This window comes from Lepidochelys olivacea (assembly GCF_965140295.1).
Source record: "Lepidochelys olivacea isolate rLepOli2 genome assembly, chromosome: 13".
In the NCBI taxonomy this organism is placed as follows: Eukaryota; Metazoa; Chordata; order Testudines; family Cheloniidae; genus Lepidochelys; species Lepidochelys olivacea.
The window spans coordinates 31308088-31557476 of record NC_140423.1 but is presented as its reverse complement, the minus strand read 5'-3'; the positions used below and the strand labels follow the sequence as shown (position 1 = coordinate 31557476).

General features: G+C 44.6%; 5 protein-coding genes and 2 long non-coding RNA genes across 15 annotated transcripts; 2 read left to right on the top strand and 5 right to left on the bottom strand.

The window, feature by feature from the left end:
* Positions 1 to 18032: 18032 nt before the first annotated feature.
* On the bottom strand, positions 18033 to 23520 carry LOC311529522. 2 transcript variants are annotated; one of them, XR_014713834.1, is made up of 4 exons: positions 21945 to 23520; positions 21333 to 21422; positions 19477 to 19659; positions 18033 to 18959 (listed from the first exon to the last, which is right to left on the bottom strand). It is a non-coding gene; the product is annotated as an uncharacterized lncRNA (long non-coding RNA). The 2 variants fall into 2 exon arrangements; XR_014713833.1 differs by having other exon boundaries at positions 18033 to 19659.
* A 5978-nt stretch (positions 23521 to 29498) lies between these two features.
* CPNE1 (copine 1) lies at positions 29499 to 109118 on the bottom strand. Of its 5 annotated transcripts, XM_084646329.1 has the most exons (17): positions 108992 to 109077; positions 105323 to 105373; positions 60275 to 60403; positions 58843 to 59022; positions 46886 to 46960; positions 46547 to 46618; positions 45074 to 45157; positions 43774 to 43863; positions 39493 to 39591; positions 38740 to 38826; positions 38602 to 38661; positions 37976 to 38109; positions 35555 to 35609; positions 35421 to 35472; positions 33921 to 34054; positions 32949 to 33185; positions 29499 to 30796 (listed from the first exon to the last, which is right to left on the bottom strand). In XM_084646329.1, the coding sequence occupies exons 3-17, from the start codon at positions 60401 to 60403 to the stop codon at positions 30680 to 30682; spliced, it is 1605 nt and encodes a 534-aa protein (XP_084502455.1). In that variant the 5' UTR covers positions 105323 to 105373; positions 108992 to 109077; the 3' UTR covers positions 29499 to 30679. The 5 variants fall into 5 exon arrangements, with proteins under 5 accessions (XP_084502455.1, XP_084502457.1, XP_084502453.1 ...); XM_084646331.1 differs by lacking the exons at positions 39493 to 39591; positions 105323 to 105373 and adding an exon at positions 39658 to 39753 and having other exon boundaries at positions 108992 to 109118; XM_084646327.1 differs by lacking the exon at positions 105323 to 105373 and having other exon boundaries at positions 108992 to 109118.
* RBM12 (RNA binding motif protein 12) lies at positions 94349 to 98586 on the bottom strand (the record flags this gene model as incomplete). The annotated part of the gene is made up of 1 exon (XM_084646326.1): positions 94349 to 98586. One exon carries the CDS (start codon positions 98584 to 98586, stop codon positions 95947 to 95949), a length of 2640 nt encoding a protein of 879 aa, XP_084502452.1. The 3' UTR covers positions 94349 to 95946.
* Positions 109119 to 117031: 7913 nt separating the features above from the next.
* On the bottom strand, positions 117032 to 146376 carry NFS1 (NFS1 cysteine desulfurase). Its single transcript, XM_084645633.1, has 13 exons — positions 146223 to 146376; positions 145457 to 145524; positions 143789 to 143905; positions 142926 to 143009; positions 141113 to 141265; positions 136713 to 136806; positions 134596 to 134730; positions 130169 to 130326; positions 125982 to 126087; positions 124521 to 124602; positions 119828 to 119911; positions 119600 to 119689; positions 117032 to 118931 (listed from the first exon to the last, which is right to left on the bottom strand). Exons 1-13 carry the CDS (start codon positions 146320 to 146322, stop codon positions 118868 to 118870), a joined length of 1335 nt encoding a protein of 444 aa, XP_084501759.1. The 5' UTR covers positions 146323 to 146376; the 3' UTR covers positions 117032 to 118867.
* Positions 146359 to 151629, top strand: ROMO1 (reactive oxygen species modulator 1). 2 transcript variants are annotated; one of them, XM_084645634.1, is made up of 3 exons: positions 146359 to 146443; positions 149877 to 150007; positions 151429 to 151629. In XM_084645634.1, the coding sequence occupies exons 2-3, from the start codon at positions 149877 to 149879 to the stop codon at positions 151535 to 151537; spliced, it is 240 nt and encodes a 79-aa protein (XP_084501760.1). In that variant the 5' UTR covers positions 146359 to 146443; the 3' UTR covers positions 151538 to 151629. The 2 variants fall into 2 exon arrangements, with proteins under 2 accessions (XP_084501760.1, XP_084501761.1); XM_084645635.1 differs by lacking the exon at positions 146359 to 146443 and adding an exon at positions 146713 to 146850.
* Positions 151630 to 160803: 9174 nt separating this feature from the next.
* Positions 160804 to 208885, bottom strand: RBM39 (RNA binding motif protein 39). 3 transcript variants are annotated; one of them, XM_084645773.1, is made up of 17 exons: positions 208715 to 208885; positions 199343 to 199406; positions 197496 to 197545; positions 188925 to 189119; positions 187679 to 187744; positions 187519 to 187569; positions 185714 to 185831; positions 184867 to 185019; positions 183968 to 184105; positions 180369 to 180434; positions 179038 to 179242; positions 178789 to 178866; positions 175816 to 175848; positions 173788 to 173863; positions 173556 to 173661; positions 161880 to 161958; positions 160804 to 161801 (listed from the first exon to the last, which is right to left on the bottom strand). In XM_084645773.1, exons 2-17 carry the CDS (start codon positions 199391 to 199393, stop codon positions 161701 to 161703), a joined length of 1566 nt encoding a protein of 521 aa, XP_084501899.1. In that variant the 5' UTR covers positions 199394 to 199406; positions 208715 to 208885; the 3' UTR covers positions 160804 to 161700. The 3 variants fall into 3 exon arrangements, with proteins under 3 accessions (XP_084501899.1, XP_084501898.1, XP_084501900.1); XM_084645772.1 differs by having other exon boundaries at positions 187519 to 187572; positions 208715 to 208884; XM_084645774.1 differs by lacking the exons at positions 199343 to 199406; positions 208715 to 208885 and adding an exon at positions 197805 to 197857 and having other exon boundaries at positions 160805 to 161801; positions 187519 to 187572.
* A 150-nt stretch (positions 208886 to 209035) lies between these two features.
* On the top strand, positions 209036 to 214975 carry LOC311529645. The gene is made up of 3 exons (XR_014713852.1): positions 209036 to 209153; positions 211252 to 211756; positions 213533 to 214975. It is a non-coding gene; the product is annotated as an uncharacterized lncRNA (long non-coding RNA).
* The last annotated feature ends 34414 nt before the right edge of the window (positions 214976 to 249389 follow it).

The following is a 249389-nucleotide window of genomic DNA, read 5'->3' as shown; positions in this document are numbered from 1 at the left end:
CTTGAGCCCGGTAGAGTGGGCATGCTGGGGCTCCCCTATCACTACCCCCATGACTGAGTGGATGTTAATTGCTAGGCCACCCAGCCCACTGAGGACCCTACTCCAGGCCTACATTATTCGCTCCTAGATGTATATGTTTATATTTAACTCTATTAGGACACAGATTGTTTGCTTGTGCCCAGTTTACCAAGCAATCTGCATCAGTGACTGGCTTCTTTGTTATTTACCATTCTCCCAATTTTTATGTCATCTGCAAATTTATCAGTGATGATTTTGTGTTTTCTTCCAGGTCACTGAGTAAAATGTTAAATAGTGCAGGGCCAAGACCCAATTGCTGCAGGACCCAACTGGAAACACACCCACTCAATGATGATTCCACATTTGCAAAACCCAAACCCTCCACTGCTGACATAGCTACTTCCAGCCTCTTCTGCCTCCCTTCCCCCATGGGACAGGATTAGGAAGGATCTCAGAGACAATCACTTTGATGCTTTTCTTCTTCAGCATGCTTCTGAGTTCCCTGACATCATCCACCATCTGCGAGATATGCCGCAGTGCAGTGTGATTACTGCTGTATGAACCATCACCAAAGGATCCTGGCCCCTTGGCGTCAGAAGCCCATCCAATCTTAGAGTGACATCAGAGTGGCCAGAGTTGAAAGCAACTGGGGCTCCTTAGCCTTCCTGAACCCCCGGCTGGAGCAGCCCTCTTGGGGCATTTTGTGCCGGCTGGAGAGAGTGCTGGAGAGAAGCAGAGTTTGGCTGCACAAACTAGTGAGGACACAATGGCTGTGAATAAAATTATACCATGGGCGGCCCATGTTGCTATTTCTGGGTGCTCACAATAGGGACAGTGCCCCTTTAAGACAAAAGGCATGCTCCACCCCTGTCATAAATATAAAGGGAAGGGTAAACCCCTTTGAAATCCCTCCTGGCCAGGGGAAAGTTCCTCTCACCTGTAAAGGGTTAAGAAGCTAAAGGTAACCTTGCTGGCACCTGACCAAAATGACCAATGAGGAGACAAGATACTTTCAAAAGCTGGGAGGAGGGAGAGAAACAAAGGGTCTGTGGGTCTGTCTATATGCTGTTTCTGCCAGGGATAGACCAGGAATGGAGTCTTAGAACTTTTAGTAAGTAATCTAGCTAGGTACGTGTTAGATTATGATTTCTTTAAATGGCTGAGAAAAGAATTGTGCTGAATAGAATAACTATTTCTGTCTGTGTATCTTTTTTGTAACTTAAGGTTTTGCCTAAAGGGGTTCTCTATGTTTTGAATCTAATTACCCTGTAAGGTATCTACCATCCTGATTTTACAGAGGTGATTTCTATTTATTTCTATTAAAAGTCTTCTTATAAGAAAATGGAATGCTTTTTATTGTTCTCAGATCCAAGGGTTTGGGTCTGTGGTCACCTATGCAAATTGGTGAGGATTTTTACCAAACCTTTCCCAGGAAAGGGGGGGCTGCAAGTGTTGGGAGGATTGTTCAGAAGATCCAAGGGTCTGGGTCTGTAGTCACCTAGGCAAATTGGTGAAGCTTTTTACCAAACCTTGTCCAGGAAGTGGGGTGCAAGGTTTTGGGAAGTATTTTGGGGGGAAAGACGTGTCCAAACAGCTCTTCCCCAGTAACCAGTATTAGTTTGGTGGTGGTAGCGGCCAATCCAAGGACAAAGGGTGGAATATTTTGTACCTTGGGGAAGTTTTGACCTAAGCTGGTAAAGATAAGCTTAGGAGGTTTTTCATGCAGGTCCCCACATCTGTACCCTAGAGTTCAGAGTGGGGGAGGAACCTTGACAACCCCCCAAGCCTCTGGCATCCCTTTGTGTATCTGTTTCAATAGTGCTGCACCATTATGGCCTGTTCTCTGCAAAATCCTGCACAGAAATGCCAGTTGTGGTTGTGTTCCAAATGTGTTCAACATCATAGCACCTGCTACTGCCTACGGGCTTCTGAGGAAGGTTTGACTGAGTCTCCAGGCTTTTGGCCACGCTGCTGGAAACAGCCTGTTAGTCTGGTGATGATTAGTTGGTGCTTGACCATCTCCCAGGCATGGGCTGTGCTCACCCCTCGAACATGAATGCTCAGAACACGTGTTCAGCTTCTCCAGCCCTGGCGGAGGGCGCGGCTCACCTGGCCATCGACATTGTTCTCAAAAAGAGCACGTTGAGGCCTGAAGCGTAGCCAGCATTTCTGAGCATGTTTCTCATCCAGAGTTAGCTGGGACCCTGTGACAGTTCTGATGCTGCCCTGCCACTGGGGCCTTTCGGGGGGTCTGTTACATGTGGCTCCGCTCCGGCCCATTACCCGTAGGCACATCATTTATAATCGGCACCAAGCAGCTGTTTCACAGGTGCACCTCTGATACCACATTAAGATCTACGGCGCCAGGGCCCTCTGTACACAGGCACTTACAGTATTGCCAACCCTAAGTGTTCAAAAATCAGAAGACTGGCTTTAAAATGGTTGATTTTTTTAAATGAATCCAGTGGGGTTCTTGTTATAGGCTGGCTGGGTCTTGAGGTTTTTAGGGTCACATTTTCAAGTGTTTCTCCAGATTCAAAAGGGCTAAAAAAATGTTAATGAAAGCTTAAGAGTCTCACCTAATCCCCTGACTCCAGAAGCTGGGGCTTGAAGAAAAACACCAGCTATCACGAGCAATGTTCCCTCTAATTTTTGACAGGCCGTGTGCATAAAAAAGTTCTTCTGTGCAAATTTTTGTGCATCTGTGCAAATTTTAGTGCGTGCGGTGTTTCGCCGTGTGCGCGGGGTTTAGGATCTGTGTGCGCACGCACACACGCACAGCTTAGAGGGAACAGCGATCACGGGACTTGTGCTACAAGTGAATTGGCAACGCTGCTATTCGGGAGAACTACAGTTAGCTGCTAACAGAGGAAGCCACCTTCTACCTTTGCCTGTTGTCAGAGCCCCCGCCCTTTTCTGGAGTGAGAGTGAGTGGCAGAACCGTGTAAATCATTACAGATGTCTAAACCTCGGGGGGCACGTCAGGGCTAAAAAAAATGGTGTCTTTACCAAAGGGCAGCTAATGCAGGTGAGCTGTTCTGAGTAAAGGCACCATGAAGACCAGGCCCTTTCGTTTTAGCCTGAGGTAAACTCATCGTGGTCAGCCTCAGACTGTTTACCTTGCGCTAAATGGAAGGTGCCTGGTCTTCACTGTGCTGACCTCAGGTTAGCTCACACGTATTAGTTACCCTGAGGTAAAAACCACCTATGTTAGCCGTGAAGCCAAGGCCTTAATGGGAAGAGCTATTACCATTATTGCTGAGAAGAGTGGCTAACTGTCTAATCACACAAACCCAAACACCCTTGCCCCGCCCCTTCCTTGAGGCCCGCCCCTTCCTTGAGGCCCCGCCCCAGTCGCTCCATCCCCCCTTCCTCTGTTGCTCGCTTTCCCCCACCCTCACTCACTTTCACGGGGCCAGGACAGGGGTGTGGAAGGGGGTTTGGGCTCTGGGCTGGAGCCAAGAGGTTTGGAGTGTGGGAGTGAGCTCCAGGCTGAGCCTGGGGCAGGGGGTTGGGGTGCAGGAAGGGATGCAGGGTTCAGGCTCTGGGAGGGAGTTTGCAGAAGGGGGTTCGGGATAGGGTGCAGGGGGGTTGTGGGGTTTGGGCTCTGGGAGGGAGTTTGGGTGTGGGAGGGGGCTCAGGGCTGGGGAAGGGGGTTGGGGTGTGGGAGGGGGTGAGGGGTTGGGCTCTGGGAGGGAGCCTGGGTGCAGGAGGTGGCTCAGGGCTGGGGCAGGGGGTTAGGGTGTGGGGGGTGCAGGCTCCAGCTGGGAGGCGCTTACCTGAGGTGGCTCCCGGGTGGTGGTGCAGAAGGGCTAAGGCAGGCTCCCTGTGTGCCCTGGCCCCGTGCCACTCCCAGAAGCAGCTGGCATGTCCCTGGGGGAGGGGGCTCTGTGCACTGTCCGTGCCCGCAAGCACCTCCCCCACAACTCCCATTGTCTGCAGTTCCTAGCCAAAGGGAGCTGTGGAGTTGGTGCTGGAGGCAGGGGCAGTACACGGAGCCACCTGCCTCCCCGCCCCACCCAGGGACCGCAGGGATGTGCCAGCTGCTTTCAGGAGCAGCGTGGAGCCAGGGCAGGCAGGGAGCCTGCCTTAACCCTGCTGCACCACTGGACTTTTAGCGGCCTAAAATCTCCCAGTTTGGCTTCAGTGGCCTCCAGGAGATAGAGCCAGATTCCAGGAGACTCCTGGTGAAACCAGGAGTGTTGGCAACCCTATAATGCTGAGAAAGCCCAGGCCTCCAGCAGCTCCCTGCTGTAAAGGATCTGACACCAGTATGGGGGCAGGGAGAAACTGCACTGGGGGGGGGCAGTCCCAGAGACCATGAATCAGTCTCCCCTGCTGTCAGGAGCTGGCTGGCTCATTCTGAGCTAGCCTCAGTGCTGGATGGCCACTCTGACTGTGGCCACATGGAGGGGCAGCTCCATAAAGTCAGAGGCAACCCGAGTCCTGGGGCTTAGCCCACTTCTCACAGCAGCTCCCTCCGGAGACCAAAATATTCCAGCTTTGGCCAAACACCCACAAGGGACAAACAGAGCATCTGGAAGACACAAAATGACTGCAACCTAGTTACATGCCCAAAGCCGGCCTCCCTGGGGGACATGGCCTGCAGGATGTCCCAGTCTTTGCCACTGGCTAGGAATGTCATTTCTAAATGCACTGGGCTACACCCAATTCCTCAGCGGGCTGTGAGTAACCCATTTTTCTGGTTGCTGCCAGTTACAAGAAGTTTATTTTTGAATGGGGTTAGTTCAACGTGAAAAGCCTTCCATGTGAGGCACCCTTTCCCCATTTTTTTAATTGAAAGAAGTTTTAAAACAAAAAGTCACTTCAGAGCAAAAGAGTTTGAAGTTTTCTAATTGTTTTATGGGTTTTTTGACTGAAACACTGTGGGGAATTTGAGCGGAGTTCGCACGTTGTTCCGATTGCCCCAAATCTGCATTGTACACAGAGGCCAGGCCTGACTGCCCTTCTCTCTGGTTTCCGCCTCCTGTGCTGAGAAATGCAGGGATGGTCATTGTCACCAGGCCACTGGAGATGCACCACCCTGAGTGCCGGTCGTGCCCTCCCCCTCCTCTCGCCTGCTCTCTCACCCACAGCCTGGCCTTGAGGCTAGTGGCTAAGGAATGCCACCAGCAGCCCACAGCCCAGTCTGTCATAGGTAAACACACAGTGCTGCCCATTCCTCAGGAGTGAATCATCCTGCAGGTAGCCCGTGGTTATTTCCTTTTATTCTTTTATTGCACAAACACTTCCTGGAACACCACAAAAGCAATGCCAGGGGCTGTGGCTGTCACCTGCGGGAGGGGAATAATGGCACTGGCAGGAGAGCCGCTGGTGGCACCCCCCTCCAAACCAGGCAGAGGAGCCAGACAGAAGGTCTGGTCTATACCCAAACTGGCACCAGTTTCCTGAACCGGATTGAGCCATCCTGGTGCCAGGCTGTGTGCGAATACACCTAGGGTTGTTCTGCACACAAGGTGGCACCAGATGGATGAAATCAGTTTTAATTGACACCAGCTGCTGGGCTGATGCCAGTCTCTGCGTGAGCCAGGTGTAAATGCAGCACCACCTGGAAAGCAACTCAAGCTCCGCTCCTTTCCTGCTGGACTCTCCGTTGTGTCCTGGCACAGAGGCAAGTTGGTCCAATCCCTGACAATTCTCACTGCCCCCAACGCTGAGCAGGTAGAGGGGCAGGATCCTGCCTGGCCTGGGCCCCCAGAGAGCAGCAGACCTTTCTGAGAGGGCTGACAGAGCACTGTGGCCATGCCTGTGATGCTGGCTCCATGCTGGAATCACTGGCCTCCGCGGTTTGTGCTGCTTTTCCAGCCTGGGCTATGGCTAGAGTGGCCCTATTGAGTGCACGGATCCCGGCACAGCGTTGGCTGTAAGGGTACGGAAGGCAGCGATACACCTGTCCCACTAGACCTGCTCCCACCTAGGGAAATAACATCACAGCTTTCTGGCTTCACGCCTTCCCCACCCACCAAACTCTCCCCCCAAGCTGAGCTCTCCAAGTCCCTACACACAACCAGGCTCTAGTGCCCCCTAGTGGGAAGCTATTTATTGTAACGTTCCTTTTGTCACCGTCCTCTGAGCTGGTAAAATTAAATATGAATCCCATAGAATGGAACGTATGTAGCAGGTTATCAGACCCTGCTGTTCATAGCACCTCTACGGCTGGACAGCAACTCTAGTCACTCACTCGTAATGTGCTTGGCAACTAAGGTCTTTTCCTCTGGGAGGGTTGTTCTGTCACAGCTTAGTATTGTACCAAGTCTTGCATATCCCTTCAGGCAGTTTGATGTTGGAGGGGGTGAGTCAACAGATGACCTATTTGCTCCTGGATCTCTGGTGGGGTGGTGTTTTGAGATTCTGTTCCAATATTGATCTGGGTTTCTTCCATGTCCTGCTGATCCAGTCTCAGTGGAGGGTGTATTTCACCATCCTTCACATCCATGTTTTGGTCTTGCCTTCATAGGTGCAGTTTCAGTGAAACGTGCTCCTCCACTGCTAGGCTATATGAACAAGGGTTCATCTCTTCAACGTGTCTAACTTGTTTGCAAGTGCATGATTTGTCCTGAGGAAATCATTTGGTCTTGACAGGGTCTCCGGTTGTAGTTCTGGGAAGTCTTTAGCTTGTTTGTTGTACTAGCCTTTGGCCTTTGTGTCACTCTTCCTTTTTGCTCCTTCCACTCCTGCCGGTCGCAATGATGCTGAGGCTATCGGCACCAAGGGATGCACGCATCTTGGCATCAAGTGCTGTACTGAAAGCCTGTTTCTCCCTTCAGGAATGGCTTGCTACACATTTTCCTTATTTTGTGCAGATCTCTTTAATAGAACATAAGAGCAGCCATACTGAGTCAGACCAAAGGTCCATCTAGCCCAGTATCCTGTCTTCCGAGAGTGGCCAATGCCAGATGTCCCAGAGGGAATGAACAGAACAGGTCATCACCAAGTGATCCATCCCGTCGCCCATTCCCAGCTTCTGGCAACCATAGCTTAGGGACACCAAATAGAGTTTTAGCAATTTTAACTGCCGGTTCGGCTTTTTCATTTCCCTGTTGCTGGTATGGTGATGATATGATATGACTGTGTTCCCACTGCCAGATAAGATGTACAAACTCACTCCCGGCAAGTGAAATGGAAACTCACTCCCGGACAGTTCATGTAGTTCCCAGAAGTCTGACTTCTGTGGTTTGTGTTGAAAGGTCCATTCCTCCTTTGCTCCAAGGTCTGTTAGGAACACTATGTATTTTCATTGTCTGGTTTTGCTGCTTAGCCTGCATTTCCCCACATGAATCACAGCTGCACACCAGCTCTCAGACACCCTCATGATCACTCTCATGATTGGCCAGTATATAGCATCTTTGGTTTTCCAGATACAGGCTTCTAGTCCAGGACAGTTCAGATGTGTTCTTCAGGGTGTTTTCTCCCAGTGATCTGGATATGATGATTCTAGGCCCAGATCCACAAAGGTATTTGGGTGCCTAACCCCCAGATTTAGGCATCTAAGTCCCATTTTTAGGTGCACTGCAATTCACAAAAGTCCCTCTCAGCTGCAAGCTCCTGTGTTTCTGCCTCTGAGCATGAGCACTGCTGCCTCTCTGCAGGCACCCAGACACCTCAGCCCCAGACTGATCCAGGACCCAGGAGAAGCTAGGCAGGCAAATCCTGTCCACCCTGCAGGCCCCAGCCAGTGGGCACACTCAGGGGCTGCCTAACTGCACTGGCACAAGTTTGGCGGTGGGAGGGGGGCGTGGAATGAAGGATGACAAAGAGAGACCAAAAGGCTTTTCCTTAGCCCAGTAGTTAGGCACGCAGCTGGGACGTGGCAAACCACTGGTTCAGGTCCCATCTGCCTGGAAGGAGAAGGGTTTGAACAGGATCTGCCACCTCTCAGCCGAGAGCACTAACCACTGGGCTGTAAAGGGACTCTGTCTTCCTCTGGCCCAATTGATATGTAATTGTTTAGTGGAGCCATGTCAGCAGGAGAGATTGCTAGAGGCCTTCCTCAGAATCTCTCACTCTTGCCTACCGACGTCGGGCCAGAGACAATGAGACTCTCTCTGGCCCAGCGGCTCATACCCTCACCTGAGAGAGAGGAGACCCCTGTTCAAACCCCTTCTCCTCAGTAGGCAGAGGGGGGACTGGACTGGACTACAGCCCAGGGCAGTATCCTAGCCGCTGGACTAGGGGTTGTAAGTGAGGCTCCCCCAACTATTTTGGCCTCTGAATACCTTCCTGTGTTCCCTGCAGGGTCCAATCCGGTAGAGGTAAACATCATCTTCCCCCAGTCCATAGATCACAGTCAGAGATAGGCGCTTCCCTGCAGCCCTGGCTCCGGAACCTTTCTCCCTCAGAGGAGTGGGGTTTGAATACATCCCTCATCATCGTCCCCCACTGGCTAGCTTAGACGTGCTGACTGTGTGGGTCACATGCTAAGGCGCCTCTCTCTCCCCATGCATTGCACAGGGAGCCTAGTGTTGCTCCAGTGATTTTCTAGGCACTGAAAATTTAGGCTCAGAATCACAATTCCCAAGTTCCTTTGTGGATCAAGGCTCAGCTGCCTTTATGTACAATGCTGTCTTGTACACTCACCTTGTCTTGCTAGTTCTGGGGTTCTTGAGAGGCCAGGGGGCCTTTCCCTTGGTGTCTGCCCATCCTGACAGAAGGGCAGATGTGAGCACTTGTAAATCTTGTATTGGTTTGTCCTCAAATTCTGTCTAGACATGCCTTGAAATTGGCATGTAACACTGGCTTAGTTGCTAAGAACACAAGAATGGCCATACTGGGTCAGACCAATGAACCACCTAGCCCAGTATCCTGCCATGGCTAGTGCCAGATGGTTCAGAGGGAATGAACAGAACAGGCAATCATTGAGTGTTGCTTTCTATCAGGCTGAGGATCTCATATTCATGACCCGTTGCCATATTTTCATGCCACAGGGCAGGTTTGGATAAGCACCCAGCTATGTACATCTCAATCTCTTTCTTGCAATGTGCATCTAAATTGCAGTTTCAGTAACATGTGCTTAAAGGCATATTAGGGCCTCTAGCATTTTAAAAAATGCTCTCAAGCAGCTTATGGTCACTTTCTACTTGGAATGGTTTCCCATCCTGGAACACCTAGGCACAAAGAATGTAGGTGATACATACAAGCTGGGGCACCATATATTAGATAATGAGCTGAACATGCGCTTCCAGTGCAATGCTGTGGCCAAAAGGGCTAATGTGGTCCTTGGATGCATAAATAGGGGAATCTTGAATAGGAGTAAAGAGGTTATTTTACTTCTGTGTTTGGCACCGGTGTGATCACTGTTGGAATCCTGTGTCCACACTTCAAGAAGGATGTTATATTGAAGAGCATTCAGAGGAGAGCCATGAGAAGGGGTAAAGGGTTAGCAAACATGCCTTATAATCGTAGGACTGGAAGGGACCTCGAGAGGTCGTCTAGTCCAGCCCCCTGCATTCATGGCAGGACTAAGTATTATCTAGACCCTCCCTGACAGTTATTTGTCTAACCTGCTCTTAAAAATCTCCAACAATGGAGATTCCACAACCTCCCTGGGCAATTTATTCCACTGCTTAACCACCCTGACAGCTAGGCAGCTTTTCCTAATATCCAACCTAAATAATGAGAGACTCAGGGAGCTCAAAGAAAAGGAGTACTTGTGGCACCTTAGAGACTAACCAATTTATTTGAGCATGAGCTTTCGTGAGCTACAGCTCACTTGCATCCGCTGAAGTGAGCTGTAGCTCACGAAAGCTCATGCTCAAATAAATTGGTTAGTCTCTAAGGTGCCACAAGTACTCCTTTTCTTTTATTAAACAGACTGGTCAAACTTTTCATATGCAAACACTATTGCAAGACATTCCTTTTCAATTTGGACATGTCTTCGGTGATATGACCTTGACATGAAAGCTACCACCTCTCCCTTTTGTAGGAGAGATGCCTCAGCCCCCACCTCATGGTCAACACAGCATCTGGTTCCCTTGTCATTCATAAGGTAGCATTTCAGATGGGATAGTTGGTCATCAACTCTTCAGTAGATGTGGTGGTTGCTGGTGGCATTGTGCTGAGATAACCATGTCCAGACTGCATATTTATCCAGTAGTTACCACAGGGGTTCACAGACATCTGAGATGTTTGAAAGAAGAATTTTGTCAGTTTACAAATCCTAATTGTCTGAACTGATCTAATATCACGAGGAATGTGGACCTATTGAATGGCTTTTACCTTTTTGTGGTCAGATCATAGCCCCTGGGAGGTCACCAGATGTTCCATGTATGGTCCTGCAGTCAATCACAATTTCATCCCGTTTTCATTCAGTAGTAGATTTACTCCTTATCTCTTACTAGCAGACAGACGAGGTTGTGGCTGTGATTTCCTACAGCTTCCACCATGCTGTCTTCTTGTCCATACACCAGAACATCCTTAGCTATGATCCTGAGCCCTGTGAATCTTGTTTGTACGTCTTGTTGGCAGCATTGACAGTCTTCTGCTACAGGTTTGATCCCAATGGCATTCTCAACCATCTATATCTTGCTGCTGGCGTCCAAAATATGGTGAGATCGCTGCTTTCATTACCCAGTAGCACTTGCCAATATGCATCTTTGACATAAAGTACTGATAATATTTTTGTTTTTGCCAAGTCAGGTAATATTTCTTCAGTTGTAGGCGTTTGGGATTGAGTTCTTTTTGATGCTTTGTTTAAGCAGCTGGCCTGGCTTCTCAGTGGCTGTTTATCCCACTTACGGGCTCTGTGACTTGAGCAACGTTGTCTTCTTTTTTCATTTGCTTTGTTGCTTCCATTCTTTTTTTTTTTTCTTCTTCTTAATGCAATGGGTACTCTGCAATGCTTGTGCCATCCTGGCTGAATCATGTAATCTGTTGCTAGGTGTAGTGAGCCTGGAAGACATCCCAGTCTTCAAATACATCTTGGTAACCTTTTAGTAGCTTTGCTGCAGGGATGCTGTGTTCTATTGTCTACTTTTGCTATGTATTCTGTTTTGCTTGTGTCTGTTGTATTAATTACTAGGCTTAGGTTTAATGTCACTAGTAGGGTTGCCAGGCATCTAGTTTTCAGCTGGAACACCTGGTAGAAAAGGTACCGTGGCGGCTCCGGTCGGCACTGCCGACTGGGCTGTTAAAAGTCCAGCTGGCAGCGCAGTGGAGGCATGGGCTAAGGCAGGCTCCCTGCCTGCCCTAGCTCCTCATGGATCCCAGAAGTGGCCGCCAGGTCCTTGTAGCCCCTAGGCACATGGGTGGCCAGGGAGGCTCCACATACTGTCCCCACCCCAAGTGCCAGCTCTGCAGCTCCCATTGGCTGGGAGCTGCAGGAGTGGTGCCTGCGGGTGGGAGGATGGCACAAGGAGCCTCCCTGGCCACCCATGTGCCTAGGGGCTGCAGGGACCTGGCAGCCGTGGTAAGTGCCGCCGGGACCCCGCACCCCAAGCCCCCTCCCACACTCCAACACCCTGCCCCAGTCCTGAGCCCCCTCCTGCATCCCAAACCTCTCATCCCCAGCCCCACCCCAGAGCCTGCACCCCCAGCCAGAGTCCTCACACCCCCCCGCCCACACCCCAACCACCTGCCCCAGCCCTGTGAAAGTGAGCCAGGGTTGGGGAGAGTGAGCAATGGAGGGAGAGGGGATGGAGCAAGCGGAGGTGGGGCCTCAGAAGAGGGACGGGGCAGGGGTAGGTCCTCTGGGAAGGGGCAGGGCGTTTGGTTTTGTGCCATTGGAAAGTTGGCAACCCTAGTCACTAGGTTCGTGAATTCGCTGGTTTTAGCTGAAAGAAGTGGCTTTTGTGTTGTCTGTATTTCCTGAAACATCAGCCTGTATATGTTGCCGTGGTATTCGGCTTGAAATTTACATCGTCCTCAGAATGATGGTTTGCTTTGCTTGGTTACAGTTTTTGGCTTTGCTTGGTTACAATTTTTGTTTCTTCCCTCGCATAATGCTGAGGAATTCTTTGTAGCCTTGCACATTGGCTGATGCCCCACTACTTGACATGCGTTTTCCTGTTGGTTTGTGTGCTTCCGCCTTGCCATTGCGTCGAGTGCTACTCTGAGTTTTGAAAACCATTTATTTTCCCCTTCGTCTGAAGCATCAGAGATTGGCCACAGCTGGTGACAGCAAATCACTTGTGTCCCCAGCCTGCAGTGCAGGAAGTGCCTCTATCACTCAGAGGTGAGAGTGGCAACTGTACGTCTCACATGTTGTCTAAGCTGGAGGAGGAAAAGGACTTGCTAGGCTATTTGTGCTTTGCCTTTTCACCGCTGGCAGACAGCAATGGGTGGTGAAGACGGGGCATTCACAGCATACCTGGCCACATACTGGAGGGAACTCACAGGATCCTTGTTACAAGGGGTGTTGGGGGTGAGATCCTATGCTTGTGATGGCATCAGCCCCCTCCTTAGTAAATTTCCTGGGCCAGACAACTTAACCCTGAGCCTTTGAAGAACCCATTTTTGCCCTTGAAATGCTCATACCTGATAGTTTTTGTTTTGTTTTGTTTTTTTAAGGGCAGGAGGGGTCAGTTTGATCATAGAATATCAGGGTTGGAAGGGACCTCAGGAGGTCATGTAGTTCAACCCCCTGTTCAAAGCAGGACCAATCCCCAACTAAATCAGCCCAGCCAGGGCTTTGTCAAGCCTGACCTTAAAAACTTCTAGGGAAGGAGATTCCACCACCTCCCTAGGTAATGCATTCCAGTGTTTCACCACCCTCCTAGTGAAAAAGTTTTTCCTAATATCCAACCTAAACCTCCCCCACTGCAACTTGAGACCATTACTCCTTGTTCTGTCATCAGCTACCACTGAGAACAGTCTAGAGCCATCCTCTTTGGAACCACCTCTCAGGTAGTTGAAAGCAGCTATCAAATCCCCCCTCATCCTTCTCTTCCGCAGACTAAACAATCCCAGTTCCCTCAGCCTCTCCTCATAAATCATGTGTTCCAGTCCCCTCATAATTTTTGTTGCCTTCCGCTGGACTCTTTCCAATTTTTCCACATCCTTCTTGTAGTGTGGGGCCCAAAACTGGACACTGTACTCCAGACGAGGCCTCACCAATGTTGAATAGAGGGGAACGATCACATCCCTCGACCTGTGGAACACTGGCCAGAGACCCTGCCCCAGGGATTCCTGCAGCCAGTCCAGAATGTCTGGTTGAGCCAGAGCAGAGCTTGTAGCAAGAGCCCACTGATTTGGATTTACCGTGATGGAGAATTTACCCCGTCCCAGATTACCCCGGCAATCTGGTCCAATGGCTGATTATCCTCACTGCACAAGCAGCACCATATTTCCAGTTTCAATTTTGCTGACTTCAACTTCCAGCTGATGGATCTCATTATGCCTTTGTCTCCTAGATGGAAGAAACTTCAAGTATCGGAGAGCGTCTCCCTCCGCTAGGCAGTGGGTATAGCACCACCTCCCCTTCTCCTCCATATCAGAACAAGTGCCTGGACTCCTTTAGGCCTTGTCTTCAGTAGGAAAATGGAATGTTGTTAACCCACCTTAGCACACAGAGTCACTCACACAGGCCATGTCTACACCACAATATTAAGTCGACCTAAGTTATGTTGACATACAGTCCCCACAGTAATTAATTGCTTTTGCATGTCCACACTACGCTCCTTGTATCAGCGTTGTGTGTCCTCACTAGCAGTGTTACCACTGATGTAGAGTGCAGTGCATTATGGGTAGCTATCCCACTGTGCAACTCATCACCTTCTAGTGCAAAGTGTTTTGGGCGGGGTTTGCAATGCCTCCCGGGGGCAAACTAGTCCCATAGGGTGAGTGGGAACATGGTTTAAGTATCCCATGAGGCAATTTTCTCCATCCCATCATTCCATGGGCATCCTATTACATTTCACGCCTCTTTTCAAAAGCCCCTCAAGCCTGGGCACGGCTCTGTTGTACTGTGATGAGCGTTACGAACACAACACACCTGAACCTGCAGTGTTTCCAGAGCCGCAAGACAGAATATGATGATGCCTTGCTGTGCGCCATGGAAAGAAACAACTCAAGGGTGTTGTTGGCATTCACACAGCAGCTGCATACAGTGGATCGCTGTTTCTGGGCCCAAGAAACAAGCAGACTGGTGGGATCGCATCGTTATGCAGGTGTGGGATGCCAGAAGTGGTGGCAGACCTTTCGGACGCACAAAGCCACATTCATGGAACCGTGTGTGAAACTCGCGCCAGCCCTCCAGCGCAGCAACACCAAATGAGAGCTGCACTCATGGTGGAGAAGTGAATGGCGATCGCTGTGCGGAAGTTGGCAACATCGACTGGTATCGATCAGTCAGGAATCGGTTTGGAGTTGGGAAATCCACTGTGCGGGTTGCTGTGATGCAAGTGTGCAGGGCCATTAATAGCCTCCTGCTAGGAAGGACTGTGACTCTGGGCAACGTGCAGGAAATAGAACTATAAAAGGGACTGCAAGGGTCATCTAGTCATAGAATCATAGAAGATTAGGGTTGGAAGAGACCACAGGAGGTCATCTAGTCCAACCCCCTGCTCAAAGCAGGACCAACACCAACTAAATCATCCCAGTCAGGGCTTTGTCAAGCTGGACCACCATCTTCCTAGGTAACGTATTCCAGTGCTTCACCCCTCTCCTAGTGAAATAGTTTTTCCTAATATCCAACCTAGACCTCCCCCACTGCAACTTGAGACCATTGCTCCTTGTTCTGTCATCTGCCATCACTGAGAACAGCCTAGCTCCATCCTCTTTGAAACCCCCCTTCAGGTAGTTGAAGGCTGCTATCAAATCCCCCCCCACACAAACACACACTCTTCTCTTCTGCAGACTAAATAAGCCCAGTTCCCTCAGCCTCTCCTCGTAAGTCATGTGCCCCAGCCCCCTAATCATTTTTGTTGCCCTCCGCTGGACTCTCTCCAATTTGTCCACATCCCTTCTGTAGTGGGGGTCCCAAACCTGGATGCAATACTCCAGATGTGGCCTCACCAGTGCCAAATAGAAGGGAATAATCACTTCTCTTGATCTGCTGACAATGCTCCTACTAATGCAGCCCAATATGCCGTTGGCCTTCTTGGCAACAAGGGCACACTGCTGACTCACATCCAGCTTCTCGTCCACTGTCATTCCCAGGTCCTTTTCCGCAGAACTGCCACATAGCCAGTCAGGCCCCAGCTTGTAGCAGTGCCTGGGATTCTTCCGTCCTAAGTGCAGGACTCTGCATTGTCCTTGTTGAACTTCATCAGATTTCTTTTGGCCCAATCCTCTAATTTGTCTAGGTCACTCTGGACCCTATCCCTACCCTCCAGCATATCTACCTCTCCCCCTAGCTTAGTCTAACCCCCCTGTCAAGATGCAGGATTTGTTGTGTCTAACCCATCCAAGACAGATGCTCTCCAGCCTCCTTTTGAAAACCTCCAATGAAGGAGCTTCCATGACCTCCTGAGGCTTCTGTGCCATTGTCCTACTGTTCTTACAGATACGAAGTTTTTCCTGAGATTTTTTCCTAAATCTGCTCTGCTGTAGTTTGAGCCTATTGCCTCTTGTCCTGTCCTTTGTAGCAAAAGAGAACAACTTTTCTCTATCTTTTTTTATGGCAGCCTTTCAAGTATTTGAAGACCGCTATCGTAGCCCCCCTTAATCTCCTCTTTTCCAAACTAAACATGCCCAGTTCCTTCAGCCTTTACTCATACGGCTGCTGTAATAGAGCCGGACTCACCCGGCGGCGCCTCCTGCTGGTTGTCTTTGGGAATTAGCTCGTCAGCCTCTGGAGCGCCCTCTGCCGTCTGGTGATCCGCCTTACCGCCAGCCCCTGTCCCTCCCAGGACCCAGTGCCTCTTTGTCTGGGGCGCTGCCCATCTGGCAGCAACCCCTCAGTGTCAGGGTCTCCCCACCCAGGAGAACCCCCCACCCACTATCCCCACTTCATCTCAGTCTTGGCTACTGCCAGTCCCCACTTAGCCCCGCTCCCTGGGCAGACTGCAGTGTATCAGCCACCCATCACAGGCGAAGGGGTTTGGACCTGCTACCTCTGTCTACCCGTGGGCTGCCCCCTTGCAACCCCAGTACCTAATAGGCCCTAATCTAGGCCTCGCAGCCTGGGGGTTTCCAGGCCGGAGCTCCCCTGCTTCCCTAGCCTTTCCCCCTCAGCACTACTCCAATCTAGGTATCCCCTCAGGTCCCTGCAGCCAAGTCCTTCCCTCTCTGAATGCAGAGAGAGACTCTTGCTAAGCTTCAGCCAAGCAGCCCCTTTATAGGCCCAGCTGCGGCCTGATTGGGGCTTGGACCAGCTGCGGCCATTTCCCCAATCAGCCTAGCTTCTCTTGCCCTCAGCCCTAGCTCTCTCCCAGGGCTGTCTTTTAAGCCTCACAGGGCAGGAGCGGGTAACCACCCCGCTAAGTTGCATTTCATCCTTTTGATCATCTTTGTCACTTGCCTCTGGATCCTTTCCAGGTTCTCTCCATCCTTTCTATATAGTGGTGACCAAAACTGGACACAGTGCTCCAGCTGAGGCCTAACCAGCGCTGAGTAGAGCAGTATTCTCACCTCCTCTGACTTGCATCCCAAAATTGCATTGGCTTTTTTTGCAACAGCATCGCAGTGTAACCCTTCTGCCTGTCAGAGCTGGCAGCAACAAGGGCCAGGTTCACTATCTAGGGGTTCCATTCCAATAACACAATGTAAAACCGGCTCGAGCCCCCACCCAGTGACAAATATATACCACCCCCGCTGGGCGCCTCCAAGAGGCAATATTTCCCCTCTGCAAGCACATAGTCTGAGTGTAGCAAAAAGCCTTTTAATAACAGAGAGAAACAATGTGGCATTATGTTGGGGAAACACCACCAACAGGATTCATAACACAACCCATGAGCAAAAACCCACCCCAAGCAAATTGGGGCGTGTCCTTTCCCTTTGGTTCTTGAGTCCAGCAACCCAAAATCACGCAAAGTCCCAAAAGTCCAACGACCCAAAAGTCTCTGCCCTTGGTCAGGGCAGCCCCAGAGTTCAAAAGTTTATCTGCAGAGTTTTTACCTCCCAACCTGGGTGGAGATTGGGGGCGGGGGTGTTAAGGGGCACCTTACATGGTCCAACACTGATGGCCCCACCTCTCCATGGGGCTCCGCTCCGCCAGCCGCTCCACTCACCATGCTGCAAACGGCTCTACCATATAGCTTCAGGCTCCCCCACTACTTAACACAACACTCAGTGATTTCAGCTCTTTTGTGATTTCAGCTTATAATAGGGGAGACACAGTGCTGGTGCACCATTAGCCCAAAGTGAATTCAGCTCAGCAGCCTGTAACTAGACTCCTAATAGAATCAAAATTAGCTCTGATATTCCACAGTAGAGAAAGGAAGAAGTGAAATTGGCATGTAAGGCCCTCCCCAGGAGGCCCATGCCACCAGGTATTTCTACCTGTTCCCAGCCTCTCTCCATTCACAGAGTTTTGGAACCCATGTCCCTTGCCTAGCGAGTGCTACTTAGTTGACGGCGAGTCCCTCCATCATAACAAAAGGCCAAGTACTGTTCCACTGTCCTTGATTCCCATAATTAGGGTAATAACAATTTATTCTTCCTGCCCCAATAACAAAGACACTGGGGATCCCACAGCAGCCAAAGTGACCATTTGGGCAGCTATGGCCTCATTCTAGGCAGGGTGGGTGTGCCTATGCAAATGAGATCGGCCCCTGAAGTTCTTTTCCACAACTTGCCACACCTCACCACCAGATGTCAGGGTGGAGCTCATTCTGACTCTGCTTACAGCATTGTTGAGGTTGTGATCCACTAGAACTCCTAGATCCCTCTCAGCAGTGCTGCTGCCAAGCCAGTTATCTCCCATTCTCATGGGTGGCACGTATAAGAGGCTAGGCCTCCCCAAAAGAGGCTGGCCATGCAGGGGACAAGAAATGCCAAACGTGGCCCGGCCCTGACCCGCTGCCTTTGGAGCGCCACCACCAGAAGGTCCCCAGAAGTGGGGGGCCACTGGTGCCTGGACAGTGGCCTCGCCCACATCTGCCCTAAGGCCCTGCTCCCACTTGGCCTCCTCCCTAAGGCCCCGCCCCCATTCTGCCTCTTCCACCAACCCTCCCCTGCCCGCCACTCCCTCCTCTCCACTCCCTCCCCATGCACAACAGGAAGAGGAGTCCCACAACTGGGCCAGCCACTGGGAGGCTGTGTGTACTGATGCCAGAGCAACTCAGTTAAGGGGTGCTGGAACAGGGGGAGCCAAGGGGCCATGGCCCCATCACTTTATTTTCCAACTTAAGGCATGCAACGGGGGGGAGGGGGCAGAGAGGAGCGAGCAGCAATCAGGCAGGACCTCAGGGGAAGCGGCAGAGTGGGGGCAGAGCCTCACAGGGAAGAGCCTCGGCGCAGAGCAGAGGATGAGGCCATGGTCTGGGCACTGGTGCCCCCACACTGCTAGCGAGCTTCTGGTGCTCCCGTAAGCCTCCCTAAATGAGAGAGTTACATGCCGCCTATGCCCATTCTGTATTTGTGCATTCGGTTATTCCTCCCTAAGTGTATCACCTTAACATTTGTCTTTGCTGAATTTAATTTTGTTGTCAATAGCCCAGTGCTCCAATTTATCAAGATCCCTCTGAATTTTATTTCTATCCTCCAATGTGTTGGCAACCCCCCGAGCTTTATGTTATCTGCAAATTTGGTCAGTATGCTCCCTATTCCTACATCCAGGTCATTTATAGAGGTGTTAAACAAGACCAGACCCAGAACAGATCCTTATGGAACCCCACTTGAGACCTCCCACCCATCTGACATCATCCCATTAATAGTGACTCCTTGTTGTTCAACCAATTATGTATCAGCTTAACAGTAGTTCTGCCGAGCTCACATTTCTCCAGCTGACTTATCAGAATGTCATGTGGGACTGTGTCAGAAGACTTGCTGAAGTCCAGGTAAATGATGTCAACTGCATTCCCCCATCCACCAAATCAGTTGCCCTGTCAAAGAAGGAAATCAAGCTGATTTGGTATGGTTTGTTCTTGGTAAATCCTGCTTCTGCTAGCGAGCAGCCCTTCATCCTCCCAGGATTCGCAAATTGAATGTTTTATACATTGCTCTAGTAGCTTTCCAGGTATCAAAGTCAGGCAGACTGGTCTACAGTTCCCCAGCTCCTCCTTTCCCCCGCTTTTAAAGTTGGGCCACTACTTTAGCCCTTCTCCAGCCTTCTGGGACCTCTCCTGTCATCCATGAGTTTGTAAGTATTATTGCTACTGGGTCAGAGATTTCTTCAGTACCCTGAGGTGAATAGCCTCAGGCCCTGCTGACTTGAATTCATTCAGATTGGTCAGAAGATCTCTGACATGTTCTTTACTTATCCCGATCTGCATCCCTGCCCCTTTATTGTCTATGTTAACTTCGTTAGTTGTCCAGTCACGTTATTTTTTTGTGAGAAGACTGAAGTAAAGTAGGCACTGAGCAGCTCTGTCTTCCTAGCATCTTCTGTTACCAGCTCACCTTCTGTGGATGGTTTTGCAGCAATGATGTTCCCAAGCTGTGGTGGGATGATAGATGGCATGCATAGCCCGATTTTGGCACCAGTCCACCTTGCCATGGAATACATCAACAGAAAGGCTACTTTTCTATGGTATTGGAAGCTCTGGTGGATCACCAGGGTCGTTTCACCGACATCAACGCGGGCTGTTCAGGGAAGGTGCACAACACATGCATCTTTAGGAACACAGGCCTGTACAGAAAGCTGCAAGCAGGGATTCTTTCCAGACCAGAGGATTATCATTGGGGATGTTGAAATCCCAGTAGTGGTCTTGGGAGACCCAGCCTACCTCTTACTCCCATGGCTCATGAAGCCATACACCAGCCACCTTGACAGCAGCAAGCAGCGCTTCAACAACAGGTTCAGCAGATGCTGAATGACAGCTCAATGTGCCTTTGGCAGTTTGAAAGGCTGCTGGTGATGTCTACTCACGAGATTAGACCTCAGTGAAGAAAATATCCCCATGGTCATAGCTACCTGCTGTGTGCTTCATAATATCTTGAGGCAAAGGGGGAGAAGTTTCCGCAGGGGTGGAGGTGAAAAGGCTCTCTGCTGATTTAGAGCAGCCAGATACTAGGGCTATAAAAAGAGCTCAATGGGGAACTATATGGCTCAGTGGGGCTTCAAGGGCGTTTTAACAATGAGCCACAGTGATGTGTGTTGCTGTGGTGTGCTGTGCCTGGCATTGCTTTTTGCCCCTGATATGAACCTTGTAATGAATGCTCTGGGTGTGGTAACACAACAGAAATGCACCTATCGCTATTATCTGTGAACATCAGCCCCAGCCCCCATATGCTGTGGACTAAAAAAGATTAATTAAATTTCCATAAACAGACTTTTATTCCAAACCCAGGCAAACAGACACAACTGAACAAAACTTATAAATACATGGGAAAGTACCTTTGCAAGGGAAAGAATAGTCATTTCCATTTCACAAACACATACACCACCTGTGTCTCTCACAGGTCGGTATGTGTGGCTGTGATTGCGTGTACTCTCCTGCCGGTTGGAGTGGTAGGGGAGTGCTGCTGCCCCGAAAGATATGTGGAATGTGGGAGGGCTGGGGGGAGGGTGGGGGGCGGAATTTAGGGAGGTCCCAGAATGCAGTTCTCTATAGGCTGCAGGAGGAGGCAAACATAGATCTGTTCAGCTTGAGGTTCAATCAGAGACTGCAGCATGTCTGTTTGCTCCCTAAGCAGCGCTTGTCATCTCATACTGCCTGTTTCTCCTGTCCTTGCTATCCCTCTGCACTCTGTCCTTGAGTGTGAGCCTTCAAGCCCTGTGCTCAGAATCTGAAGCACCAGAGGCTTGCAGGACCTTCTGGTACATTTCTTTCTGTACTCAGTGATTTTAGATTGTTGTGTGGTTATGATTAACGAATATGTTACGTCATATATCATCATTGTATGTTATATAGGGTTAAACTGTAGGATTTGCTGCTGCTGGGGAGGGCGGCTGGCGGGGCTGGCAGACTCCCTACCCGGCCCCGCGCAGCTCCCAGGAAACAACGACATGTCCCTCAGCTCCTAAGTGGAGGCACGGCCAGGGGGGCTCCATGCACTGCCCCTGCCCCGAGCACCCGCTCCACAGCTCCCATTGGCTGGGAACTGTTAACAATGGGAGCTGTGGGGGTGGTGCCTGTGAGCAGAGGCAGTGCGCAGAGCTGCCAGGCCAGCTTAGCCATACTAGGCCTTGGAGCTAAGAAATGCTGACATAAGTAAGTGATTGAAGACTAATCCGATGCCTTAAGATTACAGGAAAAGATGTACCAATGGGTGATATTGTGAAAACTTAACAGTAAAAGTAATTTTTTGCTTACATTGCCTTGTGCTTTTCTTTCTCCTCTGTATCTGGTCAAGCCGCTCTACCAGTGTGGCGAGAGAGACCCTCAAGGCCACATTTGCAGCGGCTAAAGAAACAATGGACAGAGATACTATTGTGAGTGCATTCACTCCCCTTGATCCACACTTGTTACAAGCACAACATTCTCACTTCTCCTTGGCATTCACAGAGCACGGCGGCAGTCCCCGCCATGGTGAGCACGGCCCAGGGGAGAGGGAGACATTCTGCTGCAGACTGTGTCTATATGCTGCTAGTCTGTGTGCTGCAATGGTGCCTGCTGACTGGCATGGGAAAGGGTCCTACTGCAGTGGAAGAAATAAGGCAGCCCTCCACAGAGATCTTTGGCAGAGGATTGCAGACTGCTTCCAGCAAAGTTTCCTTGAGATCTCTATGGAGGATTCACGGGACGTCCTGGTGCACATAAACAAACTGTTCCACAGGGCCCCCTATGCCTAGCTGTACAGGGGAATGAGAAGCAGATAGCAACTCTACCTCCACTGTTTATTTCACCACCTCTTCTAGCCTGATTTAAATAAATAGTACCTGAACAGATGTGTCCCTGCAATACTGAAGCAAACTGCATACTTACCAGAGGTCCCTTCCCCTGCATCAGGCTTGCCAGTGCTGGACCGCTGGGAGTGGTTTGACTGCTCAGGAGTCAAAAAGAGGTCCTGGCTTGCTGGACACCCCCGCCCAGTCGTCTGTCTGCCATACTCCTCCTCCTCAGGGTTCGCTTCTGTGGCCTGTGACTCCAGCTCCCCTGAAGTATCCACAAGGACCTTGGGGATGGCGGTGGGTCACTGCTGAGAATGGCATGCAGCTCCTCGTAGAAGTGGCACATCAGAGGCTCTGCACCAGAGTGACTGTTTGGCTCCCTTGCCTTCAGGTACGCCTGTCGCACCTCCTTGATTTCCACACGGCACTGCTACATGTCCCCGTTGTAGCCCTTCTCCCCCATGCCCTGAGCGATCTGGCCATAGGTATCCAAGTTCCGACACAGACTCCTCTCCACACAGACCCAGGAGATCTACCACCTCCTGCGCACTCCAGGCAGGAGCACGTTTACTGCATGGAGCCGGCGTGGTCAGCTGGACAGTTGCTACGTGAGCTCTCCATGCCGACCAAGCAGGAAATGGAATTTCAGTAGTTCATGGGGCTTTAAAAGGGGGGGGGGAAGATATATGTTCTTGTGTACCTGCTCGCCGAGCAGCAGAGTTCAAAACGATGACCAGTGGGGTCACAGTGAGGCATTGTGGGATACCTCCTGGAAGCCACTAAAGTTGACGTCAGTAACACAGTGTCTACACTGCTACTGTGTCAACCTAACTACATTGAACTAAGCGCTATGCCTCTTGCTGAGGTGGAGTATCAGGTGGGTGTAGTGGACGACTTGCATCAGTGGGAGGAACATTGTAGTGCAGACACTTACAGTTAGGTCACCCTAACTCTGTCGTGTGGCCCAGGCCTGAGGCTTAGAGACCTTGCTGCACAGTAGCCAAGAGGCACCAGGGTGGGAAGAGTGCGGCTGCATCGCTTTGCTGAGCAGGAGCATTCAGGTGCCCCCACTGGCCACAGCTTTGCAGGGGTTTCGAACGTGGGGCTCCCGGCTGACGGGACCGGAGAGCAGCAGGTGCTTTCTGAGGCAGAGGCTCAGCTCAGTCTCACTGCAGGCTAGAAACATGCCGTGTGGCTGCATTCCAGCCACTCCCAGGGTCAGCCGCGGGGCAGACAAGAGGGGTCAAAGGCATCATCTCCTCCGAACAAGAGTTCCTAGCACAACTGGCTGCGTTTTAGCTACGTCCTGAGTCAAAGAACGTGAGGCCAGTGTCACAGGGCAGGACTCTCCGGGGAGCAGAATTAATCCTGAAATGAGAGACACTAGAACATGCTGTGAAAGGCCCGGCTGGCAAGAGCAGATAAGCCAGCTTGCCTGAAAACCCTGTCCTGGCTCACACTAACGCCGTCTTGTCCTTTAGGGTGACCAGATGCCCCCTTTTTAACAGGACAGTCCCATGTTTAAGCCTTCTTCCAGGTGTCCCGACTTTCTGTTAAATACGGGCAAATGGTCCCGTATTTTCTGGGATCGCGGCACAGAGCCAGCAGCGGGGGCAGCAAGCGGCCATGCCCCTTCTCTCTCCCCAGAGCCTGCCCCCGCCGGAATCTCCCTCGCTGCCTCCTCCAGCAGAAGCAGCATCGCCAGGGATGGGCAGCGAGACTGTGCCTAGGAGCAGCTCAGGCTCCACCGCCCCTCCTGCCCCGCCATCCCGCGTCTCCTGGGCAGCACTCTCGCCTTGCATGGGTGAGAAGCCAGGGCAGGGTGTGCCCCACCTCCTCCATGCACTTGCTGTGCCCCCTGCCTGGCACCGGGGGCAGCCCCCAGAGAAGGGGGTCCCTGCTCACCCCCTCGTTTCACCTCACTGCCGACACAAACTCCCCCCTGCATGTGGGACCCCTAGCGGGGCGCGGAGTAACATGGGGGGCGGGGGGAGAGTGGCAACGTCAGCCCTGCGCTGGAGGGAGGGCTAGGGAGAGCAGACAAGGGGGCATGCAGCTGTGGGGGCTCAGACCACCAGCTGCGCAGGCAGGCATGCAGCAGGGCTTGGAGGACCAGCCCTGCGCACAGGGGTGAAGTGGGGGCTTGGACCAGCTCCATGCCTGGGGGAAGAGGACCGGGGGGGGGTTGTGGGCAAGTGGCAGGGGGCTCTGACTGGGGAGGGGGGTCACAGGGAGGCGGCAGGGTGGCTCAGGCCAGCCCCAGGCACCAGTGGGGAAGGGGACCTCAGGCTGGCCCTGCAAGGGCAGGAGGCAGGGAGGGCTTAGGTCAGCCACATGTCTGTGTGTGCGGGGAGGGCAGCCTAGGGGTGTCCCATTTTCCTTTTGGGAAAATATGGTCTTACCCTACATGCTGTCCCTTGGGAGTCTGGCTTCAGGGAAAGGCAGCTATCCACACTCAGTCACCTTTCCCCTCACTCACTTGTGTTTGCAGCTTTCACGCTTTGCTCCCCAGCTGGACAAGTAGATTCTCCTCTGGATTCCTTCTCATCTCCCTTCCACAACGTCTGGCATGTCTGGGCCTGTCTCCCTTCCAGAGCAGGGAAGCCTGCTCCAACTATTAAATAGTTACAGCAGTAGTTTAGCTATCAGCGAGAGATGTAGATAGACAACACAACCTTTAGGTCTTAATTCAGTGAAAGGGAGGGAGGGAGTGTGTGTGTCTGTGTTTTGCACTCCCAGGCAGGAGACCCTTTCCATGTATAATTGCCAAGTTATTTAACCAGAGTAGAATACTCCACCTTGGAACTCCCACACATTCTTTGCTAGAGCTTTGAGATCCATATAATTAATTACCTAAACATTCTAAAGCTCATTGGGATCCTCAATCACTGTCCAAGTCCATATCAAAGTGCAAAATAGTACTGCAATATTGCATTCCTTCCTTTGGTTCCTTTGCCAGTAGAAAGCATTATAATTAACCATTTCCTTGCGTAGCTTCCCTAGCCCCTCATGTTCAGGCACTCAAAACTTTCCAAACATTCACCTTTTGGAGTGAAACGTTCTGTGGCTGATCTCTGCCCAAAGATTAATTATTGTGGGGCAGTCTCAAGGAGAAAGAAGGGATCCATCCGCCCTCCTGAGTTATGGGAAAGAGGGCACATTCATCCAACTGTAAAAGCATTCTAACTCCTTTAACCTGTTTACAGCAAAAGTGGCTGAACTTTGCAAGCTGGCATGTAGCCAGCCCTCAGCAAGGAATGTGCGCTTTCTTAAGCTTGAATAAACTACTTTTCATTTAGCTGCTGAGAACATTTTAAAGTGACCAATTGAGGATGCGCAGTAAATTGCTTTGGGAGTTACGCCCTACACATATGCCCATCTGTTTAAGCTGGGTGTGTCACAGGTGTGTTCAGAGAACCCATGGGCTCATGCCTGCTTTCTGAATAGCCTGTTTTAATCAGAAATTAAATGCAAATAGAAGTAACAGGATGAAGGTTTTACACTAAAAGCTGAAACATTTGCATGTCCCAACTTATTGCAATTTTGGCAATAGTATTTGTAGCATTTTCTAGTCCTATTTTCCTTGTTCAGTGTGTAGCTCAACTTATTAAAGACTACACTGTAAACCATGCAGGATGTGTACTGTGGCCAGTTAGCACTGTGCAGCCTTACTGCTGTATCCAGGCAGCCTTGTGTTTAACATAGATAGTGTTTTTTACACACAGCTCTTGGAGAGTTAATTCAGTAAAGTTTCTCTGGAGTCACACACGCTTCCTCAAGGTCCTGAAGTTCTCAGCTCAAGCAAACAATATGTTGAGTCTTGGCATGACTGCATTCTGTAAACTGTTGCCTGGACTTCCTGATTTGGGGGCACCACAGTCCATCCCTGGCTTGTAAGTGTTAGCTCATCTCACTTGTTCTTCAGACTGCAGGTAGGAGCATGAGATGAAGTTTGGCAAAAAATTCCATGTAACTCTGTGTTCCAACCAGTGCTCTTACTAGCCCTTTTGTTTGGGGTGGGCAAGGTGTGCCAAAGTTTTCTAGCTGCCAGTTGCTGTTAAAGTCAATAGCCAAAAGCAGCACTCATGGAGCCCTCATGATATTTATGCACTAAGGAGAAGATTGCCCAGCACATTCGGCAGAGTGAAGGCACCAGGCAATTTAAATTATTTTGTTCATTTAGATCCCAGCTGGCTGTGTAAAGCCCTCTGGGAACATGAGACTTTTTAAATTGCAAAATCCTTTTGGCTGTGTGAGATTCTTGGTATTTGCCTTAAGTACCACGAACCAGAAAATTCTTTCTACTGCTGCTGAGATAAGCGTGTGGAAGTTACATTGAGCAAATTGAGGTTATCAACTTCCAGTGTGATCAACCAACTGATTATTGAGCAGGGTTTGCCAGTTTCCTTCCACGAACTCCTACAGTGCAGGAAAGTTGGGCTGTATAGATAGCTGGTGAAACAAGAACATTCCAAAAAGCTCGTCTGGTTTGCTCCCATGGGAGCAAACTACCCTCTGCTCATGAAACCTGAGCAGATTAACAGGCCCTTTAGAGCAGAGGCTGCCAGGCTTTCCAGTCATGACTAATGCGCTTGCCTGAATCGGCGAAGGCCATTGAGAGAGATTAACTAAGGGTTTGTCTTCACTGCAAAGCGGTAACTTGGTTTCTTATCCAGGTGTTACTCCTACACCTCCTCCATTCACACACACAACCCTCACACCCAAGTTTGGTGGTGCTTTCAACCTGGGCTAGCTGGTGGTATGGGTAAGAGCCTGGGTTCCACTTTCACTTAGGCTAGTAACCCACCCGCTTTTGCAGTGAGGACACAGGCTAACTCACTCCAGTGCTGTAGTCCTCCAATGCCTTCCCACAATTCTCCTTGTGTGCAGAGGACAGACGAGTTCTCCCACAGTTTGCTGGGGAGGAATCAGAGCCCCTCATCCTACTACAGAGCAAAGAACCATGGGATATCCCCCTGAAGTCCTAGTCATGCAAAGCACCAGTGAAGACACAGTACCTCTGAGTTCTGTAGTGTAGCTGCTCATGCCCTGATTCTCATGGGTGACTTTAATTTTCCTGATATCTGCTGGGAGAGCAATACAGCGGTGCATAGACAATCCAGGAAGTTTTTGGAAAGCGTAGGGGACAATTTCCTGGCGCAAGTGCTAGAGGAGCCAACTAGGGGGGGTGCTTTTCTTGACCTGCTGCTCACAAACCGGGTAGAATTAGTGGGGGAAGCAAAAGTGGATGGGAATCTGGGAGGCAGTGACCATGAGTTGGTTGAGTTCAGGATCCTGACGCAGGGAACAAAGGTAAGCAGCAGGATACGGACCCTGGACTTCAGGAAAGCAGACTTCGACTCCCTCAGGGAACGGATGGCCAGGATCCCCTGGGGGACTAACTTGAAGGGGAAAGGAGTCCAGGAGAGCTGGCTGTATTTCAAGGAATCCCTGTTGAGGTTACAGGGACAAACCATCCCGATGAGTCGAAAGAATAGTAAATATGGCAGGCGACCAACTTGGCTTAATGGTGAAATCCTAGCGGATCTTAAACATAAAAAAGAAGCTTACAAGAAGTGGAAGGTTGGACATATGACCAGGGAAGAGTATAAAAATATTGCTCGGGCATGTAGGAATGTTATCAGGAGGGCCAAATCGCACCTGGAGCTGCAGCTAGCCAGAGATGTCAAGAGTAACAAGAAGGGTTTCTTCAGGTATGTTGGCAACAAGAAGAAAGCCAAGGAATGTGTGGGCCCCTTACTGAATGAGGGAGGCAACCTAGTGACAGAGGATGTGGAAAAAGCTAATGTACTCAATGCTTTTTTTGCCTCTGTTTTCACTAACAAGGTCAGCTCCCAGACTGCTGCGCTGGGCATCACAAAATGCGGAAGAGATGGCCAGCCCTCTGTGGAGATAGAGGCGGTTAGGGACTATTTAGAAAAGCTGGACGTGCACAAGTCCATGGGGCCGGACGAGTTGCATCCAAGAGTGCTGAAGGAATTGGCGGCTGTGATTGCAGAGCCACTGGCCATTATCTTTGAAAACTCGTGGCGAACCGGGGAAGTCCCGGATGACTGGAAAAAGGCTAATGTAGTGCCAATCTTTAAAAAAGGGAAGAAGGAAGATCCTGGGAACTACAGGCCAGTCAGCCTCACCTCAGTCCCTGGAAAAATCATGGAGCAGGTCCTCAAAGAATCAATCCTGAAGCACTTGCATGAGAGGAAAGTGATCAGGAACAGCCAGCATGGATTCACCAAGGGAAGGTCATGCCTGACTAATCTAATCGCCTTTTATGATGAGATTACTGGTTCTGTGGATGAAGGGAAAGCAGTGGATGTATTGTTTCTTGACTTTAGCAAAGCTTTTGACACAGTCTCCCATAGTATTCTTGTCAGCAAGTTAAGGAAGTATGGGCTGGATGAATGCACTATAAGGTGGGTAGAAAGCTGGCTAAATTGTCGGGCTCAATGGGTAGTGATCAATGGCTCCATGTCTAGTTGGCAGCCGGTATCAAGTGGAGTGCCCCAAGGGTCGGTCCTGGGGCCGGTTTTATTCAATATCTTCATAAATGATCTGGAGGATGGTGTGGATTGCACTCTCAGCAAATTTGCAGATGATACTAAACTGGGAGGAGTGGTAGATACGCTGGAGGGGAGGGATAGGATACAGAAGGACCTAGACCAATTGGAAGATTGGGCCAAAAGGAATCTGATGAGGTTCAATAAGGATAAGTGCAGGGTCCTGCACTTAGGACGGAAGAACCCAATGCACAGCTACAGACTAGGGACCGAATGGCTAGGCAGCAGTTCTGCAGAAAAGGACCTAGGGGTGACAGTGGACGAGAAGCTGGATATGAGTCAGCAGTGTGCCCTTGTTGCCAAGAAGGCCAATGGCATTTTGGGATGTATAAGTAGGGGCATAGCGAGCAGATCGAGGGACGTGATCGTTCCCCTCTATTCGACATTGGTGAGGCCTCATCTGGAGTACTGTGTCCAGTTTTGGGCCCCACACTTCAAGAAGGATGTGGATAAATTGGAGAGAGTCCAGCGAAGGGCAACAAAAATGATTAGGGGACTGGAACACATGAGTTATGAGGAGAGGCTGAGGGAGCTGGGCTTGTTTAGCCTGCAGAAGAGAAGAATGAGGGGGGATTTGATAGCTGCTTTCAACTACCTGAAAGGGGGTTCCAAAGAGGATGGCTCTAGACTGTTCTCAATGGTAGCAGATGACAGAACGAGGAGTAATGGTCTCAAGTTGCAGTGGGGGAGGTTTAGATTGGATATTAGGAAAAACTTTTTCACTAAGAGGGTGGTGAAACACTGGAATGCGTTACCTAGGGAGGTGGTAGAATCTCCTTCCTTAGAGGTTTTTAAGGTCAGGCTTGACAAAGCCCTGGCTGGGATGATTTAACTGGGAATTGGTCCTGCTTTGAGCAGGGGGTTGGACTAGATGACCTTCTGGGGTCCCTTCCAACCCTGATATTCTATGATTCTATGATTCTATGCCCAGGTAGGCTTACTTGGGTGTAGACCACATGAGCTAACTCTGCAGTGAAGGCCTAACACTTTCCCACTAAAGGTAATAACTGAAAAGGCACTGGCAGGAGAAACAGCATAGAAAGGAACAGGAAATAAGAACCCACACACAGTTATAAACAAAAGCAGATTCTTTATTTGGAAAACTGGAAGTGGTGAGCATTTGCGGAGCACCAACAAGGCAAAGATATTTTATTGCCTTTTTGAAATAAACTCTCATCTCTGTTATCTCCAAACATACCTATGGGATTATCCCCATCTTGTAACGGCAGAGAAAGCAGAAACATTACTCCCTGGAAATTCAGCCTCCTTCCCTTCTGTGACAGGCACACAGGACTGTCAGAGTTACAGTGCCATCTACTAGGAGACAAGTGAACTGGGAAATCCCACCCTCTTGGGCACAACTGTTCTCTACACTCACCTGCTCTCTCTGCTTGTAGTTGTGGAAGCTCTCACTGGAGGGAAAGAGGGACTGACTGAGGCCTATATATAGAATCAAAGAACTGGAAGGGACCTCGAGAGGTCACCTAGTCCAGTCCCCACAACACAAGCTTTGAGTGAAGGCACCATAGAAGCAATTGTTGTAAATAGATAACCTTATAAAATTACTTTTGCAAAATCTGGTAACTTAAGTTTAAAAAATATATTTGCTTTATGAAGAAAATGTAATAGAAAATCGCATGGCACTCTACAAAGGCACAACAAAAATTACCTGGGCCATCTAGGCAGCTGGGGGACTTTGATGCAAATCAATATACGAGGGTTTCTATCAAGTTGATAGAAGAGAAGAGAAACCCTCTGTCCAGCAATACATGATCAAAGACATACATTGGCAAACATGACAGCAATTAACTCATTCCAATAAACTCAGCGTGGAAAAAATGTTACTTGGTTGTCAGTTTTCTGCAGTTTCATGCACCATGTGGGCTTTGAAATCTAGTGATAAATCATGATTGTAGTAAGCTCTGAAGTAACTGATTCATACATATAAATTTTCAGAATTTGGGAGGCCAGGTTTGCTACTGAAAATTACATTATTAACTCCAATTCTTCCACATAAGAACTGCCAGTAGCTACATTTTTTCTGTGTAGCATCTCTGTAAAGAGTGTTTCATTTCTAACATTCAGCAGAAACTAAAGATACATAGTGTGTAAATTAGGGAACCAAGAGTGATACATTTCAGAGGTGCTGCATAGTACATGATGTGTCACAGAATTTGTATACAAAACTGATACATAAGCAGAGATGCTCTTCCTGTTTCTTTGGAGACATGCACAGCAGGTACCCTCTCCTCTACTCTTGCTTTGCTCCAGGTAGCTTCACAGGAGCCCAGCCCTGCATCTTGTAATAGGACACCAGCTGCTTAGGAACTTCAGCCAGGACTGTCTGGGAAAGAGCCTCTCGAGGAGCCTGCAGGAGACACCAGTGTGAGCAAACCAATGCTACCGCACATAATAGAGGGCCAAGTTATCCATCAATTCCCCTCAGACAAGGAAAGACCCAAAACAATGTCTCTACCGCTTCAGCTTGCTACTAATCAACAGAAAAGAAACCATGAAACCTGAAGCAACATCAGGAAGGGCTTCCCTGTGTTCTGATTGGAAGAACACCAGGAACTCTGATTGGTCAGGGCAGGGCATCCTATTTAAATCTAAAGGGAGGTACAGGAAATTGTCCGCACAACTGGGCTTTACCTGGCTGCTACACTGGACGCTGCAGACTTATCTGACTCCTGACCCCTGCTTCCTTGCTGTGTTCCTGATCCTTGCCCCCTGGTCTCCCACTCCAGCTCCAACCCTTGGCTTGACTCCAAACTCCAACTCCTGCTCCAACCATTAGACCCAGCCTCCCACATCCCACCCCTGACATTAAGGCCTCTTCTATACAAGGAAGTTTTTCAGTATAACCCAAGTTGTAAATTAACTGAATACCATTGTACCAGTAGAGTCCCCCCGACCCCAGTGTGGCCACTCTTATTCTGTAGAAGAGTGCCCTTTTCAGTTTAGCATAAACCTTTTCCCAGGCAACGGACGCTAACGTGAAAAGAGCCAGTCTAGGTTTTAAAACTAAATTATATGGAGAACCTCATATTCCCTACTGTGCAGCCAAAGAAAGAATAGCTTATTGCAGTCAACAGCAATTCTATGAATCTGACAAAATTTGGACCCCATTTCTAGATAATTTTAGACAAAAAATATTGAGATGCTATAAGAATGCCAGACCTCCATTCCACCTAACCCCTCCACTTCCTCCCCCTGGTGCCTCCTTCCCTCCTTTGCAATATTCATGTATGTTTATTTTTATTACTGTCAACCCTCACCCCAACGTGTTATGCCTACGTGGTATTGTCTGGTTTTGCACCTTTGACAAGTTGTAAAGCTGCAAAATTCTATTGCAGATCCTATAAAACAGGAGGTATTTGGACCCACACAAGCTGTAAGTTGCTTACCTTTTTGTACTTTTAATTGCCTGTTTCTTTTTGAAAATCAATGAGAAATCAATCACAAAAAGCAGCAACCACTCTTATACCACAACAGGAGAGTCCAAACAGGGTGTCACACCAATAGAACTAAATGGATACAACTGGTAAAATCCCTGTGGGGCAAGGCCCAAGAGAAGCCAGCCTTCCCAGTACCTGACGTGCTAATCCAGAGGTGGAGGGTGCTCAAAGAACAACGGGCCAAGCTACATCAAACGGGGTTCTTCCCAAGAGCGGCTCTGGTTTATTATTATTTGTATTCTCGTAGTGCCAAGGAGCTCCAGTCATGGACCAGGCCCTGCTGTGCTAGACTTGGAACTACTCCTTGGAGGTGGCCATCAGCCCCAGCCCCAGGAGATCTTCACACAGTGCTTTGGGATAGCTCAGCTTGTCATTGTTTCTATGCCGTTTGAAAAACACTTTGCTATCCATGTTAAAATTAAAACGCCATTTAGAATTCCATTCTGGGCCAACTCCATGTAGTACAAGTTTAATTTCAACTCAAAAATTGGGGAAAAGGTGAGGCTGGACGACAGCCTACAGGCAAAGCAATGTGCTCCCATGAAGAGTTCAGAGTGCAATCCACTGGGAAGCAGGCAGGCAGGGATGAGGTGGTAGCATGCTCTGCCCTGCTGGATGCCTCACTCCTGTGCCATCGAAGTTATGGAGGCAAAGAGGTCAGGCCTAGTGAGGTGACAGCAACTTAACTCTCATTCCAGGGGAGATATTGAGCTCAGTCTTCTGATCTCCTGGAGGCTGAGAACACAGCAGAGGCAACATGCTACGCCCCTGGTTGATCGGAAGTACCTCCATTTACTCTTGCTCCTCAACCCAACAAGCTGGGATTGCTCAACTTCTGACGGGCAGGAAACATCTCACAGTTCTCTGAGGAACAGTCTCCAGGGCAATTTTGGGCCACACTTCCCCGCAGACAGCTCACTGGCTTCAAACACTAACTACATGGTTAACAGAGTCTCTACAAAACCACTCCTCTCTCAGATCAAACCCGTGACAATTGTGTACAATGAGATCAGGATTAACAGGCAGTTTCTTTTCCTCATGTTAAAACAAAAGATAACTTACACTGAGGAACTGTCTGAAAGGCACGAACTGTACAATGTCTCGTGCAGCTGGCTCCCCTGTCAAGGACTTTAATACGCCGTTGTCCCCATCCAGGAATTCCATGGCTTTGAAATCAGCATTGCCAACTCCAACGATAATAACAGACATCGGCAGTTTAGAGGCATTAACAATAGCTTGCCTGGTTTGATCCAGATCAGTGATCTCACCGTCTGTGATGATCAGTAGTACATAGTATTGCTGCAAAACATTCAATCAGGCAATCAGCGAGTTTAACATCAAACCCCAGCAAAAGGCAGTGCCTTAGTCATTGCTCCTTCTAGGAAGGGAAACCAGATGGGCTTGTGGATAAGGCACAGGACTGAGTGAAATTCTATTACCCATTTTGTCACACAATATACACGTGACCCCGGGCTAGTCACTTCTCCCTCTGCAACTCAGATTTTCATAATCTGGACCTAGTTTTAAAGGGGAGGGGGGGAGTGAGAGTTATGTTCAATTATGTTTGTAAAGAATTTTAAGATCCTTGGATGGAAAGCACTAGGGAACAACAAAGTACCACTGAAGCAAGCACATTGGCTGCAAAACCTGCTGTTTGATACTGTTTTCCTTGCTGATGGTATTGTTACCCTCACAAGGCCTGGGATAGAGACCAGTGGAGTGGGAGGGTCTGGGCTCCCCTCCCACCCTCTAACAACTAGTTGTCACCTCCGTCAAGCATCAACCATCGCACCCCACCCTATTCAGCAGTAAGCACAGAGCCAGTGTTTCACCAAGATATTACAAGGTGGAGTAAAGGTCACCTGGACTCCACAGGATGAGTAAAATACCACAGAGATCTGAGCAAGTTGGGGGAACCATATTAGAGGAGTCCAAGCAGGGAAGGAGAAATCTCTTTGCGATTCCATTCGATCGCATACAGGGAAAGTGGAAAGGTCAGGAATGCATGTCTGTACCCGATAAACATGGACTTACAGCAGCCGTTCCTTGCTGTACTGACTGAGCTGCAAACCTTGCCACATGGTTTATAATAGGAGAGAAATTTGTTGGCCCATAGAGTCGGACCTGAGGCAGTGCCTGGCGATAAGCATCCACAATTCCTTGGATTCCTATACAACAAGAAGGTCTGAATTACCAGAAAAGCCTTAACATTTTACCTATCTTGCTAATTGTTTTATGAGCATTATCCTTCTTGCATTTTACAACAACTGGTCACATTTAAGGTGCATACAGAAAATCATACTGGACCGATTTCAAAGCAGCAGCCAGTACTATGCATGGCAAAGAGGCTGTGGGTGCCCAAGGTGGTAGTTAGCATGGTCAGTGGGAACCTGCAGAGAAGTGGCAGGGTATACGGCAGACTCCTTCCATCTTGTACTTGCCAGATTTTCCAAGAAATGACACTGGTTCGTGCTACTAACATAATACAGCTGATGTGAGCATTTCCTCTACAAAAGGAGGGTTTGCAGTTGATGGACTGGTGTGCGCTTAGGCTGGTGACTACCAATTTGTGCAAACACATGTATTTCTGCTATCTCCCCCCTACCTCCATTTTCCTGCTTATGCATCTACTGCATATTGTCTAAATCCCAAATTGTGAAGTCTCTGGGGCAAAGACTGTGTGTTCTTTGCTTGTATAGTGCCTAGTTCAGTGGAACCATCTCTCCATTTAGGGTCCTTAGCCATTACTGGACTAGATATACTATTGAAGGCCTTGTCTACGCATGACACTTGCACTGGTTTAACTAAAATCAAGTTGTAAAAATTGATTTAGTGAAACTGTTACAAACTCTTGTGTGGACACTTAAACTGGTTTATTGATTTTGCTTCATTTTGCAATTTATGCTACACTCACACAGCCTGTCACACTGGTTTTAATTGCATAACTGCAGGACCAAGGCTTTCTACAAAGCTGGCTTAAAGGGACAACCTTGAGGTAGCAAGGAAAGAGATCCTAGCAATGCAGTGGGCAACCAGATTCACTCTGGGAACAAATACATGGATTCACACAGGGAAACTCATAGATTTGCAATTTTCTGCTGGCCTCAGACAAGATAGAAAAACTGAAGTTTCTTAGATTTAATGTGCATGTGCTAGGTACTGAATAAAGAGGGAATGAGACAGTCCTAGCTCCAAGGACTTTATAAACCAACTCAAATGAAAGAACAATTAAAAAGAGGATCGTAGACAAGCTACTGTTTAACAACACAGCTTTTGAGAACAAAAGAAATAAACTTCAATACCTTTAAAAGCCACATTTGCAAAAGGATGAATATTTAGTAAACATTTGGGTGAAGCAATGATACATTTCAAATACTCTGGATTCATATGTATCATCCACAAACTAAGACCTCTGCTGCCAGAAAGAGTGGATGGTTGTTCCACTTCCGATTTCTGTGGACATAAAAAACTGAACAATTTAAACCAGCAGTTCTCCTATTCAAGAAACATTAACAAAGACAAAGGTGTGCTTACCCCGACAATAGGGATTGTTGGGGTTAAAGTTCAAGGCAAATTCATGAGAGACCTGGAAGAGAGAACATTTACATCCATTTAGTGAAACATTGACATGCACACAAGAAGTGCTGGCAGAATTCTGAGAAACCTACCTGCCAGTTTGGAGGAACCTGAGCTCCAAACCCAAACGCAGGAAACAGCTTATCTCTGCAGGAGAGATGGAAACAATAAGAAGCCTGAAAAATTGGGATATCCACCCCCCCATTGCCTCCCCTTATCGCTGCTTCAATTGATGGAAGGTGAATGCTGCATAGGACCCAATCCTGCTCCCACTGAAATCAGCAGGGGGTGGTGCAGGTCCTGTGAAAGCATACTGCTGGGGTTCAGCACTGCAAAGCTTGCTTTGGGTCACTGAAAAGAGGAGCTCAAATCTCTGTTCAGGAGAACACCAAACCCCTCATTCAGCAGTTCCTGCTCACATTAGGCCTGCCTACACCTTAACAGCAGCGGCACTGCAGAACAAGACTGGTGTTCTGGGACAGAGCTAAGTGCGGAGAATATCCAGAGATATTCGTTCCTCACCTTCATGAGCACCAAGACGACCCCCAGTTTTGAAAGCCAGAGAGAGAGCTGCATCCCCATATCATTTCTGAAGCGCACAGTATAAAGGAATACAAGTATGCAGCAAAACCAGCCAGTGCAGGCAGATCAGCACAGGTGCATGGGATCATCTAGTCTGACAGCCACATAAGACAAGCCAGATTTATTGAATTGGCCTCGTTAGCACTACAAAAAGTAATTTTCCCTCTGTTGATATTCACTCCTTCTTGTCAACTGCTGGGAATGGGCCACATTCACCCTAACTGAATTGGCTTCTTTAGCACTGACCCCCCCACTTGATAAGGCAACTCCCATCTTTCCATGTGCTATATATTTATACCTGCTTACTGTATTTTCCACTCCGTGCATCTGTTGAAGTGGGTTATATCCCACGAAAACTTATGCCCAAATAAATTTGTTAGTCTCTAAGGTGCCACAAGGACTCCTTGTTGTTTTTGCTGATACAGATTAACACGGCTACACCTCTGAAACAAGCCAGAAAATGTCACTCAGCAATTCCTGCATCAAGCCCAACCACTTCTGGTTGAACTAGAGCACCTCTTTCATGAAGACATCCCAGCTTGGTTTACAGACTTCAAGAGATGGAGAATCCATCACATTCCTTGGTAATGGTTAATTACCCTCACTGCTAAACATTTGCACCTTATTTCTAGTTTCAATTTGTCTAGCTTTAATCTTGCAGAAATTGAAGTTCTCCACATAGATTGATCAGGTCATCTCTTAACCGTCTCCCTGATAAAGGACTCCTTTAGTCTCTCACTGTAAGGTGGGTTTTTCAGTCCTTACATCATTCTTGTGCCTCTTCTCTGAGCCCACCCTAATTTTCCAACATCCCTTTTGAAGGGTGGACAACAGAACTGGACACAATATCCACATCCTTGTGAATGTCTAGCCATCAGCTCAAGTTCAACATGGCTAAAATAGAGCTCTTGATCTTCCCCACCATGCCTTACCTGTGACCTCCTCTCTCAATAACTGTGGATACCACTGTCATCTTTATTGTCACTCAGGCCCATAACTGGGATGCCTTCTTCAACTCAAACCTCTCTCTAGGTCCTCACATCCATGCTGTCCACATCCTGCAACTGTTTTCTGCACAACATCACTGAGATACGGCCTCTCCTAACCATCCATGCAGCTAAAACTCTTCCCCAGGCTCTCCACAGCTTACAGCTCAATTAATGCCACATCCTTCTCTCTGGCCTGGACAAATGCAATCTTGTCCCACTGATATCCATTCAGAATGCTGCTGCAAAGACCATTGTCCTAGCCCGTTGTTCTGACTATGTCACCTCTCTGTTTGCATCCTTTCACTGCTACCCTCTTCTCTACTGTATCAAACACAAGCTAGCTGTCTGCACTTTCAAGGCCTTTCACAGCCTATCCCCACCTTACCTACCATCTCTAATTCAGTAATGAAAGGTCACACTTCTGTGGCAAGGGGTGCATTTCCTAGCCCATACTGTGGTGCAGAATTGTGGCACACATAATTAGATGATCTAGTAGCCCAGTGATATCACATACTCCGGAACCGTGGAAGAATAATTAGAGATCAAACTCAATCCTGGTCATCAGAGAATGGCCTTTGTCTGACCCTACTTAACCAGAGGGATGGTCACCACAAGGAAGGGGCTCTAGGGGTTCCAGAAAGATGGTTGAGAATTCCAGTCTCTCTCCCAGGACACACACTGTCCCACTGAAAAAAACTAATGATATTTCAGGTTAAGAGAGGACTAAAGCCAGACAGAGGCACTGAGCTGGCTAGCACGTTTCCCACTGAATTAAGACTTGAACAAGCACGGCATTCAGGCACGAAATGTGTCACCGGCAACAAAAGATTAACACTTGACAGCAGCATTTTACATTCACCAATAGCCCTTGACTACCAGCACTTAGAATTTCACATTTTTCAGAAGCCTGTGGATGAATCAGTTCAAGAACCTCTTACATACGTGTCGTAATCCTGGACCACATTCCCCACACTCCAGATGGCAGTCAGGTATTCGTTTATCCCATTTGGACTGATGTAGTGAAGAGAATCCGGTGACTTTGGATCTCCATTGGAGCCAGTGAAGTCTATACCCACCTGATTAAGAAGATAAGAACAGCAGGTCATTGAAGGGTCACCAACATTACAGGTAAGTGAGAGAAAGAAAACATTTCTATCCAGAAACTGAAGCTCACGGCTAGCCCAACACACGTGCACATGCAGACCGGCATCAAAATCTCCCCAGCAGCAATGACCAGTACTGCTCTGGGACCCATCCATTCCCTGGAAGTCCCTGTGACATACCCCCCGGGCACATGTAGGTATTGGCACCCTAATTTCTAGGGAATGGATAGACACCAGCTTGTTTACTGCTAGTCTAAAAATAAATGACCTGAGAGCAGTTTAAGAAGCTCCCTGCCCATTAGAGTTACTGTGAGATGCAGAGCAATGCTCATGACAATCAACCAAAGAAATTACTTTCTTTATCCTGATCATCTCACAGAAATACAGAGAGGAAACTGTCTATTATATAAAACCTCTGAATGATTGTTGTCATTCACAAAGACAAGAAGCAGGTGAGCAACTCACTGTGAAGTTAATCTGGCAGCCTCCCATGACATAATCCAGGAAAGAGTATTCAGTTTCAATCTAAAGGAACAAATACTCAGGGTTACACCTCCTCTCCTACAGGAGCAGGAAAGCTGGTAGTTTGGAAAATAAGCTTACCTTGCAGGATTTTATCCTAACAATTCCAGAGTTTTTGTAGCTCTTTTTCTTTTGTTTCTTCCCAGGGTGAATGCATTCAAATTCCACCTACAGGACACAATGCACATAAGAGTCAGATTACTGACATACCCACCTGAAGAAAGCAGAGTTCAGGAGTTTAAACCAGAGCAGTGCAAAGGATGTGATTCAACCCAGCCCGCCTCTCCAAAAAATAGTGAGATTAATGGGATTTTTAAACACACCCACAGTAAACAGACAGATTCTAACCACTCTGCCACATGCTCTGTTTCAACAACAATATTTTAAAAAAAGTCTATTGCTCTAGAAAACTGGCCTCCTGATGGTAGGGATAAGTCAGCTATACAGCGGTGACACTCTTGGTATGTCTCCTGGAGTCTGCTATGCTGGAGTGAACAAGAGGGGGAAGCTACTCTGCTTCTGCCTGATTCTCCAGAGACAAAGGAAAATGGAGATGATGGAAGCATGGCACAGGAACTAGACAAAGGGCACCAAAATACCTTCAGGAGGAGGAGATGCAACGGCACCCAGAGTTACAGACTGGGGTGCTTGGGGTGCAAAATGTATTTACTTTTCTGGGATGTGTGTTTATGACATTACAGCACAAATAAAATTACTTTTCAATATGGAGCAAAACTCTACACTAGCACGATCCAACAATCTGTTGCAAACCCTTTGCAGTGAGTTATGGCCCCCTCAGCTGAAAAAAATGGGGAAGAAAAAGAAAAAGCTCACCAGAGAGCTGCCTCCTGCTTTCTGCAGCTGAGACAGGTTAGTTTCAAAACTGCCTATCAAGTCATGTGACCCATCACTATCATAATCTGTACAATGTACCTGAAAGGAAAGAAATAGCAGGCAATGGACAAAGGTACTGTATCAGGGAGAATTACAGCTGCTCACCACATGATCTCTCGCTTCCAACAGCTTTGCAGTGATGCAAGTGAACTCCCCTATTAAATCAGAACTGGTGCTGTCATCCATATCACTAACTGAAACCTGACAGTAAAAGAGACACTCAAAGTGAATCCTGGTTAGAGACAGAGAAATACTGCTACTCAGCCATTTAGCTAACGGGCAATTAAATGCAACTCACATGCACAGCAGAAGTTTTGCTTCAGTCAGGATCTCTCCCCAGCTAAATTGATCTGCTTTGCTAGACTACTGAATATTGTTTACTTATATGTTGGTACAGAGGTATAAACATGATTTTATTCTGCAGAGGGTACTCAACTGGAATATGGAGAAAGAAGCAATAAGAATGCTGTATCCAACATCATCCAAAGTCTTTCATATTTGCATACATAAAAAATAATAATATGGACTGCACTGGAGATTGGCAGCTCCAGAGAGCAGAAACCTAGCCTGTCTTCTTTTGTATTTTGCACAGTACCAAGCAGACTATCTATATTTGAATAGTTAATCACATTTAGATCAGCCTGGAGACCTGATTCCCCAATGCTAATGCCAATGCAAGTGACAATGGCATACAGAACATGCTAAGACCTAAATCAGTTATAGCACCACATGATGTTAGCCACTAGAAAGCGGTATGTATGAGGTTTTAATATGCACAAAACACACAACACATATTAAAAATCACAGAATGCAAGTACTCCAGTGGAAACAATCAAAAACCAATGCTTACGAACTGGTGCCTTTCCCCACCTTTTCAAAAACAAACTCCATATGCTCCACAGACTTCAAAACTCACTGACTTTTGGGGGTCTGGCTTTATCAAAGAAAAAATTACCACCATCACAGGACACAGCTCAGCACAAGCCATCTCCTCACAGTCAGCTTCTCCCAGTGTTCTACTCTCAGGACTGCTCAGTGACCACGCTTTATAAGGGTGTCAAACTCATTCTTTGGAGAGGCCCAAATTACATGTGTAATTATAGCCCACAGGGTTAAATTCAGATCTCACAAACTCCCCTTGATCCACTGCAGCTCTTCCTGCTGGTCACTGGGAAATTTGCACAAAAATCAAGGGTGAAATGTTCCTTTAGCTAATAAATAATAACCAAAAGTTCAATTAAGTATCTTATAGTCACATTTGACCTCACTCAGTGGAAGAGCATGCTCACTTTTAAGACCACTTATTTCTTCCTTTTACTTCTCTTCCTTCCCCCATCCTTCGTCTCTGTTTCCTCCTTTCCTCTGCATTCCCCACTCTGCAGCCATTTTCAGTTTTCACCATGAGTTTCTCTACCATCCCTTTCATCACCCCATCTGCTAAAACAATTTGAAATGAAATAAATAATGCTCACATTTAAAGCACTGAGGCTGCAGAATTACCAACCTGACGAGGTAACAGGACAGGGAGTTCTCACCTCAGAACCTTACATCCTCTCCATCTAAAGAGCTTCTACATCCTCCCTTATATCTGGGTGGGGAAACGAGCCCTGTGAGTCATCAGAATCCACATACTCTTTTCCCAGTAAACTCACACCTGCTAACAGAGATTGAAGCAATATTTTTTATGCTGATGGGAGAACTCTCCTATCAGCGCAGAGCATCTTTTGTACTGGTACAGCTGCGTCCTAGAGACATGGGTTACCATTGCTAGACTGTTACGATGCTCAGAAGGAAACAAACATCTCTGAAACACGCTCTTTTCAGCAATAATGGGCAGTCACAGGCGGTCAACCCTGACTGCATCAGTGGCCAGCTAGCAATATTGTAGGGAACAGGTCATAACCCAACTGTCAGCAAATACTTATTTCCTACATTTGTCCAATATTTTGTGGGACCCAAGAGGTCCTCAAGGTGAATAAAGGATGCTCTACCTCCTAAAAATGAAACCACCAATATTCACAGAAGGCGGTGGCTTCTGCTCTACTCATGTCCTCAGATTGATGGGTAGTTATCTTGTTCTTTAAAATCTCATTTTAGTTTACATGAAGAACTAATTCCAATGAAAGATTACTTTGGTGGAAAGGAATTGCATCAGTTTAAAAAACAAAAAAGACAATCAAGGACTTCAATTTTTGTCTAAGTTGAAAGAGTTACTTATCTAAAAAAAAAAAAAAAAAAATCAAGAAAACCCTGCCGAGGCCACTCACTGCATATCAGTGCAGCAGGGTAGTAGTGCAGTGTGCAAAAGAATTACTGAAATATTAGTTAGTGTCAGCACTAATTTGAGGAAATCAAACCACACCTGTTTATCTTGAACTTTGGTTAATACTCTTGACCCAAAATATCCTCACACAAAAGACCTGCAAAGCTGGTGTCCAAAAACCAAATCAAACAAATAAGACTTTGGTGTCCATGTTAAATCATTTGAACAGTTATACTAATGTATCAGGAGCGCGGAGCGGAGGCTTGATTCAGTGTTTGCTATGCAGCACGTAGTCATAATAATGGCTATGAGCAATTTCTACATGAAGCTTAGGAAGCCCCCAAAGTAGACTGAGGGTTCTGTGAAGCAAAAGCTGGACATGATGGCAATAAGTCAAAAAAAGGGGGCACACATCTTGCCCAATCACTCTCTCACCAGGATGTAATTAGATTAAAATCAGGGGCTTGAACACTTGAGATCGTTAAAGATCCTATGACATTTCCCCCCAGTGTCCTCACCAAATTCTGACTTGATGTTGTATTCTTCAGTGCTATTAAACCACGGTTGTCTTTCAACCCAAACTCACCTTTCCACCTGTAATCAGAGGATAATACATCCCTTCTTCACAGGCGTGTTGTGGAGTTTAATTAAATGTTTGTGAATGCTTTGAGGTCCTTGATTGAAAGGCACTATGTGGAAGTATATTATTAGCATACATTTGCCCTGAAGTGACGAATATGGATTCCTACTGTAAAGCACAGCTTTCAGAGCCTGGCACACAAAACCTTACATAATGAAATTCCTCACTCTATGCCATGCTTGCAAAGTACCGAGGATTTTAATTAGCATCAATTTGGCAAAGAGGGACAACAAGCATTACCAACATGGGCCTTGTCAGTGTCTCTCTCACTTCTCCAACGTCTTTGGGTCAAGAGGATTCCTCTTTTTTGGTCACAGTCAGGTTTTTCCCCAATTATGAAGTACATAACTTATCACTGAAATCTTTTACCCCATATTTAGCACTCCAAGTCATACTTCAAACCTTTTTTCCTATTTACCAATCTCAGTAATTCTTTGGATTTACCATGCTGCACACGCACACTGACTGACATGCAGGCCTTTTGCTAAACCTTTAAGACCTGATTCCCAACACAAGGCTTCTTCACAGGTACAACGAGACAGGAAAACCTAGAAAGAAATGTTTTTTGGGTTGACTGACCAGAGAAAACACTGGTTTAGAAAGAACAGCATGTGGTTTTGAATTCATTTACTGTGGAAGGGGTAAATTTTTAGACTCCACCTCTAATCAGAGACTTCAGTGAATTAAAAAGATTAGGTAACTACTTGGGGTGTTTTAAGATACAGCAAATTGCCTTATGAATGTGGAGTATTATGCTGAAGACCTACTCATGACCTTGAGTCAGACAGAGTCATTTATTGTATGTAAGAGCTCAAGGAGTTAGAATCTAGACCCAAAACCAGGCCCTTTTCAAGGAAAAGCCTCTGCTCAAGCTGGCAATAGGAAAAGGGTCCCTGCTAGTATGAAGACAAGACCAAAGATGGCACTTAGGTTTACATTGTACCATCGCCTTCCTCAGCACCATCAGTTTGGTTCAGCATTGAATGACCCTCTCAGCTATGTTCCAGACAATAACTGAAAGTCTGATAATTCTATCTATAGATCAGTCATTAGGGAAGAGTGTGGGAAACTTCACTTTTGCAGTTCTTGACCTATTTTAAATTTGACAGGTGCTATTGCATTCACATAGATTTTGCATTTAATAAAAATGATCTCTTATTTGCTAATATTTACATTTTTAAACAACTTCTCTAGATAAGCAAAGATTGAACAGCCTGATAATCACATAGCTAGTTAATGTCAACCCAGAGGTGGTGACTTACAGTTGCAAAGGAATGAGAGAGAGAATCTAATCACTTATGCTTTCCAAAGACCATACCTTGATTGGGTTATTGAAGTCCCCTCCACAGAACGTTTGCAAGGGAACACTAAACTTCCTCCAGCATGGATTTAAATTGTTCTTAATCACCTGCAAGACAACAGATATAATAAATAATCTTGAATGGGGGATGCCACATGCAAATTGTTAGGAGTTTTAACATTGTCAAAATCAAGAGTTCTACACCATGCTGAGTATCTGGAGGCAATTCTTGAACTGGAGGTATGGTGTTTCAGACTACGTCTATTCTACAGAGCCTATACAAGCAGCGCTATGTCCGTACAGTCCCCTACAGTAGACACAGCTTACAATGACATAAGGAGTTTTTGTGCTGGTATAGGAATACCACCTCCCTGAACAACATTAGTTATGTGGACAGAAGCACTCTTCTGTCGACATAGCTGCATCTATCTTGAGGGGTTTGCCAGCATAGCTACATGAGTCAGAGATGTGGGGGGGGTTTCACACCCCTGACTGACACAGCTTTGTTGATATCAATTTTAAGTGTAGATCAAGCCTCAAGCTGCGAACTTCTCAGATTTTGCATGCCAAGGACACGTCTATACAACAAGCACTACAGAGGCACAGCTGCAGCCACACCACTGTAGTGCAGACGCTTACTACAGCAACAAAAGGGGTTTTTCCATCACTGCAGTAAATCTATCTCCTCGAAAGGCAGTAGCTACAGTGGGGGTTAGGTCAATGTAACTACACTGCACGGGTCATGAGATTTTTCGCAGCCCTGAGCAATGTAGCTAGGGCGGCCTAAATTTTAAGTGCAGACTAAATATATTCTAGGTTGGGCCTGATTAATTCCAGGAGGAGAAATCCGGTAAAACACAGGTGCTGCAAAAAGCAAGAGCTCACAGCTCAGGAGGTGCCACTCTTTCCTCTAAGGCAGGACTGAACTAACACTCCAACAGCATTAAGGGACACTGCATCTTTTTTCAGATCAAACATTAAAAAAGGTCCTAACATATGGCCATTAAGGAGTCTCTACTCTTTTCAAAGTGCCATAGGTCCTAACCCTACTATGCTGTGCAAAATCCCAGTGTGGATAACTACATTCTGTCTACACTTATAAGTTTGTTTGGAAAATACTTTGGAATCCTTTGAAATGAAAGAAACTTAACGAAGCGCAAGTTAGCATTTGTGGTGCCAGAGTTCAGTAGACACTAAAACTAGTTTCTGTAAAAACACAGCAATATCCTGTTCCCCACAGCACAATATGTTCGCCCTTTTCAGGCAATGAGAGCCGAACCTAATGCCAGAACAGTGTGTGTCAGTGTGCAAACCCTACCTCTGATCTATAGACCAGCTGCCATTTTCCACCATCACTCTGCTTGTAAAATTCCAAAAACGGATCTGATTTGCCCAAAAAATCCTGTAAAAACAAAAAATAGGAGTAATCAACCCCCCATGCTTTGTCCAAATAAATACCAAACACTTAGTGGTGGAGGTTTGGGGTAGGAGTACATCACGTTTGGGGAGGGGAATGACGGGAAGCTGGCATCCCCAGTGGGACAGAAAGCCCAGAGAAGTTTGTGAGGCAGTGCACATATTACAGTGGCGCAGGTGCATCACTAAGCTATGGCTGCAGCGTGATAGCTGTTTAAAAGGTCGACCTTCCGAAGTCCTTTAAAATCGACATGCTTTGGCAGATTTGTTGAAATTTGGTGTGCCTCATGGGAGTGTGGGGTAGCATTAGTTATACATATATGCGGTCACTTGATCAAGGGGTTTCCAGGTTACAAACACACCCCCCCCCCAAAAAAAAACCAAACAACAAAAAACAGGTTTCCTTCTGATGCCTTGTACTGTTAAACTGAGAAACTAATGACTAGATGAAACAGAGGCCTTTTGTCGGTGAACTCACGCTGCCATTAAATATTTATCATAGCCCTCCCCTACGACAAAAGGAGTTCTGCATGGAGGGGCTGGAGGATGCTGCAATGTGAGAGTTGTTGGTGGCAGCTGTATTCTGGAGGGAATGTAAGCCATGTCTGGGGGGGAATTAGACATGTAAATGCCTGGGGGGATATTACGGGACAGAGGAGTGGGGAAATGAGGGGAGAGGGATTTTGGACTGCAGTGAGGAGGGAGGGGGATAAATAAGGATGGATGATAGATGAGGCAAGAGAGGTTGGGGACTCAGATGTGGGAGGCATGGTCCCGCAAGCTCTGCCAGCACACCCCCACCTCATGTACTCCACAGCTCTGTCAGTGCACCCAATCCTGCACCTGAAACCGCCCCACATCCTGCAGCTCAACCTCGTCAGCCCCAACCCTAGTGCACTCCTAGTGCACCCCAATCCCCATGTATTCCACAGCTCTGCCAGTGCACCTAACCCCCAGTGCAGATAAGGATTCAAAACTCATCTCTGAACCTTTGGAAGTTCTCCAGTTGTTATCCAATACATTTAATGTTTAGCCTAACTCAACTTTCAATTCTACCTCAAGGATGTTTTTTCATGTAAACTGCCCATTATCAAAGACACATCTCAATGAAATCACCTTGAATGAAAGGCAAGACCAATCCCAAAAGTGTGGTTTGGTAATTTTGTATGTGACATCACATTCAAAACGTAAACAGCATGTTTCTTGTTTAAGCATTTACTAAATGTGAGTACTTCCTCTTCCACACTGTTCTCCCGATTAAAAAAAAAAATTAGTGAACACAAACACACATTCAGAGCGAGTAGAACTGAACTCCACCTTACTGCAAGTCCTGATTATAGCTATAAAAACGTGTAACTGTGTAAGAATCAATTACCTTTTTGTCCAAGTTCTGTGCTTCAATCTCTAGACTGACAACTCTTGTGTCTTTTATCTCTTCTGCTGAAATCTGTGTTACAAGAATTTAAAGACAAATTAATTTCCAGTGAAGCTTAGCAGACACTCAGGCACATGAAAGGGCCTTTGCTTCTGGTTGTAAATATGTTTTCTTGCACACACACACACACGTCAAGTAACACAATTTAACACTGCCAAAAAGCAGACAAACTTTGAAATTAATTTACCCAAAGCTAATTTATTTAACCAAAGAAATTTAACTCTACATAAAGTGACAAGCTCATTCATTCTTTTAGGGCTATACATAAAGCACAGTTACCGTAATGGTGCCTTTTCCTGCTGGCTTTCCTTTCTTCAACTCCAAAGGCCGAGTGAGTGTTTTACTGGAAACAATCTAAAGCCAAATGAAGACATACATAATTATGGAGTTAGACCCAGAAAACATGGTAACTCTTCAAGAGTAAATTTCCCAAAATCACCTAAGTGACAAAGTCCTTAAGTTCCACTTTCAAAAGTAACCTATACCCCTAGGAGCCTAAGCATCACTGAAAGTCAACGGGACTTATGCTCCTAAATCACTAAGGCATTTTTGCAAATTTTACTTATCCTAAAGCTATACATTCTGAGGCTACAGTATTCCAGCTCTGACATCCATTGATACCCCCTGAAATCTAATATTTATATTCCTTTCACCTCTAATTATTGCCTCCCAATGACACCTTGAGACACTGATATTTTACTACAAGGATCCAAGAAATTCTAGAAATAGAAAGAGGCCATTCAACAAGCCAGGTACTGTTTTAATATATTTGAACCCCACCTTCCTACCCCTAGGCTGAACATCCAACCCTCTACTCCAGAAATGGTGTAGAGGGGGTCTCCAATACTCATTCAATCTCTGCTGCAATCACCTTCCCTTTTCACACAAAGGCAACTAAACACAGAGAAGTAGCCCTGCTAGAGTTCCCCAATTACCCCATACTCATTTGTTAGATTATATTCCATGATGTTTGATGCTTTCTCCATTTTGAACAATAAGCCATCTCTATTTTCTGAACTTAGAAATTTTAAGAATTTTTGTTCTAGATATTTGTTTTCCAGGACATATTCTTGTGCAATCATCAGAAATGTATGATTTAATCAGGATGGAAAACATTGTTTCTCCCATTGATTTAAAAGGGGCCTACAAAGGATATCTAAAATTTAGGGCTGTTGATTAATTGCAGTTAACTCACGCAATTAACTCAAAAATTAATCACAGTTTTAATCACACAGTTAAACAATAGAATACCAATTGAAATTTATTACATATTTTTGCATGTTTTTCTACATTTTCAAATATATTGATTTCTATTACAACACAGAATACAAAGTGTACAGTACTCACTTTATATTATTTTTATTACAAATATTTGTACTGTAAAAATGATAAACAAAAGAAATAGTATTTTTCAATTTACCTCATACAAGTACTGTAGTGCAATCTTTTTATCGTGAAAGTGTAAATTACAAATGTAGAGGATTTTTTTGTTACATAACTGCACTCAAAAACAAAACCATGCAAAACTTTAGCGCCTACAAGTCCACTCAGTCTTACTTCTTGTTCAACCAATCGCTAAGACAAACAAGTTATGGGAGATACTGCTGCCGGCTTCTTATTTACAATGTCACCTGAAAGTGAGAACAGGCATTCGCGTGGCACTTTTGGAGCCGGCGTTGCAAGGTATTTACGTGCCAGATATGCTAAACATTCGTATGCCTCTTCATGCTTCGGCCACCATTCCAGAGGACATGCTTCCATGCTGATGGGGTTTACGAAAAAAATGTGTTACTTAGAATTTGTGACTGAATGCCTTGGGAGAGAATTGTATGTCCCCCTACTCTGTTTTACCAGCATTCTGCCATATATTTTATGTTATAGCAGTCTCGGATGATGATCCAGCATATGTTCGTTTTAAGAACACTTTCACAGCAGATTTGACAAAACGCAAAGGTACCAATGTGAGATTTCTAAAAATAGCTACAGCACTCGACTCAAAGTTTAAGCATCTGAAGCACTGTCCAAAATCTGAGCGGGACAGGGTGTGGAGCATGCTTTCAGAAGTCTTAAAAGAGCAACACTCCATTGCGGAAACTACAGAACCTAAACCACCAAAAAAGAAAATCAACCCACTGATGTGGTATCTGACTCAGACGTTGAAAATGAACATGCGCCAGTCCGCTCTGCTTTGGATCATTACAAACGTGTCATCAGCATGGACACGTCCCCTGGAATGGTGGCTGAAGCATGAAGTGACATATGAATCTTTAGCGGATCTGGCACGTAAATATCCTGTAATGCCAGCTACAACAGTGCCATGCAAATGCCTGTTCTCATTTTCAGGTGACATTGTAAACAAGAAATGGGCAGCGTTATCTCCTGCAAATTGTAACCAAACTTGTTTGTCTGAGTGATTGGCTGAAGTAGGACTGAGCGGACATGTAGGCTCTAAAGTTTTACATTGTTTTATTTTTTAATGCAGTTATTTTTTGTATATAATTCTACACCTGCAAGTTCAACTTTCATGATAAATAGACTGCACTACAGTACTTGTATTAGGTGAATTGAAAAATACTATTTCTTTTGTTTTTTTACAGTGCAAATACTTGTAATCAAAAATAAGAGCCCTGTACACTGTATTCTGTGTTGTAACTGAAATCAACATATTCGAAAATGTAGAAAACATCCAAAAATATTTAAACAATATTGAATACCATTTATTTAACAGTGCAATTAATCACAATTCATTTTTTTAATCGCTTGACAGCCCTACTAAAAATATTGGACTTGTGACCTTTATTTTTGCTTTATTATAACATATAAAGAAAGCCTGAAAGGAGTTGTTTGTTTGGGGTTTTAAGATTTTTTTCTGCTTGTTCTGTACCTAAGAAAAAATTAGGAGTATCTGCTCCCCTGGTTTTGCTGGAGGACATGTTGGGGGTCACAGCACATGTACACTGTTAGCTCTCACACTTCAATGGAAAGAACAGGGGTGTTTGGATTTTTAAATAAAGACCTCTTCTCTTCAAAGTGTTAATCACTGAAGCTAAATAGGTGTTAAAAAAACTTTTAAAATAGTTTTTCACAGTCTGACTTAAAATCTCATCTCCTCTTCAGATGTAATCATTTCACTAGTTTTCCACTCAGACAGAACAGGAATTTCTAATTTAAAAAAATGCAGAAGACTATGCCAAAATCACTTTAAAACTTTCTTTAGGCAGAAGCCCAGCTTCCAGCATACCCTCTTCCAGGGTTGGTCATCTTTAAACAAGTCATTAAATGTAAAATCTTCTCTGCCAGCAGAGAGAGTGAAGATCATTACCGCAATTAAAATGTGCATTGAAACTCATGTACTGTACATATGAAAATATGTAACTAAGCACCTTGGGCTATGTCTACACTTAAAACACCATAGCTGTGCTGCTGTAGTGCTTCAGTGTAGACACTGCAGTGACGAGAGGGGTTCTTCTGTTGCTGTAGGAAATCTGCCTCCCCAAGAGGTGGTAGCACTGTCTACTCTGGATCTTATTGGGATCCAGGAAGTGGGCGGGCAAAGCCCGCTCACTGCTAAAGGATCCCCCCACAGCCTAAGAGGCGGGTCCACAGGACCTGGAACACCCTGTCTACTCTGGGTGTTAGGTTGGCTTAACTATCTCAGGAGTGTCTATTTTTTATGCCTGGGAGACTCTGCTGTACCAATATAACTTTGCAGTGTAGACCAGCCCTAAGAAAGACTCTTCATTGAGGGCTAGCCTCACAATAAGCTTCATTTTTTGAACTGTGCCCATTCAAGTTATTTAAATATACACTAGGGGGTCACACGTTTTGCAAGTTTTACAGGGTGGGCTCACTGTACTCACCTAGAGGTTCTTATACCCCTCCATTCTCCCCACAAGCTCCTAGTGTGCTACCCTCCCATCCGCCCTCTAATCCAGGGACTCCCTGTAACTGCTCTCCTCCTTGCACACCAGGCTCTGTGCATCCCCCATTCCCCACCATTGGCAGTGGCTCTATGTTTTCCCCATACCAGGGACTATGTGAGAAACCCCCATTCTATGACATTCTCTGCCAGATGCCCTGTGGGCTCCCCTTCCCCCCATTATTTCTTCTCTTCTTTCTGTCTAGGAGATAAGTCACTCAAGATGTCAACATGCTGAACTCTACTGGGAGGATGAACAGAATTGAGACAGAGGTATTGTTATGCTGGAAGGTGCTAACCGTTGAAGGTGTGGCTCTGCTAAACAGATGCCAGAGGCTCCATGTGTTCCCCATTTTTCCCCTTCTATTTTTTTCGCAAAATAATCAGTTTCTGCCCACTGAAACCTAGAACATTCCCTGAAATTTTGAACAGATCACAGTCAGCATTCAAAAATTATCATGTTACAGACAAAGACCAACAGATGCTATCACAAACCCTGCCCAAAAAAATTATTTCTTGTTTGAATGTAAAGAAAAGCTGCACACATTTTGCTCCAACTCTTTAAAAGAAACCAGTTTTGAGCTGGGAAGTTTCTATATCAAAGAACCATCTGAGCAAGTTACAAGCAACTGATACTAATGTTTCAGAACAGCTTTTTCACTTGGCTTTTGGGAGAGTTGGCCAACCAGGATGTCACGTCGTAGAGGGGACGTCAGAAAGGCACCAGAACTGCTGTGGTCTCTATGTTGCAGGCAGGGTAGACTCATTAAAACCTAAGCAATTTAAATCACGGATTCTAATCATGATTTAAATCAGCAAACAGGAAACCCTGATTTAAATAATCAATTTTAATCTTGTTTTGCGTTTGTGCTTTGTAGTTATTTTCCTTAAAAAAAGGCTGATTCTCATTGGTTGGTACCATTAAAACATGCTGATATGCAGCTACTCACAGCCTTTCCTCTAAATTTGATGCTGATTCTTTTTGCTAATCAGGAGGATGCAGTATATCTACGCACACTTGTTCAGATTCTTGATTTTAATATATTTATATCATGTTAGAAATTGGCAAAAGACTCATTTCTGATTTATTAGATGATTAATTTTGGACAGAAATTGGAATTCAATTAAAATGTGAAAAAACAGCATTTTGAAATTATTAGTCAAATAAAACTACCTTAAATGTGCTGGATACATAAGAAAAAAGGAAGTTTATCAAAACACATTTTGCACTTAAAACTAACTGATTTATGAATCAAACGAAGTATTATCTACACTGAGTAAACTGAATAAACAGTTACCTTCTCATAACTGTTGTTCTTCGAGATGTGTCGCTTGTATCTATTCCAACTAGGTGCGTGCGCACCACATGCACAGTCATAGGAAGGTTTTTCCCCTAGCAGCACCAGTCAGGTCGGCTATGGAGCCCCCTGGAGTGGCGCCTTCATGGCGGTGAATATAGGTCCCTGCCGATCCACCGCCTCTTCAGTCCGTTCTTGCTGAATACTCCAACAGAGGAGAAGGCGGGTGGGTTTGGAATGGACGTGAGCAACACATCTCGAAGAACAACAGTTATGAAAGAAAGGTAACCGTTTTTTCCTTCGAGTGATTGCTCATGTCGATTCCAATTAGGTGACGCCCTAGCCAGGAGGTGGGGTTGGAGGTCATGGAATCACTGACTGGAGCACCGCTCTGCCAAATGCTGCATCGTCTCTGGGTAATAGCGCAACGAGAGCTGAAAGCATGAACCAAGGACCACGTTGCCACCCTCCCTATCTCCTGGATCTGGGCCTGGGCCAGGAATGCTGCCGAGGAGGCCTGCACTCTTGGGGAATGTGCCGTTAGTGCAGGGGCCAGTACTTTTGCCAGATCATACCCTGCCTGGATACAAGACGCGATCCAAGATGAAATCCTCTGCAATGAGACCGGAAGGCCCTTCATCCGGTCCGCAACTGCCACGAACAGCTGGTTTGACTTATGGAACGGCTTTGTGCATTCAATGTAAAATGTCAGCACTTGAACGTCCAGGGAGTGTAACCTTTGTTCTTGACTATCCATGCGATGCTTCGGGTAAAAGACAGGTAGGAAAAAGTCCTGATTGGCGTGGAATTGGGACAAAACCTTTGGGAGAAAGGCTGGGTGAGGCCTACGTTGCACCTTGTCCTTATAGAAAATGGTGTAAGGAGGGTCAGAGGCTAGGGCTTTAAGCTCTGACACTCTCCTTGCTGACGTAATGGTGACTAGGAATGTCATCTTCCATGACAGGTAAAGCAGCAAACAAGTCGCCAGGAGTTCAAACGGGGGCCCCATCAGTCTGTAAAGGACCAGGTTGAGATTCCACGCTGGGATAGGGATAGCTCAGAGGTTTGAGCATTGGCCTGCTAAACCCAGGGTTGTGAGTTCAATCCTTGAGGGGGCCATTTAGGGATCTGGGGAAAAAATTGGGGATTGGTCCTGCTTTGAGCAAGGGGTTGGACTAGATGACCTCCTGAGGTCCCTTCCAACCCTGATATTCTATGATAGGTTGCTTAAACTGCGGGTATAGCTTGTCCAGATCTTTCAGGAAAGCGGTCAGGTGCAGAGACTCAAGGTTGGGATGATGAAGATGACCGTGGTCTTAGGTGATCAGGTCTCGCACCAGGGGCAATGCGATTGGGGTGTCCACTGACAGCTAAAGGAGCGTGGTGTACCAGTGCTGGTGAGGCCAAGACAGTGCTACCAGTATGACCACCGCCTTGTCCCTGCAGATCTTGAGCTGAACACGGGGGATGAGTGGAACCGGTGGGAATGCATACAACAGATGGTCCGTCCAAGAGAGGAGAAATGCATCCCCTAGAGAGGGCAGGCTGTGATTCCAGAAGGAACAGAATTAGGGGCCTTTTCTGTTGCTCTTCGTGGTGAACAGGTCGATTTGGAGAACTCCCCACCTTTGGAAAATGTTGTGCACCACATCTGGGCGGATAGACCACTCGTGATTGTGGAAGGATCTGCTGAGGTAGTCCGCCAACTCATTCTGAGAAACTGGGAGGTAAGATGCTTCCAGGTGAATGGAGTGGGCTATGCAGAAGCTTGAGGGCTGCCCAACATAGGGGAGAGGAACGAGCCCCACTCTGCTTGTTTATGTAAAACATCACAATTGCGTCGTCCATCATGACCCCCACGCACTTACCTTGCAATTGGGCCTGGAAGGTTTGACGTGCCAGTCGGACCGCTCTCAACTCCTGGACGTGGATGTGGAGTGAAAGTTCGTCCTGCGACCAGAGACCTTGGGTCTGGAGTTCTCCCAGGTGATTGCCCTATCCCAGCGCTGACACATCTGTCTAGAGGGACAGAAAGGGCTGGGGTTTGTTGAAGGGGACTCCCTTGCACACCTCCTGTGGGTTGAGCCACCAGTGGAAAGATTCGAGAACCGGCACCAGGAGGGTGATCACCTTGTCCAGGCTGTTGTGCCCTGGACAGTAGGGTGACGACAGCCAAGCTTGGAGAGGCCTGAGCCTCACGAGCTGTACCACATACATACATGCTGCCATGTGGCCAAGGCGCCTCAAGCAACCCCTTGCTGAGGTAGTAGGGTACCGCCTGAGGCTTTGTATGATGTCTGTCATTTACCAAAAGCGAGCCTCTGGCTCAGATGCCCTAGCCTGACCCGAGTCCAACACTGCTCCGATAAAATCTATCCTCTGTGTCGGGTATAGGGTTGATTTGTGCTCGTTGAGCAGGAGACCCAACCTGTCAAAGGTGGAACTTACAAAGCTGACTTATCACTCCACTTGGTCCCTGGAACGCCCCCTGAGCAGCCAGTCATCGAGGTACGGGTAAACCTGCACCTGCCTCTGGTGTAGGAAGGCGGCTACGACCGACATGCACTTGGTGAACACTCATGGGGCCGTTCACAGGCCAAAGGGGAGGACCGTAAATTGGTAATGGTTGTGACTGACCATGAACATGAGGACCCATCTGTGGGCAAGAATTATAGAGATGTGGAAATACACGTCCCTGAGGTCGAAGGCGGCGTACCAATCTCTCGGATCCAGAGAGTGGATAATCATGCTTAGAGAGACCAGGCGGACACTCAACTTTCTCATGAAACTATTGAGGCCTCACAGATCAAGGATGGGTCTGAGACACCCCTTGGCTTTGGAGATTAGGAAATAATGGGAATAGAATCCCTTGCCCCTTATCTCCTGAGGAACCTCCTCCACTGCTCCCGCGGCGAGGAGCGTTTGAATCTCCTGTATGAGATTCTCGTGACAAGGGTCCCTGAGGAGGGACGGGGAAGGGGGCTGGGAGAGAGGGGAGGAGCAGAATTGGAGAAAATAACCCATTTCCACCATGCAAAGGGCCCAGCGATCTGAATCTGTGACCAACCACGATAGAACTGGGACAGACGGTTGAGAAAACAGGGAGAAGGATCCAGTGTGCAGATCGGTGCGTCGCCCCCAGACATGCCTTCAAAAGGCTTGCTTAGAGCCTGACGATGGCCTTGTCAAGCCCTGGCCCTGGCTGGGCGGAGGATGGGGAGGCTTGTGCCTGCCATTCCTGCCCTGCTTCCTGGAGAAGTCCTGCCTGTGCCGGGAGGTTAGAAAAGCTGTTGGGGCTGTGGTTTAAAATGTTTCCGCTGGGTGGCAGGGGTATGCATGCCGAACGATTTCAGCATCACCCATGAATCGTTTAGGCTGTGAAGCCTGGAGTCTGTTTGCTCCACAAATTAAAATTCTATCTGATGAGGATTGCTTACTGGTTAGCAGTCCTCAGATGGAGCCCTCTAGTCAAGTAGACCTTCCAGACAAAGAGGTCCATCTGTTTGGAGTCTTTCGACTTGGGAGCTGGGCCCTGTTGCACGTCTCTCTCTCTCTCTCGTTTACTGCCACCACTAGCGAGCAGGGCTGCAGGTGAAAGAATAAGTACTCATACCCTTTAGTGGGTATGAAATATTTCCTCTCCACGCCCTTGGCTGTCAGGGGGATGGAGGCAGGGGTTTGCCACAGAGATTTTGTAGTGGTTTGAATGGTCTTTATGAGGGGGAGTGCTACCCTGGATGGCCCTTCAAGATTTAAAATGTCTACCATCGGGTCCTCCAACTCGACCACCTCTTCAGCCTGGAGCCCCATATTGCGGGCGATCCTGTGTAGCAGGTCCTCGTGCGCCTTGTTAGCGATAGGGGGCAGCCCAGAGGGGGAAGACCCTGCTACTGCTTCATCTGGCGATGACGACGATCAAGCTAGAGGCAGCACCGGGCCCTTGTGGCCCTCCTGCTCCCTGGAGGCATCCTGCTTGGCGCTGTGACTTTCGGTGACGACTGCAGCCTCGGTGCCAGTAGTGGGTGCAGGAGCTGGACCCGGCTCTGCACCGCAAACGGACACTGTATCGGAGCCCCAAGGTGTGGGGTGGTCCCTGGCTGACGGAGGTGCATGTCCTTCTGAGGCCACAGACTGGGAGCCCCTGGAGACTGTGCCCTGGGCCTGGTGGTAGGCCCATGGGGTCCAAAATGGCCATTGTGCAGGTCCCTGCCACTGCACCTGGCACAGCACCATCCTGGCATCCTGCCTGTGCCGGTCCGACCAGTGCCAACTGGGTCTTGAATAGTTGGACTCCGCCTCCAAGTCCGATGACTGAGACCTGGAGCATGAAGACCACGGCGGTGCCAAGGGGGATGGTGACAGAGAGCAGTGCCACATGGTCAGTGCTGGAGAACGGTGCTATGTGGATGGAGCTGGGGAATGGTGCCGCTGGGCCAGTGTCAGGGAACGGTGTGGCGGAGAGCAATGCCTCGGGGAAGGTGGACGCCTCATCGTAGCAAGTTTGCCTTTAGACTGTGCGACGCGCTGCGGTGCAGGAGGCCCATCCCAGCTGGCGGGGGACTGCAGAGCCAACATGGCAATCAAGTCCCTTGCGGCCTTGAAAGTGTCTGGAGTGGAAGGGAGTTCCAGCTCCTTCACCTGGCACTCCTGGTCAGAAGAGTCCACTGGCACCAGACTTGACAGCCCCCGTTGAGGGACCCAAAGTCAACAGCACTGGCTCCTGTGTTGATGGTGCTGGGAGCTCCTGCGCAGGATGCACTCCAGCAGCACTGTCCGACCCGGCAGCTTTCAGTGTGGGTGAGAGCCCCCTGCCTGTTTCCTTATGCTGCTTATGTGGCACCGGGGAGTGTGAGCGGTGTCACGCTGCTTCTACAGGCTTCGGTGCTGGGGAGCACCGGTGCCGAGGGTCTCTATGGCCACAGTCCTTCCTCGGCACTGTAACATGTACGGAGGCTGGAGCACTCCGCAAGGACGTGCTCGGTGCCGGATCCTGCCGGCCCGGGGCCGGTTGGGGACAAAGGTCTGCTTCCATCTGGATCTGCTTTAGCCTGAAGTCCTGCTCTTTCTTCATCTTCGGGCGGAACCTTTTACAAATCTTGCACCGGTCTATTTGGTGCACCTCCCCCAGACACTTGAGGCAAGAGTCATGGGGGTTGCCCATTGGCATAGCCTTGTGGCAGGTTCTGCAGGGTTTAAATCCTTTGGATCGAGGCATGCCCCGAAGCCCAAAGGTGGAAAAGAAGCATTTGTGGTGGAGGAAATCCCCACTCCTACTAACACAAACTAGCTATAACTATAACTACAGAAGTGACTATGAAAACTGAAACTATGAAGACATGGGAAAGCACTTGAGAAAGCAAGCGACTGGAGTTCCAACAACCATCACTGGAGGTAAGAAGGAACTGAAGAGGCAGCAGGTCGGCAGGGACCTATATTCACTGCCATGAAGATGCCACTCTAGGGGGCTCCACAGCCAACCTGACTGGTGCTGCTAGGGGAAAAATCTTCCAAAGACTGTGAACATGGCGCACACATACCTAATTGGAATTGACATGAGCAAGCACACAAAGAAGGAGGATTATTTCTGGTCACCATGCCCTTCAAGGTTTTAGAACTAATAGATCTCACCTCTCATACCTTGTTTTTATTCATAGATTGGAAGAGGGAAACAAGCTTACCTATCAATTCCCAGACAGTTACTCAAGTCTGAATGAAACACTGAACTAGCTGAATAAACTGAAATGAAGAAGAGTTTTAAAGCGTTTGAAAACAGGCTGCTGCTGTCAAAATCTGGTTTTACACTTCAACAAACTCTCATTTCAGGTGCTTAGCCAATGACTTCCCGAAGATCGACAGTTAGAATTTCTTTAAAATTTCAGCAGCATTAATTTTTAAATTTAAATTATTTTAACACATTATAGTAAAGTCAGGCCTTAACACAGGTTGTTATAATTTCATATTTAATTTTAAGTAGGCTTATTTTTAGAAAGAAAAATGTATTTAAATTAAAATGGGCTTTTTAAAATCATCATTTTTTGTTCACTCTGCTTGCCAAAAGATCCTACATCTGTAGAAAGAAGTCAGCTGCAGACAGAGTAAAAGATACAAAAGGTATTTTGGATGCCAAATCCCTTTTTAATCTGGGGTCAGTGTTGACAAAGGTATGTCTACACTATGGAGATTATACTGGTAGAGCTATGTCAGCATAGCAAAGCCAGCATAAACCTGTAGTGTAGACACAGTCTACATGGATGGAAGACGGTTTAGGGGACCAGTGTAGGAATACCACCTTTCCAAACAGCAGCAGCTACGTTGACAAAAGCATTCCTGTCAAAATAGTTGCATCTACACTGGAGGTTAGGTTGGCATAGCTTGTTTACAGCCCTGACCAACTCAGCTATGTCAACCTCACTTTTAAGCACAGACCAAGCCTAAATATAGTGACTGCAGCAGAGCCAGCGCTATGAGTCAGAGATCTACTCAGTACCACTCTAAATGGAATGAAAGAAATTCTGCATTTCTGATAGTACTCTTAAAATACAATAGCTGAGAGAACTTGAAGCCATTTCAGACTTAAGCTAGGGGCACACACTCTTTTTCTAAGGCCCGCCCTACTTTTAATTAAGTGGACATAGCTACGGCTGAAAAATGCACACCCTGGAGGGACTTAGCTATGCTAACCTAAGGCCCGGCATAGCTGCAGCTAGGTGGACAGAAGGTAGTCACCGAGTGACGGCTGCTTGGGGAGGTGGATTACCTACAGCAACAGAAAAACCCCTTTTGTTACCGTCAGAAATGTCTATGCTTCTGTGCTACAGCAGCATCGCTACGGTGCTGTAGCTATGCCACTGTAGCACCCATAACGTAGACGTGGCCTATATAAGATCAGTTGAAAGGATGAAATTCTTTCACCCCGAGTACATTAAAGCTTCTGACATCTAAGTTTCTCACGTTTTCAGATTTAAACCTACATTTATCACTACTTTGCAGAACATTAGAGATGACATTTCTGCAAGTACCTGTCCCAGTGTACACTCAACCCCTCCAAGGTAATCATCATCATTTAAGTCAAAGGACTTGTTATCGATATCATATACGCCAAACTTCAGCTTCTGCACTTTCTCAAAGTAATAATCAATGAGCAGCTTCTTGGAGAATTCAGGCTTCTGGCAGTTCTTTATCTTTTCAGTTCGATCCAACTACGCAAAGAAAGAGATGGAGATGATCACTATAGATAAACATATTAACCACACTTTCCACAAAACTCTTTATGTCCCTCACCCTCAAACACTTCTTCATTGGCCTTTATATGCACCGTATCTGAGGGTCTAGGCTGCTAAATCTAGCCACTGCCACAGGGCCTGCTGACCGCTCTGCAACTTTGTACTCCCTGAATTTTAGTAAAGAAATTATATAATCAATTACCACTAAATCTGGTTTAGAGATAATCTGACATTTGAGGAAAAAAGACACTGACATACTCTGTCAGGGGTTCTCAGGACAAATTATTTGGTGGCCTCAGAGTGCAGCCACCAGCTCTTGCTCATGGCCGCTCTCACACTTTTTCCTAAAATATTTCATTAGCTTTATGAAAAATAAATAAATATGCATATCCAAATCACTGTAATTTATTTATTGCTAGCTGCTAAGTCTGCTGTGAAAAGCGACATTAAACATACAAGTATCACTTTTCACAGCAGACTTACTCAGCCCCACAAGTCTGGGGACAAATTAAGCCCTAGGTGGGGGATCACGGGAGGCAGCAGGGGCTATAGACAATGGCACGGGGGGAAGTGGGGGGGCGGTTTGGCAGTGCAGGGCTGAAGCCTGAAGTCCCGCGGGAAACGGAACCCAAAGCCATGTGGCAGGAGCCCGAAGCCAGAGCCTGCCTCCCTGCCACCCCCCCGGCTGAAAGTAAAAGCCTGAGCCCCACCACCCGTGGAAAGGTGGGGAACTCACCAGGTGTCTCCAGAGTGGGGCAGGGCCCAACCCCTGCTGGAAGCCCCAGCAACTAACACCAAAGCTGGGCAAACTGGAGCACCAGGGAAGGGGAGGGACTACTGCCCCTCCCCATCACAGCTCAGGAGGCTGTGGCAGCAAGAAAAGCCCCTGGTGGCCACATTTGAGAAACGCTGTACAATGTGTTGACTGCCCACCTCACAGGGAAAAAGCAGCAGCACATGGCACATCATAACAGAAAAACAAACATTCCTGTTGTTTCTTCAAGTTGATAAGCAAACGATTCTTACTCCATCACACTCAAGAGACATGAACTTTAAAAGTCACAAAATTTTTGACCAAATATTAATTTGTAAATATTTGCAGGATTTAATTAAGCAAATTACGCAATTACTAGGAAGAATAATAACTGGAAATATTTACAGTTAGGTCATGTTCTGAAAATATTTCTGTATGATAATGCAAAACTGGAGATTATAAGCTACTTTTTACCTCTGCCCATTGATCACCGCCCACATTTTGGAGTAAGACACACAGAGGGTCAGATTTTGAACCAACATCTTTGTCAATGAGATTCTCACAGGATATGGACAATTCCACCTTAGTCACACACTGAGCCATCTGCGGAAGAGAGTTCAGAAAAAAAATAAATGCAAATGTTGATAAAGTACTTTTCAATAAAACCATGTCCCTCACATTGATAACAGTGACACCTAGCAAGCCACACAACACAGCAAACAGAACCTTAGTAGGATAAATACACCTCAGCAAGAGGATGCTTGGGAGCATCTCCCAAGAATTTCTCTTATGAAACTCACAAGTTTATTCTCAATTCCAGTGTTTATATTCTGGATATTTCTAAAGCAAGGATTCCATTTAATTCTTGAAAATTGTACACAAGGCTTGAAATACACAGCCATGTAGAAAGATTAATTTAGGAAGTCCGGGATGCACACTTTAACACACTTGAAACTTCCTTCACCAAATAATAGCACTCCACCAGAGAAGTAGATCGCATCATGGAACAGACCACCCAAATACCCCGAGAGAATCTGCCTGAACTCCCTCCATTGCACATCCCTAGTTCTCATCTACAACCCTACAACGAAACCCATTCAGGGTATCATTAAACAGTTACAATCCATACTCAATGGGGATCACATCTTGATAGAAATCTTTCCTGAACTCCCTCTTCTGGCCTTCAAAAAAAACCCCAACTTCACCAAGCTCATCATCAGAAGCAAGCTCCCCACAGACACACCAACTCAAAGAGGTACCAGACCCTGCCAGAACAGATACAAAACCTCCAGACATATCTCAACTGCTATAATGATCAATACCCCACACAACACACCTTTCAATATTTGTGGGTTCTACACATGCCTATCACAACACTGTCATGGGTGCACAGGTTCAGCGCTCTGAAACCACTGTGAATAGGGTTGCCAACTTTCTAATTGCACAAAACAGAACACCCTTGCCCTGCCCCGCCCCTTCCCTGAGGCCCCGTCCCCACTCACTCTAGCCCCCCTCCTTCCATCGCTCGGTCTCCCGCACCCTCACTCACTTTCACTGAGCTGGGGAAGGAGTGCAGGAGCAGGTGAGGGCTCCAGGTGGCGGTGCGGGCTCTGGGGTAGGGCCAGAAATGAGGGGTTCAGGGTGTGGGAGGGGGCTCCAGGCTGGGACAGGGGGTGCAGGTTCCAGCTGGGAGTGTGGGCTCTGGGGTGGAACTGGGGATGAGGCATTTGAGGTGCAGGATGGGGCTCCGGGCTGGGGCCAAGGGGTTTGGAGTGCAGGAGCGGGCTCAGGGCTGGGGGTTGAGATGCAGGAGGGAGTACAGGCTCCAGCTGAGGCTGTGGGCTCTGGGGTGGGGCCGGTGATAAGGAGTTTGGGATGCAGGAGGGGGCTCCAGGCTGGAACCGAGGGGTGTGGGGTGCGGGCTGGGGTGTGGGCTCCGGGAGGGAATCTGGGTGTGGGAGGAGGCTGGGGTAGGGGTGCAGGAATGGGTGCGGGAGGGGGTTCCGACCTAGGACAGGGAGTTTGCAGTATGGACTGCGGCTGGGCGGCACTTACCTCAGGCTGCTCTGGGTGGGTGGCATAGCAGGGCTAAGGCAGGCTCCCTGACTGCCCTGACTCCGCGCTGCTCCCGGAAGTGGTCGGCATGTCCGACCCTTAAGCACGGGATAATCAGGTGACTCCGCACGGTGCATGCTGCCTGTGCCCGCAGGTGCCGCCCCTGCAACTCCAATTGGCTGTGGTTCCTGGCCAATGGGAGCTGCGGAGCCAGTGCTGGGGGCAGCACACAGAGCTTCCCTTATCACCTTTGCACTTAGAGGCCACACATGCCGACTGCTTCCGGGGAGCAGCACAGAGCCAGGGCAGGCAAGGAGCCTGCCTTAGCCCCGCTGACTGGACTTTTAACGGCCCGGTCATCAGTGCTGACCGGAGCTGCCAGGGTCTCTTTTCGACTGGGTGTTCCGGTCGACCCTGTTGTAGCGAGACAACCCCTCAGGGCACACTCTCACTGGGGCAAGCCTCCTTGGCTTCAGCGCCTCCTGGGTCTGACCTGATGCTGTGAGCTCCCCACAGTGAGCACACCTGAACAGGACACCTGGGGAAGCCTTACATGCCTCCAAAGCGGCCATGCACCCTCAACTTCCGCAGTCAGCAGTGACTCTCAGCCAGTGTTGTAAACCAGGAAGTTTATTAGTTGTCTGGAATATAGCATAGAACAGATCTTGTTCACACAGAAAGCAGAAAGATTCAGCAAAGTCCATCTTGGGAAGACCCAGACCCCTGAGCTCTTCCCCTCTGTCCCCCGAGTCTCAACCTGGAGACTGATCAGCATCTAGCAGCCCCTCAGTCATACCCAGTTGCCCCACCTCCATCCTTTGCCTCTTTCCCAGGCAAACTGGTCATCTGGCCTCCACCTCTCTCTTTGTCTTCCCATGCGTCAGAGCTGGCTGACTTCTTGCAGAGGATTGGCCGCAGCCATCAGTTGTAAGGATACAGACTGTCGGGTCATTGTCTGGGCCTAAGCAGTTAGAGGGCAGTAACACCTGCTCTCTAGGGGTCTCTACAATTATCACACACCATTGTCCTACTATCTAGATACTTGTGCAACACATAAGGGAAACTGAGGCACCACACCAGTCATACAAAACATTAAAATTCCCACTTTGTCAGTGGTGTACCTCATCCAGTAAACTAAATGCCCCAACATCCATCATGTGAGTGAAATGAGACAGTCATTATGCTCTCATATGAACTCACGCAGAAAAATGATGAGACATAAACACCATATCACCCCAGGACGAACATTTTGCACAAAACAATCACTCCATATCTGACCTCTCAGTCTTTATCCTCAAAGAAAACCTGCACACCTTCAAAAGCTGAGCTTATACTCATAACTCAGCTAGATACTAAAAATCATGAACTTAAGACATTGGATTTATGGCTCTGTACAACTATCTGTAACCCACTAACCCTCCTTTGTCCTATGACTCTAGAGGTGTTAATTGCACACTTCACATGAATCATTTCTTGCAAAATGTGTTAACTCCTTTTCTGTTCCACCCTTGTATTTAGATGTGACACAGAGGCCTGGTCTACACTACTCATAAGCTGCCTTACGTCGACCAAACTGTGTAAGCATCTACACTAAAACGTCCCTTCTGCCAATGTAAGTCACCCACTATACTGACTTAATAACTCCACCTCTGTGAGCGGTGTAACGTTTAAGTCGATGTAGTTAGGGTGATGCAGTGTCTGTGTAGATACAGCGTTACTTACATTGCTTGTTACCGCCCGAAGCCCCACTGCTCCAGGGCCGACAGCCAGAGCCCTGTCTCCAGTTGTCAGGCCCGGGACTCCGGCTGTCAGTGCCCCATTTAAATGGGTACAAGCACTCCTGGTGAGGATGCGCACCACTGACAGAAAGAGCGTAGTGTGGACACAAAGAGCCAATTTAATTACTGCAGTAGCTGTATGTCGACCTAACTTAAGTCTACTTAATTCTGTAGTATAGACATGCCCTGAGTACCTCTCCTAGACCCAAAGAGCTCTATGTAAGCTTGAAAGCTTGCCTCTTTCACCAACAGAAGATGGCCCAATAAAAAAAAATTACCTCACCCACCTTGTCTCTCTAATCTATTAATTTGGCAGGAATGAACATTAACAAGGTAGTGTTCGGACCAACAGAGTTCCATTGCAACAGAATATTTTAATATGCAAATTTCAGGACAAGAGTTCCCTTACTTTAAAAATGACAGTAATTATAACTCGTATTAATTGATACCTCAATTTGATTCCAGTAACAGACTCTGCAGACAACCACTGAATTCTCTAAGAAAATAAAAGCAACTTTATCAATCAAACCTAAATCTTCAAGAGAAAAACTTAGTGCACCACAGTAAAACTACAGGTTACTAAATATATTTTCACCACAAGCACTAAAACAGAAATGTCTCAATATTTTATTCAACAAAATATTATTTTGTAAAAAAACAAAACAAAAACATTGAATGCAATGGCTAGCTAGGGTTAACACCGGCAGATTTTTTTTTTTTAATATGACAATTTCATGTCTTCACAGAATCACAGAATCTCAGGGTTAGAAGGGACCTCAGGAGGTCATCTAGTCCAACCCCCTGCTCAAAGCAGGACCCATCCCCTCATCCCTAAACGGCCCCCTCAAGGATTGAACTCACCACCCTGGGTTTAGCAGGCCAATGCTCAAACCACTGAGCTATCCCTTGTAAATACAGTCTAAAGAAAGTGATCTTAAAAATTTACAACCAAAATTCTGCTAGCAATCTTTTAAAAATCTCTTGTACTGTCACTGATGAAGAAAATCTATAGACCATACAATGTTTAAAGTACAGGAATAAATATAATTTAAAAGCAAATATCCCCTTGTCTGAGATTATTTATTGTAAATTCACATACCAGGCTTATTCCCCTTTCTGCTGAGTAAAAGGAGAAAGACGATCCTCTACCTATGGATGCTTCTAGTCTAAGAATCTTTTTCCACCCCAGAGTTTACATTTTTTCTAATGTCGCTCTGTTACTGATGAAGTGAGCTGTAGCTCACGAAAGCTTATGCTCAAATAAATTGGTTAGTCTCTAAGGTGCCACTAGTACTCCTTTTCTTTCTGTTACTAAGAGCTGTCAAATGTGTCTGTGTGGACAAATTTAATTCAGTCAAAGCTAATCTTTTCCCTTTATATATCAAAGTGTGGGGGGGCGCGGGAGGGTTCAAGCTTCTACAAATCAGTGAATGAGATTGTATCCTTGTGCAACAAGACTTCAGGTTCTTATTCTTGCTCGAAACTGTTTGGAATATTGAACTGATAGCCATAATGTAAAAACAGGGTTGCAGGCTAACCTGGCAATACATAACTATGCGTGTACAGTTTTATATTTCATTGTATAGGGTTCCAGAGCTCTCTTTTAGGAGCTAGAGAACCCTTTGTAGAATATAATCTTATCTAATTCCCAGTTTGCTTTCCCTGCAGTATTTTGTTCTGTTTCAGTCCGAGGGTGACCTATGCCAACCGTCCAGCCTGCCAAGTACTCCCTTTCTGACACCGGGAAAAAAAGCTTCAGCTGGGAGAGGCTGAGCCCTCCTGGTGCATGAAAGGTCTGAAATACAATCATCAGAGGGGTAGCCCTGTTAGCCTGGATCGGTAAAAGCAGCAAAGAGGCCTGTGGCACCTTATAGACTAACAGACATATTGGAGCATAAGCTTTGAAGTGGGTGACTACCCACTTTGTCGGATGCATGAAATACAGTTGTGAGTCTCTTTCCTTGCCATATAGACTGATAGGAAATCCTGTGCAGCCTGATGAAGACTAACACAAATTTAACCACCACTACGAATCTAAGCGCAAGAACACCAGCCTCTACTAAGCAACCAGGCGGCTCGATGCGATCCACGTCTGCAAACGAAAGGCGGCGCTCCGGGAGCCCCCAGGGCCTGCCGCGCACACAGCCAGGGGACAAAAGGCGGCCCGGGCTCGCGGGATGCTCAGTACACCCGGCGCCGCGCCCCGGGAGGCGGAGAGGAGAGCCCGGAGCGGAAAGGGAGGCTGCCTGGCTGGCTCTCCCCCCGCCCTGCGCCCCGACACAGAGACACAACCAACTTCAGCTATGGCGGCCAGCCCCGGGAGGGAAGGGCCCTGCAGGCCAGGCCCCCGCCAGACACCGCGCAAGGCTCCCTCGCCATGCAGCTGTGGGCAGGCCCCGCGGGCAGCAGCGCCCTGGCCAGGGAGCGCCGAGCACGGGGCAGCGGGGGAGGCAGACCCCGCCCGCCACCCGTCTGCCCCCAACACCCCGCGGGCTGCGGGGCGCCCCGGCCCGACCCACCTCCGCTCTCCCCGCGCGATCCGCACCCGGCGCAGCAGCGGGCAAGGTGTGGGCTCCGGGCGGGCCAGCGCAGCTCCGGCGCCCGCCCTGCCCTGCCCGCTCCTCCCCGGGGCGGGGACGCCCGACTCGGGGGAGGAGACCGCTCCCCAGCCCGGATCGCCGCCGGGCCCTCTCCGCCCCAGCAGCTGCTCGGCGAGGGCCCACGAACTCCAGAGTCTGTCCTGCCGGCAGCAGGGGACTCCCTGCAGCCCCGCGAGGGGCACAGCCCGCTCCTGGGGCGGCTCCGAACAGCGAAGGAAGGGGCAGGCTATTGGGAAGCGCAGTCGAGGTAGCGGCTGAAGAGGAACAGTGGCGGGGTGGGCAGGATTGTGCGGAGTCGGAGAGCAGAAGCCAGGGAACACGCTGGGGTTGCAGCTTCCATTGGTGACAATGAGCGAGCCGCGCCTGTTTGTTCGCTCCATGCCATGAGCTAACTGACCAGTTTGACTTCGATCAACACTAGTTCGAGGGAGGGAGTACGTTTCTCCTGGCGACAGTAGATCGCTCCGATGACAGCTAATGGGTGTTCTGGGAACCCAGGTATTTAAGGAGGATGGTGTTGAAATTCAGTGTCAGAGGCGTCCTGAGGCCACGGAGTCCTCAAATATAGCCCTGGATGAAAAAAGCATTTACTAGAGCTCTTTAAGTGCTTGTGATGTCAACTATTGCAGAAAAAATTAGTTGAAGTGAAATCTTAAATGAAGTTTTCTTACAAAGCTGGTTTTGGGAGAGGGAGGTTTTCTCATTTCCTTTCTTCAGCCCTCAAGTACAGATAAGAAAATGGGCTCAGACTAGCAGAGTTGTCTCCAAGGGAATAGAAAATCCCTCCTGCTGAACCCCCACTAAATTTGAGGATTGTGCCTGAAAACTAAATATACATGTTCTGAAACTGCTTAGAAACATAGAATATCAGGGTTGGAAGGGACCTCAGGAGGTCATCTAGTCCAACCCCCTGCTCAAAGCAGGACCAATCCCCACTTTTTGCCCCAGATCCCAAATGGCCCCCTCAGGGATTGAGCTCACAACCCTGGGTTTAGCAGGCCAGTGCTCAAACCACTGAGCTATCAGTCCCCACCATGCTTGGCCATACAGAGTTCTCTACAGCACTTAATGCTTGAGTAGACCTCTGAAATATTAACCACAACAAATACTTCATGGTACTTTAATCACATTAAGCAGCTTTCTCCCTTTCCTGACAGTCTTTCAATGTGAAGAAATTAGTTAAAATCTTAATCCTCCGTTGTGGATTAGATTGCTGCGTATGAAATATACAAAAAAGAAAACTATCAGGTAAGAGAAGTTTTTCATTCTAGAGCCCCTTCACATCCAACAAAATTTGTGAAGGGATGTGAAATAAGCCGCTAAGAGAGAGGATAACTACATACTAAAAAGAGCCACTAGGATGCTGAGGGTGGACAGATTTTAAGAGATTACTGAGGCACTGCGGGTTGTGGCACACTCCTTGCAAATACCACCACCACCACCACATGGCTGCCTTGTAGGTTATATCATCAGAAGCATAAGCGCTTTCTTCCAGTGATTATTCCTCTCGCAGATTAGCCAATAAACCCTTAGCAAAGTTAGAACTTCAGCATCCTCCAGTCCAACTCAGAAGATTTTCAAGCTTGCTTGTCCTTCTTTCTTGGGTGACAGGTCTCTAATAGTATTAGATTGCTTCTTTGAGTCAAACAGATCCTGCAGTACCTTTGTGTATATCCAAGGTGTGCCACTCTTGTGGTATTTCTATTTAAATGTATTTATTCTTAGCTTCTTCTATGGTGTTCATCACTACATGATCTGAGCATGAGAAAATACACGAGTCCAGCACACCTGTGAGGTATTATCATTGTTTTACAGATGAGGAACTGAAGTAGAAAAGTTGGTGACTTGCCCAAGTTCACACAGGACATCTGTGGCAGAGCCAGGAATCTTACTTGGATCTACTGCTTCAAACTCCAGGTCTTTAATCTCAAGGCCATCCTTCTCAGGGAACTTGTAAGTAGACAGGAGTTATGTCTACACCAGCACTTAAGTAGTTTTCCTTACTACTTCAGGGAGAAACATTGCCGAAAAGTATCAGCAACGATTCAGTTTCCCACTGTAGACAAAGCTTGAACATTTGTTTTAATATTCAGCAGCTCACACAAGTGTTCCTTGTGAACTGTTCTGAGACCCACATGTCCACGGTGATGTTCTTCAGTCTTCTAAATTATTCCACTTGCTTCTGCAATAGCAATCTCTCTGCTGGTATCAAGGAAGCTTGGTCTAGAAATCTGTCCTGTTGCAAAAGGAAGAACAAAAGTCCCATCTATGAGAAATGGAGGATAGCAAGGATTTCTTAGGCTTCACAGCTACTTTGGGGAATCCCTTGGAAAAAATAGCTGCCAAACAGTTTGTTTTCATAGTTCTTTGATGCTGTTTGGTCTCTCTCTATATATATGCTTCCAAGGCAGAGCAAAAGGTGTCTGACTACCTTATTTCATGCCATTAAATCAATAAGGCTTACAGGGAAATCTCTGAAAGCTATCTTTAACCTCTTGTCATTCCAAGACATGGAATACCTAAACTTGTCTATCCAAGCAATCATGTGGAGGGTGAGGCAGAACCAGTGGCTGAGACACACAGTGAAGAATAAAAGCCTTTGAATTATGTTGAAGGAATGACTTCTGTCTGTAATCCTCTGGGGGATGAATAACCGTTGGCAGGTGATCACTGTATCTCTGTCAGAGATCAGTTTTGGAAGAGCGACATAGCACTTCTTGTGTCTTGGAACGAAAATCTAGTTAACTTCTGTGGTAAAATTACCACCTTTTAAATCTGTAATTGCTGTTCTGTTCATGTTTTGTACCCAGAAGAATTATAAAGAGATACATGCCAGTAACCCAACTGAGTGTTGTAAATCTCACTACGATTTAACAAAAATATTCTTAACAGGTTGCAAAATTTTTGCAAACTGTAGTAAACCAAAAGTACAATATTTGTAAATGAGGTTACTACAATGAGTGCTATAACAATGCACGTATATATAAAGGATAATCTCTCTCCCTCTCAAACATATATAATTTGTTTATTTAGCATTATCAGAATTGGGGAACGTCTGTTTAATCTTTCTGAGGACCAAGTCAATACACATATAAAGCCACCGGTATTTAATCATTAGTTGTCTTATTCAACTCGTAGCAAGTCATTTTCTTTAACAAAAAAATAATATTCCTTTTAAGTGGGTTTTATACTTTAATACAGTTATTTGGCCAAACACTCAAGACTGATCATCATTTAACCCACATGTGACTGATGTTAGTCGTGTTGCTTAATACACTATTGTACAGCACTCAGATCCTACAGTGCTGAGAGGGTATAAAAACTTATGTAGAGTATAATTTAATGAAGCTTTAGGAAAAGAGACCCTAGTTCCATTCCCACATGTGAGTAAGCTATTATCCCATATTGTTACTATTGACCTTCCGTGTCACATTCTTTGGTAGCATTCAACCACAAATGGGCTGTGCACACAGCCTCAACAATCTACCATTACCTCTGACGAACTAATTAGCCTGACTTGAGAGAAACCAACAGCAGAACTCAAGATCCTTTCCAAATCCACCTATATATTATTGCTCCCCAGCCCAGCATAGAACACATTTAATCTCAAGTCTGTGTAGTTCTTTGCAGCCCTAATATATTTGCTCCAATTCCCCAGGATAGACACTGCAGTACAACTTTGTACAATGTCTATCATTAGGAAAGAGAAGGGTAAAAAGGTCAGTTAGCCCAGGCTTCTTAAACTTTACATATTGCCAGCAGTAAAAATTCCAGCAAAAAAGGAAATACCGGAAAGAGTAATTTCCACCTTCAGCCTCATTAGTGCACTCAGAGATACAGGACAAAGTAGACCCTAATGAAGTAGAAGGAGGGGCTGCTCAGCAAACAGAACCATCTCTGTTTAGGCTTCAGTAACAGGCATCTTTTGCAAGAAGACAACCATTACTCCTCTATTTGTGTTTGCACACAGTACAAATCAAATACATAAATGCACATTTCAAATGTGTTAAAAGCGGACAAGCAAATAGGAACTGCCCCATCTCACAAAATGAAGACTTATTTGAATCTTTAAAGAAAATAAGTGAAACTCAGCCCTTCCTCCCAAATGATCTCTCATCTTCCTTCCTACTTTCTCTCATTAAAATCACCAATATCTTAATTTAAACCATGTGAGCTCAGATGCCACAGTGATGAGCACTTAAAAATGTTATCATATTAGGATGTTGCCACACCCAGAAGTCTCCACCTGGCCCAGCTGTTGCTCAGTTTTAGCTATGGTGTGAGGATTTGCCTTGAAAAGTATCTCAGATTGAACCATGTTTATCTGGGAAGATCCAAAGCAGAAGAGATCTTTCTTTTCAGCGAGAAAGTGGCTTTTCCCATGAGATCATCATCTACTGGGCCTGATCAAAGGAGAGTACCAAATGTAATGTTAAGCAAACAACAGGGCCTAGTGGAGAGACAGCAAAACCTCATATCTAGTCCAGCTGCTCCTGAGGAGAGTAGAGAGGAGCCTTCCCTTGAAGACTGTATTCTTTCTGAAACAACTGTCATCTTAGTAGTAAGGGAAAAGATTTTACTGCTGCTGGAGGCAGCATACAAAAGGATTAACTAGAAGAAGGATAACCCCTTCACAAGTTCAGATAAACATCCACACTTTCATCTAAATTGACAAACCTTGAGACTCAACACGTGTTTATTTGTTGCTGACCAGCCGAAATCCCCAGAGCTCTCATGCTAGTTTCCCATCTGCTGCATTCATTTTGGCAGTGACCAAAATCTATCTACATCTCATAGCTATTCAGTGCACTGTATTAGGTTAGATGATATCAGTCTAGTTCCTGAACATGTCTATCAGAAAATCACCATCTTAACTTGCAACCTAATTATCAGTTCCAGCAGAAAGACCAAAGGTTGCATGGTCCATTGAGACTGGAGGGCCATTTGGATCAGATTGGAAGCACACAGCTGGAGTAGTTTGAGGAAGCTTGTACTTCTGCTGCCTATATGTGAATAGAGGGCTCAAGGTCTGACAAAGGTATATTCACTCCAAACAGAAGTGTAAATATAGTTCTGCTAGATACTCCACTTGCTCTTTTGCTGCTTCATTCAGAATTCTAGAGCAGCCCACACTAAGTCCTAGAATTCTTAAGTCTTCACTTGTTTTAATAATAGGGTTCATTTTGGGGGAGCAATGCGGTTTCCTTTAGCATTTGCTTTACCTCCCTAAGCCATAAGTTTTTGGAATCTACTTTCCAATTCTTCTTGGTAAAACAGTAAAGTATAAGTTAGTTACTGTATTACTTGTATCTTGAGCTTTTGCCAGGATAAGCAATGGACTGATAGAATATCTCAATATAGCAATCCCTTCAGTTCTTTTTCCTTTTTTCCATAAAGCTTCCTCTCAATATCCTTAAGAGGTCAGTAAAGGAATCTTGAAGGCCTCCAGTTCCTCAAGGATCAGCTTTTTATTTGTCACTATGCTTTCATCTAATACATCCACCCTTTTTTAAAAGCATGTGGTGGTTTTGCACATCTCTTCCTGTTGTCCCACACAACCCTCTTTCAGTTTTCATTGGTTCTACTGCCCCAAAACTTCCCTTTGACAAAGGAGTCAGACAGCATACTCCCAAGACCACAGTGCTTCACCATCAGCACTAGTCAAACACTAGAATACTGCACAACTACTTAGTTTTACTAAGATGCCTTTTAAAAAAGGGCAGGTACTATGAAATAAAGGCGTTAGTCTCTAGGATTCGTCTGCAAACGGAAGTCTGAACTTCCAGGTCACGGGTGAAGAGGCAGGAATGCGGTGATCCCGGGATGAATATCAAGCCTTATGTACTTAAACTAAAAGGGGCTATCCATTTTTTGTGTAGCCTTCCTCTTTTCTTTTTAAAGTACACGTTTATTTAGTAACTAACCAAGACACTTCAGTCACCTTGCAAACTCAAGCCTACATTTCATTGGCATAATGCACATGGCCATCTCAGAAATAAAGTAATCAATAAGTTACCTTGTGGGTAAGCAGGGTCACATTCCCACTGATGCTCAATCACCTGAACTCTTCAAAGTATTAGTATGCTTCAAAAATTGCACATACATGCAAACTAAATATAGCTCTCAGACTTCTGATAAGTTACAATGCTGCTTTTGGTGCCACAAAGGTTGTACACTACTGGAATTACTGCTGGATCACTCCCCAAAATTAAAAACAGTTACTAACCTGTTCCATAACTGTTGTTCTTAGAGATGCATACCACATTTCCATTCCACTCCTGGTGCTCAGCACACAGCCATCAGAAACCTTTTCCCTCAGTTGTACCCATTGGGGGCTCAACCTCCCCCTGCTGCTGGTGCTACTGCATGCAGGTTAAAAGGGTAGAGCCACCCCTAACCCCCATCTCTGGCCAGAGCTCTGATGTAGAAGGGTAGGAGGGTGGGTCATGGAATGGACACGTGTAACAAATCTACGGAACAGGTTAGTAACTTTTTTTTTCCTTCAAGTGATTGTACATACGCATTCCACTCTTGGTGTCTCACTAGCTGTAGAACAGGAGGTGGGATCAGCGTCTATTTCAAAAAAGATTATAGAACAACTCAACCCACTCTAGCATTGTCTCTGGAGTCCTGAGGCACAGCTTTGTGGGAGGCAAACCTGTGAACTGAGGTCCAGGTTGCCGCTCTACAAATGTATACAATTGGAATTTCTGCCAGAAAGGCCAAAGTCAATTGTGACCTTGTTGAACGAGCTGTGACTCTGTTGGGTGGAGCAACATTATCCAAATTATAACATGCTTATATAGGACGTAATCCAGAAAAAAATTATTTGGGTGGAGACTGATTGACTTCTTACTCTGTCAGCCACTGCTATGAACAACTGGGAAGATTAAAAAAGTGTCTGGTTCTATCTAGGTAAAATGTGAAGGCTCTTCTGATATCCAAGGTATGCAAAACCTCTCTGTTTGTACATGGCTTCAGTTAGAAAACAGACAAATAAATTGCCTGGTTGATGTGAAAGAGGAAACCACCTTAGGGAGGAACTATGGATGAGGGTGCAGGCAAACCTTGTCCTTAAAAAAAGATCATATAAGGAGGTTCTGAAATTAATGCCTGCAGCTCCCTTACTTTCTGGAGGATGGAATGACCACCAGAAATGCCACCTTTATTGACCGAAGCAGCAGCAAGCAGGTCTTGACAATACAAAGTTTAAATCTCATAGGGGAATAGATTCTGGCATGTGAGATTATAATTTGACTAAGCCCTTAAATAACCTTATGGACATGTCATTGGAAAAAATAGAGTGATTGTTCACTTTAGGATGGAACATTGAAATAGCAGCTCGATGTACTTCGAAGGAAATACCCATTAAACCTTGGTGCTTCAGGTATAATAAGTAATCCACAAACAGAACACCTGAACGTACACCGGCTGAATCTGTCCACCAATCTAGGGAGGTGAGGGCACTCTTACCACAGAGTCTAACTGATGCCAGCCACTCCTGCAGAGTTCTGAGTTGTAGTCTGGCGTACTGAACCACAAAGGTGACCCAGAACCCTCAAACAGTTTTGTGCTATTGTGACCGGGCAAGCCTTCAAACCTATGACAACTCAACTGCCTGAAACCTGACACTGGAAGAAAGGCATTGGCTTGAGAGGAGTCCAGTACAACCCTCATAAACTTTATCCTCTGGACTGGGGTGAGGACAGATTTTTCTGTGTTGATTAGCAGTCCCAGACCATGGAACATGGACTGGATCATGGCAACACTGCTCTGCACTTGCTGTTTGGTCTGGCCCTTGACAAGCCAGTTGTCTAGGTAAGGGTAAACCTGCACTCCTGATCTTCAGAAGAATGCAGCTACTACTGCCATGACCTTTGTAAAGACCCTGGAAGCTGGTGACAGGCCAAAAAGTAGTATAATGAGCTGGTAATGATTTTGATTTACCAGAAATCAGAGGTACTTCCTGTGAGCTTGATTGATTGCCACATGGAAGCAGGCATCTTTCAAGTTGAGGTCAGTGTACTGGTCCCCAAGATCCAGGGAAGGGATGACAGAAGCTAGCATGACCATGCAAAACTTTATCCTTTTAAAAAATCTGTTGTGTTGATGCAGGTCTAAAATTGATCTGAGATCCTCTTACCCCTTTGCTTTTGGAATTGGGAAACACTGGGAATAAAACCCCTTCCCTCTGAAATCACATGGAACCTCCTCTATGGCTCCCAAATGAAGGAGTAATTGATTTCCTGGATAAGAAGTTTTTTGTGAGAGTGGTTCCCAAAAAGGGGCAGGGAGAGAGGGGTAGAAGCAAACTGGAGAGTATATCCCACTTACACAGTGCTCAAGACCCAGTGGTCCCAAAGTAATCTGAGATCAAGAACTGTGGAAATGGGACAGATGGTTTGCAAAGGTCAGGGGGTTTGGGTCTGGAGATATGTTGACCTTGAGTGATCCATCAAAATGGCCTCTGGAGTTCCCAGGTGTCTTGAGTGGCCCAGAGGCGAAGTAGCAGGAGGCCTACACCTATAACGCCTGAACCTCTTTTTTGATAGGTCCTACTGAGGAAAAGTAATGGAAAAATCGGGGTGGACGACAGTGCTTCCTGTCTCCTGCAGGCAGGTACCGACCCAAGGACTTTAGAGTGACTCTAGACTCCTTAAGTCCATGAAGTTTTCTGTCTATCTGGTCTGAGAATAGAGAAGGACCCCTGAATGGCAAGTCCTGGAGAGTGCTCAGTATGTCATAGGGGAGACCAGAAGACTGCAGCCAGGATGATCCACACATGGCCACTGCAGAAGCCATGGTTCAAGTTGCTGAGTTTGCTACATCCAGCCCTGCCTTTAGTTGTGTTCTCCCAACTAATCTACCCTCATTGACTATGGAACCGAACTCCTGTCTAGTGTTCTCCGGAAGCAGCTCTCTGAACTTTTCCAGTGAGCCCCATAAATTAAAATCATACTGCCCCAGCAAAGCCTGTTGGTTAGTGATACACGAAATAAATCTTTCTGCCAAATAAATCCAGCCTTTTAGCATCCTTTGATTTAGAGGTGGCAGCCTTGTGCCCTTGATGCTTGCTCTAATTAGCCATTGTCACAACTAAAGAGCCTGATGGTGGGTGAGTATAGAGGTATTCAAAACCTTGGGAGGATTCATAATATTTTCTTTCTGCCTGTTTTAAAGTGGGAGACAGTGAAGATGGAGTCTACCACCGAGCCTTTATAGGCTCTAGTATCACCTCATTAATTGGCAGAGCTACCCTGCAGGGACCCACCATTGATAAAATGTCAACCCGATGATGTGAAGACACTCTGCCCTCTTTGAACTGTAAACCTAATTCTGCAGCCACTCTCTTGAGCAACTCCTGATAAAACTTTAAAATAATCAGGAGGAGGAGAAGTGTGCTAGATGAAATGGCTTCATCTGGTGAGGGCAAAGAGGAAGCCAAGACTGGAGGGGGTATAATCTTCTCTATTGCCTGTTGCTCTGGCACCTCCACCTGATACTGTACCATGCCCAGTACCACACTCTGGGGTTTGAGCCATTCAGTACATAGACTCACCCTTCTAGACAAGGGCACTGATATGCATGGTGTCGGGGAAGATCGGTAAGTGGGGGAAACCCCTCAGAATTACAAAAGGGCCACTGATGTAGAGCAGGGCCTCACTATCCTGGTCACATTCCAATGGGAGTTTCCACTGAAGTGTGTCAGTGGTCAGCAGGAAGAGAGGATCTGAGCAGAGCCTGGGAGGTGCTGCTTTGTGTTTGAGTTACATACAACCCCACCTCCAATCCACCTAGGAGGATTTCCATTCTTCTGACTATGGTGGAGCTGTTCCCATTGGTCCCAGGGCTGAGTGCTGGGAGCCAGGCGATGCACGGAGTAACGCCATTGTGGCAGGCTTCCCCCAGGAAGCAGGCAACAGCAGTGCTGGAGACTGAATCTCCGGCAGTGGTGTGGGGGGACTGGACTCTTGTAAGGATGGAGGCACCATGCACTGAGAGGCAAAGCAGGTTTCTTGCTGCAGCAAATGCACCTGGGGTAGTCACACCAAAATAGTCTCTTGTGGTGCGGAAGAAGTTGACACTGCCACTTCTGGCACCAGGCTCAACAGAGTCCCCTACAGCACCAGGGCCAACTGTGCCAACTTACGCACATATTTAGAGGAGAAGTGCTCAGGTTTCTAGTGCACTCTACTTGACGGCTTCTTGACCCTCTTCCCAAATTTAGAATGGGAGGAAACCTTCTCTGGAAGGTTTGTATTTCTTCCTGGGAACAGGCAAGAGAGAATGGTGCTGGGCTTCTGCTAACTCCAGAGGTGTGCTCCTCACTGAAGCTGCAGCACTCGGCACCAAGTCAGATTGGGAGAGCCCCAAGACAGCACCGACAGTGGCCTGAGCGCTGCCTCCAACAGCCTAGCCTCACTAGCCTTCTTTGTCCTAGGCTTGAATTCCCTGCAAATCGGGCACTGGTCCTTTATGTATGCCTCTACCAAGCACTTCAAGCAGCTATTATGTGGGTTGCTCACTGGCATAGGCCAGGAGCAAAAAGCCTACGGTTTGAAACCCAGTGACTGGGGCACAACTCAGTACCGTATCTAGAAAAAACTCCAAATGGGGAAATGTCCAAAAAAAACTTTTTTTTAAATTAACAGAACTAAAACTTACTATCCTAACAAGACTAAGAACTAGACTAACTATATACACACACACTATGTTCACAAAAAGGCTGAGAGACAAACTGTTCTGGTATAGAAAAGAGTTCCAACAACTGTCCTGGTAAGAAGAAACTGAGGGGGACTAAGGACAGCTCTGTGCTCATACCTGCATACAGTGGCACGTGGAAGCAGAGGGAGCTCGAGCTGCCCAACAGGTACCTCTGAGGGAAAACGTTTCTGACGGATATACGCTGGGTGCACAGACACCAGGAGTGGAATACACATGTGCAACCACTCAAAGAATGCATTAATTTATCTGTGAACATTTCCTCCTGATGCCATCTTCCCTTGGAAGGAAGATATCCAATTCCAAGAGTGGGACTACTGTACACAAGAAGCTTAGTCTCAGTTCATAGATCCAAGCCAACTAAAGCATGCCAAAAGATTACCACACTGAATTGCACGCATACCAGTAACTTGGAAACATTCCAACTGAGGTGACTTGGAAATCAAGTTTTATAAAAAACAAACTCTCAAAATGTTTTTGGAAAAGTACAGAGAAGCAACCCTTGAACATGCATTGCTTACGCACTGCACTGAAGAGTTGTCTAATGCATTTTGAGTTTGATACAGCATTCCAGAAGATTCTGGATTCTTCAGCACTACTTGTTTCTATGCAAAAGAAATTGATCTCCTTGATATAAAGGGACACTTCATTTATACCACTGCAACTCTGATACTGAAACTTAATCAATTTTCTGGGTGAAGTTAATTTGTATACTATATCCAGGGCCCCACACAATTGCATAATTCTGCAACTGCTCCTTGCTACCAAATCTTAGCTTTCATTTTTAAAAAAAATATTCTTCTAGCCTTTATAGTTATGAAAATAAACTTGATGTTTTAAAGTGTAAACCAATGAAGTGGTGCCCGCTTGTGTCTGCAGAGAGCCTGGAGCTCTGTGAGATTTGAGCTGTCCCACTCGTCTCAGTCAGAGCCTTGGGGATTCTGGCATTCTCCTAAGTATCAATCCTAAACTCATGGAGGATAGGTCCATCAACGGCTGTTAGCCAATATGGTCAGTGACACAACCCCATGCTCTGAGTGTTCCTAAACATTTGACTACTAAAAGATGGATTGGATAACAGATCACTTGATAAATTGCCCTGTTCTGTTCACTCCCTCTGAAGCATCTGGCACCAGCCAGTGTCAGAAAACAGGATACTTGGCTATATGGACCATTGATCTGACCCAGTATGGCCATTCTTATGTCTCTGCCATGCTAACATCAGTCTACTGCTGCCTTTCACGCTTCAGCTTTCCCCTCAAAGAGGAGTTAATTCTATTATAATGAATGCTCCTTGACCCTTTTGCTCCCTGGAACAGTGCAAGAACCAGAGCTGGAGTCTAACTCATAGCTAAGGAACTGGACCACATAGGCTGGATATACACTTCCCTTCCCCTCATGCAGATTGGGGGTGGGGAGGAGGCTCTGAGCCTAATCATCTGGACATCAGCATAGTCACCGAACTCCAGGGAGTGAGGCCACCATGAGAACACATCAGAAACACATGATCAAAAAATTATCATTGATAAATGATATATCAAAGAGAATTTTCAAATGTGAGCCACAGCTGTGCATGTTTTAATGGAGCTGGAAATTAAGGTTACTTCATGGAAATAAAGTTAAATGTTACTGCCCAATTTAGGGGTTCTTGTCACAGAGTTTAGGAGCTCACGCTGTAGAACTTAGTCCCATGGAGCATATCAGGCTCCTGGACTATATCACATGGCCGTCTTACCCAATTGTTACACAGAAAATGTTACAAGTATTATATCATTTGTATCTAAATGTACAGAATGACAGAAATGCCATCTCTCTGGCAATATTGGCTTTTTCCCAACAGCACACTCTTCACTGCTTTTTCCTGACCAGTTTCAAACAACTCAGGAAGTAGAGCTTTCATCATTCCTCACAGGAGACTATTCCAGTTCAATTGATCTGTCAGGCTTTTTCCTCTTGTATTCTCCTTTTATTTTCCTTCACTCAGTTTAATCCCATGACTCCTATCTTATAACCTTTTTTTTCTTTTTTTAGATTAAACTTCTTATCCCTAGTTATCATACGTTGTAGAACTTTGCCAGATTGCCAGTCCACTTTTCAAAGTCCATCCTATAACATTCACATGTTCTAGCTTTATGAATATTATATTGGGGGGGAGGGGTGACATCAGCATTTTCTGAATTTAGGAGTCAAGTTGAACTACTGCTGTTCAAAGTATGACCACACTGCTGGCACCTTTTTGAACCCAGTGTAGTACCAATCCCAAGTGTAGCTATGTTTAAGTCACTAAATGAACCAAGAGTTTCCAGAACATGAGTCACTGGCAAGTCTTAAGAAGGAAAAGGTTTACACACTCTTTATATAGAACTAAGCATCAGAGCCTACAAATCCAATTGTGGATGGTGGGTTATATGGTCTCTTCCCAGCACCACTAGCCCCTTCCTACTCCAATTCCATAACACATCATGGGTCCTGCAGCTGAGGATTGTGGAATATGGTGGGAAGAGATGATTTTTCAGCCTTTCCATCCCCAAAAGATTGAGATTCACTACCCTGCTGTTCTTTGGCATCAACAAAACAGTCTCAAAGATAGAGGGTGTTATGATAATTGCGCAAGGAAGTCCTGTAGTCTGATGCTAAATTGATACTTGTGCATTACACTTCACTTCAGAATACATCAGTGCACTTGGTTTAACTGGCCAGTCAGGAGACCAAATTTCTCAATGCCCTTGTAGGTTTCGTAAATGGAGTGCTATTGAAAGTGTCAGATTGAAGACTTCTGCTTGTCTACAGAATAGCAGCAGTAGCAAAAGGTTCCATACACCATTCCCTAGCAACCTGACACAGCCCTGTCCAGGAATAATCACATTTAGGGGCAAGAGGGAATCAAGTTTCTGTAGCCCACACAATAACCTTGGTTTCAATGCTGAGCATGCAAAGAGGTTTTGACAGGCAAAGTCCTGTGCACAAGAAATCAAACAGATTCCATTTTTCAAAGGCCAAAGGACAGACATCAGATAGTAAACATTTTAGTCTATGATAACTTGGAATAAATGTGAACCTAAGGCCAGAGGTGAAAGGCTGTGTATCATTACCACTAGTGCCAGGGAAAACTCAAGAGGGAATAGAGTTTGCAGTAGATCTGAAAAAGCACCTAAAAATTTGAATGCCTTTCTAAACCATATTGGACTGAAAATTTTGGCTGGAAATTTCGTGAGAACAGGCTCTTGAGCTTACTCATACTTCCTGTTTTCAGGAAAGCTAGAAATATGAAGTTTGAGAGAGGTCAGCATTTCTGGCACAAGTTCTGACTGGAAACTATAGCAGACAGGCATGTGAAAATGAATAATGAAAAAATATCCAAGAACCTGTAAAGAGGTTTGGTTCTAGAAACAGGCAAAGATTCCAGATGGAAGATATTTTTCCCATATTAGTTCTCCCCTCAATACCTACCAATTCCAAGTCATCTGTTCCCCATTTAAAGTGCTGTAATCTAAAAGCCTGTAAATGACACAGGAATACAGTTCTCATATCCACTGTATCTGGTTTACATAGACTGAGGTTACGTCTACACTTAAAACGCTACAGCAGATGTGCTGCTTTAGTGCTTCAGCATAGACACTACCTATGCTGACAGGAAGGGTTCTTCCATTATGGGTAATCCACCTCCCCGAGAGGTGAATTCTTCCATCAACCTAGTACAGTCTACACATGGACTTAGGTCGACTTAACTACACCGCTCCAGGGTGTGGATTTTTCACACCCCTGCACAACATAATTAAACCGACCTCATTTTCTAGTGTAGATCAGGTCTAAATGTTGTACCTTTTATCCTAGTTAAGCCATGGCTAGGTGTGTTAGAATGCATTAACATGAACATTTGAAAAGTGTAGTGTAGACAAGGCATGTTGCCTTTAACATACAAGTTAAAAACCTAGGAAGGAGCCTTGGCTCTACCCAGTCATCTTAGAACATGTCAAAGACAGCCTTGTCTATCTACACTACACTTTTTAGATATCTTTGTTAGAGTGTGTTCCCTAATTGATTCCATCACACTGTTAAATCCTAGTTTAGACAAGGCCAAAGTAGTTACAGACTTATTTTTCCTTCTCCAGTTAGAAAAGGGAGCACTGTATCCTAATTCTGTTTTCTCTCCTCTTCTCTGTGTATATCCGGTTCACGTTTCTAATTTTAGTTTACCTCATGGTTTCTCAGATATCCTGATCAGCTTACTCACTCTCTTATTTCAATGTGAAGAACCCCTAAACTCAAATACCATTAGAAAATTCAATTTGCTCTGTTATAAATGGCCAAGTGACAAAATAGATATATTTGTTCAATAATGTATAAATTAACCTTGAGGGATTGTCATAATTGACTCTAAGCTAAAGTGAAGAGGCAGTCCCCATTTAGGATATCCAAACTTAAAGCCATAATGAAGAGTCTGATCATTTCACAAGTGAAACTGAGATTACTTGGTAAAAACATTAGCAAGCCTTCAATTGTTCCTTCTTCCTTTCTTTTAGTCCAGCATTTCCCAAAATCATGAAAGAAGAGTCCCACTTCAGAAAAATGAAACTAATAGCTACCTCTCACCCTCCTCCAATGCCACCATATGTTGTTAAAGGCCTACTCAATTTATATATCTGCAATACCCCCACTAGTCCTTTAGACACCTCCAGTAATTACACCCCAAATGTTTGAGAATGACTGGTGTAGCCTTTCAATATAGGATACTTTTTAAATGAGCAGTAAAATAATTAACATGTTGACATTTAAAGTTTCATCATTTGTACCCGAGTTAACATCCATTGAAATGAATGGAGCAGTTTGCAACTCAGATATTGTTTCAGGTTCTCTTCTGACTCAGGCAGGCTTCACTGGTTCAATTACACTTCTTTCATGTTTTGAAAGTGTTCTTCACAATCATACCAGCTAGAAACTACTTGTTCACAGGCAGCTAAAGTCTTCAAAATTTGGTTATTCTAAAACATGGCTGTCTCAATTTTCAGGATTCGGTTTTATTCTCTCAAATTAAAGATGTTCCTGTTATGACTGTGAAAACACTGTTTGGTTTTGGACAATTTTTGTCAGGGTTTCGCCTTTTTATTTTTTAGTGTGTCTGACTCACTTCATTTTATATGTTTTGTCTTGGCCTTGCTTTTATATAAATTAAAATGTCTCTGCCATCAGTCAAAACAAACTGCATAATTTCAAATTCAAGTAAAGATTCTAATACCTAAATAATACGGATAATGACCAACTGGTTTGAAATCCACATCTGATCACAGATTAGCAGTAGTCTAGTCCTCTAATAGCACAGTCTGCTATTGAGCACTCACTGGGTATCTCTATACTGCAATTAGATACTCATGTCTGGCTCATGGATCTCAAGCTAAGGGGTTAATTGTGGTGTAGAGGCTCAGGCTTGGGCTGCAGCCCAAGCTCTGAGACCCTCACACCCTGCAGGCTCCTAGAACCCAGGCTCTAGCGTGAGCCTGAAAGTCTCCACCACAGTTAAACAGCCCCTTAGCCCAAGCCCACAAGCCAGAGTATTCTGGCACAAGTCAGTTGCGGGTGTCTAATTGCAGTGTAGACAGTCGCAGTGCGTATCTGTAAACTGTTTTGTTCCTGGTCATTACCCAATCCTTCAAGCCAACAGAGAATAGCTTTTTAGGGATGAGCAATATCTGCACTTGGGCCATTCACTGGTATCTATAGCAAGCCCTAGCTTATGATTTGTTGCATATAGCAGACTTGCTTTGACTACACGCATTGTGGAAACCCTTCATTTTATTAGCGCAGCCCGGCACAGCAGTATTTTCACCTACAGTAATAGATCCTGAGGGTCAGGGTGGCCTAATGGTTAAAAGCTTCTATGTACATGCAGTTAAATTTTGATAGTCCAGTAGATTCTGCTTATTAGCAACCTCTTGGTGGACAGAAAAAAGTTGCCATTATCTGACAGTTGCCAATAAGCTAAAGACAGGTTTGCCAGGCTGCAGCCAGGGATGGAAATACTGGGATGTGCCCATACGGGGCCCCAAGGTAGGCTGTGGACAGTGGCAGGGAGCAGGCCACTACCCAGATGTTGTGGCTTTCCAAAGGGGGGGGGAGCTGAGGGAATATAGGGCTGTACTGTACCACTCCCTGTGCTCTCTGGGTTGCATCCTACTCTGACACTAGGGACCCAGGCTCTGCACATCCCAGCATCCCTGTTCCCCATAGAATGCCACAGCCACAGGCAGGTTTGCAGGGCTACAGACAGGAAAGGCAGTGATGGGATGTGCTGAGCCCTGGCTCTCAGCCTGGAGAGTGCAGGGAGAGGTATCATGCACTCCCCAGCGCTTCCTTGTCTGCAGACCCGCAAACCAGTTTGCAGCTGATGCTCAGCCCAGCCCCCCAAATCTACCTGCAGGCCAGGCTTTCCATAAAACAAGTTAGTAGCCAACATGCCTACTGCTAATATCCAGGTCAATTAACATTATAGTCAATTGGACAGTATCTGTTCCATGCAAAATGTTTTTATTAACCGAAAGCTGTTACTATCTGGGTTAAGCAAAATCCCCTGTATTTTGAATACCTGTAGTTTGCACATTGCCATAATGCACCCTTCTTTTTAGTAACTATGAGTGAGTAAAAGCATTGAAACCACATGAATTGTAATTGGTTTAACCTGGGGAATCTGGCATCCATATGATCAAGGGCAGCTTTAAGTAAATAAAATTTAATTTTTCTGCAGCTAAGTGAACACAGACCCAGAGAAGGTAAGCCCTGATTTGTATTATGGTAGCACCACTGTTCTAGGCATGTCGTAAGGGACAGTCCGTTCCCCAAAGAGTTTCAATCTAAATAGACAAAACAGACAAAGGGTGAGAAAAAGGAAATTATCCCTATTTCACAGATGAGAAACTCAGGCTATGTCTATACTAGCACTTCTGTTGGTAAAACTTTTGTTGGTCAGAGGTGTGGGGGGGAAAAAAAAAACAACTGACCGAGAGGAGTTTCACCGACAAAAGCAGCAGCATGGACAGCACTATGTCAGCAGGAGATGCTCTCCCGCCGCTCATTGGGGGCAGTTTAATGACAGCTTGAGCAAACTTGGAATGAGGTCGCTCTTCAAATTTCTCTCTCTAGTCAACTCTGCAGTCTGCCTTTCACCTAATTCATTCTTCTGAAATCATTGTTGCTCAAGTTACTTCTGACCTCCAACTGGTCAAGTATAACTGCTCTTCTCTGTCCTCATTCTTCTGGAATCATTTACTGCCTTTAATAAAGGCGACTGGCTTTTCCTCTATACATCTTGCTCTTCTGAGAAAATGTGTCTTGGCACTCATATTTCCGACTACGCTTGCTTTTCTTTCCCAAGGCTCTATTCTCCTTTCTTATACTCTCAAAACAGGAAAGGAGAATAGTGTGTTCTGTCGTCTTCTCCTTCTATAGTCTAGGTGATTTCATCTACTGCCATGTGTTCAACTATTACCTTGATGCTAACTACAAATACACTGTTGCACCACAGCTGCTCACCTTCTATGCAGTCCTGCACCTATAGGTGCATCTCCAATACCTTCTCCTGGAGAGCATCACTGCCACTTTAAACTCAATGCCGGAATCAGATATTCTTTCCTCTCCCCATTCTCTATTAACATCAACCTTACAGTCACCCAGGTTCACAATCTTGGATTTTTCTCCAATCACATTCACACCCATGACAAATCCCATTGGTGATGGTTCTACATTTCCAGTGTTCTTCCTTTCAGTCTTTTTGGCCATATTAATCCTCCTCTGGCAATTTCCTGCCTTACCCACGACAACTTGCTCTCTTCCCCAACGCAGCTCTTCCTTTGCTTGCTTCCCTATTCCCATTCCCACTTTCTAAAATATCTGGTTTGGCTTCCCCTCTTTCCATATGGAACCGAATCTTCACTTCATTTACAAAGCCCTTCAAGAACTCTACTCCTACTATCCCTCCCCTCACCCTTACCATATTCTCTCTGCCCACAATTTCTGTCACATTCTTCATGCCACCTTTTGTGCCTGAAACAGCCTGAAATAAATGTATGCCAAACACACCCCATCTCTTTAATAAACTCTCTTAAAAAAAAACCATCCTTTTAATGAAGCATTCCAGTTGATCATACATCATTCTGTGTTTGTTCTGCATTGTCCATATTCATGGCTTTATACTGTACATGCTTCAGGGCAGGAACTTATGGGACCATACATCTGTCTCATAGTGGGGTATGCTATAAAAACAGCATGAATACCATTTTAGTGACTTCTTACGCAAGACAGAGTCTTTCATATGAGGTCCATCAGCAGCACCCAGTCTGCAAAAGATTTGTAGTGATGCCAATTAAGACCATCAACTGGAGGATTAACCTTGGCAATAACATCAGTGATAAACTGCTATTAAGCGCTAACTGTGGTGTGACATTCTGGCCACATACTTCTGTCCTGCACTGTAGTAAAAATTATTGAGACAGGTGACTTTAGAGGTCCAGAATTCATTCCTTTAGAATATTTTGAGATATACTGGAGTTCTCTGATGTCTCCCCAGTCATGGAATTAGTGAGGGTGTCTCACTAATAGCCATCTACATACTTCAACCCCTTGTAGGTTGATCATATTTTCAAAGTGAAAAGCTGACACTATGGAGGGGAAAAGGGTCACGGGGAAGAATTTTGGTGGAGGACAAAAGGTTACTGGGAAGTTGTCTTCTTCCTTCTCCCCCATTCAGAATGGAAAAAAAGGGACACTTTATAGTAAAGGGCAAGACGGAAGAACACAGTATTTACCCATCTCCCCCCTTTGCTGTTCTCTTCTAGTTCCAATCTCTCCCTGTCCAGTTTACCTCTCCTCCCCCCAGACACCAGTAAACTACCACCTAATTCACTCTTCACACACACACACTCTGCCAACACAACCCACTCCCCTCCTGTCTCAGAATCAGGCTAGCCCAAAGGCTAGTGCTCCCTGTGCTAACTACTCCTTCCTCTACTTACAGCTCACACGCTGCAAGGATTCCAGGAGGTGCATATGGCTGCCGACAGCCCAGTTCTCTGCAGCATATTGTCAGAGAAAACCTGTATTTTCTAATGAATTTCTTCCCCCTCAACTGCAGGTGTTTTGCAGGGATAGGAGTATCCCCCCAGTAGTGGCATGTACTGCACCCTGCAGTACAGCCACCATAGTACCTAGTTGTGACATTATTGATGGGTCTTAGCTCCATTTGGCCCTAACAAACAGTACATGTCACTGCATCTACTTAGAGTAATACTAGCTAGTCTCACAATAAGGTGAAATATCCCAACATTTCTAAATATCCCTGATTAAGTTGGGGATTGGTCCTGCTTTGAGCAGGAAGTTAGACAAGATGACCTCCTGAGGTCCCTTCCAACCCTGATATTCTATGATGAATATAAAATGTTTAATTCATTTGATTGATAACTCTAAGATGGTGAACATATTTCTTTTCATTTGGTGTTCACTGAGGAAGAAAAATCAAGCTAAGTTTGGGTGAGTAAAGTTTAATATTTATAAAGGTACAAAAGATATAGTTGTTGCACAGTAGAAAATCTTTGGCTTATTACTGGTACTATAGTAGCAACTAACAAGGATCAGAGAGACCCATTGGACTACACATTAATGAAAAGTATAGGTACAGGAAAGGAGATGCCACACCACAGGCCAAAACACTGGGCAGGTACCGTATTTTCACAGCAATTACTGCTTATGCCAATGCCTTTTCTCCACCAGTATGCCCCTCATATCTGTATTCTTCCATTATAAGGAGCATCAAGATTTGGAATGATAACTTTAATGTTTCAAGAAGGTAAAGCGTAAACCAACTATTGTTTTTGCTCTTAATTATAGTTTTTTTAATTGTTTGAAATATCCAGTCCTCATTTTGCTTTCATGAACCAAACAGGAGGGAGACAAAGTCGTACTATCTCGAGTTCCACCCCTTCAAGACACTAAAATGAGATCCCACTCAGCGGTCTGTGCAGGACTTCAAGATACACTCACCCTACTCCTTTCATGCACTCTGACACCAGGGAAAGAATTATTGTTGAAATATCCTTACTTTCAAAATTAATCACCCCACTGAGATGAATAGGGCAGTTCACATCTTTTGGAGCTCTCTCGCATTGCTTGCAAATCAGTATATTGCTGACTTTGTATAAACAAAGGTTAAATAAATTTAAGTCAGTTTCTGCATCAGTTTAATTCAATTGAGTTAAACAGATGCACTTTTCTAGTAATGACAAATTCTATTCTTGGTTCAGTTTGAAGTGGTCTTCGCAGCCATAAGGACTACAGACTTAAAATTATTCTAAAATGAAAACTCTGACCTTAGAGCAAAAAATGACAGCTATCTTAACAAAAAAGTACCCAGTCTCCAAAAACCAGCCTCTTTGTTAGGGGAATGAAGAGTGATGTCACAAATTGTCTCTCTCCCTCCTTAAGAATGAGCATGCCCATCTACCTCAGTTGTGAGTAAAGAGAATTGCTCCTCAGTTTAAATGTTTGTGACATTCAAATCTGCCAGAGATTGTGCCAATGTTCTCCAGCAAAGAGAGGGGAATTAGGACCAAATTTCAGGTATTAAATTTAAAAAAGGTACATTTCTACGAACTCCAAAAGGTACACTTTTAGATATATGCTTTAAAGTCCTTTTATTTAAATATAACACTAGTCAGTGTGGCAAGTTTCCCTACAATATTTTTTTTATACACAAACTGTGTTTGACCTGGGACAAAACAGAACAGGGGGGAAATGATGTTGACGATTCTTTAAAAAAAAAAATCAAAATTGTGTTAATCTTTAAGAACAAGCAACATCCAGGGCAGGATTTTCAAAAGTGCTCAGCAATGGCTTAACTGCTCCCCCTGAAGTCAATATATTTTATCCTTTACTTAATGGAAGCAGATTTAGGCCAATGATGAACTCTCATGAAAAATAGACCATGTGGGATTTTCAGAGCGTACACTTTTACATTTTAGATTACTATGTTAAATAGCACCTATATTAACTAGTGTTTCACTTTTGTTTGTTTTGCTTTCTAGTTCTCGTTTACTTGCTCAATGCTGCAATATTTAGATTGTATAAACTGCAGGGCTATATTTAAAGAAAATTCTATTATGTTTTTACAAAAATATATTAACATCTCTACTAATCTTGGTAAAGCTTACATGAAGAAAGCCTAAATTTGGGACTAAACTTGACCAGACAGTGTCCCTTTAACCAACTTGAAGACAAAAGCATTCAATTCCCTAATCTGCCACTGACTTGAGAAAAAGTGTCAACAGCTCAAGTCACCCTCCTCCACCTGGCTTTATTTTTGAAGCAGACTCTTAATACAGTAACTCCTCACTTAAAGTCATCCTGGTTAAAGTTGTTTCGTTAAGTTGATGTTCTATTAGAGAACATGCTTGTTTAAAGTTGTGCAATGTTCTAACGCCCTCCGCCAGCACAGACCTACGGGCCCCAAAGATCAGCGCCTCCCCTCTCCCTCAATCAGCTGTTTCATGGCATGCAGGGAGGCTGGGACGGAGGGGGGATAAGCGAGGACATGGCATACTTGGGGGCGGAACTAGGCTGGAAGAGGTGGAGTGGGGCGTTGGGGGAAGGGGTGGGGTGAGGGCAGGGCCTGGGGTAGAGCCAGGGGTCAAGCACCTCCCGGCAGTTTGAAAAGTCAGTGCCTGTGGCCCCGAAAGCCTATGGCTGTCTCCAGCTATGTAGGGATCTAGATGCCCAGTGCCTCTGTGTTGTCCCCCGAACATACCATGCAACCTGGCAGATTGGTTCCCTTAGAAGACTGGTCTCCCAGGCACTAACTGGAGCAGGCATTTGTGTAATCTGCTGCTCAGAGGCTAGCAGACACATCCCCATTGGGTGCTAGGGAAGGATGCAGCAGTGTCACTTTCTGTGTGCTAGTGATGAAGTGAGCTGTAGCTCACGAAAGCTTATGCTCAAATAAATTGGTTAGTCTCTAAGGTGCCACTTACTCCTTTTCTTTTTGCGAATACAGACTAACACGGCTGTTACTCTGAAACCTTTGTGTGCTGCCGCTTGCCTGCTCTGCCTGGCTCCCATATGGAGCCCAAACCTGCAGAGCTTGCATGGGGAGGACTCTGCAGGCCTAGGAGTGGGGGTGTTGTTGACCCAAGCCCTCACCAGAACTCTGGGGCAGAGGATTTTCATTTACCTAGTTATCAGCTGAGAGTCAAACCACATATGTCTTTTGTCTGGTGAATATTTTTTCCCTGGAACCTGAACACCCCCCCACACCCCATTTACATTAATGCTTATGGGGAAATTGGATTCGCTTAAGATCGTTTCACTTAAAGTTGTATTTTTCCAGGAACAAAACTACACCGTTAAGTGCGGAGTTACTGTACTTACCCAACCTTAGTAAAACATTAAGCTCCTCAAATGAAAAGCTCTAAGTAAATGTAGTGCTAGAAGAAAGGCTCCACTTATTCCATGGCAAACTGAACCTAAATTCTGCTGGAATGGTAGCCTGGAAATTCTAGGACAGCTTTACTTATATTTGAAAATGGAGATTTTATTAAATTAGTTATGAAAATAAACTAAATAGCTGCTTTTTAGAAACATGATGGGACAGCATTAATGACATTCAGCTTTCATTGTACAGCAGCAGATTTTTTAATTGCCAGTGCATATCACTGTAGTGACTGTCAGAAGGGGGCACAGTTGTGCCTTTTGCCTACCTCAAATGTATAGAATGGAACACATTAGTATCATGAGAGACAATATCTGGATGTTTCTACCAAAATAATCAGTGAACTAATGAAGACAGTTAGGTGGTCATCTTTACATTTCAGAGTTAAACCTTCCACTGAAATGAATAAGGGCACTGCACACCCTTCATATGTATTGTTTCAAAGCAAGGAACATTGCTTTAGTTAAACAATCCACAAGAGTTAGAAACATTTTTTAAATAAACGCTTAGATTCTGGAACAAATTTCAGCAACTATGGAACAGTCCTGATTGAAAGTTAAAAGATCAAGTAGAAGATATTATCAAAATGAGAGCCTTTTAAGTTTCTGAAAGCTAGACAAAAAACTATGAATTTTTGATGGGAAGGGGCCGGGGGGGGGAACAGTTCAAAATTTCTCGCAGTTAGCCAAAGAAGTTTTGTTTGTCTTGTTTTTATTTTAACTAGCATAGACTTTGATTGTACTTTCAGTTTCCACCCAAACCTGCCTTCAATTTTGGTTGAATATTGGGTTTCTACTGATGTGGAGAACAGCTGTATCATGAAGTTTTCAAGTCACCATTTATATATATATATATTCTATAGTGATAGGTCCAAAAGGCAAAGCGTGAAAAGCAAGAGTACTTTGGTAGGAGAAGATTCCTGTATTTACTGCATTATGTGTCAGATCCTACACATCTTCTATTGTAGAGGCTAGAGAAATTGTACTTTTCATCCACTGTCTTCATTGCAGAGTTTTGTGCTGCACAGCCTTGGAGTCAGCCAGGAGAATAATCATTAAACCCTATTCCCAGAGCTGTAGTAACTCCATAGTGAACTAATATACAAATGATGAAGTGAGGAAAGGCCACAGTAGTTTATAGGTAATAAGAAATGAGGAAAATAAGTTTCCAAAGGGGGAAACATAAAACCATCTTTTCACTTTCAAATGGGTATTCAACTGAAGGGTTATAAAAACTGAGTTGGTGCAAGTCAATCTTCTTAAGAGGAAGCATCTTTTACTGGGATCCAAAGCTTATTTTAGTACATTTGGGAAACATCTGGGAACTACATTTGCAAAGGACCATTTCATATACAACATGAGGACATGCCACAATTTGAAAGCAGAGAAAACAAGCAAATTTAAGTTCAGATCTATGATGCTGTAAGGTCCCTAGAAGTAGCTACTTGTTTCATTCCCCTCCCCCCTGCAAAAGAAAAAAACGTACACAACGTTGTTCCACAGGGACTGTGCCCATTAAAAAAAATTGAGGGTCACCATATACAGGAACCTGCAGAGACAACTTTGCCAATGTAGAAAATGAAGGGTGTAGGCTAAACCATCCATTTTGACGCACATGAACCATACGCTGAGATAATCTGGAGCACTGAGAGAGAGAAGTGCATTAAAACAAAGGAGAGGCAAGCTTATAAAACTATAATTACCAGACAATTCAATATTCAGACTCAAAATGACGGAAGACCTGAGACAAGAACATCCAGATGCAGGGGTGGGAAGTATTCCCCAGAACATGGAAATTTCAGGCCCTTTTCTATTGGGGGGAAAAAATAAACCCTTGAGACCTACTGAGTCAGGAAAATCATCTCTATGGAAAGGAGCTACACCACATTCACCAGAGCAGACACCAGGAAGGAACAGTGCAGGAGAAGAGCCACAAAACTCACTTATGGAGAGAATACTAGCAACTGATAAAGAGTTTTCATTTTGAGGGAAAATCCTTAAAGGGAAATAACTTGAAAACTATTTTACAATTTTGTGCCTACCTAAAACGGAAAGGTCTTATAACTAGAAATAATTAGAAAAAAGTTTTCAAGTTTCACTTTGTGCATGACACCATTTAGCGTACAGTCACTTTCCCTGTTCTGCTGATGGCTAGTTGTACTCCCTTTTCATGCACTAGTATGACATCAAGCACTGCTCTGTGCATATGAGGTCCCCATCACTATTCTTCAAGGCCCTGCAAGAGTGTTTTCCAGTAGCAGCTAAACAAACTGAAGAGGCAGCAGGCAGGAGCTTGCAGGGGAGGGGGGAGAGGGGCGGCTTGTTCTCAGACTTACACACTTTCCATTCTGAAAGCTCCGTTTTAATAAACGAGCAGGAGAGCAGAAAACCCGTTTTTAAAATCATGTACGTTATCTAAACCATGATCAAATACTTTAGAAAGAAATCAATTTAAAAAAAATCTCAGTTTGACAGCATCTTTTGAGTTTAAATATAAATGTTTTCCAGATGTTAGTCCAGCTACTGAATCTCACTAAAAATAATTAACTAGAATCAAGCAATCTTACTGCAGAGGACATAAAGCCTGCAGACTTCCACCTACACTAAATTCCAGATTTGTATAAAAAAGTGAAATCCTCTGATTCGGGACTTCAATCGTTAACTTTAAGAAATTAGAGAGGAAACTCCAACACAGAATTTAAAACCAAATGAATCAGAATTGATATGGAATTAATAAAAGTGTTTATTATGGTAACTGAGATGAATTTGTTCTTTGTTAAGAACTCCATACCCTATTCTACAAAAAAAATCCCACAGAAATATACATAACAGCTATTGGATAAGATTTCTTTCACATGTTCTTAAGAACACAGGTGAGTTCTAAACTGCAGTCAAAATAAAGCAAAACTCTTGATCTATTTGTGGAATTCTCTCAAGAGCTCAGTGTAATCTGGCATAAACTCTTGTTGGTTTACCCATATCCCTCCCTGCTCCGGATAAACTCTGAGGATGGACATTTGTGTGTGTAAACCTATTATGAAAAGGATACTCTTGCTCTTATTTTACTGTAAAGGACATAACCTTCAATTTTCAAAACCAACAGAACCCCAATCTCTAACATTTAGATTTTTTAAATGACAGTATTCCTTTATTAATAAAAAGTTTTAGCTTTCCCAAAATAAGATTTGTTGTGCAAGGAAACATTCTTTCCTGGAGTATTAAAAGCAGCAGCTTTATTTTTTAACATGTTTATTAAATAAGACTACTTTAAAAACAGAAAAAAAACTTAGATTTAATATCATGGCACCTGCTAGCAACAATTCTTCCCTGTCAATTATAAGCCTCTTTTTAAATAAGGTGTTAATAAAAATATAATTACACACTGTTGAACTTGTTTACTAATAAGCCCAAGATTCATATTTTTTAATTAACTGCCATATTTTTACACATGATAAATTTTTCTGAGTGATAATTTTACAAGTTGAAGGGACACAGACATTTAGACCCTTCCGACTAATAACTTGTTTTTACGGTTTCAAATTAGCCAATGTAACAGACAAGCAGCACCTACTGTTAATTACTAACGTCTGCTAGGCTGCCACCATCATCTACCAACCTCTTACTCTTGCTAGCTACCTGACACCTGTAAGCTCGGATTTTTTTCTGTATGAAGTTTAAGTTATGGATAAATGGTATCCTAAATTTTCATTACCTTGATTTTAACAGTTTGGGACAGTTTGTCTAACATGAAAAGTTGCTATGGCAACTTGGTGTATGACTGATATTTTCAACTAATTTTAGCCCAATGCATACTTTACACTAGCTTTAAGAAATTAATATATTTAACTACTGTAAAAGTGCACAACGACAGTGTTTATCCAAAATATACCTCAAAACTCTCTAGGAGAATAGGATTTCTTAATATTTATGGAGAAATCCACAGATTTACTTACAAGTATATATTTTACATAGATATATTTACTAACCCATTACACTAAAGGACAATGAGCATATCAGCTGTTTGGCAAGATGCAGAAAAGAAAACTCAAACCCTTCTTCAGAAAGTTCCTCTTCCAAATACAACACATTTACATAATTTTTTGTAAACAGAATTAAAGCTTTTACAAATGCACAACTTATAAAACAGCTTTACAAATCTTTAGACCATACAGAAAATTAAAAATAATCAGAAAATGAAAGATTTCCAACACAAACCTGCAGCTTGTTAGAAAGTCTGAAGGAACATGTGTACAAGCATGTTTCACAGTGAAAGCAATATCTAGAGTATTTTAAAACGTATACCAAAAATCCCACACCCAAATACCAAGAGGAGCAAGATGCACAGCACTGTATTAAATCTTAGATATACAAGGAATCAAATTCCAGATAGCAGTAGTTTAATTACATTTCACAACAAGAAATGCTTTGTTGTGATTCATTCAAGCTTGAAATACAGTTACCACCAGTTTCTGCAAGCCACATACTAATAAATTCTTAATTCAATTAATTCTGTGAACAATGAAGGCAGGGTTTCCTTTTCAATATTTTTATTCTAGTATGAAATATGAAGAAACAGCACCCAAATAACTGCAATATAATATGAAATTTTAATAAAAATGTACTGTTTTAAGAACAGAGCAAAATTGAAAAAAATAAACTGAGACTTATTTTGTCTCCTATTCAAATATCCCATCTTTCTGACATCAGTAACAGAACTTTCAGCCTTTCAAAGAGGAAAAAAATCTGCTGTTGAAACAATATCCCCAAAGACCGTTAAAATGCATAACATGAATGTTCAGAGACAGTTTTATTAACAGGAGGCTTAATTTTAAACAGTATATACAATCACATCACTTTTCCAAAGTCAGAGAGCATCACCTAGTGATCTGTCAAAAAAAAATTATACTCATGAATTACAAAAGCATCTGTGTAATGCAACCACCTCTTTATTGTAGTACACCTTTATACAATCCTTCCAAAAATTCCTGTACTGTGAAATCCTCTCAGGATGTAGTGTTGCACAGGCTTTCAAATCTCTCCTATAGACCATATGAATAAAACTGTTGCCACTTGCACCTCTAAATTATGCCAGGCTACGTACTTCAGTGTTCCATGATATGCAACACTAAAAGGCACCATTTTTCTTCAACCAACAAACAGAATAGGTTATAGACTGCTGTGTTTAAGTACAATGATTTGCAGGGAACAGTGGGATTTTCAGACCAAGAGAAGAGTCTGAATTTTTTATAAGCTAAGTGTAGACAAACTGCGAGTTCTATTTTTCACTCTTCTGTAAAACTGCTTTCTGATTCTCTATTCGCCATTAAAGTCTTTACTGCACAGTAAAGAAAATGGCAATTCTTTACTGAATTGGAATTAAACAACATAACTTTATTGAAAAAAATACACAATAACTCAATGAAAGTAGATTCAAGTTTTTGGGGAAAATAAAATTTAGTCTCTGAAGTGTCCTAACAATATTCAGAGTCACTGGTAATCTCAAAAATTTCTTTCATATGTTTTACACTATTCTTAAAACTTTAACTGGACTCCAATATTCTAGTAATATTAATCCCTTTGGTTCTCTTAAATGCGACATTCCATGTGAGAAGTTCCAGAGATGTGAGAACTACAACACTAAATATCCAAACTAGTGCTGAAAATCCTATCCCAACTGATTTATGTAATCCTAACAAATCAAGCTACTTAAACAATGATGAGTGTTTTCTAGTTGTTGCTTGTATGGCATCAACTTTATAATTCATTTTTAAATAAACAGTCAACTCAATATATTTGAGGTTATACCTACACTTATGTGGCAAAAGTCTTATTCTGCACAGTTTTAAATGCAACAATAAAAATAACTAAAGGTTATTCCACAAAGAACAGCTTGAATTTTACAGAACAGTTCTGCTCATATGCATAGGAATTAGTTTGGTAGACACATCAGCAATGTGCATAATTTGACTGTTCACATACAGCAAGAACCTTTGAAAAACAATAAAGGTACATACACAAAACAGTTAATCTGTGTACACTGAGAATTCATTCAGTTGCAAAGTAAATTCAGGATTTTAAACAAAGCTTTGACCTGTAACAAAGCAAATTCAGCCAGCTTTTAACCAAATCTAGGAATAGCTATCTTGTTTTACAGTGGCTTGCAACAGCACCCACTCACTGACTTCATCTTAATACATAACTACTTCCCTTATCCAAAACTACATAAAACCAATCTAGATTCCTTGATAAGCATTATATGGCCAATTCAGCTTCAGCAAACTTTTTCTATTGGTGAATAAGAATCTGTCTCTCTTCTCCACACAGCCGTACTGGGAAATTCACTGCACACTTATCCTTGCAGTAATTCTTCTGTAAATGGTTAAACCAGTGCTCTGCCTTATCAAAACAAATTTGTTTGCAATTTAAACAATCCACAGGTTCTACCCTGGAAATACTATAAAAACAATCTGGATGAATTAATCACAGCACTATGAATATCTATTCTACAAACATTTTATATGAACAGCTACCCTAAAACAAGTTTGACTTTTCTTGAACCTATAGGTCTGTCATTGAGATCAACAACAGCTGCCATTGCTTCATCACGAGACTCAAATGCAACCATTGCTTCTCCTGTGGGCATACCTTTTTCATTGTACTTTAAACACACAGAACCTGGGATCACTTGGTAACCATAAAAGAAATCCAAAATTTCATCCACTGATACCGTAAAAGGCATGTTTTGCACTTTAATGACAGTTGGCCCTGGCTTTCCAGAACCTGTTCCAAAACCAGGGGGTCCACTAATATGTAAGTTTCCTGGTCCAGGTCCAAACCCTGGAGGTCCACTTAAATGTCCAAGACCACCTGCAATACCAGGAGGGCCACTACCAAAGCTAGGAGGCCCACCTAAATTACCAGGCCCATTCCCGAAGTTTTGAGGTCCCCCTCCAAAACTTGATGGTCCACTCAGATTACTAGGACCACTCCCAAAAACTGGGACATCAATACCGGCACCAGGTAAACCACTACTTCCAACTGAAGGCATTCCTGGTCTAGAATCACCAAAGCCACCCATTCCTGGTGGTGGAAGAGGGGGACCAAATGTGTTAGACCCACTAAAATTACTGGGAAAATTAAACGGAGGGCCATTATTTGCATCTTTTGAGTTACCACCCATAAAGGAATGCTCATCACCACCAGCATTTTGCACTCCTGGCATTGCTGCATTCCCTTGCATTGGCATTTTCAGCAACTTCTTCCCTTGGGATGGTGGATTTCTCTCAATTTCTCTCATTTCTTCTAAGGTGATAATACGTAAAATAACATCTCTTCCATTCAGCTTTTTACGGTGTAGGCGCTCTGACTTACGAGCATCATCTTCTGTTTTGAACTGAACCAGTGCTTGTCCTAAACCTTGCCCATTGTTATCAACAAGAATTTGCACAGAGTTTTCTTCCACTGACAGTCCCTCTAGAAACTGAAGGATTTCCATTTTTGTAATATTGTATGGAATATTTGATATATGTGCACACAACTTTGGTGGGCCTGTTTCTCCCTCAGTATTCATCATGACCTCTCTCTGGTCATAGCTGAAGTTCTGCAATCTTTTCCGAATCATGTCTATCTTTTCTAACATACCCTTTTTGGTTATGGGATGAACTTGAATAAAACGGTTCCCTATGTACTGTTTATGATGACACAAAGCTGCCTTGTAGTCAGCTTCATTCCTGAACTCAACAAAGCCTTCACCAATTGCTTTCCCATTGGGTCCATAAGCTATATAAATACTGTCTTCAACAATATCTAACTTTTTAAAGAAATCTATCACATGTTTGTTCTCTGATTCAAAGGGAAGACCTTTCAAATAAACACAGAAACCCTGCTCATGAGGAGATCTTGACCGTGACCTTTTCTGTCCACTAGGAGATTTGGACCTAGAAAGCGTCTGCGGAGGAGGATGGGTTTGTCCAGTAGGACCCATGGTTTGCTTGAAAGTTATATGACCTCCAGCAGACACCCACTGTCTCTCTGTTGCAGGACTAACTTCAACATAGCGCTGAATCATCAGCATTCTGTTTCGCTTCAGTGCTTCAAAAGTATCTTGAGGAGAGAAAAACTTAACTAGTCCATTTCCATTATTTCGGCCTACGTGATCCTTCAGCATATGTACTGCATCCACACGGAGCCCATGGAAAAAGTCTTTCACATCAGATTCTGTTGCAGAAAAGGGCATTCCATGAACACTGACATACAAGTCATCTGGATTGATAGAATGAGGTTTCATACCACTTTGAGAATTCATCTGAATAGGATTTACAGGATTCATAGGACCCATAAACAATGGATTCAAGCCACTGTTCATACTCATTGCTGTTCCAGACCCATTCATTCCAGTAGGTAAAGGTGCTATAGGTGGAGGATTCATAGGAGGCATTCCTGACATGGGAGGCATAGGTGTCATTGGTGGTACAGGAGGAACAGGGGGTATTGGTGGTACAGGGGGAACAGGGGGCAGCGTAGGTACAGGAGGCGGGACAGGTATGGGGGGAATAGAAGGCATTGGTGGCAAAGATGGCATAGATGGGATAGGAGGAATTGGTGGAGGTGGTACTGTGTTCATAGGGGATGCTGTGCTAGGTATAGTTGAGCTAAACGTTGGGCTACCAAAGGTAGCTCCAAGATTTGGTGGTGCAGTTCCCATACTGGCAGTTGAGAATGTGGGTATGTTTTTGTTGCTTTCATGCACAGAAGTAGCTGCAGTTACTACACTAGGAGAAGGATTGTTAAAATTAGGTACTGTAGTAGGTAAGTTTACCCTACTACTCATTCCAGAATTAGGCGGTGGTCCAGACCTGCTAGCATTAGCTGGCGGCATGTCTAAATTGGCAGTTTCAAAACGCCTACGACTAAGTTCTATCATGTTTTGCATTTCAGTTTTACTGCTCAGCAACAGCGTTACTTTTGACCCTTTAATGGTACCACCTGTGCGCATCATACCAAGCCTTGCATCTTCATCAGTGGCAAAAACGATGAAAGCCTCACCCAGTTCACCCCCTACAATATGCACGCCCCCATCAGGAATGGTCAATCCAGAGAAGAAGTGGCGAATGTCCATGGTCCCCGCCACAATCGGGAGACCTTGCAAGCGGATGACCACAGCCATGCTGCGCTGAAACAACACACACCTGCAGATGAGAAAAGGCAACGGCTATGTCAGACTACTGTTTATGATACCACGTATTTACCTACAGACACCATCTACTACATTGTTTACACACTCCTAAAGACATCTTGAAAATTAAAGCATGTTTAAGTTCTAGACTTTTATTCAAATAAAATATTAAACATTAACAACACAAGATTAACTCAAGGTTTGCACCAAAAATTGCAAAATAAACTGTTAAATCAAGATTTTAAAGGAAAGTCAGCCTGAGACCCAAATAAGTGTCAATACAAAAACCAAGAATGAGGTTAAATCAGAACTATTACTTCAGATGGTTCAATATTTAGTGGAATGTACAAAAAAATTAATGTTTCAGCTAAGCAATTGAACTTCAGCGATCACATGCAGAAAATGTACCGCACACCTTGAATCTTGGAAGACTACTGAAACAAGAAGACACTTTTGTATACTTAAAAGACTCATGCTCTGACTGAACAGAAAAAGTGCAATACTATTGAATAAAGTTTAAGACCTTCTCTTTTGCACAGATCTTAACTACAAAATCTTTACAAAGAGAGGGAAAGGAAGTCAGTAGGAATCAATCATAGTCTTAAATTTAGCTTGGTCAAATTTTTAATCACAGTTTTCAATTTCTTTTTATTTTAAACAGCACATTTACTGGCCCCTACCCCAAAAACAAGAGGGGAAAAGGGAGGTTAAGTTTTTTGGGACAAGGACTATCTTCCTCTGTTAATGCAGTACCTACCACAATAGGATCCCAATCCTAACAGGACCTTTGAGCCTTACCCCATATAAACAATATGCTTCCAGATACACTTTATTAATGGAACTTGCCCCAGAACTACAAACTCCATTATTTAAAACTAGTTTATAAACAGTATTTTCCCAACTTTCACTTGCTACCTAAAGGCAAAGCCTGAGCAAGGCCTAATGATCTGTGGATCAAAACCAGGACATGGGCACAGCTATATGGTATCCCAGGTGACTGTAATTATGTAAACCTTAAGGCCAAGATTCTCAAAAATGAGTGCCTAAAGTAAGACCCACTAACTCAATGGCTTTACATTTTCTAAGTTTTCAACAGTTTCCACTGACTTCAATAGGAAAACTGGGTGCTCGCCACTTTAGAATTAGGCCATTTAATTGGGTGCCTAACTCTGGATTTAGAGGCCTAATTCATTTGTTAATAAACTTGACCTAAATCTTTAGCCATTTCCATCCCTCCTTCTCCCTTTAGGCCTGTCCAGACTAGGGAAATACCAGCATTTTAAAATGGTGCCTAAGCATCTAGTGTAGACAGGAAATAAGACCTTTAAATATGTGTTAGCAGGTTGAGATCAACTCTAAGTTCACCTCCTAACCTACACAAGATAAATGATATTTAAAAGCAGTGTGAATGTTTTTAAAACACTATTTTCCTAATCTATTCTGGACCTGAGAGCTAAAGGTCAATGTCAGTGGCAAAGAGAAATAAATTTCTACCTCTCACTGTGGGCCATAACTCATATACCAGCTGGAGAAGGATGGGGCCACAGTGCACGCTGTGAATCATACTGATAGTGAGGGACAGTCTGAACTGTCATCACTCCTTAGAAGTGGTCACCCTTCCCACCGTACCACTGGGGGTGGTACAGGCTACACAGCGAAATGTAACCTTGTGCTATGGTTTTTAACTTGATTACGAAGAGAGATCAAGGTTAGGTTGGAGTTGGCTAATGCTCATTAGTTAACCCCAACTACTTTGCTACTATAGACAAAAGGCCCTAGGATATAAAGGTGTTATGTTAACATGCATTTTAGCTAGGTTCCCCCCTTGTCTTTACCCAGTTTTGCAAGTGTAAAAGGCAGAGTGTCTCGTCTAAACTAGACTTAGAACGATAGTTAGCATGTCAGCTAGGACATGCTTACATTTTTATCTTAAATCTCCAGACCAAGACCAAAAGTAAAATATGTTAACCTCAATTTAACTAGTTCAGGTCAACCATGGAGGAATTTTAGGTTTGACCTCATCCTGTTAACTCTAGACAAAAGGAGTTAACCTGTGTATACATACACCAGGAGAAGGTTTAGCTAATTCTGACCTAATTTCAAACATCTTAGTTTTCCTCAAATTATTTCCTAATCTAAACAAACACTTAGCAGGAGGATAAGGTTTCAGTGCTTTAGATTTGCCAAGCCTACCCCAATTCCCTGATTCAGAAGCCAGTTTATTGTCCTGGGTAGTTACCAGCATCTTCCTTCACCTGATCCTCTCCTCCCCTAGAATCACATTAGCTCCCTCATTAAGCAATGAAAGCCCGTTCAATACTTGGATGAAAACCTCTGAAAACTCCTATATGCCACAGTAAGTGGTGTTAGATATTCATAAGGGAATTAAAAACCAGATGAGCTTCTGCAGCATTAGGAGGCAATGTGCTACCAAAGATGTCACACCAAAGTTGGATGTAAAACTAAAGTCCTAATCAATTGTGATCATAAGATCCCACAGCACTTTCTGCCACACTAAAAGCAATATTTCTCAGTGTACAAGTAAAATTCAAACTCAGTTACGCTTGCCTCCCTAAGTTCCCCCAGCAGTTTTGATGTAGACTTTATTCTCCAATTCCCGTTCTGAACTGTTGAGTAATACTGCTGTGCACTGTTACAGAAAATTCAAAGAATATCCACATTGACACCTGGTTGAACTAAATATTCAGGCAAAACAGAAGGCTACCACCACTTTGGGGGGAAATGAACAGTCTCGTGCATTATGGCCAACAGATCAAAGGCACCTAACTTTATGCTCTCAAGCAGTCTAACTGGAGAAAGGCCATTTCTATCCCTTGAAGCATTCTGCAGTCTGCCCTTTTCCTCCCCTAATCACCATCAGCAATGGGTTTTAACATTATGTAGGCTTTGGCCCATTCCTAATTGGCATTAGAAGTGTGGCGGCCCCTCTGCTTCCTGTCTCTTTAAAGGCAACAGCAGAGATATTAATTACCTGCAACAAGCAGTGCCCTACCTACTATACTGGTACACTATCTGCTGTGCTGCTGCTCTAGCTTTGGTTACATTTTGGTACCAGAATTTCCTAGATTGAAGGGATTGAAACTGCAAAGGCAACAGAAAATGTGATCTAAATAAAGTGGAATATATGAAAACATATTGGTATTTACCAATAAGAAAACACTTTCTTCCACAGAAATACCAAGCGTAATTGTAAAGGAAGATATATTCACCACCCTTTAAAGTGAGTATTTTTTAAAAGTAAGTCTCTTTCCAGTCTTTTGGTAAAATATATTTTTTAAAACTTTTGGAATGTGTTTAGTTTGGCCATTTGTCTCATTTCAATACTTTCTAGAAGTCTTAGAACATGTTTTTTAAGTTTATAGTAAAAAATCTGAAAATTAAATTTGTTTGCTCAACCATTTTTCAAGGGTAATGGTATAATTTTCTTCTAAACAGCAGAAGTATTTACATCACAGAAGTAAACCATTTGTCAAACCCTGTATTACTCAAAAACTGCTATGATTTCTACAATAGTATGTTAGCATTTAAAACTTTTTTGTTCTCCATTTTAAAAAGGGAAGTGTTATCCACATAATTTTAAGGAAACATAAATTTAACCGATCCTTAAATAAGGCTACAAATCTCCAAAACCAGTGATTTCTAATGAAAATCCTTACAACTTTAAGGAAAGCAGCATTACTGAACTGTTATAAAAAAGGGAATTTGTGCTTCACATCACAGGATAAAATTCATATTAGAAGGACCGGATGCTTGAATACGTGCCAAAATTACAAATATTTAACAGGAAACTATTTTTAAAAAGCTAGGGGCCCAAGAGTGTCCATGTTACAGCACGAATTAGTTTTGAAAATCATGTAATACAACCAACTAAGGTATTCAGGAACTCCAACTTTTAAATGTTAAATATTAAGAGACGTAAGTCCTCAGCATTATCTGCTATGTAAAGAGATTAAACTTAGATATTTGTATTATTTTTACCCATATACCCTCAAAAATCATATGTTTTTCTACTACTTATTTTATCCTTTGTCAAATGGAAAACACTGACTTTTTCATAATGACCTCCTCAAGGATACACCAGGAGTGTCACAATAATGGATAAGAGCATTAACTGTTGACAAATAAAAATGTTTATACAAAAAGGTGATTTGGATGGGTTTTCTACTTGTACAATTTTAAGTGGTTAGTAATTACATATTTTTGGTGCAATTTATATTTTTTTAATTTCTCCAAAGCAGCGGAAGATTTAAGGATGTACTTAGAATCCAAGCTACATTTCTTACTAGATATTTTAAAAAAAGTGTCAAACTCATTCTGTGGAGAGAAAGAGCATTTTTATTACACCAGGGGCCACATCATAACTACCTGTAATTCAAAGAATTACAACTGACATCACACCATTTAAAAAAAAAATCACATTTGCAGGGTCTCTATTTTCTCATGTATGCATGCAGTAACTCTAGCATGTTCACATGCAGTAACTGAATCAGAAAATTAAAGATTTGTTTCAAATGCTGCCCTGCATATCTAGTTTATAATCTTGTCCCTACGTAATCATTGGTAGATTTCAGAGGTAGCATGTCATTGAGATGACTGAGGAGTTTAGACCTCTTCGAACTGTCATTTCAGGTTAAGACAGTGCTGTATTGCATTTGAAAGCTTATCACTGCAACTATAAGCTTGAAGCTTTTTTAAAATTATGGTTTCCATTCTGAAGACCCAATGTTTTATGGATGCCAGACAATTACATTTATTATCCTGAATCTGACCCACAGGCCAGAAGTTGTCTAACTGCTAATAATCTGTTAATTTAACAAATTTTACTTTAGCTTGATATTTTCAAAGTCACCTATTTAGAGGGACTGGGATTCAGATTCCCAGTTCCCATTAATTTTAATGGCATTCAGGTATTCCAACTTGAAAAGTAAGACTTATGTATTACAGAAAATAAACTCTTTCTGTAATTTAATATTAACAATCATAAATGCAGGGGGTTTTTTTAAATCACTCCTGGTAAGATCTCTTATTTGAATTTTACAAAACTGTTATAGGTAAAAAATTAAAATATTGAAAATTAAGGTCCTGATCATGCAAACACTTAACAGGTGATCGAACTTTACTCAAATGGCTAGATGCTTTGACTCAATGAGACTACTCGTGCTTGAAGTAAAGCATGTCCATAAGTGCTTGCAACATCAGGTGTTAAAACTGTACTTTTGATAAGCTTCTTAGTTGCATAACAACATCTGTCATTTCAAAACAAAACAGCTTCAATTTTAATATAAACATTTTAGAATTTCACTGTAACAAAATTATGAACTCCTAAAACCACTCTCAGGCCCAAAATCACAAAAAATAGGAGCCTATACTTAAGCTCTTAAGGGTGGAATTTTCAAAAGCACCTAAGTGATTTAGATGCATAAATCCCACTGATTCAAACTACAAACAGTGATGGAGCAGCACAGCCTGGTTAAAGCATTTCCAGTTCAATAGGTAATGGTTGCAAATATCGTGTGGACTTATCAATTGTGTTCAGAGTTATTTTGTTCTCATTTTAAGGATGACAATGAGCCGAGACCCTCATCTTGACTTTTGCAGTACAGATGGGCATTATAAATATGAAGCATCTATGTAAAATCTGAAATTCTACTAAAGTATAAAATCCACTTTAGCAATTTATGACTAAAAATGGAAAGTGAAGAACTACCCACATGCAAATAAAAATCTAGTTTAAATTAAAATTAAGAAATCATTTAAATTAAAAACTTATGTTTATCTTGATAGACAATTACGTGTATTTCCAGATTCAAAAAATAACTGCTATTATCGTAAGTGTGCAACACATAAGAGGACAATATTTGTAAGTGTTATACTCAGACAATGTGTAAATTTCAGGAAGATTAACAGAAACTGGGTACATAGAGAGGATAAGAAGTAATTTAAGGCCATATGTAAAAAGCGTTGAACAGAGAAGGGACTGGAGTAACCTTTGAATTTACATGTAGTTCACAGGTATAAACACAAGTTTGGAAGGCTCAACCTAGTCCCTACTGAGTGTTAATCTACAGTATCATCAACAACACACGCACGTATCTGGCAATCCTTGGACAGAGTCTAGAAGGCAGAATAGCATTGATGCTGAAGGAAGGATTGAAGGTATGTAACCCGAGATGTGTTAGGGGACTAATCATAGCTAGAACTGGGCAGGTAGCAGACTCCCCCCCCCGCCCCAAAAGGACTAGCATTCATCTGTTAAATTAGAAAAGCCTAAATACCTTATCAGAAATAAATATATCCGAGCTCTCTAAATACTGCAAATCCTAGTTATAAGAACCCAAATAGTATATATTTTACACATTGATATTTATAGCTTTTAGGAACATGCAGAACTACTGTCTGCAGCAAATACCTACGTTTACAAACAGTGGAAAATTGTTGGAGAGAGTATTCAAAACTACCATATGCTGATAAAACAGCACTACTTCAGAATATGGCAGAAAAGTCATTTACAAGGACAACATTGCCATAACAACCATTCCCAATGGGAATCAGAGCTAAAAAGCCAAACTCTGTGTGCGCGCACACGCAATTTTTACTGACCAAAATATTTTATACCAATTCATATATTCCACATAATTGTTAAGAATATTTCTTAACATGTAGTCAACACGCATAAAAAAAAATCTTCATGTCAAAAATCTCTTACCTGCAGAGACTGATGTTTTTTTCTTAATAAGTAGTAGAAGCCAAGCCAATCCTGTGGGCAACCAATTAAAACCAACTTTTAGACTGCAATAAAGAATAAATGGAGGCAAAAATCAATTCAGGCAACACAACAGCAGTAACGGTCCACAATGAACTGTATATTAAGGAAGTTCAGGTTTGAGACCACCACAAAACACTGCATCATATACCGACCACAAGACTAAGTGTACAAAAAATTTAAACACTTGTTAATCTCTTACACTTACATTTTGATAATTGCACTTGCTTAATTATACTTTGTTACCAAATATTAACTCATAAGTATGCCTTGGCAGAAGAATACATATAAATTAAAAGCCAGAAGACACTCATTACACAGAATTTAACATCTCAATTTTTTTTCTCCCTTTTCAGATCCCCATCAATGTATCTTTAGAAGGCAAGGGTCACACCCCGACCCCCAAAACTCACAATGCAGAATCAAATCCTGATACTGAATAATAAAACCTTACCCAAACCATCTGTTACTATCAAGTCAATTGCTTTTTAATTCTGCACCTTCCTAGCCCCACCTAAGCAAAACAGTACCTTATGCTGCAGCTGATAAACACTTCTAGAAACTACACAGACCAACATCCTTCCAAGAAGCAGCAAAAAATTTTCAGCTAAGACACACGTCAAAGTCTCATCTTTGGAAAACACACATTTTCACATACGGTACTATGGGAACCCATGCCTTTTTGTTTGTAGTCTACAACCCTAATCTAACATGCAATGCAAGAGTCAGATGCCAGTCATTTTTTGTACTCAAGATTATTAAATTTCTATTCCAGGGATCACAAGAGTGAGCAAAAAAGCTATATGGTTTTACTGGAAATGTGTGTGTATGTCTGAAAAAAAATCACTTATTAACTATTCCATTACCTAATAGACCACCTCACACAATACTCTTGACTCTCTGGAAAGTACCTACAGAAAAATATATTAAGAAAAAAATGAGAAACATGTAATCAGAAAAAGTATGAATTAGTTGCCCTTTTCTCATGAAGTTGGACCACTGGGGGCATCTGCTGTAAACATTCAGTATTGACATGCATCCACAAACTCGTGTTAAATGTACTGCATATAATCCAGAAGAATTCACTATCAAAAGATTAAAACAAGCAGTCACATTCAAAAACCTTTCAGGAAACAGGACACCAACAGCAAAATTACAAGTGAGAAAAATATGAAAACTGAAGTCCCACAAATTACACTTTCGATTAAAATGACAAATATACTCATCTCCAAAACAAAGCCATGCTTTTTTATTTAAAAAAGGAGGACTCAAGACCAGACAACCCGAAATTAGGAATTTGCTATTTGCTCCAAAGAGTGGCCAGTTTCAAAAAGTAATTTCCAATACAAAAATACATGACATAACCTGAGGGACAGCTTTCACACAAATGTTTATCTATTTAAGTATGGATTTGGAATAGATCTTTCATGCAGAAGCAATGTTTTACCAAGAAATTCCAGATAATTCAGAACATTTCCGCTATACAGATCAAAAAGCATTCCAGTTGTGTACACTTATCTAGAAACCTAAAACTAATAAAAATAGGCTAAAGTAATACCGCACTAAAGATACATTATACTACAAAATACCACATTATAGTATGCAAAACCCAATAGCGTTCTTCAAATAGTCTACCACGTTTGAACTTTTCATTGTACCCATCCAGCATAATTAATTTACCATTAGCCAACATCATGATTTGTTTAGACAAATCTAAGTTATTTTCTAGATCTTGAATCAGAACATTTAAAAGAGCACATTTAAGAGCACTTTAAGTCACGTAGAGACATTATTTCATGTCAATTTGGTGCTCACAAGGGTGTTACCTACATACACAACCAAATGAAGTAAGAAGCGGGAACTGCTTTTCCATACAGACCTGACAATTGTGATCTGAATCACCCTCATAATTCTAGATTTACGCCTTTCTTGAAAAAATTCAATTCTGCCACATTCCCCATTGGTTTTGCACTGTAGACAAATATCTACTGGAGACTAGGATGAGACCCAATTTAGGTCACAAGTGAAAATAAGCCATGAGGTTCTCTAAAGGTGGGAAAAAATACACTGATCTACTTGCCTAACCCCAGCAGTGAGAGTTGGGAAAGGAAGCTTGAAGAGATACACAAGCCTAAAGGACACAAGATAATACAGCAAGAACCAAGATATTTTCTCCCACAGAGAAAGAGGAAAATTCAAAGAATAGATTCATGTTTCGCAGATTCCAACATCTCGTCCAACCTCCTGTGATTAACACAGAATCTAGATGCATTCTTCTTAGGACCCATTTTGAAGCACATTTTCCTATATTCTACAGCACCTAAGAAAAAGCTACAGTAGTTCTGAGTACATCAACAATCTGCAGTTATGATTAAAGTAACACCAGTTTACATAAACATCTTTCATTCAGTTACATTCCTTATGTTAGCGATAAGGGCATTTTACCCTATTTAAACTTCACTTTTGCCAACTCCTCCTCCCTACAGTCTTTCTAGGGAAAAAACTGATAGAAACACATATTATAATTTTTCCAGCACAGCTTTCTTTTTCATCATATTCACTTTGGAAAAGAGCAAAAGGCTTCTTGTAAAGCTAAGAGCAAAGAGGTAATCTCCAGGTCCTCTCACTGAAAGATGCCCACAACTGTTCCTGTCCACTATCAACAGTGGATAACCCAACTGTCTCTCTAAGAGAGGCTGTAATGATTAGTTGTATTTCCTATGATTGAGAAGTGAGCCTATTCAAACCAGAATGAATTAGAGCTAAGGCATGCCAAGATCCTCTGACACACACCAACCGGTGAAACAATGTGAACCACAAAGGAGAATTCGATTGCCACAAATGCTGTAGTCAGCTCACCAAGTAAGAAGTGTTGTGCTTACACCTTGTATCCAGCTGGCCTATGAGGGAACAAACATCACCATCACAACCTAATAGTGCCATTGCTTTTATTTCTGCCCCTTCCCAAAGGCATACAAGCTTCACGTCAATTTGTGGTCACGGCAGAGCACTCCTTGCACGCACTGAGGGAGCCATCACCCACGAGCGCCCCGAGACGCGGGCACGCTAAAGGCGAGTCAGTATCCAGCTCACTCCTGTTTCCCATCCTCCGCTCCGAGGCCCCTGGAGCCAAAGCCCCGCGCCGGGACGGGGCTCACGCTCAACAGCCCAGCGCACAGACGGGCGGAAGCCGCCTGGCTGTCTGCGAGAAGAAAACACGGCTCCGCGGCCAGGGCACTCCACGCCCGCCCGAGCGCGCCGCCTACCCCGCGCAGAGGCCGCGCAACTCGCACGGGCCGCTCCGAGCCGCGCAGCTCAGCCGGGCCGTGAGCGGCGCCCGCACCTACGGCCCCGGGCGAAAACGGAGCGCTGCGAGCGCGGGCGGAGACACGGGCACCCTGAGGCCCGCGCCCCGGTCAGGAGCAGGAGCCGCCCAGGCCCTGGGGCCTCCTCAGCCCAGTCCCTGCCCCTCCCCCCTTTGTGCGGCTGGGAAGATACGTTCCGTGCCGGGCCCGGCCCAGCCCCCCGAGACAGGGCCCTGCCGCGCTGGGAAGGGGCCACTGAGGGGACGGAACGGAGCCGAGCCCGGCCCGGACGTTGCCGGTTCCTTACCGAGGAATCTGTATGGAAAAAGGGTTAGAAAGGAGCTAATCGCCGCCCGGGCCCCGCTCCCCGCGCGAGCCCAGCGCCACCGACCGAGCAGCGCCACAAAATGGCCGCCGCGGCTGAGGCGTCGCTGCGAGGGAGGGGGCGGGGCCTAGCAGGAGGGAGGGGTGGTGCTCTGGTGACGCGCCGTCGCGCGCTCCGCCTCTGCCCTGCTGCGGAGGGGGCGGGGCGGGGCGGGCCGCGCCGCCGGCCCCTCCTCGGCCGCGGGGACTGGCTGCAGTGCGCGGGGCGGGGCGGGGCGGCGGCCGTGCGTAGCGCGCTTTGCTGCTGCCTCTGCCCCGCCCCCGGGCTGCCGCTCGCTCGCGCCTCGTGGCGGGCGCCCTAGCCCAGCCCCGCCCCCAGGGCGCCCCAGCCGCGCCTGGCGGAACTGCGCGCTGCGCGGAGCCTGGCGCCCCGAGCCGCCAGCCGCGCCCCCTTCCAGCCGCGCCGCCGTTTTCGACCGGGACACCCGCTGGAAAAGGGACCCTGGTGGCTCTGGTCAGCACCGCCGAGCGGGCCGTTGATTGTCCAGCTCCGGGCGCCCGCAGGGCTCACAGGAAGCAGCGACATGTTCCCCCTCTGGTTTCTATGTGTAGGGGCGGCCAGAAGACTCCACATGCTGCCCAAGCGCTGCCCCCACAGCTCCCATTGGTTGGGAACCACGGCCAATGGGAGCTGTGGGGGTGGCGCCTGCAGACCAGGCAGTGCGCAGAGCTGCCTGGCCACGCCTCTGCAAAGGAGCTGGAGGGGGGACATGCCGCGCTTCCAGGAGCTGCTTGAGGTAAGCGCTGCCTGGAGCCTGCACCCTTAAGCCTTCTAGTGCCTCTTCCCCAACCGTGATCCCCCTCCTGTCCTCTGAACCCCTCAGTCCTAGCCCGGAGCACCCTCCTACACCCCAAACCTCTCAGCCCCCCCACCCCAGAGCACCCTCCCAGACCCTGACCCCCTTATTTGAGGGGAATGGGCGTGCGGAGGGGTTGGGACAGGGAGGGATGCAGTGTGGGGGATGGGGGTGCAGCCCCATTCCCAGCACTCGGAGACGGGGATACACATACCTCCAACTCCTGGATGCCTGCGATGGGGCGACAGACCACGGTCTGCCACAGGACACGCGCCACAGCTCGAGCCTAGCCACAGGACACGCGCAAGAAGAAGAGGGCCAGCAGCAGCGGAGAGGCAAGCACCACGACCCCTCAACAGCTGCCTGCTAGGCGCGCTAGTTAGTCCCCTGCCCTGCCCCAGCCAATGGGAGCTGCGCCTGCAGGAGCGGGGCGGTGCAGCACGCAGACCCCCTGGCTGCCCCTACGATAGGAACTGTAAGGGGGACATGTCAGCTGCTTCCTGGGAGCTGTGCGACGTGGCGGCTAGCAGGGAGCCTGCCAGCCCCGCTGCATCGTGCCGCCAACCAGACAGTCAGTGGCGGGGTCAGCGGTGCTGACTGGGTGGTCTGGTCGAAAACCGGACACCTAGTTACCCTAGCCAATTGGGCCCCCCTCCTCCTATCCCAGCCCGCAGCCCCGCCCCCTGTCAGGCCAGAGGCAGGAGCTGTGGGTAGGTGAGCACTGAGCGTATTCCCCCTGGTGCTGGAACTAGGGGTGCTGGGGGTACTGCTGCACCCCCTGGCTTGAAGTGGTTTCAATTACACACTGGGTTTAGAGTGCGGTTCAATCTCAGCACCATCACTATAAAAATTGTTCTAGCACCCATCCCCTGTCCTGCCCCCTCCCTCCTGCCCAGAGCTGCCCCCCATCCCCTCTCCTGTCCCCTCCCTCCTGCCCAAAGCTGCCCTTCAGCCCTTCTCCTGCCCCCTCCCTCCCACATAGAGCTGCCCCAAGCCCCTCTCCTTCTCCCTCCCTCCTGCATGGAGCTGCCCCCCCAGCCCCACTCCTGCCCCCTCCCTCCCATGCTGAGCTGCCCCCCATTTTACACATGGGTATAGTGAAACACACAGAGGGGAAGTGAATTGCTTACAGTCAAGAACAGGGGTAGGCAACCTATGGCACGCGTGCCGAAGGCGGCACGCGAGCTGATTTCCAGTGGCACTCACGCTGCCTGGGTTCTGGCCACCGGTCCAGGGGGCTCTGCATTCTAATTTAATTTTAAATGAAGCTTCTTAAACATTTTAAAAACCTTATTTACTTTACATACAACAATAGTTTAGTTATATATTATAGACTTATAGAAAGAGACCTTCTAAAAACGTTAAAATGTACCACTGGCCTGTGAAACCTGAAATTAGAGTGAACAAATGAAGACGCGGCACACCACTTCTGAAAGGTTGCCGACCCCTGGTCAAGCACAAAGTGAATCAAGTATCACTAGTTAGAGAACTGGAGAGTGCTGACTGCCCGTCTCCAACACTTACCAATAGACAATACTGTTTTAATAACAAACCTCATGTCGCAGCTATTACAATATTGGGCACTTAGGCAGAATTCTCTGGCATAATGCTGTAATTATGTGTACAGACAGCTGCAGCTGTCCACACTCACTCGCCTGAAACTCAGACTCAAAACTACAGTCACACGTATCAGCAGGGTTATTCATTCAAAACCAGTTTATCGACAAGATGACAACTTTAAGATAGCCACACGTTTAGTCCATTGAGTCATTTCTTTTCAATCATATTTATTTTCATGCTGCCTATTTTATGTGTTTGTTTCTTTGACATGTAAAGAGTCACGGTTCCTGCCCTGAGCAGCTTACAATCTAGTGTATTTTTCCAATAAATATGTAGCTTATATTTAGTGTTTTTAAACTTTATTTAGCTTTTACAAAGCAACTTGATTAATCCTCACTCCCTGCTGGGAGGTAAGTAAGTAAAAATCATTTTATGATGTGGAAACTCAGACAATGCAAAGTTATGGAAGAAGCAAAGGTCACCTAGCGAGGAAGAGAACTCATTTCTCTGCCTTCGCAGCCTGTGCTCAGATGCTCAGATGCTCGGTCTACTTCAGCTTCTCAAACCACTTAAAAAGGAACATTAACATCTCATATCTCAGTTAAACAGGAACGATTTAAAATACTTTGGTTACGGCAGGTTTGTCTTTATTAAACCAGTTGCAATAAAATAGGCAGTTCTAACTCACTGAAAACAATAAAGGCAGCAAAATAAAGTGCAGCAACTGTACATGGTTCCTGGTTCCTTTGTCGTCTTCAGTAAATAGCTGGTTTTCCCCCAGAGCTGTTTTTTTCTAGCCAGCCCAGTACATTATCTATAAGCAATCTAGGCTCTTCTCTGTTCCCCTCTCACCCTGACTCAGATTCATTCCTTCCCTATTTGAATGGGCCTTTTAGACAGCCAAAATTTCCCCTCTCTTTTAAATATATACACACTGCTCCTTTGCTCCCTGTACTTGTAAACAGACCTTCCTTTCTAGGGGCCCCTGAGCCCTTCTCCCCTCCACGCCACCCACCCCTCGTAGAGCTGCCCCCGCCCTGAGTCCCTTTTTGGCAAAACTGGGCATTTGTCCCATTTGCTCTTGCCAACTGATAATGGACAAATGCCCAGTTTTGCCAAAAAATTCAGGCCATCCGCGGCAGGGCTTAAAAAGGGGTCTCTCCAGGCCTAAACAGGATGTATGGTCACCCCAGACTATAGTAAGAGCTGCCTAGGGAGCCTGGGCAGCTGTGGGGAGCCCGGGCCCCTTCACCTGCCCTAAGCTAGGATCTGGGGTGCCTGAGAGCAGCCCCCGGCCTGTGTCCCTGCCCCCCAGGGCATGCCATCCAGGACAGATGGAGGGTCCAGGGCTCCCCACAGCAGCCCAGGCTCCCTGGGTAGCTCTTACCAGGGCTCAACTTCCAGCCAGGGCAGGAGGGAAGGCCATGGAGGGGAAGGGGAGGAGCAAGGGACGGGGGCCCATGCTGAGGGTGTGTGTGTGCAGGGGTCCAATGTTACTTGTGCCCTGGGCTCCAATAAATCTTAATCCGTCTCTGAGGGCAAGGAAAGTGTGCCTCAGCCCCTGCCACCCAGGGCTGGAGCATGTTCAGTGCAAATGGAAACTTCCATTTAGTTGCCAAATTCTAAAGTGGCTTTATGGAGCCTGTGTAATCCAAGATTTTCAAAGGCTCATAACTTGGCTAACATTGGGCAGATATTCATGGGAATAGACATCCCTAACACCAGGTCAACCCCCTGCCAAAATTCAAGTCCCTGCTCCCAAGTATGGAGGCATTTGAGCTTCTAGAGTAAATGGTTGTAACCTATTGCTATCCTAATCTAAAAAATGATTTGTGCGGAAATAACACTCTCCCCACCCCAGCCTGAGGCTGATACCCAACAAGGAAAATTTCAGCCCAAATAATTAAAGTTGGGCAAAGTTATAAGCAACTAGAAACAGGATATTATAATGGAAAGTGTCAGGAAACCTGAAGTATAGGTGTTACTCCCAGCACTGCATGCAAATACAGAGTAACTAATTCAAATCTGTTTAATCCCTCATTTATTTACCAACAAGGGAGTTAAGTATGGCTGTAGAATGTACAATGTAGAATGTACAATATTGTCATTTTACTTCAGTTATTTCAAATAATGCCTCACATTGGGGCGGTTGTTAGTATATTCCTGTTTTGTGAATTTAGGCAGCTCTACAGGGCCAACGTTGTAGCGGATTTTAAGATATGCAAAGTAATTTTATACATTCATACAGATATTTCAGAAGTTTCATGAATTAAGTCTTTAGTCATCTCTTTACCTGTTTATTCACATACTGTATGTGCTGTGTAGCACATTCCCTAACTGTAATATTCTTTGGTAAAGGTGCACAGCGATGGGGCATTGGTCACACACTGGCCTCTAAGGGGTTAATAGAGCCCTAGGGAGGCTGCGCAGGAGGCAGCCAATTAGAGAAGGGCTGAGTGGAGCAGCCAGTCAGGGCATGGCAGGCCCATAAAAGATCTCTTGGGAGAGCCCAGTCAATTATCTCCTGGAGCTTAAGGAGAGAGGATTGGGTGCCTGGCAGGAAGAAAAAAGTTAGCTCCCTTGACAGACCAGTGCTGCTAGCAGGGACCAGGGGAGCTCGAAAGAGCTCATTCTCAGCTGCTGGGATTTGCAGGCTGAGGCAAGAGTCAAGAGGGTGCTGGGGCTGCAGGGAAGTGGCCAGGCAATTGGCTGTAGTCCTGCCACTTCTCCAGTGGCGACAGTTGGATTGCAGCACTCACCCCAGATGAGGGAAGCAGATTGTGACACGGCTGGATGACCGTGTCCTGAAGAGGAGTGATGTGGGTCCAGGAGCAGAAGTGATGGGGGGCAAGGCACCACCAGGAGAAGGCATAATGACCTGCAGAGCTAATCCCCAAGGCAGTCAGCAGGAGGTGCCAGCATGGTGAGTGGAGCCCTGTTACACACACACACAGAGCAGCAATTCTTAAGCTTTTGTCTCATACAATTGTGTTGGATTCTGTCTCATGGTTTCTTTGTACCAGCCCATGCCTATTTGTTGCTTCAACCTATTGTCTCTCATGTAATACAAAGATTGTAAGCAACCAGTGGCAAGGACTGTGTCTGTGTGTGTATATAGCACAATGGAACTTGCATCCATGGCTGGAGCCCCAAAGTACTACTACGTAGTATGAATAAATAAAAACAGATGACCCCCTTATGAGAGGGTCAATTTCCTGGGTACACACTCTTAATGCTGTTTAATTGCAGCTTAGTTTTCTCTTCAAATATTATTCTTGTATGAAATACAACTGTTAACTCTGAAGCAGTTTTGCAACTAGAATGAAACAAATGTCAACTGAAATTTAAAACTATGATGATTTTTAATAACCTGTAACGAAGTTTGACCAATTTTCTTCAAACACTGCAAAAAAATTCTTCCTTGCCGTTGTAGAGAGTCCAGCAATTTTCAGGACAAATTAATTTTCTAAGACAAAGTGGAGATAGATGGCTAAAAAGCATAAAATAGGGCTTTTACAGTGGAAGCTGGTGGCAAATTACAGTAAAACAAAGATGATAGCTAGTTCTTTGAGAAGGAAGAACTTAACAGAAAACCACTGAGTTGCTCATGGACCAAAAGATTTGGCTGGTGTGGGTGGGGAGATGATTGACACTTGTTACTGAAAGAATCAGCTGCGAACAAAGTTAAAATTACAAGCAGTGTGTTCTTGAAAAGCCATCTTCCTCCTGAAGTTCTGAAGATACTTTTATGCCGATCAAGTCACCTCTCAGTCTTCCCTTTGATAAGCTAAACAGATCATGCTCTTCAAGTCTTTCCCCTTATAAATTTTCTGCATTTCATAGCCATCACTATAAATGTGAAGTTATCTGCTTCCCCCTTTTTCACTTGTATATTGCTTTTATTTCTAATTGCTGCCTTCTCTTCACCACAGAACCAGGCTGGGCTTTTAACCAAACCTGTCCTGTTCCCTGATTGTGGAATAGTAGCTTTTTGGCCATTACCTACACTCTTCTTCAAGGGTTCCCACTTTCATTCACATTTCCAATCATACCAATTATACTCAATTTTCATCAGTGTTGGGAAATTAACCCTTTTGAAGCACCAAGTACATAACTTGCTTGGACTGTATTTTATTTTGGCCATGATCACTGCTCCCGAGGCACCCATCACCTTCCAGTCCAGTGATGAATTCATGTTTATCAGGCATAATGATGTCCAAAATAGTTACCTCACATCAGGAGCAATAATTTTGTTAAATTGCCATCTATAATTTTTAGAAACCCTCATGATTTACTACTAGCTGCAAGGGAGCTTTAAGCATTCATCTCCCAAACTGAAGTCCACACATTATAGACAAGTGCTTATGGAATAACTCACCCTGTTCTCTGGTTTGATTCAGTGATCAGTAACAGACCCCTGCCAGCACCCCCCATCTGGGCTTTGTTAATTAGGACATTGATCCATATGCGTTCAAGAGTCTGTAGTTCTGAGTTATCAGGAACTCTGAAACAGGTAATGGTGTCTAATGTAGAGTGCCATGCTCCCTACCTTTCCTAGACAGGATACAACTAGTGATTTTAGCATTATGCAAATCATCCCTCTAGATTTCAGTAATGCCAATTACATCAGATTTCTAATTCTTCTTACTTGGTACTCAGACCCCTTAGCACTATAAGCAATTGAAATTTTTTTTTTTTTTTTACATTGAACCAATGTGACAATTTGTTCACAATATGCGGAATTTGAGCGTGTACCTTCTTAGCTCTGTGTAAGTTCCAAAGCTTGTCTCTCTCAAACAAAAGTTGGTCCAATAAAAGATAGTGCTTTACCAACCTTGTCTCACTAATATCCTGGGACCAACATGGCTACAACAATACTGCACACTATTATTTAACACTTTGAAATATAAATCCATGAATGGAGGGTCTCTTGTTGCCCAAACCATTTCATGCAGTACTAAAGTCTCAGGCTTCTTACTTCAGATGTTACTCATGTTCAAGTCTTCAGGACTCTTTTCAAATGATCAAATCCATGAAGTATCAAGGATCCAAACCATCTAGTATTAAATCAGAGCAGCTATATTAAGGTTGAGGAGTCTGACTTCTAATCAAACTCTAAGACCTCTAGAAAGGAGACATAACTCACAAAAGCCTTTGGCTAAGATTTGGGAGTTTGATCATTCTAGATCCTCAATGGCAGAGTAGGTGGTGGTTTACTAACCTACTAAGCGTCTTTATAAATTTTCAACCTGCATAATCTGTTGACAATATTATATGTGGCCTATTTTATGTATGTAATTTTATTGGGAATGGTATTGTTTCTGGCTGCAAAATCTAAGGGCAAAGTACAGCAGATATCCATTGTCTATACCATATGCAGAGCTACACCTGTCACCAGAGAGAGTGCCATTCATGGAACAAATGCAGATTATTCAGAGACTTGCACGGAGTTTCCAAGAGGAGAAATCTGAGCACATCCCCTTCAGAACAGGTTTACGCTGTTTTAAGTTGTTCATCCAAAATTCTGGATCCCAAACACAGGCCTATAGAATAATTAACCCCCCAATTTATATCGGTTTTCCTCCAAATGTATAACTGAGAACAACCAAGGTTAAATCTTATTTATTTTTGCAATGCAGGAAGCGGAACAATTTCAGAGAAATGTTTTTATAACATGCTAGGAAGTGTTACTACATGGCTACTCAGACCTACATGCACAAGGTATATATTACAACTCTTCTGAAAGCCCATTATACATCAAGTCTTTACACATTTTTTTGAAATCATTAGCAGTTTTAATGTTGGGATGGGAACTTGTAAAGCCACCAACCACTTCAAACAGAGTGATCCAAGAGTATCTGCACTCATTATGAAAGCACAAATCTATTCTCCTCAGTGAAACTGATACAACACAAGTCTGCCTGATCAGAGTTTGCAGGGCTCTGCAAGGCACACCACCTTGCAAAGTGATATTTAGGTTCCAGGAGACAGCTTTCATGTCTGCGGTTCATCCTCGAGATAGCCCTCTGCTGCCCCCAACAGGAGATATGCACTGTCAGTAGGATGCCTAGGATCCAGTGGCTAGCACAACATTCATCTGTGAACCAGCTACCTTCTGAGGAGTAGTTTGCATACAAAGTTGGGTAAGACAAAGGCACTTTATAATATAAGGTTAAATTCCCTATCTGAACAACTTAAAGCAAGAAACCAAACACTGAAATGTAATTCAACTTAGCCAGGTCCATTCTAATGGACACTTTCCCCAATGTCTGAATGGAATGAATGCTGTTCCGATGACCATCTCTAGTAACAAGAAGGGTGTAAATCTGGAGTGTCAAGAACTCTCCTCAGAGCTCATCTATTCCTACCTCCTACCTACAGAACCAGTTTGGCAAACTAGAATATGGGGAAGGCAACAAGCCCCATAAAGAAATTAGGATGCTATTGCCTATGGTCATATTCTTGATGGGTCGTGGAGAAAGACTCCATCACCAAGAAAAGACCAGAAACAGTATTAAAAGCATTTCCATGCATTAGAGCTGGCGTCTTTTCTGTCTCGCCACTCCTCCTAAACTAAAAGCTTCCATTTCCACTGAAGCCAGTGTATCCTGTTCCATCCTCTCCACCCCACCCCACCCCAAAATACATACAACTTTTATGTCTTTACTTGCAAGTAGACAGACTGCATGGAAAGAAACAACTGATACAGACAGCAAAGTGCATCATCCTATCCTAGATTCTGGAAAGGTGGAAGAATGTTTTGGGTTAACACACATTGGCCTGTATGAAGATCAGGAGGGAAACAAATGTAAGAAGGTAGAACTGCAAAAATCAAACTAAACCAAACTGGAAGAGGCAAAAAGCTTTTGTTCAATAGGGAAAGAGGCACTTAACTACAGATATGAATGAGCTTGGAACATACAATTAACACAAGTATACACCATTCTATAACCATAAACTAAGATTTGTTTCCTCTAGAGGTGCCTTCTGTAAGTAGAACTATCTGAACACAGAAAGCAGATTGCTGTTTGAGACTAATGTCACAATCAAATCAAAATCAACAGAGTAAGTGAAACAAGGCTCTTGGCAATAAAGATTTACCAAACAACTGCTGCAGCACGTGTATGATGCCAAGCAAGGCGAACCTCCCCACAGAGTGTCTCTTCTGCAGCAAGAGAAATCAGGGTTAAAGGGCCCAGTTCACTCTTGCATCAGAAAATGCAATTCCAAGGAAGCTAGGTCACAGGGCAAGTTATCTTGTGCATAAATACGTGTGAGAGATTCGGCTTCATCTCAGTTTTGGTTTCTTAGATTCTGTGTTTAGACTCCTACAACCAGACTATGTAAAAAAGCAAATGCCACATGGACTTTTCTCAGGAATGTACAGAAAATGCACTTTAATCCACATCCATCTAGTCCAAGGTTACAGCTCAACCGCTTTCCTAGTGCTGGGTCCATTTAATATTTTTGAGGTCAATTCCATCCTGCACCATTTCCCACAGTGGACTGTAAATAGAAAAAAAAAAAAGAGAGGTCAGCTGGAATGGCAAGGATAATGGTATCACTGACAGCAATCAAACACAAATAAGCTGCTTCTGTATCTGTCCAAGGAACCTGACGAGCAGGAAAGAGATTTCCCTACCGGGGGAGGAAGGGCAAGTCTCCCTTTTCCCCCCTCCCTTCCCCCACAGCACAGGTTGACTCAGTGACTGGGAGCTGCAGGAGCGGCATCGGGTATCAGTGGTGGCAGGATTATTTCCTGTGCATTCACTCTCCTCCCCTCACAGCTTGCACCCTCCTGCTCTTCCTTGGTCTCGATTTCCCCTGCTCCCTCCTGGGCTCCAGGCCCTCGTGTCCCACCTCAGTAGCCGGAGAGATGATTTTGGCACAGGGGTTCCATTAAAGTAATATTTCTTTTCTATTTTCTCTATTTTCAGGTGATAGCAACCCACTTGGGTGCCAGAGGAGGCCCAGGATTAACCCCGGTATTTACCCAGAGAACTGGGAAGCTAACTTTTTGCATGGATTTTCACCCATTTTTGAATTTCTGTAAAACACTGAAATTCCCACAGTTTTAAATACAAGGAAATCCAGGGCCTTACACATTCCACATAAGCTTAGAGGAAATGTACAGTAATTCATTGCCTTTTAAGTTCAGTTAAGAAGTGGCTCACCTCATCTCCCTCAGTCTTTTGACATGCTGTATGCACTTCTGCACTGTGTAATCTATTTCTTCTTCTGTAGTGAAACGACCAATGCCAAACCTAAAAAACAAAACAAAGATATACAGTGTAGGTGCTAACATGGTGCACACGTGGGAAGGTGGCACAGGAGAACAGAGTCTACTCTGAGTGTAGGAGAGGAAACAATTTGAAAAGGACAGCAAGGGTCATATCACTGACCTTATGGATGAGTGAGCCAAGTCTTCATCAGTCCCAATTGCTCGTAACACGTAGGACGGCTCCAGAGAGGCAGATGTGCAAGCACTAAGGAAGAAGGGCGAGAAAGAATTGTGCCCTCTTCTTTTTAACTTAGAGCTCTTATACTAATGAAATTTAACATTCTGTACTATCAGTAATTTCTACTGAAGAATATATGATTTCTAGACTAAGTATCACCATAGGTCTCCATGGCTCTTAACACATAATTACCTTAGGTCCCTGCGGGGAGAGAGTCAGTGGAAAAAACGGAGATGACACAGGCAAGTAATCAGCAACTGTGGCAAGACTGGGGATTCCAGAAGTAGCAGAAGAGAAGGAAGGGCAGAGGGGAGGCAGTAGCTGGGAACAAGGCTAGTGAGACAGCAGTTTGAGGAAGGAGAGTGCAAATATGCATATGGAGACCTCCAAGTCTGACGAAGAAATCAGCTGGAGAGGACTTCAGTAGCACCACCAGGGCAGGAGGAAATGGCTCCTTCACAGGGAGAAATCTGGCTGTTAGTTACTTCTGGCAGCAGGCAGTGCTCCACTCTGGCTCCCAATCCTGCAGCCATAGAGATGACAAACCAGTATTCTGCGCTGGCAATAAAGGATGAGGAATCCCCCGCAACGGTGAAGGAGGCCAAGGCTGCAAGATCGCAGCTACCACTCCCAAGAGGAATCGAAGGGTGGTGATGTTCGGTGATTGCCCTCTAAGGGGGACAGAGGCATCCATCCTCTGGCCTGACCTGGCATCTCAGGAGGTATGCTGCCTGCCAGGGGCCCGTACCTGAGACGTTATGGAGGGATTGCCAAGGATCATCCAGCCTTTTGACTACTAACCCCAGCTGCTCATCCATGTGGGCACTAACAATAATGCCAGGTATGACCCAGAGCAGATCCAGAGTGATTACAGGGCTTTGGGAGGGAGGGTGAAGGACTTTGGAGTGCAGGTGGGGCTCCCCACTATCCTTCTGGGCAAGGGCAGGGGCCTGGGCAGGGACAGACACATTCTGGAGGTAAATACATGGCTGAGTGGATGGTGTCACCAGGAAGGCTTTCGGCTTCCTCAAGCATGGGATCCTGATCTGAGAAGGGCTGCTGAGCACAGATGGGGTCCACCTATCCAGGAAGGGGAAGAGTATCTTCAGATACAGATTGGCTAACCTGGTAGGTGGGATTTAAACTAGATTTGACAGGGGTAGGAGACAAAAGCCCATGGGTAAATCCAGAACATGGAGCTGTGGGTGAAGAGTTGGAATCTGGGGAAAATACGGACAATCGTAGAGGGGCAAAGGACAGACAAGAAGGGATATTGAGGGGAAATCTAACAAACACCTGAGATGTCTGTATCCAAATGCAAGAAGTAGGGAGAATAACATGGAAGAACTAGAAATACTAGTGAATACTCACAATTACGAAATAACTGGCATTAGAGACTTGGTGGGATAATTCCCCAAGACTGGAATGCTGGTATAGAAAGGTACAGCTTGTTCAGGAAGGACAGGCAGAGAAAAGGTGTTGCCTTGTATATCCAAGATGAAAATGTTCGCACTGAGGTTGAGATAGAAGTGGGAGGCAAGTGTCTGGGTAAGGATAAAAAGCATTAAAAAAAAACAACCACCAAGGGTGATGTCATTGTGTTGGTCTACAACAGACCACCAAACCAGGAAGAAGAGGTGGCTGAGGCTTTTTATAAACAATTAACAAAATCATCCAAACACAGGACTTGGTGGTGATGGTGGACCAGACATCTGTTGGGAAAATAATACAGCAGGGCACAGATTATCCATCAAGTTCATGGAATGCAATGGAGACCACCTTTTATTACAGAAGGTGGAGAAAGGGAAAAGGGGAGAGGCTATTCTTGATTTGATTCTGACAAATGAGGAGGAACTAGATGAGAATTTGAAGGTGAAAGGCAGCTTGGGTGAAAGTCATCAGGAAACGACAGAGTTCATGATTCTAAGGAATGGTAGGTGAGAAAACAGCAGAATAAAAAGACAATTAACTTCAAGAAAGTAGACCAGCAAACTCAGAGAAGTGGTAGGTAAGATCTACTGGGAAGCAAGTCAAAGGGAAAACATTCAGGAGAGTTGGCAATTTTTTAAAGAGACATTAATAAGGGCACAAGAGCAAACTACCTCAATGAGTAGGAAAGAGTCACACAACAAGCAGAAAGTAGGTTAAATTACAAAGGACAAATATTAAAAAAGCAACACAAGCATGTAGGGACAAAATTAGAAAGACCAAGGCAGAAAACTATATTAAACTAGCTTATAGAAAGGGTAACAAAGCATTTTACAAATAACTGAGAAGCAAGAGGAAGATCAAGGACAGGGTAGGCCTGTTACTCAATGAGGGGGTAAGACAACAGCAGAAAATGCAGCAATGGACAAAGTTAAATGCCTTTGTTTGTTTTTCAAAAATATAGCAGTGATTGGATCACTAATATAGTGAACATCAGTGGACAAATGCAAAGTACTCCACTTGGGAAGGAATAATCAATTGGACAAATACAGAATAGGAAATGACTGCCTAGGAAGGAGTACTACAGAAAAGGATCTGGAGTTATAGCGGATCACAAACCAAATGAGTCAGCAATGTAATACTGTTGCAAAGAAAGCAAACATAATTCTGGGATGTATTACTAGGAGTGCTGTAAGCAAGACAGGAGAACTAATTCTTCCACTCTGCTCAGCATTGATTAGGCCTCAACTGGAGTATTGCGTCCAGTTCTGGGGACCAGGAAAGATGTAGACAAACTGGAGAAAGTCCAGAGCAGAGCAACAGAAAATAATTAAAGGTCTAGAACATGTGACATATGAGGAAAGATTGAAAAAATTGGGTTTGTTTAGTCTGGAGAAGGGGGGGGAGGGAAGAGGAGATATAAGTCTTCAAGAACATAGAAGGGTATTATAAACAAGAGGGTGTTAAATTGTTCTCTTTAACCACTGTGGAAAGGACTTAATGAGCTTAAATTGCAGCAAGGGAGATTTTAGGTTAGATATTAGGAAAAACTTCCTGTCAGGGTAGTTAAGCTCTGGAGAAAATTACCTAAGGAGGTTGCTGTATTTCTATCATTGGAGGTTTCCAAGGTCAGCTTAGATAAACCCCTGTCAGGGATGGCCTCGAGAATACTTAGTCCTGCCTCAGTGCAGGGGACTGGACTGGACGACCTCTTGAGGTCCCTTCCACTCCTATGATTCTATAACCCTACTCTCCTTGTGTTAGGTCAGATGTTGCCAGCAGTGAGACACAGCAAGAGGCAAATGTAAAATGAAGATTTAGGAGAACGGGGGGGAGTAGAAAAGAAAGAGCAGAAGAATTCTTCAGAACAGGACAGAGGATGTCAATGCACCAAGGGACACATTTCTATAAACCAAGATCAAACATGGCTTTGAAAACCACCTTTTGACCCCTCAAATACCAAATGAATCTGAGAAGTGACAAATGTAAAGGCCTAGCTACTCAGCACTGCTGCAGCTTACATCACAAAGGACATCAAAAGTGGGTAAGGATCATTACCCATATTTTACAGAGGGGAAACCTGAGGCACAGAAAAGGAAGCTATTTCTAAGTACTAACAAAGCAAAATCTAAGCATTGAAAATGATTCTGATATAGGAAAAATACTCCACGTCTTTTTTTTTTTTTTAAAGAAAAAAAGGGGGGTTGGGTGGGAGGGGGGAGAGAGAACCAAATCCGCATGAAGTTAGTGGTCCTTCAAGGAAGGGAAGGAGTCCTAGAGTTAGCCACAGCTAGACATTGTACAGGCAGCTCAGTGGCTAACCTGCAGCCCCTGGATATAGCCAACACACCCAGAATGGGCAGAGCAGGGGTTCATGTGAACAAGTTCCCACGCTGATCACCTGCTAAGTAGTTTTGCAACATGCACAAATGGAAAGATGTGAACTAAGATGACAGCTCTAACTGCAGGGCCTCTTGACAGGGTTGTAATTAGTTTCAGCTGGATTCGGAAAGTCTTTTCCTTTCAAACTGCTCTGCTTACGAGAACCAACACATTTCTGGCTGATAAATTTGCAGCTCAGACCATTACTTTGAAAAGCTAAGTAAAAATGGCACCTTTGTATTCTGCAGACTTGCTCTGCATGTGTCTCAGTGTCAGATCTGCTGATGTTAGTGATAAAAAGATTTTACTGCTGTCAGCCCTGCAGAGTCAGAGCTCTAAGAAAGTGCACTGGATTCTCTTACTGCTTGTGCATCAAACACAGAAATTGCTAAATTTTGGGTTGCATATGTAGCCCTACAATCTTCAAATGATGCTCACCATTATTCCTGTGAAATTCTACTGAAGGCCATGAGGTTACACAGATGCAACTGAGGACAGCATTTTGCTGGAGAATCATCATGACCAGAGGTGATGCATATGAAAAAAGAGTCCAGCTTGACTCTCAGATTCCAGGTTGAGTCTGCAAGGCTGACAGTTAGAAAAATCCACTTTTACTTGTAAACTGAACAGATCTGATGTGGTGACCCAAGGTGCCATTTTTAGAGAGTCCCACCTCAGAGTACAGCTGCATTTCAGACTGACAGAGCAAATGAAGGGCATAGAGGTGCCTACTCCCACATGTGTGATTCCATCAGCAGACAGCATTCCCTCTCAAGAGTGCTTTAGCATAAGCTTCCTTTTCTGCCCCCAATTTTCCCACACTTACCTTCCTGAAGACAGAGCCACATCTTTCAGAGCCATCAGCAGACTCTCTCCTTCCACATATGCAAAAGATAAATTGATGCAGCCTGCATAGTTTAAAAAAAATAGCGTCAGCTGAACTCCCAGGAAAGTCCTATCCACATCAGAGGGGGGTGCCATTCTGCTGTACCACATTAAGCCAAGTTCCACTGTGCTCCCTGCATGCAGACTCAGGTTCAAAGTGGGGCACGCAGAGGCCAGAGGGCCTGCAGGACCAGCCATCAAAGCTGCGGAGTCCTGCAGGATTTCTCGTCCCTTGCTTCTGCATAGTGACGGTCCTAATTCCTATTTCAGTCACTTGGCCCGAGTCCTGGCTATAGACCAAAGGGAAGCAGGCCAAGGACTCTGCAGCTCACTGGAACTACACCCTGTTATTCCTGAAGTGCACTGACATTCCTGCAGCAGCTGCTGGGTTTATATTAACAAGGAGTTTTTACTGAATTAATAACTAAATAAAGTCTGTGCCCCCGGTTATTCATTCTGGTACTAAATCCAACACAGACTTCAGCTTTGGCATTTAAACTTTTTTTTGCCCCCAAATTTTCAAACTCTCTTAGTCTTTTATACTGACAGGGTGTAATTGCACAAGGGAAGCTGTTACAAGAGAACAGAATGCTTCCATAAAAGCATCAGGGGCAACAAGATGCCTGGCAAAGCCAGAGGGACCACCAGAGCTAGTCTGATCTCCTGTATCTCACAGGCCACCAACACCACCCCCACACTAAACTAACAACAAAAATGAGACCAAAGTATGCCCACCCATAGACTACTAGACTACTGTGTGCCACAGGCAGAGAACAGGAGGGACCGAGGTGCCCCAGGGCCCGAGGCCCCTCCAAAGGCAGGCATTAAGTGATATATACTCAGAAAATCCTGACAAGTGACCCGCACCCACACATTGCAAAGGAAGGTGAAAAAAACCCAAGTCACTGCCAGTCTGACCGGGGACAAATTCCTTCCCGACCCCACATATGGCGATGAGTTAGACCCTGAGCACGTGAGCAAAAACCAGCCAGCCAAGAACTTGAGACACAGAACAGGGTCATGGCTTCACTAACCATTCACAAAGCAACCAGTCACCCCCTTCCATATTACCACCACTGCATCCAGACAACTAACCACATCTCTGTTAAAATGAGCAGCAGTGAAAGTTTCAACCTTTACTTTTAAAGGTACTGTTATTAGGGTTGAGCATCACCACATCATTGAGTTGAGTGGGGCAGTTCATAGCTCTCAGACATACAGCATGAGGCTGCCTGCAATCTCAGGAAGTCAGCACTGTATTGGTTCAAATTAAGGGACCTTCTAGAATATTTTCATCTCAACCGGAAGGGTTAAAAACTTTTATTTACAGAATAAAGGAAAAAGCACAGTTTTCAGGAAGGGTGGATTCTGTAACCAGAGAAATAAGAGATTCTGCTAATACCTGGATAGCGATGCTCTGGGTCTCCATTCAAAACCACATCTGGAATTTCAGTCATTATTTTTGAAACGAGTCGGTCCGCCAATACAGAAATTCGCTTATAGTCATACTAACAAAAGAAATCGAGAGAGAGATCAGTCTAATAAATGGCTGAAGGGTTCAACTCTCCTTCCTTTACTAACCACACAGAATTACCAGCCTGGGCATGGACATCAGTACTTGGAGTTGGTTGGACTATGGCAAGACAGACATTAAAGACTTATTTTTTTAAAAGCCTCATCTCTGGTACCCTTTTTAAAACAACTCTTTGAATTAGTAGTTGGGTATTTGCCAGCTCAGCCTGCTGCCCTAAACAAACCAAATTATCAGTTAAGAAAATGTTACGCATAAGAACTATCAAGTGAACTTTCATATAAACACAAAAGGTTTGAGTTTCAATAATAGAACGCTTTAGATAATGGTTAAAGTGATAGAGTAGTTTGCATTATGACAGAGCGCTCCTGTTTTGCTATTGCCAGAAATGCCCATAATGGAGATGCATAATGGAGACGCCCGCCTCACTACAGCAGCTAGGAGGCTGTCCACACTGAGTTATGTGCACCCAGTTCTCTTTCTGAAGACACGCCTGCCGGCTTCAGTAAGAAAGAGAGTTGCTGATTGTCTAGAAACTACAATATGACTGGAAGGACCAAGGTCCCGCAAGGCATATCCCTTGCAATTTCAGGAAACTGACCATGTGGGATATATGCAAAGATGATTTCCTCTGCCCTTTAACTTCACCATAATTAACTGTGACAGGATGACAATGGCCCTTTAATAGTGAAGAGGCCAGTGCACTTGACTCATTAGCTGCCTCCTAACTGGGTTTATGCACTGGCACCTGGGGCACACCAAGATTCAATTCAGGCAGGTGGGAGCTGCCATAGCTATGAGGCTGTAGGTGGTTCCTGGGAGAAGGCTGAAGTGCCGCAGTGGAGTTTGTCTGCTGATCTTCCCCAAGTCAGAGGGCTGAAGGCAGGGGAAGAGTCGGGGTTTACCTGTGAAGTCTCCATACTGGAGGCAGAGATAGCTGAGGGCCAGCAGGAGTGAGGGATGACCTCCCTACGAGAGGTTCTGGGAGATTGCCCTGGGAAGATCAGGGTTGCACTCCACCTGGAAGGGCTGGGGCGACTATCCTGGTAGAAGGGCAGGAGAGGCCCACAGAAGAGCCTGGGTGTGGTAGAAGATGCTGGAGAATGGTACGTGCTATGTTGACGGATTAGAGGATATGAGATACTTAGAATACAGGCATGGACGTGATAAATGGACTACATTTGGGGGCCCTTTTTTATGGGCTATTTTGTACTATGCTTATATTAAACTCGCTGCAAGCAGTGTATTAGTGAGTCAAGAAAATGTCCCCAGCAGTTCTGGGGACTCTGAAGAAGGGAAACAGACAGGCACATCTATCATGCTGCAGCCTGCTGCAAGACGGCGCTCTAGGCAGGGCTGTGTTATGACATCAAAACCACCCAACAATTCTTACGTGTTCCTCTGACAGAAGAGACTTTCCTCTGAGCAGCATGTAGGTAATCTGACAAGCTGTTGGTCAGGTAAAACAATTTGAAAACTATTTAAGTGTTTAAAAGTATTCCTAGGGGTTTTTTTGGAACTTCTACCTTAAAAATGGCTTGGCACAGAAATGCCAAAATTAGTCTACTTTGTTGTCCTCATTGAGGACTGGGCCTTTTGATTATTTCTGGAAAATGTGACTGATTGATTACAGAGTTAGAGAATTTAGATACCAGTGACAGAAAACCCTATTATAGACAGTTACATACTATGGATTTTCCCTCCAGACCTTGGAGAATTTTATTGACTTTCTCAAGTTCTCTGGCAATGAATCTCATAGGGTTTATAAGCTCTGAAGAAGCAGATACTACCACCAGATGTGGACAGCATGAGCCACCTATTGGTTATGTTGAACCAGAGATGTACACTGGGAGGAGGGGGGAGAACTCTGGTTCTGGCAAAGCCTATCTGCACCACAGGCAGACCTCTCAAGCACTCCACCTTGGGTGGCTCCCTCTGTATTCAGGGCAGATGGCTTCTGCTGTTCTACTTCAATCACAAACTCTGCACTTGTTCGGCCCCTCTTCACCTGCCAACAGCCAATCCCTCCCATAAAGGAGCAGAGGGACCTTGGAGGGAGGGACCAGGTGGTTCAGATGCTAACTGTTTTTGATGGAGCAGAGTGGAGTCTATATATGTCCCCCTAGGAGAGGGAGGAATGGAGCAGACCCTGAGCTGCCATGCTCTTCATAGGCAGAACAGAGGACTGAGGGCTGCTCCATGCCCTCCTCCGCTCTTGCAAAAATACCAGTTCAAGCTGCTCTTGGGTCTCTTCCTGAGGCCTCTCTCTGCTCCCTGAATGGGGTGAGCCAAAATAGCAGCAGCTAGGAGCGTTCTGGATGCCAGAAGGGCACCAGCAGCAGCAACGGAGTCAGCAAAGGTAGAGCCCAGGAGACATTTCATTTCATTTAGTGGAGGAGAGCTTTACTTTGTGCCAGGAGGAGCAGTCTTAGCTTATTGGGGAAAACCCCCACCAGGGACAAGGGCGAGCGTTTCCCCAACAGGCAAGAGCAGGGAGTCGTTCCACACTTTCAGTCATTTGTCCCACATTTGGGTGGCTTGTGCTGTACATTGGCAGGCTTGAATATTGAGAGGTTTCACTGCAGGTCCCGGTAGGTCTCCATGGCCCTAGGAGCACTCCCTGGGCGTGCAGTGATTATACATTCTGCAGAATTAAGAAGAGCAATCAGAGCTGAAACTCTGCACAACGTACAAATTCTGCAGGAGCGTAGCCGCCAACAGAGCTTCCGTAGACTACTCAGTCCAGATGACTAACAGTTGCCTGGCTGGAATGGGCTTGGGCTCCATGGACAGATTTCCATACAAATCCACTTGGCCTATATGCAATCCAGAGGTTTTTTTTAAGTGATTTTTACACCCCAATTATGAGAAGTGCATTGGCACTCACATGACTTGGCATGATTCAGCAATAGCAGGGACTGAACATGGGACCTAAAAACATAAGCCTTTCCTGCCTGAGTTAAAGAACCACAATCCTTACTTGAAAGGCTGTAGTAGATTCAAACCTTTTTATATGGTTTAGGCACTAGAACGGGACAGATGGCTACACTTATCATGGCTTACACAGGCAATATAACTTGGTTCCCATACCGTGTCTTCTTGTGTTCACTTTGATTTGTAATAAGCTCAGATATTACATGCATTGTAAGAACTGAGATAGGCCGAGCAGACACACATACCCACTTGATATTTCACTAACTTGGTTTAAACAGTTTTGAGACTTGTACCCCCTACCACCACCACACTGGCTGACAGACACCCACCACCCCCCACTAGTTGATCTTCAGTGCAACCAGGATTTTTCCAAGGGGTGAGATGAACAGAGTGGGGTGAATATTTGAGAGTGGAGCCGTATTTTAATGCGGACACAATAGGTAACATTTTCAAAAGCACCCCAGTGACTTAGGAGCACAAGTCCCATTGACTTACAGTGAGGCTTAGACTCTTAAGTGCCTATAACACGTAATGGAATTTAGGCACATATGACAGGGTGCAGTTATGTCTACTTTGTATTGCTCTGTAATAAAATACTGAATTGTTTATGCACAAAGAGCCCCTTTCACCATCAGTGAAGGTATAAGGCACATAACTTCATGCATGGGGCACATTCACTCTCCTTTGGGGATGCTGTGCTCACATATATATTGTATAAACATTTAAAAGGAAACATGGTTCTTCCAGGTTCATGGGGTTTTTTCTGTCTGCAGAATTGTTGCAAAAAACCAATAGATTCAAACGAGTCTAAAGTAGAAATAGTCTCAAGATCACCTTCCAATCCCCCAGAAACGTCTGCAGGGAAGACTTCAAAGGGCTCACTCAAATCTACAATCAGGAGAATCACTTTAATCTCCAGTCTCAACAGTGAGAATCAGAATCCAACCTGCCAGTATTGCAGGTGTACATGCTGGAAAAGGACTTCTTTGGAGGGAAATGTGGTCCCACTAAAGGGGCCAATGCAAAGATTCAATGCAGCCCATGCATGATGAGCAAGAAAGAATCTAAGAACATGTCACACACTATTATAATAGAAACATGAGACAGAATTGCTCTCTATATACCTCCATCTCTTGTTGAGACACTTCACATGCTGCCCCAAGGCCAACTGCTAAAGGTGTAGGCACAGTCCCAGATCGCATTCCTCTCTCCTGGCCTCCCCCACTCTGTAAGGGTTCCAACCTCACCCGGGGCCGACGGCGAATATAGATGGCACCAACCCCTTGAAAAACAAACATACAAAGAAGCTCGGCATGTTCAGGACATATATATGTTTGAAAATACCACAAAGGACAGCAGCACTGAAAGAGACCACCTCCTTCTCTTTCGAGAACTGCTCATCTGGATCCCTGTTGGAGGGGCGGGAAGCACCCACAGGTGCATGAACTCAGAATCTCCCCAAAACCAGTGTGCACTGAAGCTGTTCCTCCCCCAGACAACTCCACCCTCCCCACCCCCCACATGGTTCTGAGCGTCAGAGGGAGAGGCTTCAACCTCTCCCCAGTTTGCTTTGGCAACAAAAGGTTCAGTGTGCTCAGAGCACAACGTCCTCAATGCTACCCTAATCATTTCCCCACTTTTGGATGTTACTGCTTGTATGTAGTTAACTAGAAGTTCTTTGTTGCCCATGCTGTTGTGGGCACAGTCTGCTTGTGCTGCTTCCCCAAAAGTGGTCTTACTAGGCAGATTTTTTTGTGTGTGGATATTCTTACTTCCTTAGCTCCGTCATCCAATCCTTTTCATCCCCAGAGGCAGAACTCCCCTTGACTCTGCTGGCCAGGAATCTTACCAGAGGGTCTCTCACCTTCTGTCTCTGGGGGGCAGCTCATTAGCTCCTTGAAGCTCAGCTCATCTAATCTGACCGGTTTGAAAAACGCTTTCGCACCTCGATCTACCCTTTCCTCATTGAATAAACTTTTAGTCTCACACAGGGCCAGGGCAGGGGGTTGGGGTGCGGGGTACAGGAACGGGCTCAGGGCAAGAGAAGGGGTGCGGACTGCAGGAGGGGACGGAGTTGGAGTGCAGGAGGGGTGCGAGGTGCAGGCAGGGGGCTTAGTGCAGGAGGAGTTCGGGCTCCAGCCTGTCGCCGCTTACCTAAAGTGGCTCTGGGGTGGCAACTACATGCACCGGGGCCAAGGCAGGCTCCCTGCACATCTAGAAGCGGCCAGCACCATGTCCCTGCGCAGCCTGGGGTGGGGTGGGGGCGCCACAGGGCACCGTGTACTGCCCTTGCCATGCCTCCAGGTACCTCCCGCAAAGCTCCCATTGGCTACAGTTCCCGTTCCTGGCCAATGGGAGCTGTGGGGGGCGGTGCCTGGAGACAAGGGCAACGCACAGAGCCCTCTGCCCCCCCGGACCTCAGGGACGTGGTGCCAGCCACTTCTAACAGCACCGTGGGGCCTGTGGCACCACGGGGGCAATCCTGCGGGCTGGATCCGGCCCACGGGCCATAGTTTGCCCACCCCTGCATTAGGAGCAAGAGACAGACCAAGGACAGGGTAGGTCCATAACTCAATGAGGGGGGAAATAGCAGATGTGCTAAATGCTTTTTTTGTTTCAGTTTTCTCCAAAAAGGTTAGTAGCAATTGGACATCTAACATAGCAAATGCCAGTGAAAGAGAAGCAGGATCAGGGGCTAAAATAGGGAAAGAACAAGTTAAAAAAAGTCTGACAAGTTAGATGTCTTCAAGTCACTAGGGCTGATGAAATCCATCCTAGAATACTCAAGGAGCTGACTGAGGAGAGATCTGAGCCACTAGCGATTCTCTTCAAAAAGTCATGGAAGACTTAAGAGATTTCACAGGACTAGAAAAGGGCAAATAAAGTGCCCATCTATAAAAAGCGGAATAAGGACAATCCAGGGAATTACAGATCAGTCAGCTTAATTTCTGTACCCAACAAGATTATGAAGCAATCAATTTGCAAACACCTAGAAGATAATAAGGTGATAAGTAACAATCATCATGGATTTGTCAAGAACAAATTGTGTTAAAGCAACCTAATAGCTTTCTTTGACAGGTTAACAAGCTTCGTGGATGGAGGGGAAGCGGTAGATGTGGGATATTTTGACTTTAAGGCTTTTGATATGGTCTCGCATGACCTTCTCATAAACAAACCAGGTAAATACAACGTAAATGGAGCTACTATAAGGTGGGTGCATAACTTGTTGAAAAACTGTTTCCAGAGGTTCCCGGTCTAGCTGGAAGGGCATATCAAATGGGGTCCCGCAGGGCTCAGTTCTGTTCGATAACTTAATCGATGATTTAGATAACAGCATAGAGAGTACACCTATAAAGTTTGCGGACAAGACCAAGCTGGGAGGGGTTGCAAGTGCTTTGAGGGATACGATTAATATTTAAAATGATCTGGACAAACTGGAGAAATGGTCTGAAGTAAATAGGATCAAGTGCAATAAGGACAAATGCAAAGTACTCCATGTAGGAAGGAACAATCAGTTGCACCCATACAAAATGGAAAATGGCTACCAAGGAAGGAGTACTGCAGAAAGGGATTTGGGGTCATAGCGGACCACTAACTAAATATAAGTCAACAGTGAAACACTGTAGCAAAAAAAGCAAACCTCATTCTGGGATGTATTAGCAAGAGTCTTGTAAGCAAGTCACAAGAAGGAATTCTACTCTATTCTGCGCTGATTAGGTCTCAGCTGGAGTATTGTTTCAGTTCTGGGCACCACATTTCAGGAAGGATGTGGACAAATTGGAGGAAGTCCAGAGAAGAGCAACAAAAATGATTAAAGGTCTAGAAAATATGACTTATGGGTTGTTTAGTCTGGAGAAGAGAAGACAGATGGGACACAGTAACAGTTTTCAAGTACATAAAAGATTGTTACGAGTGAGAAAAATTGTCCTTAACCTCTGCTTCTTGTCCTATCCTCAACAGGCTTAAATTGCAGCAAGAGCAGTTTAGATTGGGACATTAAGAAAAACTTCCTAACTGTATTTAGAGCTCTACACGCACTTACACACAGCTTTACTCCTTTAAATTTGCCTTCTAGATTGCTCTCACTTTTCACCAATGCTCCTCAGCTTCACCTTCTGGAAGGTCAACACAGCTTGTTCCACTCCCAAGAGTGGGGATCCATATGGACAATTGCCAAAGGAGAAAAACCTCCAACGGTTCTCAGAGATGATCACCTTCTACACTCCCTTCCTATTTCAGGGATGTGAGTTAAGGATTCTAAATCAGCGGAAGGAATGGCAAACTTGGGTTCTCTTGCATTGCTGACATAGGCTCTGTTACACTGTGGCTTCACAGCAACACTGTCAACATCAGAGATACTTCACACCTATCTGAAGTCTCCTTCTAAGCCACTCAAGTGGGGCCACTGGCTGCAACCTTAAGTTTGTGTGTCTGACCTTCTCCCCCAAATCTTATGCTTTTTCATGTCATGGCGGCTGGGATCCAGTCCCACCAGGGTGGGGAAGAATTAGTAAGGTGTTCAGAAACAGTGCACGTATTAGTGGAGGAAGCGGTGGACAAAATATTTCCTATGAAACAAGAGGAGAGGTAGAACCTGCACCAGACCCCTGCCAGGGCAACAGTGATGGAGCAAAGCATCTTGAGTCTCCAGGGGGCTCCAGTTATCCTAGAGCTCTCAGTCAACACAACACAGCCCTGTCTGGACTTTTACCCCATGTGGTACTGGAAGATGAGCAGCTAACGCTACGTGAGCCTTTCAGCCTGTCCACATAATTGATGGCGGGCATGCACGATCCAGGTACCCACTGCAGGATTGGCAGCATAGCCTGAATGGGCCTTCATGACATTTCTGTCTGTCCAAGGAATTAACTTTCTACAGCCCAAGTAATGCTAAGATGACTAGAACAGGAGGGCTGGAGAAAATTGCTTCTGCTTTGTTTTATTTTGGGCACACTTTATATTTAGTTGGTTCCACTGTTTACCCTGTATACTCAGACAGCCTCCCGTTTCCTCCCATTTGCGCGAGGGGAAGAGAAACATTTTAATAAATAGGAAAATATGATTGTCCAAGCTCAAGGACTGACAGGATGACTATGGGAAAGGTGTAACACCAAACCCCACTTTTAATTCTGCCTAGCTGTTGAGTGAGTCACTACCGTCAGCTATGAGAGCACTCTGAAGAGAAACTGGGCACTAATGGAAACTGTTTGCTTCTCAACAGCAGGAAGAGAGCATGGATTAAGTCTGTGGCAGAAAAGAGACACACACAGGCCTTAGCGCACACATGCTCTGTCAGAGTCTTCATGCTAGTCACAGGGCCCTTTGGAAAATTTTGCCTCTTTTGCATTTAAAAAGACAAAAAATACTAGAATATATAATCCAAATATGCTAGGATTGGTTAAATGATTACTGAAAAACTCTGTTCATTCAAGAAGAGTATGAACAGTTTATAAATTATCAGAACAATTCACAGAACGCATGCTGAAACAAAGCAACCCCAAGACAAGCTTGGGTAAACATCAAACCCTTAAAAAAACCAATCAATAAATACCTTTTGGACCATAGATTTTATGGCCACTGATGCTCATTAGGTCAATTTTCATATCATTGACATCCATGGGGATTTTACCAACTGCCTGGGCAGCATCAGTGTGGAAGAAAACCTTACGAGAGCTGCAGATCTGACCTGGGATAAGACCACCACAACAGCAACAAACAAGACAGTTAGTTACTTATCTCATTAAATGCATTAACGTACCTGAAAAGTGTCACCTTGCAGGGAGCAGGAGCAGTTTTGCAGGGAAAAGGGAGAAGAAATGAGTACTCTTAGGTTGTTTTAATTTTTTAGTCAGTTGTCTATGGACTATTTTGCAGCTATTCCAGCTGATACTTACCCAAGCTTAGTTGTACATGGCTCGAGGCTAGAACTAGCTGAAATTTAGAAGCAACAGAAAGGCTACAAATTGCTTCCTTATCATAGAAGTCAGAGGCAAAAATGTCATCTTGTCAAATGCAGGACTGTTCCCTATGGAACTACAGCGTATCTGCCAGTGCATGGCTGAGTTTACTCTTTTGTCTTAAGCAATGGGGGCTTCTATCACTTCCCTTGGGAAAGTCTATTCACAACCTGGCAGATCTGCCTTTGGAAGTTCTCCTGGTAGTCCACCTAGATTTTCCACTTCTTAATTCCCTTTTATTTTAAGACTATTCCATTTATCAGGCGAATATAATTCCTCTCCTTCCTTAGTGTCCATACTTATCAAGTATCTGTATGCTTATGATTCATTCCCCACTGTGTTGTCACTTAGCCAACTTGTGCAAATTTAGCTTTTAATCGTTCCTCAAAAAACAGAAGCAATACTCTCAGTTCCCACCTCACTGTGGTTGCTCTTCTCTGAGCTTTCTCCAGACGGACAGTAACTTTCTGGTGCCCAGAAGTGAGCAATATTCCAACTGTAGCTGAACCATATCTGCAGAGAGAGAAGCTATTACCACCCGATGACATGATGGGCCCCCGGACAGAGTGATCAACAGTGACCATTTTTTCCTGCCAGATCATAGTGAACTCTCATTTGATCCACAGCTGACTCATTTCTAGGTCTCATTTTGCATGACTGTTCCCTAGGATTCTCCAACACACAATGTGTGTATTTCAGATTATTGCGAACAAGTAGTAATTTTGGCTGCCAATAGCGAAGCTTTGCTTTAAATTGCAAAAGCCAGGTAGGAGCAGAAAACAGCGCACCTCACTCTCATTATAAGGCTATGTGACTGTAACAACTCCCTGTTAAAAATATCAGATGCAGTTTTAGTTTACATTGTTAAACGATTTCAGAACATATTGTTTGAGACAGCAAAACCATCATCAAAACAGTCTCAGGCAAGACAGGCCAATGGATTGCTTCTGGTCCTTCAAAATAATGTAGCTTCCTTAGGGCCCAGTTTCATTACACCTGATATTACACTAATATGCCTTTTTAGAACTATTAGCCAAGGCATATTTCATATATATTGCACAAATTATTGATATGTATTACACATCAGATCAACATTATATAATCTTAACTTTAAGTTGTATTACACTCACTCATGTCAAGAGCTCTCTCCCCCACAACACCCTGCAAAGCTAAATACAGCATGTGGCATTAGTGAATATAAATCCTATCAAAATCAAGATACATGAGTGTTCTACCCTGGTACTAAGCAGAGCGCTCCTTCATGGCCCAACTGGTTTGGAATACTGTGTTCAAAAGCAAGAGATAAGGGATACACTGTCGTACCAGAAAATGAAGCTAAAAACTAATTGATTGGTGAATTTTAGCCTTGGGTGACATGCAGAGTGGTTTTAACTTGTAAACAAGTAACTATAAATACAGCAAGTTTGTGGGGCATATTTTGGGGAGCATACCTTCTATATAAGGTCATTTGGCATGCTGTGAGAAACAGCTTCTCAGAATGTAGTAATGTAGTAACTCTTTTCCCGTACTGTTAGCCAATTTTATTGCTAAAACTGGACAAGTTTGGTTATTTGGTCTTCCGAACATTTTTCATAATGAACCACATGTGTAGTTATATTACATATATATATATAAATAAATAAAGCAGAAGATACCATTTTTCAAGTCAGTCTCATTTATATTAGGTTGCTGGAAGCCAGTGCCTACTTACCAATGTCCCTAATTGGCTGCTTTACTCCGATTTCATTGTTCACAGTCATTATGGACACCAAGCTTGTGTCTGGTTGGAGTGCATCCTCCAGTTCCTGGTGAAAACGTTGAAAAGACACAGATGTAGTGCCTGACGTAACTAAAAGTACAAGCAAAAGCCGCCTACTGTTTAGTGTTAAAACCCAAGGCCTAAAAACCAGAGTACCTAAAACATTTTAACAGGAAAAACACTGATAAGATTTGGCTATCCAAAAGTACAAAGTTTTTGGACTTTGAGTAAAATAAAAACCCTGACAAATATGTGTTTGCAGAAGATAAGAAATGCTGACATTGAACTTTGTGCTTTCTAAAATTCCCCTTTTAACAGATTAAGAGGGAGGATAATATACTATAAGACAAGACAGATACTGATCTAACATTGAAATGGAAGATTGCTAATAATAAAATAAGATTCATTGTTAGCTATATATTTAATAAATTGTAATTATGGATATAGAGGAAGTATAAGATAAGGCAATACACAGGCCAAGGCTTTGCCTGGCATGAGGGTATTTTTTGTAAATTTCTCTTTTATATAATTTGCTGATTTGTGTAAAATGATACTGTTGACAAGATAAATAGTGTGTCATGTTGGAAGAAGTAAGTAAGAGGTACAAACTGATAACCAAAAACTCCCTTTTTCTGGGACCGAGGGCAACACAATCCCAAAACTGCAAATTCAGCAAGAAAATTATAGACATTAGGTGATTAATGCTTGCAGATGAATATGTATGGGTTATGTACAAGTCAATGGATAATGAATGCGTTGAATGCAGACTGGAGGAAAATTATGTAATGGAGCATGTGAAAACGTATTAGAATACATGTAAAAATGGACCCAAGGCTGGAGAAAAGCCATATCAGAAACTGATGAACAAAACTGAAGGACCAGACCAAGAGATCAAGGGAGCTGATGACCACCCTGGAAGAAGGAGGGACTTTTTGGATCCCCAAAATGTGTAACTTGGGCCCATTTAACTATTCCATGTATGTCCAGACACAATAAGTGTATTAAAATAAAGGCAAAACTGATTAAGCCTCAATTGGGTGGATGTGTGACTCCGTTTCCCATCATACAGACCCAACACTTAGCTTCAGTTTTGATAGCAAATTACATTCCGTTAAGTTCCTGTAGTTCTCTGGCACTACAAATAAAAATTATGGAAGTGTTGGAATAAATCCTGATTCAATTCACTGACAGACATTCTAAAAGGAGATAGAGAAGGCTCAGGCAGAACAACATCGATCACCAACACACACATCTATCAGTCAAAAAACAACCCATTTTCACAATTGGCAGTAATACTAGTTATATATAAATAAAAGCAGCAGGATTGTTTAATTTCTATATAATTTAATATTCGCATGAACAACAATGTCTGACCAGGTCACAGCCATGAAATCTTTGCTACGCTTGTCACAGTTACATTCATGCCAGCTTGTTTCTAGTGTATTTTATTAATTTTAAAAAAAACAAACAAAAAAACAACCATACGTAACACGTCTAAACAAATTATAAGTCCTCTGAATTCAAGAAAATTATTCCACAAGGGAGGAAGAGAAGGGGGGAAAAGGTAGATTACGGTCAGCAGAGTTATCTGACAGCAAGATTAACAATTATGCATTACGTGCAAAAGAACATGAAAGGTATCACTCAAAGCTGGGGATCTGGCCCAGAGGTAAGGTTGACAGCCCTGTGTAGCAGAATACCCCCCCAAGTAATAATGGGTATCCAGTGGCCCGAAACCCAAGTATTGCAGCCTGAGGCTGGGAGGGAAGAATTCATAGATTAATACATTTTTAAAGCCAGAAGAAACCATTCATAACATCTAGTCTGATGTTCTGCATTGCACAGGCCACAGAATCTCACCAATAATTCATACATCAAGGCCTACTGCACCCCACTGTATGCCATTTACTTAGGTTTTGCGTAAGATGGGAAACGGCATGATTGGAACGTGTACAACTGAATGGGAGGTGGTGGATCACAAAGCCCAGCATAGATGCTTATCACTCAGGCGGAGAGGGGGAAGCCTAGGGGAACCGAAACAAAAGCTTTAATTGCCTGTACTATAACATGAGGCTGTAGAGGGGAACCATCGTTCTAAAGTAGCAGCAGCCATAAAAGCCAACAGACCATTACAAAAGGAAACAGCCCTACTGGGTCAGACCAATGGTCCATCTAGCCCAGTATCATTTCTTCCAACAGTGGCGGGTGCCAGATGCGTCAGAAGGAATGAACAGAACAGGGCAATTAATAGAGTGATTCATCCCGTCGTCCAGTCCCAGTTTCTGGCACTCAGAGGTTTAGGAACACCCAGAGCATGGGGTTGCATCCATGAACATCCTGGCTAACAGCCACTGACGGACCTATTCTCCATGAACTTGTCTCATTCTTTTTTGAGCCCAGTTGTACTTTTAGTCTTCACAACATCCCCCGGCAATGAGTTCCACAGCCTGACAGGGCACTGTGTGAAGAAGTAATTCCTTTTGTTTGTTTTAAACCTGCTGCCTATTCATTTCATCAGGTGATCCCTGGTTCTGGTGTTATGTGAAGGAGTAAATAACACTTCCTTGTTCACTGTCTCAACACCATTCATGATTGTTTAGATCTCTATCATATCCCCACTTATCTGTCTCTTTTCTAAGCTGAACAGTCCATCTTTTTAATCTCTCCTCATATAAAGCTCCTCATACTCCTAAATAACTCTATTTTTTCCAATTTTTATGGCCTCTAATCTCCTCGAGCATTTTGCAGCCAGTCACCATCCTGGTCAGGAGTATATTCCTACTGCTATACTCTTTTTATAGAGATTCTATGTTACTGTTTGATTCATTTAATATTTTTACTATATTTGAATCTGTGCTTCCTTTCATTTGTAGTACCACTCCTCCACCCGCACAACATACTTGGTCATTCCTGTAATTTTGTACCCGAGTATTTTGTTCAAAAGAAATAAACAAAACAATTGGTGCCTAGACTCCCAGATGCTCTGTCAGCTTCAGGAAGAAGCCAAGGGAGCAAGACTTTACCAAAAAGAAGACTGGGGGCAGGGAGGGGGGGCGGGGGGAGGAGAAGAAGAGATGCATCAACTCCTAGCAGGAGTCAAGTGGAGTTCTAATACCGCATAAGAGATTAGTTTGGACACAGGTTCAAGAAAATCCTTGGTGTCACATAACTTCCAAGATGAGGGAACCATATCTGTCTAAACCCAGTGGAGACTACCTGAGTTTTGCTCAAGTCCTGAGCAAAAGAGGGAATCAAAACCAAAAGGGAAAAGACCAAAGCAAGCATCAAAGAGCTCTCTCTCTCTGAAACTCCCGGCAGCTTCCCTGTTACTTGAGCAATAACATAGCACAGAAGAGAACCTTGAGAGGAAAGAATGATGTATGTGAAAGGCAGAAACTCCTTCATGCTCAGTTAGAAAAAAGGAACCAATACTGCTCTCTCACTCTCTCTCTCTCTCTCTCTCACTCTCACACACACACACACACACACACACACACCCTTTCAATACATGAAGAAAGGTAGGGGGCAACTGAGCCATATTGTGTTAGCACGGGTTACAACTGCACCTTCTGAATTCCTCTAGTACCACAGTAAGCATTCAGTGTTGTACCCTGCTTCATCCTAAACCCTCTGTGATTGCATCAACATAACTTTTATGCTTATGTTATCAGTAACATTGTGTCAATGGAACTCTTATGTCAACACCCAAACAGTACTATTTTAATAACTGAATAACCATTCATATAAAACATGTTGCTATTTTCACAACTACTCAAAGCAAAGAACTACATGCATTTAATTTCAGACTGCTCTACTATGTGTTTAAAAGAAATCCAAAACAAGTGTTGGACACTGGAAATGTTTTGATGAGATGGTCCTTTTTTGAAAGGTATAGCTAACTTCAAACGTTCGTTTTTTTCCCCTGCAAAATGCCCTAAAATTTCAAGCAGTTCATAAACTACAATAAGAATCTCAAATTCATCCTTTAAATCAAAACAAAGATTTATAGAAGGATTCCTTCCCAACTAAAATGAAAATCTATTGTGGGACTACTATTCCACCACAATATCACTAAACCCTCTGTCTTTTAATGACATTCATTCTCTTACTCCAGGAATCCATAATTAAAGAAATAAACTAGAATGGCAGAGACACAGTTTTCTCCAAAGTGGCACACTGCTCTTAAAAACTTGGCGGGTGTGACTTCTATTCTTTTGTCTCTTAATAATTTGGAACAGATCATCAAATTGTTTTTTGTGTAAGAGCAATGCTTCAGCAAAACTGATGCTGAGGCCTCTAAGGTGATAGTGCTATGTGGAGAATTTTTACATGTTTGCTAACAGGCAACTTACCTTTAAATCTATGAGCCCATTTTCTTTAACAGGCAAGTATGTGACACGAAAGCCTTCAGCCTCCAGATAACGGCAAGAGTCCAGCACACACTTGTGTTCTGTCTGAGTTGTAATTATATGCTTCTTTCGGGATTTATAGAATCTTGCAACACCCTGGTGTTCACATTAAATGAAAAATAAAATGGCCATGAAATTGCTTAAAAGTAGCAATTTATATAAATTGAAAGGGGAAGAATGCCAAGCAAAAGGAAGTTTCTCCCAGGATCACTCAGCATGGCACAGTCTGAAAGGCTAATGGGACAAAGTCTCTTATGACTAGAGCCCTACCAAATATGCGGTCCATTTTGGCCAATTTTACAGTCATGGGATTTTAAAAATCAAATTTCATTATTTCAGATATTTAAATCTGAAATTTCACAGTGTTGTAATTGTAGAGGTCCTGACCATAAAAGGAGTTGGGGGGGTCAAAGGTTATTGGAGAGGGTTGTGGTACTGCTACCCTTACTTCTGCACTGCTGCTGGCGGTGGCGATGTCTTCAGAGCTGGGTGGCCAGACAGTGGTGGCGGGTGGCCGGGAGCCCAGCCCTGAAGGCAGAGCTGCTGCCAGCAGCAGCGCAGAAGTAAGGATGACATGGTATGATATTGCCACTCTTACTTCTGTGCTAAGGTCTTCAGAGCTTGGCCCTTGGTCAACAGCCACCACTCCCCGGCCGCCCAGCTCTGAAAGCAGCACAGAAGTAAGGGTGGCAATACTCCCTAAATAACCTTGCAACCCCCTTTTGGGTCAGGAGCCCTAGTTTGAGAAACACTGGTCTCCCCCCAAAAATCTGAATAGTATGGGGTAAAAGCACACAAAACACCAGATTTCATGGTCCATGATGCGTTTTTCATGGCCACAGATTTGGTAGGGCTCTACTTATGAAGAGAATTAGCCACAACACTCCAGTAAACTTTAATTATATGCAAATCAAAATTCAATATTAAGAGGCAGTGAGGAGATAACCCAACATCCCAGTCCCTCCTGAGACAATCACTATCCTTTCACAATTATAATCTACAAATATTACTTGCGTTAAAATAGACCATTTGGTTAGTTACAATTGCTTCCAAAAATATATAGCTTTGGAATTCTGAAAGTATTTATTAGGTGAGGATTTATAATTTTCTCCTTCTTTGGCGGGATATAATATATAATGAAAAATCTTCTAAATATTAACAAGGAAAATAATCACCTGTGAGATCAAAAACTTTGGAAAAAGATTGATAATCAAGATTTCAGCCACTCTTTATGATCAAAATTTTGGTAAAATGAGCACAAAACTTCATCTGGGACAAATGGATTTTTAATCCCCACGTGCAAATATCAAAAACAGTTAAACTGATTTTCCTCACGCTTGAAGGGAAAAAAAAGTCACCTTTGCTCCAACACCAAGAATGGAAAATTTCAGGCCCAAAGGAATTTGCTGGAACAGCTAGGTTAATTGTGGGGGATTTCAATACAGTTCAAACATTTCTTCATTTTAAGGAATAGGCAAAGTACTGCACCTGCTCCAAAACATGGGTCAGAGCCAGCTTGCTCCTGCTCACCACACCAGCGCTAGCCCACCACTCCCTCCAGCTATACTGTGGCATGGCAATCCATTCCTTCATGTTACAAGTTGGTCAAACTAGGAATGTAACAAAACAAAGATACCAAGCCTTCCACTAGAATCTTTGATCACTGGCAGCTCAACAACAGGACTTAAACCCCAAACCGTTACAGATTTCAAAGTAATTTAGTATATATCAGTTGTAGTATAAACCAGACATTTACCTTAATTGCTAAATTATTTGATTCTGTAGCGCCACTGGTAAAAATAATCTCTCTAGGATCTGCTCCTATTAATGATGCAACTTGCTGTTTAAAACAAAATAAAAATATTATTTGCTATTTTAAAACATGAAAATTGAGTTAATCACACACAGAGAATATGTGTAGCATCTCCCAGAACATCTCCTCTACCCCAATACTAGCCCAACCTAAACAGGATTATAGATACTGTGTTTAAAAATGGCATTATACACATGTACTTTCTCTTTTAATGTGGAGGAGGATTTGCACAGGTCATTCGCATTCAACACTACTACTTGTTGTGAACATAAATCCTCCTGAAGGGATGGGAAAATAAAATATGCAACACATATTCAGTGTATTCAGTATGCAATATATCCCATATGCAACCAAAATACACCCAAACTTTAACTTATGTAAAACTCACCAAAGCAAAAATCCATTCACCTAGCTTCTTGTATTAAAATGTGAAGATCGTCTAGTTAGCGCAATGGCAGATACATGCCCGAGGGGGAGTTTTCACAGCTGCCACAGGGACTTAGCATGACAAGTCCCATGGACTTTCAAACCCCTGAGGAGCTTTGGAAAGCCTCCCCGCGACAGATCCCCAAGTCATTTACTTCCACCACTTAAATTGCTTTAATATAAAATATGTGTTTTGTTTTGCATTTGCCAAACTATACATAACATAGTAAACTCTTAAGTTGCTAGAGAACAAGTTGCCAAATCTTGCCTCCTAGGAACTAAACCAGAATTATGGGGGTGGGGATTTTTTATTTTTTAAGCAACTAGTTTAGGAACAGGAAAACGTATTTAAGTTCTGTGATGGGGCTGAAAAGCCTCACCTGTCTGGCTCGTTCCATAGCAGACTCACTCTCCCAGCCATAGGCGTGAGTCCTGGAATGTGGGTTTCCATAGGAGTGCATTAGATAAGGGAGCATGCTGTCCAAAACTCTGGGGTCCTAGAAGACAAGAGACTATTTTTTTTTAAAAGGTAGAGAAAAATCATTTTGTTTTTCCTCCCTCTTTCTTTCCCCTCCAATATATTTGCTCTGCTTTATCCCAGGACAGCAGTCAGCTTATTCCAAACTACTGTAAATGCACAAACATTTTGCATATGCACTATATTAACCTATCCGGTGACTGGCAAACGTTTGCTAATAACATCCAACACAATCTTACAAGTCAAACCTTGAACTATACCAGAAATCTGTCTCAGAAGCAGGGCTTTGGAGTGGAGCCCGGAGCTGGAGGGCAGAGCAGCTCCGGAGCAGTGGAGCTGCCAGTTTTTGCCTGGAGCTGGAGCAGAGCCGGAGCATAGCTCCAAAGCCCTGCTCAGAACAGCAAGGACTTTCTAAGCAGAAGAAACACAAGACCCCCTAAGGGTCACTGGAAAAGTTTTACATTTTCTCCAAGATGACCTTTCATCACTTCAGAATGCATGTAATTCAAATGACATGACAAGACAGTACTTGATAATAGCCACCACCTCAAGGTACATTTATTGTATGTTTCCCCCAGGAATATAAAGAGATTTCTAATTATTAAACCTCACAATATATAAGTGTTGATGAAAGACATTCTGGCCATAATAAAATTATGCTGAGTGAAGAAGACGAGACTTCTGGAGAAAGACCTGCTCCTCAACTGTTACTGAAGTACAAGGTTAGAATTTTAGTTGCAGACCATCGTTAAAGTTACTTTGGTGTAGCACTGAATGGAGATGCTTATCACCACATCAACAAAGATAGTGAGTGCCTTAAATTGTGTAAACACTGGACTTTCTTTTAAGCACAAATAAGGCAGTCTCTTCTCAATCCCTCCGTGTTTTCAACTTTCCTTGGGAAGAGTGCAGTGAGAAGGAGTGGGTGCTGGGGAAAGCCAAGATGTAATTGGGCATGAGATTATGTACACTATGAGAACACGAAGCTTGAGTTTCATGTGGTAAGAAAAGGAAGCTAATAGAAGGATTCAGTGTGGGAAGGAACGACACATCAAGAACAAACAAGGAAGAGCAGATATTGGGCTTCATTACAAAGTGATCATTCTTCTGGCAAGAGTACTGCACTAAAAAGAATACAGCTCTTCCCAGAATTACTCATGAGCACTCTGATTTGCTCATGGAAATCTGCATTCCCCATCATTAAGGTTAAGATTTTATCTTGGTTGTTTTTAGTAAAAGTCACAGATCACTGGCAAAAAACAAAAAAATTAACAGCAGTCCGTGACCTGTCTGTGACTTTTACTAAAAGTAATAGGGGTGAGGAGCTGATGGGGGATGACTGAAGCTTGAGGGGTGGGGGATGAGAGCCCAAGTCTGGCTGAGGTGGGAGGATTCTGCATCCACAACGCCCTCCCAAGAGCTGCGGCTCAGGCAGACAGTGTCATGGAGATCTCTGGAAGTCACAGAATCTATGACATCTTATCCCTACCCATTATGCATGTACCCCATCTGGTTACAACTACAGGATTCATTCTAGGGCACTAGTGTATGTTCACATAATTTCACCAACCAGTGGAGTAGTTGCCTGGACATCCATATACAATGGCCGGAGCAGGGATTCTTCATCAAGACCTTTTTCTAGAGGAAAAAAAAAGACACTATAGTGATAAATGCACAGCAAGCACAAGGGACAAGTAAAGACGCAATGCAAAGGAGAGAAGACAAGCAAAACTTTCCAACAACAGGAGCGGACAGCAGTGCAGGAAAAGAAATCAGGGAACCCACAGAGAGCTTGGAACCTTTCTAATGAGAACATGCACCACGTCTGGCGCTCCAAAGGAGAACCAGTCACGATCTGCGCTGCTAGGAGAGGGGAGAAGGACGCGCCCTGCATTCTGGCAACTGGCTTTCCAGCCCGCCCAGGGGAGCAGGCAGCACGGCGTGCAAAAAAAGAAACATCAGGCGTGATGCATCTCTCGGAGGTGCTTCTCCGGCCGCCGTCGCTGCTGTGTCTGACAAGCCCGTCACGACACTCGGGTGGGCCATGGCCCCCGTTCACAGGGGACAACGGGGGCACAGAGAGCCCGGCCCGAGGGACTCAGGGGGACCGCGGGGGGGGGGGGGGGGCGGGGAACTGAGGCCAGGTTAGCACTAGACCCAGGGGGCTCCCTTCTCACGGGCCATCCCCGCCCCGCGCCCGCGCCCGCCAGGCACCACACGCCGGCGGGGCCAAGCCGAGCAGCCCCCGGTCCCCGCGACTGCTCGGCACCTTTGCCGCCGCCCCTGAGCCCCGCCAGGCCCCCGGGCTCCGCTCCGCGCGGACTCGCCCCGCTCACCCCCATGGCGCCGGGCCGCCCCCGAGAGCCGCCGGGCCGGCGGCCCCCCGAGCCCGCGCAGCCTCGGCAACGCCGCCGCCCTCCGCAGCACCAGCAGCATCCCGGCCCCAGCCAAGCCCGGAAACAGCCCCTGCGCTTTCACCCCGACCCGCGTGTCGTCATCGCAGCGCGCCGGAAGTGACGGAGAGACTGGAGCGTGCTGGGCGGAGGCGAGGAGCGAGGTGAGGGGTCCTCCGGCGCCCCCGGGAGCGGGCCACGGAGAGCCTGGGATCAGCCGGGCCCCGCGGAGCTTCCCCAGCCGGTGGCCGCAGGGTCCCGGCTCGCGCGGTGCAGGCGCCAGGGCTTGCCCCAGCCCTGCCAAGCCGGGGGCCGCACCAGTGTCCCGTGGCCGTGAGTTCCGCAGGCTCCTCTACAGTCTCCGAGCCCCTCTGTGACGGAGCGAGCCGGGGCCTGGCCCCCTCCAGGGCGGGGACGCCTCTGGCTGCCTCTCTCATGCTCTGTTCCGACCGTTTCCTCTCTGAGCTAGACTGCCCAGGCTCCTTCCCGATGGAAGCTTTATTGCTTGCTGCTGTAGCTCATTACATTTCTTCCTAGTCTCCATTACTGACCATGCCCCTCTTGGGACAAGGTAGGGGAACGGAAGCAGCCTCTTCTCTGCTCTGGCCAAAGCCGTTCGCAGCGTAGCTGCTCAGAAATGTCCAGTCACTGACAATTTTCTCAAAAAGAAAAGGAGGACTTGTGGCACCTTAGAGACTAACCAATTTATTAGAGCATAAGCTTTCGTGAGCTACAGCTCACGAAAGCTTATGCTCTAATAAATTGGTTAGTCTCTAAGGTGCCACAAGTCCTCCTTTTCTTTTTGCGAATACAGACTAACACGGCTGCTACTCTGAAACCTGACAATTTTCTGTACATGCTTCTTTATGTGAGTGAAACTTGCTGGAGAAGGACACTCTTTGTGTTCTGGGCATCACGCAAAATGCTTTATGGCCAAGGAGACTATGTTTGTCCTGGTTAGAATAATACCACTGAGTTTAAAAAGCAACAGGCAGTTCAAGGATTTTTTTGCAGCCTTCAGATGAGCAGTTTTGGTTGCTGGATGGAGGCAGTTTTACGTCTCTACCTTGGGTTTTTTTGGGAGGAGGGACATAATAAAACTAGTAATTTCTGTCTGTTGGCCAAATATATCTGCCAACTGTGAATGCAGAATGTAGAGAGTTTATGATACTTGGTAGGAACAGAGAAAGAAGCATAAAACCTAGACTGATGTTTGTAAGAATGAGCTGTCAAAATCTGAGCCAAATTTGTAACAAATTATGAATATATATAGTATTTCTGATTTTCACTGACAAAGTGTGAGCATTTGAGTCCTAGGGACTGGAGGGAGCAGGGAGAGTTTATTAGTGTCCATTTGGACAATGAAAATACTTTTTCAAATCTGGTTAGCGAACATAATTTGAAATCTCCTTTTACATTTAGTGCAGGCTCCCTCCAGGTTATAACATGACCAGCCAAATTAAAGGTGCTAATTGTATCTATACTAAATGTAAAAGGGGGTTAGAAATTATGCTAGCTAACTCAGTTTTAAAACACTATAATTTGTTGTCTGGACAGTCCTTTAATGCCAGACATCTGTTATGCTGTTCATCACCATCCTGTTAAATATGTGAGCTAAGTAAGATTATTATTTATTATCAGTAGTCCAGAATTATGCAATAGGTGTTTGTTTTTGCATCTGTCTTGTTAGTCCAGTGCATTTGCACACGCCGACGCATTGTAAAGTCCGCCTCTTATCTAATTGTTCCTCTCCTTTACCTCCTCCTCCTTTACCTTTGCTCGTTGTTTAAAAATGCCATTTGTCTGCACCGTATTGGGCAGGGGAAGTCCAAGCTATTAGAAATTCTCTCTAATCCAATAATTGAGTGCCTATTAAATGTAGATATTAGGGAGACTGGATGGCTCATTGGCAGATTAGAAAAGGAATACCGAGCCTTTCAATTACAAGGTCATCATTCAGTTTCAGCTCAGGTTGGTAGTACCTGAAAGTTATTACCATCAGATGACTGACCAGTGCCCCATGTAAAATGAGTTATTAGTCTTAGTCCCGTTCATACTGGACATGCACCACCACCGATTGAGCAAGTATGGCAACTGAACTCTACTCGAATTCCTAAAAGTGGTCTCTCCAGCAGGCAGCAGCATATCAATGGGGCAATGTGGAGAATGGTGCACGACAGTTGCCCATACTGTGTGTTCTGGGAATGAAAAGAACCACAATCTCCAGAGCTGTCAGCCAGCACCCTTTGCAAGTACTGAAATTCACATACAGTGTTGAGCACAGGGGAACCTTAATGTGAATCTTTGTTACAGAAAGTGAAGTCCTGTCAGATTTTTTTCCCCCTGCTCTGAATGGGTGACCATTTTTCTTGGGGGGGGGGGAAATCGACATAATAGCCTAGGAGCTAGGAATTTGGGAGGTGGCTGTTTCATGCATCAGACAGTAGGGTGTGTGGGAGTGCTGTGGATGCCGTATGTTCAGGGATGGAAGGATTTCTGCTTTCAACAATCCCTCCAGGCAATGCTTATTAGGGAGCAACTCTCTCAGACTGAACGGAGTCCCCTCAAGTCCTTTGTCAGAAATATAGTGACTGTTAATGGGGGTGTGAAGGTTTGTGTGGGAGCAAAACAAGTCTGTGATCAGGACAGTCCTCCTTTTGCTCCGTCTGTCCCCAGTATTGGGCCAAGATGCAAGGCTGTGAAAACCTTCTCTGTTCCCTGACAGTGTGTCTAGGAATGGGAACTGTAAGGTGGGGAGACAAAGTAAAGCTGAGGCTCTGGAATAAGGTTGCTCAGTGTTTTGCTTGTACATTTCTATAGAAAAGTCTTTTTAGGTGCTAATAAGTGGTAGCTGAATGAGCAGTTACAGAGAACTAGCTAGTCACATTTGCATGCAAATACTCAGTTTGCACATGCACTCTCCTAAATTGTAGGAGACTCAGGCCATGGCTATGTCTACACTGCACAGCTTCCAGTAGCACAGCCATGCCGCTGAAGCTTTGCCGTTGTAAGACGCGCAGCATAGCCCCCCTTTGTTACCAGGGGAGAGCTCTCCTGATGACAAAATAAAACCACACCAAGGGGCAATAGCTTCTCCACTGACAAAGCGCTGTTCACTCCAGCGCTTTTCATCATTAAAACTTTTGTTATTCAGGGGTGTGTGTTTTTCACACCCTCTGAGCGACAAAAGTTTTAACAATGAAAGTGCAGTGTAGACATAGCCTAAGTCTACCCTACCACTTCAGTCGGTATAAATCCTGTCGCTCGGGGATGTGAAAAAAACCACACCTCTGAACGACACAAGTTACACTGACAGACGCGCCGCTGTGGACAGTGCTGTGCCGACGGGAGCGCTCTCTTCCGTTGGCAGAGAGCGGCTACACGAGAGGTCTTACAGCAGCGCAGCTGTATTGGAAGAGCTGTGCCACTGTAAACTCTCCAGTATACATATGGCCTCAAGCACATAGTGTCTTCACAACTGCTGCTGTCCAATCCAGTTGGGCAGCAGGACGCTTGTCTTTCACGGGAGGAGATGGGTCGGTGGTGGGGGGGGAGGGTTTTTTTTTTGTTTGTTTAAGTGTCTTGCTTCTTTTCCAGATGCCTGTGACTGTGGGGCCATATGGACAGTCCCAGCCCAACTGCTTTGACAGAGTGAAAATGGGCTTCATGATGGGCTTTGCTGTTGGCATGGCGGCAGGGGCACTGTTTGGCACATTTTCCTGCCTCAGGTATGTTGGAGTCAGTTAATTGTAAATGTCAGTCCTAGGAGAAACTGGGACAGAGGAAGGAGATCTAAAGACCTTGTTCCATTTTGGTAACATAGATGGAATGCTACCTGTGACTCTAAACGAGGCTGAAGATTTGGAGCATCCAAGTCATAGAATTAGATATTGGACAAGCTGCTTTTGCTTGCCACATACAAAGAGCTGTTCTCTTAGCACTGGAGGTTGTATGTGGCAGCCGGCAGGGCCTTCAGTTGTCTTTACATCCTGTTCCATACTGTTTTCATTGCATTTCAATGACTCATTTGTTGAGAGTAGTTATCCTGAGGTGTTCAGTGTTTCTCTGTACATGGAATATTATAAAGAACTGGTAGATCAATGGGATATTTAGTATCTTACACCAAAAATATATATTCGCTTATTTGAATTCTCTTCAGCTAACATCACTGATATATGACAAAGACTTTACACTGAATGGGAGAAACAAGAACCATGAGTTGTTCTAAAAGTTGTTTAAAAAAACAACAAACACACATCCCCCACGTATCCCTCCCCTTGATCCTCTTCAAATCCTAATGAATGTTGTTCATAGGTACCACAATATTGGTAGGAAATGCAATCATGGATGATCTGAAGGAACAATAAGAGATTGTTTTTTATCTGACTTGATTAAAGGGACATTAGCTGCTTCAATTTGCCCCAAAATTTAACTCAGGTAAAAACATATGTTTATAAAACTCGTGGCAAATAAACCAGCACATTTTAAAAGTCCCAATGCACACAAGTGGTTACAAACAATTAAACTTTCCATGCAGTGTTTCCATGCATATATTGCAGCAGGAAAACCTGAGAGAGAAAATCACTTTGCTTATTTTTATTGTCCAACCTCTTGCAAACAGGAAAAAAAATGCAGCTGTAGCAAAGATTCACTTGGGCTTTAAAAGTTCCCACTTCATTTTCAGTTGATAATGTCCCTTTAAATGAGGTAAATCTCACTGCCTTGAGCACATGCAGCTAGGCAGGGCCCAGCTGCAAGGCTGCAGAGTCTCTCCACCTCTGGCACTTCATACATACAGAGTGGTGAATTCTCATCCTGAGCCTATATAACTGACATGTCACAGCCACAAAGGAGCAAGCTGCCCCTCCCAGTCCTTCCAATGGATCACAGCCACAAGAGATTGCAGCCATTCTCCCCTCCCACTCATCCCATGCACCCTAAAGTCACGTGCTCCAAAACCTAAAAAGCACGTTGTCTGTACAGTCTAGAAGTGAATGAAGCCAACTCTCATGCCAGTCACCTGATACAGAAAGTCCGATGATAAAATCCAATATGCTTTCCAATGTCTGTCAGGGATGGATTGTCACTTCAGCAGTAGAATGGCCTTGGTCAGCCTGTGTTGAATCCTGAACTGTTTTCTCTCTTTCAGGATTGGCATGAGAGGACGAGAACTGATGGGTGGAGTTGGCAAAACCATGATGCAAAGTGGTGGCACGTTTGGGACATTCATGGCCATTGGCATGGGAATCCGCTGCTAACCTGGAGCATGGGATTTTTTTAACCTGAAGACTAATGCCCCCGTTCAATCATTCCACCTATGTAATATAATAAAATCTTTGGGTATCTAAAATGTTGAATGCTCAATCCTAGTGAGATCATAAAACGCAGTACAAGACTCTGCTAGTGCGCTCTCAACAAATTGTAACTGCAGTGTTTTCTACTGAACTCCTCACTGCCTGTGTTTATGAAGAAACAGCCCACAGCAGAGACAAAACACAGTGCCCCTTTCCACAGGTGGAGAAGAGGGAACCTGAAATCTGGAATTATAGAAGTATAAGGCAAACCTGATCAAAGAGAGCCACCCTGTTACCTTCCGACAATCAGCTGGTTCTCAGGCTGGGCTTGGCCACTGTACCTTTCGGTCTCTTGCCTCTGGGTCCCCCACTTGTGAGCAAGCTCACTGTTCCCAGCAGGAGTAGGGCTTGTTTCCAAGATCCTTCCTAAGTCTAATTATCTCCAGTCCTTGGCACTGCTCCTCAGGTTCAGCTCTGAGGTGCTGACAGAGAGCAGATATCCAGAGCCTCTCTCAGGGCTGCAGGGTATCTGCCATAAACAAGGGGGTGGGAAAGGGAAAGCTAGTCACTGCCTTGGGCTGGGTTCCCCTGGCTACTGGGCTTCCTAGCGGTCTCTAGCAGCTTCTCTTCTTAGGCCAGCTTTACCTTTGTTAAGCTCCCCTTCTCCAGGAAGGGCATGCTCTACACATATACCTAATGGCATGGCCAGGGTGTGGGATGCTTCTTAAGCTTGCTGTCAGTGGAATGGGGATGCATCCATCACGCACTTGCCCCAAGACCAGAAAGCTTTCTTATTCAAGCAGCTCCCAGTCTCTGGGTGAAAAGAATCTGTATTTGCATGTTCTTTCCCAGCACAGTGCTGCACCTGGGAGCTGCGGGGCTGGAGTGCCAGATACCAGCACATAACCTGGAGGTGTGAGTCCTTCAGAGAGTGTAGCTACTGTAAGGTACATGGTTTGTGACTAGGGAGAAGGGACTACCCAGCAGGTAATACCCAAAGGCTTCCATAATACATTTGTTGTCTAAGCTGCCGCCTCAGTAATATAATTTCTCCCTAGGAAACCACTTTTTACTCAAATGTAGGATGGGGTGCTCTTTGCCTTCAAAGTCCTGGGAGAGCACCACTGCCCAGGCCAACATTGGCTGCATCTGTATAGAGAATGAAGGCCTGGAGAAGTCTGGATTGGCAAGGACAGGCTCCCAGCTCAGCTGCACCTCCAGGGTGTTAAAGCTTCATTGCAATAGTCATCACAGTGGATCTTTTTGGTGACTTTGCCCTTTAGCAGCAGTTCAGTCAATGCAAACGAGGGGATGAACCAGTGATAGTGTCCCACCAGACCAAGGAAGAAGCATTTCTCTCTTCTGGTCTGTGGTATAGGGCATGAGTTTACCGCATGGACTTTATCAGTGGTTTCATAAGGCTTCCTCCTACCCCATATCCTCAATAAATCACTTTTATCATGGCCTACTTACCCTTGGCAGGGAAGTGACTACTACTCTTAGGTGACTGAGGTGGTCCTCTCATATGTGAACATAAGAACGGCCATACTAGGTCAGACCAAAGATCCATCTAGCCCAGTATCCTGTCTTCTGCCAGTGGCCAATGCCAGCTGCCCCAGAGAATGAACAGAACAGGTAATAACCATGTGATTCATCTCCTGTTCCCTATTCCCAGCTTCTGGCAACCAGAAGTTAGGGACTCCATCTCTGCCCATCCTGGCTAATAGCCATTAATGGACCTATCCTCCACAAACTTATCTAGTTCTTTTGTGAACCCTGTTAGTCTTGACTTTCACAACAGCCTCTGGTAAGGAGTTCCACAGATTGACTGTGTGTTGTGTGAAAAAAATACTTCATTTTGTTTTAAACCTGCTGCTTATTACTTTCATTTGGTGACCCCTAGTTCATGTGTTATGAGTAAATAAAACTTCCTTATTTACTTTCTCCACACCAGTCATGATTTTATAGACCTCTATCATATCCTCTTCAGCTTGGAAAAGAGATGACTAAAAGTCCCAGTCTTATTAATCTCTCCTCATATGGAAGTTGTTCTATACCCCTAACGCTTTGTGTTGCCCTTTTCTGAACCTTTTCTAATTCCAATGTATCTTTTTGAGAGGGGGTGACCACATTGGCACACAGTATTCAAGATGTTGGTATACAATGGATTTATATAGAGAATATATTTTCTTTATTATCTATCCCTTTCTTAATGATTCCCAATAGTCTGTTCTGTGCAGTTACAAATTACAATGTCATCAAGGTAAGCTGCAGTGTATTGCTTTTAGGGTCGAAGGATTCGATTAATCAGGTCCTGGAAAGTTGCTGCAACCCCTTGCAGGCCAAATGTTTTTAAAGTTGGAAATGGCCAAAGGAGGTAGGAGTATGAAGACAGGGATCTGCCAATAGCCTTTTGTAAGATCCATCAAGCCAGGCCCAGCCGCTCTTAACAGCTCATCCACCTGTGGCATTATGTAAGCATCAAGCTGTGGCGAACTGATCTTAAGAAAGCTGAGACAGAATTGGAATGTACCATCCGCTTTGGGGACCAGGACTATAAAGGTCCTCCAGTCACTCTTGGACTCCACGCTGACCCCCATTCTCTGTATTGCCTGCACCTCTACTTAGACCATGTCCCACATCCTTTTGGGCAAGGGCTGAGAATTTTCTCTAATCAGTTGTCCTAGTGCCCTCTTCAGATGATGATGTATGACATACTGTGTTCTCCATGAGCCTGGGGAGAATGTATCAAAGTCTTACATAAGAACAGTCATACTGGGTCACAGCAATGGTCCATCCAGCCCAGTATCCTGGATTCCAACAGTGGCCAATGACAGGTGTGTCAGAAGGAATGAACAGAACAGTAGATCATCAATAGGTCATCAAATGATCCATCCCCTGTCATCCGGTCCCAGCTTCTGTCAGTCTAGGGATACTCAGATCATGGTGTTGCATCCCTGCCCATCCTGGCTAATAGCCATTGATGGACCTATCCTCCAGGAACTTATTTCTTTTTTTGAAGCTGTTATAGATTTGGCCTTCACAACATCCCCTTGCAAAAAGAGTTCCACAGGTTGACTGTGCGTTACGTGAAGTAGTATGTTCTGCCTGTTAATTTCATTGGGTGACCCCTAGATCTTCTGTTACATGAAGGAGTAAACATTTTCTTATTCACTTTCTCCACATCAGTCAAGATTTTAATAGACCTCTAACACATTCTCCCCCCCATCATCTTTTTTCCAAGCTGAATAGTCCCAATCTTTTTAATCTCTCCTCCTACAGAAGCTGTTCCATACCCTCAACCATTTTTGTTGCTCTTCTATGTACCTTTTCCAATATATCTTTTTTGAGATGTGGCGACCAGATCTGCACACCGTGTACAAGATGTGAGTGTACCATGGATTTAGATAGAATAAGGCTCTCAATTAATTGCAGTTCTCACACAATTAACTAAAAAAAATCAATTAAAGAATAATCCAGATTAATCGCCGTTTTAATCACACTATTAAGCAACAGAACACCAAGTGAAATGTATTAAATATTTTTGAATGTTTTTCTACATTTTCAAATATATTGATTTCAATTACAACACAGAATACAGTGTACAGTGCTCACTTCATATTTCTGATTACTAATATTTGCACTCAAAATGATAAGAGTCTTTCAATTCACCTCATACAAGTACATTAGTGCAATCTCTTTATTGTGAAAGTGCAACTTACAAATGTAGATTTTTCTTTTTGGTTACATACCTGCACTCAAAACAATGCATCTGAAGAAGTGGATTTTTTACCCACAAAAGCTTATGCCCAAATAAATCTGTTAGTCTTTAATGTGTCACCGGACTCCCCGTTGTTATTGTAAAGAAGCAGCAAGCAGCATAACCTCCTACAAATGTAAGCAAACTTGTTTGTGTGAGCAATTGGCTGAACAAGGAGGACAGAGTGGACTTGTCAGCTCTGAAGTTTTACATTGTTTTATTTTTGAATGCAGGTTTGTTTTTTTACCTAGTTCTACATTTGTAAATTCAACTTTCATGATAAAGAGATTGCACTACAGTACTTGCAATGGAGGAATTGAAAAATAGTTTTTTTATAATGCAAATATTTGTAATAAAAAAATGAGCACTGTGCACTTCATATTGTTGTAATTGAAATCAATAGTTCAAAATTTAGAAAACATCCAAAAATATGTAACTAACAGTATTCTATTAACAGCACAATTAACCCACCCAACAATATTGTTAACCTATCCAACTATACTCTTAGCCCAGAAGCAGCTGTCCTATCTCGGGGCCTCTCCTTCTGCCCCTCCACCCCCACGAACATGATACAGTTCTGTGGTGACCTAGAATCCCATTTTCGACATCTCCGACTCAAGGAATATTTCCAACACACCTCTGAACAACATACTAATCCACAGAAACCTCCCTACCAACACTAAAAAAAGAAGGATTCTAGGTGGACTCCTCCTGAAGGTCGAAACAGCAGACTGGACTTCTACATAGAATGCTTCCGCCGACGTGCACGAGCTGAAATTGTGGAAAAGCAGCATCACTTGCCCCACAACCTCAGCTGTGCAGAACATAATGCCATCCACAGCCTCAGAAACAACTCTGACATCATAATCAAAAAGGCTGACAAAGGAGGTGCTGTTGTCATCATGAATAAGTTGGAATATGAACAAGAGGCTGCTCGGCAGCTCTCCAACACCACTTTCTACAAGCCATTACCCTCTGATCCCACTGAGAGTTACCAAAAGAAACTACAGCATTTGCTCAAGAAACTCCCTGAAAAAGCACAAGATCAAATCCGCACAGACACACCCCTGGAACCTCGACCTGGGATATTCTATCTACTACCCAAGATCCATAAACCTGGAAATCCTGGGCGCCCCATCATCTCAAGCATTGGCACCCTGACAACAGGATTGTCTGGCTAGGTAGACTCCCTCCTCAGGCCCTACGCTACCAGCACTCCCAGTTACCTTCGAGGCACCACTGACTTCCTCAGGAAACTACAATCTATCGGTGATCTTCCTGATAACACCATCCTGGCCACTACGGATGTAGAAGCCCTCTACACCAACATTCCACACAAAGATGGACTACAAGCCGTCAAGAACACTATCCCCGATAATGTCACGGCTAACCTAGTGGCTGAACTTTGTGACTTTGTCCTCACCCATAACTATTTTACATTTGGGGACAATGTATACCTTCAAATCAGCGGCACTGCTATGAGTACCCGCATGGCCCCACAGTATGCCAACATTTTTATGGCTGACTGAGAACACCACCTCCTCAGCTCTCGTCCCCTAACGCCCCAACTCTACTTGCGCTATATTGATGACATCATCATCTGGACCCATGGAAAAGAAGCCCGTGAGGAATTCCACCATGATTTCAACAATTTCCATCCCACCATCAACCTCAGCCTGGTCCAGTCCACACAAGAGATCCACTTCCTGGACATTACAGTGCTAATAAACGATGGTCACATAAACACCACCCTATACCGGAAACCTACTGACCGCTATTCCTACCTACATGCCTCCAGCTTTCACCCTGACCACACCACACGATCCATTGTCTACAGCCAAGCTATGCGATACAACTGCATTTGCTCCAACCCCTCAGACAGAGAAACACCTACAAGATCTCTATCAAGCATTCTTACAACTACAGTACCCACCTGCTGAAGTGAAGAAACAGACTGACAGAGCCAGAAGAGTTCCCAGAAGTCACCTACTGCAGGACAGGCCTAACAAAGAAAACAACAACGCCACTAGCCGTCACCTTCAGCCCCTCAACTAAAACCCCTCCAACGCATTATCAAGGATCTACAACCTATCCTGAAGGATGACCCAACACTCTCACAGATCTTGGGAGACAGGCCAGTCCTTGCTTACAGACAGCCCCCCAACCTGAAGCGAATACTTACCCGCAACCACATACCACACAACAGAACCACTAACCCAAGAACCTATCCTTGCAACAAAGCCCATTGCCAACTGTGCCCACATATCTATTCAGGGGACACCATCACAGGGCCTAATAACATCAGCCACACTATCAGAGGCTTGTTCACCTGCACATCTACCAATGTGATCTATGCCATCATGTGCCAGCAATGCCCCTCTGCCATGTACATTGGTCAAACTGGACAGTCTCTACGTAAAAGAATAAATGGACACAAATCAGATGTCAAGAATTATAACATTCATAAACCAGTTGGAGAACACTTCAATCTCTCTGGTCACGCCATTACAGACATGAAAGTTACGATATTACAACAGAAAAACTTCAAATCCAGACTCCAGCGAGAGACTGCTGAATTGGAATTCATTTGCAAATTGGATACAATTAACTTAGGCTTGAATAGAGACTGGGAGTGGCTAAGTCATTATGCAAGGTAACCTATTTCCCCTTGTTTTTTCCTATCTCCCCCCCCGGCGCTTCCTCAGACCTTCTTGTTAAACCCTGGATTTGTGCTGGAAATGGCCCACCTTGATTATCATACACATTGTAAGGAGAGTGATCACTTTACATAAGCTATTACCAGCAGGAGAGTGGGGTGGGGGGAGAGAAAACCTTTTGTAGTGATAATCACCCATTTTTTCATGGTTTGTGTGTATAAAAATGTCTTCTGTATTTTCCACAGTATGCATCCAATGAAGTGAGCTGTAGCTCACGAAAGCTTATGCTCAAATAAATTGGTTAGTATCTAAGGTGCCACAAGTACTCCTTTTCTTTTTGCGGATACAGACTAACACAGCTGTTACTCTGAAACCTTTTAATCACTTGACAGCCCTAATATAGAGGCATTATGATATTTTCTGTCTTATTATCTACCCCTTTCCTAATGGTTCCGAACATTGTTACCTTTTTTGACTGCCACTGCACACTGAGTGGATGTTTTCAGAGAATTACCCCGTGACTCCAAGATCTCTTTGAGTGGTAACAGCTAATTTAGACCCCATTATTTCATATGTATAGCTGGGATTATATTTTCCAATGTGCATTACTTTGCATTTATCACTATTGAATTTCATCTGCCATTTTGTTGCCCAGTCACCCAGTTTTGTGAGATCCCTTTGTAACTCTTCGCTGTCAGCTTTGACCTTAACTATCTTGAGTAATTTTTTATTGTCTCAAACTTTGCCCCCTCATTGTTTACCCCTTTTTCCAGATGATTTAACAGCACTGGTTCCAGCCTCCCATCTGTTTGCTCCACTGCCACTAGCCTGCAGTTTCTCCAGCAGGATCTAGAGATTACCTCCATGGGACAGGGCTCCACTGAGGATCAGACCCTAGAGTTAAGTCTGTGAGTACATGTCAAAACCTGACTGGCACAGCTAGAAAAGCTGCCACCACAACCAGTAGGGGCACAACATTCAGGGCTGGGGTAAACATTCATCACTAAGGTCCCCAAACTTCTTTAGTTCACCACCCGGTTTCACTGGATCCCATTGGTTATGGTTCTTCCTGTGCCTGTGGGACTTACAATGTGCTGTGTCCCCTTGTGCTGAGCTGGTGGAAGGAATGTCCAGTTTCTTGGACCTGGAGGAAGCCATGCTTATTGGACTGCTTCCTAATCTCCCAACTGGGTCCTACCATGGGGGTGGGTCTGCCAGCCAGAGTCAGATGTAGCATCAGGAGACACATTCCTCACTGAATCAGGCTGATGTCTGGGGGAGGGGTTCCCTGGCCTGGGTCCAAATGCCATCTCCATGAAATACTTCCAGAGACAAAGTGCTCAGCCTTCTCAGGTACATCTGGGGAAGGACTGGTAAATACCGCACCTAGTTGACAGAGAAGAATCATGGGCAGGAGGCAGAGAGTTTGAAGCCTGGAGTTCTGGCCATAGTCTGGTACCTGAACAGTGGTACAAGTAAACTCCCTGAAGTCTTCTCTAACTCGCTGTTAAAAAACTAGTTACCACTATAACAAGGGGGGGAAAACAACACTACTACACCTACAGTTAAAACCATTTATAACTGTAATCAGAAACAAGGACACTGAAGGTTCTGATCCAGACCATGTGCTGGTGAGAAGAGACTGGAGATGTGGTTCCCCCACCATCGCCTTGATGGAAGCACAAGGCAAGTCAGGGTGCATGTGCAGATCAACTGACACTTGAAAATTCTCTGACCCCAGGTACAGGGTTCGCATGCGTAAACCACAATGGAGTACAATAGGGACCATCACTCAAAGAAAAAACTCGTCTCCTTTTGCTCTTCCTCATCTTTCTCTCCCCATCAGTTTGGTTTCTCTTTGGTTTTATCCAAATGAGTTTGCATCAACTTAAAGCTGTGGTTTCTTTTAAAACTGATTTGGTTAAATCAGTCCTAAACTAGAATGAGTGTCCACACAGGTTACAGTGGTACGGCTTAAACAGATTCCTAATCAACAGAAGCAAGCCTACTGTAAACTAAAAATAGCATCCACACAGCCTTTTGCACCTGTTTTATGTCATTTCAGTTAAACTGACATGACCCCCTTGCACGGATGAGCCCTTAGCTGGAAATGAGGAGCACCTCTGCAACATGACAAGCCAACTCTCCACATGCTCCAGCAGACCAGGGCCAAAATTTACTTTTACTGCCTGTAACAGGTACCTAAGTTACAAAAAAGTACAGTAACACTGCTGCTTTTGGAGAGTTGAAATGCTACTCCATCACCTTATGCAGTACTGCAGCATATTAATAAAATTATTAAAGTAGGGGTCAAAAACAAGAAAAACTACCCTGTTAGACACCCGTGGTGCCTTCAACTCAGCACATAAAAGGGTGTGTTTGGTTACCTAGGTCAACTGTATCCATCCCTACACTTATATCATGCTCTTCACTGTACTTGATAAACAAGCCTCAGCACCCCGGACAACTAGTTACTCCTGGAAAAGAGAAAAAGGTAGCAACTTGCCTAAATCCACACACCGTGTCAGTGACAGAGATGGGATAGGAGTGCAAGAGATCTTGACTCCCAGACCTTGCCCACATCTACGAAACTTTGAAGCCTACTTAACTACACGGTGGTTGCGTAATTAACACACACTAGCTGTTGACATGCCAACTTACACCCAGAGAGAAAATACTTTTAGAGTAATGCTAATTTCCTAGCATTTGAAGGAGAACGCCACCATTCTCACTCCAATTTTTCCATTTATGCTGCCTGTAGTCCTAAATCAGATTCAGCTGAAACATAAAGCTTCTGGAGGCCTTTTTAAGAGAATTTTATTTTTGAGTGGTTCTTACAAAGATTGTTGCAATATGAAAGTCATTTGTTTGATAGAAATATCAAGCTGTCTTGTCAAACACACTGAAGTAACCCAAAAATATATTTCAGAGCTCACAGAGCTTAAAAAGAGCAAAGATTATATGCAACCAGACAAAACATATTTCTGCATTTTCTACTTATTCTTAGGCTTTGCTGAGTATCATTAAACTGTGCACACTACCTGTATTCAATTCAACTTTTCTCTGGAAATGCAGGGAGTGTTTTGTTTGGAACCCTAGACACACCTCACACAGTATTTACAAAGAAACTTTTACAGATACATCAATCAAAAGTTGCCATCAAGAAATAAAACGCTTGAATCCTCCCATTCTTATCAACTGTTCAGCATAAAACAAGCTGTGTAGCTGACCAAAACCAGCTCCTTCGGTAGCCTTTTGAATTCTCCATTTATACAAAACACTAAATATGTCCCTTCATAAATTCTATCGGATATTGACCTTTAACAGAGCACCTATATTTAGTGAAATGTAAAATGTAATTACTGCATTAAAAGAAAGGCTTGTGAAACATTAAAAATGTCATTATGTCCCATCTGCCTTTTACAGAAAATTCGTTTCTATGAGCTACTTCTCAGTTCCTACAGAACACCTTAGTAAATGTACAAGAATTACAAGGCAGAACAATAAGTCAACAGCTTTGTACACAGTGGGAATGCTAGTTAGGGAGAATGAGCACACTGCATTCCTGCTTACTCAGTTTATATTTTTTAAAGGTAACGGGAAGTGTACACAAAATGACATTAAACCCTTTCCTTTAGTTTTATCTAAATAAAAGATAACTCAATTTTCCTCCAAAAAATAGTTATATACAAAAATGATGAAATCCATCTTCATCGTCGAACAGGAACCAGTAGCTGGGTCGCAGTCATGGAATCAGGGAAAAGATTGTGGTATGTTGGAAGAGGTACATACGCTGCTGTAATCATTTTACCTAATCAAAAGATAAAAAGATGTTTTTAATGTCTTAGTCTATAATGAGAACTCAGGTCTTTAAGCAGCCTTTACTCACCTGCAAACCACCTTCCATGCAATGCATTGACAGCTGCAATGGCAGCAGCGATTGAAGGGCATTTGACGTACACATTGCCCTAAAATAAAAAACAGTGTTAGTCTCTGAGGTGCGTGACAACTTCCCCCCCTAATTACATTGGTTTTTCACATTGTATGTTTGAAGGAACCTCCCCCACACACCTATTGGAGAGCTAGCAACATCAGTGTCAGCAGGGATATTCTTAATTCTTGGGAAAAAATGGTTACCCACCTTTTTTGTAACTGCTGTTCTTAGAGATTAATTGCTCATGTCCATTACATTCTAGGTGTGTGCGCGCCCATGTGCACAGTTGTCAGACACTCTTACCTTAGCAGTATCCACAGGGTCGGCTGTGGCGCCCTCTGGTGTGCCACATTCACGCATTGGTATATCAGGCGCCGGCAGTCGTCCCTTCTTGCCAGCAACTCTGACAGAAGGGCAGGAGGCTGGGGAATGGAATGAACATGAGCAACACATCTGAAGAATGACAGTTACAAAAAAGGTGAGTAACTGTTTTTTCTTCAAGTGCTTGCTCATGTCGATTCCATTCTAGGTGACTTAAGCAGTATCTATGGAAGTGGGCTTGCAGTTCACGGTCTTGCAGCTTGCAGCACCATTCTACCAAAGCCAGCATCATCTCAAGCTTGTTGGGTAAGCGTGTAGTGAGATGTGAACGTGTGAATGGATGACCAGGGAGCGGTTCTGCAGATATCTTGAATGGTCACTTGGACCAGGAAGGCCGCTGACAAGGCCTGCGCTCTAGTTGAGTGAGTAGTTACAATCGCCAGCAGAGGCACCTGTGTCTGATCATAGCAGAAACGGATGTACGCGGTGATCCAAGATGAAATTCTCTGGGTGGACACCCGGACAACCTTTCATCCTATCTGCCACCATGACAAACTGAGTCAACTTGCAAAATGGAAACCAGCAAAAGGAAGTATTTCTTCACACAATGCACAGTCAACCTGTGGAACACTCTGCCAGAGGATGTTGTGAAGGCCAAAACTATAACAGGGTTAAAAAAAACTAGATAAATTCATAGAGGATAGGTCCATCAATGGCTATTAGCCAGGATGGGCAAGGATGGTGTCCCTAGCTTCTGTTTGCCAGAAGCTGGGAATGAGCGACAGAGAACAGATCACTTGATGATTACCTGTTCATTCCCTCTGGGGCACCTGGCATTGGCCACTGTCAGAAGACAGGATTCTGGACTAGATGGACCTTTGGTCTGACATAGTATGGCCATTCTTAAGTTCTTATCGTTTGGTCCTTTCGACGTAGAAGCCTAGCATACTCCTGACATCCAGGGACTGCAACCTACACTCCTCCTCAGACTTAAGAGATCTGGCCAGTGGCATCAGGGACAACACTGACAGGTCCATAAGCGTGTTGAACCAGTGCTGCTGACGCAAAGACAGGGAAATCAGAATGGTCTTGGTCTTGTCCTGCTTGACCTTCATGAGGATCTTGTGGAGCAGCAGCACCTGAGGGAAAGCATACATCAGAGCCCTGGACCACAGGAGTAGAAAGGTGCCGGACAGGGACTCCCTGTCCATCTCCAGGAACAAGCAGAACAGATGGCACTTCCTGTTCTGGCAAGCCACAAACAGGTCCGCACCTGGGGAGACTGCCACTTCTGGGAGATCTGGTTGACCACATTGGGATGGAGAGACCACTCGTGGCAAGATGAGAAGATTCTGTTGAGGTGATTCGCCAAAACATTCCTGGTTCTGGGCAGGTGCACTTCCCTACATGCTGCACATGAATCCCAGAGCCAGGGGGCTTCCTGGCAAAGGGCTGATGACCCGGCTCTGCCTTGTTTGTTGATATAAAACATTGTGGCGGTGTTGTCAGTCAGGACTTGGACCACCTTGCCTTGCAACTGGAACCAAAAAGCCTGGTGAACTGCCCAGAGCTCCCTGACATTTATGTGGAGGGAACAGTGGACCCTTGACCAGTGGCCTTGTATACTCAGCCCTCCTAGGTGGCCTCCCCATCCTAGTTCCGAGGCATCGGACACCAGAGTGAACGACGGGGCTGCGAAGGAAACTCCTTGCAAGACGGATACTGGGTCCAGTCTCCATGCCAGAGATGCCCGAACGTGGTCCAGCACCTTGATTACCAAGTCCAGGTTTTGCCTCTTGGGGATGTAGACTGACGCCAACCACGCCTGCAGCGGGCGGAGATGGATCTGGGCATGGCGGACCACGTAAGTATAGGCTGCCATATGACCTAACAACTTGAGGCAGGTGTGGGCAGTGGTGAGCCTATTATCCCCTCACATGGGAGATTACATCCGACCTGGCTCAGAAGCGGGACTCTGGAAGAAATGCCCTTGCCCACGTGGAGTCAAGAACCACCCCGATGAACTCTATCAATTGCACTGGTACAAGGGTTGACTTCTTCCGTTCACTAACAGGCCCAAGTTGCAGCACGTGGCTCACACCAGATCAAGGCTGCTCTGCATGTGATCCCATGATCTGCCCTTGATGAGCCAATCAAGATAAGGATAGACCTGGACCACCTGGCATCTCAGGTAAGTGGCTACTAGGACCATGCATTTTGTAAAGACCCACGGGGCCAAAGACAGGCCAGAAGGGAGCACTGTAAACTGGAAATGGTGCTGGTCCACCATGAAGCGAAGAAACTACCTGTGTCCTGGAAAGACAGAGATATGGAAATAAGTGTCCCTCAAGTCAAGAACAGCATACCAGTCTCCCAAATCTAGGGAAGGAATGATGGAGGCCAGGGATATCATGTGAAATTTTAACTTCTTGAGGTATTAAACGGTTGCAGATCCAGAATGGGACATAGGCTCCCCCCATCCCCTTTGCCCTTATTTCCTGATCCAGAAGGCAGTGGGAGTAGAACCCTTTCCCCCCACTCAGTTCCTAGGTTCCTCCCCCCCAGTTGCAATAGGTTGTTTTCCTCCTGAACAAGGAGTTCTTGTGAGAAGTGTCCCTGAAGAGGGACGTAGAAGGGGGGGGCTGAAAATTGGAGGGCATTAACTGATGACACGATGTCTAACACCCAATGGTCCGAGATGACCCTCGACCCGAATGGAAGGGACAGAGGCAGTTGAAGTAAAGATGGCAGATCCGGGGAGCTGACTGGTGCATTGCTCTTGAGCGCTCCCTCAAAATGACCACTTCTGGCCTCCGTGGTGTCTTGCTGGGCCAGGCTGCACCAGAGAGGGAGGATGAAGGGTGGCAGCAACTAAACCAGTGTCCCTTCTCCTTGCAAGTCCCTGCTGAGGCTGCCACTGCCCTGGTGACGGGAGTAGCTGGAATGGCTGCAGTGCAGACTGAAGAGTATGCACCCCCAGTGAGCGGAGGGTGGCCCCAGCGTCCTTTAGACCGCGCAGTCTTGTGTCCATTTAGTCAAAAAACAGGCCAACTCCAACAAACGGGAGGTCCTGAATAAAGGCCTGCATCTCCTGGGACAGTTCACCATAGCCTCTAACTCTTGGGCGGCCTCCTGGACATAAAGTCCTTAAACTTGAGGAGGGAGTTCCACAAATTAAAATAAGGCCTCAAAAGGGCCTGGTGGTTTGCCACCCGGAACTAGGAGATTAGCCATGGAATAAATTGCGTGTCCAAAAAGGTCCAGTCTTTTGGCCTCCTTATGTTTGGGGGTGGAACTGACCAGCCCCTGGTTGTCCTTTTCGTTGCCTGCGGACACAACTAATGACTGTGGGTGGATGTTTAAGTATTCAAATCCCTTTGCGGGGACAAAATGCTTCATTTCTGCCCTCTTGGAAGTGGGTGGGAATGAGAACGGGGTATGCCAGATGGTCTTAGGAATATTCAGGACCCCTTTGTGCACCAGGAGTGCGACACAAGCAGTAGTGGACGCGGAGAGCACAATGAATAATGTGTCTAATTGCTCTGCCATTTCCTCCGCCTTGAGGCCCAAGTTGGTGGCCACCCGGCAGACCACTGCTTGATGCTCTCTGAAGTCACGTGGTGGGCTAGCCCAGAAAGGCCCGGCCACTGCCTCGTCCAGAAAGGAGGATGACTGGACTACCTGGGGAGGGCCCAAGATGTCTTCCCCTGCCGGGAAAGGCGGTCTCGGGGTGGGCATCTGTTCCTCCATCGCAGTGCCCACTGGTGCCTCCTGCACCAAGCCCAGTGCTGTCGGCGCGGACTGTGGTTCGTCCAATGCGGCGACCGAGGACTGGTAGGACTTGGGCATCGGCATAATGGGTATGCCCGAGGTGTTCCAATAGGGTCACTGTGTTGGTCACTGGCCCTGCTACCAGGTCTGCATCACCACAGCGGATGCACCTTCCAGAGCCTAGTCGCAATGCTGTGTAGGTGAGGGGCTGAATTCCCTCTCCATGCCAGAGAAGTCCTTTTCCTCCAGAGACCATGGCAGGGCTGTCAAGGCTGGGGTCTGGCAGCTAACCGTCGCCGCGTGTGACCAGTGCCTGGAATGGTCCGACCGCTGCTGGGAGTAGGGGGAGCTGCACTGAGTTGAGGAGCATCCCCGAGGTCTTGGTGACGGTGACCATCAATGCTAAGACGACTGGTGTCTCTCTCTAGGTGAGTCCTAGTGTGAGGGTGGAGACCGGCAAAGTGGTGCCAGAGACCTGTAGCAGTGAACTGATGACTTGGGCAGACGTGGAGACCAATGGCGTGGCGACACAGGGCTCTGCCTTGGCTCCAGAGAACAGTGGCGCTTACTTGCCTTCTGGGAGGCCCTCACAGCAAGCCTGCCCTCGTGGGTAACCTTAGCCAGGTCCATCATCGCATGCAGCACCAGCGAGAGCACTTTTTGCTCTCTGGGCACCGGCAGCTGAGAGGGCACTGACTGTGCCATCAGTCTGGGTCCCCTACCACTTCCTGGAGTCAGTGGTGGGTTCCTTACGGGGGTAGTACAAACCAGGGCAGAGCCCCTTTGTGGCTCCAGTGTGGGTGGGCAACCCAAGCAGAGTCCTTTGGCCAATGCCCCTTGATCTGGCTTGCTCAGTGACAGGTCCCTCTTCTTGAGCACCAGCGAAGGGAAGAGTGCCGAGAAGAGCCCAGTGCCAGAGGCGCGCTATGCACCGAAGCCAAAGCACTTGGTGCTGCGTCCAGCTGGCTGTGCAAAGATCGGCCTCCATGAGGCGGGCCCTCAAGTGAATGTTGCGTTCTTTCTGTGTCCTGGGACAAAAGTTCTTACAGATGCCACACGTCTCTTTTATGTGGGATTCCCCTAGGCACTTCAAACAACTGCTGTGCAGGTCAGAGCATGGCTTAAAACAGGAGACCTGGGCATGCCCCACCTGGGGCAAAGTCCCTGCTAGGCTCCTGACTAACTACAACACTTAACTACTTACTAACTAAACTAAACTATTTACAGCTATAGTGCAGAGATCAAGTAGGAGAAAAAACGCTGAGCACTTGCAAAGCAAGGGAAAGGGGTGCTCCATGGGCAGTAAGAAGGAACTAAGAGGGCGTAGGGCGGGCGGTGCCTGATATACCAATGCATGAGTGCGGCACTCCAGAGGGCGCCACAACCGACCCTTCAGATACCGCTAAGGCAAAAACCTCCGACAACTGCATGTGGGCGCACACACCCCTAAAATGGAATCGACACGAGTAAGCACTCAAAGAAGTAGCTAATGCAGAACTAGCACAAAATAAAGGCTAAAATAATTGATGCAGTTCATCGTAGACATGCACTACCAGATTGTAACACCTTTTCAGGATGAAGACACAGTAACTCCCAAAGAAAGACCTTGCAAAATTGATTCAACGCAGTACTCAAAGCAACAGTAAGTAGAAGATAACAATACGCTAGCTGTAGCCTTTGCATAAAGCTTTTTACTTAAAGTTTTAAAAAAGTTTCCTAACCCTTTTCAGTTACTTCTTGAGTACACCGTTTAAGAGCCAGACAACCTCTGCTTCAGGATAATCACTAAGTTCTTCAAATTACTGCCATCATTTCATGGATAATGTTCTAAGTTAACCTATGGGGATGTTGTTCTGGTTTCAAAAAAGAGTAAGTTCATGGAGGATAGGTCCATTAATGGCTATTAGCTAAGGTGGTCAGGGACAAAACCCCACGCTCTGGGTGTTCCTAAACCTCTGACTGCCAGAAGCTGGCTGTGGACAGCAGGGGATGGATCACTCAACAACTGCTCTGTTCTATTCATTCCCTCTGAAAAATGTGGCACCAGCCACTGTCAGAAGACAGAATACTGGGCTAGATGGACCACTGGTCTGCCCCAGTATGGCCATTATGTTCTTATATAAGAAGTACATGGTTGGATTTTCACCCACAGCTCCTAATCACATCAGAGCTTCATGGGAGCTCAGTGCCTCAGAAAGTGAGGCTGCTAATATAAGTACTTCCTCACAGATGTATGTGTCTAATTTAGGCTGGCAAAAAATGGGAGAGAGACTAAGAGGAAGTGCAAGGGTCCTGGGAAGGCTTTGGAGGTGGGGTGAATAAGGTAGACTAGAATCTTATTTTCATTAATGATGGAAGTGCATTCTAGGTGTGAAGTTCTAGGCTGAAGTTTTCTACGTATAAAATTACATACTAGTCCAGATAACATCCAAAAAAAAGTACAATACTTAAAAAACCAAAACAAAACCAAACAAAAAACAAAACAAAAAACCCTAACAACTTCAAAAAACCCAGTGCTGGAGTCTGGAAACAAACAGATAAGGGATCCCAGTCAGTTCTCTGCTGCCACATAATCTATTCTACATAGTGGAGATAGGCAATTTGTGGCCTGTGGGCTGCAGCCAGCTCGCCAGAACATTTATTTGGCCTGTCCATAGGCAGGGTCGCAGCCCCAGAATTATTTTGTTTTACGAGCTGGTTACTGAGGACAGTGTTTTAGTGCTCATGCCTCATACTGCTCTACTTGGCTCCACTTTCCTTACACAGATTCCAACTCCGCCCCACCCCACCTAGCTCCAGTTACTGCATTCCCATCAGCTGATTATTTGAGAGCGGAGAGCCAATCAACTTCTGGCCAAACTTCCACCCCAGCAGTAGCAGGGCACACCTCCGCCAACGGGAGGAAGAAACCAGAGCTGGGTGGCATGGGACGAAACCAAAGCCTGTGTCAATGGGGAACAGAACAGGAGTTCATAAGCTCAGTCGCAATTACACTCACTGGCCCAACCACCTCTGTCATTCACATAGGGAAAGGGCACCACCCTACGTCACCCAGCTCTGGTTACTGCCTTGCCATTGGCTCCCGGCTCCCACAGCCAGATTGTGGACAATCCCCCTCCACTTCCAGCAGTGGGCAAGGCACGCCTCTGCCAGTGGGGAGTTAGTAACCAGAGATGGGTGGCTTAATGGCAGAGTGCTTTCACTGCGGGCATGATGGACGGATGGATAGGCCAAATTTGAGTGGCACTGAGACACAACACGTAGGCTCCACCTCACATGGTGGAGCCCAGGACCACTACAGAGTGCAGGCAAAGTCTCAGAGCAGCAGAGGGGGAAAAAAAAAGTTAACAGGTTTTTATTTCCCATTATTTTCATTTATTAGACCCCAGATGTTTTGCACACTGGAAGAAAGGTTAGTGAAATATTTTTGTTTAAATTTTTTGGATTTAAGAGTGCTACAAGGGGCTGTTATATTTAAGAACTCTTCAGTTTTACACTCAATACACGGTTTATTGTAAATTAACATGCTGTATGGTACCAAATGCAATATTTGTTATGCAATATTGCCCTCTTAAAAAGTTGTATGGCCTGCCAAAGGGTCTTAGTGGATTTAAAGCTGCCCATCCATGCTACATATGTTTATACCACACTCCTCACCATAGTATCTGAGTGACTAATCAAGGCCGTGTTTATTCCTTGACTGCATAACACATATATTAAACACCAGAAGAGATCATCATAATAATCTTACCACCTGCATAACACAAGCCAGAGAATCTCATCTAGTAATTCAAGTCTAACCACTTTTGGTTTCAACAGCATATTTTATAGGGAAATTTCAAATGACAGAGAATCCACCATCTTCCTGGATCGTTTATTCCAATGGTTAATGATCTGCCTGTAGCTGCTTCTTGCTTTCCATCTTTCCCCACAAGAGGGAGTTAATTTGATTACAATGCACTGGAGACAAACCACAGGAATCAGAGACAGAGTCTGGTAAACTAGGCTGCCTGCAGAACAATTCAGCAGTCCAAGGCCAGAAACTAGGAAAGAATATTCTGAGTGGGGCTAGAAAATGACAGGAGTCAAAACCCGGGAAGAAGAGCTGGACCATCTTGAGAACCTACTGAAAACTCATCCTCAGAAATAGAAATGGATTTTACATCAGAGTATTTTCATTTATGTGCCATAGCTGAACGAGGATGGTGATGAAGGGTATTTCACAGTGACAGAATAAATTGGTCCTGTAATGGAATTTGGTCCTGTTGTGCCTCAGAGTACAAAAAAAGGAACATGATGGACACAGAAATGCCATGTAATAATCCAAGAATAGTGACCTGTAATAATTTTATGAACACTATGTGACCTCGTCAGCGAGGTGAAGTTACTGTATGGCAGTAGTGTAGCCTGTCTCTGTATTTGCACTACCTTTCCTAGTACACATAGGAAGGCATTTTAGTCTTGCCAAGGAAGTTGCCAGGCCACGTGAAACTTCATGAAGATTCTGACTTGATTGACAGGTTTGGATTGTAACTAAATCTCCATTTTAGTCCCAAGTATTTTCAGTAAAAGTCACAGACAGGTCACGGAGAGTAAACAAAAGTTCATGGCCCGTGACCTGTCCATGACTTGTATTATATACCCCTTACTGAAACTTTGGGGGGTGGGGTGGGGGCTGGGGGAAGGGATGACAACCAGGGTGCTATGGGGAGCGCTGCGGCTGAGTGCAGCATGTGGCCCAGCACCCCCACTGCTGGGGGTGGGGGAGGAGACGGCCAACAACAGGCAGGGCTTGCAGGCTCCCTACCTGGCTCCCGGAAGCAGCCAGTATGTCCCTGCGGCCAACAGCAGCTGTGGGGGTGGTGCCTGCATGCAGAAGGAACATGCAGAGCTGCCTGGCCACGCCTCCACCTAGTAGGTGAGGGAGGGACATGTTGCTGCTTCCGGGGAGGCCCACTGAGTTAAGCACCGCCAAGAGTCCTCACCCCCTCCTGCACCCCAACCTGCCGCCTCAGTACTGAGCCCCCTTCCGCACCCAGACCCTGCTGCTGCTGGTGGGGGAGTGGCACAGTGGCCCAAGACTGCCCCAGCAGTGGTGGGTGCAGCTGGCCCGGGGGCCACCCAAGCTGCTCAGGCAGCACCCGGGCCAGCCGCAACGGCCACTGCAGAAGTCATGGAGATCCTGGAAAGTCATGAGTTCTGTGACAGACTCGCAGCCTTAATTATAACAGATAGGATCATAAATCATAGAATATCAGGGTTGGAAGGGACCTCAGGAGGTCATCTAATCCAACACCCTGCTCAAAGCAGGACCAATCCCCAATTTTTGCCTCAGATCCCTAAATGGCCCCCTCAAGAATTGAACTCACAACCCTGGGTTTAGCAGGCCAATGCTCAAACCACTGAGATATCCCTCCCAAGCACTTCAGAATGACTCACTCCAACCACGCAGAAAGTCAGCACAAAGAATGCCAAATGTTAACCTGTGGTACCCAGTGGAACCACATGCTTTAGTTCTGTTACTGACAGAGGAAGGGCTATGGGCACATAGGTGGTTATCCCATGTGCTGGGGAACATGAGCTATGTATCAACTTGGGCTTCAGCACCTGGGATAACCACCCATGTGCTGATTTCCCGCAGTGCTGGCCATAATGCTTTCTTCTTGGCATTGGGAAGTTTGCAATCTTGAAACCTGAGGATGTAATGTTGCTATCTCTGGTCTGGGAAACAATGGTGCTATTTTCTTTCTTCCCCTCTCAGTCTAGAGGAAGAGGGCCTCAGAATCAAATCCGGGACTGTATTTGGCTCAAGCTATCAAGGTCTTCTCAGCACTGTATTCCATCTTCCTTACATCTGAAAGTCAGGCTACGAAACTGGGCCAGACTCCTAAATTAGTGACTAAACTAAATGGTAAAAGTCTTTCAAATTAGGAGATGTCAAAAAGCAAAGGAATTTTATTTTTTTATTCCCACTTCCTGTTTCAGCAACTGGAAGTAAGATGCAGGTGTCATATCCCTTTACACAGTCTCACATAGCATGCTGAATAGCTTAAGACAATGGGGGAGGAGGGTCCTCCTAAGGTTGGCCTTTCTCAGCGTGTTCTAGCTTGTGATCTGTGCAGTAATATCCCCAAGAACAGGAATCTGTGATGAATACTCAGTTCGCATTTCCCTAAAAGTTTTTGTTTTAAGCTGTCTGCAAACTCAGGCAGACGCCATTGCATCAGTTCACATTCTGTTCACTTTGGAATAGTCTCTTCACAATGGTAAGGTTTATTTTGAAGGTGATACCATGGAATTGCATTCCAGAATTCAAACTAAGGGTGAGGTCCTATCCCAAATCCCAAGACATTCTGAAATTCATGGTAGCAACACCCAAATGAAATAGATCCTTTGAACAGAAAATAGTACGGTTTGGTCGGAAGTATAAATCTAATGAGGTGACAGTAATTAATGATATATTATAGGGCAGGAGAGTTGGATCCTGCATTTTTTTTTTTTTTTTTGGAGGCTGCAGAATTGTGTTTCCCTGTACCTCCCAAGAGTTTTTCCTCCACTCTGGTGAAACAATCATTGATAACAAAGTTGTTGTGTTTGGGGATAAAGTGCACACTACTGCCTTTTAAACTCTCTCCTCCAAAGTTATTCAGTAACATCTGAGTAGACTTCCCTTCACCCTACCGGACAGCAGCCTCACTGGCATATGATAAAGGTACAAAAACTGTGGAATGTCCTGCACTAATATCAGCTACATTAACCCAGGCTGTTTCACTGACATAATTCAGTTCAGCTTTAAATTATGTTGTTAGAAATCAACCAGAGTTGTCCAGTCACTATCTTCAATAACCTTTCTCCTCCTCCTAAAAGGAGCAGAGACTGGCTGAATAGTCAGCCAACATGCGCATATCAAGGGAAGGGTCTTTCAAGCAACAAATGAACCCCTGAGCACTTATGTAGAAAGAACATAATGCCCGAGGGAGAAGACATTAGCCCACTGTTTCCATATAGAAGACACATCATCCCCAATGGTCTTCACCAGCCAGGGACACACTGGGCCATCCCACAGTCCACAAAGGAGACAGCAGTTTCTGTATTGCTAAAGAATTTTACCCTATAGTGTTAGTGTATTTTTCAGATAGATTACTGACTGAAGTATGCTATTCAATGAACTCACACAATAAATATCACAAGTCTGAAACAAACTAAGGCTACCTGGTAGAGGGGTTCTCATTACAGCCCAAATATGCATTTCTGCAATATTTTAATTTGACTCTTTTGTAGACCCACAAGAACATGCTAAACTCTGAGTGAGAAGTCTTGTAGCTACAGAAAATTGCCTATCCACTTACAAAAGTAGATAATTAAAATAATTGCTGGAGTGACTCTTGCTTAGCTGCATTCAGCAACTCAGAAGATTTTTTTTTTAATTAAGACATTTCTATTCACCCCAACACAATTGTAACGCTTGCGAAAGAGGTCTGACAGTGACAACTTGAAAAGAGCTTCTAAAATTTGTTTAATACCTCTCAAAAGACATACCTGAGCTGAATTTTTGTCTACATAAATGTGGATAACTCCTCCATGTTTGTTACATTCCTCAATAACATCATCCTTAATTTCTGTATCCCAGCCAGCTTCTTCTTCACTGCCAAAGGAAAAATTCAAAAGTGAAAACAAAACCACGCCTCCAAAAAAAACTAATTTTCACACTAATTCCACTAATGTCAGAAACAAATGTGTAACAAATGGAAATAGACAGCAGGTAACTTACGTTTGAGGGTTAAACATATTGGAAAGCTGGAAGCATTGTGTTGCAAGTGGTTGTACAGAAGCAGCTGCAGCCAAGACTATTTAAAGAGAAAGTGACATGTTTTTCTGTCATTGAAGGAAAAAGTCTTTTACATAAAGTTTAATTTATAAGTAAGGCTTTTTCTGTCTGTGCTTCAAAATCACAGAACCACAGGACTGGAAGGGACCTCAAAAAGTCATGAAGTCCAGTCCAGTCCCCTGTGCTGTGGCAGGGCTAACTAAACATCCCTGACAGATGGTTGACCAACCTGTTTTCATCATATTCAGTTACAACATTAATATTTTTAATCAGATGCAGATATCAAAGGCATAGAGAAGTGAAGTTACATTCCTAAGATTAGACAAGCAATCTATGACAGAACTGGAAATAGAATTCAGAACCACAGTTCTTGATAAACTCCCCCCACAAAACCAAAAACAATTTATTCTTAACCTCATGGTAAGAAATTTGTTAAAATAATTCTTGGGAGCCACTCTGATTAATGTACCCAGACAGACTTGGAACCCAGGCATCCCTACTCCCAGCCTCATGCTTTAACTAAAAGACCAACACTTCTGAATATAATTGTAATTACTATACCAACTTACAAGAAATCAAAACAAAGTGTCTAAAAGAGATGAAGTTAACTTGAAACCAATCAATTTCAAAACCTGAGTTAAAAGTAGATGCTTGTACTATACTTTCAAGCCTTCCGAGATAATTTGTTTCACAATCATTTTCCTATATTTAATGAATCTCCCCCTCTGAAGTATTATAGGAAACAGCAAGTAAAAAGCTTAGACAGCAATAAGATTTTTTATTTTTTTAAACCTGATTGTCTCTAAAAACAAATTGGAATTCACTGACATTTGATGTATGTTAGAACACAGAAAATATAGCGTGCCACTGGAATGCATGCAAAAGACAGAATCTCAGAACTGTCCCATTTAAAAATCAGTGCAGTTTAGAACTATTAAATCTATGCCTAAATTCAGTTATCCATGATTATATTAACCAATTTAAACAAAAACATAAGTAACCAAATATCTTTGAAAAGATTTGCCTGTCCCAAGCATTCCAGCAGGGAACTGTACATCCTGCAGCTCAATTTTAAGTAGAAGAGACAGTCTAATGTATAAACCAAATGACAGCTCCATATGGAGACAACAGCACCATTCACACTTATGGTGATAATGGAACCATGGACAGGCAATAGCGAACTCTGAAAATTCATTAATATATTTAACTAGTTATACTATAGCAAAAATACAAAAATTTGCAGTTTTCCTAAACGGCAGGGTTAAATATCAGTTTAGAAAGCTTTTCTGAGTAGTGAAAAGGGAGGATATTAACATTTTACCTGTAAGTTACCGAATGTTACAGTACTGCGCTAGGAATGGTTATGTTAGTTTGACTAAAACCTAGCAATCAGTAGCCTTCCAGTGTGGCTGACTTACAACAGCCAATTGAATAATTGCCCCATTGTAAGTTATTCTTTGAAGTTAATTGAAATTTACATTTTATTCAACATGAAAAAGGAGTCAAGAGTTCAGGTTATCATTTTGAGAGCTCAACTCCCTTTCTAGGTCTGTGGAAGTTTTCAGATGAATAGTGGGGTTTTGTGACTTGCCCAAAGTCATATAATAAATGCATGATTTGTCTGGGAATAGAACCCAGGAATCCTAACTCCCAGTTCCCTTATTTAACCACCCCCTCTAAGATATATAGCTAGAAAACTGTATTTAATTATTAATTTTTAACAAGAGTTGTCTTAATAGTGCAAAATTTATGAGGTGTCAGGAATACTAGGGTTAGGTGTTATATATATCTATATCTAGAAAGCAATATATAAAACCAATAACTTAAAATGTGTGTTTCCTATAGATACCAATAAAACAGCATTTCTTGGGTGCTGGAAGAACTTTCTACACAGATGTAAAGTGCTTCTGGTACAAAGAACCCACTTTTGCAAAACCCATTTGCCAACAGTAAATGTTAATCCAACCGTACCTTCATTCTGCTGGGTGAGTCTGGTTTGCAAATCTAAAGAAAAGAATGTATAGAAAAATAAAAACACTAAACACTAGATCTTAACTGCCCACCTAAATCTAGGTTGGGCAAGATCTTCATGCAGATACACACCACCTCCAGTCTACTTCTATTTCTTCAGATAGGAGAATAAAGATAGCTTTGTTCCTTCTAATTTATCACATGGGAGGTGCTCAGATACTAGTGACTAGGAGGACCTATAACTATCTAGACAAATATTCTCCAAAGAGGTAGCATTCAATTAATGGACAGCAAAACAAACATGAAAATTCTTTGGTCCACACACTTTACCATAATCTGTTCTATTTATCCTCTTGATAAAGAACAATTTGGACACCAAAGTAGTAGAGAGAGCAGTTTTAACAAGCATTATACACCAACTATTTCTGTACTAGTAGTTTTATCTTCATTAGCTGGAATCTTCAATGTAATTTAAAAATAGAGGTTATCAATTTTCATTTAAAAAATACAAATAGATGTTTCAGCTAGCAACCTTTTCTTATAACAGAAGTCAATGCTGAACTATTACTTCAGTGCTTTCCAAGTTCAAAATAGTTTGAAAATATCTAAATAAGCCTCGAAGTATAGTTATCCATTTTACAAATGGGGGAAATGAGGCAGAGATAACATGACTTTAAGCATCACTACGGAACACAATGACATTGCCCGGATTAAATTTGACGTTCAACCTACGCCTCTTTAAATCAGCAGGAATGGTAAACTGTGGGTTGCAAGTGATGTAAATATAACTTCCAGCTTTCTTCCTCCTGCCCAGATCTTCCATTAATTCACACAAACACACAAAAGGGAATTGTAATACTTTAAATGGGTGAGAACGGACATTTCAGAGGAGGGTGCATGAAATCTCAGATCTTGTTTTATTTTGTTGACTAGTCAGACACTTCACTATCTCCTCATAGAACAGTTTTTGTACACCTAATTATTTATGTCCCGTATCTGAAAGTGGTCTTATTGCAATAGGTGACCAGAACTCAACACAGTGGTCTAGGAGAGGGATTTATATGACTAGCATTTTCTGGATTCATTTGCTCTTCCAACCTATAACCAGATATAGTGCACTCATTTCCTCTATAGTCTGCCCTCATCCATACAGATATTCACTTTAGGTCCATGTACTGATTAATATATGGTTTGTACATAAAAATGAGACTAGAGTTAGGTTGTGAGTAGTTTTGAGGATGTGTGTGTACTGTAGTTGGCTTTATGTTGAAAGTGCAAAGAGGTTTTAAGAGGTGAGGCATCCAAGTGTGCAGTTATGACACTTGTATGAACGAAGACTGCTTTCCCTGGAGTTTTAGTGATTTCATTCATTGGAAATGCAATGGAACAACCTTAATTTTGTTTTAAGTAAAAAAAGAAACCAAGGAATTCCCAGGTTTCTAAATAAATATAGATCAGTGAAGATATTCACATGACAGCTATCAGGATTGATCTGTACTATTCTTCCCGTGTCCTATTGTCCACTGTGAAGTCCCACTCCCTTTGTGATCCCTCGCACAGCTTCTCACTGCACTGGCATCCCTTCACAATGTCCCTTGCATCACAAACCAGTTACTTGCCCAAAGCCCCAATGAAGATTAGGTCCTCATTGGTGCTGGAAGCTGTACACAGCCCACTTAGGAGACCACCCAAAGGACACAAACAAAGGATTGAGGGATAGAGTATTATGCAAGTAAGTGAACATGGCAACTGGCAGTTTTGTTATGTTTTTTGCTTTTTTAATATAACTATTTTAATGGTAACAGATTGGATGGGGGAAAAACTGGAATGGAGATAAGAGTAAGGGAACAGAAAAAGTAAGGGGGAAATGGACAGTCACAGTTCCTCATCTGCTTAGCCATGATGAGCAGGCAGCGTTTTCTTGATATCACAGCCAAAGTGAGTCTTGAGGAGGAGAGAGTTGAAGGGTGATATGGTAGTAGCTCTTATCTGAGAGTCTTCCCCATTTGACAAACTCACTGGGTGGTAAAAGGCAGCATGTAGATGAAATGAAGGTAGATGTCACCAATGTAGTAAGTTACTAGATCATTAGGTAGGGCAAAGCTAAGTTGTGAAGAGTCTTAAAGATAAAGAAAAGCATATGTATAATGAAGAGGTGAAAGGGGAAGATAATGGAGGGTCCTGAAGAGGACTGATGTGGCCAGGGCAATGAGTCAGAAAGATAACCTTAGCAACATTTTGTATGGATTTTTCAAGGGTAAGGTTATAGTAGTCAATGCTAGACAAGAGGAGGTTGCAAATATCAAGATATAAAATAGAAGCACATGATTGAGAGATTTACATACATGGATGGAGAGGAAAGGTTGGATCTTTGAAATGTAACACAAGAAACTAGATGTAGTCATGACTTGCATGTGCAAACCTAGAGGTCAGTCGAAGACATCCAGGTTACAGACTTGAGAAGGTGGCACAATAGTATGATTGTACACCGTGATAGAGCTCAATAGCTCAGTTTGGGACTTGTTGATTTTAAACCCTGCAACTGACACCCATGAACAGGAAATGTCAAAGCATGACTATGGTAATTCCACATTAATAGGATACTACTGATCTGTGCCTAACAGCAAAAAAAACAAGTTGTTTCTCCACTCCTCTCACGAGAGAGGCAGTGAGGACTCAGATTGCTAAGAATTATCTAATCTGTACAATGCGCTAGTAAGCGTACTACAGTATATTTGCAAAACAGCACAAACTGAACCACATTAAAATAAATGAAGAATACATTGTGATACGTTATCCTTATTTATGTTTGTAGATTTGCAGAGTTGAATAATTCACCATGACTGGGAGCTCTGCTGTGAACTACTATAGTTCTAATGTTAAATCACAAGATATAAAATATTTTCACCTCCCTTGAAGATATAAGCATGCTAAAAACAACATGCCAAAATAAATGAATCCTCAAATTCTTACCTGCCACAGCACCAAATGCTAAAGATCCACTCATCTGCAGAGCCTGTTGTGCAGCTGGGGGAATCTGCAAACCAGTACCTGCGATAGAAAGTACTAGTCTGAGTTCTTCACTTGGTAAGTAGTCTAGGAATTAAGTCTTGGGAAGTAGCCTAGCTTAAGAATCTTAGCGTTCTCAACATTAAAGGAAGTGAAATACTTCCTACTAAGTTAACCCCAATATTTTCACATAACCTATATTACCACACTTACCCTCTGCAAGTCTTGCCATCAACTGTAGACGACCAGTTGTTCCCAAGTCAATTCCAGTCCTTTCCAGTTCATCACTGTCCAAAAATGAACTAGCACTGGAAGCATCAGTGCGTTCTGTTACATGACCTACTTTCATTGGCCTGCCAGCTAGCTCAAATCCATTTAGTTGTTCCAAGGCTTTTTTGGCACACTCTGAATCTGAGAACTGTAGAATTATACATGGTCAGTGTCTAGCAAAGTTCATAAGGTACTTTCTATCAAACGTATTATCTATAAGAATATATCTGAGACACCTTTAACTTTAAAGAAGCAATTTAGGGATTTTTTTGTTGGCATATCTATTCAATTTTTTAATGATCATCTTCTGTTCTAGGCATCTATTCCACAAATTAAAAATTCCAACATAAATCAAGGCCATGCCTTCAGCTTTCCTTCAGTGAGCGGTCAGGAATGAAGTCACTTTTCTTGGGTCATGCCCTTGTCTTGTGATCTCAATTACTGTAGCATGCTTTACATGTAGTTATGGGCCAATCAAAGCTTCAGGCAGTGCAGCATGCGGCTCCATGTCTACTTAGTCAGGTGTCAGCCACAGACTGCACATATAACAGTTACGTAGTTGTGGTGATTCCCCCCATCTGTTTCCATGTACAATAATCCAAACTTGGCTAACAGCTGAGAGCTCTTCCTTCCACCACATATTGCTGTGTCAGTTTAAACACTAGATCTTAGTTCCCAGTTTTGAACATCTGCGCCTGGCTAGATGTGCTCTCCTTCAAAACCCCTAGCCTCTGCCATTTGATTCCTCTAACAAAACTTAACTTTGCGCAAAGGCCTATTTCCACTCAAGCTTTTCCTTGAAGGGGTGGTGACATAGCTTACTGAGGTAATTGGTAATACTGGTCATGTGTGAGTTTACTTTGTTTTTAAATACCGTACTTAATCGCCAATTTGTTAATTAACCATCTGTGATGCCACCAATCCAGGATTGGAAGGCAGACTAAAGAGACATGCCCCAAGGGTTGGGATTGTCCAAAGTGAATAAAATATTTCTAACATACAGAGTGATCTGTGTTGCTGTAAGAGTGCTTTAAGGAGCTGGACCAAAAAGAGCTAGCTATTCCTTGGAGAAAAGCAATCGAGTTACACAAAGCTCTTTTTTGTTTAAATCACATAGAAACCATCTGAAGAAGTTTTCTAATCTCAGTTTAAACCTCTGACTCTGGGCAGTTTGTTTCTGCCTGAGCTCTGAAATGCCCATGTTCAATCAGTGGGATTTTGGATCACCAACCTAACCCACAACTCTGCTAACTTATTACAAGTCAAAATCTTACCGTAATAAATCCATATCCTTTGGAGCGTCCAGTTTCACTATCCATCATCAGTTGAATGCTTTCAATCTAAAAAATGAAAAAAAATTAGACTATCACACATTACATCCCATAAAGACGAATGAGCAGTTCAATTTAGCCTTCTCCCACACAAGTTTTTTGAATACATCACAAGTTATCGAACAAAAGCATAAAACAGCTGGTATAAACACATGGTCCATAAAGACAGGTTTCAGAGTAACAGCCGTGTTAGTCTGTATTCGCAAAAAGAAAATGAGTACTTGTGGCACCTTAGAGACTAACCAATTTATTTGAGCATGAGCTTTCGTGAGCTACAGCTCACTTCATCGGATGCATACCGTGGAAACTGCAGCAGACTTTATATATACACAGAGAATATGAGCTCCATAAAGGAGCTTAAAAGCTTTTGCTGGAAGTTTTTTTACTCAAAAAAGGTGGAGCTGGTAAAAGCATCTACATTAGCATAAAGGTAACTTGTAATTTACTAAAAGTGAGACATGCAGGGTCCTCTGTTGAGTGCACCAAAACAGCCTCAGGTATGTTCAATTTATTTTTATGGATTATTTTAGGCTCCTCAGCCAGCCAATGGCTTCCACTCAGATGTGACCTCTTAGCACATACTATGATAGCACAGCCATCATCAATTGCTGATTGTTACATCAACTCAGATACAAGCAATTGCAATTTTGTACAATGTATCAAATTATAAAATGAGAATCTAGTAGGAGCTAAACTAAAAAAAAGTATAAACATTGAAAGTCATATCCTTGCCTGCTGCTATTTTGGGCAGTGAACAGAATTTCACAAGTTACTGAATTTTTGAAAAAAAAAACTATTTGCAAATAATCTGTAACCATAAAATATCAGATTGTTATACATCCGTAAAGGGGGGGGAGGAGGAATAATAAAGGAGATGATTTTAAAAACCCATATCTAAATCTACATTCCATTTTCTTAAGTCTTTCTTGAAGACTTCAACCCTATCCCCTCCTGGCCTATACTATTCCTCTTACCAAAGCTTGATCAGGATAAAACAAAATGGAACACAATTAACAATTTCTTACAGTTCTCTGAAGGATATTCTTTTAACAAGGCTGTAACTTAATCATAGAATCACAGACTTTAAGGTCAGAAGGGACCATTATGATAGTCTAGTTTGACCTCCTGCACAATGCAGGCCACAAAATCTCACCCACCCACTTCTGTAACAAGCCCCTAACCTATGTTTGAGCTGTTCAAGTCCTCAAATCGTGGTTTAAAAGACTTCAAGGTGCAGAGAATCCTCCAGCAAGTGACCCGTGCCCCATGCTGCAGAGGAAGGCAAAAAGCCCCAGGGCCTCTGCCAATCTGCCCTGAAGGAAAATTCCTTCCCGACCCCAAATACGGCGATCAGCTAAATCCTGAGCATGTGGGCAAGACTCACCAGCCAGACACCCAGGAAAGAATTCTCTGTTGTAACTCAGATCCCAACCCATTTAACATCTCATCACAGGCCATTGGTCATATCTTCTGCTAATAGTTGAAGATCAATTGATTGCCAAAATTAGGCTATCCCATCATATCATCCCCTCCATAAACTTATCAAGCTTAGTCTTGAAGCCAGATGTGTCTTTTGCCCCCACTGCTTCCCTTGGAAGGCTGTTCTAGAACTTCACTCCTCTGATGTTCAGAAACCTTAATTTAAGGGAATATATGTACTCAGATTTTATTTAATAGGCATTTGACTAGTTAAGGAAGAATTTAAGGAGTAAAGTGTCCCACCAAGTAGTAAATACAAGCAGTACACAAAAATGATTTTTGAGAAGCTAGATAAGCAGAGATGGAAGTGGGTTGCAAATTACATTCATTTAGTCTTTTTAAAAAATACAGCACTCAGACTGTAGACTATTGCAGACATCTCTAAGAATCGTTATACACATGCCCATCTGTAACTTTAATTTGTGTGTGCAAAGGGACACATTTTAACAGTTTCATTATATAATCCATGCAATACACTAGTTATCTTAGTGTTATCCAAAGATTTAGCCCATATTTGTACATTACAAGGAGTTTAACTATAAGGCTATGGTTATGAATTAGTATGCAATGAAAACAAATATGACTTTTTTGCCCAGAGTACCCATAATTTCAAATTATACATTTTACTTGTTAATTTCAATAATTTGTTTTAATTTCCTTTACTCAGCATTAGCAAGAACTTTTCCTAGAAAGGGTTATGTTATATGGGTTGCTATTACAAAAATTACTCTGAAGAGATATGTTCAGTTTGAAATAGTTAAAAATAGAGTGTGAAGTCTCATTTATTGCACCTCCCTTGGAATTTCTGCCATGTTCTGTTTTAGGATCACATAAGAGGAAGATTGGCCGATAGCTGGCAAGACACATGATCAAAGGTGAGTTTATGGTGGGAGAGACTAAAGCATGTTTGTATTACAAGAGGAAGAATCAGAGGAGAAAGGTGAGAGTAGGGATGAAAATGGTGGCAAGGAAGATCAGGAGACAGGATGAGAGCTGGAAGCGGTAACAGGAGGAGATCTCAGTTTCAGTGTTGACAGAAAAGGCAGGAGAAGTAAATGGAAGTGAGAGGAGGTCCCATCAAATTTCTAAAATTTTCTTTTGGAAAAAGTCAGCAAGATCCAGAGCAGAGAGGGAGAAAGGAACAGGAAGCGGTGGAGAAGAGGGAAGTGGCAAAAAGCTATCCAGGGTTGCCCAGACAGATACCTGATCTGGGGGGGAAGGGTCAGGGATCATAGACAGTTGGTCACAAATAAGATTCTCTGGTTGAGATAAAGCTTGGGCTTAGTATGACTTCTGCTGGTATTTGATTTTGTTGGAGATTTACGGAGTGAAAAGTTGTATCTTTTCCTTTTAGGGGAGAATACACAACTCTTGGGGCCAGGATGGAGGAGACAAATGGAGCCCAAGAATACATCATTCAAGCTGTTAGCTACAATGCAGAAAGCATCAGAAGAGATTTATGTATACAGTTTTTAGAAACTGTCGAGTAGGTGGCTGACTGGATATTTGTGAGCTACTGAATGGCTTGTTTGGTATGTACAGGAAGTAGATTGTTGCAACAATTTGAGATTCCACAGCTCAAAAGGATCTTCCTGACTACCTCCTCAACCTCATGATCCAAAAAACGAAAGGGAAACATTTGCCTCAAAAGGGGAGGCAATCATAAGATCTGACAAACCATAGCTAGTTTAAGTACACAGAATTCCTTAAACATTAAAATGCGTCACCTAATCTTAGCTTGACAGGTTAGTCCCTGAATTCTCAGCTCTCCACATCACACCTACCTGTTCAATAAAAATGGTTGAGTATTATTGAAAATATCTTAATTTTAATACAAAATCCCTTATTTGTTTTCAGATGTAATCAGAATACTTAACCCCTACTGGATTTATAAACATGCACATACATATGAGAACAGGAAGAGAAAATTTTTGTAGATGTGGAATTTATATACAATCAGGATGCCCTTTCAGTCCTTTGTATTTATTATATGAAACAGGATCTAAAATAAGAGTAATCGCAACATGCACTTCATAACACCTCTGTCATCAATAAGAACTCACCCGACCAAATGGTTCAAAGATTCCACGAAGCATATCTTCAGTTATGTTGAAGTGTAATGATCCTACATACAGTCTCATGGGCCCAGCACTGCCTTTCTGTAGGTTATTGGCCATTGCTGCTGCTCTGTTTTTCTCTGCCTAGGGACAACAAAATTCCCATTGTCCGTAACAGCCTAAGTAAAAATCTACTAAATTCACTAAAAAGTGGAAGCTCGAAAACTCTCAGTAAAAATGGCTTGTATATAGGCTAACTTTAATAACTTAAATGCTATGAAAAGTCCATGCTCTTGATTAGAATTATGCAACTAGAAATATGCCTGAAATGGAATGAACTGATGTAGATTATTGGTTTCTCTAGTAAACAGAATGCAGTTTGCTTGTTAAATATGCATGACTACTACACATAGGATATGTACTATTGTATAAGTCAGTTAACAGTCCCCTTCTTAGCCTTAATTCCCTCATTTACCCTCTACATATCACTCTGTATTGATTTGTCTAGTTTTATTTCGACTCAGTTTTCTGTGCCTGGCAGTATTTATTAAAACTGAAGCAACCACTTCAGTTAAGGTTACGTTTCAACTGTAACTCAATTTTCAGCTATTCAACCATACAACAGTAGAAACAAGAATGGAGTCCAGCCATCCCATTCTCTGGCCTTTAGTGTGATTTGTGCTATCCCTTAATATAATTAACAGTAACAACATTAGTACAACTTTGGCATAAATATGGAGAAATTAATTTTGAAATGGAATATGTGTATCTCTGCAAATTAAGTAAGTCTCACTGAAATCAACAGTGCTTCAAGGATGTGTATATTACCTCTTGGTCAAGCAGCAGATGCTGCAGTATAAATGTTACATAATTCTATGACTAGTATACAACCAACCACAACTTACTTGCGATGCTTGTACTATGATTGGTACTCCCAGAACACGCTGTCCAGTTAGTCCTATTGCAAGAGGCACTGAACTAACATCAACAAATTCTACATAAGCAATTCCCTTGGAACGTCTTGAATTTCTATCAGAGATCATCCGCACATCACGAACCTACAAGAATGAAAATCTCAGGTTTATCATTAATCTCTATTTGGCACAATTAACTTTTATATAGTTACTAAGGGACTTCATGAATATGTACAGGAAGATAGCTATTGTTTGACTCAATACAGATGCTTAATGATTTCATAACTGTGTAATAACTCTACAGACTTGATACACAGTCACACTACCTTCTAAACCAACACATCCCAAAAAAAGTTAGCTTCATGAAAGTCATCTTTGGACTGACAATTTTGACATAAAACTGAAGGTAGTAAGGAAAAAGGGTTGTAAATTCCAGTTTGTCAAAGTTGTTGCATCACTACAAATTTTCTAACAGCTCACCAGAAGGGGCTACCATATTAAAAAGGGACCGAAGCTTAAAATTCCATCTTATGCTGCAGACCCACATGCAAAGATAAAATCTTACTTCTTATTGCAACAATACATGGAGGACCTAATCAGAATTACTTCCATTGCATTGGTCACTGGACAAATGTAGGACACAGGCAAGTCCCCCATGAGTTAAAGCTCTGATTTTGCAAACCAGTCCGGACACAAAACTCCTAACTAAATATGAATTCCACATGCAGAGGATCTGCAATAGGAGGCCACAATTTTGTAGAGGGCTTCAATATTGGAAATGTCACTGATCCTGCACACAAACAATATTTATATGCTCATTTAACCCACCCTCAATTACCTTTCCTACAGTAGAGAAAAATTCTTCCAAGTCTCTTGGCCTAATTCTTGCAGCCAACTGCATACAGAACACTGTTCGAGCATCTCTCTCTTCAGGGGTCAAATTATCAATTGGCTCTCTGCAAAAAAAAAAAAAAAGAAACTCGGTTCTGATTTAAGGCAACTCAGTTTGGGCAAATGCAGAATTATATGTCATTTAAGCCTGACAAGAAGTCAAAACATCTACCTAACTTTTTTATAAGTTATGAGCCAAGATTTAAAAAGAGAACCTAAATGTAGTCCTTTAAAATGATATTCACAAGTCGTACCACACAAGTATCCCCACTAACTTTAAAGGGAGGTGCTTAGCACTTTGTTAACAAACAAGTGCCTTTTTTTTTAAAGTTTATATTGCAGAACTGGCTAGAAGACTCAACCACATTAGGGCCCCATTGTGACAGGCATTGAATAAACACTGTAAACTCTTTGGGGTAGGGTTTGTCACTTTACTATATAAAAGACAATATGCAAAAGACAGAGAAGGTAAGTGGGGGGAGTGAAGAAACAGGTAACAAAATAGGATATTTTGTCACAGACTGTTCATTTCTTAAGACATGCAGAAGCAATGATCACAATAACTAGGGACCTAATTTTATACAATTATTTTTGAAGACACACAAAGTGACTACAGCCAAGATTTCAGAGAATAAGAGTCCTAGCTGGCTGTGTGGCCATTTCACACAAGTACACTGACTATCACTGTTGTATCAGTAAGTAATGCCAACATGTCCATATACAGAAAGTCCCGATTGTTTAAACTTGGTCATGTGATATTTTAGTTTAAGCATTTGTTACCACCAAAAATGTAAAAAAATCCAAAGATGCAAAGAGTAGAAGTTCTAACAAAACAATCAAGTAAACTGCTAACAGAATAACTGCTATAAAATTGAATAATTACTGTAGTCACTTGTCCTAGCAGCACTGTTTTAGTAGCAGGGAACATGTCAAAGTGCAGCGTGTGTTAGGGCTGCACCACTTTCTTTAATTAAAAATAAAAAAACTTAAGATTCTGAAGAATATGATTACGCCATATAGACTTCATATACATTATACAGGGCAGATCTAGCCCAGATCATCGGTGTTTGACACCCATGTATTAATCTGACTTTACACACTGGAGTTGAACTTTCAGTACCACATTCAGTGAAACTAAGGGTGTGGAATTTAGGATTTGACACCACACGGTGTAAGAAAATAAATATTTAGGCTAAGTATGAGGAAAACCTTCCTGACAGTGAGATGTGTTAGACTGGGAAACAGTCACTCAGTTTCATTGTGTTACATACAGAGTAACATACTGTAGATAAAAATCACACACTTGTAAGTTGATGGACTGGATGACCAAAGTAATATTTTTCCATCTCAGCTTTTATGATTCTATAAATGAGACTCATGAGAAAAAATGAGCCAATTTCAACTGGGTAAACTATAACTTAATTCAAATAGTCTTAAATATGAAAAGCAAGGCAGGATTTATGCAAAACCATTTTGCAACAGTGAACAAGGTGTTTACAGTAATTGAATTTATTAAATTTTATGGATATTCCTTCAGCAGAAAAACAATATATATTTCCCCCCCAAGCCCTCCCTTCCATGCCAAGCACCATGGATACTTATATTGATCAGACAGATCGATTTGGACACTGGCAATCCTAAATCTGGCTTGCACAGAAAGTAATTGTGCAGTTCAAGATGCAGCATCATCTCACATAACATTCAGCATAACAAGACTAATTACAAGCTAAGAAATAGCGTGAAAATAGCTACCTAACAGGGCTCTTGTCTTTTCTGAATGGACTTTTGCTTCTGGAGCGCCGTCTGCTGTAAACATTAAAAAATACTTACTAGATTATCAAAAAAAAGTACAAAGTAGCTTAATTTTTAGTACAGACACTTAAATAGCCACAAAAATAGAAAACTCAGAAACCTTAATTTGATGCTGTGAGGCAGACCAATCTTCCCTCTGATAGCACTGTTGAATTTTGGACCAGAACTAAGGTAAAAACAAAGAAGAGCTTGTTATAAATCCAGTACATGACTAGGAAAAATATAGTATCCTGCCAACCTAATGCTTACTGACGTCCCTGTTTTTTAATTGTTATATGGGCACAAATACAGTTCAAGACAAGTAGTGCTAACTCAAGAATATTAGTTTGACACAAATTATAAGAAAAGGTTATCATTTGTTCATTCCAAGGATCCTCTATTTTCCTATACTTATTTTAATACTATTTCTGCATATACATATATGTAATTAGAGGCTTTAACACACATTAAGCGCAACTGTGAGCCAACCTCTTAAATAAACATCTCTTGTTAACTAAAGATATTCTCATCTACTGTTAGCTACACCGTGCCACCAAGTGGCAATGATGCAGCTCAGGCAGAATGCCATCATCCACAAAGATCACAGACTCAAAAACTGATTAGAAAACAAACTTTGAAAAAAAATATGCTCCATTGCTTGCAGACAGCTTTTTCATGGAACAGGTAGTCCTTAGCTACCAACTAGGTATCTTCCTTCTGGAATAGTTTTGTCCATTTTTTTCTACATACCTCTGTTTACTTCCTGCTTTGTGCACCAGCATCAGCGATGTCAGCAAAGCTCTGGGAATACAGTTTGTTAGTTAACGCCTGATGCAAGTTTGTTAGTTAATGCCTGATGCAAGCCCAGCAGGAAGAGGGTAGTTCATATTTTTTATGGATCCCATAAAAGTTTCTTTTTAGAAGCAACAGCAATCAACTTAAGAACCTGCACCCTACTGGAAACTATCATCCAGTTTTTTAAGTGTTAAACCTTCAACATGACCTGTTTTAACTACTACTAAGTATCTTTTACTAGGACTTTAATAGATAATTTCCTTTCATCCTAATCCAAACTAAAAAGTTATATTCTGATTTTATGCTACTTTTTTTCTATCAATTTTTAGTTCAATTTAATCAAAATATAGGTTATTTGCTTGTAATTTAGGATAAAAACAAAATTACTATAGTAACTGAAATATATTACATTACTTCCATTGTTCTCCTTACTGCCTTGTAAACTGCAACATTACTTTGAACACTTGTTCAAAGTAAAAAGTAAACTGACTAGTTTAGAAAGTACATAGTTCAGTTCAAACTTTTACAATATTGATGTGAAACATGCTCAAATGTACATTAAAATAACCTACTATGGGCTTCTATAGCGGCCTCTGAATCTACGTTCTCTACTTCTAGAGCGGCTACGTCTGCGTTCTTTGCTTTTGCTGCGTTTCCTCTCCCGGCTTTTGCTCTTTTTCCTCTCACGATCACGGCTTCGTTTGCGCTCTTTACTTTTGCTCCTCTTCCTCTCATGACTGCGACTTCTGCTCTTGCTCTTTTTTCTCCTAAGAAAATACAACTTATGTTACAGATGTAAAGAAATCTCAATGTTGGCGTCTATCATTATGCATCAGCTTTCCTCATCTAATTAGTCCGTCTTCTCCCTGACAAACAATGTACTAATTTTATTTTCGCAACCTGTAATGCCACAGACACTAACATAGGAACAGCGACATCAGTTTTTATATGCTTGATCAGCCATTAGCAAAAGAGATAATTTTAGAACGCTTAAAAGTTGAGCATGAATGCTCCCTAGTTTCAAGCTCTCTCATCTTTTGGCTTTGTAAATATTAAAAAATAATATTTCCAATGAGCATCCAAGCTTTCAACATCTGCTAAGATGGAGAGTCAAGTGGGGCTGCCTTTTCATAGTAAAAATAAGGCAAAAAGGACAAATTACCTATTTTTTTTTATCCTGACAGACATCTTGAAATTTTGCAGCATTACTGTAACAGCAACAATATGCAACTGTGTTCACTTCCTATTAACTACAGAATTCCAGAAGAGCTGTTTAAATTTCACAAACCTGAAACTGTTCACTGCTTATAAACTAAAATAGTAGTTACTTTTCTAAAAGATCACCACTGTACACAGAGACCCAAACAAATATAGCTGGACCGAAAGGAGAGGAACAATAAGTCTGTCACACAATTCGATCCTTTCCATGTGTTTGACTGCCCCTTCCCCCCAGAAAAACCCAAAACTTAGGCACCAGGAGCTGAAGACTGTCCTACTGTCTCCACAACAAACAGAACACTTCACAAAGCGATCACTCTATATCTGACCTATCAGTCCCCATCTTCAGAGGAAACCTGCATGACACTTTCAAAAGACGAGTCTGGGAGGTTAAATTCATAACTTTGCTAGACAAAAATCACAGACTGAATACACACCCTGGATCTATGGCTTATTACAACCACCTATAACCCACTAACAACCCCCCCCTCCCCCAATGACTGAAGGGGGATTAATGAGCTGCTTCACATTGAATGGTCCCTTGAAATGTGTTAACTATTGATGCTAAATCAATCTGTCCCACCTTGTGTTTAGCTGTGACACTCTGAGTATGTTTCCCTGGCATGAAAGAGAGCTTGTGTAAACTTCTCTCTCACCAACAGAAGTTGGTCCAATAAAAGATATTACCTCACCTACCCAGTCTCTCTAATAACCTGAGAGCGACACAGCTACAACACTGTAAATAAAAGATGTGGCATTTTAAAGGACAGTCAACTTAAAAAAAACACACTTTTTTTCAAGTTTTAGAAAAAAACAGACCAAAGTAAAAGTAAAACAGACTTCTTTAACAAAGAATATTTTTGAAGAGCTTTCTGTTAGGGCTGTCAATTAATCGCAGTTAACTCAAGCGATTAACTCAAAAAACTTAATTGCAATTAATCACAGTTTTAATTGCACTGTTAAAAAATACAATACCAATGGAAATTTATTAAATATTTTGGATGGTTTTTTACCTTTTCATATATATTGTATTCTGTGTGGTAATTGAAATCAAAGTGTATATTTTTTATTACAAATATTTTCACAGTAAAAATCAAACAAAAGAAATTGCATTTTTCAATTCACCTCATACAAGTATGGTAGTGCAATTTCTGTCATGAAAGTGCAACTTACAAATGTAGATTTTTTTTTTTGGTTACATAACTGCACTCAAAAACAAAACAAAGTCCACTCAGTCCTACTTCTTGTTCAGCCAACACTAAGACAAACAAGTTTGTTTACATTTAAGGAGATAATACTGTCCTCTTCTTTTTTACAATGTCAACAGAAAGTGAGAACAGACATTTGAATGGCACTTTTGTACCCGGCATTGCAAGGTATTTAAGTGCCAGATATGCTAACTATTCATATGCTCCTTCATGCTTCGGTCACCATTCCAGAAGACATGCTTCCATGCAGATGACGTTTGTTAAAAAAAAAAAAAAAAAAATGATGCGTTACTTAAATTTGTGACTGAACTCCTTGTGGGAGAATTGTACGTCCCCTGCTCTGTTTTGTTTGCATTGTGTCATATTTCACATTATAGCAGTCTTGGATGATGAGCCAGCACATGGTCATTTTAAGAACACTTTCACTGCAGATTTCACAAAAACCCAGAGAAGGTACCAATGTGAGATTTCTAAAGATAGCTACAGCACTTGACCCAAGGTTTAAGAATATGACGTGCCCTCCAAAAATCTATGGGGTACAAGGCATGGAGCTTGCTTTCAGAAGTCTTAAAAGAGTAACACTGAGGTGAAAACTACAAAACCCGAACCACCAAAAAAGAAAATTAACCCTCTGCTGGTGGCATCTGACTCAGATAAAGAAAATAAACATGGATCAGTCCACACTGCTTTGGATTGTTTTCGAACAGAACCCATCATCAGCACGGACGCATGTCCCCTGGAAGGGTGGCTGAAGCATGAAGGGACATATGAATCTTTAGTTTATCTGGCAAGTAAATATCTTGTGACGACGGCTACAACAGTGGCATGAGAACACCTGTTCTCACTTTCAGGTAACATTGTAAATAAGAAGCTGGCAGCATTATCTCCTGCAATGTAAACAAACTTGGTTGTCTGAGAGAGAGACTGAACAAGAAATAGGACTGAGAGGACTTATAGGCTCTAAAATTTTAGATTTTATTTTTTAATGAAGTTTTTTTGTACATTTGTAAGTTCAACTTTCATGATGAAGAGACTGCACTTCAATACTTGTATTAGGACAACTAAAAATACTATTTCTTTTTTGTTTGTTTTTTTACAGTAAAAATACTTGTAATCAAAAATAAATATAAAGTGAGCATAGTACACTTTGTATTCTGTGTTGTAACTGAAATCCATATATTTGAAAATTTAGAAAACATCCAAAAATATTTAAATAAATGGTATTCTATTATTAACAGTGTGATTAATCGCGATTAATTTTTTTAATCGCTGACAGCCCTACTTTCTGTGTGAGCATTTCAAAACACTGTAGTCTGTTTCACTCTTTCCTCTTTTGTGGACCTTTCACTCAGCAAAAAAGGAGAGAAAAGCCATTGGGAGACAGGACAATTATAAAATCAAGACGAGAGATTTCACAGGAAGATCCAACGCAAACATTTTTTAGAAATGTTTAGATTTTATTGTATCCTTTTAAAACTACTCTTAAGTTATATCTCAGTCATTATACCCTCCTACAATCCATGCTCTCTAATATCTTCATGAAACCACCGAGAACTGGTAAGAGAACACAGCTGAAGTGACAACAACAATGGCCAGCTCTACATCTCCTTTACATCAGACAAAAAGTAGTCTCCCATCTTTTTCCACACTTTGCCGAAATCAGCAACTGGACGAAGACCAACTGGCGAAAGCTGAACCCAGGCAACACTGAGGTGAGGATGGTAGTCAGAGGGAAGCACTTTGAACAACTCCACTCTTATAACATCCCCCTCTATCACTGGCATCCACCCTCGGATACTTACCTGAACTTGGGTGTCTTACTTCCACTGCTAATGAATGGCTATGTAGCCATCATCCTGACAACAGTCACTTGGATCTATTTACAGCCAGAAAATTGACCACATTCGCACAAAGATTCGATGACTGATCCACAGTCATGACTGCTGCAACTATCACCATCCTGGTCAGGTGGTCGGTAATATATCCCTACTGCTATATTCTTATTATTAGAGCATGGAATTACTATCCATAGACATTCTGTGGTATAGTTTCGTTCATTTAAGATTTTTACTTCATTTGATTCTACGCTTTAGCATATAGTGCCATTTCCCCAACCAGCACAACCTGTTCTGCCCTTCCGAAATATTTTGTACCCTAGTATTACTATGTCCCATTGATTATCCTCATTCCACCAAGTTTCTGTGATGATTATATCTATATTATCTCTAATGCTTCCTGGACTTCTCTCTCACCACTGTCCTCTCCCCTGGCCCGCACCCTCAGTACCCACCACAGCACAGGACTCAGAAGAAGGCCAGATTGTTTTTACAAATGTTGATACCATGAACACCGCTCTTAACTAAAGCTCCCCCTCCCCTCCGTCTGCTTTCCTTTTCCTCCCTTTGCTTCCCCAGCAACAAATCCACCCCAAAACAGAAGGAATCTCTCAATAATGCCAACCAGACAAATCTAATTATCTATAAAATGATTTTGCATAGAAAGAGCCGAAGGTGGAGGCGGAATAGAGTAATACCCAGCTCTCAATTACTGCTTTTCATCAGTAGATCTCAAAACACTTCACCAACCAGGTCAGTGAATTAACTTCTATCTTAACTATGGAGCAACAGAGCAACTAACCCCTCTTTTTAAAAAACAAAAAACAAACAAACAAATAAAAACCCCACACACACCCCATGCACCCCCTCCCCCACAACCAGGAAACAGTGAAACTAGCTATATGCAAAATACTGCCAAATGCACCAAGTAAAATGAAAGACAAGAGCAGCTTTAATCTTTAATTTACAGTAATCTTCGGTGTTATAAATAAAATCAGATAGAGGGAAGTATGAATTTTTTTTAAGTCAATAGTTGTTTGTACTAAAAGGACACTATCTTGGATTTAATCAAGAAACTTGCCTGCTCATTCCATTCTTTCATGTAATTAGGTGAAACTTGCTGTTTCTTTCTGTTTTAACAGAAATGCTACAGGCTCAATAGAAGGGGCATCAACCATAATGGTCTATTTTAAATTAATCATACTGGGTGAAAAATTGTTGTAGAACCGTTACTCAGAAGTGCTTTGGGGACCAAAAAGAAAACCTCGGAGGAGCAAAACCCACAGAAGAGGAATTTTCTCAAATAGCATAGAGCAGCAGGATCAAAAGTGCAGACATGAAGCATGAATAAGAAATGAGAGATGCTGCAAAGTACGGACAGCTCGTCTGCTGCTGGTCAGAAGCAGTCATCAACCACTGCAACAGAACTGCTGACCATTAGCAACACATCCAAATGTATGAAATGACGAAGTGTGTCTCAACTGTTTCATCCTCTCCACCATCTTATTTACCTACATTTTCTGGCTTCTCAACATATTACTCTGACTTAGACAGAATCCCTATGAAACAATAATACATTTTCCTGTTTAATTTTCAAGCTAAAAATAATGCAATTAGGAAGCTTCCTCTCCATCCCCTCAAATGAAAATGCTACTACTCAAGGAATAGTACCGAACACTGAGTGGCCATGGATCCATCACTTCTACCCTCTCTTTCCCTCCCTCTCAAATACACTGCCTCACATTAGGCATTTTTTTTGAGTACATATGATCAAGCAGCATCTTCAACTAACAAAATATGGCCATCATTCCTAGCAGCTACTGCAATGTTTCACTCTCAACAGCAGCTGTTAAAGAGTTCAGAGCTTATTTCCAATGCTCTCAGTAGGGAAACTCCCCACCGTCCTTCACAAGTGTGTAGAACATGGCACAGAGCAAGAACACTGGGGAAGTATATGTTTCTGCACTTCAGAAAAACCCTTCCATTTAGCATTAGTCACTTTACTTCTCTGTACTGATGTTTCCCATCCCATCTTTTGACAATCTTATCTATTTAGAATGACTAAGTTCTTATTAGGCAGCGATGTCTTACTATGAATTTGGTCAAGGCATAATGCAATGAGGCCCCGCTCTAGGTAAGGGCCTCTTGGCACTACCGTAATACAAAGAAGCTGCACATCCCATCACCATCCAGCTACTGCTGAGGCAATAATTAAAGCAATACCTCTGTTAGAAAAGTGAGGAATTGGTTTCATTAATCCAAAAAAACAAAAGACCACAGGCTTGGTCATTCAGAATCTCATCGGGAGCAGAAAAACTTAACACTATTTTCCAATTTTTTTTTTAAACTCATCACTTAAGCTAATACCCAAAATTGTTACAACTAAGAACAGACTAAAAAAACGTTTCCATATACTTTGTGCATTTAACAATATGACAGTATAAACACTGTTCTGGTAGAACCATCCACAGATACAAAATTTGTATCTGCACCAGATCCGTGATTGGCAAACATGGCCCATGGATGCGGATATCCAGAGGATATCCACAGATTTGCCAGGCTTTAATAGTTGGGTTTGTTTTTTGCAGTAGTGCCTATATTCATGTGGCACTTTCCAGACAGAGAAGGCATGATTTCAGTTCTGAGAAAATTAGTCTACCCCCATCAGTGATTTTATTCTATTGTCCAGGAGTCTCTCACGCTGCAACAAGAAACAAACGTCCTAAGACAGAAAAACGTGACAGTAATACTCACAAAATAGACAGAGGATCTCAGGGACAAGTTTTGTACCTGAAGTTGTTTAAAAACTGATTAGATTGAGTTGAGTGTCCCTTTATTTCTCTAGTGTGAAAGAGGGATGGACAAGTTGCTGTTATGCTATCTTACGTACAAAATGAGCTTTAAGAAGTCTTCTTACTCTTTGTCCAGTGAGGCAACGTTGGTCAAGAAAAACTGTGGCCTCAGATCACACTTTCACTCACACCTGTGATTTTAACAGTTAGTGGCAGCAGATGGTGGGTAGATCAGACAAACATGTTCCACCTACTGCTCCATCAGTTGGAAAAGCTCCATGCATGCCAAATCCTTAGCTCCATGGTATATTAATACTGTTAGACTTCCAAAGGAATGTTACACTTGTCGACACCAAACATGTGAACCACTCAGCAATGTGTTATATTTGCAGCTAGTCTTCAGTAAGTATAGCAAGCATTTTGTTCACAGAATGGCACCTAGCTTACAAGGAAGTCATTACTGTAGTGTTGGCCCAAGCTCCAGACTGAGACAGTGAAGGCTTGCTCATCTGGAAGTTGGATATTCAATCACTGTAAAGGACTACTGGCCTAAACTTGCTCTAGCCTGGTCACAAGTCAGAATTAATAAGACTCCTAAGTTATCAGTATCCTTCGGATTGTGCAGTGTGTTGTACTTGGGCAGGCTCTTAAGAGTCCCCTCTTATTTCTCTACCTTATCTCAGTTTTCAGCACCAAGGGACTTGGATTCAAACCAGACACATCTAGTTGAGAAATGCCCATACCAGCTGGGGATTCAGGTCTGGCTTTACAAAGCCCCAAAATACTATTCACTGTCAACACAGGCCATATGGAACCCCATAAAGTGCGGTTTAGTCAGAAGAGCATCTATATAAAAATGGCACTTTGACTCAGCCACAGCAATTATGGGACAGCAAGCTGGAGACTGTTCTAGCTCACACAATTGTTAAATTTCTAATGCAGGGCCACCTTCTGCTGTTACACAGGTAGCCGAATTTAACCCAATGTATACTTTAGCAATAAAGAGATGCAATACAAAAAAAAATTAACTTTCAAATCCCAGACTGAGTTGGAGTTAGAAAATCTATCTTTTTACTTGTGACCGATGCACATTTGACCTTAGAGTCTGACACACAAACCTGAAACCCAATTAAGCCTTTTTTTAAAAGAAATATTTAAATGTGTCCAAATTTCTCTTCAGAACAGAGCCAAACTTCAGTTTTCTCCTACAGCAAATATCAAATATTTTAATCAAAATGTGTTTGTAATTTAAGTAATCTTATTTTACATATTTGAATTTTTAAGTGTTTTCTGTTCAACTCCAAATGCTTGAGAATGTTTTGTAAGGAAAGCTTTCCTTGGGTTTCTCTCATTGCAGAGAGCATGGTCTTTGCCTATACAGTAACTGGTTCAAAAAAAAAAAAAGCACAGTATCAATCAGGATACTGACCAGGTGGACATTATAAAACAAAACACATTGCTAAGTCTATCCTGGAGGAGATAAATACAAATAATTCTCTCTAGATTTGTTATACTTTGTACAAGTTTGGGAGAAGAGAGAAGATTCATTCAAACAACAGCTTTTTACACACAATTCTAATTCAAGGAATAAAGTGTTGAAAGGAGTTAAAACTGTATTAGCCTGATACTGGCCAACACAAGTGACCACATTTCTATGAGCTTTCCCAGTTAGAACTTGAGGTCACTGAATTTCTCTGAACCACAAGTCCTTCAAATTCACATAATTAGTGCACAAATGTAATTACAATTATTTCAAAAATTAACCCAAAATATATGAAACTCACTGATAGCATAAAATGTTATGGGGACAGTGTCATTCTCTTTAAGCCCTCAAAACTGTTCTAGTTTAGTAGGGGCTGTAATCTGGATACATTTTTTTTTTTAAAGCACACTATTAATTGAAAATTTATACCACAGATATCAACTGTGTAAGAAGTATTCATATTTGTTTGGAATGCCATAAACAGCAAAAGACAAACAGAAGGATTTCCATTTTATTTTCTTGGACAGCACTACATACATTAAAAAGTAAAAACAAAGAATACTTGACACAGTTCCCTAAAAGTGTCAATATACAGATAAACACTTACTTCTTGCTGCGCTCTTCATGGCCATTGGCACTGCTCAATTTGTTCTCATCCTAAGCAGGGTTGATAGAAGAACATCGTGAGGACGAAGTGGTAACATTTCAAGTGGTCAAAGGGTAATGGGAATAGGAATAAGAAAATACAAAACAAAAATTTTAATACTAAATTACGTGTTTAAAGTTTAATATGGAAAGCTATAAAAATTTAAGTAGGCATGTTTAACCACTTTGCTGTTTACATTTAAGACATACAATTATAAAATACAAGAATTACAGTTTTTAAAAATATATTAAATTGTAGATACTTCCTTACATGATTTAGATAGTAAATTATCCTGTAGATTTCAGCACTCAAGTGGTTAAATGTTATTTCTATAAAATGTAAGAGGAAGTTTCAGGTTTAAGCATTTTTCATGTGCTATGATCCCTTTGATCAGTACCAAGGCTATATCTCTGCCTAAGCCCCAAGTGGCCATGCTAGCAGCCAGCCACTATCGATTTCTTGTGACCGATGCCATTCCTGAGATCTTCGCTCATTTTCGTTGGAGGGTTGTAAGAGCTTGATGCCACCTCTGTCACACATCTCGCCCTGAAGCAAACAGGGATTCACACTGCTTTAGTAACGTCGACTCCCAAGAAAGTCATCAAAAATCCACCAGTCCAGCCTAAACATTCCCTATTTCCATACCTGTTTACATGGAAAATATCCATGTTAAACTAGGACACAAGAATCTTAACATTACAAATTATGACTCTCTCCAAGATTTTACATAACTGCTAACTATTACATAAAACTAAATATACAGTGTTTAAAGCTTACAAATGCTCATCCGAAACTGATACCACATGGTTGTGCTAAACAGTCCAAAATAAACTAACAGTAGCTGTTATATTTATTCTATAGTTTAATCATTCCAGCTACACCATGAGTACAACTGCTAAATTATTTCAAGTTTATACACATTTCTTGTGAAACCAGTGCTAATGCATGCATAATGTTAACACTTTCACCACCAATTGGTGAAAAAACGAAAAAAAGACAGTATACATTTGCTGCCTGTTAAGGAGACTAAGTACATCACTATTCTAGTCATTGAGACGTTTTAACAGAATTTTGTGTCAAAATTTGTATTTCCTTATTGAACAACTAAAACAGAAGAGTACAACAGCTATTTTTAGAATGACACTGCAGACTGTGATACTGTCTTTTACTTGTTAAGAATGTATCTATTCAGGGATCCAAGAATTTTGGAAAGTTCTTTCACTCAGCAATTCATTTCCATCTGCCCTGTTAAAAGATTAACCATCACCAGTCTTCTATGTTAAAAATAATGGTCAGACGCCTCTTGCACTGAGTAGACTATTTAAAGATTTACTTGCCATGGACTGGTGAAAAGGTTATTCTTGGAACCCTGCTATTTTCCCAAACACTGCATTCACCTTGTTGCTATACCAAACTGGAGCTGGCAATTTTAGGCGAGTAATTGTTTTTTTGTTTGTTTGTTTTTTTTACCTAGGGGACCACGGTACAGCGATACGTCACTCAATTACTACCTTATGATTGACAGTTCACACTGGAATCAAAGGTGAATTCATGGGAGTAGAGGTGAGATATCGTTAGGCAAGTCTACAAAGAGAGATAGATGGGCATTTATTCATCACGCTGAAGTGAAACTACTGCACAATATAATTACATTAACAGTATATATTTATTTGCAAGTTACATGTAATGCATCTCCAATAAGATAAATCATGAGGGCTCCAGGGATGTTAGTTTACAGTTCAGCAGTAGTTTCATGAATAAGGCTAAATTAAGGTAAGTACAACACCTCACTGGCACATTTTTCTCACCTTCTTGTAAGGAGCCTCAAGCATTGCTTCAATATCAATATCGTCAGCCATTTTTTCAAGACACCTGAAAGGAAAAGCAAAATTCATTAGATAGGAAAAGAGCCCATAAACTACATCAATTAATAGCTCCCAAGGCACTTGTACTTTTGGTGACAAGGCCAATGTTGGGATGACCCCAAATTCACAAAATGATTTTTAGTTAAAATGCATGCTATAGGCTTGGCAAGCTGGTCAATTGGCCACCCTCAAATACTGTTAAATATTCCATCAAGAATGCTCTGAGGCCTACCTTTTTGACTGCATCATGATGTTTGTTATCAGTTAGCAAGCCTATATAAATGTCTTTAATCAATCACTTTACTATATGCTAATGCCACATATTGGGAAAAAGGTGAACTAACTGAAAGCTGAGTATCTTGATTGGCTTGAATCTTCTAGAACAAACATTGTGCGCATGTATGAATGAGTATCTTTATTTGTATGCAAGGCCATCACTGCATACGGCAGTTTACAAACACAAGTTAAAAAATACTGTCCCTGCCCTGAAGAGCTAAACTGACTAGACAAATACAGAAATTAATCAAAAGGAAAAAAAGCGGGAGAAGGGTTCACAATAATTAAACTACCTCTCCAAACAAAGAGAAAAGATGTACTGCCATTAAGCTGCCTACCTAACGTAAGTGCATTTAAAATTTTTCTTTTATAATTCCCATACTGGGTGGATAAAAATCAATGTTTTTTTTTAATCAGTTTTTTATTTTAATGGGATTTTTTTGATAAAATGCTTTAAGGAAAAAACCTATCTAATGTTAAAGTGCGTTCTCGGGTAAAAATTCCCTAAAGGAGGACAGAGCTGTGACTAGGGACCCCTGGACTTCTAAGAGCTAAGCAGATCAAAGCAAGCATATGAAAGCAGCTAAGCTTTGATCAAAGCATGCATATCTATCACACTGAGATTTAATCTTCAAGACTCCTTATAAGAAATGGAAAGGGAGGTGGATTTTTTTTTGCTGTTTTTAAAATTAAACAGGCAGCTAGTATTGTTTTTAAAATTATTATGAAGAACAAGTTTAAGCTTTGTTGTAACGTGCGTTGTTTGCCTGGACTGCTCAAGACCCGACTGCTTGTGTAGGAGGAACTCTTTGAGTTGGCTTCTTAAATACCTTCATGCTGTTTCACATCTGATACTCCTTGATGAAACATAGGAGCCTTGTCTTATAACAGGCTTATTCAAAGTGATACAAGCTACGAAAGTGAGATCTCGGAAGAGTGTTGCCATTTTCATAATGTAATAAAAATACTGTAATGATAAATAAAAATTAATAATAGTGTGTAATAAGCATGTCAAAAACAATTTCTATTTCCAAGATCACAGCTTTTATAATTTATCCTCATGTAAAGGAGAAAACCCCTGGAAATACTCATTTTTAGGAAGGGGTTCACGAGACACGACATTTTAGTGAAAGGGGTTCACAGGTTGTTAAGGTTTGGGAACCACTGATTTAGGTTAATCTTTCTATCTACCCAATGGGACTCAGTGCTCAGTCTAGAAGATACCATCAGAGATTAGTTTTGCAGTTCTCAAACTGTGGATTTGTGTCTCCAGAGATAACATGCTTGTTAACAGCAAAAATGTTTTTAAATAAATAAATAGAGGTGAGAAACATCTCAACTCTATTGTCCCGCTGCAAATTTTTGTACACAGAGTCAATCCCCTATCTCTCTCTAAAAGTGCCAAATTTCAAAAAGTTCAATGAATAGAAGATTGTTGGGGGCGGAATAGATCTGGACAAGGAGAAATCGTCTGGAGATCAATGTGAGAAGGGAGGGACAGGTAGTAGAAACAAAATTGAAACTGTGAGCAGCATATTCCAGAAGTCTTGAGGTCTTTCTGAGTGTAGCCATCATTGATTCGAGATCTACCATACCACTCTCTCATTAGAAGGGAAAATCTATAATGGCAGCAGGCCGTAAAAGAGACCCAGTTTGGGAATATTTTAATGAAGTTCCTCTACTTGGGGGTAAGACAGGCATGTGCGCAAAATGCAAACAGTGCAACAAAGAAATACAAGGCCTGGTTGCCCGAATGAAATAACATCATGAGAAGGGTTCCTTTTCAGGAGGAAGCTGTGTTGAAGATGATGAAAGGAACGTGTCTGAACATGCAGGATCTTCAGGTTGGTAAACTTTTTTATTTCATACTTCTTTCTTAAGGACTGTCTGTCTTCCCTCTAGACTATTCTTGAATTCTCATGTTTGAGTAAAAAAATATACACCTCTACCCCGATATAACACGAATTTGGATATAACGCAGTAAAGCAGCGCTCCGGGGAGGCAGGGCGACGCACTCCGGTGGATCAAAGCAAGTTTGATATAACACGGTTTCACCTGTAACACAGTAAGATTTTTTGGCTCCCGAGGACAGCGTTATATCGGGGTAGAGGTGTAGCTGTTACTCTATGGTACTATAATTTTAGATGCAGTTGTGATAAAAAAAATAAATAGTTGAAATAGGCAGATCTTCCTTTTACAATTTCACCTTTAAAGTAGCACTGACTCTCAGTGCATGCAATGAGTAATAATAAATGAGCAGTATGGCAATAATAAATAACTGCATTGACTTATTTTGTTTAGGAGAATCCATCCTCAACATACAGGATTCTGAAGACTATCCACCTTCAAGATCACCATCATTTTGTATAGTTTCAGAGTTATCTGCCAATGATAGTCTTTCAGTCACATCATGTATGTCACATAGCCACAGTATATCACCTATAGCAAAAAGAAAAAAAATCTCCATCATCCAGAAACAACCAGAGATAAATTTGTGATAAGAACCAGCAGATTACAAAAAGGTAATTGATGAAAAAAATTGCCCAGTTTATGCAACGAACTCTCCTTTCCATATGACTGAGAACCCACACTTCATTAACATGGTTCAGTCATTAAGACCAAGATACAGTCCACCTAACAGAGCAGCTGTCGCAGGCAAATTGCTGGATAACATGTATGAAAGAGAAACTAAACTGTGTGCAAAAGGTCTACATGGTGAAATTGTTAACCTGAGTCTTCATGGGTGGAGCAAGGGCCACAATGCTACTGTTGTATGTGCTTGTGTGACAACAGAAGAAGGGAATGTCTTCCTTACAGAAACAATTGATACACCAGGAAATGCACACACAGCAGAACACTTACAAGAAGTAGCAGTAAAAGCTATAACAAACGGTGAAAAAAATTTCAAACGTCTAAAACACCGCTTGGTCACAGACAATGCTGCAAATGTTCCAAGACGAGAAGAAATTTAGAAGAGAGTCCCAAGCTAACAACATACGGTTTCAGTGATCATCTGATGTACCTCCTAGTCAAAGACTTCAGTGTTCCAGAAATAAAGGCTAATATTGTTGAAATTGCAAAATACTTCCGTAACCACCACTTTGCAGCAGCTGCTCTGAAAAAAGTGGGAGGAACTAACACTCCGACAAGACGTGCGATGGAACTCAGTAGTGGACTGTTCTGAGCACTGTATCAAGAACTGGCCTAATTGGATGACAGTTTGTGAACAAAATCGTGAAAAAATAGATGGCACTGTCACAGCCAAAGTTCTCAGCATTGGGCTTAAGAGAAATGTTGAACACATGCTGAGTACCCTGAAGCCTATTTCCGTAGCCTTGAACAAAATGCAGGGAAATAGCTGTTTTATTGCTGACACTGTTGAAATTAGGAAGGAACTGAGTGAGATCTTAAAAAGAGAAATATGCAATGACAGAGTTCAATTACAAGCATTAAAAAAACAAATGGGACAAGCATTATCTCCAGCTCATTTTCTTGCAAATATTCTCAATACTCAGTACCAGGGTCAAACCTTAACTGCTGAAGAAGACAAGCTGTCTATGACATGGACATCCAGCAATCATCCCTCCACAATGCCAACTATAATAAATTTCGGAGCGAAGGGTGAACCATTCAAGAAATATATGTTTTCCGATGTTTTAAATATATGTTTTAAAGAAAGTCACACCAGTGAACTGGTGGAAGTCACTTAAGCACTTGGATTCAGAGACTGTTGAAGTGATTATCTCACTTAACAGCAGTAGCTTCTTCTGCCGCTGTAGAAAGAATATTTTCTTCCCCTGGACTAATTCATTCCAAATTGAGAAATCGTTTGGGACCTGAAAAAGCAGGAAAGCTTGTTGTTCCTTTCCAGATTATCAACAAACAGGAAAATGAAGGTGAAGACAACTGAGTTACCTGCAGAAACCAATATTTTAAGTTTCTCATGTTGACCTGGCTGACACAGTCGATTTAATTTTTTTTTTTAATATTTCATTTAACTATTTTAGTTAAAACAATTTTAACAAAAACAACCTTATTTTAAAAAACTTGAATGTTTAACTAAATTCAAAAATTCATATGCTTGTTTTGTTAAAATATTATGTTTGCTGTTGAAGAAAAAAATCCAGAACATTGTTGGTTTAGTTAAATAAAACAATTTAAATATCTGTCTGGTGGTGTTCTTCTCCTAATACAGCATGGCAACAAAATCCTCCAAATATTAATGATTAACCTGTTGAACTGGAGATAGTTCACCTCCCAGTGACTTAATAAATACCTACTTCAATTACCTTTGGTAAATGAAATAACCAAACAATCATTCATTTTCTGATATAGCTGTAAAACTAATCTGAAAAGTTTTCAAAATCACTTAAAAAAATGTATAGTGTGTACTTTCCAAAAATGAAACCTACATCTATCTCTGGAGTTGTGAACAATATGTATTAAGGTTATAACAACTAACAAGAATGCACTTTTATGTAGAAATTCATGATTAAATCGAGTCTTCCTGTCTAGTAAATCCACCCTGTTGCTATATGTTTGTTTCCTGTTTAATTTCATTTTATTTTATTTTGTAATTGTTTACTCTTGTCCAAATTTAAATGTGAAGCTAACATTTCTAAAAAAAGTAGCAATTATTACTTCATTTTTTAAGAACTTTGTTTCATTGTTTCACATTTTCTGAGTTAAAATAATAATTAAATAACCCGTTTCTTGTAATTAGGCATATGTATCTAAGGCTAAGCCTACTGGAAACCATAGTCTTACTCACTACAGTTCCAATAAGTTAGCGCTTTAAAATATTTGACCAATTATTTTTTGGATCAGTCAATTGACCAACTATACATACTAATAAGGACCTTGTTAAAATGATACTGAATGAGAAACATCATATGGAGAAGAATCAGGAAGGAGTTTGCAGTGGGAACGTAACCTGCACACTGACAGTACAGAATGCGATATAAGCACCAGCTAAGTCATGGTTATGAATGGAAGATGAAGTTCAAAGAAAAGAACTACATGCCACCTGCTTCTTTATGAAAATGAATGTCAGAAAGATTCTCCCTATACCCAAATATGCTTATTTATTAGAAATTCAGGTCCTGCACCAAACTGAAGAACCAGTAGGGTTTGACACCACAGTTACCAAAAGAAGCAAGACCTAAACAACAGAGAAGGGACATGTATGCAAACTACTTAAAACTTGGATTTTTGCAAATGTCCAAGTTTCATAGATTTCAAGGCCAGAAAGTGCCATTATGATAATGTCTCACCTCCTGTGTAGCACAGGCCAGCGAATTTGTCCATGTATTTCCTGCATCAAGCCCAATAACCTGCAGATGAACTAGAGCTTCTCTTTGATCCCTTAGCTCCCCATACTTTCTCCCCAGGTAGGTACTTTTAGACTGACCAAGTTGTCTCTTAAAACTTGCTCTTCTACAAGCTAAAATAAATTGAATTCCTTAAGTTACTCACTGCAAGGCAAGTGTTCCAGTCCTCATACTTCTTTTCTTCCCTGAAGCCTCCTCAATTTTTCCAATATCCTTTTTGAAGTGAGGATATCAGAACTGGACACAGTATACCAATTGCAGTCTCATCATATACAGAAGTTACCTCCCCATTCCTATGCCATATTCTCCTGGCAATTCACATCCAAGGATAGCATTAGCTCCTATCCACAGCATTTCATTAACAGCTCATGTTCAGTTAGTTATCCACCATGATTCCCTATATCTTTTTCATGTAAATACTTTCCAGAATACAGTCCCCCATCCTGTAAATATGGCCTATATGTTTTTTTTCTAAACATATATGCTTTTGCATTTACCAGTATTAAAATAAATTTGTTTATATCCAAGTTCCCAAGAGATTCAAATCCCTCAATGTTACCTATCCTTATCACCACTTCACCAATCTTTGGTATTATCTGCAAAGTTTATCAGCAATGATTTCATATTTTCAACCAGATCACTGACACGGAAATTGACTAGCATTGGGCCAAGAACAGATTCTTGTGGGACCCCATTAAAAACACTTCCTTTCAACTATTCCCATTGAAATGTGGACAAGGGTGATCCAGTGGATAGTGTATTTAGATTTTCAGAAAGGGATGGTCCTCTCATGATTGGCTGAACTGGTTAAAAGACAGAAAGCACAGGGTAGGAATAAATGGTCATCTTTCAGAATGAAGAGAGGTAAACAGTGGCGTCCCCCAGGAGACCAGGGCTGTTCAACATGATCTGGATAAATGATCTGGAAAAATGGTAGGTGGCAAAATTTGCAGACAATTACTCAAGATAGGTAAGTCTAAAGCTGACAGCGAAGAGTTACAAAGGGATCTCACCAAACTGGATGACTGGGCAACAAAACAACAGATGAAATTCAGTGGTGACAAACACAAAGTAATGCACACTGGAAAACAATCCCAGCTATACATACAAAATGATGGGGTCTAAATTACCAGTTACCACTCAAGAAAGCGATCTTGGAGTCATTGTGGCTAATGCTCTGAAAAGGTGTGCTCAGTGTGCAGCGGAAGCCAAAAAAAGTAACAGAAAAGGAAAGGGATAGATAAGACAGAAAATATCACAATGCCTGTATATAAATCTATGGTTTCCCCACATCTGGAATATGAGTGCAAATCTGGTCGCCCCATCTCAAAAAAGATATACTGGAATTTGAAAAGGTACAGAGAAGAGCAAAAAAAAAGATTAAGGGTATGGAATAGCTTCCATATGAGGAAAGATGAAAGAGACTGGGACTGTTCAGCATGGAAAAGAGACGATTAATGGGGGGGATATGATAGAGGTCTATAAAATCTGGACTGGTGTGGAGAAAGTGAGTAAGGAAATGTTATTTACTCCCTCCCATAACACAAGAACTAGGGGTCACCCCTAGTTAATAGACAACAGGTTTAAAACAAAAGGAAGTACTTCACACAACACATGGTTAACCTGTGGAACCCTTTGCCAAGGGATGTTGTGAAGGCCAAAACTATAACAGGGTTCAAAAAAGAACTAGTTAAGTTCCTAGAGGATAGGTCCATCAATGACTATTAAGCCAGGATAGGCAGGGATGCAACACCACGATCTGCGTGTCCCTAGCCTCTGTTCGCTAGAAGCTGGGTGCGGATGACAGGGGAGGGATCACTTGATGATTGCCTGTTCTGTTCATTCCCTCTGAAGAACCTGGCATTCGTGAAAGTCAGAAGACACGATACTAGGCTAGATGGATCATTGGTGGGGAACAGTTTCATAGACCTGAGGAAGAGCTCGGAGTAAACTCAAAAGCTTGTCTCTCTCACCAACAGGAGTTGGTCCAATAAAAGATATTACTTAACCCATCTTGTGTCTCTCATATCTTGGGAACAACATGGCTACAACAACACTGCATACAACTATAAAGTACCAAGTCAAACATTACAGAAATTATAGAGTTATCTTTACCAAATTTGTAATCTCATCAAAAATATTTTATTTATTTCACAATACCTATTTTCCATAAACAATGTTGAATGGCACCTATTAATTTAATGCTGGGATAAGAATAATAAGGACTCAACATTCCCATACTCTTCAATTGCAGAAACTCAAAATGACCTTCTGTAAGTCATCCAACCAGGGGAACAGTGAAACAAACACTTGTAACCTCCGATATTCCTATACAGAAAAAACCCTGAAGCCTTTTCAGGGCACCCAATCACAAAGCTGCAATGGGTACAAACCCTGCCTATACCTTAAGTATAATCTTTAATTGTAACCTGCAAATATTTTTTGTATTGTGCTCCTACCCTTTTTTTTGTTTCTTCATGATGTACAAAAGAGGCCTAGATGATGTTCCCCACCTTCAGTTTTCACCTTAGGAATTTCAGAAATATTAACTCTAGTCTTTTCTAGTTTTGCTAGAAGTCCTCTGTGAGGTCTCTGGGGTGTTTACTGTTGAGCTGTAATATCTTCACTGAACTGAATTCCCCAAGAAATACATGTATTTTCTTACATGTTTAGTTAACATGGTGAGATACTAGTCTAAACAAAACAATCTGTAGTTTTCACACGTTACTATGTCAAGAAAAGCACTAGGGTTGAGTGCAGCGTTTACCTCAAGCTACAAAGGTGTCAAAACTCCATTTGCCTTGCCTACCTAGGGTTAGGCAATATTAGTTAACAATGGATACAAATTTCAGAGTAACAGCCCTGTTCCTCTGTATTCGCAAAAAGAAAAGGAGGACCTGTGGCACCTTAGAGACTAACCAGTTTATTTGAACATAAGCTTTCGTGAGCTACAGCTACAGCTCACGAAAGCTCATGCTCAAATAAACTGGTTAGTCTCTAAGGTGCCACAAGTCCTCCTTTTCTTTTAATGGATACAAACACACTGTGCGTTCCTGGCCAAGGCCAGGCCAAACCTGCCGTTTCCCACCATGTTGCTACTGCAGTTCAATAGGTGGGGACAAAATACAATCATTTTAGACTGTCCAGCGTCCACTGGCTCAGCCCAGGTTTGGCGCCCACGGCACTCGCTCTCCCGCCGCCCCGCGCTGCCGGCCTAGAGCCGGAATTTATAATCCCAGGCGAGCAGAAACAACTTTCCAGAGAGCCCTTCGCGCAGCCTGTCCCCGCGGGGAGGCGCAGAACCCGCAGGCGGTGCCCCGTGCGCTCCCGGCCTTGGCGGCAGCAGCTGCGCCAGGGACGGGCTGGGCCGAGGCCCAGCTCGCCAACTACGCGGCTACGGGAACAAACAGCCAGGGCCCCGGCCAGACCAACAGCTGCGGCCTCCCCAGCACCACCTCCAATGGAGGGGGAGGGATGACAACCGCTGAGGCCCCACACCCCCGGGATTTCAGGCCAGGGCTCTCCCCGGGAAGGCGGGCCCCGCTGGGAAGACAACCTAGAAGCCTCCCGGAGAAGACTAGGTAAAAGGGCCCGGCCAGGAGAGGAGGCTCTGCCCGCGGCCCCCCACATGCGGCGGCGGGAAGGGCCCTCGGGCCGAACGCGGCCGCGGAACCGGACGGCCATAAGCGGGCGGGGGCCGCGCGATTACCTGCGCTGCTGTGGATTACGCTTCTTGCTCAGGTGCCCGGGATCCGGCGGCGCTAAGGACGGGGATAGGCCCAGCGGCAGCGAGTCCCTCAGAAAAGGGAATGGGGGGCTCGGATACTAAAGGCCGCTCCCGGCCAACTCTGGTAGCAGCGGCGACTGCTCCCTGAAATGGCGCCTGCCGCGTCTAGCTGCTTGGGAGCTCCGCGCACTCACACACGGGGCCGCCCAGAGCTCTCTGCACGGGCTCTCGCGAGACTGAGACAAAACAAACAAGGCTGAGCGCGTCCTTGACACACGAATGTCGCGAGACACCACACCCGGAAGCAGACTTGAACAATCGCGAGAATAAGGAATAGGCCCCGCCAAAGTGTGCTCGCCTGCCGTAGGCTCAAAGTCTCGCGAGATTGTGGTCTGCAGTAACCGCAATAGAAAGGTCAAAGGTGAAATTTGGATATTTAAACAAGAAGTAGAATTTATTACCGGTCTTCTCTCTTGGGTTGGGGGGGCGTTTTCAACGCTGGACGGGGGGTGGAGTCGGGTCAATGCTGGCACAGAGGGGTTCCCCCCCGAAAGCCCTGGGTGAAGGGGGGGGCTATCCCCTCCAGGAGCGCTGTGCCGGGGGGTCCCTACCCTGGTGTCCTGACTGTCGCTCAGTCATGCCCAGCTCTCTCTGCCCAGCTCTACTTAAGGCCTTGTTTACACTGGACCGTTTTCTGCCATGGCACTGCTATATAGGGTTGCCAAGTTTCTAACAGCACAAAACCCAAAGACCCCTGCCCCCTCTTCTCTGAAGCCCCTCACTCACTCACTCACTTTCACCAGACTGGGGCATGGGTTGGGGGGGGGCTAATGGGCTCTGGGCTGGAGGTGTGGGCTCCAGGGGGGCTAGAAATGAGGGGTTCAGGGTGAAGGAGAGGGCTGGGTTGGGGTGTGGGGGGATAAGGGCTCCAGCTGGGGTTGTGGGGCTGGGGATGAAGGGTTTGGGGTGCAGGAGGGGGCTCGGGGCAGGTTTTTGGGGTGGGTGCAGGGCAGGCTCTGGGAGGGAGTTTGGGTATGGGAGGGGACTCCAGCTTGGGGCAGGGGGTTGGGGTGTGGGGTCCCGGCAGTGCTTACCATGGCTCCGAGGAAGTGGTCGCCAAGTCCCTGCAGCCCGTAGGGTTCCCGGCCAGTGTAAGCTGTGGAGCTGACACCCAGGCAGAGGCAGTGTGTGGAGCTTCCCTGGCTGTCCATGAGCCTAGGCCGCAGGGACCTGGCAGCCACTTTTGGGAGCCGCATGGAGCCAGGGCAGGTAGGGAGCCCGCTGTAGCCCCAGGCCCTAGATGCGTCTCCAACTGGACTTTTAATGACCCAGTCGGCAGTGCCGACCAGACCTGTCAGGACCCCTTTTTGACCGGGAGTTCCGGTTGAAAACCAGACGCCTGGCAACCCAGTGCCACCATAGTGATTTCTCCCGAGCAATCCACATGTGGCTGCTATTGCTAGCAGGACATTGTCTCTCATCATCATCATCAAGGTGTATCGGCAAAAGACGTGTGACCCTGAGATAGGCATCCCAGTGTCCCCTACGCCAGTAGGGTTGCCAGCCCTCCTGGATTGGCCAGGAGTCTGCCGGAATAAGCCTCGATCTCCCAGTGGCTACTGAAAGCAATCCAGGAGATTTTAATAGGCTGTTAAAAGTTGAGCTCCCTACCTGCCCTGGCTTCGCACAGCTTCCAGAAGCAACTGGCATGTCCAGCTCCTAGGCGCAGGGGCGGCAAGGAGGTCTCCACGTGCCACCGCCGCCTTGAGTGCTGACTTCACAGCTCCCATTGTCCTGGACGGCTGCCTGGCTGCCCCTGAACCTAGGAGCCAGACATGCCAGTCGCTTTCAAGAACCATCTGAGGTAAGTGCCGCCCAGCCGGAGCCCACACCCCTTCCCTGCCTTGAGCCCCCTCCTGCACTCTGAACCCCTTAGCCCCAGCCCAGAGCCCCCTTCTACACCCCAAACCCCTCCTCCCTGGCCCCAGCCGGAGCCCCCTCCCCCTCCCACACCCCAACCGCCTGCCCCAGCCCTGAGCCTCCTCCCACACTCTGAACCCCGTGGCCTCAGCCCAGAGCCCTCTCCTGCATCCTAAACCCCTCATCCCTGGCCCAACCCCAGAGCCCACACTCTCAGCCGGAGCCCTCACCCCCTTCCACATCCCAACCCCCTGCCCCAACCTGCTTAAAGTGAGCGAGGGTGAGGGAGAGCAAGCAACGGGGGGGGGGGGGAGTGCAGGTTATGGGGGGCAGGAGGCGGGGCAAGGGTGTTTGGGTTTGTGCGATTAGAAAGTTGGCAACCCTGTATGCCAGCCTCTACCTCACTACCTCTTGGAGGATACCAGAGACAGGATCCTATAGTTGCTCCAAATCTTGTACAAAGGAGGTCAAGTAAGGTGTCTATGGAAAGGATGTACTTTGCTGGTTATGATTATGCTGTCTGTATGTCTGTATCATTTTTGTATGTGAAGTTATGAATATTGGCTACATATTTGTATCTCGATGTGTTTGATTCTTAGGAGCATCAGTGAAGCATTTGGTAAGCTTCTTGAGAAAGGACTATTCTGAGTAAGTGCCCAGTCAAGAAACACTTAACTGACAATGGACTTTGGGAGACGCCAATCCACATCTGAGCTTTCCTGCGAACGTTCAAACTAACATGTAAACAATAGCATCAGCCTGCAAAAAGCTGAATCATTCATGGACATGTGACTTGCCCAGGTGGCTACAAACTCCATCTTGTTGCTGTGATTTTGCACAGAAGAACAAAGGGGTTTCTGCCCACAAGAGAGAGAATATAAAAGGCAGTGGAAGCCTCTCCCTTTTGTCTTCAGATGGCTCAAGAAATGGCCTTTCCACCCCAAAGGGATGCCTGAAAGAAACTGGAACAAAGGACTGTAACTACGGGGGTGTGAGTGATTGCTGGAACCAGGCCATAAAACACAATGTTGGTCCAAAAAGGATTTGGCCCAGACTAGGAAGGAGTTTAGTCTGTGAAAGACGCTTACTGGAACATCTCTGAGGGTGAGATTTACCTGTATTCAGTTTCCTACTGTATTAGGCTTAGACTTGCGTGTTTTGTTTTATTTTGCTTGGTAACTTAGTTTGTTCTGTCTGTTATTACTTGGAACCACTTAAATCCTACTTTTTATACTTTTGCTTATTAATTATCCCAAAGTAATTAATAACCGGGGGGAGCAAACAGCTGTGATTATCTCTCTATCAAGTGTTATAGAGGGCGGACAATTTATGAATTTACCTTGTGTAAGCTTTATACAGAGTAAAACAGATTCATTTGGGGTTTAGGCTCCCAGAAAGACTGAATACTAGGTGCTGGGAAAGTCCTTGTTAACTGAAAAGCCCCTGGGCTAAGTGAATCTTATTTTCTGGGCAGAAGGGCTGTAGTTGGTCTGTGCTATAGCTGACTGGAGTGTCTAACTCAGCAAGACGAAAGGGGGAAGCCTTCTCTGGCAGGGGGTTTTGTTCTCAGTGATATCCCAGCACATCTAGTGACAGTCTTGCGGGAGTCTCTGTGACCAAACCTGTCACAGGGGGCACTTCTTCAAACCCAGTGAGTGGTAGGGGAACTTTAAGGATAGTGTAATAAAGACTGAAAAACTTATTACAGGCAATAGTGATCTTAGCAGATATGACTTATGATGGTATCGAAGGTTCACAGACTGCAGCTGCTTAAGAGAGTCTGTGTTCAGCCAGAGCTGTATGGTACTGGCCTCTTTGTAGCAACGATCCCCTGAGAGGTCCTTTCAGAATGGAGTAAGACGGTACCCTACTCTGGTGGGAGAAACAAGGCTGGTCTGCCTAGAAATGTCCAGGCAAAGATCAAACAGTATTTGCTTGAAAAGTTCAGTGAAATCCCAGAGGACTGGAAAGCTATGTGGGCCAAGATAAATGCTCTTCTGCACTATTGGCAGAGGGCCCCAGTGACTGCCTGTGCAAGCTCACCGCACATTGTTTCTGCCTCTTTCCTGAATCTAAACACAGCATGCAAGTAATGTGTTTTGGACTTGAAAGCCTGCATCTAATCAGTTTACGATGCATTTTCTGCAAATGCATGTTTGAATACTCATTGGTCTGTGTGTAGCTTAAAGTTAGTGCAAGTGCTTTTTTTCCTATTTGCAGAATTTTGTTTGGTTACGGGGTAGGCATTGCCTGCAAAAGTATGTACTTTCAATGCTTGTTTGCAAAGTATTGGCAAACATATGCATTTGGGAATACTTGTTGGCGGCTTTTTCCTATTTTCTTTCTGTTGATTTTGGCTAGTGCTGCCAGTTTGTGCTCTTCAAATAAATAGGCCACTTTTAAACAGAATGTCTTTGTTCACTGTCCATTCACAGTCAGCTGTCCTTTTGAAAGGGGAAGGGGCCCTGGAGAATGTAAAATAAAGGCATGCATTAATGGGCATGAAGTCACAACATACCTTAGTCCCGAATCGCTAATCCGTTCACTCTCCAAGTTCAGCTGAGTCTCAAAGAGGTCCTGGCTCTCGAGCAGCCTGACATCATCTATGTCCCTCACCTCAGTCCGCAGGTCCCAAGCTTGCAAGTCTGGCCACTATCACGGGCCAGTTGGTGAGGGGATCCCTGCTCAGTTTGGCATCACACTGCACATAAGAGCAGTTCTTGGGGGAAGCACCAGACTTTGTTACCCTCCTTTTTTGTCTTCTGTTAAACCTGCCGCAGTTCCTTCCCTTTGCCTGGCTTTGTCTCTCATCCTTGCTGTATCCAGGCTTCTGTCTGAATCTCCTTTGCAATATCAATGTATACATCTTTGTCCCTGCAGGAATTCTACAGCTGTGCCTTCACTGCTGACCTCCCCTCAACCCCCACCTCCCAGCCAAGGAAATCCAGGACATCTCAGCTGGAACTGTGCTTATATAGATACACTTCATGAAGAAACAGGTGTTTCCAGAAAACACTGGAGATTTTAAGTAAGAAGTGAACTTCCAGATGTGAGACTTCTGAGCTGCAGGGCTCAAAAATTTAACCAGAGGTCCCTGCTGCAGTGACAGTTGAATTGTGCGCTTGTTGCTGGAAGACTGTGTTTGCTGGTACAGGTACATCTGTGTCCATACAGGCATTTTGTCAGCAGCACTATCCTACTAGAGGATTTCATCACTCAGGGAACTGGTTTAATTTTACAAGTAAATTTTCAGAGTTTTGTCAGCAGGACTCAGTTTTGAGCGTGGATGCATGTAAGCTGTGCTGACAGAATTAAAATTTGTAGCTAGTTTTACCTGACCCAGGATACTATGTGAAGTGTTTGGCATATCTTCTGTTAAAGTGGCACTTAATAACAGAGATGTGTATGTGTGTGTATATAATACAATTGATCAGAAAGCCAGGATCACTGTAGTACAAACATTCTGAGCCAAATCAGAGTTTGTAATATATGACCTTGCAGGATCTGTATTTAATGTTCTTACAAACAACATACGTTTTAACTTTCAGTGCATGAGTAGTTTCATTAAAAATAGAAGTTATGTATACATATGTGTCTTCAAGATTGTGACCATAACTTCTCGTTCTGGACAGGAAGGGCAAAAAAACAAGTCCCCAAGGTTCAGATGTGTCTGATATTTCTGTGAAACAATCATTCCATTGATAGGTTAACCTCTTTTGGATCAAATTTTTATAGTTTTTCATGTTGGCATTATAGACAATTTGCCAAAAGCTGTATACTCTGGACAGTGCTCAGAACATTAATGAGCTCCGACAATGACATTTTTACAATAATTAAGTGTCTTGTCATATGGGTAAAAAAATGTAAAATTATTTTAAAAAATGAGATAACCAAGGTTGTCATTTTTACCCATGGCAGGAAGCCACTGAGAAAAATTAAAACCTGGCTATTTTCAGAGACCATGCATATTAAAACGCATTCTAGTTCCTCAATATTTTGAGGAATGGCAGAATAAGCATCTAGAAAGAAAGTAGATAGTGCACAAGAGACACTTTTTTAATAAATTTTAAGGCTAGAAGGGCCAATTCTGAGATCTATCCTGATCTCCTATATAGCACAGGGTAGAGAGTTTCACCCAGTGGTCCCTGCATCAAACCCCACGGCTTGTGGTTGAAGTAGAGCATCTCATTTAGGAAGACATCCAATCTGGATTTAAAGATTGCAAGGTACAAAGAATCCACCACTTTGGTAAGTTGTTCCAATAGACCCTCACTGTTTTAAATAAATAAAATTACACCTTATATCTAGCCTGAATTTGTCTAGTGTCAGCACATTAGCAATCTTACAGTCTTCTGGAATTATACCGCTTCTTTCCAAATACAAAACATGAATTATTGAACATGTCTGCCTTTTCTGCATCATTGACAATTTTACCATCTCCATCTACTAATGGGCCTATACCATTGCTAGGATTTCTTTTGTTCCTAATATACTTTAAAAATTCCCTTGTATTGTGTTTAGCCCCTGACATATATAGATTTTTTTTTCCCTGATGTCTTTAGCTTCCCTTATCAATTTTCTAAACTTTATAGCTTATAATTTTATGTTGATTTATTTATTTCCCTTCCCCTCATATGTTACTTCTTAATTTCTAATTGCTACCTTCACTTTGCCACTGACCCAGGATTGGTTTTAGCCAAAGTTGTCCTCTCTCTTTTTTTTTTTTTTTTTTTAATTGTGGAATCATGGCTTTTTGGCCATCTAAGAACTCATCTTAAAGAACTTACATTTTCCTCTAAATTCTTCCTCCCAGTCAATTCACTCTTCTTTAAGAAGTTAGCCCTTTCAAAGCCACAAGTATATATACTGCTGGTTGGGATGATCCTTTGTTTGCGCAAATCAATTATTGGGCCCTAAGCAGTCACCATAGTGGATACACTAATGCCATACGTGGTGGTTGTAACACCTCTCCATGCTGCTTCTTTATTGCCACTTCCCTATTTGGGGTTGGCAACTTTTATAGCCTTCTTCTATAATTCATGATTGTACTCCAAGCTGTCTTGTGAATTGATCTCTCTAAGGTTTGCTGATATCCAGTTCACGTACCGCATCTTTGTCTCACCCTTGGTAACCTTCCGTCTGTAATCATTTCAGCAATACAGCTCTCAGGTCCCCACTGGACATGTCACTACCAATGTAGCCTAGCCTCACTCAGTTCATCGTCAGTTGGGGCAATCCGCATTAGGCCCCACCCTACTCCGACTCAACATTCCCCTTTTTATACATCCCAGGATCCCATTTGCTCTCTTAGCCACAGCATTGCACTGGGAGCTCTTGTTCAGTGGCTTATCCATCAAAATCCCTTACATCCTTTCTGAGGCATGACTTTCAAAATGCAGCCCCCCTTCTTATAAAGATGACCTACATTCTTCAATCCTATATGTATGTATGATTTTGAAATTGGCTGTATGAAAATGCTTGTTCCAGTGAGCCAAACTTACCATGCAATCCAGATTGCTCTGTATAACTGACCTCTCCTTATCATAATTTATCATTCCACCATTCCTTGTGTCATCTGCAATCTTTACCAGCATTTCTTTTAAATATTTTCTTCCAGATCAGAGCTTTAAAGAAATTGAATAGCCGTGGGCCAAGAACAGCTTCCTGCAGGATCTCACTAGAAATGTCCCCGGTCGATGTTGATTCCCCAATTGTTGATTACAACTACTTTTTAAGATCTATCAGCCCCTTTTAATATGTGCTACTTTGATTTTTGTATAGGGCTACTTTTTAAGCATTAGAATGGTGTGTGGTACTACAGTAGAATCTCAAGAGTTATGAACACCAGAGTTACGAACTGACCAGTCAACCACACGCCTCATTTGGAATCAGAAGTAAGCAGTCAGGCAGCAGCAGAGACAAAAAAAAAAAAAAGGGGGGGGGGGGCGCGGAAAAACAAGCAAAAACCATACAGTACTGTGTTAAACATAAACTAATGAAAAATAAAGGGAAAGCAGGATTTTTCTTCTGCATAGTAAAGTTTCAAAGCCGTATTAAGTCAATGTTCAGTTGTAAACTTTTGAAAGAACAATCATAATGTTTTGTTCAGAGTTACGAAAAACCTTCATTCACGAAGTGTTTGACTCTGAGGTTCTACTGTAAGTCTAATGGCCTGCAGAAGTCTAAATATACTATCCACAGTCTAAAAATACATAACACAGACTTAAGGTTCATCAGTAGTGCCTAGTACTTGAACGTCAAAAGCATCTTTACTTAAACTTTTGAAAAACAGGAAATAACAAATTAAGCGGGGACGGATAGCTCAGTGGTTTGAGCATTGGCCTGCTAAACCAAGGGTTGAGAGTTCAACCCTTGAGGGGGCCATTTAGGAATCTGGGGCAAAAATTGGGGATTGGTCCTGCTTTGAGCAGGGGGTTGGACTAGATGACCCCCTGAGGTCCCTTCCCACCCTGATATTCTATGATTCTAAGGTACACACCAAGTCCTTTCCTCAGCCTTAACGCAGCTACTAAGAGCCAACGGGAACAAGCAAAGTATGGTTCAGTCAGGGCTGCCCTATAATAAGTAGAAGACAAGAGGGGTGAAGTAATATCTTTTATTGCACCACGTAGCTCGAAAGCTCCTGTCTTTCTCACCAGTAGAAGTTGGTCCAATAAAAGATATTACCTCACCCGCTTTGTTTCCTAATAGCATGGGGCTGACACAGCTCCACCAACACTGCATGCTGTACTAAATAGACATGCCATTTCATGTGCTGTGATCAGAGGCGGATTAAGATCTATTGTGGCCCGAGGCACAATTAAAATCGGGCCCTCCCACACATACCCAACATGGGACCCCGCCCCCTGCTCCTCCTCTTACCCCCCATGGTTCTGCCTTCTGGCCTGGCCGGAAGTCAGGCCATGGTAAGAGCTGGCTGGGGAGCCTTGGACTCTCCACCTGTCCTGAACGACGCACCCTGGGTGGCTGGGACATGCACCAGGGGCTGCTCTCGAACACCCCAGCTCCTAGCCCAGGGCAGGTAGAAAGTCCGGGGCTCCCCACAGCTGCCCAGGCTCCCTGGGCGACTCTTACTACAGTCTGGGGTGACCATACGTCTTGTTTAGGCCAGGCCAGTCCCCTTTTTAAGCCCTGCCCTGGACTTCCCGACTTTTTTGGCAAAACTGGTCATTTATCCATCATCAGTTGACAAGAGCAAATGGGACAAATGCCCAGTTTAGCCAAAAAGGGACTCAGGGTGGGGCCAGCTCCACAAGGTGGGGGGGAGTGGTGTGGAGGGGAGAGGGACTCAGGGGGCCCCTAGAAAGGAAGTTCTGTTTACAAGTACAGGGAGAAAAGGAACAGTATGTATTTGTGTGTGTAGAATATTTAAAAGAGGGGAAATTTTGGCTGTCTAAAAGGCCCATTCAAATAGGGAAGAAATGAATCCGAGTCAGGGTGAGAGGGGAGCAGAGAAGAGCCTAGATAGCTTATAGATAATGTACTGGGCTGGCTGGAAAAAAAACAGCTCTGGGCGAAAACCAGCTATTTACTGAAGACAACAAAGGAACCATATACAGTTGCTGCACTTTATTTTGCTGCCTTTATTGTTTTCAGTGAGTTAGAACTGCCTATTTTATTGCAACTGGTTTAATAAAGACAAACCTGCCATAACCGAAGTATTTTAAATCGTTCCTGTTTAACTGAGATACGAGATGTAAATGTTCCTTTTTAAGTGGTTTGAGAAGCTAAAGTAGACCGAGCATCTGAGCACAGGCTGCGAAGGCAGAGAAATGAGTTCTCTTCCTCGCTAGGTGACCTTTGCTTCTTCCATAACTTTGCATTGTCTGAGTTTCCACATCATAAAATGATTTTTACTTACTTATCTCCCAACAGGGAGTGAGGATTAATTATTTAGCTTTTATAAAGCAACTTGAAGTTTAAAAACACTAAATATAAGCTACATATTTATTGGAAAAATACTAGATTGTAAGCTGCTCAGGGTAGGAACCTTGACTCTTTACATGTCAAAGAAACAAACACATAAAATAGGCAGCATAGAAATAAATATGATTGAAAATAAATGACTCAATGCACTAAACATGTGGCTATCTTAAAGTTGTCATCTTGTCGATAAATTGGTTTTGAATGAATAACCCTGCTGATATGTGTGACTGTAGTTTTGAGTCTGAGTTTCAGGCGAGTGAGTGTGGACAGCTGCAGCTGTCTGTACACATAATTACAGCATTATGCCAGAGAATTCTGCCTAAGTGCCCAATATTGTAATAGCTGCGACATGAGGTTTGTTATTAAAACAGTATTGTCTATTGGTAAGTGTTGGAGACTGGCAGTCAGCATTCTCCAGTTCTCTAACTAGTGATACTTGATTCACTTTGTGCTTGACTGTAGGCAATTCACTTAATCTCTGTGTGTTGGGGGTAAGAGAGAGGCTGTGGGGGGCAGCTCTAAGCAGGAGGGAGGCAGGAGAGGGGCGGGGGCGGGGAGGCTCCGTGCAGGAGGGAAGGAGAGGGCCGGAGAATGGGGGGGTGGGGGAGGCTTCACACAGGGGAATGTGCTGACCTACTCACAGCTCCAGGCTCCAGCCTGGCCAGGGGTGGGGTTGCAGGGGGAAGAGGAGCAGCAGGGCTGCAGCCTGGGAGCAGGGAGAGGAGGAGCAGGAGGCAGGGCTGTAGTTCCGGCCTGGGGGAGAGCTCCACTTGGCCAGGGCCCCTGGGCACACAGGCCCGTGGGCTCATACAGTCATCTGCCCTGGGTGTGTTTTGTTAGGGACAGCTGTATTGACTGTTGCAGGGATGACTTGCCACAGCTCAGCTGATACCACAATATGAAGTGAGGCGCATCTGCACCCAGAAGGGTCATGGACTCATTGTTCTGTGATAAGTTCTGTGGATTTTGCAAGTAGAAGAGCATGGTGGTCTGTTGTTGCTGTGGGAATATCAAGGGGTGGGCTTTCTTAGGGAAAAGATGTTTCTTACCATGCGAGTTATGTGTTCACTAACCGCTAGGATTTTACCTTATAAAACAAGGCAGTCTCTAGTCTTTGTGTGTGTTAGCAGATGGAGATGAACACCAGGGATGAGCCCCAAATCTGAGCCTACTGTATGGGTAATGGGCTGTACCCACTGGTCTGCAGTATGGGAGGCTTTCAGGTGTGTGAAGTGGTCTGGTCATCTCCGTGAGAAGCTTTCACAAGGAAAAGAGCACCTCATGGTGATGAACGAGTCCTGAACAGATAGTGTTGTGCTGGGAAAGGTGTGAACCCAACATGCACATTGTCAGCTCTTCATCCCAGCCTCAGCACTGTGTGCCTGGTGGGTGCACAGAGCATGCCTCTTCCAGCAGAAAGCAGATGACAGCCTTTCTAGTGTCATTTTCAATGTGGCAGTTAGGCCTTCCTGTATCAGTCCAGCCCAGCCCCACACCACTGTGCTGGGCACAGTACTGCCTGAGGTGCATCAGTGACCGCCATGTGCACAAAAGTGGTTATAAGAACTGGAAAATGTTACATCCGGCTCATTTTTTCAGAGCATGGTATCTTGGGAACCTCTTGTCCAAATGACTCCAAATGTGTACCATTAACCTGACCTCAGACCCCAACAAGCCACAATTATCTCAAATCTGATCCTTCCAAGCCTGTCTAGTTATCAGTAAATGTTGGTAAACATCCACTTCACCTTTCACACACACACTGCTAAATATTTCCATACATAATATTCACAGTTGACAACAGAGTTTGATTTAAGAATATTTGCTATGTATATTTTGACAAGTGTCAGTGTTGACTATTTGTCTTTTAAGAGTTGACAAAGTGCATTTTAAAGGTTACAAAGCCGTAACTTTTTGAATCTCAGTATTGTCATTAATTATTGTTCGACCCTCCCCTCCTCCCCCCCCCCCCATTTCTTGTCCGGCCACCGTAATTTCCTACAACTGTGAAAGTTTGATTAAAAAAAAAACCAAATAATCACATCCATTGAAACGATTTTAAAAAAATTAAATCTGCTAAGCCAAACTGTAATAGCGGGACAGTAGCACTATAATGTCAAGACCGTACTCTTTGTTGATGAGATTACAATCTTGATTGACAAACAATATCAAATTGGTTGGCATTATTGTGCTACCATCCTTCCAGACTTTACTGATTGCATCCCATATCAGCCACTCTGATTCTACTTAGGACTGATGTCGGGCTAACCCACCTATAGTTATCCACATTGTCCCAGTTACCCTTTTAAAATATTGGAACATTAGCTTTTTTTCCAGTCTTCCCCAGTATTCCACGATTTATTAAGTATTAATATCAGAGAACTCTCTTTGGTGCAAGCTACCCAGTCTTACAGATTTAAGAATGTTTAACTTTAGCAGTTGCTGTTTAACATCTTCCCTGGTTATTACTGGAATAGAATGTATTTCATTATCACTAGGGTATGAATGGGCCATTCAGCTTTTCTTCAAATGGAGAACATCCTATAATTGAAACAATTAATTTTAATGCTTTTGTTTGGTTTGTGCATTTGACAGTGTTTCCATATAATCAGTGTCTCACAGTCCCCCTGTATACTAGATCTGTTTCTTTCTTGCTGAAAACACCCTTATGAACAGAAAAGGCTTTATATAAACTGTTAGAGGAATTTTATTATAGGTGGGTCTGGTAGTCTGACACTGCCCATTACAAAGAACCTGTTTTCAATTGGTTATAACTTTGCCAAACTAACAATTTGGGCTGAAAACGTCCATGCTCGGCGTCTTCCTTTGTCTGGAAGCTTCTGGATAAGTTCAGCCAAAGTGGTTCAGCCATTTCTGAGAACAAGACTAGGAAAAGTGTTGTTTTGCCGTGTGACCTTTTCTGGTGACCTTTTCTTCAAGAAGCTTTAGCACCTCCATGCTTTGGAGTAGAGACTTTCAATTTGGGCAGGGGGAGGTGACCTTTGTGTCAGGGGTGTGTCTGTTGCTGCCCCAGTGAATATCTAGCCATGTTATAAATCTCTGAAAAAAGAGCAGTTTGCATATGTTCAGTGGAGGATTGAGTGGCTGTAGTTTCTGAATATTTAATACCCAAGGGGTACAATCCATATCCCCCTAGCTCCTACTGCTGACCGGGCTGCACATACACCATCTCCACAGAGCAACTGAATGTGCTCCGCTAGTAGGACTCATAAGGACTTCTTCTGTAACTGATGCTCTCAGCTGCTCTGGGTCAGGGTAGGGCTGGGCAATGGTCCTGAGAGCTGGGAGCAGGTCTGTTCTGTGCTCTTAGTGGTTCTTCCACCCCACCCACTCCCCGCTTTGCAGGCACCCAAGCAGCATTGAGGAAAATACTGCCTGACTCGCATTCAGAAGATGCTAGTGTGAAGGACATGGGGCCAATCTGTAATAGCGTCTGAATGTTGTGTGTGACCTGGTTATTGGGATAGTTTCTAATAACCCCCTATAGTTATACAGTATTCCTATAGTTATACAGTATGTTTACTCTATGCAGAGGTTGGCTTAGTTCAATAGCAGACAGTTGGGAAATAAGCAGAAAGGCCAGACAGCAGCTCCAGATAAAACATCTCAAGGGTTGAGAGACAATGTCTGAGCTAATAGCTGTGAAGAACCTACTTCCTTGGCTCCAGCCAAGTTACACAGCTTGTTTGATAAGGCTGGAAGCCAAAAGATCAAAAGGAGATGTAACAGGGTGGTCACACCCTTCCCTGCAGGCTCCCTGCCTCAGTTTCCCTCTTCCACAGGGCTCCTCAGTAACTCACCCAGTCCAAATTAATTTTAAACCCTCCCCCTCTGGAGAGGATCCATTTTATTTAGCCCCGGTGCCCATTAATACTCCACACCAGCTTCACCCAGCTAGTCACTGGATCCACAGTTGAAACAGTTCTCCCTCCTTGTGTCAGGAGGAGGGAAAACTAGAACTAATACTAATCCCCGTGGCTTTGCACTCTGGGAACCAAGAGTCCTCAGCCCACCTTCCCAGAGCAATCTCGCAGTTCAGCCTCTCTCTCTCTTCCTTCTTGCAACAGCAGTTCCCAGCCCTCCAGAGCTGGGTTATCATTCAAACTACCCCCCTCACTCCCTGCAGCTGCTTCCTCAAGCCAGGTACCAAGGCTCTATCCTACGTGGACCTCCTTGCTCCAATGTTACCAGCTCCTCATTGAGTGCCTCCCTCTTCTTTATGAATGGCCTGATTGTGTCACCAGATCAGCCAGTCACATGTTCTTTATTCTCCTCTCCTGGCTAGTTGAGCTAATCTTGTCACATATAGACTGAGGCCCTTCTCCCGTTAAGAGGCCCAAATCCTTGGATCTTAAGAACAATGAAAAAGCAATCAGGATCTTCAAAGAATTTTAATTAAAGAAAAAGTAAAAGAATCACCTCTGTAAAATCAGGATGGTAAATACCTTACAGGGTAATCAGATTCAAAACATAGAGAATCCCTCTAGGCAAAACCTTAAGTTACAAAAAGACACAAAAACAGGAATATACATTCCATTCAGCACAGCTTATTTTATCAGCCATTTAAGCAAAACAGAATCTAACGCATATCTAGCTAGATTGCTTACTGATTTTTACAGGAGTTCTGATCTGTGGCACATTCTTGGGACTGTATGATGAGCTCGCACCAGCCCTGTGACACAAGGACACGAGAATGAGAGCTGCCCTGCTGTTGGAGAAGCACGTGGTGATTGCACTGGAAGCTGGCTACTCTAGACTGCTACCGATCGGTCACTAACCAGTTCAGAATGGGAAAGTTGATAGATGGCACACACATTCCAATTCTGGCAACAGAGCACCTAGCCACCGAGTACATTAATCACAAGGGGTATTTCTCAATGGTTCTCCAGGCACTTGTGGATCACCATGGGTGTTTCACGGACATTAACGCAGGCCAGTCCGGAAAGGTGCATGACACACGCATCTTTTGGAACACTGGCCTGTTCAAGAAGCTACTACCTGGGACTTTCTTCCTAGACCAGAAGATCACCATGGGGGAAGTCGAAATGCCCATTGTGATCCTGGGAGACGCTGCCTACCCCTTAATGCTGTGGCTCATGAAGCCATACATGGGGCAACTTGACAGCAGCAAGGAGCAATTCAACAACAGGCTGAGCAAGTGCAGAATGACTGTGGAGTGTGAATTCAGTCATTTAAAAGCCCACTGGCGATGCCTGTATGGGAAGCTGGACATGGCCAGTGATGATATTCCTATGCTTTATAGCCGCATGCTGTGCACTCCATAATATTTGTGAAGGGAAGGGTGAAAGCTTCTGTCAAGGTTCCTTCCCCACTCTGAACTCTAGGGTACAGATGTGGGGACCTGCATGAAAGACCCCCTAAGCTTATTCTTACCAGTTTAGGTTAAACGCTGCCACCACCAAAGTGTTACACAAAGAAAAGGGGAAGTGCCCATTTGGAAATGTCTCTCCCCACCTCCCCCAAAGTGTCCCCCCAAGCACTACACGCCCTTTCCTGGGGAAGGCTTGATAAAAATCCTCACCAATTTGCTTTGTCCAGTTGTTCCATTGCTCAAGATACATCAAGGTCAACACCTTGGATTCTCTTGCTTACAACATTTATTTCAAACAGTATGTCACGCCACAACACTAAGCCACACAGAAATTTGAAGTTATGTAGGTTTCTGGTGATTCCATTTCCCTCTACCGCTGTTCTCCCACAAAAACAGTTCCTGTCATAGCATTATCCTCCATAATGGAAACTCTGGCATCATCTGTCTTCCCAATTTGATGTTTGATAGGCTTTATCGCCTCCACTTGACTTTCCCATCGTGTGGCACTCGGTGGTTTCAGTGTCAGAGAGGATGTTCCCAGATGTTGCTTCAGAATTTTGCCATCAGTGAGTTGATGCAGAGAAAAATACATAGATGCTTTGAATTACATTAAAAAATTCAGCAGCCTCACTAGAAGCTGATGCTGCATCACTGACCACCAAGTTCAATGACTGAGAACTGCTAGAGGAGACTGTCTGCTCCTGGCTCCCTGCCCTCTTATAAGGGCAAGCTGAGCCCGGATTGCTCTCCTGGGCTGTTTTTAAGCCCTTTAAGGCTGGAGCAGGTAACCACCCTGCTACAGCCCTTCTATGACATCTATGAATTGGCGCCCACAGCCTGGGCATCAGGGAGACACTGACTGAGTCGGGACCCTCAAGCAGCTCTGGGAACAACTCCCTGCTGCAGGAGGGGAATGCCCCAGAAAGCTCAGCGCTGGCCATCACCTTCACAAGCCTGGTGGATGAAAGTTTGGTGCCCTCTGCAGCCAGGCAGGAGGACAGTTCAGGGGGCTCCCCAGATGCAAGAGCAGGGGAAGCATCTCAGGCAGTAGGCTTGGGAGGGGAGAAGGGGGCACCGTGATGGACTTGGCACCTAGATTGAGGCCTGTTGGCAAAGGGTCATCCTCCCCCAGGCTATAGAGGTCAGGTCCATGGCCCAGATCTCCTGGATGATGGCCTGGAGGCCCTTACCTGCCAAGAGGGGATTCTCCCCATTGGAGACCAAGGCTCGTTCCACCTCAGCGCTAATGGGAGAGATGGATGACAGAACACAGGGGGACTACCTCCAAGGCATCCTCATAAGGGATTCCAGGAGCAGGGTGGCGTCACCCTGCCCCTCCCATCTTAGAGTCTCCTCAGCCAGCTCCACCCTCTGGACTTTCGTTAGGGTTGCCAGTTCTGGTTAGACGTATTCCTGGAGTTTTCATCACCTGACATAATCTTTAATTAATCTATAAATCCTGGAGACTCCAGGACAATCCTGGAGGGTTGGCAACCATAAATTTAATGGGGGGCCTGGAAGCAGGTTCAGCAGTAGCCCCCTGAGATGCCTTTTGGAAGGCATCCTCCCACTCCGCAAGAAGGAGGTGCTGGGACGTGACTTATGCTTGCCCCTATTACTAGTACTTAGCCCTCAGTGGTGTCACTGGAAAGCTGGCTAGTGGGGTGGGTCCAGGGGGCAAGGGCAATGGGATTGTGGTTGGGGAAAGCAGGAGGGGTCAACAAAGGGAAGGGTGACCTCCTTCTGAGATGAGCCCTCTCCTGGGCTCCCAAATGTCACTGCAACCTCCTCTTCTGTGGACCCTGCCTGACAGCTATCAGCAACAGGGTCTGTCCATGTGGCTGGTCGTGACAGGGGTGCATGTCTTCCCTGCAGGTCCGAGAGGAAACACACAAGATGGGGGACAGCAAACTGTGAGGGGAAAGGGCTGGCATGCAATGAGGGAGAGCCAAGGGGGCACATACACCCACATGCACAAGTGAGAGTCTCTGGTGCAGCCCCAGGGCAGGTGGTGGAGGCAGGCAGGCCGGCGGATGGTCTGCAGGAGCGGTGGGAGAGTGGATGGGAGAGGGGGTACACGCTACTCCCCCCACCCCAGCAACAGCACCAACTGGAAGTCCTGCCCATAGAGTCACAGGTGGGCAGGGAAGGAGGCGGAGCATTGCAGGCAGAGGCAGGACGGTCTCATGGTTTAGGCCATTGAATGCTGCCCTGGACCAGGAGTGCTGGAACAATTTTTATAGTGGGGGTCCTGAGAGCAATTTAACCAAACTGTAAATCCCGTATATAATGGAAACCATTTCAAGTCAAGGGGTCGGCACCATCCCCCGCACCTCTAGTTCCAGCACTTATGCCATGGAGAATTTGGATTCTATTCCTGCCTCTGCCACAGAGGTCCTGTGTGACACGGGACAAGTCACTTAGTGACCTCCTATCTATGTTTGGTTTAAGTGTGAGTTCCTCATTTGCTGGGTTCTCAGCTGAGCTGCTGGAGTCTGAGGTGCAGAAGTGAGGAGCACTCACAGCTACAAGGAAAGTCACTGGGAGCGGTGCTATGAACATATGAAGTACTATAGCCTAGTACCTGATGAATCATGTACTCAGCATCTCAAACCGGGTACCCAAAGTTAGTGGATATGTGTGACCTTAATCTCTCTGTGCCTTAGTTCCCCTATCTTTACCATGGGGATAATACCACCCTCACCTAACAAGAGAGTGCTGAAGATAAATTAGTTAATGTTTGTTAAACAGTCAGATACTGTAGTGAGGAGCACCATAGAGGAAATGAATAATTCTGTATTTGAGCAGGGTTTGAATAGTGTGCAGTAAATAAGGCCTGGGGCCACACACTGAAAAACGAGGAGAAAATAAAATATTGAACACCTGTGTTTTCAGGGAGCACTATGCATCCTGTGCACTGAATGAGGAAGGGGTCCTGTGGAAAAAACAGCATGTGATCATGCAATTGAAGGCATATCCCAGTGCATATGTGCCAGGGGAACGAGTGAAGCTTGCACAGGAGTGTCTGCACACTGCTAGCAGTGTGCAATCTGCTGTGCTACCTCTAGGTTCCCTCCCCACTTTCCAACCTGCCAGCGTGTGACAAATGACCAAAACGCTTACAATAAAACTCTTCCTTTCAGCTGTCCCCACTGGATTAAAGGTAATATTTATCTTTGTGACGGTCTAATCAATCCGCACACAACACAAAACCAACATTCCTGCTGGTTCACTCAGAGTAACTAAGGGTGACGGCCTCAGCAGTTCTGCAGGACAAAAACGAAGGGGTGTTAACAATACAAATACTTTGGGAGCTTGTCTTGACGAGGAAGAGTGGTCATAAATTCATAGATATTAAGATCAGAAGGGAATATTGTAATCATCTAATCCAGTGATTCCCAAACCGGGGTTTGTGAACCCTTGGGGGTTCGCGAAACGTATCAGGGGGTTCTGAGAAAAAAATCTGTAATGGCGGAAGCCGTCCCTAGGGACCCCGGGCATGGGGCCAGCAGCCTGAACACCATGACTTCCTGGCAGAACATAAGCTTTGGTTGGATCAGTGCACTAAAACTAATATAACTGCACACCTAAAACGACTCTGCACAACGTTCAGGGAATACTTTCCAGCTATGTCAGGCAATAATGACTGGATTCGCAACCCCTTTGATGATACCACTTTCTCAACGCAGATATTGAGCACTGAGGAAAAAGAGAAATTGATTGAGATCTCCTGTGATTACGAACCGAAAAGGAGTTTCAGAAGTCTCTCATGGATCAACTTTTGGCTGAGTTTAAGAAACGAGTACCCCCTGCTGGCAGAAAAAGCTATTATAGTTTTGTTACCATTTTCAACATACTTACGTGAGAATGCATTTTCCTGGTATGCACATCTGAAAACCAAATACAGAAGCAGACTCAATGCTGAACCAGACCTGAGACTTTATCTTTCTGCAATCGTTCTGGACTTCCAAGAGCAATGCAGATCAAAGCAAGCGCATCCATCACAGTGAGGAGATTTAAACTTCAAGACCCTTTATGAGAAATGGAAAGGGAGGTGGATATTTTTTTACTGTTTCTAAAATTAAATAGGCTGATAGTGTTGTTTTTTAAATTATTATGAAGATCAAGTTTAAGCTTTGTTGTAGTCGTGCGTTGTTTGCCTGGACAGCTCAAGGCCCAAATGCTTGTGGGAGGAACTCTTTGAGTTGGCTTCTTAAATACCTTCGTGCTGTTTCATGCCTGGTACTCCTTGATGAAACATGTAGGCGGATTCATCAAAGTGATATGAACTACAAAAGAGAAATCTTGGAAGACTGTTGCCATTTTCATAATGTAATAAAATTAATAATGTAGTTAATAATAAATAGTGTGTAATAAGCATGTCATAAAAAAACCAAATTATTTCCAAGATCACTGCTTCTATCATTTATGCTGAGGTAAGGGAGAAAATCCCTGGAAATATTCATTTTGAGGAGGGGGTTCACGAGACTTGATATTTTTGTGAAAGGGGTTCGTGGGTTGTTAACGTTTGGGAACCACTGATCTAGTCTGACCTCCTGTATAGCACAGGCCAGAGAACCCTCCCTAGTTATTCCAGCATCCAGCCCATATCTTGTGGAGCTAGAGCATATTTTTTAGAAGGAGCCATCTAATCTAGCTAACCTGGGCCTAACCACAATTTTCCTATAGAAAAGACAAGATTAAAGAGTTTCCTCCACACCACACTTCTCCATCTCTCTGTTCTTCTTCAAGTAGCGTCCCTATGGGTACTTCACATGAGCTCCACATGTCCTCGAGTGAAGATTTTCATTAGCAGTGTCCATTCAGCACACTTGTGCACTATTGGTATCCACATGCCCTGCTTCGAGGCTATATCAGGTTGTGCCGGCAACCCATCCCTCTGTGCCTTCTCAACTGCTTGGGCCTAAGATGGAGCTAGAGGGTCTGCTCCTTGCCTATCTTGACAGTTATGGAGGTTTTCTCTACTTAATTACAACGAGAAGTCCGGTGGCACCTTAAAGACTAACAGATCTATCCTAAAGACTAACAGACTATCTGTTAGTCTTTAAGGTGCCACTGGACTTCTCATTGCTTTTGTGGATACAGACTGACATGGCTACCCCTCTGATACTCTACTTAATTAGTTAGCTAGTTTGTTAGTAACAGTTAGTTCAGTACTTGTTAAAATTTTTTTTTTTTAATTTTTGGCTAGAGAGACTTGTTCTATTCCCTCTGGGAAGTCCTCCCTGTGAGGGGCATGGCTTGTTCAACGGGATATAAATGCTGCCTCTTGTGGAGAGAGGCCATCCCAGTCAGTGACTGACATCACAAGTGCATTCCCTGTCTGGGTGAGTCGCACGTGCTGCAGAAGTGCAACTTCTGTCTGAGCCCTGAAATCTAGGACTCAGAAGAACTGAAGTCAAACTTTGATGCCTTATGATGGAGCGTTCCCTCCACCCCACATCAGGACCCCCAAGACATCCATCTCTAGGAGTTTCTAACACCCCTTCCACCTCGGTGCACATTCTCCTAGAAAGGAGAAATCCTCTGAGTCCTCCTCCAAATCTTCTAAGAAGAGGACCTCTAGTTCACCTCCCAGGGATTCTCCCTCAAAAAGACCTCAATCTCTGGGCAGATTTGCAACCTCAGAGAGGTCTTCCTTGAGGCTCAGTACCCTAGAGGCAAAAGGCTTCTCCAGCGAGCAAGAAAACACTGCAGTGCTAAAGATAAACAGGGCTCTGGGAAGACCCTGGTGCCCTCAGCTGTGGACTGCATCAAGCATGGAAGATCAGTACAGTTGGACATGACTCCATGCTCACCGCCCTTATCAAGTGTCATGTGAAGTGCTCAAAGCCATTGGGCAAGGACAAACACGCATACCGCAACCCTACTCAGTGCCATTATCCCACTTGGTACCACAACAGCTATCAATGCCGCAGCACCATTTGGTACCACAGGACTTTAGATATGAAGGAGGAGTGCTGGGCAGAGACGGGCTCCATCTTACGAAGAGAGGGAAGAGCATCTTTGCCAGCAGGCTGGCTAACCTAGTGAGGAGGGCTTTAAACTAGGTTCACCGGGGGAAGGAGACCAAAGCCCTGAGGTAAGTGGGAAAGCGGGATACTGGGAGGAAGCACAGGCAGGAATGTCTGTGAGGGGATGGCTCCTGCCTCATACTGGGAATGAGGGGCGATCAACAGGTTATCTCAAGTGCTTATATACGAATGCACAAAGCCTTGGAAACAAGCAGGGAGAACTGGAGGTCCTGGTGATGTCAAGGAACTATGACGTGATTGGAATAACAGAGACTTGGTGAGATGACTCACATGACTGGAGTACTGTCATGGATGGTTATAAACTGTTCAGGAAGGACAGGCAGGGCAGAAAAGGTGGGGGAGTAGCACTGTATGTAAGGGAGCAGTATGACTGCTCAGAGCTCCGGTACGAAACTGTAGAAAAACCTGAGTGTCTCTGGATTAAGTTTAGAAGTGTGTGCAACAAGAGTGATGTAGTGGTGGGAGTCTGCTATAGACCACCGGACCAGGGGGATGAGGTAGATGAGGCTTTCTTCCGGCAGCTCACGGAAGCTACTAGATCGCATGCCCTGATTCTCATGGGTGACTTTAATTTTCCTGATATCTGCTGGGAGAGCAATACAGCAGTGCATAGACAATCCAGGAAGTTTTTGGAAAGCGTAGGGGACAATTTCCTGGCGCAAGTGCTAGAGGAGCCAACTAGGGGGGGCGCTTTTCTTGACCTGCTGCTCACAAACCTGGTAGAATTAGTGGGGGAAGCAAAAGTGGATGGGAATCTGGGAGGCAGTGACCATGAGTTGGTTGAGTTCAGGATCCTGACACAGGGAAGAAAGGTAAGCAGCAGGATACGGACCCTGGACTTCAGGAAAGCAGACTTCGACTCCCTCAGGGAACGGATGGCCAGGATCCCCTGGGGGACTAACATGAAGGGGAAAGGAGTCCAGGAGAGCTGGCTGTATTTCAAGGAATCCCTGTTGAGGTTACAGGGACAAACCATCCCGATGAGTCGAAAGAATAGTAAATATGGCAGGCGACCAGCTTGGCTTAATGGTGAAATCCTAGCAGATCTTAAACATAAAAAAGAAGCTTACAAGAGTGGAAGGTTGGACATATGACCAGGGAAGAGTATAAAAATATTGCTCGGGCATGTAGGAATGATATCAGGAGGGCCAAATCGCACCTGGAGCTGCAGCTAGCAAGAGATGTCAAGAGTAACAAGAAGGGTTTCTTCAGGTATGTTAGGCAACAAGAAGAAAGCCAAGGAAAGTGTGGGCCCCTTACTGAATGAGGGAGGCAACCTAGTGACAGAGGATGTGGAAAAAGCTAATGTACTCAATGCTTTTTTTGCCTCTGTTTTCACTAACAAGGTCAGCTCCCAGACTGCTGCGCTGGGCATCACAAAATGGGGAAGAGATGGCCAGCCCTCTGTGGAGATAGAGGTGGTTAGGGACTATTTAGAAAAGCTGGACGTGCACAAGTCCATGGGGCCGGACGAGTTGCATCCGAGAGTGCTGAAGGAATTGGCGGCTGTGATTGCAGAGCCATTGGCCATTATCTTTGAAAACTCGTGGCGAACGGGGGAAGTCCCGGATGACTGGAAAAAGGCGAATGTAGTGCCAATCTTTAAAAAAGGGAAGAAGGAGGATCCTGGGAACTACAGGCCAGTCAGCCTCACCTCAGTCCCTAGAAAAATCATGGAGCAGGTCCTCAAAGAATCAATCCTGAAGCACTTGCATAAGAGGAAAGTGATCAGGAACAGCCAGCATGGATTCACCAAGGGAAGGTCATGCCTGACTAATCTAATTGCCTTTTATGATGAGATTACTGGTTCTGTGGATGAAGGGAAAGCAGTGGATGTATTGTTTCTTGACTTTAGCAAAGCTTTTGACACGGTCTCCCACAGTATTCTTGTCAGCAAGTTAAGGAAGTATGGGCTGGATGAATGCACTATAAGGTGGGTAGAAAGCTGGCTAGATTGTCGGGCTCAACGGGTAGTGATCATGGCTCCATGTCTAGTTGGCAGCCGGTGTCAAGTGGAGTGCCCCAGGAGTCGGTTCTGGGGCCGGTTTTGTTCAATATCTTCATAAATGATCTGGAGGATGGTGTGGATTGAACTCTCAGCAAATTTGCGGATGATACTAAACTGGGAGGAGTGGTAGATACGCTGGAGGGGAGGGATAGGATACAGAAGGACCTAGACAAATTGGAGGATTGGGCCAAAAGAAATCTGATGAGGTTCAATAAGGATAAGTGCAGGGTCCTGCACTTAGGACGGAAGAATCCAATGCACCGCTACAGACTAGGGGCCGAATGGCTAGGCAGCAGTTCTGCGGAAAAGGACCTAGGGGTGACAGTGGACGAGAAGCTGGATATGAGTCAGCAGTGTGCCCTTGTTGCCAAGAAGGCCAATGGCATTTTGGGATGTATAAGTAGGGGCATAGCGAGCAGATCGAGGGACGTGATCGTTCCCCTCTATTCGACATTGGTGAGGCCTCATCTGGAGTACTGTGTCCAGTTTTGGGCCCCACACTACAAGAAGGATGTGGATAAATTGGAGAGAGTCCAGCGAAGGGCAACAAAAATTATTAGGGGTCTAGAACACATGACTTATGAGGAGAGGCTGAGGGAGCTGGGATTGTTTAGTCTGCAGAAGAGAAGAATGAGGGGGGATTTGATAGCTGCTTTCAACTACCTGAAAGGGGGTTCCAAAGAGGATGGCTCTAGACTGTTCTCAGTGGTAGCAGATGACAGAACAAGGAGTAATGGTCTCAAGCTGCAGTGGGGGAGGTTTAGATTGGATATTAGGAAAAACTTTTTCACTATGAGGGTGGTGAAACACTGGAATGCATTACCTAGGGAGGTGGTAGAATCTCCTTCCTTAGAGGTTTTTAAGGTCAGGTTTGACAAAGCCTTGGCTGGGATGATTTAACTGGGAATTGGTCCTGCTTCGAGCAGGGGGTTGGACTAGATGACCTTCTGGGGTCCCTTCCAACCCTGATATTCTATGATTCTATGATTCTATGATATCAGGGAGACTTAGCAGTGACTGCTGACCCAAAGTCTCTGTTGTGGCAAGTGTTCAGAACCTCTCAGTCTCTGGATCCTTTTACATCCTCGGTCCTATCCCCTCCCTTTTCTGTGGGAGCTCCTCCATTAGAAGAAGAGGAGGAGGAGGACGACAACCTTCCCTCTGCTTCTTCCATTTCTGTGCAGGGTTCTCCGATACACACTACACTAGCCCCCTCTCCTGAAGGGGCAGGGAAGATGTTCCAGGGCCTTATCACTCCTGGCTGGATGACATCTCCTCCCCTGAATGTCCCTCAATGGCCATATTGGGATCCCTGGGCAGCCTATCATCAGCAATTCCCTAGGGTCCCAACCTTCTCCCGCTGGGACAATGGAGAGACCCAAGATTCCTCCCCAACAACAGAAAGAGAAACATTTGAGGAACAGTAGACCAGGGCAGACAAAGAAGCTATGTCTCAAATCACTGACTTGTCTTCTTTGCAGGATGAGGCCCTGAGGCCTCCTCTTCCATCAATGGCAGATGATTTTCAGCAGTTTCCAGGTCCTCATGAAGTGTGTGATGGACTCTCTGCATATCCCCTTGGAGGAGGTCAGAGCATCCCAACACTGTTGGACATTCTGCACTCTGACACACCATCTAGAGTTGCCCTCCCTATTAACAGGGCTCTATTGGAAACCTGCAAGGACCATCTGGCAAACCCCAGCTAATGACACCCACTTGTAAGAAGGCTGACAAAAAATATTATGTCGCCATCAAGGACTATGAATTCCTTTTCTCTCACCTACCTCCAATTCTCTGGTCTTTGATGTGGTGAACGAGCAGGGCAAACAGCACTGTTATAAATTCACCCCATACAACAGAGACCAAAATTGCCTAGACCTCCTGGGAAGGAAGGCCTATTCACTGGCTACCCTTCAATTCCACATTGCGAATTACCAAGCTGTCATAAATATAAAGGGAAGGGTAAACACCTTTAAAATCCCTCCTGGCCAGAGGAAAAACCCTTTCACCTGTAAAGGGTTAAGAAGCTAGGATAACCTCTCTTGCACCTGACCACAATGACAATGAGGAGACAAGATACTTTCAAAGCTGGAGGGGGGGAGAAACAAAGGGTCTGGGTCTGTCTGTGTGATGCTTTTGCCGGGGACAGAACAGGAATGGACTCTTAGAATTTAGTAAGTAATCTAGCTAGATATGTGTTAGATTATGATTTCTTTAAATGGCTGAGAAAACAAGCTGTGCTGAATGGAATGGATATTCCTGTTTTTGTGTCTTTTTATAATTTAAGGTTTTGCCTAGGGGGATTCTCTATGTTTTGAATCTAATTACCCTGTAAGGTATTTACCATCCTGATTTTACAGAGGTGATTCTTTTTTACTTTTTCTTCTATTAAAATTCTTCTTTTAAGAAACTGAATGCTTTTTTCATTGTTCTTAAGATCCAAGGGTTTGGGTCTGTGGTCACCTGTGCAAATTGGGAGGATTTTTATCAAGCCTTCCCCAGGAAAGGGGGTGTAAAGGTAAGGGAAGATTTTTGGGGGGAAAGACGTTTCCAATTGGGCTCCTTCCTAATAATAATAATACCGGTGTTAGACGTTTGGTGGTGGCAGCGAAAGTCCAAGGGCAAAGGGTAAAATAGTTTGTACCTTGGGGAAGTTTTAACCTAAGCTGGTAAAAGTAAGCTTAGGAGGCTTTCATGCAGGTCCCCACATCTGTACCCTAGCGTTCAGAGTGGGGAAGGAACCTTGACACAAGCTCTGATGGTCAAGTACCACTTCACCAACTACATGAAATGTGGGTTGTTTATTGAACACTGTCCTCCAAATCAAAGGGAACAATTCTGGCCACTATTGCTGAGGAACAGTTACGGGCGAGAACATCATTGAAAGCAACGCTTGATGCCAGAGATGCTGCTGCTCATTCCATTTCTACGGTGGTGGTGACGCACCAGGTTTCCTGGCTACAATTGTCCAGCTTTTCTAGAGAAATCCAGAATACGGTTGAGTATCTCTCGTTTGATGGATGGAAGTTGTTTGTAGAGAACACCGACGGGTTGTTATATACTCTTCCAAATTCCAAGGCCACATTATGCTTGTTAGGCAGCCTTACTCCTGTAAACAAATGGAAGATCAGCAGATCTCAATGGCTCAAAGAGTCGTCCTATGCAATTCTCTGGATTCCAGAGACCCTTGGAGCCTTCCAGGAAGAGTTACAGGTTCCAGAGAAAGAGACCCTCTAACTTAACAGGTGTCATCATTGACATGCCAGTTTTGACAGGACAGCTGAGGGTTCGAATTCTCCTCTCTCATTAGCCTGCCAGCTTAATTGTTTTGCCCACCTTCCCCAATTTGGAAACCAACTCTCTTATTTCCAGCATGCACGGGAACATATTACCTCAGAAAAATGAGTGCTGGAAGCATATCATCAGGCTACACCAGGGGTCGGCAACTTTTCAGATGTGGTGTGCCAAGTCTTCATTTATTCACTCTAATTTAAGGTTTCGCGTGCCACTAATACATTTTAACGTTTTTAAAGGTCTCCTTCTATAAATCCATAATATATAACTAAACTATTGTTTTATGTAAAGTAAATAAGGTTTTTAAAATGTTTAAGAAGCTTCATTTAAAATTAAATTAAAATGCAGAGCCCCCGGACCGCTGGCCAAGACCCGGGCAGTGTGAGTGCCACTGGAAATCAGCTCACTTGCCACCTTTGGCACACATGCCATAGGTTGCTTACTCCTGGGCTACACCATCCACTTTGCTTCCCTCTCTCCTCCTCAGTCCCCTTCCCTGTCCCTCTTCAAGGACCCCTCTCACTAGCTCCTGCTAAGGCAGGAAATAAACACCCTTCTTCGTTTAGGAGCAAGAGAACTGTTATCTGCTCCACAGAGGGGAAAGGGTTTCCTCGTACCAACGAAGAATGGAGGGTGGAAATCAATCCCAGATCTATGACTCCTAAACAAATTTGTGTGATTCCAAAAGTTCAGGATAGATGACTTGTGCCTGATTATACTGGCGGGGGCCACAAAAAGGGGGCCCGTGTGCCTGTCCCACATGTCACCTTGGAGAAATCTTCCAGCCCCACCTCCCTGGGCCAGGACAGCCAATCCCACCAGCTCCTCGGAGGCTGGGGTCACAGGAGTGGGAAGCAGATGCCTGTGGGCCAGACCAGCATCACTGTCTCCCTGGAGCTCCCATGCCCTCGTGGACACCTCAGTGGGGGAGAGGTGCAGGCAATGCCCTTATCTCCAGCTGAGCAGAGGGACTCTGCTCCTGGCCCCTTCCCCAGCAACCTCCTGCCTTGGGCCTGCCCTGGAGCCATTGCACTCTCCTAGCCCCACCAGAGTTACCTGCAGGTGGGGGGCTCTGTCCTTCTCCTGCTGCACCTCTCCCCTGTCACTTCCAGCTTGCTCAGCTCCTCTCCCCAGCATAGGGTTGCCAACTTTCTAATCACATAAAACTGAACACCCCTGCCCTGCCCATGCCCTGCTCCCTTCTCCAAGGCCCTGCCTCCACTCACTCCATCCTCCCTCCCTCCCTTGCTCACACATTTTCACTGGGCGGGGCAGGGCGTGCGGGTGTGTGAAGGCTCTGGGCTGGGGATGCAGGCTCTGGGGTGGGGCCAGGGATGAGGGGATGCAGGAGAGGGCTCCGGGCTGGGGCAGGAGGTTTGCATGTGGCGGGGGCATGAGGGCTCTGTCTGGGAGTGGGGCCGGGGGTGAGGGGTTTGGGGTGTGGGAGGGGGTGAGGGCTCCGGCTGGGGGTGTGGGCTCGCGGGGGGAAGATGAGGGGTTGGGGTGCAGGAGGGGGCTCTGGACTGGACCAGGGATTTGGGGTGTGAGGGCTCTGGCTGCGGGTGGGGTGGGGGATGAGGGGTTTAGGGCATGGCATGGGACGGGACTCTGGGCTGGCTGGGGCAGGGGGTTGGGGTGCGGAAGAGGGTGCAGGGTCCCAGTGGTACTTACAGATCGCTTGGCCCTTGTTTCTGGGAGCCAGGCCCAGGCAGGGAATGGGTCGCCACAACCTCCCCAGCCTGGCTTTCTTGCAGACAATGACCCTTAGCAGAGTCAGCTTGCATGAGAAGCGGCTCGGTCCCACCACCTCAGCTCCTTGCCCAGGTCCAGCTGCCGGGGGAAGGACCGAGTGAGCTGGAGGTGCTGGGGGAGGGGCACCCAGGAGAAGGACAGAGCCACCCTCCCCTGGTAGCAGACCAAACAGAACAAGCCCTGCAAGGGCAGCTCAGCACTCATCAAAATCAGAGTGAGGGGGGGACACTTGATCTTGCATGCCCACCCTACATGTCGCCTTCTGGCAGCTATAATTCCTTCTCTAAATTCAGGAGATTGGTTTTTGGCCCTCAGCCCCCAGGACACGTACTTCCATATAGTGATACACCATCTCACAAGAGATTCCTCTGATTTGTGGCTGGCCAGTATCATTTTCGCTACTGGGTGCTCCCCTTCGGCTTCTCCTTGGCTCCGAGAGCATTCTAGAAGGTTCTGTCAGTAGTGGCATCTGTATCATCAGGCTATCATGGTATTCCCATACCTTGGCAATTGGTTACTCAGGGGTTGATCCTACCAAGAAGTGTTGTCCGCTACAAGGACAATGCTGTGTCTGTTTTTGGACCTGGGCCTTCAGCTGAACATAGAAAAATCCACACTAATTCCCATTCAGAACATACAATGCATAGGGGCCTCCCTGGATTCCCTGACATCCAGGGCATCTCTCCCTAGGGTTGCCAGGCATCCGGTTTTTGACTGGAACGCCCAGTCAAAAAGGGATGCTGGCGGCTCCGGTCAGCACCGCTGACCAGGCTTTTAAAAGTCTGGTTGGCAGCGCAGTGAGGCTAAGGCAGGCTCCCTGCTTGCCCTGGCTTTGCACAGCTCCTTGGAAGTGGCCAACATGTCCGACCCCTAGGCGCAGGGGCGATCAGGGAAGCTCTGCGTGCTGCCCTTGCCCCCTGCGCCGGCTCTGTAGCTCCCATTGGCTGGGAACCATGGCCAGTGGGAGCCAGGAGGTAGCACCTGCGGGCGTGTACAGTGCGCACCATGCAGAGCCGCTTGGCCGTGCCTCCGCCTCGGGGCTGGACATGTCGGCCACTTCTGGGAGCCACATAGAGCCAGGACAGGCAGGAAGTCTTCCTTAGCCCACTGCACTGTCGCCCAGGATCCGTTTGAGGTGAGCACTGCCTGGCCAGAGCCTGCACCCCAAACCGCCTGCCCCAGATCAGAATCTTCTCCCACACCCTAACTCCCTCTCAGGCCCCACACTCCCACCTGCACCCCAACCCCCTGCCCTAACTAGGAGCCCTCTCCTGTACCCTGAACCTCTCATTTCTGGCCCCACCCTGGAGCCCAGACCCCCAGCTGGAGCCCTCGCCCCCTCCCACACCCCAACCTAGCCCAATGAAAGTGAGTGAAGGTGGTGGAGAGCAAGCAACGGAGGGAGGGGGCTGGAGTGAGTGGGGGCGAGCCCTCTGAGAAGGAGTGGGGCAGGGGTCAGGGCAAGGGTGTTCAGTTTTGTGCAATTAGAATGTTGGCAATCCTATCTCTCCCCATGGACAGGTTCTGGACATTATCGGGCCTCATCAGAACAATTCAGGACAATCCCAGACCTCAGTCAAAAACTGCCTTCAACTCCTGGGATACATGGCCACTTGCACTTCTGCAAGGTTAGGCCTCCGCTGTTTCCATGGGTGGCTCAGAACGGTTTACTCAGCAAACAGACAGTCTAAACCAGTGGTTTTCAAACTTTTTTTCTGGCGACCCAGTTGAAGAAAATTGTTAATGCCCGCAACCCAACGGAGCTGGGGATGAGGGGTTTGAGGTGTGGGAGGGGCTCAGGGCTGGAGCATGGAGTTGGGGTGTGGGAGAGGGTCAGGGCTCTGAGATGGGGGTGCAGGCTCTGGGGTGGGGCCAGGGATGAGAAGTTTGGGGTGCAGGAAAGGGCTCTGGGTTTGGGGGGCACTCAGGGCTGGGGCAGGGGATTGGGTCCCTGGGTTGGGACGTGGGCTTACCACAGGTGGCTCCCAGTCAGCAGCGCAGCAGGGGTGCTAAGGCAGGCTTTCTGCTTTCCTGGCACCATGCTGCGCCCTGGAAGCAGCCAACAGCAGGTCTGTTGCCTAGGTGGAGGCGCGCAAGCAGCTCCTCACAGCTTCACCCACAGGCACCAACCCCCCCCCCAGCTCCCACTGGCTGGTTCCCAGCCAATGGGAGTGCAGAGCTGGTGCTCAAGGCGGGAACAGCTTGCGGAGCCCCGTGACCCCCCCACCTAGGAGCTGGACCTGCTGCTGGCCACTTCCGGGGCACAATGTGGTGTCAGAACAGGTAGAAACTAGCCTGCCTTCACCGGGCAGCACTGCTGACGGGACTTTTAACTGACTGGTCGGTGGTGTGGTCCAGAGCCACCACGAGCCGGTGCCTTCTATTCCACAACCCAGTACTGGGTTGCGACCCGCAGTTTGAAAACCACTGGTCTAAACAAGGAAGTGTTGGTTCCCCAGTGGCTGATGCACTTTCTAGACTGGTGGAAGGTCCATCGCAATGTTGGGGCAAGGGTCCCCTTCCTCCAACCAGTGCTGACCGTAACCACGGTGCAGATGCCTCTCTGTTAGGATGGGAGCGCATCTTGGCTCTCTGACAAGTGGGCAGCCCAAGAGACCTCCCTCCAAAGCAATCAGAAATGCCGGTCTTCACTTCCTTCCTCTCATCAGACACAGATCCATCAAAGTCATGACAGACGACTTGGCTTGCATGTTTTATATCCATCAGCAAAGAGGGGTGAGATCCCCTTCCCTCTGTGCCAAGGCAATAAAGTTGTGGAACTGGTGCATAAAGCATCATGTAGGGATTTCAGCAATGTGTTTGCCTGGCATCCAGAATGTCATGGCCGACATGCTCAGCCGGTGCTTCTCCCAAGACTACTAGTCGGAGTTGGATTCCCAGTTCTGGTCAGAATCTTTCAGAGTTGGGGTTTCCAGAAGTAGACTTTTTTTTTTTTTTTGCCACAACTACAAACAATGCCACCTATCTTGCTTGGGGAGCAGGGGGTGCTAGGTCGCAATTCCCTAGGTGCTGCCTTCCTCCTGCCTTGGACAAAGAGGCTGTTATATGCCTTCCCTCTAACGCCTCTCATCATCAAGGTGATGAACAAGATCAAACAAGACAAGGCCAGAGTCATTCTAATAGCCCCAATGTGGCTGCATCAAGCGTGGTTCCCTCACCTGTTTCATCTAGCTAATTTAGCTTCAACTTATTAGGAGAAAGCTCTTAGAGTCATTGTGGATAGTTCTCTGAAGACGTCCATGCAATGTGCAGCGGCAGTCAAGAAAGCAAACAGGATGTTAGGAATCATTAAAAAGGGGATAGAGAGTAAGATGGAGAATATCTTATTGCCCTTATATAAATCCATGGTATGCCCACATCTTGAATACTGCATATAGATGTGGTCTCCTCATCTCAAAAAAGATATACTGGCATTAGAAAGGGTTCAGAAAAGGGCAACTAAAATGATTAGGGATTTGGAACAGGTCCCATATGAGGAGAGATTAAAGAGGCTAGGCCTCTTAGCTTGGAAAAGAGGAGACTAAGGGGGGATATGATAGAGGTATACAAAATCATGAGTGGTGTGGAGAAAGTGAATAAGGAAAAGTTATTTACTTGTTCCCATAATATAAGAACTAGGGGCCACCAAATGAAATTAATGGGCAGCAGGTTTAAAACAAACAAAAGGAAGTTCTTCTTCACACAGCGCACAGTCAACCTGTGGAACTCCTTGCCTGAGGAGGTTGTAAAGGCTGGGACTATAACCAGGTTTAAAAGACAACTGGATAAATTCATGGAGGTTAAGTCCATTAATGGCTATTAGCCAGGATGGGTAAGGAAGGGTGTCCCTAGCCTCTGTTTGTCAGAGGGTGGAGATGGATGGCAGGAGAGAGATCACCTGTTAGGTTCACTCCCTCTGGGGCACCTGGCATCAGCCACTGTCGGTAGACAGGATACTGGGCTGCATGGACCTTTGGTCTGACCCAGTGTGGCCATTCTTATGTTCTTAGTTCTCTGTCCTCCAATAGATCCTCAACTCCTCTCCCGGGATGCCGGTTGACTGACACTTCCCAGCTTGGGCACTCTTCACCTCAGGCCATGGTTTCTCGATGGTTTGTGGGGCTAGAGTCATTCCGCTCTGCTGAGGTACAACACATACTATTAAATGGTAGTTTTCACCAAAACTACTTATTTTCAAAAGTGGACAAGATTTGGCCACTGGTGTGAACCCACAATGATACTCCTGAATCTACCCTGCTTCTGCTAGTCCTGGAGTACCTGCTACAGCTTAATAAATCATTTCTGTTCCTTAATTCCCTCAAGGTTCATCTGGCGGCCCTTTATACTACTATTGAGGAGGTTTTCTCTGTTTGCTCACCCCACAACTGCAACATTAGTGAAAGGCCTGGGAACTCTCTTCCCACAGATAACAGTTCTTACTCCTGTCTGGGACTTGAATTTGGTTCTCAAAAGCCTCACAAAACCCCCTTTGGAACCAATGGCCATTTGCTCCTTATTGAATTTATCTAGGAAAACAGCCTTTCTAATAGTTATTCCCTTACCCCGTAAAGTTGGAAGCCTTGCACAATATCCCAGGTTTCTTCCTAAAGTGACTTCTGAATTTCACCTAAATCAGATCATATACCTATCCGTTTTCTCTCTGAAACTGCACATTTCCAACCTGGAGTGTGTCCTGCATTCTCTAGATGTCAGGAAGGCATTATCTTTCTGTCTGGCTAGAATGAAAACATTTACTCCTGAGGGCATTCTGTGCCCCAAAAGTTAAAAATTCTGCACACAATATTTTAAGATTCTGAAGTTTTATTTGTCAATAAATAAATGCAGAGGCTCCAGCATGGCAGTGGGGAGCACAGGCCACTGGCTGTATGAAGATGGGGTATCACCCTGCAGCTTCCCCACTCCCAGGACACGGACTCAGTGGTGAGGCTGTACCCAACCCTGACACAGCACAAGGCCTGGGCCTGCACCAGAAACACCCTGGGGCCCTGCCCCTCTGCGTTAGGTTCACCACGTGTGGGACAGGCAGGCTTAACCGCGCAGGATCCAAGGGTGGAGGGATCCAGGTGTGGGGTGAGAGGATTCTGTGTGGGACAATCTGGGTGAAAGCAGCTCAGTGGGGGGTGTAGGTGTGGGGGGGCTGCACAGAGGCTCATTGGGGGGTTCAAGATGTAGGGGCAATGGGACGCTGCAGGGGCTTCTAGGTGAAAGTGGTTGGGGCTCAGTGGAGAGGTCTGGGTGCAGCTAGCTGGGGGTCAGTGGTGTGGGGGTCTGGATGTGGGGGCTCAGGTTGATGCAGGGGGGTGGGTCTCATCAGAGTGGGGTTTGAGTGCAGGGAGCTCAATAGGGGGTGGTTTGGGTGCAGAGGTGGGGGTCTGGAGGTAGGGGGTCTGGGTGAAGGGGGGCTCCAGATGCAGGGGTTGAGATTCAGTGGGGTGGGGTTCAGGTATGGAGGGCTAGGGTGGGTTCTGGATGTACAGGGCAAGGTTTGGCAGGGGTGTCTGGGTGTTAGAGGTCCAGATGCACGGGGGTTGGGTGGATGGGGGAGCAGCTCCCCATACAGTGACCCCTCTCACTGCAGCTGAGGAGTGATGGGGAAAGGAAGCAGGGAAGGATGCTGAGCTTCCTGCAGCTAGGAGAGGTGTCTGGGGGTGGGTCTGATACTGCCCCAGCCACTCCTTGCTGGGGAAGAGGACATCCCATCCTCTCCTGCCTCCAGCCCAGCCGGGACTAGCAGCTGATCCTGGCTCAGGGTAGGAGCTACTGGCTGGGGTGTCCCCAGCCCTGTGGTGATTTACCTTTCTGCCATCTGTTCTGGGTGCCTGAAATGATGTACCTGCGTAGCTAGGGAGTGGTGCGTGACTGCTCTTGCAGCTTCCCTTTGCTTCCCTGTCAGAAAGTAATTTTTCTGCGGGGAAGCAAAGAAATCTGCTGGGGACATGAATTATGCACACGCACAGTGGTGTAAAATTACCCCAAGCGTAAACCATTTTGAAAATCCAATAGACTGTTTGTTTTGATTGCAGACTGGTCAAAGGGCACTGCCGTCTCTACCCAGAGACTCTCTAAATGGATTTCCAAGTGTATTAGAGCTTGCTTCCAGGCTGTCAACCTTCCACCCATATCCACGTATTGGCCCACTCAACCAGATCACAATCAACATCTATGGCTCTCCTTAAAAATGTTCCAATTTCAGAAATCTGCAGAGCCGCTACATGATCTTCAGTATCTACCTTCTCTATATATTCTGGCCCATGTGTCCTGATCAGATGCTGCAGTTAGCAATATAATTCTGTCCTCTGTGAGGGACTCCTTTCCAAAGCCCGCCTCCTACTGGGGATAGTGCTTGAAAGTCACCATGAGTGGAGCACCCTTAGGGACACTACTCAAAGAAGGAGAGGTTACTCACCCTGTGCAGTCAAGTTGTGTGTCAGTGTGGGTGCTCTACAACCTGCCTTCCTTCCCCTCTGCTCTGGAGTTTCCTCTGAGACTCTGGCGCAGAAGGAATTGAAGGAGCGGTTTGCCCCTGCAGCCTCATAGTCTTGGTGCAGGGCATGAGGGCACCAATGGTGCATGCTCAGGCCTAATATACATGGCTAACGAAAATCTCCAATTGAGGGCACCTGGGATGCACATGCACCAAGAATGGAGCACCCACAGAGACACGTGTCAAACCACAGCTACTGCACGGAGTGAGTAACCTCTCCTGGCCTCCACATGCTCAGGAAGGATGCAGTCCTGAGTTCTCAAATCACTTGAAGGGGGCAGAGCTAAGGTTGTCCGGGGGACACTACTTAACTCTGTATTTCCTGGTTTCCAGAGCTCTATGTTTAGCCACCGTCCATGGTCTGGAAGGGCAAGAGGCATCACTAAGGCCAGGTCTATACTAGAAACTTTTGCCAGCATAGCTATGTTGGTCAGAGATGTGATGAGGTGTGATCCCTGACCGGAAGAGCTGTGCCGGCAGAAGCCCCTTGTGTAGATGTGGCTATACCCGCAAAACTGTACTTCCACCAGTATAGCTCGGTTTGCTGGGACTGGAATAAGCTATACTGGCAAACAACACAGACACACCTGAGCTAGCTGTGATCTAGCTAGATGAAAGATAGCTCAAATAACAATAGCAGTGAAGCTGCGGCAGCAGGAGTGGCAACCACTTGAGTACATGGCCAATGGGCAGGGCTGATCCATGCAGCCACTATTGCTACTTGGGCTAGCTGGATCAAAGCCAGCCTGGGTATGTCTACATGAGCTGCAGTCTGATTGCAGAGTAAACATACACATATTCTCATTTCCTCTATTACTCCTGGCAGAACTCTGCGCCATTGCACGTGTGCAGAATTCATGCCCCTGACAGATTCCTTTCCTTCCCCACAGAAAAATGATGTTCTGACAGGGAAGCAAAGGGAAGCTGCCAGAGCAGTCACACACCACTCCCTAGCTGCGCAGGTACATCATTTCAGGCACCTGGAGAAGCCGGCAGAAAGGTAAATCACCACAGGGCTGGGGACACCCCAGCCAGTAGCTTCTACCCTGAGCCAGGATCAGCTGCTAATCCTGCCTGGGCTGGAGGCAGGAGAGGATGGGATGTCCTGTTCCCCAGCAAGGAGTGGCTGGGGCAGTATCAGACCCACCCCCAGAAACCTCTCCCAGCTGCAGGAAGCTTAGCATCCTCCCCTGCTTCCTGCCCTCATCGCTCTTCAACTGCAGAGGGAGGGGTCACTGTCCGGGGAGCTGCTCCCCCATCTGCCCAACCCCTGTGCATCTGGACCTCCAACACCCAGACACCCCTGCCAAGCCTCACCCTCACCCAGAATCCCCCTAGCCCTCCATACTGAAACCCAACCGCACTGAGCCTCAACCCCTGCATCTGGAGCCCCCCTTCACCCAGACCTCCTGCCTCCAGACCCCCACCCCTGCACCCAAACCACCCCCTATTGAGCTCCCTGCACTCAAACCCCACCCTGATGAGACCCACCCCCCTGCATCAACCTGAACCCCCACATCCAGACCCCCACGCCACTGCCCCCAGCTAACTGCACCCAGACCTCTCCACTGAACCCCAACCACTTTCACCTAGAAGCCCCTGAAGTGTCCCATTGCCCTTGCACCTTGAACCCCCCCCAACGAGCCTCTGTGCATCCAGATTCCCCCACACCTAGACCCCCCACTGAGCTGCCTACACCCAGAGTCCTCTCACTCCACACCTGGATCCCTCTACACGTGGTTCCTTCCTGGTTGAGCCTGCCTGCCCTACACCTGGTGTGGCTGGCGCAGAGGGGCAGGGCCCCAGGGTGTTTCTGGTGCAGGCCCAGGTTTTGTGCTATGTCAGGGTTTGCTGCAACCTCACCAGTGAGTTCGTGTCCTGGTGGTGAGGAGGCTGCAGGTTGATCCCCCACCTTCATACAGCCGGGGGCCTGTGCTTCCCTCTGACATGCTGGAGTCTCTGCATTTATTTATTGACAAATAAAACTTGCCGAATTTTAAAATACTGTGCACAGAATTTTTAATTTTGGGGTGCAGAATTTTTAATTTTGGGGCACAGAATGCCCTCATTGTGTTCCACCATGCCCATTCTTAGCAACCTGCCCCATTTTCAGTGCTGTGTGCCTGTGCCATGTACTGAGCATGGCTGTTCTTATCCTATCCCGCTCCTTCCCCACCACCCTATGTCAGCATAAGTGTGTCCCTGTCATTCACAGAAAATACCCATTCTGTGTCCCCCTGGGCCCAGTGCTGTGTGCCTCTCATGCACTGAAATGCCCAGTCTCAACTTGCACCCCAGTTTCAGGGCTGTATCCCTGTGGTGTGCCCCAAGCATGTTTGTCTCAAGCTTGTGTGCTGGGGCCATGCAGTCAATATGCCTGTTCCCAGCTACGCACCCTGCTTTCAGACCTAGAGCTGCGCAGCAGTTCCATGAGCCTCTCCTGCCTCATCCTGGCTGGGACGCTTGCACTGGCCTCTCTGGTGTCATACTCCCCTATCAGCCCAGCCCCCTTCTGGGTTTTCTATCCCAGGCTCATTACTTCCCACCAAACTGTCTCATGGTGGGTCGATGGCATTAGGGGACCTTTCTAGGGAGCTGACCTTACTTATATTTGCACACAGCATTCACACTCCCATTGTGCCCCAGCCACCAAGAAGAAAGGGGATTGCTAATGGGCACAGCACACAAATCTACCAAGGCTAGGATTTGAACTCATGGACTGTCGTCTTGTGTGTTTCTACAGTGTCTGGAACAATGGGGCCCTGATTTTGGCTGGGATTGGACTTCCAGGCACTGTGGGCATGAAAATAACTAACAACCCCCTCAAAGCTTCACTGCAAGCCCTCAATCTCCTTCCAACCAACCAGGATTTTTGTTGTGAAGAATGTTTCCCCTCTTCCTAATCTCCGCAGCTTGGGAGAAGCAATAGATTCACTAACTTGTTTGTCTGAGTTTTTCTGAACGCTGCCAGGGCGGGTTAATGATTTTTTAGCACCGCTCCTCAGAGCATGGTGTACACTGAAACAGCTTTCGCCCCTGCCAGGGGCCAAATGTGGACAAACTCGAAGTGAGGGGCACTAGGCCGAGCTGGCTTGTGTCTCAGAATGTTAGGGGAGCAGTGGCAGAAGATTGTAATGCCTCACATTCAGAGGTGCTGGAACTAGGGGTGCTGGGGGTACGGTGGCTTGAAGTGATTTCTATCATGTACAGGGCTTACAGGTTGGTTCAATGGCTCTCAGCCCTCCCCCCACATTACACAAACTGTTGCAGTGTCCCTGCTCACGTTACGCTCTTCAGGAAGAGGGCACGTGTGTGAGTGACTCGGGGACAACATGAGTGCAGTCCAGGCATCTGGGACAGGGAGTCTAGTTTTACTCCAAAGAAAAATTTTGAAGACTAGTTTCAGAGTAACAGCCATGTTAGTCTGTACTCGCAAAAAGAAAAGGAGGACTTGTGGCACCTTAGAGTCTAACCAATTTATTTGAGCATAAGCTTTCCTGAGCTACATGCTTATGTTGATGTAAGCAGTGTCAGGATGAGCTCTACCCTGACATCTGGTGGTGAGGTGTGGCAAGTTGTGGAAAAGAACTTCAGGGGCTGATCTCATTTGCATAGGCACACCCACCCCACCTAGAATGAGGCCATAGCTGCCCAAATGGTCACTTTGGCTGCTGTGGGATCCCCAGTGTCTCTGTTATTGGGGCAGGAAGAATAAATTGTTATTACCCTGATTATGGGAACTGTGCTGGGAACTGTACTTGGCCTTTTGTTATGATGGAGGGATTCACCATCAACTAAGTAGCACTTGCTAGGCAAGGGTCATGGGTTCCAAAACTCTGTGAATTGAGAGAGGTTGGGGATAAGTATTAATATTTGGTGGCATAGGCTCCCTGGTGAGGGCTTTATATGCTAGTTGCACTTCTTTCTCTCTCCACTGTGGAATATCAGAGCTAATTTTGATTTCATTAGGAGTCTAGTTACAGGCTGCTGAGCTCACTTTGGGCTAATGGTGCACCAGCACTGAGGCTCCCTTATTACAAGCTGAATTCACCAAAGAGCTGAACTGACTAAGAGTTGAAATCACTGAGTGCTGTGCTAAGTAGTGGGGGAGCCTGACGATATATTGAGGAGCAGTTTGCGGGACGGCTCGAGTGCCTTGTGGGACGTGGAGCGGAGCAGTTCATGGACCAGCTGGCGGAGCAGTTTGTGGGGCGGCGGGAGCTGTTGGTGGGCAGTGGAGCGGAGTGAAGCAGTTCGTGGGGCAGCTGGTGGAGCGAAGCGAAGCCCTATGGAGCTGTGGGGCGGTCAGCTTCAGATCATGTAAGGTGCCCCCTTACCTCTCCCCCCCCCATCTCCACCCAGGTTGGGAGGTAAAACGCTGCAGATAAACTTTTGAACTCTGGGGCTCCCCTGACCAGGGAAAGAGACTTTTGGGTCATTGGACTTTTGGGACTTTGGGTGATTTGGGGTTGCTGGACTCAAGAACCCAAGGGAAAGGACACGCCCCAATTTGCTTGGGGTGGGTTTTTGCTCATGGGTTGTGTTACGAATCCTGTTGGTGGTGTTTCCCCAACATAATGCCACATTGTTTCTCTCTGTTATTAAAAGGCTTTTGCTACACTCAGACTATGTGCTTGCGAGAGGGGAAGTATTGCCTCTTGGAGGTGCCCAGCAGGGGTGGTATATATTTGTCCCAGGTCACTGGGTGGGGGCTCGAGCCGGTTTGCATTGTGTTATTAGAATGGAACCCCTAGATATTGAACCTGGCCCTTGTTGCTGCCAACTCTGACGGGCAGAAGGGTTACACTCAAATAAATTGGTTAGTCTCTAAGGTGCCACAGGTACTCCTATTCTGAAGACTAGAAATCATAGCTGGAGAGAATGGTTTGGGGTTCTCCTATTACGCTTGTCTCTTCCTGGCAGGAGGGCAGTAAGTCAAAGGCAGTGCAGAGGAGGCTGTCTAGCTTGTCTTCAGTAACGTTTCTGATAAAATACCACAAATACTTGTTTCATAGACTAACATATCTGCCCAAGGAACACAGTTACTGGGCATAAGCTGGCTAAGTTAGATAGGTGTTAGCAAACAGGCATGACTCCTGGCAATGAGTCCTAGCCAAGAGTTCACTCTTGTGGCACAGCGGTCACTAGTCAGGGATTAGTACTGTGGTTAATGACCTAGCTTACAGGGTTATACTTGTGGTTTGGAATTGCAACATTTGCTGATAACTAAATTAGGCCACAGCTGCACTTCTGTGACCTCTGATCCGGTCAGTCCTCACATTTAAGGTTGAGCAACATATTACAGGACAAGGAGTGGTGCTGGTGATGCGTTAGGGGAGGTTTTCAGTTAGTCAGTCCTGACCCCATGTCCCACAAAAAGTGATAGAGGTGGCACAAGATAAGATGTAAAACTGAGGCCATGGCCACCGGAGGTTCCTAATACTTGTCAAAGATTTCTTTGTGCTTTTTTATTGATACCTTACGGTGTGTTGGCAAGATTTTTTCTCGCTTGTCTTTTAACTTTGAAATATTAAGTGTCTTCTGGTTTTGCTGGAGGAGGGATGTGTAGGGCAGATGCTAACACCTTCATGAAGGGATGGAAGTGTTGTGGCTTTTAGCCACATGTCCATCAGCCACTGCACTTAAATACTATGAACCAATAGAGAAGACGAAAATTCTAAGCAGTCTGACTAAAAAGTCCCTTCCCTTCTCAATTGCTTGGCTCTCACAGCTCGGGTGATGTCATCACTTCTCAAGTTTTCTAGTCACCATAGTCTTCCAGGGTAAACAGGCCTCAACTTCTAATGTGAAATAATCCAGCA

What these genes read in the sequence shown, in the direction of transcription:
- NFS1 (XM_084645633.1), bottom strand. Translation starts at nt 146,322, where the DNA reads ATGCTGCTGGTGCTGCGGAGGGCGGCGGCGTTGCCGAGGCTGCGCGGG. An exon ending in ATGGGCTCATAGATTTAAAG is followed by an intron (nt 136,807 to 141,112) that starts GTAAGTTGCCTG and finishes CGTTTTCACCAG; the next exon opens with GAACTGGAGGATGCACTCCA. An exon ending in GTGGCTCTGTCTTCAGGAAG is followed by an intron (nt 119,912 to 124,520) that starts GTAAGTGTGGGA and finishes CTTCTTCCTTAG; the next exon opens with TGCTTGCACATCTGCCTCTC.
- RBM39 (XM_084645772.1), bottom strand. Translation starts at nt 199,393, where the DNA reads ATGGCTGACGATATTGATATTGAAGCAATGCTTGAGGCTCCTTACAAG. An exon ending in AAAGACAAGAGCCCTGTTAG is followed by an intron (nt 185,832 to 187,518) that starts GTAGCTATTTTC and finishes TTTTTTTTGCAG; the next exon opens with AGAGCCAATTGATAATTTGA. An exon ending in TCTTTGAACCATTTGGTCGG is followed by an intron (nt 180,435 to 183,967) that starts GTGAGTTCTTAT and finishes TTCATTTTTTAG; the next exon opens with ATTGAAAGCATTCAACTGAT.
- CPNE1 (XM_084646327.1), bottom strand. Translation starts at nt 60,403, where the DNA reads ATGGCTCAGTGTGTGACTAAGGTGGAATTGTCCATATCCTGTGAGAAT. An exon ending in GTGGTCCAGGATTACGACAC is followed by an intron (nt 35,610 to 37,975) that starts GTATGTAAGAGG and finishes TCTCTCCTGCAG; the next exon opens with AGATAAGCTGTTTCCTGCGT. An exon ending in CAACAATCCCTATTGTCGGG is followed by an intron (nt 34,055 to 35,420) that starts GTAAGCACACCT and finishes CTTGTTGTATAG; the next exon opens with GAATCCAAGGAATTGTGGAT.
- ROMO1 (XM_084645634.1), top strand. Translation starts at nt 149,877, where the DNA reads ATGCCTGTGACTGTGGGGCCATATGGACAGTCCCAGCCCAACTGCTTT. An exon ending in GGCACATTTTCCTGCCTCAG is followed by an intron (nt 150,008 to 151,428) that starts GTATGTTGGAGT and finishes TCTCTCTTTCAG; the next exon opens with GATTGGCATGAGAGGACGAG.